This window comes from Cydia splendana, chromosome 15 (genome assembly GCF_910591565.1).
Source record: "Cydia splendana chromosome 15, ilCydSple1.2, whole genome shotgun sequence".
Classification (NCBI taxonomy): domain Eukaryota; kingdom Metazoa; phylum Arthropoda; class Insecta; order Lepidoptera; family Tortricidae; genus Cydia; species Cydia splendana.
In genome coordinates, this window is record NC_085974.1 from 12,848,458 (window position 1) to 13,136,815 (window position 288,358).

At 37.4% G+C, this 288,358-nt stretch overlaps 15 protein-coding genes and 1 non-coding gene across 19 annotated transcripts; 8 read left to right on the forward strand and 8 right to left on the reverse strand.

The window, feature by feature from the left end:
• Positions 1–2,218: 2,218 nt before the first annotated feature.
• LOC134797683 (carboxypeptidase B-like) lies at positions 2,219–28,833 on the forward strand. 2 transcript variants are annotated; one of them, XM_063770027.1, is made up of 11 exons: positions 2,219–2,355; positions 2,480–2,704; positions 6,846–6,970; positions 7,518–7,845; positions 8,102–8,358; positions 8,776–8,778; positions 24,440–24,600; positions 25,094–25,225; positions 25,444–25,540; positions 27,948–28,094; positions 28,437–28,820. In XM_063770027.1, exons 2-11 carry the CDS (start codon positions 2,515–2,517, stop codon positions 28,671–28,673), a joined length of 1,677 nt encoding a protein of 558 aa, XP_063626097.1. In that variant the 5' UTR covers positions 2,219–2,355; positions 2,480–2,514; the 3' UTR covers positions 28,674–28,820. The 2 variants fall into 2 exon arrangements, with proteins under 2 accessions (XP_063626097.1, XP_063626096.1); XM_063770026.1 differs by lacking the exons at positions 2,219–2,355; positions 2,480–2,704; positions 6,846–6,970; ... (1 more) ...; positions 8,102–8,358; positions 8,776–8,778 and adding exons at positions 19,550–19,677; positions 21,984–22,538; positions 22,739–22,930; positions 23,663–23,796 and having other exon boundaries at positions 28,437–28,833.
• Positions 12,586–29,438, reverse strand: LOC134797682 (centrosomal protein of 162 kDa). Its single transcript, XM_063770025.1, has 5 exons — positions 28,949–29,438; positions 17,462–18,008; positions 16,668–17,183; positions 14,914–15,131; positions 12,586–13,357 (listed from the first exon to the last, which is right to left on the reverse strand). The coding sequence occupies exons 1-5, from the start codon at positions 29,333–29,335 to the stop codon at positions 13,127–13,129; spliced, it is 1,899 nt and encodes a 632-aa protein (XP_063626095.1). The 5' UTR covers positions 29,336–29,438; the 3' UTR covers positions 12,586–13,126.
• Positions 29,439–31,186: 1,748 nt separating this feature from the next.
• Positions 31,187–34,744, forward strand: LOC134797272 (uncharacterized). Its single transcript, XM_063769498.1, has 7 exons — positions 31,187–31,348; positions 31,669–31,871; positions 32,102–32,191; positions 32,659–33,133; positions 33,709–33,836; positions 34,112–34,246; positions 34,605–34,744. The coding sequence occupies exons 1-7, from the start codon at positions 31,216–31,218 to the stop codon at positions 34,662–34,664; spliced, it is 1,224 nt and encodes a 407-aa protein (XP_063625568.1). The 5' UTR covers positions 31,187–31,215; the 3' UTR covers positions 34,665–34,744.
• Positions 34,745–35,239: 495 nt separating this feature from the next.
• On the forward strand, positions 35,240–60,904 carry LOC134797693 (pre-mRNA-processing factor 6). The gene is made up of 17 exons (XM_063770039.1): positions 35,240–35,444; positions 35,526–35,585; positions 35,666–35,789; positions 42,329–42,459; positions 42,753–43,012; positions 43,331–43,591; positions 44,029–44,222; positions 46,093–46,363; positions 46,510–46,646; positions 47,024–47,101; positions 47,855–48,071; positions 49,264–49,427; positions 49,897–50,073; positions 50,951–51,084; positions 52,708–52,858; positions 57,192–57,302; positions 60,359–60,904. Exons 1-17 carry the CDS (start codon positions 35,350–35,352, stop codon positions 60,581–60,583), a joined length of 2,790 nt encoding a protein of 929 aa, XP_063626109.1. The 5' UTR covers positions 35,240–35,349; the 3' UTR covers positions 60,584–60,904.
• A 1,015-nt stretch (positions 60,905–61,919) lies between these two features.
• LOC134797673 (uncharacterized) lies at positions 61,920–65,634 on the forward strand. The gene is made up of 2 exons (XM_063770016.1): positions 61,920–63,385; positions 64,554–65,634. The coding sequence occupies exons 1-2, from the start codon at positions 62,157–62,159 to the stop codon at positions 64,789–64,791; spliced, it is 1,467 nt and encodes a 488-aa protein (XP_063626086.1). The 5' UTR covers positions 61,920–62,156; the 3' UTR covers positions 64,792–65,634.
• An 856-nt stretch (positions 65,635–66,490) lies between these two features.
• LOC134797273 (uncharacterized) lies at positions 66,491–74,569 on the reverse strand. 2 transcript variants are annotated; one of them, XM_063769499.1, is made up of 6 exons: positions 74,115–74,569; positions 69,985–70,139; positions 68,843–69,376; positions 68,639–68,751; positions 67,134–67,277; positions 66,491–66,633 (listed from the first exon to the last, which is right to left on the reverse strand). In XM_063769499.1, exons 1-6 carry the CDS (start codon positions 74,299–74,301, stop codon positions 66,498–66,500), a joined length of 1,269 nt encoding a protein of 422 aa, XP_063625569.1. In that variant the 5' UTR covers positions 74,302–74,569; the 3' UTR covers positions 66,491–66,497. The 2 variants fall into 2 exon arrangements, with proteins under 2 accessions (XP_063625569.1, XP_063625570.1); XM_063769500.1 differs by having other exon boundaries at positions 68,843–69,369; positions 69,981–70,139.
• A 5,402-nt stretch (positions 74,570–79,971) lies between these two features.
• On the forward strand, positions 79,972–81,707 carry LOC134797689 (uncharacterized). Its single transcript, XM_063770035.1, has 3 exons — positions 79,972–80,190; positions 80,272–80,415; positions 81,073–81,707. The coding sequence occupies exons 1-3, from the start codon at positions 80,090–80,092 to the stop codon at positions 81,701–81,703; spliced, it is 876 nt and encodes a 291-aa protein (XP_063626105.1). The 5' UTR covers positions 79,972–80,089; the 3' UTR covers positions 81,704–81,707.
• On the reverse strand, positions 81,701–107,445 carry LOC134797684 (probable ribonuclease ZC3H12B). Of its 2 annotated transcripts, none has more exons than XM_063770028.1 (4): positions 107,089–107,445; positions 92,090–92,266; positions 84,362–84,594; positions 81,701–84,099 (listed from the first exon to the last, which is right to left on the reverse strand). In XM_063770028.1, exons 1-4 carry the CDS (start codon positions 107,311–107,313, stop codon positions 83,004–83,006), a joined length of 1,731 nt encoding a protein of 576 aa, XP_063626098.1. In that variant the 5' UTR covers positions 107,314–107,445; the 3' UTR covers positions 81,701–83,003. The 2 variants fall into 2 exon arrangements, with proteins under 2 accessions (XP_063626098.1, XP_063626099.1); XM_063770029.1 differs by lacking the exon at positions 107,089–107,445 and adding an exon at positions 101,307–101,584.
• Positions 107,446–109,164: 1,719 nt separating this feature from the next.
• Positions 109,165–111,168, reverse strand: LOC134797274 (protein insensitive-like). Its single transcript, XM_063769502.1, has 5 exons — positions 110,563–111,168; positions 110,159–110,275; positions 109,935–110,047; positions 109,612–109,755; positions 109,165–109,300 (listed from the first exon to the last, which is right to left on the reverse strand). The coding sequence occupies exons 1-5, from the start codon at positions 110,806–110,808 to the stop codon at positions 109,165–109,167; spliced, it is 756 nt and encodes a 251-aa protein (XP_063625572.1). The 5' UTR covers positions 110,809–111,168.
• A 5,831-nt stretch (positions 111,169–116,999) lies between these two features.
• On the forward strand, positions 117,000–121,656 carry LOC134797674 (uncharacterized). The gene is made up of 7 exons (XM_063770017.1): positions 117,000–117,355; positions 118,046–118,161; positions 118,929–119,042; positions 119,503–120,039; positions 120,411–120,523; positions 120,994–121,137; positions 121,515–121,656. The coding sequence occupies exons 1-7, from the start codon at positions 117,172–117,174 to the stop codon at positions 121,654–121,656; spliced, it is 1,350 nt and encodes a 449-aa protein (XP_063626087.1). The 5' UTR covers positions 117,000–117,171.
• A 906-nt stretch (positions 121,657–122,562) lies between these two features.
• LOC134797681 (U3 small nucleolar RNA-associated protein 14 homolog C) lies at positions 122,563–125,589 on the forward strand. The gene is made up of 3 exons (XM_063770024.1): positions 122,563–123,264; positions 123,471–123,663; positions 124,003–125,589. Exons 1-3 carry the CDS (start codon positions 122,612–122,614, stop codon positions 125,572–125,574), a joined length of 2,418 nt encoding a protein of 805 aa, XP_063626094.1. The 5' UTR covers positions 122,563–122,611; the 3' UTR covers positions 125,575–125,589.
• On the reverse strand, positions 125,585–126,567 carry LOC134797691 (U6 snRNA-associated Sm-like protein LSm3). The gene is made up of 3 exons (XM_063770037.1): positions 126,409–126,567; positions 126,127–126,234; positions 125,585–125,791 (listed from the first exon to the last, which is right to left on the reverse strand). Exons 1-3 carry the CDS (start codon positions 126,427–126,429, stop codon positions 125,612–125,614), a joined length of 309 nt encoding a protein of 102 aa, XP_063626107.1. The 5' UTR covers positions 126,430–126,567; the 3' UTR covers positions 125,585–125,611.
• Positions 126,568–126,881: 314 nt separating this feature from the next.
• LOC134797692 (probable ATP-dependent RNA helicase DDX46) lies at positions 126,882–152,104 on the forward strand. Its single transcript, XM_063770038.1, has 17 exons — positions 126,882–127,087; positions 129,014–129,158; positions 129,305–129,509; positions 132,916–133,016; positions 133,394–133,517; positions 134,095–134,264; positions 135,269–135,483; positions 136,172–136,406; positions 140,030–140,191; positions 142,179–142,298; positions 143,046–143,253; positions 145,223–145,385; positions 145,991–146,202; positions 147,330–147,493; positions 148,205–148,399; positions 149,778–149,945; positions 151,840–152,104. Exons 1-17 carry the CDS (start codon positions 126,882–126,884, stop codon positions 152,080–152,082), a joined length of 3,036 nt encoding a protein of 1,011 aa, XP_063626108.1. The 3' UTR covers positions 152,083–152,104.
• Positions 152,105–179,913: 27,809 nt separating this feature from the next.
• LOC134797676 (enhancer of split mbeta protein-like) lies at positions 179,914–181,066 on the reverse strand. The gene has a single exon (XM_063770018.1). It carries the CDS (start codon positions 180,876–180,878, stop codon positions 180,273–180,275), a length of 606 nt encoding a protein of 201 aa, XP_063626088.1. The 5' UTR covers positions 180,879–181,066; the 3' UTR covers positions 179,914–180,272.
• A 20,998-nt stretch (positions 181,067–202,064) lies between these two features.
• On the reverse strand, positions 202,065–202,168 carry LOC134797824 (U6 spliceosomal RNA). The gene has a single exon (XR_010145114.1). It is a non-coding gene; the product is annotated as a U6 spliceosomal RNA (small nuclear RNA).
• A 28,676-nt stretch (positions 202,169–230,844) lies between these two features.
• Positions 230,845–231,901, reverse strand: LOC134797275 (enhancer of split malpha protein-like). The gene has a single exon (XM_063769503.1). The coding sequence runs from the start codon at positions 231,597–231,599 to the stop codon at positions 231,120–231,122; it is 480 nt and encodes a 159-aa protein (XP_063625573.1). The 5' UTR covers positions 231,600–231,901; the 3' UTR covers positions 230,845–231,119.
• Between the last annotated feature and the right edge of the window lie 56,457 nt (positions 231,902–288,358).

A 288,358-nucleotide genomic window follows, 5' to 3' on the forward strand; every position in this document is an offset into this window, starting at 1 on the left:
ACACAATGGAATCAATTAACATTAGACTAATTACAGGTGCTTAACTAGGTATGTACATATTGTTTGCAATTCACTCATAATAACAAATACCTGATAGACTGACATAGTACCTACATTTTATAAACTTAAAACCAAACAATGATTAGGCGACAAAACGGCGACTGGGGGATATTGACACCCGAACAAGGGAAAAGCGAATGACTCCAAAATTGAACCGTACTACTCGTACCGAGCTCGTGAGATTGGTTCTAAAATGGCATCTTGGGAATTTCAGATTCAAGCCATCCTTAACATCACTCAATAATACAGTGGGTCTACCGCTTAACTCGGCGCAGCTTTTGCTACTCCCTTCCCCTGTACATGAGGATCAGGTAGCTCTAGAATCTAGAGACTGTAAATTGACTATTGAGCATACTAGATCCCGACGGTTCGGGAACCCGTGAGGGTCTACCGCGAAAACCTAAAATCGAAATGTCGTTGTCTGTCTCTCTATAACGCCCAATAAGCAAGAGTGATAGAGAGGCAAATAACGAAATTATCATTTACAACTTTCGCGGTAGCTATTAGGCTTTCGGTTAATGACAATTCTGTACGAGACAATCATATTGTAACTATAGCCGGTCAAAAAACTTTGTCAGTAGAAAAAGGCGCGAAATTTAATTTTTGTATGGGACGATTATTACTTGATTATTACCCTTCGTCCCTAAATTTTTTTGCCTCTTTTTCTACTGGCGGATATGGCTTGACAGAAAGTAGTATATATAAATATGTAGTATTAAAAAATTTCATTCGTACGAGCACGTACGAGATAGAACTCATAGAACGGCGATAATGGTTCAGAACGCCATCTATCGATCTTTTAGGCGATAGGTGATAACTAGCCCATGTTCATTCCATATCAGTCTTTTGTTATTGGGGTAGATGGCGTTAATAACTAAATATTTATAAAACATAGATTAATAGTTTCAAAGTAAATCTGAAATATGCATGGTATAATAATATACTCCGCCTGGTACTCTATTCCGAGATTCGCGTATGACCTAACTGACACGGGCCTACGTCATCATGCTGTTTACAGGTTCTCAAACTTTAAAATGTGGGAGAATTTTAACCAACGGTGAAAATTATTTTAACGGCATTAATTTTGAGTTATTCATGTAGAAACATAGTAAAATAAAACAAATCGAATGTATTAAATTAAACTTTATTTATCTATACAAGACAAACGTTTGAAAAACTAATTCACAGTTACACATTAATTACCAAGCTTACGACGTAAAAAGTTTGGAAAACACTGCGACTGCTGACACTGAGCGAGAAGGAAATAACAATTAACACGCGTTCGACAAGGATGACGGCCAGGGCATGAAGTTATCTAGATCCGAATTGTCAAATGTGACAGAGCTATCCTGTGTTGCCAGTAATGTAAACAGAATTACTCGAACGTCTGAAATTTCTTTCGTGAATCGGAAGATATTGCTAACGAATAATTAAAAATGAAAATTATAAAATTATAAAGAAATATTTTAACTTATTAACCATAGGTATAATGTACCCATGTAACATGTTATGTTGAAATAAAGTGGCAATGTTATTGTGACGTAGGCCCGTGTCACTCTGGGAATAGAAGACCATGTTTTATTAGACCATGGAAATATGAATTATTCTTGAAAGTTGCGTGTCCATTTTTATTATAAAGATGATTAATTATTAAATGATTTATTAAAATGGCACTAAAAGGTCGCCATTTGGTCGCCACTTTCGCTGTCATTGGTGTTGCTAGACTTTTTTTTTTACCTTCACATTTAATTGTAAACACTCTTTTTAAATATAGCTGCGGGCTCAGCACGGTTCCATTTTTATCGACTATCACTATGCGCGTCACTTTCGCACTTACATACTTGTTAGAACGTGACAGGCATGGTGACAAGGGATAAAAACGCGACCGTGCTAAGCCGCCTGGTCAAGCAGATCTTGTCAGTAGAAAAAGGCGGCAAATTTGAAAAATGTAGGCGCGAAGGGATATCGTCTCATAGAAAAATTGAATTTCGCGCCTTTTTTTACTGACAAGATCTGCTTGACCACCTATAAGTACATATTAATTTGATTCACGGTCTGACTTTTTTTTTCTAGTGGCACACACTTGACACACTTTTTTTTATACCGGCATTCTCGCCTGGCAACTCTATCTGTTCTGGCATTTCTGGCAACATTATAGTGCTACGTGATAAAATGGCGTCTATAGAGTACCGTTCGGTGTCCTCGTAATTTTTTATAACAATTACGATTTAAATGATAAAGTATTAACTAATGTATAGTTTTTCTTCACAGTTTTATGTTTAACGCTTAGAAAGTGTAAGTACTTCATCCGTTAGCTCCTCTCGTTGTATAAGAACGTGAATTCCAGGTTTCTGATAACGGCGGCCAAATGCAAATGAGTGTTCAATTTGCGGCGTTAACAGCAGTTATTTGGTTTCAGTCGAAAAGCCCTCTAAACGTTTTTGTAAGAGTGCAATGTCCGAGGAGTCGGAGCGGCATGGTGAGTCGGCGGCGGCGTCACCGAGCACCGGCGGGGCGATCGCCGCGCGCGTTGTGTTGACCGCGCACCAACTCGAAGCCGCTGCCGCGGAGACGCTTCGGTCCGCGTGGTCCTCGCAGGACTCTTACATTGACCACCTCGAAACCTTGAACAAGCAGCTGGAAGGTATTTACGACAGTTTCATCGGCTTGGTAGCGTCGCGGTCGGCCTGTGATCCGCCCGCGGATTGTTTATGTGCAAACATTACTTAGTTCTTCTGTATATCGACAATGCTTTAACTAAAATTCTAGTGATACTGTTATGACACATGTTAAATGAAATGTTACTGTGATATTGGAATGTTATGATGAAAATTTGTGGTACAAGGGAGTATATAGGTGTTTTAAGTTTAAACAAGAAGGTGGTTCAGAAGATGGTGTCCTGTGTTAGCAGTGGAGTGTTCAGTGGAAGTGCTTACAATGGTCATGGTGTAGGCGACCTGAGGTCAAGTGCTCTCCGCTAGCCGGAGCTGTGCCAGTGTTCTAGTGCTTTCACTCTGTCCAAGATGGCAGCCTTCGGTGCGCCAGATGCAGATTCATCTGATTTATGTTCACATGAAAAAGTAAATATGATTTTCTTTTCTTCTTTTTCTCTATTTATAAGATTATTTGGTACTTACTAGCTTTATTTGTTTGTATCTCGTTTGTATATTTATTTCTTGTCTCCAAATTGTTATTGTAAATGTCACTTGATTCAACATTTTTTTAATTTATATTTGTAATACCAATTGTTAAACTTTTCACTAAGTTATTGTTTATTATAATATCTTAGATCTAATAAGTGATTTCATAAAGCTGACCACTTCCTTTAAAAACTTTTGGAAAACTTCTGGTGTGCATTGATACTGATATTCTGTACAAATACACCATAACTGGGATTTCCTGGTTTTTGACAAACCAATTCAATGCTAGGAGCATTCCATATTCTGGGACAATGCTGAGTTAAGAATGAGGTCAGTCTTATGTGAAATACAAACGGGTCATTCTCTGAGAATATGTCTCCAGTGTCGTTTAATTGCCACAACTCTTTTCAAACAGCTTGTATGGACCGCAGGCATGTTTTTTGAGAATGACCGAAAGAAGCATTTCTATAAATCTGTCCTACACGCAATGAACTTATGTAAATTAATTGATTCGCTTTCAAAGTAAAATAATTCGTTTTGAATCATGTTGCACAAATATTGCTTGAGAGGATAGACAGAAGTTTGAGTGAGATACCAAAAATTTCATTCAATCTTTAAAATTAGCTTTGCTTCAATAAGATAAATATTTATGAATTTAATACAATTTATTTATAATTGACATCTGACACACAGGGATGTTTATGAGTAACAATCAGCAAAATATAATGCATATTGTAATAGTAGGTACTTGAATGATGCCACCTACTAGTAGTACATTAATGAATAATGTCAGCCACCTCCTTGGCCACCTATTTCATATTTTTGGTGGTTAAAAAGAATGACACTAATTTAACCCAGATTATTATTAACTCAATTATCAAAAAAGGAGCTTCTATAAATGGCAATATCTTTTGAAACATTGTTTTACATAGTAAATATCAATGGAATAATGGAAAACTACAAAAATATTATGTTAATACTTGGTTACAAAATGTATGGATCAGCATCATTGTTTTCTTTTTATCTTAGACTATACCACTATTCGACGATACTAACTATACCAGATATATAAGATATTTAACTTACTATGCGGATTATGCGGTATAAAAAGTATTTCTACTAAATTTTGCTCAAAAGTATTAACTCTAAAAAAGTTTAACAGTTATCATAGTAAAGTAGCCTAAAGTTGGCTACAGCAGAAACTATGAAATGTATGAATGGTCAATATCAATCAAATAGATAATGACAGTCAAAGTTGCTAAATATATTATAACACACCTTTGTTACCATATAAATAAAGATGTGTTATGATATATTTTGCCACTTTGGCCATCACTATCTGATTAATTTTACTATTATAATATGTATTTACAATAGGAAGACTGTTACTCTAAAAAGTCTAAAAACAATGTTTATATGAAAAGGTATACAAATCTTATTCAGCATAAATGAGGGTGGGAAAATACAATGCTGCTGTAGAAAAATAAAATACAAATTGTCCCTGTGGAAATTCCACAATCTGTATGAACATTTTAAGAGGCACTGTACAATATTAATCTTTTTGTATGCTGTGGCCAAAAATTGGTATTGTATCAGTGACCTTGAATGAAGATTAAGACAAAAGGTTTAAACTATTGTGGAGTCATATCAAAATGATCCAATATTTTTACTAAAATCTGCACAGTTTTGGATCGTCAACATACTCAATATGCCAGTATACAGACACCATCAGATATATCACAGTGGCCAAGGTGCTCAAAAATATCTGAACATGCACACAACTTACAATAGAGGCTTGGCACAGATATCTGTGAACACCTTGGCCGCTCTGAACCTGCTGGTGGCCAAGCCAGTTCACTCTTTTATCTTCCTCTGTTGTCCTATTTCAGTTTATCTTGCATCAAACATATGCCATATTGAGCAGAAACTCGCATCCGATATAATCACAGCACAGTCAGCAGCAGAAGTTGCTAAGCGGGCGAGGTGTTCATAATTAGCTTGACATGCTCTTATTCTCTTAACAATAAAGTCGCGTCAAGATCATTTTGAACACCTCGCCCGCTCAGCAACTTCTGCTGCTGACTGTACTATGACTCAGAAAGACACAAGCTGAACAAGTGCAATTTTATGATTGTGAAAAAGTAAACTCCAAACTGGTTTAAAGTAGCCAAGGGCTGTAGTTGCATCTTTTTCTATTGACACAAACTTAAATTTGACACAGACATAAAAGAGAAATGATAATATGGAATATGATAAATATTTATCAGTTGGTGCAACTTATAGTACCATTGCATTGCTATAAAAGCATCATTTGATTTAAAGGAAACTTGTACATCCCAAAATTAGGTAAACAGTATTACAAAATAAATTGTGTTTTTTAATTTTGCAGTTTCATAAAAGCCTGCATACTTTTTTTATATTTTAAATACTTATGATTTCAGACAAGATGGAAAACACACTTAAATGGGAAAGTTGTTTTTTTTGAAATTTGTATTCAAATATTTCTATAATTATTTCTATTAAATTAAAAGTACTAATAGTAAAAATCAAATTATTGGGCACAGGTATGGTTAATTTAATATCAATCAAATTGTGTAAATAATTTTTTATAATGTTTATATCCAGGGAAAAATGGGGACTCTGTTATGAAGAAGTACTATTAAAGAAAAAATTTCTACAAAATGTTTGGTATTCTATTGTGCATTAAATTTGAAACAGGAGGACAAGTGAGTCGCTTAACTTCAAACTCGGGTAAATCCATCTGTCAGATTATACGATTTTGGTATTAAGAAAAGGTAATAGGGTAGATATTTGCTGAAAGGGTCGAATAGATTTACCCGAGTTTGAAGTTAAGCGACACAAGTTTCCTTTAAATATTGATGTTTCATATAGGTATTCGGTTTAATTATCTTACTATAAATACTGCCTTTTTATGTTGTAAAAACCTGGTTTTGTTATAAGAAGTTTGGTAGGGTTTTTAGTAGAGTACAGTAAGGTTTTTAGACATGAGATGGCAGAAAAACAGTTTACTGTGAATTTGTTAAGGTGTTGTCGATTTTTGTATTATTTATTTAAGGACATAATGTCAAATGATCACATATTGGCTCAAATATTTTAAAAATATACTATATTTTAAAATATTTGATCACAATATTTGATCAAATATTTTAAAATTTAGAATTATTATAATTTCACTTGCTTGATTCCTAATTCTATGATTTATTTACTACCTAAACTCACATTTGTTGCACTTTTTAACCAAAATATTAATGTACGTATACAAGCTTTTGATCACATATATACCTACCTATCAAATTCACAAATTAAATAATTTTGTATATATTTATCCTTTTAAGGAATGGGTAACTATTTACTCGATCATTATTTCGTATTTTTCAACTGAAAATCACATTTAGTGCAAGAACCTTGTTTTATAATGTTCCAAGATTTTTGTAACTTTGTCTACAATAATATCTTACCTAACATGTTTATATTTTAAAGTAGATGCCTATATTACCTAAGTATTTATCTCCTTATTAACATTAACTTTTTATGTATTATTTTATTATGTATATATATTTTATTTTGTAAATTGTAGTTCATCTACTTTTTGGTGTTACTAATATGATTGTAAACCATCTTCAGGTAGCTTGGAAAAGGCGAAAGAGGTAGAAGATAAAATCAAACAGCAATATGCAGAATCACAACATAGAGAGAAAGTGCTTGTTAGGAGGCTCGCTGCTAAAGAGCAGGAGATCCAAGATTATGTTGTAAGTTGTCCTATTTCATATGACTAAAGCATTTAGAACTAAGGTTTACAATAGTGGGGGACTGATGGATTATTTTAGTCCTTTTGATTTTATAGCTTACTAGCTTCTGTCCGCCACTTCGACAGCGTGTGATGATGATGATGATTGAAAAAAACAATCATATGTCCTTCCTCGGGCCTCAAACTATCTCCATACCAAATTTCATCTTAATCGGTTCAGCGGTTTAGGCGTGAAGAGTTAACAAAAGAATGTAATAATGTTCACTTTATACTATATCTTTTGTCGGTTATACCCAACTGTAGCGGCCAGAGGTTTTAAGTTCTTTTCAAGAATAAATTTGACCTTACAATCAAGTTTGCCAGAGACGATGCAATACCCAAATGATGGGAGTAACAACCCCATATTGACCCGACTATGTCTTATCTGCTCTTATCGCATACGTATCCTCATTGCAGTGACAATTATTCCGAATGCATAGCTATTTTTCGTCCCCAGGTCAACAAAACATCTCTATTATCTGAAACAAATATTCATATTTAATTTCCAGAGTCAAATTACCGAGCTCAAATCATCACACGCAAGTCTGAACGGGCGACCAACACTACTGGATCCGGCAGTCAACGTACTTATCTTAAGGTTAAAACAAGAACTAACGTCCACGAAGACTCGACTAGAAGAGACGCAGAATGAATTATCAGCGTGGAAGTTCACGCCGGACTCGAATACGGGGAAGAAGCTGATGGCAAAGTGTAGACTTCTACATCAGGAGAATGAAGACTTGGGCCGTATGACGTCGAGCGGGCGGATAGCGAAGCTGGAGGGCGATCTGGCGTTGCAAAAAAGCTTTAGTGAAGAAGTAAAAAAGTCACAATCAGGTAAGAAATTAAAAATCCAAACTCTTATCATTAACACATTCAGTGCCGAAAACCCGACTATCGGGTATTTTATGATTTCGTTCCCAGGCGATAGCCGGGATCGTGGTACTACGTGGTTTTTAATTTTAACCTTCAACCGAAGGGGCATCCGGGCGTCGCAAATGGTTCCCGTGACCCGTTGCCATTTCATCCATCCTGTGCTAATCCGGCTCAGAGGTACGAAATAAATATGACAACGGACCTCTTTAATTTTCAGAACTGGACGATTTTATACAAGAGCTGGACGAGGACGTGGAGGGCATGCAGAGCACGGTCCTGTACCTGCAGCAGGAGCTGCGGGCGGCGCGGGGAGGTGGAGGCGGGGGAGGGTCGGGCGCGGTGAACGGCGCGCGCGCGTCGCCGGACAAGCGCGCCTACAGCCCGCGCAGCGACGCCGGCGCCGGCGCGCCCGCCGGCAAGCGCCGCCGCGCCTCCGTGCTGTCCCTAGACTACAACGAGGACGAGGAGCCGCTCGTGCCCAACGGCGACGCCGACTAGCCCCGACCCCCCGGCCCGCTCCCGGCGCACCGAGTGACTCATCCGCTAGTGTGTATGTACTCTTAGAAGACATGTTAGACGATTGTTGTGTCGTTCCCGTTGACTAATCGGTGAGGCTGTGTCTAAAAACGTTTGGTACTTTTGCGTTTTAGCACCGTGGACCGCGTGGCCGTCGGTAGTGAGTCGGTTTTTGACATAGTTTTATACTTGTAATGAATTTTAAACGGACTCGGTTGACAATTTTATAATTTATTTATGATAAGTGCATCGATTGTGATATGTATTAGATTGCAATAATGTGTGAGCGATACCGATTGATCTGTGTTGCTGAATTTAGTTTCGAGATGGCATTTATTTTATTTATGTGCCCATATTGATCGGTTATGATATGAGACCGTTGAGACCGCCAGCAATAATGATGAACACCAAGTCTAATGTTGTATGATAGCCACGTTTTTATGAAATTTGTGAATTTCTACATAGTATATTTATATTTTCAAATTACAATGAATGTATATAGAGCTATGTTAATAAACATGTATTACTGGCATCAGTTTCCTCTGTTTTATTTCCCAAGACTTAATAAGGGCTTGTGCACAAATCACGCGAGGTTCGATGGGGGGAGGGGGGTCACGAAAAAATCACTATAGATCACGGTGGGGGAAATAAGGAAACCTCACATGTATTTTTCTACAGTGAACGAAACGTAAGAAAAAAAGACCTACCACATGAGTAGATACTTTTTCTCGGTTTCGTTAAACATAAATTTTCACTCTGCACTTCAAAATAGCGAGTTTATTTAACGAATATATAAAAATAAACAAGATTTTCTATATACAATACTAATTATCTTAAAATAAAGGTCTAATGAAAAATATTCAAAAGTATACACGTGAGGTTGTGTGGGGGGGGGGGTGGGATGAGGCAAAAACCTCCCAAATATCACCAAGGGTGAGGGGGGGTCAAAAAGTAGCCGAAAACACCGCGTGATTTGTGCACAACCCCTAAAATTATAGGCTGTAGACCGTTATTTTCTTAGTTCAAGTTGTTGAATTATTTGCTTGTGTAGGTTAGGTACAATTTTTGCCCGAACTAGTCAGGTTGTTATTATTTTCGTAAAAGTAAATAAAACGCGATGCATAATGAAATATCACTATTTATTTTCATACTCTATGACTAGAAGGCACCACAATACATAAGGCGACATCGGTGGTATCGTAAAGCATCACTCACAAAAATAATTATCTGACTAGACATAATCTACTTAGGAACCTCACTGACCAGTCATTAAAATCTAATTTGTGCTTATAGGATATTAGTATCACTAAAACCTTCATTGACATTATTAAAATGACTAAAATTGTAAACCTTATTCCAACAAGATAAGATATATCAATGATCAATTAAGTATCTGAGGGCCTCTCTACAGTACTAACACAGGGCACGTTCGACGTGTTGCCTCCCTGTCACACATACGTACGAATTTACAAGTACGACGAGGCAACACGTTGAACGGGATTCGCGTTAGGCACTCTGTTACTGTTAGTACAGTAGAGAGTGAGTGTTACGGCGTGTCTAGACGGGAACAATTTTTCGCCAATTTGATTAAATTGTCCGATCAAATCAGGCCGTGCGGACGCAAACGCCAATTTGGCTCGCCGATTATGACCGATATTATCGATAAAATGGGGTGCGGACGCATGAATACCAATTAGTGACGCTCGCGTTTGGGGGCATTTTTAGGGTTCCGTACCTCAAAAGGAAAAAACGGAACCCTTATAGGATCACTCGTGCGTCTGTCTGTCCGTCTGTCACGGCCTATTTTCTCGGAAACTACTGTACCAATTAAGTTGAAATTTGGTACACATATGTAAATTCGTGACCCAAAGATGCACATGTTTTTTTTATAATTTTAAAATACATAGGTTCGAAGTTATTTAAGAAAATAGCCAAGAAATTACCATTCCCCCCCCCCCCCCCTTTATCTTCGTAACTACTGGGTCTAAACTTTTGATAAAAATACACAAAATGGTTCTTTACGTGTAGATGACAGGAAAACCTATTACAAATGTGCAGTCAAGCGTGAGTCGGACTTATGTACGGAACCCTAGAAACGCGAGTCCAACTCGCACTTGGCCGGTTTTTTAAATGGGGTTGGCCGGTCGAAGTATTTAGCAGATGGCGCCATCATAGCTTGCCCCGTCAATCCCTAGAATCGTGTAATTTTTTTTGTTTTTTTAATGCCCTGGATGCCAGCCCTTTAAGCCAAATCTCATAGAAAAAGGGGCAAGCTATGATGGCGCCATCTATGCAAACCGTTGACAGTTGCCAACCCCATTTAGAGCACTCAAATATCACCATAAATTTTAAATTGGTGAAAGTGGGCAAATTGGCGTTTGCGTCTGCACCACCTGTTTGTATCGGGCAATATAATCAGATTGACGAAAAATTGTTCTTGTCTGGACAGGCCTTTAGTAGGGTCGCGAGGTTAACCCTTTGAACGCCGAGAACCCTTAAAGGCGTCATAAGAAGTCGTGCCCGTGGCGCCGAGAACGCTTATAGGTTTAGAGGATATAACCAACGGAGACGCCATGTCTAAAATTTTCGGTACAAAATAGTCTGCCGTTTTTTGCGGGGGAGGGACACATCAAATGTATAGGTACGTCATGTCAGATAAACGTCAGTCCATACATATGGTTGACATGTGGTTGACCATTGGCCGCCTATTTTCGACAGAGGGGAACGCCTGTTAATGGCGGCTCCATTGTTAATTACTCCGAGCTTATAGGTACTAACTGCTATGGCGTTCCTTGTCAAAGTAACCTTCAACGTTTCCAGAACGGTTTATATTTGCTAGCTTATGCCAGAGATATTGGCGTGTGCATGACGTTCTTTGGGTTTATCAGCTGGCGTTTAAAAGGTTAAATACTTATCAACGCGGACAAAGTGCAAAAAAATATGTAGACACTACCTTAACTTATGGGCAATAAGGTCGTGTATACTAGGTAGTGTTTATCCTCATTATTGTAGATAGTGTTACATTAACCCCTTGAGTACTAAGATTCTAAACTTGCCAGGCGAAAAACGACCCTGAAGTTTTCAATTTAAAATAGAATTTTAGATTCACAATTCATAGACAAAATATTTTAAATTTTTTAAATGATATATGAGTCGCTTAACTTCAAACTCGGGTAAATCCATCTGTCAAATTATGCGATTTTGGTATTAAGAAATGGTAATAGGGTAGATATTTGCTGAGAGGGTCTAATAGATTTACCCGAGTTCGAAGTTAAGCGACACATATACGAGGGGGAATCAAAAAGAAATTAGAAACGCTATGATATCATGGAATGACAGGTATCCTGTTATTTTTTACTTTTAGGCAACCTCTTTATTAGTATATCTGCATATTCAGTATTAAAAAAATTGTCATCTTCGTCCATAAAAAAAAGAATCACAATTTTAGGTACTAATTTTCCTTTTTTTTTTTTAGTTTATCGCTAGTACAGCCAATTTATAGGAGATTTTTAAGAATCAAAGAATGTGAAGTAATTGCAAAAGACATACTCTTGATTACGCAATACGCAACTCTTTAATTCAAGCACAAGATTCTGCGCAGCATTCTTGGGAAACTGCATGGTCTGAGGCCCAAAATCATCTTAAAATTAGGTATTTAATTTAATTGCGTTTTTCTTAAAAAGATTCTTCTGATTTTTATTGAACAATGTTTGATAGGCCTTATTTTGTATTTTCATATTTATTTTTGTGGTATGTTTCCATTATTTTTTCGGAATTGAACAAATAAATGTGTGAAGACCTAAAATTACTACCTTTAACATTGAAAGGACATCCTAGCCTGAAAATTAAAATTTACAAGCATATTATTAAATACTAATTCATTCTTAAAAACCCAAGTTTTAATTTAAGTACCAATTTTTATGACTTCTTCACCAAAAATTTTGAGAAAATCGTTCCTGAATGATCACAAAAACTTGCCTGAATTTACTGATATTAAGACATCACCTACCCTACTGTCATTGTTTATCGATAACATAAAAATTAATTAATTTATTTATGTATTTACTTATGCAATTTATTACCAAAAAGTGATGTATCATGACCAATAATCAAAACGTATCATTATGTGTTTAGCTGATATCAATTCTAAAGACTTTTTGATGTACCCTCGTACTACTCATACATTTCATAATTATTTTTCTTCTCTATTTTGTTTGATTTGCGTTCCAAAACATTGACAATGGTCCCAAGCTATTAATGAATATAATTAATAACTTAATTCTAGCTTAACAATGTAAATTAACATAGGACTTGTGCTATGAATTCAATGTATAAACACCAATCAAAAGCAATATCAACTAACACAACACGAAAAATACGTACTTAACCGTTTCAATCCTTTGAACCCCAACGAGCTTACAGTGAAAAAGAGGTATAGGCCCCGTGCATTAACTATAGGGCGCAGCATATGAGCCGTCAGATTTTTGGCGCGAGGCGTAAATGTGTCGTTTATGCTTTCGATGTAGCCCACAAGATGGAAGAACCTACTGTGCACAAGGAAACGTACCGACGAGAACGGTAGATGGTAGCACTTGCTTTGGCAATGTATAATGTATATGTGTACATATGTTTCCGATTCAGGCCACAAGATGGCAGACCATCCAACGCGCACGGTTACCTCTTTTACCGCAACTCTACAATCAATCAATCTCAATAAAAAACTAAATCAACGCCCAGTATCTTTTCTATTTCTAAAATTAGGGTTGTCACCGCCCGCATGTACGTCATACTCTTTAGCACTGGCCTGGTACTTCACGAGCTTGTCGTCGGCAGCCCTCACACGCTCTTGGAGTATTTCCACGGTCCTGGTTAGAAGCTTGATTTCTTCCTGCAGAGGATATACTTGCATGTTCATCTGCATCAGCTCTTTTTCGTGGGCCAGTTGAAGGGTGTGGAGCTACAAAATAAATATCAATTTCGATATAAGAGGTGATAAAATAATAGGGTATTTTCGTACTAGTCAAAGTACTTTTTAAGAACTGTCAAAACGATTTAAATTTAAATTGCTAATATGGAATTTATATGAAACATACATCGTGACGTCACGGCCAACTCACCCGAATTAAGAACTATGGGACATATTTTTGAATAAGTTTTACAGTTGTATGTACATAAGGTCGGTCGGTCCTTTCTGACTGCTCCTGAGCGAAGTGCGTATTTAAATACGATAGTTCCTGCCCTACGACGGCCTACCTAAACGAAAATTTTATATGCTGTTGGAACTGGCCATCAGGTACATTACTTTTCTATATGACTGCTGTATTTTCAAATGTATATTTGACAGACTCCAATAAAAATTGTCCTAGAGGAATATTTGTTTCAATAGGTTATGGGCCCAATATAATGCCCTTAAATTTTGATGTATGAGAAATAACTTAGTTATCTACCGAGTGGATCAGTTAATTGTGGTTGGTGCAATTGGCCCTTAATATGATGCAACTCGATGCAATATTTATAAGTGATGGATTGATGACGGGCAATTAAGTTTAATGATTACTTACTACCTAAACTAAATAAACTACGACTTAGGCCCAGCGCCCACAGGTGTCTTAGCACAGAATAAATAATAGTACTAGGTACTTACAGAAGACTCACTCTCTAACAAAACGCGTCTGTTACGATCAGGACAGATATGGCCGCTAGGTGGCGACAGCGCCACGCGCGGCTGGTCTTAGACATGTCGAGGCGTTCTTAGCATTTCTGGACACCTTGGTGGCACGCCTGAGGAATGCCTCGGCATTCTTAAGCACACCTCGGCATGCCTGAGAACGCCTCGGTAATATACCGAAGGATCCCTTGCCGTGACATGCCGATAGTGGGCGCCGCCGGGCCATAATGTGCCTGGGCCTATGATATTAATGGATTAAGGAAAGGTATATTCCTAGCATAGATATATAGCATCTATGTACATTGTGTATAGGTCATGAATATGCGTGCATTTTACACCTTAACCCATTTAAATAAGACACAATACCTATGTATATATATTTAAGACCCTGACTGTACTATAGGTATATTAGTCTCGATTCATAACTGGCCTCGAGCCGCTAATCCTTTGTATATTGTTAAATAAAACCGCACGTGCTGGCGAGTCGAACCAGTCTAAAATGTGTCATCCAGATGCGTAACAAAGGCGCGTTATCGGAGAGTGCACCTACACTGTTTTTTTAAGCCCTGGACTAGCCCGCGCTCATGTGCCAATTAGAATAATTAAGACCCTTTTTCCAGGTAAGTAGCACGTGCAGTTTTACTCAACAATAGACAAATGATTAGCAGTTCGGGGCCAGTTACAAATCGACAGACTATACCTACGTTGTTTTAACGACGATTGGTAACCATTGAAGTATAGGCCCGCTAGTCCTAATCCTAACAGGGGCGTCTGTAATAGTGATTCCTTGCTTATACCTATGTATGGACGCAGTGGGGTAGGGCCTGATAATCATTTATACTCACATCCTGAATCCTTTTCTTCTTAAGCAGTATGAACTCCTCATTGGTCCGTTTGAGCGAGTCAAGCAAGCTGCTTCTTTCTTGCATCAGCACTTCCTGATGCTTCTTACTCTCTGACAGTTCGGCTTCCATCTCTGTGGTCACTTTGACTAGAATGTTCTCGGCTGATTTGGCGCTTGGTCTATAGCCTGGTTTCTTTTGAGGATTCAAATGGAGCAGGACTGGAATAAAATAGCCCCTATTATATGTTCCTACGCATCTATTGAAGTTAAAAAATTAGAATGTTTGTATGAGTAGCTGTTCAGCTTAAAGGGGCCCACTGATTAACAGTCCGCCGGACGGTATCGGCCTGTCAGTTAGAACAAAATTTTGACAGCTCCGAACAACTGACAGGCCGATACCGTCCGGCGGACTGTTAATCAGTGGGCCCCTTTAGAGAAGAATATAGGAAGCCTGTATGAACCGTAGGTACGATTAGTCGAAATTTCCCACAATCAGTATTGTCCCGCTACTACACCTTACCCGTTTTTTTTAAGTAGTCATGCAAGAAATGCAACATACCAGTGCAATGTAAATGCACCACAACTAAACACATAATCTTAATGAACTGGAGTAAACTGATATTTATTGACACATATTTCACGCGAGTTTTAATTGATTTTTATTTAAATGGCGAAGATATGTCTTTCTAATGATTCCAATTGATTTAAGTCCCACATTAACTGTAGCAATATTTTTGCCACAAATATTTACTGCCTACTTTACTTAGTAGCAACTGCAGGTATAGTTGAATAGAGTTCAACAGAAGTGCTGTCCACATGAACCCTGTTTACAGATCACGTACTGCTTAATACTACACGAAATGGATCTATTAGTGTAGTAAATGAAGCAAGTTGTTGTATGGAGACCCATGCATTAATTTCTCAGTCGATGAAATTTAGCTTGGTTATTGTATAGTATGAGCCGAGACTAACATTATAAATATCCAAAAAAAAAACACTCCTAAGTTAGGTAAAAACACAAATCTGATTATAAATTGAACCGAGTAATTCCTCAGTACAAAATTTTTTTACAAAATAAGTTATTTGTATCAGTATGTGATACTAGAAAAAAATCTAAAAGTTTTGTCAAACATGAGAATATTTTTTTATGATACTTCCTTTTTTTGACGCTCATTTTCATCGGAAAATTGCTCTGTCATTTTTTTCTTCTTATATGATCTTAGAATATAATTTGGCGCAGTGGGTAAAAAAAATCCAAAAAAAATGCGTATCGAAATGTATGTATTATAGAACTGTTAAAAACTGAGAGTGGAAAATTTTTAGATTTTCATTTTGTAGGTATAAAACGGCAATAAAATGGCATTCCAGTGAAAAAATTAGACTGAGCAATTTTCCGGTCCAAGACACGCCATAAAAATTTATTTTATTAATACTGGTATTTCTGCTGGGATATTTTTTTGATATTTCATATATTGTTGCAATACGTTACATGAATATGTCTGGTGAAGAAAGTTTGAACGGAGCATTTTTCCGAAAAAAGATATTAACGATTTAAGACTTTAGGTATTTACTTTAATTCTTAATAATAGAATTATTCTTTGGAAATTTATACAATACTTTTTATTTATTGATACTTTATCATACTGTAAAGTTTTTTCTGGCTGAGGAATTACTGCGGGGTCCACTACCTTTATTTACTACATTACTATACTTAACTAAATATTTTTTACTGACATGATTAAGCAAACTACGCACCTTCTTTTTCCTTCTGCAAACTACGTAAATTCTTCCTCAGCTCCTCGGTTTCTCGATTTATTTTGGCAATAGTTCGTTGTTTGGCTGTCAGTTCCGCCTGCAGACCCTTTATAGTAGCGCACAGATAACTGTCTTCCTTCAGTTTGTTTATAAGAAGCGCAGAATTTTGCGTCATCCTGCTCACGGCAGAAGACGCCCTGTCAAGTTTAAGAACCGTCTGCGTACTTACAGAATGCTGACCCCTTGGTGCAGTTTGGGAAGCTGTATCCACCAAATTAAGCTTATTCAATTTATTTTTTAAATCAGTGTTCACTTTTCGGTCTTCCATTAACTGACGTTCTACGTCTATTATGTGGTTCTCATACTTTTGTTTCATGTCACCAAACTTTTCTTGGAGGGTCAGCAGAATTCCCTGGAAATGGGTCTCTTTGTCTTTTAGTTCTTGTTCCAAACGCGCGATACGATCCTCTAATAACTTTTTCTTATTGTCCTCAACAGTAGACGATTTTGCAGCAACTGAAATAAGTTATATTATAACAACTTACCCTGAAGCTTACCGCAAAAATCGTACAACAATATTTCATGGTCTGCATTTCTATCATTCTTGCATATTCGAGCGATAGATGGCCCATAACGAAATTATGATTTTAGCGGTAAACCCTCTGGACTGAACAGTTTACCTAAACATTAAAAACCTGTGCAACTGTGGGGAGGAAAGGGAAATAACGCAGACCAAATGCCTCAAGGGAGAAACTGAGATGACAATTAGTAAATAATAATATTTTGATACTAACCTATTAACGCTGAAACTGAGTCCGGATGTTTCCTCCTCAAAATCATCTCCATTTCTTTGACTTGCCTCTGCAAATCTTGAGTGATAGCAGAGTCCTTGTCGCGTTGTAGCGCTAAATTCTTCCTCTCATTACGTTCCTTCTGCAGTTCTGCCATTAATCTACTCTCATTTTGTCTCACCGCTTTTAATTCGGCGTTTCTATTTTCATATTCTTTTCCTATGCGTCCGATAAACTTTTCGCATTCTACCAACTTGAGATCAGCAACATGTTTCTCTTCGTTGACTTTTTGTAATTGCTTTCTTAAAACTTTATTGTCGTCTGTCAATTGTACGTTGGCAAGCTCTAGACTTTTGGCTCTTTCGGTGGTGTCTTTAAGTTCTTCAATTAAAGGTTCGTGTTTGCAAGTTACGGCACGTTTTGGTGAATTTGTGACGAACCTGGCGACTTTCGCGGACTCTCTTTTCTTGGAATCGATGACACCGGCTGAATAAGGCCTCGCTTTGGGTTTACGTCGTATTTCGTTGTCTTTACCACTCTGCTTGATCACCTGTAAATGCAAGGTAACCATGAGTTATGTCTTGTGAATAGGTACGTTACACCAATACTTTAATTCTGACTTTTGAAGCTTCGTGATAAGTAGAAAAACCAAAGTTAGTTTTTTTTATGACTGATACAATTCGGTAAATTATTTTCATTGCTGCATGACAAATATAATACCTACTCGTAATAATGCTAAGTGTTGCACACGTAACCACAAATTCACGTGACGTGACCTATTTATCCTGTCCTTACATATCCTTCTTTACCTATACAACAATAATTACCAACCACCGTTCACTTAATAAAGGTAAATCGACGTGTAATCCCATCCCATTTGGCATAAATCAATCGATCGATGAATCAGTAAAATTAATTACCTACACGAATATCATTAAGTTACCTGCATAAATATAAACTAAAAAAGTTAGTAAGCACTAGAAACCTAGTCTAACATCATTTTACCGTATAATGAACTCTATTTGGAGCAAAACAGTTTTTCTATCAAGTTTCTTCTAATAGGTATTAAAATACGAAAAAGAGGATAAACCCGTTCGAGAGGAAGATTGTCAAGAGTATTAAATAACTGCAACTCGGAGGCAATGACCGAGCGGGCGCCTCATTATATTGTTGTCATTCTGGTTCCGAAATGTACATTACTATCGAAAAAGTACATTTACCTACTAAAACAACTATAACCAATATTTAAGATCCTCTAGTTTACTGCGCATGTAATAACTGTTAATGCCAAAAAAAATCAAAATAAACGAAATGCATAATTAAAGTTTTCGGCCATTTCCACGTTATTTAATCTACTTACTCGTAATATGAATGCTTGACTGATTTCTTCACCCCAAATTATGTCATTAAACGAAAATTTGATTTCGATAGTATGGAATAGCAACATACTCGTAGTAGTAAGTTGATGGTAACTATAGGTTACCTATCTAATTTATCCATTCATCGAGTATTGGTCAGTGAAATTGGGAAAAATTGTCAGTGAAATTGGTCAGTGAAAAAAATATATATATATACAGGGTGTTTGGTACATCGTTTGCCAAATTAAAACGGCAGATAGGTTGAGTCATTTGCTATCTTCCCAGGCCTAGAAATTTTTAATTTTGCGAACTTTTTTTTTTCATCTCTATGTCAGTTTTTCGTAAATTTCAAATTTTTACTTGCGCTATAGTAAAAAAAACCATGGCCAATTTTTTTCCTAGGCATGAGAAGATAGCAAATGACTCAACCTATCTGCCGTTTTAATTTGGCAAACGATGTACCAAACACCCTGCATATCCAGAGGTGAAAGTACAAAAGTGGACATAGTTCTTTTCTTCAAAGATATAAGGAGCTATATCTTGAAACTGGCAAGGCGGTTGGAATTGCCGCCTTACCAAGCATCTTAAATTCTTAATATATGCTAAAGGTTACACGTAGAAGCGCTAGAAAATCGACTCCCAAATACACCACACACGCTGAATAACAATGATCCCGAAACCACTTGATATTGAAAACTTGAAAAGCCTGCGAAGTTCGATGCCGCGGCGCCGGCGCAAGCGGTCACTGCCAAGAGCCAGTGCTGTCAGTAGCCATGGAGTCGTGGACCGTGCTGGTTGTGCTCTTGGCGGCCTCCGGGGTGCTGGGTACTCCGTTTATCAACAAACTTGCTCCGGGACAAGGTAATAAATTCTATTCATAAACGGGTCAATAACTGTTTAAGATCATTTCAATAGGTCTATCCAGAATTTGGCAATAAAGCACTTAATCTTTGAATACCGGTTTTAATTAATAATTATTCGGTAGAGGATTTATTTTAAATTATTTATATTTAAATCAAAATATTTTCTTGTCATTTTAGCCCACATCTTTATTAACTTAGCTGGATCCATAGCTGGGCGCAGGCCCGACCATATGCCAAAAATATTTAATTATTAATAAGTTAAATTTAGCCTAGTTATTTTTATTGTTCACAATAGACAACTTCACTTACGTAGTTGATTCGGATCTGCAATGATTAAGTGACTCTACATTTGGATTAATACCACACAAACAAATAAATATCAGCATAAATCGTCAGGTGACAAGCAAAACTCACTAATTACTACCACAAGTTAATAGCCATAGTGAACCATATTAATACCTAAATAAGGTTTATTCTTGTTTAATATTTTATTCGTTATTAGTGAATTTTGCTTGTCACCTGACGAAATATTCAATTAAATTCTCATTTCTATGTCATCCTTTTTAACTTTCAATTTTTTCAAATTCAATGTTTAACGTGTCTTAATAAAACTTTATCTATAAAATATTGGTTTGCAGCTAAAAAAATAACCGCTAAGCACAATTCAAAAAAATAAGGAACTCCGTAAAACAAATACTTACGACCCTGCTTTGGTCTACGACCAAATGAAAGGCGATAGGTTAAGCTATACAATAAAAAAACAAAAAAAAACACAATTAATTAAAATTAGTTGTAGCCCCTCAATAAATCAAAGGTAAAAGTGGCTGCCGGCTCGAATATCAATGGTGTTCTGTGAATCTGTGATACGGTATCAATTGCGAGCGCCCGTGGCCGGCATACTAATTTACATCACTAGTACAATATTCAAATGTAGCCTTTACCTGTGACATGTTTAATGACTTTCTCCGTGCTTTTCCACAATAGACTACCTCGTGTAGACACCGCGTTAGGTTTAGGTCAGTCATTCACCTTGGTACGCGGGAACCACACATTTACTTGACCAAGAAAAGAACCAACTAGGTACGACTGTAACCGTCAAAAGCATTATCTAATGGTTTAAGAGATATATTAAGAGATATAAAACAGGAGTACGGAAGATATTTTTGGAAGCGAACATACATTATCTCCATTTGTACATCTCTATTATAAAGGTTGAGGCTTTTGGCGCGTTGTTCTATCCGGTAGTTTTGATGCTGACTGTAACTATTCAGTTGCATCGTATTATACAACCTAGGAAAAGTATCGTTATTTACGGAATGGGGAGTCAAATATCAAAATGGAAATTGTATAACAAATCCATTTATACCCAAATTTTAATTACTTATCGTAAAAAAAAATCGTACTTGGAACCTAAAATGCTCTAGTGCAGAAACGTATCATTTTCTGCACACCTTTTAGAACAACAATGACCCTCTTTCAGCAATGAGCCTGAGAAATGAAAAATACGTTTATCGCTCAGTAGTAAAATAATGCGTAGTTAGCGCGTCATACCATACATATGCAACATCGAGGGCGAGAGATCTGTGCTTTCCCACCGGCCACCCGATCTTGTCCTAACGGTTAGGTACAGAACTTGATTTTGTAACAGCTACCGGAATTGGTTTAGATTTCGCTCACGTACCAAGGCAAGTCCAGAAACACTGAACTCGGCCGGGGTTTTAATGTGTTCAGTTCCTTCCGGGTGTTGGAGTTAAAAGATAATACAATCTAAATTGACATAGGTCTTGCAGGCTTTATATAACAATTGTTTAATGCCTTAAAAAATACCAATATTAAGAAAATGGGTATTTGTAATCGATCGTAGAATCAAAGTAGAATATTATAACTATGTAAATATTAGAGTTTAGGTTGGGAGGGTATATGTGCTGAATAAATTAATAGAATGCGTTTTACAATAATTAAGTATCTAACAACAACTCTTTGCAGTAGAACAACTATTACGTTGCGAATCTTGAATTGTTTAATATTGTTTCAATTTAAAGTGTTTTTTATCAATTATTATACTCGTAATTTAACAAAACGTTTGCGTTTGTGTGTCAAAGCTAAAGGAGTATATTTTAAAGATAATATGTTATTTTGTTTTAATTTTTAATTATATTTTGTAAAATTTAAAGACGTCTGAAGTAAGATAAACATTCGTAAAAAATCTCCTCCACGTATTTTTGGGCTACCCTGTAATTTAATATAAATAATGTAGGCTTCATTCTTCAATTACGAAAGCTAAACAACTACTTTGATTTTTAGAATTCCCGGCTAAAAACAGTGTTCGACAGCCGTCTAACATAGAAGATGCTTCAACTGATTTAGCTGAACCATCAGCATCAGAATTAGCAAGCACCCAAACTGACGCTGAAAGCTCCATAGTTAACAAAGTTGATGAAACACCCGAGAAACCTGAAGCTGTTGTCAAAGTTGATGAAACACCCGTGAAACCCGAAGCTGAAACTGCGGCAGCAGAACCAGCACCTATTGAACCTGATTCTGTAAACCCCATAGAAGAAAAACCAGAAAAATCTGACTCCGATGTCTTTGCCAATGAAGCTTCTACCAAATCTGACTTAGAAAGCTTAGTCGCAACTGAACCTGCAAAAACAGAGCCACATGAATCTGAAGCGGCACCCACAGAAACAGACCACGTAGATCCGGTAATAGAAGAAGAACCAGCAATTTTAATACCCAAAACAGGCGATCTATCAAAAAATGAGGTCAAAGTTGACTATTCTGGAGCTCAGGTGTGGAAAATCAGCACAAACAGGACCGGAGTTCGTGCAGTTATAACGAGACTGAGACGTAGAAACCGTAAGTTATTCGTTTTTAAAGTTCGTAAGTTGAGTCTAAGTAATTTGTGCTAATTGCAATCTAATCTGTTGAGAAGTGGGTTTAAAGTCACGATTTTGCACATTAACATACAATATATATTATTTTGAGTAATGTAAGGTACACAAAACAATTTGCAACGACGCAATAAATCTTATTAATTACCTTTTGTATATTTGCAGTGGTCTCGACATGGGGAGGCGATCATTCGTCCGCCGACATACTTGTTAGGCACGACGCTATTGAAAACGTGACGAGGATTTTCAAGCGGGAAAACATTTCGTATAACGTCATCATTGAGGATTTACAAAAGAGAATCGATGAAGAGAACCCGCCTCTTAGCCCTGAGGAGTTAGAACTTCACGATAGAAGAGGTATTGATTTTACTAACCATTATTCTCCATAGAAAATGTCACGCGTAACTAAAGTTATATCTACATTAGGTACTATACTGCCATATCATAAAATTCATTAATTCAACTTGCCTTAAACATGTCATCAATTATGAAAATAAAAAAACCGGTGAATTTACCCAATAGCCAAAAATTGCTTGCACTTTTCTCCGGGAATCATTACATTAAAAATATTCGACAGGTCCATATCGTTCTGTTGCAGCTAGAGCTTACACTTTTTGGCGTTACAGGGCCTCCCATCGCCGAATAGGTTTAGTGGGTGCCTACATGGGATATAATTCTCTTAATCTACCCATGGAATATTGGCCGGAAGCCCATTGGGGTTCGTTGCTATTAGGCACAACTGCACGATTCAGCTAGCACGATCACGAGTCACATCGAGTGCTTATTTTCAAAGCCAAAGCCATCTTATTCGACCGTTTAGTTGCAAAAACGGCTTTACGCTATGAGAAATAAAGATGTACAAATGATTAACATCGGATAAGATAAAGAAGATAATCACTTGATATATAGATAATAAAGGCTCTAGCTACTGTGTCTAAACACCTAAAAATATGGCCTGCGGTTGCATGTTCCACTGACCCAATTGTGTCCGGCAAGTCATGACTTTGTAACTAACTGCAAGTGTGATAGGACTCGTTCGACACCTTTGAGAATACGATTAAGGATTTTGAAACTAGGTTTTGTTTTCAGGACATCGCATGACCTGGAAACAGTATCACAGGCTGGAGGATATCCACGGATTTATGGAATATCTAGCTAAAACTTACCCGACTCTTATTAGTACGAAGTCAATCGGAAAATCGCATGAAGGTCGCGATTTGAAGGTAATGAATGTAATGATTTAATGACAATAGGTGGTGGTGGTACCTACTCGCTTAATAGAGGCTTAAATCTCGCGAGTCGATACCTTTATTAAGATCTAATTGGTAAGTTAAAAGGGAAGTATAGCACGTGATCATCCATACAAAAAGAGAAAACGTTTTTCCATTTCTAAATATTTTCCATTCTCCGTGATTTTTTAGTATGTTATTGACACAATGAAAAACTAGGTTTATAGGTCTTCCTTTTTTCAAAATTTGCATTACTTTTTTTTTTTTTATTAAAAAAAAGTGAAACCTATAAACCTAGAATAGGCTGAAGCGATCGAGTTTAGAATCAAAGTGATATGTTAAGATTTAGTTAGTGGAAAACGTTTTCTCCCGAAATGGAAATTGTATAAAAAAAGTACCTTTTGTCAGTAGCTATACTAGCTATACTTACTTAATTCCCGTCTTAAGGATATATAGTCATAAAAGAGTTAGCGGAAAGTTAGATATATTTTTCTACAGTGCCAGCTAGTAAAAACAATACGCTCAAGAGTTGCTCAAGAATAATGAATACTGGTAAATCTGTATGGACATGTTTACACAAATTAAAATCCCTGTTACGATGACCTACCTAAGTTCTGACTATTGATTATTTATCTAGGTGTTAAGAATATCTGATGGCAAGCCAACGAACAAAGCGGTGTTCATCGACGGCGGCATCCACGCCCGGGAGTGGATCAGTCCGGCGACCGTCACCTTCTTCATCAACCAGTTCGCGGAGAACTTCGACGAGGAGTCCGATGACATCAAAAACACGGACTGGTAAAAATGACAATATTTTTGGCTGATACCACTGATACCAGACGATTTATAAACGAACACATGCAATAGGTACTCTGTCATCTTTCAACTTGGCCGTGCATGAATGAAACCGAGAAGTGGGTCACATGTAACTTGCAAAATTTGATTACAGACTGACTGACACACAGACGCACAGACACCGGGACAGGTGAAACTAAATAAAAGCTTGTAAAAAAGGGATTCTCCACCTTGTTTAAAATCAGTTTCAAAAATAAGTATTAGGTAAGGGTAACATAATACACAAGAAAGTTATGTTGTAGAGTCAGTCCTTTGCCATGTAGCTTGCAGTGTTCGCTGATTTGCATACATTATATTACGGCAGAAAGGCGTTAACATAAAGCTATATTGTAACGCATTCAAACTAGGTTTTTTTCTGACTTTCTCTTAAAGTGCTCGCTTTATAGTTCCCCTTCTCCAAAAAAATTACTACATTAATAACTACATTATTTTTCAGGTATTTCTTGCCCGTGGTGAACCCTGATGGCTATGAGTATACGCACACAACCGACCGGCTATGGCGGAAAAACAGGAAACCGAGCAACCTGGCCAGAGTGTGCTCGGGGACAGATCTCAACAGGAACTTCGGGTACTAAATCTAATCTAAAACGTTAATGATACATATGTTTTCGCAGAGTAAAGGCAAAAATCCACTGCGATAAATGCTACGCACAAAACAAAATATCTATATGGTTTTATTGGAACATATAGAACGTCAGTGTGGCGTCGATAACTTGAGGGATGAGGGAGACCCCTCTAAATGTCCTACATATATAGACTACAATTCAATACCTATATTCTTTACAGATACCGATGGGGAGGCAAAGGAGCTTCCAGTAACCCTTGCAGCGAAACCTTCCGCGGCAGGACCGCATTCTCAGAACCGGAATCTAAGGCTCTCGCTGTGAGTACCCATTAGCCGCCTCGGCCGAGGCACGTCTACACTGGCCGATTTGTGCGCGAGGAAATTGCCTCGCGCGTATGCTCGCTCCGTGTGGACCCGGCTATTCATCAACTAATCATCACCATTTCAGCCCGAACCAGACCAATGCGAAATGCTTCACTTCTCCGGCCGTTATTTATATCTCCCCCGTTACACAGCTCTAGGTCTTAAAGTGTTGAGTCGAGAGCATGCTTTTCTAATACGTATCTATCTATATAGGTTATCGAAATCCATCATACAAATAGATGTGCCTCCCTTTCACCCCCGTAATCTGTCTATGTATTCCTTGAAAATTACAGATCGTAAAGAAATCATTAAAGATATGAATTTTATCTTCTTGTTATGAGTTATCATCAATGAAGACAGGCCAATCACGACTTTAAGGGGCCCACTGATTAACAGTCCGCCGCACGGTATCGGCCTGTCAGTTGTTCGGGACTGTCAAAATTTTGTTCTAACTGACAGGCCGATACCGTCCGGCGGACTGTTAATCAGTGGGCCCCTTTAAACGTCCGCTGCTTGACAAAACCCTCTCCTAAAGATTCAAGGTTTTCACCTCCTGCTGCCATGTAGCAGTTCTCTGTGATATTTCAGTTCATTTTGTTGGGGGCCTTCCCACACTGCGTTTTTAAAGTGGACGCCTCTCAAGAACCACCATTAAAATAATGAAATACCCATGTTTTCCTACTTGAAACATAACAGCTGATAAACATCTACCGCGTTTGAAGCGAGCACTTTCATATTAAAAGCATATTTATGTTAATTGGAAAGTGCATGTCCTTTTTGAAGATCGTTATTTATGCATTATACTTGAAATGATAAGATTATTACAGGTATAACTTATTATTTTCAAATATCTGGGAGACCGAGCTTTGCTCGGAAAATATATAAAAACTCGCAAAATTCGCGTTTTCCCAGAGATTAGAGCTAGATCGATTGTTCGCCCCGAAAACCCCCATACAGCAAATTTCATCGAAATCGTTAGAGCCGTTTCCGATTCCGAGATCCCCGAAATAAGTATATATATATAGGTACCTACAAGAATTGCTCGTTTAAAGGGATAAGATAGATACAACTTACAACTAGTGACGTGTCCAATCACTAGATCCCTCCGGCCGTTTTGGCCCATATACTTGCCTGCGAAATGTCTATTAGTTTCCTATATTCGACAATCATATCTTATTTTGAATAGACCATAGGTATTATGTGTTATTATGTGTTGTTATGTGTTGACGATTCTTATTGGGAGATATTATTTGTATTTTGTTTGTGAATTTATATTTTGGATTTGTAAGTATTTACCTACTTACTTTTATTCTGATTGTGTTGACAATCCTTATTGGAGCTATAATATTATTTCATTATTATTGTATCTCCGTTACAAACTCTCGGGTTTTTAAGCCCGGTCATTTATAAGGCGTGCGTGGGGATATAGATCCAACACGTAGAGGCCGTTTGGAGAGCTTTGATGTCATGTAGAACGCCTGCTGGAACCCATTCACGGGTACATAAATAGATACCCGCCGTAAACCGGTTTCAGCAGGCATTGGGAGCTATTATAGAAAAATGGAAAGAGTCCTGGTCTATGGTTTAAATTTGGGTGGAAAATAAGTCTGGGCTATTGCTAAGAGTTCCGGACACCTGCCATAACATTGTGTTATACAGTGTTATCGAGGCAGGCGTCGACTCGCCACTCGTTAGATGGGCACCTGATGCGCCATCGTAAAGACGGCCAGGCGCAACACCGGCGTGAGCGGCTCAGGGGTGTCGAGAGGTGGTGCTGCGCTTTCTCCGAAGTTACTCGCGGCGTTATGCCCTTTAACACTTCCACCCCTGGAGCATATAGCTCTAGCGACTCCTCTCTGGACGGCCAATAAAGGCAAGCCAGAGCTGAGTCCTGCGGGTCCCCTTGGGGTCCACTCCGACCGACGAAGACACGCCGGAGACGGAGACCCTGACCGACTCTCGGGAGCACTCGGGTCCGTGGGGTCGTTACTCCCCAACAGCTCGCCACAAGCTGCCCTGCGGGCTTATTATTGTTATTATTTTCATTTTTATTTTATTTTACTTTGACGATCATGATAGAAATTCGTATATTTTTGACATCAATGCAAACTTATTATGTAATTATTGTCTTTCATGAAATAAATCATCTAATCTAATCTAATCTATTCTAAAATGTGTCCTTACTTACGCAAACCTAGATTAGATTTATCAAATTTGTGTACGACAAGGGTTGGATAAGGTAGGGTAAGGGTAGTAGTTAATGTATGTAAGTATGTTCGTGTGTCAGTGTTGCTGTTGCACTTTAAGAAAAAAACCATAGCAGTTTTAATTGTCATTGATAATGATAACTCTTCTTCATCAGGATTTCATTAAGAGCAGTGGTGCCAACTTCTCGGCATACCTGACATACCACAGCTACGGTCAATACTTGCTGTACCCCTGGGGCTACGACAATGTGGTACCTCCAGACTACAAGGACCTCGACGAAGTCGGCAAAACTATTGCTAAGGTAATTATTATGGGGTAATAAAACATATGATATTGTTGTTATAAATATTTGTATACATAGGTCAGTATACTTGTCCGAAATATGTCCCTTTAAAAAACCTACCTACTTTGATAAGTTCTTAATATAATTTTAATGGGTTATATCCATTTTAAATATGAAAAGTTTTGTACCCCATACAACAATATGAGAAGTTGTAGTTTTTCCATGTGGAATATTTCACAAATTTAGTAACTTTTTGGTGGCACATTTTCTAGTTTAGTACCCAAAACATGAATATGTGAATATTTTAGCTGTGAAAATGTTCACTATTGGTTATTAATATAAAAAAAAAACTATTTTCAGGCAATTGAAGAAACCGGTGGCTCCAAATACTCAGTAGGATCATCCAGTGGCCTCCTGTACCCAGCCTCCGGGGGCTCCGATGACTGGGCTAAGGCTCAGGGCATTAAGTACAGTTACACTGTAGAACTGAGTGACACAGGTCGCTACGGCTTCATCCTGCCCACATCTTACATCGATCCCGTGGCAAAGGAGTCTTTAGCGGGTCTTCGGGCACTCATGAAGATCATTCATGGTTAACATTGCATTTCAAAGGACTTGAGTCTTTTATAACAGAATAAGAATTAATATTTAAGCACAGACAAAATATGCCATAGAGAAAATAAGTTTTTTTTTTCTATAATAGCCAAATACTTACAAACTGGCTCATGTAATAAAGAGACAAATCAATTGTGCAACATACTTTAGGCAATATTTAATTATTTATTTTAGATTATTATATAAGTGAAAGTGATTTTTATGAATTATTAAATAAAGAGATAAATAAAATTATAAATGGGAATAAAAAATCTTACCTTGTGCACAGGAGTTTTATTTTCGATCTTATTATCATTATCTGCTGGTTTAGTAACTTTAATTTCTGGTACTTTATTGTTACTAGTTTCTGGAGCTATGTTTAGAACAGATGCTATAGGACTACTTTTCAATAAGTTCTCTGTTTCAAAAGCAATATTTTCCGCTCTCTTGAGTATCACATCAACATCGTCCGTGTCACCAGCTAGCAGACTGTTGTTGTTGCCACCAGAAAGCTTGTTAATTTCAGTCAATATCATCTTGATTTCTTCGTCACTGTCTTTAAACTTCTCACATGATTGTTCATTTTGTAGAAACTCTTTAGTGGACAAACTATTGTCGTTAGAATTACTAGTGTAATCTCGCACGGAAACAGAACTTTGTGCCATTATTTCTAATTGAACCTAAGAGTTGTCTTTGAGAATTTTACACAGTAATAACTAATAAGACCGCCACTCTGTTTAGGGAAATCCATAAAACAAACATCTTAAACGATTGTTGCTTAGCAACGATTTTTTCATTTCTTTTTGAGTTTTTGACACATGCATAGCGACGTCCCGTTCCCACCTGTCATTCCGTACGGAAAATTCCGAACGTGTGCAACCAGGCTAATTGTCCAGATCTCAGAACAAATAAAATTGAAGATACCTGTTTACATAAATTTAATGTACTTATATTATTTTTCTGTCGTAAAAAAGTTTAATTATATTACATAACTATAAATTTAAATGAACACATCTTGGAAAATCTTGAAAATTCGATTTAGAGCGCCATCTATTAGGTTATTCGTAAACGCTATAAGGAAAAAGGAAATAAATGACACAGTGACACAAAGTCAGTTCGCTGCTTCGAAGTAAGTTTAAAGTTTTTCCTTTTTTGTGATATCAAATTAATTTATTCGACTGTATTCAGTCGTGTATACATTATTCTATCTACTAACATTAGTACTTATACTTATGTGGTTATAGTTATAGTAAAAAACATGTCATATTAAACAGCTAAATCAGTATACAGGGTGTTTAGTTTATATCTCAGTTTTTGAAATTCATTTTTAATATTTTTTTCTATAACGTAGGTAGGTGTATTCGGCATTAAGTATTTTGGCCGAATAATACGTGATATTGGACTCAAGGGATGTTGCTTATGCAGATTTTTTGACATCCGCGGATGCGGATGCGGATGCGTTGCGGATGTTTAAAGGCTCACATCCGCGGATGCGGATGTCAAGATTAGGTACTTAAAAAACGTTAAATATAACATTTTTAGTATTTTTTTATGAAAAAAAACGAAACGTTTAGTATTTGAGCAAGAATATAGGTGCGTTATACCAGGGGTGCGAAACTCCTGACTTCGGCCAAACTCGGCTCCGCTCGGCTCAGCATTGCTCCGAGCAATTATTAGGGTTGGCACCACTTGACTTCCTTTTGCGTGCACGACCACAGATAAGATAATCAGTTGAATTTTGACAACCCTAAATAGCCGAAAGGGATAGTGCCATATATTAGAAAGGGATAGCATGATTCGACCCTGAACCGCTGTCAAACTTCGGTTTTGTAGGAAGTTTCCTTTCTGTACGGTAGTACTATTTATATTTATTCTGTGGTTATACTTAATAAACAATAACTTGGCCGACTTTACTGGATCTAGACGATTTCGTTAAGCCCCCTCTAGACTATGCGCGTGAATCGCGGGCGAAGCCGCGAACGCGAGTGTGGAGTCGATTTCGCTGTCTGCGGAAATCGACTCCACACTTGCGTTCGCGGCTTCGCCCGCGATTCACGCGCATAGTCTGGAGGGGGCTTTATAGGTAATGACGAAATTACCAAGCACTTACGCCGCCGCTAAGACGTTCCTGTACCGACTTGTTCGACATCCGCATCCGCATAAGCTCCGCATCGATTTTATGCGGATGCGGATGTTGAAAATAATGCGGATGTTCCGCGGTTGCGGATGCGGATGCGAATGTTCGCAACATCCCTGGGGACTCAATACCTAATATTTGGTAAAGTGTAAATAACTTTTTCGTAGACCACAACATTTCTTACCAGTGAAAGCTTATTGCATAATAATTAATAATAATCGAATCTATGCAATTTTGATGTTATTTTTAAGCCATAATATTATATAGTACTAACAACAGTAAGAAACGGAACCTTCGGGTTCATGTTGTCTGCATGATTACTTTACTACATGTTTAACATAATTTATTTACTGGTTGCTGACTTACTTAATAGCACAGATGGCAGGGCCAGAGCAACCAGAGGCATATATGCCAACAGTACTAGACTATTTAAACGAGGACTGTTGGCGCGCTGTGCTTGAGTATGTGCCTATCAGAGACATCATATGCACGGAGCGAGCTAGCTGCCGCTGGCAAAGAGCGATGCTGGCATACTTACGAGGTATATTAATTTTTAAATTCTATAAACTGGTTCCGATTTCATAATAAGTAATAACATTATGTCTAAGGCGCATCCCACATGTTCTACAACTAAGATTCACAATATCCATTTTTACGTAATCTTGGAGCTTCTGTACGAAAGAAGATCTGCAGGAAAAATAAATTTGTAAAACTGCCTTCTTTTGGCCAACTCAAGTAGCAGTGGGCTGATCACATTTTTTGTACCCCAGTTGTGCCCATTTTGATCCCACAATAATGTTAGTTTGCGTGTTTTTGTGCCGCTTTTTGAAAATAATAGCAAAATATGCAATTTTTTTACAGAAGCACGAATTGGTATAGAATGCCGGATGTTACGGTTCAGCAAGCAGTTTCTCTCCCGTAGAATAATGCGGTGGGAGATTCCTGAACATTCTTTTGAGAAATGGACCTACAAATTAGGCACGTCAGTGGTGGCTATTTATTGCGTTTCGGAGGAGATGTTACAAATCATAAGGAAAAACTGTCCACATATAGAAGCTTTGATAGTAGGTGCTAATTATACGTAGATACTTACCTATTTAAAGTTAGCTTGTGTTATTACCATCCACTTGTTTTGAAATTATTAAAAAAACATCAGAACAAATTGAGCAAATGAAGTTAACTATTGTTCACTTTATGCCAATATTGCCAATTAGCTTCGTTAACGTTACTGACCATAAAATATGTACAGGGAATCATTTTTATTCCATAGGTTAACAGACTACTTTTATTCCAGATTTATGATCCAGAAGAAAAAATGTTGCTAAGAAATCAAATTAAAAACTTAGATCACCTGCGGAAGCTTTCCTTCCAAAAATGTTATTCTGTAAGTTATCACCAACCGTATAATGGATATAATGGATATGTATTATTTATATACCAGATTATATGTAACCACGTAAAGTACAGCAAGCAGCTGATGTGGCTTTTTATTTTGTATCAAGCGATAAACGTCAAATGCCGACTCGGAAATAGTTCATTCATATAATTGACCAGGCGAAAGCGAAGGTCTCTGTTAAAAAATTGTATAGATTTTTTTGTCGATTAAGTATTTGTATTTTTTTTTCTCAAAATAGCGGAGCTATGGGGTTCGCTAGACTAGATCTACAGCTTGAAGAGCCACTACTCTTAGAATTTTACACAGATGATAGAGTTAGACCAAGCTAAGTTTGCCAACTTATGACAAACTGAAGTTATGACCTTTAAATAACACTTGCACAGTCTGTGTTATGTAAATCACTGTCAACTTAGCTTGGTCTTACTCTACAAACCTACATTTCTGTTTATTTACAGATCTCGGACCAATGTATCAGTGAATTTATTGGCAGCAAAGCCTTAGAAGAATTGAAAGTCGTCAATAATGATCAAGTGACTGGTCAATGTTTGACTAATATAGACCCGAGGAATCTAAAGTCCCTTACATTAGACTCTTGCCGATCTTTACAGCACCATCACCTGGAAATAGCCTGCCGGCGTTTCAATGAGCTAACAAAACTCGAGCTTAACGAACTTCACAGAGAATTATACGAACACATACCTTTGCTCTTGGACAATTTGCCTAAATTAGAACATTTGAGTATAATTGATGAGTTTGACTTTGCTTTTGTGGAGTTTGATAATTATTATGAATCTATCTGCAAACTTGGCAACTTAAAGGATTTGCGTCTGCATGTGCAGAATATAACGAACGAGGACTTGGAAAAAGTGACACGATGCTGCAAGGAGCTCCGATCATTGGATGTTAAGGTTTATTCCTTTAGCGACTTAGGTTAGTCAGTGTTTGATAACTGTCATTGCTTGTAATAAAAGGACTGAGGTACAGCGTTAAGGGGTCATCTAATAATTACGTCACACGAATTTCTAGGTCACGTTTTTTAACGAAATCGGATTAATATTTTATCATTATCTTTTTAAGAAAATAAATATTTGTAATTTTATAACCCAAAACTGATTAGGAAAGAAAATTAAACGAATGAAAACTATTATCGTATCGTTTAAAAAACGTGTTATTTAACTGTACAGTGAATAAAATAATTGAAATAAATTTTCTGTTACTGTGATGTACTTAAAGTGACGTCAAAAAGTTTGTGACTCCCCCCTCCCCTTGTCACAACATTTCACATTTTCTTGACCCCTCCCTGCCCCTAAACGTGTGAAGTAATTAATGAATGACTCCATTAAAGTATATTTATGCAATATCAGTTAGAGTCTGTGCGGAATGAAAAGAGTCGTAGAATGTATTAGATTTCATATATTTCATTACATTTCTTCTCTTTCCGCACAGACTATAATCGTTCACATGATATTTTTCTTTTCTTTTATGTTGGTTGGCACTGTTGGCAGATGCTCAATGTTTGACGAGAATCTGTCTAAATGCCGGAGCGCGCCTGACTACACTTGCTTTCACAAACTGTGACACCCTGACCGATGAAGACTTACTAAACTGTATTCGCACCTGTCCGAATCTCACGGTAATATATTTTATAATAAAAATGTCACTACCAAATCAAACCTACTACAAGAGCAAATAGAGACTGTTTAAGCAATTAGAAAATAGTATTTGAAACACGTATCCTAAAAACGTCCATCCATCTTAACCGTTTCATAATGATGATTATGCAATGGGTAAATTTACCCTTCAGGGCAAAAATGACGGTTATACGATACATACATTTACCACATGTGATTGCATGTGAAAAAATTCCAGCGTCTATTCAAATTGCTACATTTGTAGATCTCATTTCAGTTGCTAGACATCAGCGCCTGCTGCCTACTAACGCCGAAGTTGTTGGGGCTAGCAGCGGCTGCGCGGCGTGAGATGCGTGTGCATAATCCCCTACGTATTTTTGTGTCCGATACTTCCATGAACGACCATTATGGGGTAACTGCTTTTTTAATCGTAATTATCAAGTCATATATGAACTCTTTAATGTTACTATCAGCATTTCAGTGTAACCTATAGGGACCGTGCGCGTTGAAGGGTCTGACTTTTTGTGACCTGAATTGGAAACATATGTGCACATGTACATTGCCAAGGCAAGTGCTGTTTCTCGTCAGTACGTTTCCTTGTGCATTGTAGGTTCTGCCATCTTGTGGGCTACATCGGAAGCATAAACGACACATTTACTTTTAGTTCCTATGCTGTCCCCTATAGTTCATGCACGGGGCCTATATCGACAACTGTGCAATGACAGTGAAAATGAGATTTGGTGCGATTAAAAATTATGTCATTTTTCCAGATGGACTTCAAAGAGTTGGTAGTAGATCGCTGCATATGCTCTCACAAGATTTGGGGTTGATTCATCTTTACATTATGATTATGATCAAATGTATATATGCCTGACTTACGTCTTGTGAGTTTACTATAGCTTATTTTGCCTGTACAATAATTTTAGCAAAACAATAGATGTTTTTGCGCAATTTGTTTCACAGTGTCTGTAATCTTAGGACCGAATTAAAAAATGTGTTTACAATTACAAGACCTTTAATTTTTCCACCCTGTATAGACTCGGCTCTATAATTTATTGTGAAATTTGAATGGACTGTGACAACCGTGATAAATTTATCACTGATAATGATACAAACATTCAAAATTTCTATTAACTTATATTAAATATGTACATTTTAGAAGAAAATCAGTGAACATAAAATGCGACATAAAATATTCTATAAAATGAAATAAAATGGAACTGCAGCTTGGCAAAAAAGACTAGAAATTAAAAAGTGGCAACACTGTAGTGTCGTCTCTTTCAAACCAATAAATATAAGAAAACGGGACGACACTACAGTGCTGCCACTTTTTATTTGCCACTCTTTTTTGCCAAGCAAAATTATTTAAAAATAATTTATTTTTTAATTACCTGGCAACATTTTATTGTTATACGTCAAGTCAAGTGACAAATAGCGACAACAAGAATTTGTATTTATTTTCTTGAAAGCTACGGAAAACTAAATTTAAGCAATAAATAAGTACTTTTTTGAACAATGTCTGTGCCACCGCAAGCGTTTGTTAATAAAAACAAGAAGCATTTTCTCGGAATCCCAGCACCTTTAGGTTATGTTGCTGGTGTTGGCAGAGGGTACGCATTTTATACAATTTTATAAGTTTCTTGTTAATATCGATGTTTATATGTAATTGCAATTAATCTTCCACATTTCAGAGCGACTGGTTTCACTACTCGATCTGATATCGGTCCCGCGCGAGATGCTAACGATGTATCGTAAGTATAAAATAAACAATACTATTCTAAATTAGTTTCCCCTCTCAAAATTGATACTGTACCTTTTATTAATTGTGTAGTGACGACCGACATGCACCACCTGCTGCGAAACGCAAGAAGAACGAGGAAGAAGATGATGACGAGGACTTGAATGATTCTAACTATGATGAGTTCTCTGGGTACAGTGGATCACTGTTCTCAAAGGTAATGAAATTCCTATTTTACAACTAGCTGCCATCACATATGCAACATTGGATAAAGTTTTCTAGAAACTCTAGTCTATGTTTATGTATGTGTTCTAAACTAATTGTTTATGGCATATAGCAGGAGAACTAGGCACGGAAATAGGTATGCAATTTATAGAGCAACGAAATCCCTCTAGTTAGTGTGCCTTACTATCATTATTAATGAATTCGGGCGCCTGGCAGCTGTTCAGCGGTGGGTGCGGGAGTGGATGGGCAACAAAGGGGTTGTAAAATCAATTGAAGGTGTGCAATTTATAGAGCTCTGAGTTTGGTGTGATATAATAGCTAATTATGTATTTAATTCAAATATAACAATGCCAGGCGTTTTATTTGGGGGAAAAGTAGTGCCAGGTGATGAAAATCACTTGTGCGCCTGCCGGAAGATCACAAGCAAATTGCACCTGACTCACAATTGCTTTACGCATAGTGTTGTACACCGTGTTTTTATTGAATTCCGTTAACTTCGGGGTATAGTTAAGTACGTTTATAAGAACTAAATGGCATAGTTAATTAAAAAAAAAAAAATTTTTTGTTTAAAAAGTAATTAAATGTAGCATATAGCGTTGTTGTAACACGGGCATTACATTTAACTCAACCAAACAATTGAAATCTGTGACATATCAATGTCATTTCGTACATCAATCGACTGAGATTGTACTTAAGTTTAGTAGCAAATGTATGAACTCATTCTAAACACTAATCAATATGTAAGCCGGCCCTAAGGCAAGTGTACATGCTTGTAGAGGCCTTATAGGAAAAAAATAAATTATGGATTATCTCCGAAATGGACTTAATTAGAACATCGGTGTCTTTGAGAAAGTTACTTGATTTAAGCTCAGGAATGCACCCTTGAAATTAACGGAAATCAAAAAAAACACGGTGTATATGTGACTTTATGAGACATTGTCGTTTGTCAATGTTACATACAAACAAAGACATACATATACTGGGTCAAGTAAATCTTGTCAGTAGCAAACGGCGGCAAATTTGAATCGCGGGTTAGCAACACTGTGTTCGAATAATTCGAAAATCGCGTGTCATCTGTGTTTTATCTGTGGAGTGTGGATCGCCACTGACAGCCATCATCTTTGTTTACATTCTGAATCGATTCTATTTCAAGAGATATTTCTGCTGTGGCACCATTAAATACCAATATATTAAATAGGATTGTGCTTAATCAAAGCTAAGATGCCTACAATGCCTACAGTGCCAACGGAGAAATCTAATAAAATATTAAAATCCAGTAGGACATCTACCTGCTGAAGCAATGATTTTATTCATACATTCTTGTTTAACGGCATAGTCCACTTCTAAATTTATTTTGAGATCTTCAAATTAGTTAATCATTTTTATCAACATCACACACTGCTTTTAAATTGTCCGTCTATACCTATTAATAACAATTTCAAACATTTTCAATAGAGAATCCGCGAGAGACAATTTGAATTGACGGGCGCGCTCAGCGGAAAAAAAAAGTTTTGGTTTGATGTACATTGTACATTGCTGCTTTTCTTAGCGCAATACTACTCTTTGAGTGTTGCCCTACTTTCGTTTGCTTTACATTGCTACTGACAATATTTGCTTTACGCACTATAACTCCGTATAAGATGAATAAAGTCTAAGAAAAAAACGTGCCTCGGAAATAAAGAAAAAGTCATTCTCGGATAGATGGCGCACACACCTTTGGCCTATAGTCGGCTAGATGGCGTTGACGACACCGTTTCAAATTTAACAATTTTAAGACGAAACGGGAGCTGAGCTAAAAGTCAATTTTGAGATTTCAAGCTGAATATACCCGTCGCTCTGACGGGGCGTGAGAGACTGTATTTGTGTGTGTAATGCACGCACACAGATGGGTACGCTTGCACCCGCGCGCGCCTCATTGCCGACAATTTGCAATGTTATTTTTCGTGCGTTACTGCCACGAGGCGTTCACTTATTACTTACTGTGTTGCGATTGAATTTTTTGACCCGGCTTACGTTTACGGAACTCGATAATCTTTCTACTACTGTGACTTGGCTTTGTTTACTTGACTTTGCTGATCAGCTTATTGTTTTGGACTCCGTGAGTTGTGGTTACCTATTGGACCGCACGCAATTCATCTACCTTTATTCAAGTAATTAAGCGTAATTAGCCGAAACCTTTATAAGAGTGTAATTCATAAGAAGTACATAAGATATAATTTATGTACTGGTTTGCTGTTAGCTTTTAATTGTATCACTTTACATATATGTTACTCAAATAACTAACACGGTTACACTGTTGTAAGAACATTATTTTTCAGGTAGGCCTTATTATACCTACTATAGGCCTTATTACCTCCTAGTACCTTAGTAGTAGTAGTACTACTACGGAAATTGATTCAAAGACTCAAGACTGACTTAAGTGGCAGTAGGGTGTAGGGTTTTTTCTAGGCTTAATGAGTTCGCTGAAGCTTATTTTTTATACTTAGCGCACAGAACCACTAGTTTAACAGTATCAGCTCTAACCACATGTCACCATTTTGTCCTTTACGTAACAAACTCAGGGGCCCAGAATATCCGATGTACCTATCAAATCAAGGTTCTGTACCAAATAAGGCCCGGTTATTATAGTTCGTTATTTTTTAGCATTAGAAAGAAGGTAAACAATCATGACGTGTCTTTTTATTAATAATTATTGAAAAACGCTTTCAAAAATTAGTTTATATTACTTATGAAAGCAAAAGAATATAAAAAAGTATATGATTAATACATACATACATACATACATACAATCACGCCTATTTCCCGGAGGGGTAGGCAGAGACCACGGATTTCCACTTGCTACGATCCTGACATACCACTTTCGCTTCCTTCACATTCATAACATTCCTCATACACGCTCGCCGGTTTAGGGTGCTCTTGCTCATTAATATGATTAATATGATTTATAATTCTAACATATTTGCTATGACTTATTTTTCAATGGTAATTTTTAATAAGACATGTCAAAATCTGTTACCTTAATGCAAAAAAAACGAACTTTAAGCGTGCTAACTTTCAAAATTTCATTTTTTATAAGATAGTATAAGTAGATGGGCAAAAATTTTGCGTCCATGTCCACCAGTGAGTAAGTGATTGAGATACCTAAACATTTAACTTTATAATGTAAAATGATATAATTTACTAACCTACTCGTTTAATTTCAGGTAGGTTGAATAAGGAACCAAGTAACCATGGGGAGGAGCAGTATTTACTAACATTTTCTTTTTGGGTCTTCAGAGTGTATCGTTTCCTTTTTTTTGCACATATTACACTTAAATATATATTCTCTGTGTAAACCCTTACGTCTTTCAATGACAAAGGCAAGATCAGCAAATGTACAATTTGTATGATCGTGCCTGATATTTGAGATCACAGAAAATAAATATTTTAAATCCACTATTCTGCGACCTTCTAAAATTTTGTTTTATCATGATTCATGATCAAAAAGCTCGGATTCAATAGTCATATCAAACGTCGATTATGCAGTTGATGATGAGCTTGCATTTTCTACCATTGGTGCTGCAAATGCATCAACCGGTGGCGATAAACTTTGCCCTCTTGTAAAACAAATTACTATTGTGATTGTGTCCAGCAAAAGGCCAAAATTCGGTTTACTTTCCTGTTTAAAATATTACTAATTTATTCATATTTCAGATTAGTTACATAGGTAACTGTCTGAATGTTACAATGCCAGCTGGCAAATTCTATCACATTTGTTTGTTTGGTAGTCATGGTAACATTCACTTACATTGATATCCTTATTAAGATCTGTATCTTATTATCCAGACCTTAAAATATTGCCACCGTTGCCCTTTAAAAAAATACTGTTTAAATAATTGGCTACTCAAACAATGCTTCTATAGTATAAATAATGACTACACAAAAATGGGTAGTATTGTATATAATGCACGAAATAAGGCCCGATTCTTAAGCGGGTTTAAATTTTGAGGCCATGTCCGCTAATACTATAGACAAAATATCAAGTTTAATAAACACAAAAAAAAACATTGATTATTTTATAATTTAGGCCTTACTTTGTAATTTAAAGTAGAGTTAGGCCAAGAAAAATCTATAGCGATTTTGATAGAACACGCAGTGCAAGTATTATTTCAAACGTCGCTTCTATGAAATTATGACATATAAATAACACTTGCACTGCGTGTGCTATCAAAATTGCTGTAGACTTTTCTTGGTCTGACTCTAAAATATTCTTTATTACACCACAAACATAAAAACAAATTTAAAAAAAACCGGCGAACTGCAAGTCGGACTCGCACACGAAGGGTTCCGTACCATTATTTATAAAAACGGTCACCCATCCAAGTACTGACCCCGCCCGACGTTGCTTAACTTCGGTCAAAAATCACGTTTGTTGTATGGGAGGCCCCACTAAAATTTTTATTTTATCCTGTTTTTAGTATTTGTTGTTATAGCGGCAACAGAAATAAATCATCTGTGAAAATTTCAACTGTCTAGCTATCACGGTTCGTGAGATACAGAGATACAGACGGACGGACGGACAGCGGAATCTTAGTAATAGGGTCCCGTGTTTTACCCTTTGGGTACGGAACCCTAAAACCGATTTACAATGTAGATAAAGGTAGCAACAGGCGGTCTTATCGCTGTTAGTTCTTATTCTTCGTTTGTTTAGCATTAGAGTGAAGGTGACGTGTCTTTTTTAAGCATGCAATCGTATAATTATTTATTAGCTTTTTTTGTAATAGTTATGTACTTAGTGGTTAATATTAGTATTTACTATTTTTAGGGTTCCGTACCCAAAGGGTAAAACGGGACCCTATTACTAAGACTTCGCTGTCCGTCCGTCCGTCCGTCCGTCCGTCCGTCCGTCCGTCCGTCCGTCTGTCACCAGGCTGTATCTCACGAACCGTGATAGCTAGACAGTTGAAATTTTCACAGATGATGTATTTCTGTTGCCGCTATAACAACAAATACTAAAAACAGAATAAAATAAAGATTTAAATGGGGCTCCCATACAACAAACGTGATTTTTGACCAAAGTTAAGCAACGTCGGGAGAGGTCAGTACTTGGATGGGTGACCGTTTTTTTTTTGCTTTTTTTTTTGTTTTTTTTTTATATGGTACGGAACCCTCCGTGCGCGAGTCCGACTCGCACTTGCCCGATTTTTTTTTTTCAATAATGCTTAAAAACGAAGTATAGACATGACAACCAAATATTAACGCCATTGTAGGGCAGGATATACAGAACATGAATCATTTGTACTGTCACGCTCCGTGATTGTTGAGCCATTTAGGGTTCTAGCTAAATTGGACTATCCATAGAGCACGAGTAAGTATGGAACAACCAATTCAGCTAGGACCCTAAATTGCTCGACAATTACGAAGCGTGCCTGTAGGTACCTAAAAATTTTGTTAATCCATTTTAACCATGCAATAAAATATTTTTGATTTTGATTTCTAATTTGAAATATTAGAATCAAAAAGTTCATAATAGATTGTATATCATAACTACAAAAATGTGTTCCCTACTCTCAACCCAAAACCCCTTGTATCTTAGGGTCTAGATATTTTCACACAAGACGGTTTATCGATAACTTCTTACATCACTAGATTATCGACATTAAATGTCGACTATTGCCCATCACTTTTCTGGCTGTGTACGTATTTAGAAACTTGACTCCGCCCCTAAAATTAGTGCGATAGGGACAACTGCAGCTGAGGCGAAAAATCCTGCGTAAAAATGACAAAAATCGAGGTTTCGTAGTCCTCTTTTTCCTCCCCCAAAACTTAACCAATCGTAACCAAATTTGGAAATCTAAATGATTATGAAATTATCTGTGTCGGACCGTTTTGCTTTTTTGGCTAATTGATATCAGTTTTGAATACCACGCCTCTCATTGCGGCATAGTCTATTAGGCCATTTTGGCCGTTTTTGAAGGGCTCTAGCGCCTTAAAAAACAAAAATATCAAAAAAAGCAAAACGGTCCGACACAGATATTGACAATATTAATCTGTGTTGAAAAAATCATTGCTCTAGCTTCAAAAACCACGGAGGAAAACGAGGACTACGTTTGTATGGAGGAATGACCACTCCTGTTGGCTCTTAACACATAGGTATCAGTGAATGAACATGGGTCAAAATGATATAAAAATAAAAAATTTTTTCGATAGTTTTATACGTTTTCATTTTGAGTTTTAGTCGTGTATCGATAGATGGCAGTAAATTTACTGTGACTACAAAATTTACTATGACAGGACCCCTCTATACTATCTATTCTCTTTGATACAAAATAGCCAGGGAGGCTCGTGGGCCGCCTGTTGCCGACCGCTGGTTTAGAGGATACCCCAAAAGTTTATGTATTTAGTAATTCTGTAGAGCAGTCACAACCATATAGGCCTAGCCTACTGTGGGACTACAGAGCTAGTTATGTAATTTTATCTTTATTATTTTAATTAACGAATTTTTATTTTATTTTATTTATTTATTATTAATAAAATATCTACCACATTTAGGATCCATACGACAAAGATGATGCAGAGGCTGATGCCATTTATGAGTCCATTGACAAGAGAATGGATGAGAAGCGAAAAGAGTACAGAGAAAAACGACTTAAAGAAGACTTGGAAAGATATCGTCAAGAAAGGTAAGAAGGCTGTACAGGTGTACTGCATCATTTTCCATCCTATTTTCACGGAAACTTACGAACGTGTCTTGCTATTTCAGTTAGTCTCGATTGACTGAAGCTACAAATAAATAAAATAACATAGAAATTAAAATAGAAATACGATCTACAAATTCAAATGATCAATTAAATGTCGCAATGCATTGCAAATCACATGCAATTGTGCAGTGACATTTGGAGAGGTCATTAAGTGACTGATTTTAGGACCAATTGTTTGATTTCTGGCAGTACTTTACCCTATAATTTATTTCCAGACCAAAAATACAACAGCAGTTTTCTGACCTAAAGCGTGAATTGAAAACGGTGTCAGAAGACGAATGGTCTGCAATTCCTGAAGTGGGTGATGCGCGCAACAGAAAACAGCGTAACCCTCGCGCTGAGAAGTTTACCCCATTGCCGGACAGTGTACTGTCCAGGAATTTGGGAGGAGAGTCCACTTCGTCCATTGATCCTAATTCAGGCTTGGCTTCTATGATGCCTGGTGTTATGACTCCCGGGATGTTGACTCCGTCTGGTAAGTTGTTTTTTTGCGTGTACTAAGACAAATAAGTATGTACATAAACTTAAAAGTATGCAACATTGTTATCAATGGCGCTGTTGGGCACCATACAATTTGTGGTAAATGTATTGTGAAACATACTGGTTAAGTTACCAGATAATGTATGGGTATTGGGCTGAACTACGCCATCTACTTCAGCAGTCCCATCTGCGGCTTTAGTATTTTGTACTATGTTGTACTTAGTATACTTATGTCTATGATGTATATTAACCAAAATAAAAGTGTTTTCATTCCTTTTTTCCCTTCTCTTCTCATAATGCATTTTTTTCCCAGGTGATCTGGACTTACGAAAGATCGGTCAAGCGAGAAACACCCTTATGACAGTGAAACTGTCCCAGGTTTCTGACTCGGTCACCGGTCAAACTGTAGTCGACCCCAAAGGTTACCTCACGGATCTCCAGTCGATGATACCCACATATGGAGGGGACATTAATGATATAAAGAAGGCGAGGTTGCTGCTAAAGTCTGTGCGTGAGACGAATCCGAACCACCCGCCTGCTTGGATTGCTAGCGCTAGATTGGAAGAAGTTACTGGTGAGTTACCGTTTTTTACGACAAGTTTGTTTACTTTATTAGTTTTTTTCAGAAAATACAAAATAGTAGTAGTACACCTTAAAACAGTAGCTAATAAAGAAACGTGTGTCGTTGCTACCGTTCGTCAACAAACTGTCATGGAGCTTGGTAAAAATTGCTGTAATATGCATTTTACTGCTAAAATTTTCTTGAGTAGATAAATAAAATGAAAATAATAATTTAAAAAATCACCTCCCGCTACTGTACCATGAAACTACGGCATGAAACTACGGCATGAAACTTGGCATGTAGTTTGTACAAAAAAAAAGTGGACAGAAATCGTCAGATCCATTCATGTTACGAGGGGCGTGTTAATTGCTACGCTAACTGAATGTAGATGGCGATTATTACGAACTTTCGAATTTAGAATGTCTCATTAATAATGGCTCTTTATACAGGAAAAGTACAGTCAGCCCGTAACCTCATCATGAAGGGCTGCGAAGTGAACCCAAGCAGCGAAGAGCTTTGGCTGGAAGCGGCCAGGTTACAGCCAATAGACACTGCTCGCGCTGTCATAGCACATGCGGCCAGGAATCTACCGCATAGTGTGAGGGTCTGGGTGAAGGCTGCAGATTTGGAGCAGGAGCCTAAAGTAAGATATTAACTTGAATAATTTGTGTTTAACTCATAGAACCTTATGCCTCTACATCAGCGGTCGGCAACAGGCGGCCCGCGAGCCTCCCTGGCTATTTTGTATGTAATATTGACAAACGACAATGTCTGATAGTCACAAATATTAACAAAGTGCGATCCGCGTCAACTTCGTTAACTACTATGTAGCCCTTGGCTGCTAAAAGGCTGATAGAAGTATAGACATTGCGCTGCGGCCGTGATAGATCGTGCCGCACGAAAACTTCACATAACTTCTCCAAAAGGACGAAAGAGAAGAATAGCTGAAACAAATACATAAATACAGATTCCGAATTACACCGACTTACATTTAACATTATGAGAATAAAAATCTAAATCACTAAACGTCTTACAAAACCTAAAGTAGTTTGAAACTTAGATACGAAAGATACATTCATCATTTTAATCTTTTCGCCGCCATTGACTTGATACACTGAAAAAAATATGATCTAAAGTCTATTTCAATAGAACTTGCTAACTATGTAAACAAACCGCCATATTGAAATTGTCTCTGAATGATCAATTTACTAGTGATGGGCAAGACTCCTACTTACTACTTCACTAATGTCAAACCATATCGAATAATAAAATACCAAAAGTAAAAAACAAGTAGTTACTTATTTTTAATTTGTTTAATCACGATCAGAAGACAAATTAGTACTTAAGAATGATGTATTGATGTATTTTATAACCGCGGCGGTAGGTAAAGAGCGTGGGTTGGGTAGTGTGTAGCGGGTTTATATTACAAACTTTAGTCACAACACTACCCATCATAGACAATTGTAGAATTTAAAAGAAACAAAACCGCCATTCCATCAGGTCCTAATAACCTAACTTATGAAACCATTTTAAACTTTTAATTAAATATCCAAGATACAGTTACATATTTATGTATTTTACGGAACGGACCGTTTCAATAGTGTATATGTGTATAGTTTCAATGGTATTTGATGAGGTGGTGTGAAAATTCAAAGAGAAACAGTGATAAAACAAAATTACGTTGTTTGTTTACATAGTTAGCAAGTTCTATTGAAATAGACTTTATCGACCACACATTATAGTACATTGTGCAACATGGGGCGTAAGTTGAATATTGCAAACGAGAGTAAGTTAAATCGCGACGGCCTGCCGGAGCGATTTATAGACTCGAGTTTGCAATATTATTACGCCCTGAGTTACACACAATGTTTTTCACCACACTTGCGATACAAAAATTAAGTATAAAGACAAAAAACTGTTAATTATGGCACTAGAAACTTCATAACTCCCTAGGGAGAACGCTTTTTCTATAACTCCCGCTAAACCTGCGTGCAATTCCACATTTACTGAGCGAGTGTGATGAAAAAGTGATTTCATTAAGATTAACTGCTATATACAATAACAACTAATATACGTACGTACGCACGTAATGTACGAACAGTAAACTTTACTGCTTGGTTCAATAGGCTCATATAGAACTGTTTAAAGCATTAAACGTTAATGCAATTTCAATTGTTTTAAACGATTTTTTTTCTCAGTGATATAAAGTCAGTACATTTCGTGCCCCACACGCCACGACTTGATATGTTATAGAGTTGTTTACGTGCAATTTGTGACATGGCGTTGATGACACATTATTACTTCATTGACGTGGCAGCGAAAAGGTTAAATAGCAGCTAAAGCGCGCGACGAATAGTGGCGCTATCATAAAATAAGAAATGTAATTTCTAAATAAACGGTTCAAATTCCTTTGGCTCTCATCAAACATCAAACATCAAACATCAACATTTATAGCTCTTTAAATGACGCGTCCCTTCAACAATTCGTTATTAATTATACATACATCTTTACAGGCTAAACGGCGAGTCTACCGCAAGGCTCTTGAACACATCCCCAACTCAGTCCGTCTCTGGAAGGCTGCAGTCGAACTAGAGAACCCTGAAGACGCCCGTATTCTCCTCTCTCGCGCCGTGGAATGCTGCCCTACCAGTGTGGAGCTGTGGCTGGCTTTAGCAAGGCTTGAGACGTATGAAAACGCGAGGAAAGTCTTGAATAAGGCTAGGGAAAATATTCCCACGGATAGGCAGATTTGGGTGACTGCTGCTAAGCTTGAGGAAGCTCATGGTAAGTTTTTTGAATTATTTAAGACTTTCTTGTCTTGTGCCCTCGAATGTTGTACGACTAGTTTGGTTCGAATTTGTTCGATGTTCGTTTGTAAAAATTGATAATTGCTGTTTTCCGTGTCTCAAAAGCCATATTCCTCTTTGCAGGCAACACACACATGGTAGAAAAGATCGTAGACCGAGCCATCACGTCTCTAAGCTCCAACGGAGTTGAGATCAATCGCGAGCACTGGTTCAAAGAAGCAATGGAGGCGGAGAAATCCGGCGCGGTTCATACTTGCCAGGTGACTATCAACCTTATGCTGTTTGTTATATGAATCATTTTAGATTACTACTAACAGTAGAAAAGGTCATAGATCGAGCGATCACATCGCTAAGCGCCAACGGAGTTGAGATCAATCGCGAGCACTGGTTCAAAGAAAGCAGAGAAATCGGGCGTTTTCACTCGCCAAGAAAATGTCTACCTTAAGTGCTTTGATACATGATCCAATTTTCATGAAGAGTTTCTATGGTTAAACTAAGATTGAAACGAATGAAAAAATTTGCTCTTACTCATTCAACGGAGTATAAGATACAACCTGTTACCTCAAAGGAGTTGAGAGCAAAAACTATTCCTGGCCATTCCCATGTAAAGAAGGTTAATATTTGATATTATTTTCAGGCGATCATCAGATCTGTTATTGGACAAGGTATTGAACAAGAGGACCAGAAACACACTTGGATGGAAGATGCGGAGGCAGTAAGTTTCATTTTATTAAATTAATTTGTAAATTAAATGTAGTAAATTAATAGCAATGTTTACAAATTAAATGATACCAATTTATGATTCCATCTAAGCTATCTTCTAACATCGTCATCATTGCCCTTATTACTACTTCTTCTTCGTCGTTATCCTCACAGCTGAGGGTCGTGACCACCATAAGTAGCGCTATCTATAAGAAGTCTCCAGGCTGCTCTGTTCTGAGCCTGATGAAGTGCGGACTGTGTGCCACTATTAATTGCCTCCAGGAGAGGATCCGTCCAGCGAGTTGGAGCTCTGCCTCTACTTCTTGTTCCCTCGACACGGCCAATCATTATGATTTTCTCGAGGTTGTGTGATTATTACTACTAACGGGCTGAAAATTCAAAGTTGCACTTTGTGCTATCATTTTTTGAAGTTTTTGTTTTCTTATGTTTGCTGGTAGAATAGACTTTTAAGTGATGATTTTGGATGATAAATATTTAATAACATTCATTTGGATTTGATTTGGTTTGATATTTTACATTTAATATTTGCTTCGGGTTGGTGTGGTGAAAAATGTTGTGTTTTACTCGGGGCAAATTTTGTTTACCCTTCGTGCTTTGAAACCCTCGCAACGCTCAAGATTCCATTTTTCGAATTCAATTTTGGAATCTTTCGCTTGCTTGGGTATCAATATTAGCACGAGCGGTTAAACAACAACTTTGCCCCCTTGTAACACAAATAACTATTAATTATTCGTCTTATTTCCAGTGCGCAAACGAAGGCGCATACGAATGCGCTCGCGCCGTCTACGGCTACGCGCTCTCCGTGTTCCCTTCAAAGAAATCCATCTGGCTACGCGCCGCGTACCTAGAAAAACAACATGGCACCCGCGCCAGTCTAGAAGCTTTGCTGCAAAGGGCTGTTGCACATTGTCCTAAATCCGAGGTTCTGTGGCTGATGGGCGCTAAATCCAAATGGCTGGCCGGTAAGAACTATTTTTCTGCAGCTACGCGCATTCCGTGTTCCGTTCAAAGAACTCTATCTGGTTACGCGCCGCATACTTAGAGAAACAACATGGAACCCGCGCAAGTTTGGAAGCATTGCTGCAAAGAGCTGTTGCACACTGTCCTAAATCTGAGGTGCTATGGCTTATGGGCGCTAAATCCAAATGGCTGGCTGGTAAGAACTTAATTTTTCTACTGCTACGCGCATTCCGTGTTCCGTTCAAAGAACGGTTACGCGCTCTATCTGGTTCCGCGCCGCATACTTAGAGAAACAACATGGTACCTGCTACCTACCCAATATTAGATTACAACAGTGCAGTCAGCACCAGAAGTTGCTAAGCGGGCGAGGTGTTCAAAATGATCTTGACGCGACTTTATTGTTAAGAGAATAAGAGCGTGTCAAGGTTTTGAACACCTCGCCGGCTTAGCAACTTCTGCTGCTGTCCATCATTGTTTTCCATCGTATTTTCTCGGATACGTTCGTATTTGTCATGCTACTTCAGTCAATCTCAGTACTTTTTGTACCGAGAGTACCGAGACTGACTGAAATGGAAAGCCACGTTCGTACGTTTCCGTGAAACGATGGAAAATAATTATGCACTACTTACTGTATTCAATATTGTTTTACGGTTATGATAACAAATAACTTGATTTGACCACCATTTGATTTTTACATATTTTATTTTTTTTGGCCACCAGCTGTGCAACTAAAGTGTAAAGTGTAACCCCCTTATTCATGCAACTTTACGGGCCTAATTTAAGTAGTTAAATTATATTTTATCCCTTTCTTACAAATACATAAGTCAAAAGGACAGATAAATACAAAGTATTAGGGTCGATGAACTATTTCTTGTTGTTATTCTGTCCCATCAGCCAGCAATACAATAGTAGCATAGTTTCTTAGAAGAGCTGCTGTACCATGTTCTACTAGTAGATGTCCCATTATGGAAAGGCCTTATAACTACCAAAAAATTCAAGTTTGGTTCATTTAAATACGAAATAACTAGTATTTTAAGAGTGACCCAGGAGACCGTAACCATGGCAACTAATGACAAAAAAAAGTTGATTCACCATTAGCTAATTGAGACTTGTAGCGCGTTTATGTATAAGGGGGTAAGACCGTAAACACCGTTCGAATACATTTACTCATGATTTACTTGTTTCCCGTCATAGGTGATGTCCCAGCGGCCCGTGGTATCCTGTCCCTAGCTTTCCAGGCCAATCCCAATTCGGAGGAAATTTGGCTCGCTGCTGTGAAACTCGAGAGCGAGAACAAAGAATACGACAGAGCGAGACGGCTGTTGGCTAAAGCTCGAGCATCGGCGCCTACACCTAGGGTAAGTTGAAACTATTTCTCAATTATGTGCGGAAATATTGACATGTCATGACCTACATGGCAGATTCCGAAAAATGTAGCGGGAGCTTCAGCGAGACGCGCCGGCTATGAATTTTCAAACATTGTTTCTGGCCTAGGCCGCAGTAGCGCCGCATCAATCATACCTGTTAGGCAAGCTGGAGTGAATTTGGCGTACTTTTAGTACTAAAATCCTGCATTGGACAATCTGGTAGTAATTGGGTCCTATAGACGACACGGTTTGGGCGTCAAAGTAGGCTTGAGCCACATGTCGCCCCGATTAAACAATTAATTATTATTTATTTATAATATTCATTTGAACAAACCTTGGCTGGAATAGGAATTCCTAGCCTTGAGTTACTAAACGACCTCGCTTCACTCGCCCGTTTATATCACACTCGGCCGTCGTTACATTTCTTCGCACTAATACGAACGTGCTATTTACTCAACAGGTAATGATAAAGTCCGCCAAACTGGAATGGGCGCTCAACAACCTAGAGGTCGCTTTGAAGCTTCTAGAAGAAGCCATCAAAGTGTTCGGCGACTACGCGAAGCTTCACATGATGAAAGGGCAGATAGAGGAGCAGATGGGCAAGGACGAGGACGCGCATAACACTTATACGCAGGGGGTAAGGTTCAATTTTGCTTGAAACTAGAGGAAGCCATCAAAGTGTTTGGTGACTACGCGAAGCTGCACATGATGAAAGGGCAGATAGAGGAGCAGATGGGCAAGGATGAGGACGCGCATAACACTTATACGCAGGGGATAAGGTTCAATTTTGCTTGAAACTAGAGGAAGCCATCAAAGTGTTCGGCGACTACGCGAAGCTGCACATGATGAAAGGGCAGATAGAGGAGCAGATGGGCAAGGATGAGGACGCGCATAACACTTATACGCAGGGGGTAAGGTTCAATTTTGCTTGAAACTAGAGGAAGCCATCAAAGTGTTCGGCGACTACGCGAAGCTGCACATGATGAAAGGGCAGATAGAGGAGCAGATGGGCAAGGACGAGGACGCGCATAACACTTATACGCAGGGGGTAAAGTTCAAATTTGCTTGTTTGAAGCAGGAAAAATGACATTGAGAATGTTGTTATTCGGGTTTTCATTTAAGACTAAGAGAAATAGAGTAGGGTAACCAACGATTGGACTTGAAAAGTACTTCATTACCAACTATTTTTGTAGAAAAAACACCACTGCTGTCATAAAATAATATTTTGGAGGGTGATCGGGTAGTTTTTTTAATATATGCATTGACATTTTCTTTTTAGGCAAATTGGTAAATTTCCTTATTGAGAAAATATGCTGCATTTAAGTTACAGAATCAGAGTTCTATTTATATTTATATCTAATGAATATTCTAGAAAGAAGACACATCAAAATTAAATTTGTCAATTTTTATAAGTGTCTGTTTTTCAGGAAGTTGTACCTTTACAAGTTGCAATAAGGTCTACTTTCAGAAAACAACACAAAGAAATGTAATTCTCAAATGAATCTTTGTTTCAGTTGAAAAAATGCGCGACCAGCGTTCCTATGTGGATATTACTATCGCGGCTGGAGGAAAAGTTAAAACACATCACCAAAGCCAGATCGGTTCTGGAGAAGGCTAGACTTAGGAATCCAAAGAATGCTGACCTATGGTAAGTTACTAATACTGTAGCCGCCGTGCAGGTCAGAATCTCGACGACTCAAATAAAAAGCTTCGATTTGAAGTAAACTATTACTAGTGGCTCTGTGAGCTGTAGACCTCGCGAGCAGAGCTTTAAATAACATGGTGCTAAGAGCTTTAAATATAGTAAATTAAAAAAAAAACAATACGAAATTTATGTGTAAAAAAATACAAAAAGATATAATATCCCAGCATACAATTACTGGGGATCGAACCCAGACCCTCTGTGCAAACAGAAAAAGCGAACGTTTACAAACTGAGCCAAGTAGTTCTTAGATGGGTTGACGAAATTTAGCTACTCCTTCTCAAATTAAAATTAGTTAAAATTAAATATCTCAATACCTCCGAAACCAGCGAAATAAATTTTCTGAATTTTTGGCCATTTAATCTATAAACATATCACAAAAAGAAAACACTCGTATGGTACCGATACCACTATTTGGTTAGGCGCCAGGCATCACGACTCCGCCATTTTTAAAAATTTCCAAAAACCGGATTGACAAAAAAATTTTATTTAGTCATAAAATTCGGTCACAAAATTTCACGAGAATCGGTTAAGAATTGCGACCTGTAGAGGAGAACATCCGGACATACGAAAGCAAAATGCCCGAGTCAAAACGTAGACCTTCGCTTCGCTTCGGTCAATAATCTTCCAAAAGTTACTGGTTTACAAGGGTTTCTTAACTAAACGGTTAGATGTAGAAGTGGTGTGGTTATTGTATGGAGGCTGATGAAATAGTGATTTGCATAATTTGAAAGTACAAATTGGTGGTTTAGATTTAGGTGCCTCTAATTGGCCGCGATACAGGGTATGTGGAGCGCTCCTATTGGTGCTTTAGAAAAAGCTTCCAAATACTAGCCGAGCCCGACGGGTGCGTTTAGCTACTGCATTAGGTTTATATAAATAAAGGTTGCGTTCGCAACAAATACCAAATAGTTGTTAACTTCCTATCTCCTAAGGCCCAATCATATAAGAAAAAGTCCTAAATTTGCCAGTGTTTAAACCTATGGTGTAGCCAATAGGTATAGTTTGGCTTTTGCTTTGTTTAGAAATTGAACGAAACAAAATAAATGCACTCAATTCCAATTGACAATTTTAATGAACTTAATAAGTACAGTCAGCAGCAGAAGTTGCTAAGCGGGCGAGGTGTTCAAAATTACCTTGACACGCTCTTATTCTCTTAAAAATAAAGTCGCGTCAAGATCATTTTGAATACCTGGCCCGCTTAGCAACTTCTACTGCTGATTGTACCTACTATAGTACTACATTCCAAGTTTGATAACGGAAGTAGATGTAGACGTTGTGCGGCCTAATATTTTTTGTGATGTTGGTATGCAATCCAATGATTGTCAAGCATTATTTTTAAATTCGAAGCGTGATTTTTATATTCTACTTTGCTGCTAACCATGCTAAATATAAGCATAAAACCGTCGACCGTATCGCCGTGTCGCCGATTTAATTTTAAGCTTGTAAGATTTTTACTATTGTATGTATGTTAGTTTTTAAGGTATGTATCTATGGGCCTTAGTTGCCTGATAATAAATTATATTTAATTTAATTTAATAACCCAAGCTAACTATATTTACTTTTCAGGTTAGAAAGCGTGCGGCTAGAAAGGCGTAACGGCAGCGCGGAGATAGCGAACGCCGTGATGGCCAAAGCTCTTCAAGAATGCCCGACCGCTGGCCGCCTGTGGGCCGACGCTATATTCATGGAGTCGCGCCCGCAGAGGAAGACCAAGAGCGTGAGTTACTATAGGCTATATATATACTTTTAGTGCATTCGTTCAAAATTTATTTGCCAGATCGAAGTTCAAAATGAGAAAATCCTCATGAAAACCAAGGCTGTTGACATAGTTAAAAGAATTGCTAGACTAAAGTAGCACAGAGCGTGGACACATTGCTAGTAAACCCAATTGCTGCTGGGGCAAAGGTTCTTTAATAGCGGCTGCGAACCGAAGAGGTTTCCAACAATACGTACCGTCGATCTTCTTAAGATAGCAGGGAATGAAGGGGTAAACATAAGAATAATCCGGTGAACTAGTGAATTTGTTGACTAATCTTAGGTTGAAATTCAGTTGTATAGTGTGTAGCTTTCTAACAGAGCCCGACGGCTAATCCTATTGTCTATTGTTAAGTAAAACCGCTCGTGCCACGTGCCACAACCACCTGCATACAAAATCGTTCGTTCACTTTACCCAGGTAATTGAATTACAACTCCTATGGAAATTGCAATAAGATTCAAAATGAACTAATGGATAAATATTTTTGTTACGATGTGTGTGGTCCGTTCAACTCATCGAGATGCGTAACAAAGGCGCGCTATCGGAGAGCGCACCTACACTGGTTTTTTGAGCGTTGGACTAGCCCGCGCTCAGGTGCCAAATAGAATAATAGGCCTCGCGCTCAGGTGCCAAATAGAATAATAGGCCTGTTGCAAGTAACAAAGAATCATGGAAATAATGGTTTCAACGAAACATATATGTTAATATGATTCTAAAAAATGGCCCAATCTCAGTATAAACTGAAGGATTATTAATATATTCAATAAAATAAAAGTGCTAAATTCTCCAATCGGCCGTTTTTACTGAAACGCCAATCAGAAGCGTTCTAAACAGTGACGTCATCAATCCATAACATATTTCTTAGAGCAACATAGACAACCTCATTGACCGAAATCTATACGTCCTCACCAAAGAGTTCGAAAGGTGCAAAAAAATATTATTTCGCCACTAAATATTTATTACGTCCAAAAAATATTATTACACGATATAAAGTAGATATCTATTTGTTAGTATTTAAATAAAATGCTAAATAATACGATATTTCAACAACAAACTTTTTTAATTATTTGGCTGAATGGAACTATCATTGCCATGTTGGCTGTCGTAACTAGAAAAATAAAAAAAATAAAAAGTAAAACCGGCGCTCGGTGATTTTCACTCAAAATTTACATGTATCTAAATAATTCATCTTAAACTGGAACCGTGTGAGAGTTTTTGTGCAAAATGAGTTATTGTGATATTTTTTTTTTAATGTATTTATTATCCCTAATCGTAATATATGATGCTGAATTAACATTATCATTCGGATTCAAGGGAAATTCGTAACTGTAAGTATGTAAACAATGTCTACCACCCTACCACCAACTAAATGATGACGTCACAAATGGCATGCGAGGCGTTTTCGCGCGAAGTTTAAACTAGCTATAATAAAAAAAAAAAAAAAATAATTAAGATTTAAACTGTTTATTTAAAAAAAAAAGAATAAATATACAGGCAACTTAGAACTAATCTTATATTTTTAAGATTATTAGAACTAAGGGACATGGGGAGCAACCCCTATGAACATTATTCAACATTACCATTAAGTGTTTTTACATGCTACTGAGTCTTTTTATATTTATCTCTATCAGTGCCTTTTTAACAATATCCTTAATATTATTAGGTTTCTTATCTATATTTTCAATTACATGACTGGGAAAGCTGTTTAGAGCTTTAGGAACATAAGAGGACCAGGTTCTATTACCATATTCGTTATTATTTTTAGTAGTCATAAAATTAGGTTCATTGGGTAGGCTGCGAAGGTTATTTGGTCTATTATATCTCTTCAGCTCTCCCAGACAATGCTTATATTCTAAGATTACAGCCAGTTTAGCCTTATCATATACACTTAGCACCCTGCAATAACTAAACAAGTTTTCATAATTATGTCTGAATTGTTGTTTTATTTTTAGCGGAACTATAGTTTTTAATATTCTAATCTGTAGTTTATGTATTCGTTGTAAGTAAGTTTTATAGGTTCGCCCATAGCTGGATATGCCGTAGTTAATTATGGAGTCGGCCATAGCAATATACAATAAACGGAGTATGTTATAAGGCATTTTTTGTTTAATTATACAAAGATTACTGAGAATAGCCCTTAGCCTATTACACACATTATCAATATGCGGACCCCAATTAAATGCGGTGTCAATTTTTAATCCCAAATAGGTATGGTTGTTGACAACTTCCAAAGACTCGCAGTTATCCCTGCAGCAGGACTGCGCTGTGTGCATGCATGCATGCTCGTGGGCCACGATCCTGGGTGTGTCATAGATTTTAACATAAGGAGAATAAATATGCATTACTTTAGTTTTACTATAGTTTATGGACAAGCCAACATCGTGGGCCCATTTACATAACATATTGAACTCACTCTGCATCTGACACTCCGCCACTCGCATATCTTTATTAGCAATCAACAAACATGTGTCGTCAGTGAATTGGTATACTGAGGCCTTTTGGAATATATTAATCATGTCATTAACATAGATTAGGTACTCTGTTGGTCCCAAAATTGATCCCTGCGCTGTGCCGTGGTAGGATTGCAGGAGATCACTTTGCTCTCCTGCAATACTAACAGTGTTAAATCTTTGTTGGTGATACTGCTTAAACCAATTCAGTGTGGGCCCCTGTATACCACTTCGCTGAAGTTTTTTATACAAAGTCTCGTGATTCAAAGTGTCAAATGCTTTGCTAAAGTCTATCATTACCACTATTACCTGCTTCCTATCATTTAAATGCTGGTTTACTTCATCTGTGAACTGTGCAAGTAATTGAGTTGTGCTTTTACCTTTTTGAAAACCGAACTGTCTCTTATGAATAATGTTGTTAATTGATAAAAATTCATTAAGTTTACTACCTATGTATTTTTCTATTACTTTATCTATGACTGATAAAATTGTTATAGGTCTATAGTTGTTAGTGTTTGCGAGGCTTCCTTTTTTGTGTATTGGGCGGATTACACCTACCTTTAGCTTATCAGAGTAAAGAGAATGGGTTATACATTGATTAGTCAAGTGTGTCAACACAGGTGTTATTTCCTTGGTTAGAAATTTGATATCTTTTGCTCTTAATTTATCGAACCCTGCACTTTTGTTTTCATTTATATTGTTAATTATTTTTTTCATATTATTTCTATTCATTTTATTAAGTTTTAATGATACCTTGGGTTCATTACTGTAGGAACTCTCATCAAGAAGTGGGATGTTACAAGAGTTTAGGACACTTGTGACGTTACTCTCAAAGTCGCGGGAAAATTTATTGGATAACTCTTTTGCTTTTATTTTAAATGATCTAATCAATGTATCATCCACTGCCCTAACCAATCTCCCAGTTAATCTGTTAATTATTTGCCACATTTTCTTGGGATTTCTGAAGTTGTCACATATATCTTTTTTTATAGAATTGTTCCTAGCCTTAGCCATAAGTCTATTTGTCTTATTTCTATATTTTTTGTACAAGAGTTCGTTTTGCTTATTATTTGTGTCTTTTAAATATATCTGAAATAATTTATTTTTAGTGGTAGACATTTCCAATAATTTATCTGATAGCCACACTGATTTATTTATTGATGTATTGTTTAGGGTTTCCTTCACTGTGCACAGTTCATAGATTTTAGTAAACTTATTGACTATAAATTCATATATGTCGTTGGGGTTTTTTATGTCAAACACCGGTTCCCAGTTAATTTTACTAAGCTCCTGTTTTAAAGCTCGGCTATCTAACTTGTCATATGCAATGGTTTTTCCTGCCGCTACACCACAAAGACTAATCCCAGTAATTAAGTGATCAGCCAAAGGGTCATGTACTACTGCTGTGTGTATCATATGCGATTTGCAGCCCTTGGCTGTCACAACAAGGTCCCGAATGTAAATGTGGTCAATACACGACTTGGATGTTCCTCTGCTTGTTGTATCAAAATCTAAATGCAATTATCTATGTTAAATCTTATGAGTATAACTGAAATATAGTGTTTTTCGGAACTAATACAAGTGTACCGACAATATTAAAAGGGTTTTCAAAATTTGTCATCAGGCCTATTAAGACCCTTTTTTTGCAGGTAAGTAGCACGTGCGGTTTTACTTAACAATAGACAATAGGATTAGCCGTCGGGCTCTATTAGAAACCTACAAACTATACGTAACTATTTGTTTAAAAGATTTCTAATACTGATTTTACTGTGTAAGCTATAAGGTTGAAATTCATTCATATCATTTACGAGTATTCCATTGTAATCATGTTCATTTGTCCACAGGTGGACGCCCTTAAAAAATGTGAGCACGACGCCCACGTATTGCTGGCCGTTTCGCAACTCTTCTGGACTGAGAGGAAGCTGAATAAGTGCAGGGAATGGTTCAACCGCACGGTAAGACATAGTCAGTCACTTGTTGAAATAACTTTGTATAGTAAAAATTTTTTGAACTGAGCTTGTTCACTTACCTATACTAACAATGGCATTGTTTTATTACAATCCTATTATCTGCTTTTGTTCTCGTAGGCGCCAACCAGTTTACTTACAAAATAAGTTAGACGGAAAAATCAATCATTCTCTATTTATCGGGTAGTCCACCCGCGCCATTGAACGATACAGACTTTTGCTTTAGAAGTTAGATACAAAACAAGGTTACAAGGTTTATCTCGCCTGAATAAAAGATTTATTTATTTAAAAAAAAGTCACCCACACGTCAAAAACCTATCTCCTTGGCGCCTTGGATTATTCATGTACAGATGTAGTGCGTAATTGTTTTCCTTCGTATTTTCTCGGAAACGTTCGTATTTTTCATGCTTCTTTAGAGAACCTCAGTACTTTTTGTATTTAGACTGACTGAAATAGCAAGACACGTTCGTACGTTTCCGTGAAAATACGAAGGAAAACATTATATGCACCACATCTATATGTACTTATCCCATCCCAAGTAACAATTTGTGGTTCTATAGTAGTCGATAGAACGTTTCCCAAATACCACCTAAGGTCCTATAAAAGACCAAAGAAGATTGTGTAAAGCCGAAATGGCGCATCTTATGTGCCATTCAGTGATATAGTAGACCTGTAGCAGTGTCAGTCGTGACGTTTTAGTTCTATAAAAGAGATGTGATGATCACTTTTGTGCTAATTTGTTGTCAGTAACGCCATTATAGTGTTAATTTATACTATAGTGGCATTTGAGATTCCATTATAGTGCTTGTTTTATACTATAGTAGTATTTGAAATAGTATTATAGTGCTTTTTTATACTATTGTAGAATTCATAGTTCCTTTACTACGAAATTTGCTATCAAGTTTTCCATCAACTGTTGTGAGTGGTTTTGTTGTGTTTACTTCACAAAAACGGTACTAAGTAAAATAGTGATAAGTAAAGACTTTATATTAATATGCGCCATTTAGATGTCGAATAATTCGGTCCTTAGTGCAAAAAGTATATGGGACGGAAGTTTTACCGTTAGAATAGTATTAGTTTAATGAGGAATTTTAAATGCCCCCTCGATTTATTTATGTTTTTAATAAAATAATTTAATAAAATATTATGATATTCACCATAGTTACTACTATACAGCCAAGAAGTAAATCCGACGCTTTTATAGGCTAACTATAGAACTTACGACGAAATATTCACCGCCATCATGATTAAAATTAGGGTTCCAAAAGAATTTTGCTGTGACCCAGTTACACCTACAAACTCTTTAGAAAGATATAGGTTTTTTTATTTATTTAGATGTAGTCATTACTGTTGTTTCCTTTTTCAGTGTGATTGGTAAAAAAAATGTAATGGATGTCGATAAATATCTAAACCGTCACAATTTTATGCTTGTATTAAATCATTGATGATAAATCTCACCTACAGTCACTAATATCACTGGGGTCTTTTTTATCAATTCATTAAAATATAAAAATATTTTGTACGGAACCACATTATGTGGCTTAGGCCTGAAGTTATATAAGCAAGATATAAGTAGCCATTACAGATCAAATTTATCATTTACAAGTAGTCGTTTTCTACCTTTATGTATCTAACTCGGTTTATAAAAGACATAAAAACTCAACTATAACGCTGTTGTCTTTTAAAAGAAAAAACAAAACCACTATACAACAGTTTTGTGATATAAAAGAGTCATTGTGACGTTTACAGCGATGAGATATAATAGGGATTTAAAAACTACTAAAGCGCTTTTTAACGCTATAAATATGTCCCAAAAACGCTACTATAGAGCAAAACAGTTCTATAATAGTGTTCATATGACTACTAAAGTATTATGTACTATAGCAGTGATCTCTAAAGCCACTATATCCTAAAATCGTTGCATAGTTGGGTTTTTGTCACTGTTAAAACACAAAACTATAGCGGCTTGCAGGGAACCTTAATAGCGCAAACTACTAAAGTATTATGTACTATAGCAGTGATCTCTAAAGCCACTATAGTCTATAATCGTTGTATAGTTGGGTTTTTGTCACTGTTAAAACACAAAACTATAGCGGCTTGGCAGGGAACCTTAATAGCGCAAATTAGTTGCATAAAAGTGATTCCAAATACTATTATACAGTAATATTGCTCTATAGTGGTTATATTTGAACCTGTTATAGTACACGCCTATAACGGCTCTATAAAATGATGAAATAAACCTTTACATCAATTGCTTATAGAATATATTAGCTGTATAAGCCTATAGAGGAAAAAGGTGTTGCCAAGCGCTTTTATACGACAGGTGGTCACCTCTGAAACCTTAATACGACGTCTATACAAGCTTTTAGCGATAAAAACTAAAATTATAGGACTAAAATGTTACTTGGGATTGACCGCTAAAGACGTCAACTGACGCGCGCAGCTACAACCCAATATCAACCTTTGAGCGATCCGAGAAGGTTCACGATGACCTGCCGCGCACGATAGGCGTGGCGTTCAAAGGGTTGTTTTGTATGAAATTGTGTGACGTGGTATCGCGCCGTTGGGAAGCAGAGATCTTTTCTGCCGATACAATATCGTGGCGGTAAGAGTTGAAACATATACGTTAGTTATTGTATACTTATTTTGTAAAATTCTAAGAAATGATCAAACAGACAAATAAGCCCACGGAAGTTTACACTTTTGCCACGTCGAGCGCGCTTATTGCTTTTATTTTCCCACAACGCCAATAAAATTCAAGTATCGTCGAGGATTTTTCCCTGAAAGCAATGCACAAAAATGGTGTTCACGCACGTCTCGGAACGTAAATGTATCCGGCACACAATAATCCGTGCACTTTAAAAAAATACCACTTTATACAAGTCCTTTGACTTCAAAAACACATCCGTTTTGTACAACTTTATCAACAAATATATTACGCATATGAAAATAACATGGATAAATTGGACAATAGGCTATTTTCCTAACCATACTCGTATAAATCAGGTAACTTATTTTCGTAAAACTGATATCTTCGCCCACAGGTAAAGATCGACGCCGACTTCGGCGACGCCTGGGCATACTTCTACAAGTTCGAATTACTCCACGGCAACGAGCAACAGCAAGAGGAAGTCAAAACTCGCTGCAAGACCGCCGAACCGCGCCACGGCGAGTATTGGTGTAAACACGCGAAAGATATTCAGAACTGGTGCTTTAGCACTGAACAGATTTTATTGCTAGTGGCTAAGAACTTGCCCGTTCCTACGTGAAGTGTGTGTTTGATTGTCTATTTGGTAAGTGCTCGTGAATTTTTAATATCTTGAAAGTTCCAACTATTAAACTGTAATAATTTAACCGCAAGTTGTGTGTAGTGTTACAGTTACACATATATTGCTGCTACCTATAATTCGGAGGGGTACCTATACCTAGGTAATATCTATCTGAAATGTCATTGCTATACCTATACCGACATATTGGTCGTCAACTGATCGGTTCCAAAATAAAAAATATTTTTAAATATGCTTGTGTAGAATTTTGTAAATTATTAAAATTATTTACATTCGTATTTACGTCTGAAATGGTAACCTACTTTGGGTATCTTTGAAAATGAACGTTATTTGATAAATTTAAGAATAGTACAGAGTTTCTATTCGCAATATACCTACTTTGTGTCAGGTCCTTTTCAAATATTTGTGAAATCGTGTGAAGAGAATTGTAAATAAGTGTTAATGTTCTTGAATGTTTCCGGACGGCACGGGTTGCCGTTAGAAGTCAATTTAGACAATTATTGATAATATTAAGTTAGTTTTAATCGTAATATAATGTTAGTTTCAACTGATTGTGTTTTTATTGAACCCATTTTTTATTAAGGTTAATTAATTTGCGCCTAACGCTAACTCTTAATTTAATAAGGATCCGGAACTACAATTAAATACTTTACAAGTCAAACTTGACGAGAAACTAAAAGTTAATAAATATAATTAAATGTCTGAAATAGATAGAATTTAATTACCAGTGTCATAAAATACGTATAGACTGACGTATTTTATGGCACTGGTAAATAATAATTAAATACAAAATTGGCACTGGCTCAATCATAGATAACCTAGTTGCAGTAAGTAACCGATCGTCTAAACCAGACGTAAACTATTCGTTGGCGCAGGCCGTACTAAAAATATTTAGCTTCTGATTCGCCGAATTGTTTACCCTATAATGTTTACCCGAAAATACGTAGACTGACGTATTTTATGGCACAGGTAAATAATAATTAAATACAAAACTGGCACTAGCTCAATCATAGATAATCTAGTTGCAGTAAGTAACCGATCGTCTAAACCAGACGTAAACTATTCGTTGGCGCAGGCCGTACTAAAAATATTTAGCTTCTGATTCGCCGAATTGTTTACCCTATAATGCGTGTTTTGAGTAGAGGCAGTAAAGATTTTATATCTTGATTAGACATATCATATGTCGCTACCGTAGCTATAAATAGGAAAAATCTGAGAGAAAGTAAAGTTCTGCTTTTACAATAAACCAACCCAAATTTACTATATTATCTACATCTTTTTTTAATAAATCAATACAGATATAACTCTTTACTCCAACATCAGATAATTCGAACATAACCACTGGACGCATTGTAAACACCTTCACTCATAAAAGTTTCTATAAATATGCGTGTTTGTGTGTGTTTGAATTATAAACGGCGCGCTGGCGCTGCGCCAGAACGCATGCGCTAAATAACTTACGAGGATCACTTCTCGCCCGCCCCGATACCGACGCGGAACTCTGCGATGCTCAAAAGATAGTACAAAAAAAAGTGATAAATTAAGTGCTGTGAAAATGTCCCCAAAGTGCCCAGTGCCTCCCCTTCAAGAAACGACACTGTCTTTAGTAGCCAGGCAACTCATCCACGCCCTGTCCAGAGTCACCGCCGACGAAGATGTCGCCATGCTCTTCGCGATGGTATCGTCGTATTACGAGCAAATGGGGGCTACTAGCGACATATTTCAAGATCTCATGAACTTAATACTAAACTCCGAATATCTCGACCCCTCTATAAGATACTACACAATGAAGTTACTGCTTAGAGAGAATGTGAAGACTCTTGCTACGGGAATGTTCCCATGCCCCTATTACAGGAAAGTCATTGAGCTGATTGTTGAACAGGGGCATCATCTTACAACTCTAAATCTAAAAGGAGTATGGGTTAAAGAAGACCACCTGACGCTCATGTATAATCTAATCAAGAATCTTACAAACCTGACAGTTCTCCATATCCCTTACATCGCCAACGATGAAGTTCTCAAATTCATCGGCGAACATAACAAACAGCTGAAGCTCTTAGACGTGTCTGGTGAAACGGACATCACAGAAATCGGTATAGACGCCATGTTGTCTGGAAATCCGGAGCTGACTCGAAGCCTAACTGTGGTCAATATAGGAATGTATGGCGAAGAAAACATCGATCACACAGACGTGGCGTTGTTGATAAAACGGTTACCTAACCTCACAAATCTTGGCAGTTACTCATTCGTCGGGAAATCTCTTTATTACATTTACAACAACGACTGTCCGCCCGATTTCAAAACAAAGTTACAGTACATCCACGACGCTCAAACTAACATGAGGACCATGAAAGCGATAGTAGCTTTATGTCCAAATCTAGAAACTATTTACCTAGAAGAGCCTGATTCAGGCGTGCTTGCGTTGATAAAAGAGTTTAAAGACATTAACAAAATTAAGCTTAACAAATTCCAGTGCCATGAGCTGCATCAGCTTCTCGACAAAATCGGATATAAAATTGTTACGCTAATGTTGTCTGGTTCGTTGGGATCATTCAACTTCACTAGGATAGCAGAAACGTGCAGGAACTTGGAAAGTTTGGAGTTCTACCAAATCCAGACAGCGACGCACGAAGAAGAAGTTCCATTTACGAAACTAGAGCATATAGAAATAGTTCAAGGAAACTTGTCGTCTTCGTGTCTCAAATATTTAATGTGTGGCAGCCCGAAGCTGAAGAAAATCATAATAGCAGACGAAATTAAGCTGGATGACAACGATATGTCGAGGTGAGTATATCTAATGCATTTACACATTTCGTTGCAGATAAAAATAGATATACGATTGTTGATTTAGTCCTGAGAATCGGTAGGGACTGTAAGATGAAGTTATTTACGATCCGAATCTGCCTACGCGGGACCAATGGACCAATAACGTGAAATTACGACGCGCGACAAAACGTTTCTTGAAGTAGCGTCGCGTAATTTCTTTAATGGATTATCAGGGAAAGTTTGCTGTCCGTTGGCGTATAAAAATATGTGAGCCGAAGACTCTAACAAAAAGCCATGCAGTTTATAATAGGTCCATATTCACTGTTTGCCAATGTGGGTTTCGGTATTTCAATTCTTACCTACTCGTATGTCCAACCGTGGTCCAACCCTAGGTCTAAACCCACTGAACTTTTACTTCGCCAAGTTTCAAAATCTATTTATTGTTACGTCTAATAATTAAATAAATATGTGGCAGACCGAGCTTTGCACGAAAAACATATAAAAACTCAAAAATGCGGGTTTTATTTATTTATTTAAACTTTATTGCACAATAAATGAAGAGTACAAATGGCGGACTTAATGCCTGAAGGCATTCTCTACCAGTCAACCATGGGCTAAACCGAAAGATCTAGTTGTAGTAGTTTTCCCAGAGGTAAGACCTAGTTAGATCGATTTATCACCCCCGAAAACCCGCATACCTATAGCAAATTTAATCGAAATCGTTAGAGCCGTTTCTGAAATCCCCGAAATATATATATAAATAAACAAGAATTGCTCATTTAAAGGTATTAGACTAGATAGATAGATACATATACATAATATACATCTGTAACGAATTAATAATATGTCGTAAATTTGTTATAACGACGCCATAATAGCGAGACCTATAAGGGCTATAATAAGTAATAACATTTCTCCGTCTCTCTCTTAATATTAAGTAGGTAATGAACCCACGTGATTCAGAACTAATTTGAAGTATCGATTTTCTCACGATTTCCAATGCATTATAAGAGAGAGACCAGTAATAAAAATTGGAGCTCGTGGTCGTTCGACCTGAATATTGCGACTCATTTTCCTTGCCTATCGCTTTGACATTTGCCTTTATTAGAAAGAGAACCCCATTTTAACTATCACTCGCAATTTTCATGCAAAAACACTGCCTAAATATTTAAATTGACATTTCCAGGATGCTCCGCCGCTACAAATTCGAGAACCTCGAAGGCATTTGGTTCCCGAACGCACCTCGGCTAACACGGGACACTGTCGAACTACTCATGGAGTGTTGTCCCAAACTGCAGAGCTTGGGTCAGCTGAGCGGCTGGCGGTTCACTCCTGATGACATGATGCTTATGAGAGCTATAATAGCAAGTACTAATATCGATCTGGTACTGTCCCCGCTCGGTATTTTCCAGCAAGGAAATTAGATAATGGGGAAAGCTAATCCTAGATGGCGCTTTCGATGCCTTCGTTAAGATGGAATTTGATGGTTAAAGTTTAAGTGGCGGTCTTGACGATAGATATGGTACTTTTTGTATGGAATTTGACAATAGACAATCAAATTGACAGTGGCATTCTATATTGTATTATGCTCTTAGCGTGCATGCCTAGAGTTGCCTTGCGTTTATCGCCGATATATTATCAACTCAATAGAAATGATAATGGGTTAGTTTATATACCATTCCCAAATAAAGTGACCCGTTTTATTTCTCTTGAGTGTAGATAGAAACAGGCGTATTTTAGTTAACGCTAGCCTTTTGAACGCCACAGACGGCAATTGACGTCAACGCAAAATCATGACAACGACGCCAAAGACGGCATTTGACGTCGATCGTTTTTTGATGAAAATCTACTGAAAAACACCCCACTTTTAGGTTGGCATTATTTATTCACAAAACTAAATTTTACCCCCGTGGCGTCAGCGGCACGACAAATGGATGCGCCGTTTGGCGTTCAAAAGGCTAGTGATAAACGGTATTGGCTATGTGCACGCCAGTGGTGTTACCTGTGAATAGGTACCTCGGTACCCTTTTAATATTACAGAGTTAATATAACGAAATTCGAGGATATCTTTCTTATTTATCTTCGCATGCGCTGTATACTCATCTTTTGACTCACACCAGGCGATTCGAACACAGCCAATAGAACTCCTTACCTGCATACACAAAAAGGCAAGAACTTACTGTCATGTTTGATAGTATCTATTGTTTTGATTGATGTGCTTAAAAAAATTCTGCTGAAAATTTTATATACATTTATTCGTTACTTAACAATTGTGGGAATCACAATACCTTACATCTATTGATACCTTTTTTAAATGGCATAAGTAAGATATACCCACACGTGGTATATTAGTAAAATAAACAGTTGAAATACAATGTAGTTTTTCTTTTAAACATCAATTCTTTTTATCAAATCACGGCATTATAAATAGTAGATTGTACAACAAGGGCATAAAGTGACCCATTTTTACCCGAGGCAATTTTTTGGTCTGAGCGAAGCGAAGACCAAAATAGACGAGGGTAAAAATGGACATTTATGCCCTTGTTGTACACTCTGCTTTTCACTTCGATTGCGAGGAAAATATACAAAAAATCAAATATTTTAAGTTATTTTAACGTATTTATTCAAGACTAAAGAAAATTGTTCTTGGGCCGGTCGGAGGCGCGGGGCACGCCGATCGGGAGAGCGCCGGTCAGGGGCGCGCCGGCAGGGCTGGCAGTTTGTATGGCAGAATTTGGACTTTATTGCTAAGTCAATAAGGGTCGTATTAGATGATTTTACTTTATGCTCTAGAACATAAAATGCGATTTTATGTCGTCTACGCACGACATAAAGGTGCACTTTTTGAGCATGAGAAGTGAAAATATAATTTTAAAATACGTGATTTATAAGGTGCAGCATTTTTTCTCAATAGTTACCACCAAAATTGTGTTAGTGTTCAACAAATAATAAAAATGCCTAGTCTTTTTTCTCAGTTGTTATCACTGGGAACGTGTGAAAAATATTTTTTTTTTGGTATCAACTTGGTGGTAGCTATTGGAAATAATGCCAAACAAGTAATGAAGTAGGATTTCTATGCAGATTGTCGATTCAAGTTCAAAAATAAAATTAACAACATTAAAAAAAACACCTAACTAGCAGTATTATTGGCAGCCGGTGGTATATTTTCCTGGTTCTTGCTCTTCTTTTTATCAGATGCATTGTGTTTGTTCTTTTGCATTTTATACATCTTACATTCGTCCGCGCATTTCGTTGTTATAATGCTCCTGAAATATAAATAACAATCCATGAATACAAATTCATTGCACTCGTGCCAATTTTAAATTCTAAATTATTAGAAGTAGGTCAAAATATATAATCTCACAATTACATCTCGTAGCATCGTCTCGTAGCAAAATAAAATTCGATTTGGGTAAGATAATATATTTCGTGAAACCCTTAGGTATTTTTGCAACACTTTTCCAGATACTTTATCAGATCAGACGTGTAAAATTAGGCTTTATTTACATAACAATAAGAGTCTAGACGCTAGGTACATATAGTCTCAGTAAAATAGTGAAATATGGTTTGTATAGGTAGATATATCGTCGTGATTAGATTTTATTTAGGTAAAAAGACATTGTAGGTATTTTATACTAATTATCTAAAAAAATACTAGCCATATTGGCTAAATTGTACCTTAGTACCTATATATTTTTAATTCTTAGAGTTCTCTTAATAACATCTTGAGCGTGTAGATTGATGGAAATGTAAATTGTTTACAAACCTGACTAAATTATCCTTGACTTTAAATTTATCTGTAATTTCTATCACGATGTCGGAAACTATTTTCGGGTCGAGACACATTTTTGCCGGCTTGTTCGTGAACGCCGGTGATTTCTTCCCCGTCAGAGAATGTGTTGCCAGCGTCCTGGAAATAAAGGTTGTTTAATTGTTTAAATTTATTAGGTTAATTTATTTAATTTTTACTTACATAGGAATTTTACATCTTAAATAATTACAAAGAAAGTAACTATTAGTCAAACCCGTTCTTTATCGCTTCTGGTGCAAAAGTACCCATAATACTCACGGCTTTACCCCGCTGGATGGCTATATGGACAGCCTCTGCACACCATAAACGATTCGGAGCGGGGATCCTCTCCCTTTTGCCTAAGTCGACGGCCTATGTCACGCACAAATTGTTTCTCGTCAGCACCCCAGCAGCCCGCCGTTTCCACCGCAAAAGGGACGAAAATATACCCCGAGCCCAAGGGAACATACTTTTCGCGCTTCACCACCGCCTGAGACTCGGCCGCCGTTCCGGCCGCGCGTGCCCTATATGCGACTGATATGAGAGGCGGCGAAGGTGCTGACGCACGTAGCGTCCCATTGTTTAAATGCGTTTCTATGTTATGAGGCAAACGAGCAGACGAATCGCCACAACAGAGGGGCTGTAAGTGCGTTGCCGGAGTTTAAGATGGAGTACTATTTTTTAGGGTTCCGTACCCAAAGGGTAAAACGGGACCCTATTACTAAGACTTCGCTGTCCGTCCGTCCGTCCGTCCGTCCGTCCGTCCGTCCGTCTGTCACCAGGCTGTATCTCACGAACCGTGATAGCTAGACAGTTGAAATTTTCACAGATGATGTATTTCTGTTGCCGCTATAACAACAAATACTAAAAACAGAATAAAATAAAGATTTAAATGGGGTTCCCATACAACAAACGTGATTTTTGACCAAAGTTAAGCAACGTCGGGAGTGGTCAGTATTTGGATGGGTGACCGTTTTTTTTTTTTGCTGTTTTTTTGTTTTTTTTTTTCATTATGGTACGGAACCCTTCGTGCGCGAGTCCGACTCGCACTTGCCCGGTTTTTTTGAAGGTTTGAAAGTAGTATCGGTCTGGAAATACCGCAAACGCAAAGCTGACGAAAATTACTGAGGATTTGAGCACCAATGCCTTAGGTGTAGGTATAATTTAGCATATAACTAGCAAATTTCCATTAAATTGTCATGTCCCAAGTAGCTAGGTGATATTCAAGTCATTTCAAGTGATTAGGCGTGGCTCACTCCGCGATTTTGTCGCTTTGCTACAGGTAGCTAAAAGTACATCCGTTCCACACCAATTTTGGTGGCTAGCCATAAGTCGCGCGTGGCGCTGTCGCCACCTAGCGGCCATATCTGTCCTGATCGTAACAGACGCGGTTTGTTAGAGAGTGAGTCTTCTGTACCTAGTACTATTATTTATTCTGTGGTGATATTAACAATCATAGAGTTTAAAATCATTTGAAATACCTTCGCGAGAATGCTGCCAACAATAACGTCCGGGTCGCGACAGTATAAGACTTCCAATTTACTTTTCTGTATTTATCTCTGTGTATCAACGTTGTTCCACTTCCAATTGGCACCTAAAATCAGGAAATAATAACATGAAACCACAAATTATTGTGAATATGACTCAGTACATAGTTTTCATTCAATAACAGAATTGTGGCTCACCCATTCGTTCTTCGCAGGTTTCGCGTTCTTTTTATCAACGGTTTCATATCTGTTAGTGATCAACACGTTATCATCTGACCTATCCGAATATTCGCTGTCCATCCTCTCATCCCCTTGCGTATCATTCGTATAATTCATCTCATTCTTTATAAATTCTGAATTATCATGAGAAATCGCAGGTACTTCGACTTCAACAGCACTCTGTTGGAAATCAGTGATATCGTTTAAGTTGAAGTCAGGTTTCATCTTGCTTATTATTGTAAACAGTTCTTGAAACATAGATTTCATGCTAGTTATAAGTTCAGGCACGGATTCTTTAGCATCAGGGACGTATTTTTTATTTGACTCTGGGTTACTACGGTATCTCATGTCGTTTGATCTGCGATTCCTCATGGAGTTCTGTAGGGCGAACTGCTGCATGCCGTTGGGGATGACCGCTTTGGGCCTGTGGGTTGGCGTGAGGACTTTTCTGCTACTCTTGTTGGAATATTGACGCGCCGGACGCTCTAATTTGATTTTCTTGTTCTCTTCCACCTGAAAGTTGAACAAGATTAGAATTTTACCTTGATTCAACGTAAATCTCCAATTTTGCTATTGGCTAATTTTGTACGCGATATTTAAACTATAGTTTAACCAGTAAATCGTTCGAGAATGTATGCCTAGAACACAGAGACTATAACGGAGTTATATATATCTTTGCTAGAATTGACTCATATTAAAAAGTCAAATTAACATTGTAGCCTTTGTCACCCGAACCATGAAGACAAATACTAACACATCATTTATGAAGATTGGCCTAGTAATTACACCTACTGCCTACTACGGTAGAATACACTACATTGCCATACCAACAATACATAAGCACTGCTAAGCAATACATAATTAAATTAATAAACGAATCGAAAAAAACTTACACATAAATAACTCATACTTGCTTAAATGAAATCAACAATAATTAATTAGGTACTTTCAATACCTACTTAATATATATTCCCGCACATAGTGAATAATTTCCTTCTTTTTTTCAATTAGCACAAGAACTTGCAAAAAGGAGAAGATTGTTTATAAAATGAACTAGAGATAATTAACACTTAAGTAATACTAATAAACATACAAGTCTGCCATTATTCAATCCAACTGACCTCTTCCTCGGTGTCTTCCGAGCTGGAGTCGCCCGTAGGCTCCCAGTCAGACGCACTCGGGGAATAATCGCCCTGCTCCTGCTCGTTTTGCGCGCTCGTGCCTGCGTTCTCCTGCGTTTCCGATACTGGAGGCTTCTCCAGAAGCTCTCGATCACCTAATTTGGAGAAAAGTTATCTAGTTTTTAAATAAATCAGAACATTACGTTACGTCAACTGTTTGACCTTAAAACGTCTAACAGAAACAACTGACTTTTCGCGCAAGAAAAAAGTAGGTACTAGCTACTACCCTCCTTTCTCACTCGTAATAGTTTGAGAAAGACGGGTGATCGCGTGATAGATTTATTTGGATAGTTTAAAATATACTAAAAGGCGACTTTTTATTACATATCTTATAGGAATTTATAATAAAAAGACTCGACTTTAGACTAGCACGGCAGTTTTCTCGAGAATTATCTAAATTCTCATTTCACTTAAGTACGGTCTGCCGTATGGCAACTATGGCCTTATGATTTCTTAGTTAGCCATACGAATCACGATCTTGTTGCTTTGTAAAAGTAACGTTTTTACTTTAAAACCTATTATTGGAAAGGCCAAAATGAACCCAGAAACGAATAGTTTGTTTTGTAAATGAAAATGACCATAGATAGATAATTATAGACCTGTAGGTAAGTAATATCCCGAAAAAGGTGCAATTGTCGACTTGGGTCCATTCAAGCTTCGGCCCTTTGAGCAGGTATCAGAAAATACCTAAAAAAGTATGGAAAGGAATGATGTTTTTGTTTTATAATATGGAATTTAACCATTTGGTGTCGTAAAATTTTATTAGTAAGCAAAGTTTGGTACTTACCAATAACATAGTAGGTAGATATTATTATTTAGTTTTGTTTTTCTAAACAGTGTGTAAATGTGGTAAGGACATTACCATTATTTTAAATCGGGTTATGTAAATATGTACATATGTAAGTAGGTTCGTTGAACTTTAAGAACCATGACGGCAAAAATAGGTATCTTTTAAATGACTTTCCTAAATCAAACTCTACGTACTAACTTGACATGTAATATTTAAAATATTATAAATAAATGACTATGACTATGACTACTACTAGATACGCACATACATAATTACTAGGTAAATACCTATAAAATATTGAGTCTAAAAGTCAGACATAGAACTTTTAGACTCATTATTATTAATTCATAATTTTATATTAGGTATGAGCTTGATATACCGACGAAGCAACGCGCACGTGACACATCTTGAGTTATAAACGGCGCCTGCTTAGGTACTGCAGATGGTTCGCTTGTTTTGTTAAAAGTCATTTTAATACTTTTTCACTCTCAATTATTTTAGAAATTTTAGACGTGTCTTCCCAACTAGCAAAATAGTCGTATAAGAATTGATTTACTCAGCCTGTTATCGTATAACAGCCGAGTTACGGTTGTTGAAGCACCAATATATCGTATAATAGCGGTTAACTCGACTATTTAGCAATTTTCGCTAATTAGTGCTATAATCATGTCGTATAAACGTTTATAGCACTATCTTTTAGCACTTTTATTCCACCTTTTAATAAATGCTGAGTTAGCGCTACTAAATCACTTTTATTCAGCATAATTGTTCTATTAAAATCATATAACAGCTATAGATTAGCTAATTGTCTGAATAAGGCGCTTTAATACAACTGTTACTTAACTCTCTTCTCTGTTGCTATAAAAGCCTATTAAAAGCAATCAAATAACCATTTGGCAACAATGCTGCTGTAACAGCGCGCTTATATCATAATTCGGGTAATGGGGTTCAAACCGCTGTTATAGGAGCTGAAGTGTATTTACAGGTTTTATTCAAAATGTATTCAGCTTAGAGTACTTTTAAAGAGTTTTGAACTACATTAACAGCACAAGTCAGCCATGTTGACGTTTCAATATAGTCCGGTGGCCAACTGCATGAAACCCTACCTGACAAAAAAATAGAATAATCCTACTCTGTAGGGGTAGCTGACTTTTAGTAGCATCAACTGTTCTTGGTCGGCCGCGGCTTAATTTGGAAAATTTTGCGCTAATGGCAAAATAGTGGCACAAAAATTCATAAAAAAAACCCCCATCGTATAATAGAATGAAACTTGCATGGTAGGATAGCTGCCTTTGAGGACAGCAAAACAAAACTGGTCAGCTACATCCTGTGTTGGCAGGTTCTTGTGTCCGACCGAATTTGTGGTACCACGTGACATCTACAATTTACCTCATCGAAAAATAGAATCAAAACAACTGATTGTAATACCTACATTAAATTTGTTGACATATGTCTTGGTCGGCCTCACCTTAGCCTGACAGCGTTTTCAGTCCGTCCGCATTAAAAAAAAAGTCAATGGCAGCTATCCTTCCATACAAGTGACATTCTATTTTTCGATGAGGTAAATTGTAGCTCACTTGGTACCACAAATTCGGTCGGACACAGGAACCTGCCAACACAGGATGTAGCTGACCACTTTTGTTTTTTTTTGATGAATATTTGTACCACTTTTTTGCCATTTGCGCAAAATTTGCCAAGTTAAGCCACGGCCGACCAAGAGCAGTTGAAGCTGCTAAAAGTCAGCTACCCCTACAGACTAGGATTTTTCAATTTTTTTATCAGGTAGGGTTTCATGCAGTCGGCCATCGGGCTATAAATCCATAAACATGGCGACATCATGTGCTATAAGTGTAGCAGTAAACGCAGTTACTCGACTTATAGTCGATTTAATGAGATATAACAGAAACTAGATCGTGTAAGCAAATTTTTACTTATTTTTATTAATATTTTTTTATTGAAATTTAAGAAAATAGGCGGCCCATGAATATATATGAACCAGTGCCTTTGGTTTTATCAATAAAGTATTTTTCGCGCTGGGTTTTACTGTATTACGTGTACTTACAGACAGTAAAAACTTATGTACACAATCACGGTAAAAATAAATGTCATGGATGACAGCAGTAAAAAATACTTAAGTACCTTTTTGTTTTATTAGACACGTGAAGACGATTAGGCCTCAAACTTAATCAAATAATTGAAATATAATCGCTTACCTGAGATCGTTTTTAGCACATATTAGTTGAATAAAAGCATTTACTGCACTCTTACACATTTAAAATGCCGAGTAAAAGCAATCCGGCTACCTTTACGAAACATTTTTGCTGAGAAAAAGCAGTGCGGCTGCTTTTATAGAACACTTTTACTGAGTAATAGTAAATTGCTAATGTTTATAGAACAAATAGTCGAGTAAAAGCACTATCGTTGCTATTAAAACACTAGAAGTGCTTTTATCCACTTTTACTCAACTCTTACAGCATCGATTTGCTTCTTATACAGCGCTTACTCGATTTTTATAACACTTTTAGTCTGTATAAGTGCGCCTTTTCGCGTTGAGTAAACGCTTACAGGACTTTTACTCGACTGTTTTTACACCGTTTATAGCACCAAAAAGCGAAAATAAAAACGTGCTCTCAACTTTTATAGCACATAGATTTGCTAGTTGGGTTATACTCTATTTTTGATAAAAAAAAGTGAGGTAAGAAATATATTTTTCTAGGAAAACATAACAGAAGTATACCTACTTACCAACCAAAACTTTTCTATTTAGAATTAATTTTAATTTCTAATAAAAACTATTTTAATCTAATTTACTTATTCTAACGCAGTCCCGATAGGTAAATACATGCCTATTTCTAACGGTTTCGGCACCCTCGGCCCACCGTCGTAAATCCTGCTTTCTATTATTCCTAACACAATACGGATGGAAAACCGTCTATTCTATCTATGACTAAAGCTTTGTGCATTTGATGCGCGGTGTTCCTTTGATCCGTTAGCGCGCAAATTCTATTTCAGGTAAGTACAATCACGTGGTATTTGCGCGTCGAATAATTTTATTTTATCTTTGTATAAATTTCTTACTTAACATACTCAGACTAATATATTCTGATTTAGTAAAATAATCTATTAAGAATTATTTGAGCTTGCTAAATCTTCGATGGCCCTTGCGTAGTATAGGTATCTAAACAGCGACACACCGAACTGACCACACTGGTAAATGAAGCTTTAGATTTTGTCTACAACACAATTATATCCAATCCAATTCATAAATACAGTTACTCACGTGCACTCGCCAGAACAGTTGCCGTCAACGGAGTTCCATTCTCCTGCTTTCCGATGGTCACCACCGTCCCTATCTTCAGCTCCTCGCCATTAGGCAAACTCTTCAGCAAATACCTCGCGTTCACCACACTCTGCCCTCCACTGTTCCACTCAACTTTCATCCACTTATCGGCCTTGGGGATCGACATGTTTCCCGCTCTAGGCCTGCAATGCGACTAGTCTATGAGCAGGTAAAAGTTTCATTACCGCACCCTATACTATACTGCAACCCCCGCTCCGAACAATGAGATTTGCAGACCCGACAAAAAATGCATCCTTTTTTGCAGCCCACTTCCTAGTAAGTTTCTTAGCGGAGCTATTGTTTGTGGAACCCTCGTTTCTAATGCGTTTGTCGGAAACTCATAAACTTGAGACAATATGAAGGATAATTTCAGGACATCTTTGCATGGAGTACGTACCTACGTACGTACCTGCCGACCGGTCGAGTGGTATTTAACCCTTACCTGCATTTTACGGGCAACGTTTGGAGAATAATAGGTAAACTAACTATAACTATGATAGGAAACTATTTTCTTAAGTTTTTTTTAAGAAGTCTCCTTATTTCAGGTCACAAGAACGAATTGTTTGACACTTCATCTAAATTTTTTGACGATAACGTGGAACACACGACACAGATATAGTCTGCTAAAATTCCATCCAGTTGGTTTTATGTATTTGTAATAACGGGGTACAGTAGGGACTGCAGCTGACATAGGTGCTGCAGCTCATGCAGCTGACATACCCTCCTAAGGCCCAGCCGTACAAATGCAAAACCCAAAATTTGCCAATGAAATTTGAACCTATAGTGCAGAGAATACAGTTGATTTTTATTTGTTTGAAAACTTAAAGAAACAAAAGAAATGCTACTCTGTTCCAATGGACTATGGTTTAATTAAATTTCATCGACTGAATAATTAAGTACTATAGGTAGGACATTGGGCCTTAGGAGTATACAGGCGGTTATCAGTTTATCACAACCCCAATCCAGTGCGTACCAGCGCCAGGGGCCGGTGCCAGTGAAATAACCATCATAGGGATAAGAGAGCCGTCATCTTTGGGAGATATGTGAAAGTTCCTATAAGGTATGTTGGGGTAATACCGGACGGATTTGGGACTAATTGGGAGACCTCGCGAAATGTTTTTTTTCCTCGAGCTCAGTACGTGTCAGCTTCTAGAAATATGGTGCAAATCGTTAAATAATAACCGAAGTTTAAGCCTGAATATTGGCAACCTTCAATGTTCAACGGTTTCAGTTTTATACGAGTGTAAAGATGAGACATATTTTTATTCGAGGGTAACGATGAATTTGTCATCCCGGGCGAACATCGGATGGCGAAAAAAAACCGGTTCTAATGCTCAGATAATAAGGTATCTAAAAGAGTATATCCGATGTTTAACCTCATCCAACGTATATGAATTTCAGCCACGAATAGCTGGAAACTTAAAAGTTCTCATCAAATGTTTAAGACTTTGCATTTTTGCATCCGATCTTGACCCATATACGAAAATTTGGTAAATCTGTGGCTCTCAAAGTGTGATATGTCAATAGAAACAATTTCCTAAGTAATACATTCATACATATATAGCTACGTACACTGCTAATATCTCTTCCTTTTGAATTACCGTCCTCGAATAAAAATAAAGGAACGAAATAATTACGATAAAAACAGAGTTATTGCAGTCATAAAAAAACAAAGTTTGACAATCACTGCTGAATTTTAAATGGGTAAAGGTCGGATTGTTGCTATCCGATCTTTACCTGCAAGGGTGAAGATCGGAAATCGGTCTACAGCAGTCCTAGGTCTGTTTTGATTGGATTAATTTAAAGATAAAAAAATGACCAAAATTACCTTGCTCCCTTTAAAGGCGCGTAGAACACATCCGATATCACTGAGCGGCGGAGGGACACTGGTGTCCGAAGTGCAATGAAATAGCGTCATGCACATTGTTGTCATAATTAAGAAATAAAGCCTATTTTGGCGGAAATGAATTTCCTACGTTTTTCCCCCGCATCCGATATTACCCCAACATACCTTACATAATTACTTTGTTATAGAAACATCCACATATCGCTCCTTGAGAAACATAACGTCATTATCCAAAAAATGGGGTTTTTGAGTTACTAACGCCATCTAGCTCGTATGATCGTAACGCACGCAATACGAAGACACCTATCGCCCTAGCTCTATTAGAACCGCCAGAGGGCGCTAATGTCGTTATGTCGAATAGAGGGAATAGGTGCCTGTCTCATAGGAACAATGTCATTAAAGGCAAGTAAATTGTATTTTTTTGCTTAGTGACAGTTTTCTATGAGATTCAATGGTAAGTACGTCAATTTACATAAGAAATAGTGTATCTATACGTACTATGTCACTTTGAACTTATAATATGGTATCAAAATCAAAACTCAATTTAAAGCAATATCGTACTTTTTCCTTCAAGGACACTTGTACTTTTGAATTTTTTAACGTTTTGAAATAAGTAAAGTGACATTATACCTATAATGACGGTTTTGCTTAAAACTCAAAGCCATAACGCTGACTAAAAATAAAAACGTACTGTTCTTTTACTTTAAGTGACATTGTGATTTTAAGAAGCTGACTGAAGTTTTAGCAGGTCGATCGTCATTATCTGTGTAATGTCAATTTGCTAGCTTAGTTTACCATAGCGACACTTGGCGTGCTTAAGTGAAAAATGTCGTTTTAAGCTTAAAGCCACTACAACTGGTACAGAACGCTTATAACGGTGTGGTTAAGAATGTCACTCGTTGTTTAATGTCACTGTGTTGTATTTTTTCTATAAGGTTCATAATAGAGTTGTATTATGAGTTCTACTAGACGACTATTTATAATTCGATATATAGCCACATTACGAGCCCTATTGATCTAACTGTGGAACTAGGTTGGTATGTGTAAGATTCCCATATTTATTAATTATAATACAATATTATTTATGTGTTGTGTGATACTTTTTCATTAATCAAAAATAGCAAGTTATTTTTGTGATGTCTGTTATGTTCCAATTTTATTTCTGACAAGGTGACACAAAACACATATTATAATTAATATGTGTTTTGTGTTTGTGTTGTGTGTGATAATAATAATTTATTATCAGTAGGTACCTATTACATACTTACCGATAAAACTATTGTTCTGTTACAGTAGAAAATGTCTCAATGTGTCTTGAATGACAACAAAGTTTAAAGCTATTTTAATAAAGTTAATACTACTGTTTATAGTTTTTTCAGATGAAAAAAATATTATATAAGTAGTCAATTCCGTGTGTGATATTCCGCCAGGAGAAGTCCAGGTCCAGCGACTTTGAGTGCTCCAACTATGTATGTGTGCTTGATCTGACTTCACCAAGGACAATGGTCCATGTTTCATGCTTTTCATCAGTAGATTTATTTAGAGGCTCATAATCTCGTAATACTCTTCAATCTTATCATCGCAATGTGTAGATGTTGATGCGTAGGCTTTGATTGGGGTTAAGGTAGGTATATGGATTTGGGATTTGGGATATGCTTAACGTCAACACAGCCACCTTGTCGGAGTAATTTGATAATCCGACAATGTTGTCCTTCCACTTCTTTTTGACGACAAAGCGTACTCCATATTGTCCGCTGGCTGTTCCAAAATGGTAAACGGTTCACGCCTTCTCGTCGTACATTGACAACCCTCAACGTCCCATTAATTTCTTTTACGCCGGTTTCAGTTCAGTGAGGCGGTCTTCGTTTATCAAAGTGCGGCCTTTATAGGTGTTGAAGTTCTTTTTTCTTGCATGGGTCATTAAAATCTTTTTGTGGGTATCTTCCACCGGGTAGTTTCAAAGTAGCGCCAATAACACAAAAGCTAACGGAGGCTAACGGCGTCTGAGGTGGTACGGTCATGTACAGAGGCGTCCTCTAGACTACATGGTTAAGCGACGAAGCAAGGACGTGGAAGACCACCTGCCACCTGGCTGACGACGGTTCAGCGAAACCTGAAAGACCTCAATATAAACGCCGACCTTGCACTCTATCGTGCAGAATGGAGGAAAAGAACAGGGAAGGCCGACCCCAAGTAAATGGGAACAAGGCCTAGCAGGAGGATGATGACGTGGGTATCTTCCGCCCGGGGATTCTTAGCACCACTTTTACAGGGCACTTAGCGCCGTAACGAGGAGTCGTACATGTCAAATGAGATTGGGCCATAAGCCCACCATGCTGGTCCAGTGCGGGTTGGTGGATAGCCAGAGGCTTGTTTGGTATTCAACAGGGTGACCACGTGCAGGAGAGGCTGGTTTGGGATCCGTTACATGACATTCGGGCCCCTTACATCCCATCCCCCAATTATTATCCTCCCCTTTGTTTATTTACTTTGGTAATTTTTGATCGTAAAAATATAGCCAAACAAAACAAGCTAAGAATACTCTAGTTTTAAAGGAAAAATAGTCTAATTTGCTAATTTTTTAAGACTGAAAGTCGCTTACTTTAATAAATATTAATTGACATCCATGTAAAATGGTTCTATTTGCGCTTTTTCATTGAAATAAACGTTAAGTTATTTCAAATAACTGGATATAGTGTCACTTTTCCAGAAATTGAATCAATATTTCGAAGACGTCATGTGACATTAAGCAAAAATAAACGGAAAAGTGACATTACAATTTTCTTTTAATTGAATTATCTTAGAAACTAAACAAAAAAAACACAGTTTACTATAATGGCTCACAAGCTTAGTTAAAAATCTAATAAAATATAGCAAAAAACTCTTTCTGTTATCACTAGTACGGCAGTTTTAGACGTTTAAAGATTTCGAAAACTTTAAAGCTCTGTACCCAAAAAACACGTTTTTCGCTTAATGACACTGTGTTTCTCAAGGAGCGATATTTCCCATTCCTTTCGGAGTGGTTCACTTCAGGCTATCTAGCTACTGTATCTACCTATCCGTGTCATGATAGTTGTAATGTGAAACCACGCAGCATACCTACTGCTTTGTTCGAGGCGAGCTGCGTGGTAATTAAGCGATTGAAATTCATAATCTTGGATGCAAAGTGTTTAATCTTTGTTAATCTCTGCCTCGGAGTAACTCCGAGATCTCTGCCCATAAATTCCTAAAATGTTGATGGACGTACTCCACCAGTCCAAGACGAAAAGTTCACCTGATAAGCTCAATTAATTCATAACTTGGGGTTTACTTGCATTGCATCAATTGTATGCTAATATGCCTCGTACTTAAATCACATAGGAAGTACTGTGGCCACAACCTATAGAGGATACCTACCTACTAAACAGAGCGCCTACCGCCTAGGTACCGCGAACACGGAAGTTCGCAAATTGCGGATATCTTTCTCTGTCACTAGTTGCGCCACAATTGGAGTAAAGGAGAAAGATGCCCGCAATTTGCGAACTTCGGTGTTCACGGTAAGCCCTCTGGTTCACAGCGAGATCTTCTGAAAGCTAAAATCCCTAAGTATAGGTTTTCCAAACAAAAATACACATAGAAAACAAAAGGCGCGTTTTGCACAAGAAAATACAGACGTGAAATGTCATATAGTTATTGGTGTCCAAATTATACACAAGAACTCGACTAAAGGATTCTGATTTTTAAACATAATATTTTAAATAATTTGGTGTGATCTACAGGAAGAATAATGTAAACAGGAAAAATATTTTTTTGCTAAAATACGTGTTTTTTCACATGAATACTGGGAACCAAAGAAGTTAGTATATTAGTTCGGACATGGTTTGGACCGCATAATCACGAATTCGAACTTGACTTGACATTGACATTTGTACTTATTCTGCACAAATCCGATTCCCATGTGAGAATGTTTATATTTAATTTGTATTTCTCATAATAAAAGTTTACTTAATCTGAATTATATTGTTTTGTTAATATCCATTTATAGTTGGGTTGGGCTTTTATCAGCATATGAATAACTTTTCTATTCGCAATGCAGGCTGCTACCTTAAAGAAGAAATCAACAGGTCTTAGCAAAGGCAAATTAAAAAAGACAATAAAAAATGTGTTATGCCGTCCGGATTCTATAAATTGGTATGTATTTAAATTTAAACATTCGTTCTTTAGTTTATTACGGAAAATTAAAACAATGAACTTAATCAATTGGGTTTTCAGGCCAGTTCTATCAGAAGAAAACGCCAGAGATTTAAGTACGTCTTTAAGGAAATATAAAGTGGAGATTCCGGAATTTAAGAAGTTGAAATGGGACGTACTAAAGAATATACCTAAAGAAGAAAGGCCAAAGCCACCACCAATTAAGTAAGTAAATAAAATTGCCTATTTTTGATAATACTTCCTTTTATCTTACTTATGTATTAATATGAACAAATAAATTGCGTTTGAGATTAGTTTTAACCTTTTAATTTAGTTAGCTGGTTATATGTTTAAGAAAGCTGGAGTTGCTAGTAGTGGTTCTAAATATTAACTTTCGCCAGTTTGCTGATGATGACAGCTGTCCTGCTAAATCTTAGTTTAAATCGGCAAGTAAGGGTGTAGCCCTTACTGCCGCCGACTGTGTTAAAACACACTCACTATGCTGACATCCTCAAACTAAGGCTAAAAGACTTGGCACTGGGACAAAACACAACCCCAAAGCATGCTTAACTATGAGTTACTAATTGCTGCAGTAAGTGTGTTAATGACACATTTATAGCATTTTCGCCTTTTATGTATAAACAAAAAAACATTTATTTGCAAAGGTAAACTGTGCAGTTTTCTATAAACAAATGCTTTGAGTTCACAACTATTTGGAAGGTTTTTTACTATTTTCTGAGTAGTCAAACCCTATGTTACAAAATATGAGTACCTAAAGCTAGACTTATTTTCTGTGTAAAGACTCCAACCCTGTGTTAAAGGGCATACCAAACATAAGGTTATTATTTCATGAATTTCAAGAAACAATGCTTTGCTTTGCAGAAAACCAGATGGCCTGCTACTTGGATTAAGACAATGCTCTGAAGCTATTAGAAACAAAGATTGCTCTGCATTAATAGTTGATTCAGAAGTGAATCCAAAATCTATTGCTCAACCCATAATAGAAGCCTGCATAACAGCTGAAGTGCCTGTTATCGGCTTTAAAAATTTAAAGGAGCTATCTCTCAGCAACTTTGGTGTCAAAACCGCCTGTCTAGGTGTCAAACAGGGTTGTCTAGAAGAAATCTCTAAAAAGATTAGAGAATTAGCAAAAATGTGTGCTCCAATGCCACCAAAATCTGTTCAGAAGGAAGAAGTGACTGTCAAAACGGAATCACAAGATATCAAAATGTCAGATAGTATTGACAATACTGAAATAACAAATTACCTCCTAAAACGAATATCTAAGAAAACCAGAGTCTTTGTACCTCCATCTGATACTGAGACCAAAGAGGTCAAGAAGAAATTTGCTGGACAAGATTTTATAGAATTTTCTGGAAAAACGAATAAGGAAAATACCAGTGACGAAAGGAATGTTAAACATGCTTATAAGAATATGAAGCTAAAAAGAATTACAAACAATCCAAACAGACTGCATATGGGGAAAAAAAGGAAAACTGAAAATGCCAAATAATAAGAGAAAGAAACTTTATTTATAATAAGAGTAATTGCTATAATGTCAAAAAAGACACGCTTATTTATGATGAACATTCCACAAGGAATGAAGTAAGCAGTTTTCAAAACTTATTTGTTTAAATAACACCTTTGAAAACCAGCAAATTTTATCAACTTTAACATACATTCTATATCTACAGTTATTAATGTTGGAGAGTTGATTGTTGATAAAATTTGGCTTACTAATTACATTAATTTATCACACAGTACTCCACAAAAGCATTATAAATAATTCAAGCCCTCTGTGCAGTACTGCATGTGAATAGATATATTTATCTTACGCTTCAATCGATGCATTGCATTTCAAGTTTTAACAGTTCAATTTAATAAAAATCAAACATAACAAATTTGTTTTAAATTTTATTAGTATTATCTATAAAGTAGTGACTATTAGTCCACATTGATGTCTGGCCAAAACTTACTAAACCTACGATATTTATAGAAGATAGTAGTGACAAGTTGGAAACACTAGTACATAACACAAAATAAAAAGTACCTATACATAACAAAAAACTTTAACTATCTTGTGCTATTGGCAGAAATACAATTAAGAAATTTCCAATATATAAATAATTAAATTATTTGCTAATCTATAAATATATAAAAATATTTTCCTATTACAAACAACCAGGAAAACATATTTGTAAAAATAAGCTGATATTTTACAATATCTTGATTTGAACTGATACATAGTACCAATATTTTTTAATAAAATCTCGTGTCTATCTAGGTACCCTAGTTTAACCTTTGCGATTCGATTACATAAAAAAAGATAATATTTTTGTAATCAACAAGTTCCAATGTGATACAGTTCACTGGAATATTAACAATTTGTAAAAAGTGATGAGTGTTATATTTATTAGTGATGTGATGAAAAGGCGCGCGCTTCGCGTTTGATGTTAGTCATTATCGCATAATCCATAACGCCGTTTACTGGAGGACCTTACAGATTATGAATTTGTACATCCTTAGGATCTACACTTACAATAAAACTATTTAAATAACGCCGTACACTTCTCAGAAGGACACGACTAAAACGATATCAGAGAATGTAAAATGTGTATAAATGCTACCGACGTAGTAAAACCGATATTGGCACGTGCTTCTCGTCGCACCAAGATTCCGCATCCACTTAACATTCTCGGGCTAACTAGAACGTAGGTCCGAGCGAACGAATGTCGAGCGTGCATAACTCATCCAACGAGTTCGAATGTAGATTCGATTTCGTTTCGAAATCGATTAATTCAAACCGGTGTGCGTCAGTGTGGCGGCACCCGCGCCTCGCTGGGCCTGTAGCGCGCGAGGATGATCGCGCACATGGTCTGCGGGTCCGTCTCCTCCGGGTACGTCGCCATGGCCTCCGCCACTTGAGCTTCGGGGAAGATGCCGGCTAGATGGAAGTGCATGCGTCTTCTAGCTTCCCAGTGTTGTAGGGCTCCTTCAGAAGAGCAGGGTGAGACCATGGGACCGGGATTGAGTGCTGCGGCTGCGCCTACGGGAGCGGACGCCACTCGTGCCGCCGCCGTGTGCAATCTCGGATCGCAGGCCGGATTTAGAGTTAACTGGCGCGCCAGCTTACGATGGGGGTTGGTATCTTGCTGGGAAGGCCCGGGAAGCATCTGCGCTCGATCAAAGTGCGTCGCGAGCGCCGCGTCAGATATCCTCGGTGCGGCCGAGTGCGCCCTCGCTAGCGGCCGTTTGATTTCAGCCGGGCGGCCGCCGGGCGGCAAACTGAGCGTGTGAAGATCGCGAGCTTTGAGCGCTCGCGCGGCACGCTCTGATAATTTCTCGGCGACGGATTTATGAGGCCGACCGGCGCGTTCCGGGTGATGGAACTTGCATTTGTTACCGTACGTGCACTTCCTGCCGTACGGGCACGCCGGCGGCGTCAGCGCCGGGTCTATCCGCGAGGGCGGGCCTCGTAGAAACGCGTCCAGCGTCGGTCCGGACCTGCCTAGGGGATCATCGGGGGGCATGAAGCGGTCGTTCACAAACGAGTACATGAGTAGCCGTTCTTCTACAATTTTTCTATAGCCTGGGTTTTCAGCAACGAGGTCTCTGTAGTTATCGTTGGAAACTACGATGCCGTTGGTTTCTAAAGCTAGATTGAGAACGTAACGGTCGTCGTAGCAAATGAGACGTTTGCCTCCGACTTGTCTGCTAGGCGTGTATACCAGCACTCGGTCCCTCTCGAGTCTTTCCAAGGAGTCTCTGTCCGCGACCGGGTTGTCCGGTCTGGACGCTTCTTTCCTCCACTTGGGCACGAACACGATGATATCCTTGTGTCCGCGTGCTCGGAACCAGTCCACGCAGATCTCGATGCCGCGGCACGAGAACACCTCCTTGTTGCCATGGCTGAAAACAAACACGATCATCAGTACAAGTACGTGTCAGAGCGACGTGCCATTTAATTAAGCGGTAGTTCATCCAATTTCAAGTAAGGAATTAGATAATTGATTTACTTTATCAACACAATGATTTCCATACCAAAGTCCTTAACACTTTAAGCATACCTAACGCACCCAAAACGGTACTTGCCTTAGATTATAGACTGAACGAGTTTATTAACATGTTAATCAAAAAGGGTTTAGCAAAGTTATTTATGGCTATTTCTTACCTCATAGCGACATTGCTGCCATCTATAACGATGTGTCGTAGCGGGCTGCGGTCCAGCGGCGGATCGGGCTCCGCAGGCGGCGACGGTGACAACGGCCGAGGGGGTTGCTTAGATGCGAGCTTGATGAGTTCTGCTAGAAGCTCGTTCCGTGGCGGGTCAGCCCCAAGCCTTTGCAGCGCCGTGCGCGCGAGACGCTCCGAATAGCCCAGCTTTACGGCGAACTCGATTTTAGCCTGAGGACGGAGAATGGAACGTTAAGAGCGCTCTTACAAGAAAAGTCGAAATAATGCAAAATTGATGATACTAGTCGACGAAATTCAGGACTTTGCGCTCATTATTAGAAACAATGAGTACTTGTTCCAGTAAAAGCGTCTTCTTATCTTTATAAATGTCGTTGTAAATATTAGAAAAAGGACTTATTAAATTAGTAATGATTTTTTTTCTGATGGTCGTTTCCGAAAAACCCCGTGAAGCACTGAATGGCGAGCTCTTATTTGGAAATGTTGAGAATTTTACTCTGCTAAACCTGGCTATTTTGTATTACTAATACCCTGTACTTTAGGCATATCAAACTATATTTTTCCTACATACCTTTGAGAAAGAGAAAATCAAAGTAAAACGAACTCGATTTTCTCTCCGAAACAAGTGTCAATTCCTACGAAAATCTACTTAATATCGAAGTCATTTTCATACTCAAGCAATCTGCAACGTTTGCTTATACTGTTGGTATACATTAGTGTTTATGAAATTCTACTATAATTTTTTGGCAATTTTTTGAAAACTACTCTATATTACCGATGACGCGCGCTGCGCCAGCTCAGTGCCGCGGCAGAGCTTGTAGAGGTAGGACGTGTGTCGGTCGGCTCCGCACATTTTCAACGGCGACGACGAGGTTTTTTATCATTGTGTGCGGCGGGCGCCGTGTAAAACGCTATACTGTGTGCGTGTAAACCGCAACGAGAGACTTTGATCCTAGCACCGTTTTTATAGTATTATAATTTATAATGGTACAGTTTAATAAACTACCGGACAGGATTAAAAATATTTGAAACGACCTGACATTCTATATGTATTTATTTGACTCAAGATAGTACTCAGGGTCTGATGATGGAGCCGGAAGGTGGGCACCGGTACCAATCAACCATGCAACTAAACCACTTCGTGTTTAGGCTCGTTTGATTCGTCTCAACAAGATCTTTGACACAAGATAGTACTCAGGGTCTGATGATGGAGCCGGCAGGTGGTCACCGGTACCAATCAACCATGCCACTAAACCACTTCGTGTTTAGGCTCGTTTTATTCGTTTCTATAAGATCTTTGACACAAGATAGTACTCAGGGTCTGATGTTGGAGCCGGAAGGTGGTCACCGGTACCAATCAACCATGCAACTAAACCACTTCGTGTTTAGGCTCGTTTGATTCGTCTCAACAAGACCTTGGACACAAGATAGTACTCAGGATCTGATGATGGAGCTGGAAGGTGGCCACGGGTACCAGTCTACCATGTAACTGAACCACTTCGTGTTTGGGCTCGTTTGATTTGTCGCAACAAGATCTTTGACACAAGTTAGTACTCAGGTTCTGATGATGGAGCTGGACTGTGGCCACGGGTACCAGTCTACCATGTAACTGAACCACTTCGTGTTTGGGCTCGTTTGATTTGTCGCAACAAGATCTTTGACACAAGGTAGTACTGAGGGTCTGATGATGGATCCGGAAGGTGGTCACCGGTACCAATCAACCATGCAACTAAACCACTTCGTGTTTGGCTTCGTTCGATTCGTCGCAACAAGATCTTTGACACAAGTTAGTACTCAGGGTCTGATGATGGAGCTGGACTGTGGCCACGGGTACCAGTCTACCATGTAACTGAACCACTTCGTGTTTGGGCTCATTTGATTCGTCGCAATAAGATGTTTGACACAAGATACTACTCAGGGTCTGATGATGGAGCTGATGATGATAGACAGGTACCCGTCGCCACCTTCGCGCTCCATCATCAGACGCTGAGTACTACCTTGTGTCAAAGATCTTGTTGAGATGAATAAAACGTGCCTAAACACGAAATGGTTTAGTTGCATGGTTGATTGGTACCGGTGACCACCTTCCGGCTCCAACATCAGACCCTGAGTACTATCTTGTGTCAAAGATCTTGTTGAAACGAATAAAACGAGCCTAAACACGAAGTGGTTTAGTTGCATGGTTGATTGGTACCGGTGACCACCTTCCAGCTCCATCATCAGACTCTGAGTATCACCTAGTGTCAAAGATCTTGTTGAGACGAATCAAACGATCCTAAACACGATGTGGTTTAGTTGCATGGTTGATTGGTAATGGTACCTTCCAGCTCCATCATCAGACCCTGAGTACTGTCTTGTGTCAAAGATCTTGTTGAGACGAATCAAACGAGCCCAAACACGAAGTTGTTTAGTTACATGATAGACTGGTACCCGTGGCCACCTTCCAGCTCCATCATCAGACCCTGTGTATCTTCAGTGTCAAAGATCTTGTTGAGACGAATCAAACGAGCCTAATCATGTTACTACATGGTTGATTGGTATCCGTGACCACCTTAATCATCATCAGATCCTCAGTACCAGTTCGTTTTTAAACCCTCGTTGATACAAACTTTACAACCTATAGGTACCAAATGCAATGACGAAACATGTAAATAAGCGAGTAGGTACCTATAATTTCTTTCGAGTAATATACCTTCATAAGTACAAGTATGGGGCTATTCATAAATTACCTCGTTTCATTTGGGAGGAGTGGGGGGGGGGGGGGGGGTCTGGACATCGGATGATGGTAACATGACGTAGGAGGAAACAGATTCATCCGAAGCTTGATTTTTGGATGATTTGAGGGGTGGGGGGGGGTCAAAAATCGTCAAAAATAGATGACGTAATTTATGAACAGCCCCTATGTACATTTGCACTGCATTTAGTATTTTCGTACTTACCAAATAACAGTTTTAGAACTTTAAAAGTTAAGTACAGTTAGTGTTGTTATGGTTGATTTCAATATGCTTCGCGAAGGATCAAGAATGTTTAATCCATCATTGTAGTGCGAGTGTGATAGAAGGGATCGGCGTACTGAGCTCGCACGGCCTGCCGCAGCGCGTAAAATACCTAAACTCGCTGAACGCCGAAATGTAATAGCGCTCTTAATGACAAAAAATGATTTGTTAACAATTATGACACAGCCAGCTACGTCGGGACTTGTTTTAGGCAATTTATATAAGGAGTAAATGTAATTGGCCCCTAATATCAATAGGCCTATATCTTTTCCAACATGCGATAATATTAACATGTTATCTTATTAACCTTTGCAAGTATAGACTTTAATTACCTAATTGTCAAAGATAAAAAGCCAATTATCAAGGTAGACTTCAACGGCTTTATAACTGTGCATAGGTCGATGTCGATCAAATGCGTGCATGAAATCAACAAAAAAAAACTATGTTCGAGGTTCGTCCCTCTTCGTCAACTAATCTGACATACCGAGAAATGAGAAACAAATATCAGAATACGCCTCTATTGTCCAGGCGCTAGAGTGCGTGTCCAGATATTTTTGAGCACCTCGGCCGCTCCGATATATCTGATTGCGACTGTACCTACATAGCAACCGCTGTGTATAACAGCAACTAGTATAAAACGTCGAGTTTTTACCAGTTCAAATAATTCAGGCCATGCCGGCTTCGCCCGCATGTTGACACGTTACGAGCGAGTGTGATGAAATGGGCATGGCACAATGCAATTCTACGTTCTGTTGCAATCTAATCTAATAAGTAATGCCAGGTAGGCAGGTACACATGCTAGGCCAACGTAAATCAAACTAAAGGACACAAGACGCAATGAAGCGTTGGAGGGTAGTAAGTCTAGTACAAGCGATATTGCTATAGGCGTGTCCAGACGGGGACAATTTTTCGCCAATCTGATTAAACTGTCCGATCAAATCAGGCCGTGCGGACGCAAACGCCAATTTGACTCGCCGAATTCAACCGCCGATTATGACCGATATTACCGATAAAATGGGGTGCGGACGCAAGAATACTAATTTATGACGCTAGTATTCGCGTTTGGGGGCATTTTTAGGGTTCCGTACCCAAAGAGTAAAACGGGACCCTATTACTAACACTCCGCTGTCTGTCCGTCCGTCCGTCCGTCTGTCACCAGGCTGTATCTCACGAACCGTGATAGCTAGACAGTTGAAATTTTCACAGATGATGTATTTCTGTTGCCGCTATTACAACAAATACTAAAACCAGAATAAAATAAAGATTTAAGTGGGGCTCCCATACAACAAACGTGATTTTTGACCGATGTTAAGCAACGTCGGGCGGGGTCAGTACTTGGATGGGTTTTTTGCATTATGGTACGGAACCCTTCGTGCGCGAGTCCGACTCGCACTTGCCAGATTTTTTTAATTTAAAGCGCTCCAATATCACCATCGCTTTAAAATTGGTAAAACAGGCCAAATTGGCGTTTGCGTCCGCACCACCTGATTTGGACAATTTCATCAGATTGGCGAAAAATTTTTCTCGTTTGGACAGGCCTTAAATCGTTCGCCGTCCCTTTAGATTAGTGTACATTGGCTTAGTTAGTCCAGTATTACCAATAATATGTAGGTACACAAGGTTACGGACGAACCACACCACATACGAATCAGGGATGTTACGGAGCTCCGGTTCCGTTTCCGTTAAGACGGAACTTCCGTTTGGTATTACACATCCGTTTCTGTTCCGGTTCCGTTATGTTTGAAACGGAAGTTATAACGGATGTCAATGCTTCGCGCGGCGGCGGCGTATTCGTGTTATTAAAATATCGTATGTGTTCTGTTGTGTACTGACTGTGTGTAGTGTGTGTGGTGAATGTTAGTGTGTAAAAAAACGCACAAAGAAGCCGAAATCAAGTTCGATTTGGAACTATTTTGATGAAGTTAGTGGGGACACGGCTAAGTGTAAACTTTGTCTGAAGGTTTATTCTAGAAAGGGGAAAACGACTACATCGTTAAAAAGTCAGGCTCCGATTCTGGTTCCGGTTCCGTCTCCGTTTTCGGTTCCGTTTCCGTTTTTAATTCCGTTAAACTAAATTGAAAACATCTGTTTCCGTTTTCGGTTCCGATAAAACCACATCCGTTACATCCCTGATACGAATGCAGCACGGTTCCAGTTCACTGCCAGAAACGCGCATAATAGAATAATATGTGAGACAATTGCACACTCGCTTGCGTTCTCTTAACGTGTATACGTAGAATAAAAGTAATGTTATACAATTCCATACATTACAACCGTCACGGCGGCACGTGGGAAAAAGAAATAACTCGAAATATAGTCAATATGATGGGTGATGAGAAAGGGGCGGCTACAGGGCCTGGGGCCTAGGGCGGCAAAGACTGCAAATCCGGGGAACCTGCATGCTGCACACTTTCGTATCAGGTGCGGTTCGGCCTAATCCAAAATGACATTCACAGATAACTTCTATAATTCTTTATCTTTCACGATATCGTATTATATGAATAGATAAAGCAAAAAGCCTATATTATATTATAAGCTACTTAGTTGATATCGGATACCTGGCATTTCCTGTTTATTGTGTTAGAATAAGACTAGTAACGCTACGTTTTCGTGTCAAGTGTTACATCAAGTATGGCGGTTCTAATATGGACACATTGTTACTGCCAAGTCAGTGCACACTTAGTATGGTCGAATGCTATCGCTGTAAAATTGCTCGGTAAAAAACCAATGAAAAAGTTACAAATTGCTAATAATAGATAACTTGTATTTCAAGTCACATTCGTCATTCTTGTTGCGCTTATGTTACCTATCATTTAACATATTTTTAGGGTTCCGTACCCGAAGGGTAAAAACGGGACCCTATTACTAAGACTCCACTGTCCGTCTGTCTGTCACCAGGCTGTATCTCATAAACCGTGATAGCTAGACTGTTGAAATTTTCACACACTATGTATTTCTGTTGCCGCTATAACACTAAAAAGTACGGAACCCTCGGTGGGTGCGTCCGACTCGCACTTGGCCGGTTCTTTTAGTAAATTAACTTGGTATGGTATGTACGAAGCGTCTGTACTCGCACTTATCTCAGAGCCTCTCTGTCGCACTTGTTAATTCGTACGTAAGTGTGAGACAACACGTCGAACGTATTTCGCGGTAGGCCCTCTGGCCTAATCACGATTTCTCAATTTGCAATCGGAATGCTTCTCGCATCGCTAATTTATTTATTGCTTCCTGTAGTGGGCGATCGAGATCGAGACCGGTATAACCACTGGTATAACGCAATCTACTGGCAATTAAATCTTGTATCACGTTCAATCAACTCCATATTCATTGAAGTTAGGAATAGTAATCCGAAAGAAATACATTTTAGAGGTGCCCTTAAGAGGGAAGTATAGCACGTGATCGTCCATACAAAACGAAGAATTTTCCATCTCCATTTCCATTCTCCATGATTTTTTTGTATGTTATTGACACAATGAAAAATTAGGTTTATAGGTTTGCTTTTTTTCAAAATTTGCCATACAATTTTTTTTTTTCAAAAAATGCGTATCCTATAAACCTAGAATATATTATGCTGAAGCGATCGACATCAAAATCAAAGTGTTATGTTAAGATTTAGTTACTGGAAAACGTTTTCTGCCGAAATGGAAATTGTATGAAGAAAGTTACTTTTGTGAGTGGCTGTACTTCCCTCTTAAAAGGCAGCTTCGGTATCCACTAAACGTAGACAACGTACCTACTTAGTTAAGTGTATTAAGATCTTATCTTGCAAAATACGGCAAAAAATCTGTAAACCGGTCCATTCATTGAGAAGCTCCATATAACAGCGTAGACACAAAGGCTTGAATTGTTTTAATAATACCCCGAATACTAGTTACTTTGTATCGAGGAATACACAATATGAAAGTATTTAACGTTAAGCCTATTAGATAAGAGTTTAGACAAGACTATCAGACAGATATTGAAATTCGGAGAATTTGCTATTTCATATATTTTATGGAGATACCTACACCCAAGAGTAATGAAAACATGTATTTTTACATAGAAAATTCCATTAAGTTACTTTTTTCAATAAATATTTTTTTGTGTTGCCTATCTGTTTCTTTTTGACAAAATTATAAATCATGAGGATCTTTCTGTCATGAAGTTGAAGATAAGATTTCTGTATTTCCACTGGATAGATAAGTTACAGCATACAGCTGACCCTGGGTGGCTGTAGAGACCCACCTGGTTAGGCTGCGGGGGCGGCGGACCGAGGGTGACGTACTCCGCGAACTCCGCCGCGGGAGTGTCCGACGGGGTGCGAGACGCGGCGCGGTGGCCGCTCTCATCTGTAGAAACTCACCTGGTTAGGTTGCGGGGGCGGCGGACCGAGGGTGACGTACTCCGCGAACTCTGCCGCGAGCGTGTCCGACGGGGTGCAACTTGCGAGATGCGGCGAGATGCGGCGCGATGGCCGCTCTCATCTGTAGAAACTCACCTGGTTAGGCTGCGGGGGCGGCGGACCGAGGGTGACGTACTCCGTGAACTGCCGCGAGAGTGTCCGACGGGGTGCGAGACGCGGCGCGGTAGCCGCTCTCATGTGTACAAACTCACCTGGTTAGGCTGCGGGGGCGGCGGACCGAGGGGTGACGTACTCCGCGAACTCTGCCGCGAGAGTGTCCGACGGGGTGCGAGACGCGGCGCGGTAGCCGCTCTCATGTGTACAAACTCACCTGGTTAGGCTGCGGGGGCGGCGGACCGAGGGTGACGTACTCCGCGAACTCTGCCGCGAGAGTGTCCGACGGGGTGCGAGACGCGGCGCGGTGGCCGCTCTCATCCTCGCACTCCGAATCGTAACTGGAGTCCTCGCCACGCTCGCCTGCCCAGCCAAGGGATGACTCCACATATTTCTGGAACAAAAATATACTATTAAGTTTAGTCTAGGCAACGTTGAAGGCGATGGCAATAAGATTCAACTCGGTTTGCCGGAATACTGAGGCTATTGAAGCTATATAGAACTGAAGCAAAGTTGAGCCACTAAAAATATTTATTTAAAAAAACCTCGTCATGTCCTTAAAATTAATTCCTAACAGCAATGTCCGCGAGGTTTACAAATTACATCGTTAAAGAAAAAAGTGTGAGATCTAACAAGCATACGCAACGCAAAGACGTACGTCGGACTAACCGTCCTTCAGATAGATAGCAAGGGCAGAGCTACTGCAAGACAAAGAAGAACATAATTCATCATAATCCAGGTGAACAAACGGTAAAAAAAATCGACCTCTAGCAATACACTCTTAAATAATTAGCTAATCCACATTAATTGATTAATTTTTGTTTTAATCAATTCAGTGTCATAGAAACGTGTGTTAACCACAGCACAAAAAAAATATAAGGATTGATAGAGAGGGCGAAGAACAATCTACCAACAATTTAACATTATTGCAATGAAAGTGGAAGAAAATTTGCGGCACAATAATGTTGTCATATTCCTCAATTACAAGTACATTACTGTAATCTAGAAAATTACTCGCACTAATAAGGCACGCGCAAAACCCACAGCGTATTTTTACGCAAGTGCGAATGTTGTCAAAGACTCGACAATTACTTTACGTAACGTTACCAGGCCGTTTTGTGTTCTTCTAGCTGAGCTGCTGATGAGTCAAACGTAATATATAATATATTCAACCAGTGTCAAGTGTGTTCCTGATACGCATGTTTGTTACGGATCTTAAGATTACAATTAAGTTGGTTCGCCTGAGAGTTCGTCTCATCAGGCCTCAGTGAGAAACGCACGGTCTACGTTGGCGCTGTCTCCCATGTAACGCGCGTGGAATAATTCACACGCTGCGGTTTCCATTTCTCCGAAACCATGAGACAATGAGTTTGGGAAACCCCCACCGAGAAGATAATTGCCATATTAATTGTAAGTTGCAAGAATGCTTTTTTAACGCCTGATGAAGTGTGCGCATGGGATATTTAAGAAACCACTATAATGTTGAAGAATCAATTAAATATCTTATTGAGACATTAGCTCTAATGAAAATGTGCATTTCTGATGTCTGTTTAAATGCCACAACCTATTAGTAGAGGGTCAGATTAGGTGTGTTAAAGGCATCTAACATCTAAGACGCAAGATTGCTACTCATAAGTAATTCTAAGAAACAAACCTCGTTGTACTAAATGCTGTATTTTACGTGCTGGGTTGTCTGGAAAACATATTTTTAATAAATTGAATCGTCTGTTCTGGCTTTCGACTATTGTGTGTGTTATAAAACTTATACATAACAATGTACTGTTGTCAACCAAGATAACACAAATATAGCTTTTGACGTGATAACGTCTTATAAATCGATGAACACCGGTAGCATGAACGAAAAAGTGTCACGTTGTGGACAGATCTCCATGGTAACGTTGTGGACAGATCTCCATGGTAACGTTGTGGACAGATCTCCATGGTAACGTTACGGCAATTTTTCATCAATGGTTTCTTATGATGTTATCACGCAAAATTATCGTCCGTAAACCGACTACAGACAACCATTTTCTTTTAATCGGTCTCACGTACCGCGACCAAAGTGATCAATAAGCAGATTCTACGTTACCGCCGGCACTGCGGACAGGGTCAGGGGGCCGACGAAGCGGATCTACAGATGATCATTGACCTTTGCGTGCGCGCTACGCCAGACCATACCGGTTGTCATTCATTATTTGACCATTTTTTTTCTACAACCTATAAAAGATCCGCATAATATTTCTACAGGGTTCCTTGTGTTGAATAAATAATTAATTTTAATACTTAATTTTATGGAAATCGACTTATTGATCCATTCTGTGTAATAAACGATATTCTAATGTCTCTTTGTCGCACTAATATGTAAGAGAGACGACGCAATCGATTGGCATCTTGGATAGGCACCCTGGGCCTCGGCTTCTCTAAACAAACTTATCGAGAATCTGAGCAGTAAAATAAAAATAATAGAGAGGGTAATAATTAACTTTTTATACTACAGCAGCCATATTTATGAAAACATTAGCATATGAAAATAATGAAATCGGTAGCAATATGACTTTTGAATAGTTCTGTCGGTTCCCCATGGATCCCATTGCCTTTGGCTTAGTTCTGACAAAAATGGACCTACGATTAAGATTACTTTGGAAATTTATTAAAACTTAAGACTCCCTTTGGCGTTGAAAACGAAAAATTAGTCATTGCCGCTACATCCGCGTCGAGGCCTAGTTGGCTGCGATACAAAGTTTAGATAGTATTGGTAGTTGTACCCATGCCACGCCAGTTCGATATCCATTGGAGTGAAGCATTAGGTCAGCCACCAGGATCTGCAAATATTTACTTAAAACACACAAACACATCCGTATGTAGGTGCAAATTCTAAAATATTTATTTAACAAAGTTTTTTCAACTGAAACTAAATGAAAAAAAAATCTTATTTAGTGTTTTAAGTAATTGGGTCTTAAGTCTTGGCAATTTTGTAAAATATTTTTTTTTATTATGAGTAATATGACTAATGTAAGTCTAAACCACCTTTAGTAAAAATGTAATAACCTATAAAGGGCCGGGAACACAGAATTTTTGTAGCTGTGTGACCTTTTAAACATCAACTACTTTGAAAAGGTCTCAGTAGGGCTTTGAAGTGGGGATCACATCCGGAAAGCCGCACGGAAACGGCCCGCCTGCCTGCAGCCGGATGCTACTTTCTAAAAGAATATGGTGCGCGCGGGCAACGAATGAGACCGATCCGTGTTTCTCCGCGGCGAATTGGTAGAAAATTGCAGCTCCGTGCTAAGCGGAGATAGGATTTTGAGGTGATGCCTCCGGTTTTCGGTCAGAAGTGGGACGAATGATACGCCAAAACATATTTAACTCTAAATTAATTTCATACTTTTTAGCAATGGTTTTTTTGATACATCTTCAATTCTATAACAATTTAAACTTTTAGTAGAAAAAGAAATCTAATAAAGGGAAATAAAAAAAGCAGACTAAATTATTAAATCTCCCCGCATAATTTATTAGCGCCTCCAATAAACATCATGAGACATTACTAATGATAAATCAACAAGCATAAGCAGTTCACGATTTACTAAAAACGTCACGATGAGAGGTAGGTAACATAAATTTGACCATAATTCTGTGTCGCTAACTTTATTCAAACGCGTTGCGTCATCGGCCGTCGGTCAGGTGATTTATATTATAGGGGTCATCTATTAAGATATTGATTGTTCTGCTCTATAATAAAAATAGGATATAAGATTTACGCAGACAAGATTGAGATATCGAAATCAAAGCTACATATTTGTCTCTATGTAATTATCAAAACCCCACGCCCCAGGTATCGCTGGTGCGACATGGTGGAGGCGGATCTGCGCGAAATTCGAGTCAACAATTGGCGAGAGGTCGCACAGGACCGACAAAAGTGGCGCTGTCTTGTGTCGGAGGCCAAGTCTCATTTTGGGTCGCTGAGCCAACGGAGTAAGTAAGTAAGTAATTATCAAAATGGACGATTATCTAGCAGGGTTATCAAGATACTGTAGATTTGAATCCAGAGTACAGATGCAGCTACAAATGCAAATGAACAACGATGTTTTGCGACGCAATGGTTTTATAAAAGGGGGTGCCGAAGATAGTTACCTATAGCTACGAAGCTATAGCTATAGTTACGAAGTGGAGGAGATAGTTCTAAAGCTTGATTCCGAAGCATTAGCTGAGTATAGTGAGTATGAGTATGTAACTAGAGTAAACGTTAAAATACGGAGAGAAAGAGAATTAAGAGATCATTGACTTACTATAAGAATGAGATAATCAGACGGACAGTCACGACGAAAATGCCAAGGTACAGTTTTTTCTATCTAGGTTACGGAACCCTAAAAACAGAATAAATGGCCGTATAATTCACAAATATACAAGTCTTCAAAGACATAGAAAGATTTGTTACGAAATTAAGTTAGTAGAATTAAAATATCATTTGCTACCTTCAGATTGCGAGACAAATGATTTGTCTTGATCACTATCACAAATTCTTGAATAATCCTGCCTACGTCCGAAACAATGCCGGTGCTGTCGTTTATCTAATTTCCTTATAGTTTTCAAACGCTAAAAAACCCGCGGTTTTACCACATAGGCTTTTCCTCTTGTAAACAATTGTCGGAAACACGTTCCGTACTGTTTGTTAATTGTTTCACTTTTTTGCGAAAATGTTAAAGAGACTGGTACGCCACCCAAACCAGCTGGTCTGATAGTAAAACGCTTCAGAATAATTTCAAAGACTTTATGTCAATTTAATATGGTTTTGTAAGAACATGTGTCGTGATATTTGGAACAACTCTTCACATTAAGTCATTATGAGACGACTCCTTGAAACTGACGTTTCAGATTAATTTCGAAATAATACCACAAGTTGTTATTGACCTCAACAGCCTGGGAAATTTTGAGTCATTATTTAAAAAAATGCTGACTGGACTGGTAAGGCACATCGTAACAGTTTATTTTATATGAGCACTAAAAAATGTCATCGGTTGATGAAATAAATATGATAAATGCTAACGTAGGTAATCATTTATTGATTTATGAATGATCAGAAGCCGTTAAACAGTCGGTTTAGCGCTCTCAGATTACACATTTATGCAAACAGTTGTGTAGCAATTGTTCTAGGCAATGTCGATGACTGTCCTTTAAATTATGATACCAACAAGTCAATGAATATTAATGCTTTTGTTGAGATGCTTGAAGCCTTCTCAACCAGTTTACCGATGGAGGTCGATCAATTGTTTTCACAATTAGTAGACTACGAAATGGACAGCTAAATTTTGATTGACGGCGTATCGAATGGTCTTAAGATTCTCTTATGAGTCTTAAAGGATCAGACTTTACTTTTAATCCTATTTACTACCTAGACTCAGTTTATTGACTGTGCAATTAAAAGACGTCCTTGCGAATTTTCACTATGCGAGTCCTTATTAGAGTTAAAGATTCTTGAAGTGTGACTCTATAGATAGTCCTTTAGCTATACTCCGTATGTTAAAGATTAGACTGGAGGACGACAACAAAGACAACTTTAGTTTAAATGCCCCAATAAACCGACTAAATGTCTTAAAAAACAAAATACAGTCTTAAATTTGATTATATCAAAGGACTTATGTGCTGCTGTGCTGCTATAAGTAAAAAGTACGAAGTATTCCAATTTTATTTGTTCTTGTATTCACAAAGGAATGCGTTTTGTAATTTCTTGTTATCTTATCTTGTCTCTAATGCAGTCTCGACTGGGCTTAACAATCGAACAGTACTATACTAGGTGCAAATCATCGATAAGAATAGGTAGAACGGTAGTGACTTTGATTTATGCTTATAAAAATAAGCTCTAACTTGTTTTTGTACTGGTATTTAATTATGAAACAAAACAAGCCTCAGTTAACTCAGTTTGTAATTATAGACCTTAAAGATTATAAGCAAATTGCGCGTTAAGTTAAGAGTGAATTTATGTGTGACGTGTTTCTGATAGCAATGACGTCAGTAATTAGAACAACTGTTAACAAGATAAATGTTGATTTGCACGCTTTCAATTTGTTTACACAAGATAAAGACGCTAATGTATAAAATATTCTATATTTTCGCAATAAATAGTTAAATACCTACATCGCTAATAGATTAAGATTGGAATAGGATGTTAGTATTATCGAATAGTAATTCCAAACATCCGTAAACGTTCACCTAGTTTTCATGGCCACTGATATGTATGTACAACAGCTGATATGGGCATCTAATCTCATGCAATAATTCGTTACTTAGAGACGTTTACCTACAGCCTGCTGTACAGTAAAGTCAAGGTCTAAGACATCGAAGCGACCAACATAGCACAGTTAATGTGTACGCCATCTAATTGTTACAATATTAATGACTCAACTCGCCCTCGACCCGCTTAGTAGAATTTTTTGTAGGGATAAAAGCGCAATAGGAAGCGGGAAGACGGAACTGACGGAAGAACAAATAATGGAAAACGTGCACAAGGGACTGAAGAAAAATAACGTGTTTGCATTGCCGTCATAAATGCAATGCAGAGCATAAGAGCACTTCGGCATATATGCGAGGCTCGCTTGGTATAATAAGAGTATAAGCATAGAGAAAGAGCATAAGTATTAAGTAGGTGGCATATATACACATGGCATAAAAAATATTCTAACGTATCTATTAAGAAACAAAATGTTTCAATCCGTCTTTTTTTACAAAGACCAACTTCTTGAAGTGCACATATAGTAACTTATAATTTTAGGGCATACAGCACATTTGTATAAAATTTGGAGGGTGGCCAGCAATACAGAAGAAAAAATGATTTATGAACCAGCCTAATAGTGTAGTGAATTTTAGCATTTGGCATTTACACGTGCAATTAAAAATCTTCCTAACGTATTGACAATTTGACATCCCACAAAGGTAACTCTTGACCTGCACCATCGCGTATTAAGCGAGTTTACTGCATACTGCATTAAAACAGTGACAATTTAGCCGTTTTCTCCAACCGCAGCCCTATTAATCTGCGTCTGCGGTCCAGTTTCTATTGCATTAAAATTAATAGGCTTCGCCAGTAAACAAGTTCGGCGCACGTCTGATACGGCCAGTTCCGTTTGTGGAGAAATTCTATCATGCGTTTGAGCAGAGATAAGAGTGGGGTGGTTGCGATTGGTCGACGCCACCTCGTGCGATGTGGCGTCACGGCGCCGGACCAACAGGATGCCCTCGCGACACACTTATACAATATAAACACAAACACCCCAGACTACTGATAACAATGTGCCAAAGCGTTGGCTGAAAATGGACGATAATTGGGAGTTCCATTTGTGATTCTTATACGAAATTAAATAGTTAATCTAATCGCAATTGCAGTTGTTATAAAAACATATTTAAAACATGTTAGGATTTAGATAAATGTTTAGTAAGTTCCTTCGTCCTCTCCAAGACAAAACGTTCTCGAAAATTTTAGAACATAATTCGCAAAAATACATTAATCAAATAAACACTATTGTCATTCGTCGTAAAAAGTAAAGTTAAGTCATATTGAAGGGCACATGTGTCATCTTTGCAATGATTTCATTCGAGATTTCATTACGACCTGTCTTTTGTTTTGCAACTAGGACGTCGTAATTCTTGGAAGTTTTTGTTAATGTTTGCGTGCGACCACGTTCCGAGTCTAGCCTAAACAGCTGACTGGGTTTACTATGGTAACTGTAACGTTTACGTAGACGTTCTTATTACGTCGTCATCTAGCCAACAGACCGGTGTCACGGATAATTGGAAATTATCCTGAGCAAAGCCAATGTAACAGCCTGTTACTAACAGGGAAAAAATGTCACAGAGGGGCCATGTTTGGGCACCAATTTTGGCATGAAGACTGTTCAAAAGATCATTGCCGATTACATTAGATAATCATAAATAATCTTTATAAAAAATAGTATTGAAATTCTAAATAATGAATCACATTTAAAGAATGATTAGGATTATTTTGTTAGTTTTTCGTTCTTATGTTAATATCATAAGAAGAACATGTGCACAAAAACTGTCAAAAGTTTACTACAGGCTTGAGCGGATTTGGTTCACGTTTACGTTACAGTTACGTATCCGTCTTGACCGGTTTTTATTTGTCAACGATCCGCAAGTGGGCCTCGGTTGAGCCGCAAGCTGTCTACCTATTGATATTCGTTACATCACGGCATAATCATACCGGATACACTTGATACGTTCCAACCAACATTAGAAGGTTGCCAAGCCACTCTTTTTATACTTTATTTTTAGATTCGGTGGATTAGGAGTCATTATCGGGATTTCTGATTGTCATCTAATCGCACTAATCGCAGGAAGGTTAGTGTTTCAATGGGATCCGTGTTGATTGAAAGATGAGGCCACTTATGACAAATTGATAAAAAACAGTGGATATCGTGCAAGATAAAGGATGAGCAAGTAATCTTCTTGTACAAAGGTTGTTATTTTAACTAGTTGGATATGTGATTCACTCTGATATGCTAAATAAGCTGATCTTTATGAATATGTCATTGCGGAGATAAGAGGCAAGCTGGCGAGATATCTTAATAGTTTTACTATAAAAGGAGCGACTGTAACAACTTCATGTAAATGTAATAAACAGACAGGAATGGATAGTTTGCCAAGTTCTTAATTGAAGAACAGTATGTTCCTGTTGTCAGGTCGAGTAGTCTTCAATAAAAAATAATATAGATTTATAACCTTTGAAGCTGGAGCTTGGAGGTTGAAGGAGGATGCCGGGAAACGGTCGATTAAGTGATTTAAGTAATTGACAAAGAGTTAACATTCCAATAACTCAAGGGATAATGGGATTGTAGAGCTTTCAGAATACCACAAGGAACTCTACTGGGACCATAAAATATCAAGCAAAACATAAGTAAGTACAAACAAAACAAAATAAACCAGCAATATGAAATTGATGCGGATCATTGATTGTAAATAAGCGATCGGATGCCGCAGATAACGAGCGATTATAAATCACCGGCGCCGGTGAAAGTCGCCATGATACTACCGGACCTGCGACACTTCACACGACTGATAAACACATTAAACATTAATTAACATGACTTTCACGGAACGTTACAAAAACACAGCGCCGGCGACGGAGCATACCATCTTGTCAGATGAGCAGATGACACGCTACGCGATTGGAATAAACATCCGAAGAATCGCCAACACTCGCACAGCACAAAACTCACAAGATGACCAGCTCCTCGAGCATCCTTTAGCAATCCGAATGGTTCAAAACACTGTCTTCGCTGTCATAACCATATGACGTTAATTTCCCAACAGCCGGCTACTTCCGGGTACGTTATGTCGGTCGTGAATGAATACGCTACATCCGGCTGTGGAGAGCGTGACATGAGGTTGTTCCGGTTATTCATAAGGGATGGTTTCGCGCTCACCTGGGTGTCAGTAGCGTACATAATAAATGTGTGTGTGTGCGAGAGAGTACGGCATGACCGCGGAGGCGGCTTGTCGCGGCGAGACTGCGCGTGCGCGAGATATCGGCTGGCGCAGCGCGCGCGCCGTCGGTGAAGGGGGGCAGCCAGATCCGGGTTGCGACTCGCGCGTAGGGATACCATTTATTTCTTTACAAACAGACATTTCGCCAAAGATGTCCGGGTGCCCATTGTTTGCCGACACCGTTGAAATCGTCAATGTATAATTCATGAACGTTGGAGAATGAATTAGAGCTAAAAGAGCGTCTGGTCTTTTACAAGATTTTAAGAAAACAAAAAAACTATAGGTAATACTGGTTTTGCTGAAGACACAGAAAAACAATGATGAATTGACGAGGCGTTTATGCCAATAATGTCGTTGTAGTTGATTAAGTTGATACGAGTATAATGACATAAAAGCCTTTTAATATATTTCAATTCTTACTAATGCATTTCAATGGAACGCAGAAAACTCATTTTATACCCTAAAACTATTAACTCATTATAATTTATACCCTTTACAGACTTTTCTGTATAAAAATTTGATTGAGCGCATAACGGATTAAATGGTTTTTACAATCGCAGCAATCGTGGTGTTAAATGGTAACCCTAGTGGCGCCCGCCCACTGCAGCGCGGGTGGGCCCGATGCAGCCTACATGCGTCCATCCACAACCTCACATCCAGAGTCCTCATTACCCATGTTACTGGTGAACACAGTGGTTCTCCCACTGCAGTGCGGGTGTACCCGTCAACTACTGACAATGCATCTATATTATAACCTCACGTAACCGTATTTGGTGACCAATTTGGTTCAATGCAGCGCTGGTGGTCTCTGCACCCTAATGGTGCATTCGGAAATGGCTTCACAATCTCACATCCGGTGTCATCCTCACGTACCCATGCCACTGGTGACATTCGTAGTTCGCGCAAAGCAGAGCGGCTGAGCTGAGCTCCCGATGCAGGCAAAATTCATCGTTTACATTCAGCCGAAATGATCACCCACCAGAATTATGTAAAGTGTATCCCGCAACCGTCGCAGCCACAATTAATAGTTCTTGTTGGAATTCAAAGAACAGGCAACAGGAGGAACATGAGACATAAAAGTAGTAAGTATTTGGACTCAGCGGCCCTTATGGATTTATTCTTATCATAAACCGTCTGGTAGCATAGGATAGGCATAACATAAATGGGGTTTAACGAACTCGCATTCTTGACGACCCGGATGCAGCCGAAAAAGTTCATAACAACATTCGGTATCTTGTTAATGCGTCAGAGTTATTATGACCCTGGCCACCAGAGGGTTACCAATAATGACATATCGATGGGCCCATATGTTCAAAGTTCAAAGTGTCAAAATGTCGAGATTTTTAACTTTATGATGAAAAATTTAATGAGGTACGCAAGAGACGCGAGGAAGTTGGCCTTTATTTTTGAAATTTTATTATTTTGTGGTTACCTACTGTTTTGTGTACAAAAAAATTGCTTACTATACTACTACTCTATTTAAACTAGTGGCTACGGTATTTAAATTTCGGATCCGCGATTAAAAAACCGAGAGCTGAAATCGGCAAAAAAGAAACTCTAATATACAATAAAATAGATAATTGTCGGAAAACGGACGGACGGATATAGACAATATAGACATACGAATGCATTTTTGCCCAAACTGAAACAGAGATCTTCGATTCGCTCAATTCGATATACCTATCAAGTATAAGTATAAAAATTTGCGTTTCTACGCCCCCGTAACCTGCTACCGATGCATCCGGTAACATTTCAAGTTCATAACCTTACATCCGGTATAATCTCATTAAGCGCACATGCTAAGCCAGTAGGGCTAATATTGTCGGCTCTTTATCATTTGTCGTCATGCCTGTCACGTTCAAACAAATATGTAAGTGCGAAAGTGACGCATGGCATGACAGGTGATAAAAATGCGACCATGATACGCTGCAGAACGCAGTTAGCATTTAGAACTCTTCTATTTTTTTTTGAACAAATAAGTTGAGAACTTGTATTCGTCAAATATTGTAATTACAACCTTGTGTTAAACTTTGTGTTGTGTTGTGTGTGTGTTACAAACGGCAACATACTGCACAAACTTACATCCGGTGTCACCATAATTAGTTCTACGCGGCTGGCGAGAATGCAGCTCAAATGTTCTAGGGGCTAATAGCCTGTTCTAATCTAGAATAAATGTTATTTACTTAAATATTAATTAACGATATAGATATCACGAGTTTTGTATAAAAATGCTTAAGTACACCACAACTCTCACATACATCCGGTATCGTTTTTATGCTTTTTATTACGCGGTGAGAAAACAGTCGAATTTCAATAGTTTTTACACACTTTTATTTAGCTTCACCGCGTATACCTGTTTGTAATTATTATGTTTGATTCAAATTCAAATCTTATAACTTAAATTTGAACCACTTCCTTTCAGCTAAAATTTTAGAGTAGGTATATTAATTCCCTTAATGTAAGTGAAAGCGTTTTGGTGAAATACTGTCAGCTTATATGTGGGAAATAAATGAAATAAATAAATGAAATGAAATGAAATTCCGTTAAATGGGTCATCCATTAATTACATCATACAAAAAAAACATTATTTTAGACCCCCTCCCCCTTGTCACACTTTTTCATAGGAAAAAGATAGGTCAATTATACGTACACACGTACTATATGTTAATTAAGTTAATTTACATATTTGTCAAGATAAAAATTGTTAAAAAATTATATGTACTTATACGAGATTTGTTATAATTGTAATCTAAACGTACTTAAAGATAAATATCTGGGAGACCGAGCTTTGCTCGGAAAAGAGATAAGACCTAGCTAGATCGATTTTTCTCCCCCGAAAACCCCCATATAGCAAATTTCATCGAAATCGTTATTAGAGCCGTTTGCGAGATCCCCGAAATATATATATTATATATATATATAAATATATATAAAATAATTGCTCGTTTAAAGGTATAAGATATGCAATAGCAAATTTATATCGAGTTGATGACTATAGCATTTCGAATAAAATTGTTTACAACTGATATGGATCTTAAAATAAAAACCTAACTGCGCGGCCACACTCGACGAGTAGTAAGATTGTATGGGATGGGAAGTAGTGAGGGAAGTATGCACGGCAGTATGGGGGCCGAAGATCGTGGCCACACTAAACGTTTCTTCAAACAAAAACGTCATTTTTGAGTCCTTTGAGACTGACATATCTAATCCATATCGTATCTAACCGTAATATTTGACGTATCTTAAAATTCGAATCGGGCCGTGAGCCTTACTTTGCAGACATATGAACAATGAAAAACCTATTATTGATGCAGGCGGTATAGACCTAAACTAGGCATTATTTTTAAGTATTCACCTATCATTTTAGGATATTAGCTACTTATGTGAAATCCGAAAGTACAATTTTGTGAGTTTCAGCGCGGCCGTTTTTTATCTGAAACCGAACCTTCAGCCGAAACATGATTTTTACTAGAAATTTATAATTAAAAAAAAAACATATACAGTGTGTAAGTCTAATATGATTAAGGTAAACACTCAATTTATCTGAAGTTTCTATGAAACAATTTGTCAGTAAACATTTCCTACTGCTGATTGATGGAATATTTTTTTAACAACATACTGAGAAGAGCCTAATTAATGTATTCTTATCATAGGTATTCAAATTCATAATGGATTTGGTATATTATCCATTGATATGACCAAAATCACTGTCTAGGTATGAAACTTAGAATTTGACTAGGTGGCAATATCAGTGGGGAGACACTCCTCCTTTCGGGCAAACTCGGCTCCGTTCAGCTCTGAGCAATTATTAGGGTTGGCACCACATGACGTCCTTTTGCGTACACGACCACAGATAAGATAATGACTTGAATTTTGACAACTCTAAATAGCCGAAAGGGATAGGGCCATACATTAGAAAGGGATAGCATGATTCGTCCCTGAATCGCTGTCAAACTTCGGTTTTGTAGGATGTGTCCTTTCAGTACTATTATTTAATCAGTAGCAATATTAATTTATTGATGCCACCAACCAAGATTGATTATTTAATGGGTTTTTCTTTTCAGTTGGTAAAAAAACAGTACTTAAATATTTTGAAAAAACTTCTGAAAGAACAAGGTTCTCCATTAGACCATTTAATAGATATAGCAAAACTTAGTTAAAAATAAATATTCATTTACTTTTGTAGTAGTTATCGAACATTATGTACATAGTTAATTACATGGTCCCTGTGGTTTGCTTGTTTACAACCAACTTTCATGATTTCATATTTCCATTTCTGTCACTCAAACAATGCAAGAGATCTGTTTCTACAGATATACAGAAACTAATGACAGCTGTACACACTCCTTGAGAGCCTCTCGCCAAGACTCTCGGCACCGCTCCAATCCAAACGGAGAACCAAGGCGAGGAAGAGCGAGACAAGAAGGGAACAGTATCTATTCTACACACTCATTCTCTGCCTGGCTCGGGGTCTCTCGACGAGTGTGTACAACCCGCATATCTTCGGCTTAAGTCGCAAACCTCGTAACTCCATTTCAAGGAAATTAGTAATTGCTACCTTGGACAACAATACTTAAAGTCGTAAACCTCGTAACTCCCCCGGAGGAGTTCCGAGGTTTGCGACTTAAGCCGATGGTAAGAAGTTAATGGTTCTCTACAGGCCTCATTCTCAATTTCCTACTGCCAATAATTCTAATCTGATTTGATAGGTAATCAATTTGAATGGGGTTAATTATCCAAGAATGACTACACTGGAAATATCAGATTTGATAATAACTGGCAATCTGGTTATTGTTGTTTCAGTCCATATTCACCATCATTATTGGATAAGAGAAAACAATACTAATAAGAACCAGTTATTGTAAACAAACTAGTTTTCTTAGTCATATATAGAACTTGCCTGACCATAAGAATTGATAACTTATAGTCTCCATCCTTTCATGGTTAAAAAACCAATTTTGTTAATGCAAAATTGGCTTTAAAACTTTTTTTTTTGTGTAAGATCTCTTTACCTAATAGGGGATATTACTGCAATGTTCTGCCGCCAGAGTGCAGCACTACCGACTCAGTAAATTCATAGACTAACTTATACATACTGTGCCTTAAACAGTTTTATGACAAGTTTTCACAGACAATAAAATATGACATTGATGCATCAAGGCGGTTTGTTAACAAGTGCCTACCGGGAAACGCGAAAATCAAAATTTAGTTATCGGCCTCTTTATTGCTTGAATATGCAAGAGTGATAGAGAGATTAGATAACAAAATTTCGATTTTCTTGTTTCGCGGTAGGCCATGTGTCAATGTGGTTTGATTACTGTACGTGCCAGAAAGGTGCCACCTACGCAGAGCTTTGCCTAATATTCCCTATTGAACAACAACACGATTCACTGTCAAACATTTTTTTAAATACTTAGTAAGATGATGTGTGTAGATCATTCTGTGCCTTCTTGTGATAATATGATACAACAAGATATTATATTGAACATTTTACACCAGTGGGTAGGCAAAGGGATCTCTACCTATTAACTTGTCACATTGTCTTCCATAAAAACCATTAATCTCATCAAAAACTGAAAACATGGGTCAACTAAGTCTAAATTTCTAATAGGAAAAGCATGCAAAAGCTTTAATTCTATTTCAAAGTAACTAATAAACCGTATTCTCACTCATGTGGGGGGTTGACGTAGAAAAAAAAATACCAATAGCGATTTCACTTACTTGAATACGTCCGACGATTTCTCGTGAATTAAAGTTTCCATCCGCTGGGCTCAAGTTGAATAATACATGGAAGTACACATATTCAGGTTTCTCTTTGGCAACGGCTGATTTATTCTCCGATAAAGTGACATAGTAAAAAGTTTCTACTAAATTGAGGTATTTGCTGTAAAACTCTGTTATACACGAGCGCGGCACTGATATCAATAGATCGGTATCATTAGACATTTTTAATAGTATAACAACAATGTCGCAATAGTAATCACATGGTTCTTTCACAGGTTTCACAACAAAATTGCATAATTCTAATCAAAACACAACTTCGTCATTTCGCCTGCCTGCCATATCTTCGGACGGTTGACGTTTCTTATTGGTGTTGCCATGATAAAATAATATGAATTACATTACCATACTTAAATAAAACGAATTCTACTATAGAGCTCTACAGACCTTGCAACAAAAAACGCATGCGATTTTTAGTATATTGCCGACTGCATTATAATAGCAAATTAAATAGTTCGAACCAAAGAATATAATACTCACTAGTTCGAACAAATGCCGCAATGTATTAAAAATGACATGCGATTTGATGTAATGATTACATTACCATACCAAAATAAACGAGTTCTACTATAGAGCTCCGCAGATCTTGCAACAAAGGGGTTGTGCACAAATCACGCGAGGTGTTTTCGGCTACTTTTTGACTACGTTCGCGGTAGGCCCTCTGCATTCGTAAAGGCGTATCCAGATTAGTCAATTTTTCGCCAATCTGATTCAATTGCCCGATCGAATCAGGAGGTGCGGACGCAAATACCAATTTAGCTCGCCGAATTCAACCGCCGATAATGACCGATATTACCGATAAAATAAGGTGCGGACGCAAGAATACCAATTTGTGAGGCCAGTATTTTCGTTCAGGGGCATTTTTTCAATTTAGAGGGCTCTAATATCACCATAAATCTAAAATTGGAGATTGACGCGCCAATTTCATTTCTGATCCTATCGACCGATTTGATCAGTCCCGTCTGGATACCACTTAACAAATTAAAATGTCAATATCTGGAGAGGAAAAGGGGGACTACGCATAGTCTAATAAAACATGGTCTTCCATTCCCAGAGTGACACGGGGCTACGTCACAACAACATGGCCGCTATATATAGCGCTATCGCATATTATCATATAGCGCTGTCGCATGATGACGTAAGCCCGTGTCAGTTAGGTGACCTAGAAAAGACGGGAATGGAGTACCAGGCGGAGTATATTATTATACCATGGGACTACGTTTGTATGGAGAAGCTGCCGCCCCCTTTCGTCTTAATTTATCCAAGTACATACTTCAATAAAAAATATTGTGGAAATGAAACTAAAAACGAGTATTCAAATACTAATTTATTAATAAATTTAAAATTAATACATTTTTTATTTAAAATACATGATACCTAAAGTGACGTAGAAAGTATTAAGTTAGGTACAGCGCGAGGTATACCAGGCATGGTATTTGTGGACCGCCAGGATAACATTGAATATGTTTACAATATTAAATGTTATACTTAAGTCAAAATAAATTCGTAAAAAATACCTAAATAAACTTACTTACAGCAAAAAAGGTAAAACTTTCCTTCGAGAAAACTTCCTACCTATAATCAATTTGCAATTGTGCTACCTACGTAATTTCGTAAAACTATATTATATGATATATTATGATATAAATGATTGTATCGCATTCTTACATCCTATTAATTATGGCCCTTATGACTTAAACAATCTTATTGATTTATAAGAGGTATTAGAGACCTACTTCACATCAATAAATGGAAACAAATTTATAAATTTGAAATAATACCTATACCCACGAGGTATTCATTAATCTGTATACAAACTTCATAAAATTAAATATTATTACACTATGAAATCCAAATTTTATATGTCTTCAGACAACAAAGCTAATTGCGTAATTGCACTGGGATTGCTTTTTGGTAAATGCATTATTTACTTACAATACACATCATTATAAATTATTAACTAGATAGTTAATCATAAATTGTTACATGACATTAAAATCCAGTGTTTTATTAAAATCAATACGTATCATCGGAAGAATCATTGTACGGGGATGGAGGAAGATTTTCTTGGTTAGACGGCCGTTTCTTTTTATTCTGTTGGCGACTGCGGTACATCTTGCTCTCATCAGCACATTTCGTAGTTATACTGGTTCTGAGAAAAAAAAAGAAATTATTATTATTGAAGTCATATAAGTCTACGTTACATCCAAATGCCCCAGAAATTGCCCAGAAAACTATGATCCTATTAAAATTTAAATTACCATGCGTTCTTTATTAATAACAGTTGTATGATCTGAAGGCCTATCGCAAATCACGTTCGATGTGTTGCCTCTCTGTCGCACTTGTAAATTCGTACGTAAGTGTGATAGGGAGGCAACACGTCGAACGTGGGTCGGTAGGCGCTCAGTACCAATAAATAAATCTATCTATCTATCTAACAATACATTTTTGAGTGAGACTTACCGCACCAAGCTTGCATTAACTCCGGATCTTTCAACAACAACTTGCACAATGTCATTGACAAGTTCCGGGTCGAGGCGTTTCTTTGCAGGTTTGCCCGGGAAGGCGGGAGAAGATTTCCCGGTTAAAGAATGAGTGGCTAATACTCTAAAAAAATCAAACATAAGTATACTTTTAATACAGTTTAATAAAATCAATTAATGAAATAGGTACTGAAAGTTTCTGGATTCTGATATATGAGAAGACTTTATTTTTTCTAAGTAGCCAGTCCAGGAATTTTCAGTATGCCCTAAGTAATATTTACTTATGCAGTAAAAATAAATTACCGGCGTGTAAATACTGAAGTCAACAGTTTCCTTGTCGCGCTAGTGTACGAGTTCCAATCGATTTGCTTTAGAACTCTGGCAGGCACTGTAGCGTATCCTTCTCCAATTGGGACCTGAATGAGCAAATACGAATTACGATTAACTATAAATACAAGTTGCAAATAAACATAATATGACTTGAATTATTGCGGCGGGGTGTACCATCAAAAAATGTTTATATTTACCATCTCATTTCCCTTAGGTTTCATCATCTCATTAATAATTTGCTTGCTTGGCCTGTAATCATCGTTAGGCTTCCATTCGTCGTCAGATGCATCTGTGTCCGAATTTGGAGTATTGGCCTGCAAGCAAGAAAAAAAAACAGTTTCTATATTGATACTAATAAGCAAACATCGTAAATTTTATAGCATTTTTGGTGCAGTGAGTGGTGTTAACGGAATTGGTATAGATAATTCCAACTGAAATGGTAAATTAAGGTTAATATTAAGGTAATTAACGCTAATTAATCATTAGGGTTGAAATTGTTTATACCAATTCCGTTAACACCACTCCGCTGCACTGAAAATGCTATAAAATGTACGTTAAGTATATTAGCAGCTTGGTAACAAGTAACAAAATTTTTTTTTACCGTAATGCAAGAACTTGAACTACGCTTGTAGTTTCTCCTATTATTTTGGATATTTTCCTGCTGATTAAGCTGTTTGATCTTCAGCACATCAGTCGACACATCAGGGTCCAGTTTTTCAACCCTAGACGGGGGTGATCTCTTAAGACTTTCCTGTAGTTGTTTGCGTAAGGAATGAATTGTCGCATACAATTCTGATATTAATGTCGAATTATCTTCATCGGTTTGAGTTCCCTGATCACGGGTCATTTTGTGGTTTAAATTCGGTTCAGAATGGGATACGTAACAGTTAAAACGGTTATTATGTGGAGTCTTTTTCGTCTCTGTTTGCTGTTTTATCTTGCGATTGTCTTGTCTTGAGTGGGCGGGTGCAGCGTGTCTATATTTCTGAGCATACTTATGTTTTTTGTATGTAATTGGGCTATGGAACGGACTGTTGATCTGCGAAAAGTACGAATAGTTAGTTGTTGTTTCTATTCTTAACGTAATTCTAATGAATTAGAATCTATTGAGTGGAATTAACTTACCTCTGAGTTTTCATCTCCCGAACTCATGCTTCTAACTGACTTAGGAGTATTTAGAGGTGTAGATTGCGACTGAAGTTTGGCCGTTGACTAAAATTAATAATAAAAATATTAAACTTTGTGAAAATGAATAATAAATGAATAAATATCACAAATAAGATTTTATTCTTACCGGAGTTTGGGGAGTAGGTAGGCAGTTCAAAAACAATGTAGCAGCGCCCTCTATTTCTAGCTTAGCACACCCTGGGGCGCACTGAAGTTGCAGTAAGGCGTGGGCGGCGGTAAGCTCCATGACGGATGTGTCAATTGACATAATGTAACTTACTAAAAACAAAACATAATATTATGTTAGTACTGCGCCGTAATACATACTCGTAGATAATATTCATCATGATGTAAGTATATTTTGTATAAAATAACTAATAAAATATGCAATCTACAAACTAACCTATATTGTTGACTCTATACATGTCCACTACTCCTTAACTCAATAAATCTTTTTAATTTAAGATTAGCTATTATAGTAGTTAAGTTTAAATATATATATGCTTTTTTTATGAAATAAACAGATTAATTTTTATTTTATTTTCAAACTGGGCCTTAAATTAATCTTTGTATAGGTATTTGATTAATTGATAAAATTCGTACCTATATTATGAATAAACAAATATACAATATACATATTACATATGTAGAGCTTTAAAACATAAAGAATAATTTTCAAATGAAATATTTTTAATGGGATTTGTATTATATTATACCTACTGCAATCGGACAATTGACTCGGATCAACGTTGTACTTAAGTAGGTATCACGCGGGAACATATTCTTACTCCATTTTGTTTATTTATTTATTTAATCTTTATTAAACTTTAGAAATTTGGTACATTTAGCATGTAATTGTGTTCGAAAACTATTTATGTAGAAAAATTACATAAAAACGAGTAAGTAATTTAGTTAGTTAGATACTAATTTTGACGAAATTCTGATAACAATTATAGGTAAATATTTAATAGGATTTTTCTGATTATCAAAAAATAAGATACTTAAAATTATTCAAGTAAATACTTGTAGGATACAGGGAGTATAATCTCGGGGCGTATTTAAAAACGTAAAATTTCATACCAATTTGATTTCAATATCAGGAAACGATTTATTTGGGACCAGCAGAAATTATAAATAAATACAAAAGGTACCTAATCGAAAATATGACACAATTGCGTATACATGTAAATAATATATATGGTATGTCAAATGCTAGCGTATGTAAAAGTGTATAAATATATAATTAGAACATGTTTGTTTTTAAGTGGGAGAATACGGTACGGAACAATAAAAGTAAATTTTGATTAAACATTTATGCATTATGCGGTTATCACACTCATGCGAATTCGCAAGTCGCTCCGGTCCGGTGTAAGTATGAGCGAGCGTGACAGCCGAAGCGGTGTGCGAATACGCATCTAATGTGAACACCGCCATACACTTTTTAAACCATAAACTTTCTACACGTACAGTAATTTAAATTTAAAATAGGTACACATAAGTTCTACCTAATATACAAAATAACTAATTGCTAAAAAATTAAATGAATCGAATAAAAAAATCATAGTAAGAAAGTAATTACTTACCCACGACGAGACTGAGCAAACTGCCCGGAATCGAATGGTCACACTATTGGGAACTTACACTAGCTTTTAAGCAACCCTCTGCTGGAAGGCACAGATGTGTACTGAACGGTCTATGGCAAATACTTCCTCATGTAAACTCTCCTCCCTATTGTCTTAATAAAATACCACGATATTCACCACTCGTAATGTTAGAGGCTTATTTTTCGAAACAGGTAACAAGTATCGTCCATTGATAACCAGATGCGCCAATTGTTAAAACAGCTTAGTTTTAAGATAATCTTTATTGGCCTCTGGCACTAAAGTAATTGTTCGCTATTTGGAAAAGGTAAACTTTTTACCTGGGGTAGAGTATGCGATGTGATTGACTGATTGTAGCCGTTATTGTATTTTTCAGAATCATGGTTCTTAAATTGATGGAATTTCTAGTTTATCAGACCTTAGTTAGAGGATAATTCTGATAATTAAATAAAGTTGAGAAAATAACTATTATGTATACACATTTTAATATATACATATACCTAGCTATTACCCTAGGGTATGGGCCATTTATTACCTTTATTATACTTATCAGGTGCTAATTGCACAAAATAAATAAAATTCAAAATTGGTTGTCTGCATCGAATTTTACCTTATTAGATCTTATTGCAGTATTAAATACCTATTAGATCTGTAGAATCGGAATAATCCACACAGACATTCAAACGTGTGCCGCTTGAATCTCATCACTGGTGATAGGAAGGCAGACGTCATTTTCACGAATTGTGAAATAGGTATTTGCATCAGTAACAATAAAAAATAAGTGTGTAGGTATTGAAATTAAAAAATCGCAAACTTCGTGTAGTTATGAAGAAAAACCGGCCAAGTGCGAGTCGGACTTGCGTTCCGTCCATTAAGTCCGACTCACGCTTGACTTCACATTTCTAATAGGTTTTCCTGTTTCATCTATAGGTAAAGACCTATTTTGTGTATTTTTTTCAAAATTTTAGACCCAGTAGTTTCGGAGATAAAAGGGGGGTGGGAATGGCAATTTTTTGGCTATTATCTTAACTAACTTCTAACCTAAGGTAAACGTACCTACTGGTGCTCGACGCGGTCCCAGTGCAAGTCATCTTGAAATTTAAGTCATTGTCAATAGAGGTGACAGCAAGGTGTCATCTATTGGGCATTAGCATGTCGAGCACTAGTACGTTTACCTTATGTATTTTAAAATTATAAAAAATATATATTTGATATTCTCAAAATGAGCTCTTTCATTTGATAGGTATATAACACGATATATTTAAAGAAAACTCAATTTTTTTACTTTCTCATTTACCGCCCATGTGGGTAGGTATTGCAGTCGATCCTCCCAAGTAGCACATATTAGCTGTATAGCAGCGGCATAATGAAGTACGAATACGCTTGAAGCTGGAATATAAAAGCTGCATAAGAGCTGTGTAAGCGTCTTTTCAGCTTTTATAACTCTTAAATGGGCACAAATTAGGCAGCCTTAAGTTCACATAGCTACTTAAGAGCGTTGTAGCAGCAATTTAACGGAATTATAAGGGGTAACAGGAGTTATAAGAGGGGTATATTGACTGGGTAAGAGACCACCAGTTACCCTTTATTCAGCTAATATGTCACATGTGCGCCCTAATACCGGGAAAGATTGACGTTGGGCTGAATAAAAGATAATTTATAACATACTTTTACACCTCTGCCTTAAAAATCAGCTATTATATTTAGTATAGTGACGACGAACGCAGAGGTGAACATATTTATATTGAAGCAAAAACGTTAAGCGCAACGACACCATAAGGCATTTTGTTAAAGTGTTTAGTTAAATGTTTGTACATGATCTTTTATATATTAATGCGATAAGATGTTTGGGAATGCAAGTTTATTGACATTATATATATACATTATCTAAGAAAATTTCAGTGCGCCACGAAAATAATCAGTATTTATTTAAATTAATTATATAAATAAGCTATGTGTAAAAACTATTTCAGTGGATTGGACAGAATTATGAGATAAAAAGTTAATAATACGTTATAGGAAGTACTAAACTAATGATTTAGGTTAAGAACTCAGGCACAAAACCTTATTGTTACCCTTAAAAGTTGGAAAATCAATTCCAATTTTGTAGGTTATATACAATAAAATGGCGGTCAATGTTAAAAAGCAACGTGAACCGTTAAAATTCTTATATGCAGCATACGACTGTTATATATCTGATAAAGATAGTTAAGTGAACCACTATAAAGTCCAAGTCGTTATTTCGATACACTAGTGAACCTCTAAACAGTTATAAGGCATCTTGTGAACGTTTTAACAGCCGCTATGCAGACAGTCCCAATGGTAGTATAATAGGCTGCTTAGCGGTAAACATGTTCAGCGCTCAGCCGTATTATACGCCACATGTGTTCGATTATACGTCTATTGGTATCATAATAGTTCACTCGTTCTCCCTTATAATAAGTCAGCGAAATAAAAGCTGCTTTAGCGGTAAACATGTTCAGCGATAAGCTGTATTATGCGCCCCATGTGTTCCATTATACGTCTATTGGCTTCATAATAGTTCATTCGTGCTTCCTCAAAAAGTCAGAATAATAAAACCTGCTTAGCGGTAAACATGTTCAGCTATAAGCTGTATTATGCGCCCCATGTGTTCCATTTATACGTCTATTGGCTTCATATTAGTTCACTCGTGCTCCCTTAAAAGTCGGCGTAATAAAAGCTGCTTAGCGGTAAACATGTTCAGCGATAAGCTGTATTATGCGCCACGTGTGTTCCATTATACGTCTATTGGCTTCATAATAGTTCATTCGTGCTTCCTTAAAAAGTCAGCGTAATAAAAGCTGCTTAGCGGTAAACACGTTCAGCGATAAGCTGTATTATGCGCCACATGTGTTCCATTATACGTCTATTGGCTTCATATTAGTTCACTCGTGCTCCCTTAAAAGTCAGTGTAATAAAAGCTGCTTAGCGGTAAACATGTTAAGCGACAAGCTGTATTATGTGCCACATGTGTTCTATTATACGTCTATTAGCTTCATAATAGTTCACTTGTGCTCCCTTAATAAGTCAACGTAATAAAAGTCCACAATTACCTCCTTATACAGCACATGGCGTAATTACATCCACTAAACAGACCTTATAACGGTTAAAGCATTTGATAACCCTTAAAGCTGTATAGGGTCGTAGCAAATATACCTTTATATCACTCTTTGCGTATTAATGGTAGTTTTCAGAGCCGTAATGCAGCTTTTAATCAGCCCTAAGCTATATAAATATCACTGAGATCTATTATACAGCTGTAGGACCACGAGTGTGCTCTTATAAGTGTCTTAATACGCACAGAGCGTTAGATAGAACTAAAAGTGAGTAGTTATAGAGCTATCTGTGCTACTTGGGCTATAATAAGCGTTCCGTTTTTTTCCTTTGAAGGTACGGAACCCTAAAAATGTACCTAGTGAATTCATACAATTTTATTTCATATTTATTTACTTACACTGTCAAAGAGTAGGTACCCAAATAGAAGAAAAGTTCGTGGCCGGAATTTGGCAGCTGAAGTAAATGGCGCGTACAGGCTCGTAGATTATGTAGCAAGTAGTTCTGTAGTAAAAGTCGGTGTTTGACAATTTTTGTTACAAGTGTTACAACACAACTTATGGTGCCATATCCTCCTGAGCCCAGAGGCCTTTATAAAACATTTAATCCAAATGGAATTTTGAATTAAAATGGAATATAGGTACTGGAAATAGCGTCACCTAGTTTACGTCAACACTTAATTAACTCTTCAAAAATATCATTCTTGAATAATTCTTGATGCAACCTTTTATAGTATTTTTCTCATAACAATCGTTTACTGCTCATCAAGAAAATTCCGACGTGTTAAAACATAATTTTGGTGCGTTGTTTTTTTAGGATTACTTACCGTAAGTATAACTTTATATCTTCGCCTATAGCTAGTATTAGGTACACCCCCATAGGCAATAGTTCAATTAAGCTTTGAATATTTTGGGTTTACGTCGATCTGTGTTATGATGGTCCCCAAATTAAAAAAGATACGGCCTTCGAGCTTCGTCAGTAAAAAAAAAAACATGAAATTGAAATGTGAATTGTGCTACTTTTATATTTGATAAGTCCCCATGCCCATATGTATTTAAATTTCTATAACTTACAATGTGCATCATAGGTGAGAAATTAAATTTCTATTATAATATTCCTAGTCTTTCCTAGACAAAACATTTTTTTTCTCCACAGCACAAAAGCTGATTCATAACAAGCAAGCAACGAAATCGCTCGATCATTTGCTCTTCGTAACCGAAGGAGGGTGGGCCGTTAAAGGTGCATATCGCACTTGGGGTATTGCATTCAATATTTTTACCTGAGTTAATTCAGCGAACGGTTCCTTGTCTTCCCTTTAGTCAGTAACTATTCGCGTCTTCGCTTGTGTCACTTGTGTGGCATTTAAAATGTCGCAAAGATTGTGGTTGCTCGTGGAATGGGTGGACGAACGTGATGTATTTCCCAGTTATGGAGTGGTCAATGTTGGATCCTTGATCGGTAATGAGACGCAGCTACACATTGGAAAGATGATATTTGTTCGAGATAAACACGGGAATAATACTCGGCGGGCGCAGGTTATGAGGATATCGGGTGAGTTTTTAAATAACCGTTATCTAACTGTCATCTAGTCATTTTCATTATTAAGAGGATGGACGACCGCTTCTCCTTACAATTGTAGTTTCCATTTTCCTCTCTGGATAATGATATTATAGAAAACATTTTTGTCACAATTTAATGTAGGTACCATCACGCTCCGCGATTATTGCGCCGTTTAGAGTCCTGGCTAAATTGGTTGTTCAATACTTACGCTATAGAATTTCCAATTTAGCAAGAACCCTAAATGGCATAACAAGCCTGTGTGGTGACTGTATACCTACTTATATGTATATTAACTATAGCTATGCCCCTAAGTTTGAATTTCGATTTGTTGATTACCATGTAAAATATATGTGTTAGGACTGAAAAACAAATTGCAAATTTTATAACAATTAAAACTAAATTAATCAAACCAACCCTCGGTTTTCATAGCTAATAGATTTTAGATAGATTGGGTGAATATTATCATCGCGTTAGTGTGGTAAAAATATATGTTTGTGTTTCACTCTGTAGCAAAGTTTGTTTAAGTGCCTTGAACATTCGCAACGCTCAAGATTGTACATTTAAAACGCTCGCTACGCTCGTGATTCAATTTTGTTTTTTTTTTCTCGGGTATCTATATAAGCACGTGGGACTAAACAACAACTTTGCCCCCTTGTATGTAAAACAAATAACCATTTCCAGATAATAAACACTACGTGAAAGAACAAAAGAAATTGGTGGAAAGAGAGGATCATCAAGTGAAGAATGTATTGTCACTTTGTATGCGCACTATTCGAGAAATGAAATCCGGCCCGATGGTAATTATAACAGATACTACTCACTTACATAGTAGTCAATAATACTCTAACGATTATTTTTACAACGTGTTTTTATCTGTTTATTAATACCGAACCCCCGACGGTAAATCCAGTCTTAAGGATGACTCACGCTAAACCGGGCCGTGCCCGGGCCGAGGCGTCCGACATCACGTGGTACTTTCTATAGAAAACGAAGCACCGGAAGCTTTGGCCCGGCCCCGGCCCGGTCTAGCGTGAGTCATCCTTTATGTGACGAGACGAATCCTAAGGTAGATTTTAACTGACTTAGATTGCGCTGTTATATTATACTTTTAGAGTAAAAGTTCATGTATAATTTTAAAAGCCTTATTTTGATTTCTTGTTTTGTAAGATCGACTGTTAAGGTAATTGCACCCAGCCTCTGTGCATGGGCTTGTGCTTTATCCACGCTTTATCTAACTACTTCATAATACCTACGAGAAGATGCGAAGAAAAAAAACGCATTTCTTGTACAGAAATATAAATATACATTATGGTCGATTTGTATGACTTGGCTAAGCTACCTGACCTGACTTTCCTGTTATTTTTGTACAATAGAAAAAAGGCCACGCCATTTTATACGTGCTCTAAAGTGAAACTCAAAAGAATTCTTATCTTATCATGCTTTTTAGGGTTCGGTATTCGGTAGCCAAAATGACAAAATCGAACCCATATAGTTTTATCACGTCTGTCTGTATGTCTGTATAGTGAAAAAAGGTTTACCAAAAAAAATATTTTTTCTGTTATAGTTTTCCGGGATGATGAGTTCCGATCAACCGGCTCAAGGAGTTTCGACTGGACCGGTATCATTGCCACAAGTGGTGCCGGACACTGATAATACTAGCAGCGAAAGTGAACAGGAGGTTCGTGATTTTGATTTAATTTTTTACTTTTTTCTTGGTCTATGAGCAACTCCTAATATTTTTTTTTATGTTCGAGCAGCAGGTGACTAAGCTTGCTTATTCTAAACTATGAGTTATGATGAACAACTAGGAAAAAACGGCGTTTTCTTAAAGCGTCTATTTAATATTTGAAATTGGAACCAGAAGCACTACCACCAGTTTTAACATTGACATATTCACTCACGTTTAAGTAACTTACTTTCTATGCATCTCGCTCGTACTCGCATATTAGTGCAAGCGAGATGTATAGAAAGTAATTTACGTAGACGCGAGTTAATCTGTCAATGTCAAAACTGGTGGTAGCCGTACAGGTATAATGAAAATGTTTTTTTTTACATCAACTCCTATAGTGTGGCTGTTGGTTGTTGCTGGAAGACAAAAATATTATTAATGTCCAAAAACCATTTCTTGATTCTTACAGATGCATTATGAAGTCAGCCGACGTCTAAAAAAGTCGTCCCAAAACGCTCACTATCATCGTGATGCTTCCACCAGCCGAAGCAGACAGTCCTCTCGGTACCAGGCTCCAAATCCCAGAAGCCGCTCCATGATCTGCAGCACTCCAGTATCAATACAAGGCGCCCGTATACCTGTCTTGACCTTCGACCAGAGCACCCAAGTCGACTTCGACGCGGAAGACCGAAAACAAAAGATGGAGGAGATGGAGGTTGTCGTTAAAGGTCTCTACGCCCGCTTTTTGGCATTAGTGGCTAGATGTCATAACGAGAACATCCCATTGCCGGAGGGTGTGGTTGACCCTTTTGATGGTCCTGAACGTCAGAACGGTACGAGGTCACCGATGGAGCAAGCCAACGCAGTGGGGGAGAATTTGACTGTGAACGGAAATCATGTGAAAGGCGAAGCGGTTTCGAATCCTAAAACGTTGGAAGTTCGTCGAGTTTCAGCGCACACGACCAACACTGGCGAAACGAGCTATAATGGGATCGATTACGATATGGTACACCTATTTTTTTTTACATATATTTAATCGAAATTAAACTTTCGTGAGACATATTTTAAACTGTTTAGACGACAACGGTTTCACTCACTTGAATTTTTAGTCGCTATTGGCAACTATTGGCGACATATTTCGGGCGCGTCGGGAGTCCTTCCTCAGGCCCGAATGTTTGCGGCGGTTGCACTTAGTGCGTGTTGAGTGCACTCGAGCCTGAGGAAGTACCCCCAATAGCGACTAAAAATCCAAGTGAGTGAAACCATTGTCGTCTAAATAACATAGGTATATTTAATTTACAATGTATGTTATATTTACCTATACGAAATGACATCCTGAATTTGCGTGAAATAATAAACTACCAAATGGTAAAACAGGTACCGATTGGAGCTGGCAACGCCGTTGTGCCAAGCAGACTATTGAACGATATAGACTGGACTTCCTACAGCACCGCCACAAGGCAACTTCTGCAAGCAGTGTTTCCGCGCAGGTAATTAATAGACTTCTTACCAATAAGTATACTTGATGATATCCTCTGTTATCCCTCATCAGGGACATAGGGCTCTCAGAAGGGATTTCCATTCTTTGCGGTCCAGCGCGGCCTCCTCCATCAGCTCCGCCCAGCCGAGGCCAACTGATGCCGCCTCTTTTTCCACTGTGCGCCTCCTGGTGGTACATGGGCGACCTTGCCCTCTTTTTCCGGGAATTTTCCAGGTCAGCCCTTGCTTGGATAGGTGGCAGTTTGGCCTTCGTAAAACATGTCCTATCCAGCGCCATAAGTATATTTATTAAAAAAAAATCGATAACTAATTATTGAACAGAATTTTGCAATATTCATGATATTGTACACACAAATAAATGCCCTTACCGGGTTTCGAACCCAGAACCTCTTGCTTCATAGGCAGGTACTACCGACTAGGCCAGGAGGACGTTGAAATAAAATAAAATGTTTTATTTCAGGGTACTTGCCACTCATTCCCTGACTGGCAAGCAATCGCCAGCCTTCATGAACATCCCGCCGAAGAAGCGGCTCGACCCTCAAATCGTGAATGACATCGTTGACACCGTTGCTGAGCGCTGCGGTGTTTCTAAACGACTGGTCAGGTAGGTAAATAAACAACAACCGATAGAGTTCTTATTTTAAAGTTTGTAATAGGAAAAACATGAGGGAGTCCACATTAGTGAGTATTATATTCTTTGGTCCACATGCATATTGCTGAATCAAAATCAAAATCAAAATCAAAAGCATTTATTGCAAACATATTACATAACATTAGGTAGGTAGGTACCTATACATAATATGGACCCTGCAAGGGCGCAGCAATCTTATAAATAAATAACAAACTAAGTACTACAGTAGTTTCTGAACGCTCACAATTAAAGTAATCTAATAGACGCACGCACATAAATAAAAAAAGTCGGTCTGCTTCTTCCAGTCGAACTCTCGGGTCTTTATGGTTTATCTCTTGTTTTTTTTTCAGAGGCAGCATAACAATAAAATGCACTGACGAGGCGAAACTGTACCGCAACCGGCTGCACTACAGACAGTCCCGCCAGCACCCGAACCAGGAGAATGTCCCACCCGGACCGTCCTCTGACGAATCATCTACCGTGACCGAATAAATTGACAAATGATTCACTAATTAATATTAGGGGGGGGGGGGGAGTGTATCTGGTTGCTGCTGTTAGGGCTGAACCCTTGGAGCCTGGCTCCCGCGGGCCGGGGTTTGGACACCCCTGGGTTAAGCGGTAAAATGTCATCTTTACTGTGTGGAAGTATACCTACATGGTGTATATTCAAATTTTATACTGTTAAAATAAAAACTAAGTTCACCTCAAACAATGTCTGAAAGTTTACTTTTTTATTTTATTATTGAGGATTTGTCAATTAAAATATGTTTTCTTTCTCAAATTCTCAATGTGTTTTCAATTTCGAATATACCTAAATAGCCTCCTGTTAAGTAAAGTCTGATAATGTATGGGGCCATGGGGCCCAATATTACTCCGAGTCCGAGGCCCAATACATTCCATGACTCTTCTCTTTCCGAACAGACTCAAACCACGCCGCACAATGAATAAACAAATATAATTTAACACGTGTTTCCAATTAATCCAACACCTATAAGCCCTAAACCTGTGAAATTGGGTATTTGGCGCAGAGACTTGGACAGAAAGGCATCGGGACATTCCTTTGTGGGCTTTAGCGAGGTGAAAAGATTTATTTTTTATTTTTACGGGCTTGACGAGAAGTAAGAGTCACTCGACATGCAACTAGCGCGATCTGCGTAGCTGGACTAAATAAAAGCGCGTTACTATATTTGAATATGGCCAAGAAGTTTGTACCAGTACATGCACGATGTGCAAGCGAGGTAGTGTACGTAGTTTGAGCATGGTAGCCCGCGCGACAAAATGCGCCGCGTGCAAGAATCCCACGTTTTTATTTATAACTCAAACAAGTTCATGTTTGTATGTCAGCTGTCAACTCAACTTCTCATGTAAATTTTGTAGGTTATATGTATTAAGGAAGGAAGTGTCGTGTTTTGTGTTTTTGTGTTACATTTTACTAAAATAAAATAAAATGGAGGACATCGAAGAGTCCGAGTTTGTGGCTTCCGAGCACGATAAGCTAGTCCACGCCATATCGAAACTAGACAAAACTCAATTCATTACCGAGCCGACGCGAAGCGAACCTACTAACCTCAATTCAGAGTTTAACTTGATCAAAACTAAACCTAAACTCGATCTTACAAATGTTGTAAAAGTGTTAGAAGACACGTCCCACCATGTACAGATTAGCAAGAAGCTTAAAAAGAGTCAGGACAATAAGCAAGTACTGGCAAAACCGCTTGAAAAGCCGCAAGCCGAGCGCATCAAGCGAGCGACAGGGTACGAGCAGGCGAAGGAAAAAGTAGGCAGATGGGACCCTGTCGTAGCTAGAAGCCGTGCCGTAGACTTTGTCTCGTTTCCTCTTAAGCGTGTCTCAAACAAAATGCAGCCAACCCATGAGTTCTTATCCAAGTTTGAACTCAAGTCAAACCTTGAAAAGGAGTTGGAGGAAATTGATCCGCCTAATGTACCAGTTGAGGAAGATGAAGAGGAGAAAGTGTATCCAATGACATATGAGGAAATGTTGGAACACAGGCAGCACTCGGCTAAATTGAGAGCACAACAATCATACAAGGCTGCAAAAGCTAAGAGACAGAGTAAAATAAAGAGCAAAAAGTATCACAGGTTAGTTTTAATTGCCAATAGGGTAATTTACACAATATTTATTGAAACCCCGTATTCATTTGTGCAATTAAAGTAATATTTATGTATGTTAGTATGTTGCGCAGTAAATATAGTTGATGGAATATTATACTTCTGAAAATAAACATTTTATATATTTAAATCCATACCTAATTGGGGTTTTGTTCTGAACTGGTACTCATTTTTAGAATTCTCAAGAAGCAAAGAGTAAAGTTGCAGCTCAAAGAGTTTGAAGAGCTACAGAAGAAGGATCCAGAGGAAGCTCTCAAGAAGTTAGAGGCTCTGGAGAAAGCTAGAGCTTTGGAGAGACATACACTGAGGCACAAGAATACTGGAAAATGGGCCAAAAGCAAATTGGTTCGTGCTAAATATGACAAAGAGGTACACTTTACATTTTATTCTTTGTTCTAACTAACATTTGTGGCTCAAACAATGTTGTAAGTTTAAAGACTATTCTCCATGGCACTCAATATGTGGATTCTGATTAGGAAAAAAATTTAAAAGAGAATCTGTTGCTAGCTTGCATGCTAAACGTGAACTGTGTACCCGAAGATCTTCTACATGTTAATATTCAGGGTCACAAATTATGTCTAGTATTTTGGATGTTGTCAGATTAAGGGTTATAATATGGTTAGTCAGTACCATGTACCATGATTTTATTTTATATTGTAATCTTTTTTCGTAATCTGCAACTAAATTTGAACCTATTTCTATTTACAGACCAGACAAGAACTTGCTGAACAATTAGCTGTAAGCAGAGGCCTAACACATAAAACACAAGCTAATGACAGCACTGATGAAGAAAATGATGACTCTGAAAACATACCAGACATCACTCTATCTCAAGACCCCATGAACCCCTGGATGATGAAGAGGTCAAATAAATCAAATGTTGATGCTGAATTTGATTTTGGTTACAAGAAATATGTTCAAGGGAAGACAAACAAGAAGGATGATAGTGATAGTGATTCAGATGATGATGTAACACTGCATACTGGTGGTGATAATGATAGAAAAGCACTAGATATGCTGCTTTTGGGAAATAGTATTAATAGGATTGGTCAGGAAGACAGTGATGATCAAGCCGAAGGAACTACTAAAATAGAAACAAAAGAAACACAAATTCCTAAAGCAAAGAATGTTGGTAAAAATAAACCAGAACTTCCTAAACCTAAAACAATCAAACAGAATGATGAACCAACAATTATAGAACAAAGTTCTAAGAAATCTAAGCAAGTGAAAAGAAAAAATGAAGTTGAGAACACAATTTCATCTAAGAAAACCAAGACAGCTGTAGCTACTTCTAGTTGGTCTGTGGAACCAATCAATGTTGTCCCAGAGACAAAAAAAGCAAAGAGAGATGTATCAGAGGCATATGAAGTTCTTGAAAAAAATATTGCAAACAAAGTTGCAAGTAAAATTAACAAACTTAAGAAAGATATTAAAAATTTGGAAAGGGTTACTAAAAAGTCAAAGAAAATTGAAAACAAACAAGAAGAAAGAGATAATCTTGAATACTTGAAACTAAAAAAACAAAAAGTAATACCAGTCATAGATGAGGAGTTAATTGAAACTGCTGCCAATGCTCCAGAAGATGCACAGGTTAACAACAAGCCTCTCTCTGATATAGTGAAAATAGCACAAAGTGATGTACCTGTCCAAGAAAATGTTGATGCAAATATTGATCCAACTAGATTCATACAAGCTAAGCCTAAATATTTGAACTCCATTGTACCAGAAGGAGAAGGTGGCCATGATTTGTTGGATGATGATGATGAACAAGTTGTTCCAAAAGTAAATATTGAAGAGGTCTTTGAGGAAGATGATGTAGTTGATAGTTTTAGGCAAGAAAAGGAAGATGAAATAAATAAGGATAAAATTGAAGACATTGATTTAAGTCTACCTGGCTGGGGTACCTGGGGAGGAAAAGGAGTTAAAGCCCCTAAAAAGAAAAAGAACAGATTTATCTCTAAACCTGCTCCAAAGTTTCCGAGAAGGGATGAAAACAAAGGTGATATAATCATAAAAGAATTTAAGGATCCTAAACTAGCTGTTCATAAAGTAACCAATGTACCTTTCCCATTCAAGAGTGTTAAGGATTATGAAGCATCAATCAGAGTTCCGCTCGGTAACACTTTTATCACTGAAAAAGCACACAAGAAGTTAATCAAACCAAGTGTTATTACTAAGGCTGGTGCTATCATTGAGGCAATGGATGAAGATGAACTGCTTGACAAGAAAAACCGGACCTTCGGAAATGAGAAACTTATGAAATTATTGGGACAGAAATAAAACTAATCTACTTAATTAATGTTTTATTTGTTCTTACTTATACTCCAACTCGGATTGGTGGTGAGACTAATATGACACCGTCACCTCTCACAAATAACATGGGAATAGTCCGCTTTGTTGTTCTGTAGACTTCCTCGTACGTTTCTTCATCAATCTCCACTGTAGTGATTGTTTCTTCTGCATCTCCTAGGACCATGTTGAGATGTTGATCATAAGCCTGTGACATATAAATATAAATAAGACAATATTTTCAATAAATATTTAACATACCTACATAATTTAATTGTTTAAACCTTTGGATAATTGCAGTGCAAATTTTGCAAATATCATTGTCATTAAAAAAATTCATTGTCTTCCCAAATTACAGGGAAGAAAATGAATGTACCACTGTGCAGGGTAAAAAGTATTAGTATATAAGACTTTTTTTTATAGTATTTGTTTTTTAAATTTTGGGTGCAGACTGCAGTCCCTGTTAAGTGTTTATGTGGCTGGATCCATAATATAACCTATAGTTTTTTTAAAATTAATAAAAGCATGTATATTGAAACTTACATGCAGTTTGCCACGAAGTTCTCGTTCATTACGCATTTTTACGTATATTCTTTCATCTAAGCTTAGCCTTATAAGATCTAATGGCTCCTTCACAGTCATTACCGATACCTGAAAACAAGGCGTATCAAAGTAAGTAAACAGTAAATAAAAGAGCAGATACAAGTATAAAAACATCATGAATTGGCTTGAAGTCATTGATAAATAAGAAATAAACAATATAGAACTACAACTAGTGTAATATATACGAAAAAATAAACAAATATCTTCAAACCATCAACCTACATTTTCGCCATCATCTGCCATGATTTAATGATGATTCTGTAAAGTTGGTAAGTACAGATATTAAGCTTAATGTATAAAATTCAGTCACCGACTGGAGAAGTGATTAATTTCTATAAACGTATTATTTCTTGGTTATAATGGTTATATTCGTTACTTGGAGCAAAGCGTTTGCCGCTAGCCGAAGAAGCTGTCAAGTTTTTTTTTATTTTGTTTGAGATGCCATTTTAACCGCTCACATAGTATAATGAGTATGAATGATAGAACATTGCTTTATCTGTTACTAAGAAATGTCAAAAATTTATGATTGTGGATTGATTGCGTGCGTGCATCGTTCATTGCATTGTTTTAGAAGAATAGCTTGAATTATGCGATAAGACAGCGATTAAACTATAGTAAATCAACATGGTTAGAAGCGGGTTAGTATCAACAAGTTATTTGTTTGTTAAAAAAGGTAACAAGAGTCCTGTTAAAATATGGTTGATTCCAGGCGTGATCGAGAACGCGATCGTGAACGTCGTCGCTCACACAGTCGGTCAGCTTCGCCCGACCGCAAGAGGCGGCGCTCCAGGTCCAGAAGCAGGGACCGAGCTTCGAAATCTTCGAAAAGGAAGCGTAGCCGTAGCAGGGAAAGGGAATCTAAACGAGATCGCAGCAGGGATAGAGATAGGGACAGGAAAAGGTAAGGCCCCGAATAATAACACTTGTTTACTTATATATCTAAACACAATACCTTGACTAATAAAATTATAGCTCTGCTCCACAAATTGAATTGAAATTGTTCATTGTTCTATTTGATACAAGTTATTTTATTACACAACAATATCTGAAGCTAAATTTCGACTCTGACCAAGTTTCTTTTGTAAAATTTGTATGGCAAGAACGGGGAATTCCAAGACTGGCTTATTAGTACCAAAAATGCCTATCTAGTCACTTTAAACCAAAAAGAATAGATAGTATAGAGGGGTCCTGTCATTGTCAATTTTGTAGTCATGGTACATTTACTGCCATCTGTCGACACACGATTAAAACTTAAAATAAAATTGAAAATGTATAAAATAATCAAAATATGTTTACGGATAAATGATTCTTAATTTTTATTGTTCCATACTGACCCATGTTCCTTCACTGATATGTGTTAAAACTGTTAAATACCAAGCGGTGTCGTTAACGCCATCTAGCTGAGAATAGGCCAAAGGTAATGGCGCCATCTATTCGAGAATGACTTTTTCTTGGCCGTCCGAGGCACGTTTTTTTCTTAGACTTTATTTATCTTATACGGAGTTATATGTATCTCTGCTTTAAACTTTAGTACTTTATTGCAGTGATCTTTAAAAAGGCTGGTTAAATATGTCAAGGCACAGAATAACTAATAGTACTACCTTACAGATAGTGATGTGCCGTGGGAATTTCCCGGGAACAAGGAATATTCCCATATGGGAAATTCCTGGGAAATTTCCCGGTGTTCCCGGGAATATTTCCCAATCAGGGGAATATTGGAACAGATTAAGTGTATTACAATTTTAATTAAAGCTAGCTATAACGACAAGTAACTGCGTTTAGTAAAATAAAGTAGCTAAAAACCGTAAAGTGCAAAGTGGTATCCCAAAAAAAACTTGCAAAGTGGATAAATTGCTTACAACATTCGCCACTTTGGATGTTTAAAAAAAAATGGTATCACTTTAAGCTCCTGATGTACATGAATGCGAAATCTTAACGAAGTCAGACCATTTCGAATTTTTCTCCATACAAATAGATCAAAAAAAATTTTCTTTTAATCTCCAAAAAATTATGGCTACAGTTTTTTTTATTGGATATTTTGATAATTTAATGCAAAAGCATTCACAAAAACCCGTCCTTAACACTCGTATTAGGAGAATTTCGTGGTAAAAAGCTTACGGAACTCCACTATTCTTATTAGTACCTAACTTATTTTGACCTTGATTAAACTGTGATGATTTGTATAGATTTTGTTGACTAATGACGTGTTATTGTAAAAAAAACATATTTTGGCCGGGGAATCATTCCCAGCAACTATGGGAAAATTCCCAGGAAGAATGGGAAATTTCCCGGGAAGAATGGGAAATTTCCTGGGAGTATAGGGAATTTACGTAGGCGGATGAGATACAGTTTATAATGTTTTAAAAAAAGTTTAAGATGCTAAGTGTTGACTGAATTGCTGATAATAAAATAGTATATCTATGCGCAATTTCAAAATTCCCCTACTTTCCCTTCATATGGGAAATTTCCCGGGAACGTTTCCGGGAATAATCCCATCAAGGGAATTTTCCCGGGAACGGCACATCACTACTTACAGAAAATTCACTCCTTCACAAAAGTCAGATTTAGGTATAAAATTATACCTATACTCGCCGCCTGCAACAAAGTTGAAACTTATAACCGCACACAAACCGTGAATCTTCTTTGCGCGAGCACCACGTGACACGACTATTGTGCGGTTGAGCGGCAGCCCACTGCCATACACCTGCCCTGCCCGGGAGGCCCGCCAGCCATATGTATCTAAACTGCGTAGTGACACAACTGCATAGCAATGTACAAAACTGCATAGCAATTTCTAATTTACCTACCCTGTCCCATTACTTTTCAGTGATAAGAGGGATGACAAACGCAATGGTGCAAGCAGTAAGTCATCAAGGAAAAAGTCACCTGATAAGGATAGAGACCGATCAAAATCCAAAGAGAAATCTATTAAGCAAGAGTCAACGGAATATGACCCTGGCTCTGTGGACAAGGTATGTTAAGTTCAATGTTTTGAAGAAAAGCACCCTTATTCCCATAAGGGCCCAAGTAGAAGGGTTCCAATTTTGACTCAAGACCGATACTCTTTAGAATTTGATTGTCACATTGTTGTTTATGAATCTTTCCTTTTGTGCATTAGGAAGAAGAACAAGTGCGCTTAGAGGCGGAAATGCAAAAGCGCCGCGACCGCATCGAGCGCTGGAGAGCGGAACGGAAGCGAAAAGAGCTGGAGTCCACCAAGAAGGAGGTCCAGAAGGGCAGCTTAGTCAGCAACATTCAGATACCCGCCAAGAAGTGGTCTCTGGAGGATGATTCTGGAGATGAAGGTGAAATTGCTCGCAATGGTATTTACAACAATTTTTATTTATTTTTTCTTAAGGGAGCGGTCTGACGGTGGCGATCATAAAGTTTTTTTTAGATGAGTGTTTTCTCTTTTCTCTTAGAAAATGAACATGCTCGGAATGTAACCAGCCAGCTACCTTTTATTTACACAGGCTATACATAACATACATTTCTTTTGTGTGAAAATAGTTTTTTTGCTACTCTTTTCTCTAGTTATCACCACTGTTTGGACAGCTACAGCTAGTCTTAAGTTTTTTAATACTTTTTAGGGTTCCGTACCCAAAAGGTAAAACGGGACCCTATTACCAAAGACATATCTAACTTCGTATAAGACAAATAAAGTCTAAGGAAAAAACGTGCCTCGGAATTCAAGTAAAAGTCATTCTCGAATAGATGGCGCACACACCTTTAGCCTATCCTCGGCTAGATGGCGTGACGACACCGTTTCATATTTAACAATTTTAACACATATGAACATGGATCAAAATGATATAAAAATAATAAAATCATTTATCCATATATATACATTTTTTGATAACTTTATACGTTTTAATTTTGAGTTTTAGTCGTGTGTCGATAGATGGCAGTAAATTTACAGTGACTACAAAATTTACAATGACAGGACCCCTCTATACTATCTATTCTTTTTGCTATTACTAAGACTTCGCTGTCCGTCCGTCCGTCCGTCCGTCCGTCTGTCTGTCACCAGGCTGTATCTCACGAACCGTGATATAGCTATCACACACAGTTGAAATTTTCACAGATGATGTATTTCTGTTGCCGCTATAACAACAAATACTAAAAACAGAATAAAATAAAGATTTAAATGGGGCTCCCATACAACAAACGTGATTTTTGACCAAAGTTAAGCAACGTCGGGCGTGGTCAGTACTTGGATGGGTGGCCGTTTTTTTTTTTGCATTTTTTCTGTTTTTTTTTTCGTTATGGTACGGAACTAGGGAATGCAAATCGGTTATTTTCGGTTATTTTTTGTATGGAAATTATCGGTTATTAACCGAAACCGCGGTTATTTCCATACAAAAAATAACCGATTTGCATTCCCTATACGGAACCCTTCGTGCGCGAGTCCGACTCGCACTTGCCCGGTTTTTTTTATTATTTATTATTATTATTCAAGATTTATTTATTCCATAGTTTTAACAGTTTTTTATATATTATTTGACATGAATCTTTGATAGTTTTATATGGACCCCGTTTGGGTAAAAGCCTCCTCCAACCCATGCCATTTTTCACGGTCTTTGGCTGACTCCATCCAGCTTGCACCTGCGACCTTATGAATATCTTCTGCCCAACGCCTTCGTGGCTTGCCTGGTTTCCTTTTTCCTTGTGCTAAAGGCCCTGACCATGTTGTTGTTTTAAGTGTCCATCTTTTATCACTAAATCTAGCAATGTGGCCTGCCCATTTCCATTTGAGTCTCAATGCATGCTGAAGAGAATCTGTGAGTTTGGTTCTCTTTCTTATATCTTCGTTTCTTACTTTTACACCAGTCAAATCTTACAAAAAAATCTCTTAAAAAAACAATGCGTGATGTAGTTCTGTATTTTTTGTATATTGTTTGGAGTCCTTGGAGGAATGTCAGACTATGTTTTGCAAGCAAAAAAAAGTTGTGCTCTCTGCGTAATTTGCGAAAAACTGCTAAAATTTCGGACTTTTTTCAGATTTTACAGTTTCATTATAAAACTATGGGTTTTTGGTCAAAACTTGCTATGTAATGTTGAAAGTATATTAAATTTGGAACAATTTAAGCCTATAAACAGTGACGTATGTCAAATAGTTCTTGAGATATGGGGCTTTAAAAAAGGATATTTTTTTCCTTGGAATGAAATTTTTAGTTTTTCCTATTTTTTAAGACAAATATCGGCACAACCGCTCATGCTATGAGATATATTGCACGGAATAAAGTTGTAGCAAATTTAATTACCTTTCATTTAAGTGTTAGTAAAAGTCAGTAAGTCTTACAGTTCTCTAGTTATCGTAAAAAAATGAAATTGCTATAATGGGGAAGGCAACTAATGTATTGTTTTATGCATTGTCAAAATCCCTTCAAAAGGCAGTACCATCGTCGAGAACGCAATCTACGATTATCTATTACCGGTTTTTCCCGATAGAAGCAGAGCAATGCCAGAGATCAACCATTTTTTAAATGCACTCACCTCTTAAGCACTTCATTCCTTCAGTAATTAAATCAAGATACAATCTGTAGTTTGGCTTGTTTCTCGGCCCCACTTTTGGCTGTAGCCATAGATTCCAAGATGCCGATTCTGATTTAACAATTTGTTATGGGTTTGAACTTGTTTTGATACGACCTTGACGATAGTTCACGGTAATTGGCGTGGTGTTGGTGAAACACCCTGAAATTACTGGAAGTCATGTCATTAGTATCTAGCTCGCGCTCGCTTATTGGTGCTCTTTCTCGCTTATTGGTTTTCCCAGATATATATACTCATTGACATATTCTATGAGATTTCCTGATACGTGTATCTGCTTTCTTTCACTATAATTTGTCATTACTTTGGTTAATACTTATATTTCTGTTTTATTTATTGGTTTTATGGAAAAAAAATAAAATTTGATTATCAATGTGGAACCGGTACCAAAAGTTGCAGTTTGTCATGTAGATTATAGTGATTATAAAAATTTTCAAAATCAACACTACTTTTAGCCCTCTACTCAGCCGCTAAAGAAATTAACAAAGGTAAATTTTCATCAATTATTAAAATATACTATTTCACTAATACGAGTATGTGTACATTTTATTGAAATTATATAATACTTAATAAGCGTATAATAAGTTATTACCAAAATTTTAGTGCATTTTTCAATATTTATGAAATAATATAATTTAAGGGCATTTTCCATAAAACCCCTATTTACGTGGTTTTACAATGTCATAAAAATATACGTTATAAACAAAAGTAAGTATAGGAATCGAGTATATCTGTAAGAATAAGATGTTATTTAATGAATAAAACTTGTAATAAAAAAAAATAAGCATAAATTTAATTTAATAAAAATATACATATATTGCTATATATAATCGAATAGTAGAGGGCTAAAAGTATATTCCAATATTTTTTTTATTTTTTTTCCCTTAAATAATAAAAAAATAGACATCCTTTTAGAGGGGTTCCATTGCTATATTCAAGAATTTTGGATTTCGCTCCACCCTAATGTGCAATCTATATTTAAACATATTTCTTCAAAATAATTATTAATAGAATAAGAAGGGTGGCATTATAAGTGTGACATCGTCACTGCGTGACGAAACTCCTTAATTTTCTACTTCTCAATAAAGATAAAAAAAAAACTTTTACTTGAATATAATTACTATTTTATTGTTTCCCATTATGATAATTAGGTATACACATGGTTTTATTTTGCCTTAGGTGAGGATGCAGAGGGCAAAGAAAAAGCCTCAGCTGAAGAAAAAATTGAGGTAGAAGATGAGATTGATCCTCTGGATGCATACATGCAAGAGGTTCAACAGGTAATCCATTAAAATACTATTCATTAGTTTATTTACATGTTAAACTTTAAATATTAGTGTCCAACCGAAACCGGATTTTTTGCCGATGCCTAATTCGGTTGGTTTTTACTTCGTCTGGTCATTACTGAAGACACAGTTTCCGCGTGGCCTAAACCTAAACTTTGGTTGGACACTATTAAATATACGACGCTCTGGCACATACATTTAAAAACATAGACAATCCCACTGGGGACGCACAAAGAAAAAACACAGAAGAAAATGTCTAAACACTATGGCTTTCACTTGTGTTCTAGTGGTGTGTCTTTCTGTCTTTATCAGTTCTATCTCAAAGAATTAAAACAATTTCCGGTGTCTACACATATGTGCATATGTTTTAGGAGGTGCGCAAAGTGAATCAAATGGATCAGCAGAGGGGAATGACTGTGCCAACTAACGGAGGCACGGGCGTGGTCATTCTGACGGGTACGGCCAAGAAAAAGGTCACAGAACAGAAAAATAAAGGTAATAAAAAAAAAATCTTTTGATAACCTTTGACATGAATAAGTAAAATAAATCTTTTACAAACTCATCAAATCTCTTACAACGAGTAAAATAAGTCTCCGACAAACTCATCAAATCTCTTACAACAAGTAAAATAAGTCTCTGACAAACTCATCAAATCTCTTACAACAAGTAAAATGAGTCTCTTACAAACTCATCAAATCTCTTAAAACACTAAAATAAATCTCTTACAGTCTTCTGAGAGTGGTACGAATTCAGATTTTTAGCCCATGGCTTAAGGAAAACTGCCAATAAAATTGCTCATTCACTATCCAGGCGGCCTAGCCAAGGTTACAATCGCTTGCGCTTCGCCATCGAATCGTTTTATGTCTCTCTATCACTCTTCCATATTATTGTGACGGTAACAGTTGAGGGGCCAGAATGGTTGGACAAACTGGGGCAATCAAACTGTCATGTTTGTATGTGTGACATAATATATACTCGGAGATTGCTAACTTAGGGACTCCCTCCTAATAGGGAGCCTAAGTTCATTGACTGACTCAGTCGTCACCGCCTTATAAATGTTTTAAATTGGCAGGTGAACTAATAGAACAGAACCAGGACGGCCTAGAATATTCATCTGAAGAGGAAAACGAGGACATTAAGGACACGGCTGCTAACCTCGCGTCCAAGCAGAGGAAGGAACTGGCTAAAGTGGACCATGCTGCGTTGGACTATATGCCGTTTAGGAAGGCCTTCTATACTGAGGTAATACAGGTTATTATAGACGGTCAAACAAGTTTGTCAGTTGAAGGCTCGAAATTTAAATTTTCTCATCATTTTCATCATCATCATCATCATCATCTCAGCCATAAGACGTCCACTGCTGAACATAGGCCTCCCCCTTGGACCTCCATTCGTACCGGTTGGAAGCGACCCGCATCCAGCGTCCTCCGGCGACCTTAACAAGGTCGTCTGTCCATCTTGTGGGTGGACGTCCTACGCTGCGCTTGCTAGTCCGTGGTCTCCACTCGAGCACTCTTCGACCCCATCGGCCATCTTCTCTGCGTGCAATGTGGCCCGCCCATTGCCACTTCAGCTTGCTAATCCGGTATCCGGTAAATTTTCTATGGGACGATAATTCTTCGCACATACATTTTTTAAATTTGCCGCTCTTTTCTACTGACGGAAATGGTTTGACAGAGTATACATAGATTACAGGAAAACATCATAGACAATTTCATTTCGTCCGTTTTCCACCAACACGGTATCGGATCAGCGAAGAGAATCAAGCATCAATTCTAAATTTAAAACTATAAGGTCGTTTTTGGCTGTCCCATAAAGTAGTGCAAAATATTGTAGCTGTAAATTTAACAGCTAAATTAGATGCTGCTGCAAGTTCGTGACGTTTATTTTAGAAATGTAAATAAAAATATGGTAAAAAAAAATTTCTTCCATTATTTGTAATTTAAACCTGATTCAAATGAGACTTGAACGGTCATAGGGACCATCATTCGACGCGAAAGATATAATTACTAACATTTTAAAATCCACTTAGGTATTATAAATTATAAAACATATGTCGCCATACAGCGCCATCTACTCCAGCTGTCAGATTTAGTGCTCAATATTTAACACAACTTTACATGTCCTCATTCCCTTGTCTATGATCCAAAATATGCAAAGAAAATAAATAAGTACTAACACTTACTTGAATAGAAGTTATTACAATCAATAATTCTTATAGTTTTATCTATAAATCTCTCCATCAGGTTAGCGAACTAGCCCGAATGACCCCTGAAGAAGTGGAAGCGTACCGCACAGAACTAGAAGGCATCCGAGTGAAGGGCAAAGGGTGCCCTAAACCTATCAGAACCTGGGCGCACTGCGGCGTGAGCAAGAAAGAGATGGACATACTGAAGAAACTCAACTTCGAGAAACCTACCCCTATTCAGGCGCAGGCTATTCCGGCTATCATGTCGGGAAGGTGAGTTTTAATGAAATATACTACAAGTAAACAGTAATTATGTAACACATAATCTTCAATGGGGCACAAAATGTAATGAATCATAAAATATTTGGTAGCGACATTTAACAAAACCTACTTATATAGATGCCTTTAAATACACATCAGTTTCATTGTTAAACAATTGTATAATGAAGTATAGTTTTACATATACTTAGTTTTAAGAGAGAAAACGATAAAGTATTTTTTTTCGACATTATTTTTAATCAACTTCTCGGAGAATAGGTACTAGTACTACACGTAATTGCTAATTTTAACTCCCAACCCAAATATTTTAAATACAACAATGAAACTAACATTACAATCTTACTCAACGTAATTACAATTACAGACGTTGTAGTACAACCGCCCCTTGTTATTGAATGGACCGACCTTGTTTTCCTCTGGACTCTTTATTAACCCTTTAACCGCCAGAGTCTGATATATAAGACATTACATATCCAGCTCATTTCGCCACAGTCTGATAAATAAGACAAAGATCTGATTTGGTTTTTCCAGCACATTTATAACTCCCGTAACTATGCCAACCTTACTCTGCGTGGTACATTTACTGTCGGTGGCGCCACGACCACGCTCGATCAAAAATTTCTGGCGGTTAAAAGGTTAAAATTAACCAATAAGTATCACAAATCAATATTCTCTGTTCCAGGGACCTAATAGGCATAGCTAAGACCGGTTCCGGCAAGACCCTCGCCTTCATCCTACCCATGTTCCGCCACGTACTAGACCAACCCCCATTGGAAGACACCGACGGACCCATTTCCCTCATCATGACCCCCACAAGGGAGTTATGTATGCAGATCGGGAAAGATATTAGGAAGTTCGCTAAATCGCTGGGTCTGACGGTTGCCTGTGTTTATGGAGGCACTGGGATATCTGAGCAGGTTAGTTTCGTGTCTAAACCAATTTTTTTAAACGCATACGCTACGAAATAGCGTAAAATCATTCGACATATTAGACCAGCCACCCTTATAAGACACCGACGGACCCATATCCCTCATCATGACCCCCACTAGGGAGCTATGTATGCAGATCGGGAAAGATATTAGGAAGTTCGCTAAATCGCTGGGTCTGACGGTTGCCTGTGTTTATGGAGGCACTGGGATATCTGAGCAGGTTAGTTTCTTGTCTAAACCAATTTTTTAAAATGAATATTCTACGAAATTGTGTAAAATCATTCGACATATTAGACCAGCCACCCTTATAAGACACCGACGGACCCATATCCCTCATCATGACCCCCACTAGGGAGCTATGTATGCAGATCGCGAAAGATATTAGGAAGTTCGCTAAATCGCTGGGTCTGATGGTTGCCTGTGTTTATGGAGGCACTGGGCTATCTGAACAGGTTAGTTTCTTGTCTAAACCAATTTTTTTAAATGTATATTCTACGAAATTGTGTAAAATCATTCGACATATTAGACCAGCCACCCTTATAAGACACCGACGGACCCATATCCCTCATCATGACCCCCACTAGTTTAGTTTAGTTAGTTTAGTTTATTTATCTCAATATACAATTTTCATACAGGTAAAATATACATACACTTCAGCTTGTACTACTTGTCGTATGATGATCGTTTTTCAGAATAAGGGGCTATTCATAAATTACGTCATTTCAAATTAGGGGGGGGGGGGGTCTGGACATCGGATGACGGTAGCATGAAGTAGAAGTAGGAGGAAATGGGGTCATTTGAAGCATGATTTTTGGATGATTATAGGGGGGGGGGGGGGGTCCAAACTCGTCAAAAATCGATGACGTAATTTATGGACAGCCCCTAATAATAAGAATTAGAACCGAACATCAAAACATAAAATAAAATAAAATTAGTACATAACAAATCAAAAAGAATTCAAATCGAAATAAATTAAAAACGTCAAAATGTCACAATAGTAAAAAATATAAAAATAAAACAATGTCAATAGAAAAATTTAATCAGTTTCAGTACTAGAAAGTACAAATCATAGAAAATGATGTCAATAAAAAATTAAAAAAATACTAAGTCTAAAAAAATATAACATAATAAAAACAATTATTAAATAGATCTAGTACTGTATAGTACGCATTAATGTCAAGTATCTAATATACATATAACTAACTATGTTCAATATTTATTTAATTATCTGTATATATTCTTATAAATATTCTTTTACGGAGTAAAGTTCCTTTTCCAACAAAAGGCTCTTCAGTCTGCGTCTAAACGTTTCCTCATTAGTCTCCTTTTTCAAGTCGACAGGTAGGTGTTCATAGTATGTCGGCCCTATGACTCGTGCGTTTTTTGCTTGCAGTACTGTGCGACGCGGCACTGTCCGGAGTTTACCTGTACTACGTAGGCACTTACGGTTACATATCAGAATACCGAAAACTGATTTACCTAATGTTGAATCACCTATGCTTGATTCACCTATTTTTAAATTACCTATCAATAATTTTACCTAAACATTGACTGACCTAAGTTTATAATACCTATGCTTAAATAACCTAATGGACGAAATACCTAATGCACGATATACCTAATGCACGTTTTAACTACTGCACGTTTCACCTAAAGCTATTGTACCTAATGCACGAATCACCTATAGCTGATATACCTAATGGACGATACACCTAAAGCTGATATACCTAATGAACGATGTACCTAAATTTGATTTATCTAATGGACGAAATACCTAAAACTGTTAAACCTATCGCACGAAATACCTAAAGTTGATATACTTCCTGCACGCATTACCTAATGTCGATATGCCTAATGCACGGAATACCTAAAGTCTATATACCTAGTACAAAATTCATATCATTTTGCCGAATGATCAAGTCGCAACTCCACCCAATAAATCGTATGATTTCCCAACCTTACAGTAGAAACTGTTTGTTTGGATAACAACTTAAAAATACACTTTTTGAAACGCTTCTTTTTAGGTAGTAGAATGATTTCTTAAGTCTAATACAAAATTAGTTATCTTATCTTATCAAAAACTTAATTTTTGTAAGTTAGCATCATGACGATGAAATAAAAGTCGGTTTTGGCACTGTTTGGTCGCAGTTAACCTAACACGCTCCTCCTCGCTTTGCTCGTCGTCGCACCTATCTCGACTCTGGCAAATGACTAGACCTTATATTATAATAAAAAATAGTAAGTCAATTGATTGATTTGGCTAAAAAATTTATACCAAATGTTGTAAGTATGTCCTAACAATATTCTACTAAACAATAATTATATTTTTGATTTTAGGTACATATTTTGTTCACTAAGTGCATCGAGTTCAGGTATTTCGTGCATTAGGTGTATCGAATTTAGGTATTGCGTTCATTAGGTATGTTAACTTTAGGTAATTTGATCATTAGGTATACCGACTTTAGGTAATTCGTGCAGTAGGTATGTTAACTTTAGGCAATTCGATCATTAGGAATACCGAGTTTAGGTATTTCGTGCATTAGGTATATCAACATTAGGTGTTTCATGTATTAGGTATATTAGCTTTAGGTATTTCGAGTATTAGGTGTTTCAACTTTAGGTAAATCGAGCATAGGTATTCTGAGCTTAGGTAAACCAATTGTAGGTGAAACGTGCAATAGGTAATTCGTTCATTAGGTGTTATGAGCTTAGGTTAATTGGTCATTAGGTATTTAAAAAAATAGGTGAAACGAGCATAGGTGATTCAACATTAGGTAAATCGATTTTCGGTATTCTGATATGTAACCGCACTTACCTATCACTTCCACTCGCTTATACTGTCCTAGGTTTCTTCGTGTGTACATAATTACCTCGAAAAGATACTGAGAGTAGTGTGTCATTATTTGGTGTTCAGAAAACAAGGTTTTGCAGGACTGTCTCTGATTAAGACCGAGCATTGTCCGCAACGCCCGTTTTTGCATACGTAACACTCTCTCAGCATCAGTTGAGTTGCCCCACAGAATAACACCATAAGTCATAAGCGAGTGGAAATGGGAGAAGTATGCTTGCCTCAGCGCATCACGGGAAATCAACGGCTTTAGTTTACGTAGTGCGAACACTGCACTACCAAGCCTGTCGCACAACGAGTCCACATGGTGTTTCCAATTTAAAGTAGGGTCTAGCGTGAAACCTAGGAACCTTCACTTTTATGTTTTTCTACCCCTCCTCCCTCCTTTTCAAATCTGGTCACATTTGGCTGGCAATCCCCTCCCCCCTGGGGTGACGTTACATATTTTGCAATTTTGTTTTCAACGAAATTAGCAATTCGTGTAAAATAGAGTCTGTGCGTAACGGAAAGAGAAGAGTCGTGAAATGTATTGGGCCCCATACATTCCACGACTCTTCTCTTTCCGTTCCGCACATACTACTTTTTCCGAACAAACTCTATTATTATTTCAATAAAAAAATTGTTTGATAAAAGTAATATTAGAAATTTTATAACACGAAACCGATTAGAAACAAAAATTAGTTATTTAACTTGTACTATACTATAACAGAGCAATGAATGAAACAAACACATGTATGGATCTTAAGTTTTCTTTTGTTTTCAGATCGCCGAATTAAAGCGTGGGGCAGAGATCATCGTATGCACTCCCGGCCGAATGATAGACATGTTGGCGGCCAACTCTGGCCGCGTCACCAATTTAAGACGAGTCTCCTACATCGTACTGGACGAAGCTGACCGCATGTTCGATATGGGCTTCGAGCCGCAGGTATGTACTCTCTCTCTCTCTCTGGTCGGTCCCTCATTACTGAGGATCGTGGTCACTGGAACCCCTCAAATAAACAATCTGTCTCCATCGGTTGCGGTCCAAAGTAGCCCTCTCTACTTGATGTAGCTTGGAAGAGGCGGTGGCTTCCTTTATTTGGTCAGACCATCTTGTATATGCAGGTATGTACAGCAAGCTGCAAAAGTGCATATGTGCCACTCTCAACCAAAAGGGTACTTATTGTCGGTTGTCAATAAAGCGCTATTTCCATATAGCTTCAATTTGAAATCAACCTTTTCGACAACTGTCAAAGTGGTACCTTTTGTTTGAAAACGTCAAATATATATTATTAGGTCATTACCTATGAAATTGGCGTTTTGTTCGGAGAATTTCAACGAAACACGAATTTCCATACAATTAATTTTGCGGATATTTTTTTGATGGCTAATTCAAACCAAACAAAATTTTTCCAGTAATTTTTGACACCTTTAAGGTATGTTTTCAATATCTCCATTTCTTGAAAATTGGTACCATTAGAAAAATATAAGTAATTTTAATACTCGAACCGACAGCACATGAAAAGACCTATTTTCAAGGCTTAATTCTGAACACTTAACAATAAAAAATAACAATTAATTGTATGTAAAATCGTTGTTTATTGAGTGCACTGTAGTTTTATTGTAATTGTGTATGTACTTTTGTAAAAAAAAAAAAACTAGGATCAGACTTATATCTATGAACAAAAACGCCAATTTCATAGGTAAGGACCTAATATATGAATGAATTCCATTCATAAAGTCAGCTGTTCAGCTATGTGTACAAAGAAAACCGGACAAGTGCGAGTTTTTAGTATTTGTTATAGCGGCAACAGAAATACATCTGTGAAAATTTCAACTGCCTAGCTATCACGGTTCATGAGATACAGCCTGGTGACAGACGGACGGACGGACGGACAGCGGAGTCTTAGTAGGGTCCCGTTTTTACCCTTTGGGTACGGAACCCTAAAAAAATGTTTCGAATATAAACCCGATTATGGCCTTTTCGTATAAAACTGGGTTGTGACAAGCCAAAATTAGTATTGGCCGAACCTAACCACAGATTACTGAGATTACTCGGACACTGCATTATGTAGTGTTTACGAAGAGCATGAGGTCACAGCATATAGTTGCAGTTTTTCTTGTAACCTGCTACGCCAATACCCCATTTTAGAGATTTATTTTACAGGTTTATTTCTAGGCATTGTGATTTCTGCTTAATACTAAATTTACATCGTTTACTTACCATTCTATACGGCGGACGCCGGAATAACTCCCGTTAAAATAACTCTCACGGCTCGGGCACGACTTTGCGCGATCGGCGACGGCGGCGGCGGCAACCATAGGTTGGAGCGAGATAGCGACTGGACCTTACGTTCCCATAGTTGCCGCCGCCGTCTCCGGTCGCGTAAAGCTGTGGCCGAGCCGTTATACTCACTTACTCCTTATTAACCCTGTGAACGCCACGCCTGTCGTGCGCGGCGCGTCGTTGTGAACATTGTCCGAATGTATGAAGGTTGATGTTATGCTGTATATGCGCGCGTCAGTCGACATCTTTGGCAGTGAAAGGGTTAACAATATGCTCTTGATTTCAATTTTTAACAAGCAGAAACGTCTGCGAACGATGCTATTTTTATTCTAAGCTTAATAGTTAGCACACAGCAAACAGACGTTTCTGCTTGTTAAAAATTAAAATTAGTACGGGTAGCACATCGTAACTGGTGAATTTCCAATATAAATTGGAACTCCGGTAGCCGTTTAAGAAGTGTAACACTCTTACGGTAGATGTAGGTCCCCTTGACCCATAATATGGTGAAAGATTTGCTGGCTATGGATGAGGTCTTGGCGGCTCAGATGGCAGAGCGCTGGAGTATCGATCCAGAGGCCAAGTTCTAGTCTCACCCAAGACAGTAATTTTTCCACTTTTAAATTTAATATGCTCTTGAACTGCGCAGGTGATGAAGATAATAGACAACATCCGACCGGACCGGCAGACGGTGATGTTCAGCGCCACGTTCCCGCGCCAGATGGAGGCGCTCGCCAGGCGCATACTGCAGAAACCTATTGAAATCCAGGTAATAGGCAATAAAAAAATCAAAGGTATGGAAATTTCCATGCTAAAATTCTTATGTCAGAATCAGAATCAGGTATTTTATTCGTGATAAACTTAAAACTAAAATTACATACAAAAGTATAACGAAAAACTGCAAGTATTCATAAGATTGGTAAACTTTACTAACCTGAAAGACAGCGCTGATTTTCCGGCGAGACCATTTGTGGGTCACGATCGCAGCAGTACGACACGGCCCTATCATAAGCTGAACGCAGCCTTTGCAGAGGCGACCGGCTGTTTATATGTAGATATAATTTAACTGGTAACCTTGGTTCCATTTCTCGCTTCTTTCGTTAATAATCGAAAGCAAATTTTTGTATCTTGCTTTAAAAGTTATCCCCTCACCTCGGTCTCTTGTTGACGCCGTACGTTGCGTAGGTACGGTGCCACTTTCTAATATTTCTATACAATATGACTTTGCTGTTTGTATGTAACCTGCAGTGCTTTTTGTTTTTACTGAGGCCTTGCGACGTTCTTGTAAAGACTTCGCGACCCCTTAGCTGGAGTCACTTTTTTCAGAGTAACTTTCCTGCTACCCAAAGGTTGTCTGGAAGAGATCGCTTTAATAGCGATAAGACCGTCTGTTGTTACCTAGTCTTTTAAGCTTGTATTTCGCGTTTTGTATTTTTTTAAACTTTATGGTACAATAAAGGATAGTTACTTACTTACTAGAGTGTTGAATACACTAAAACATCATCATTTCTGTCAGGTCGGCGGCCGCAGCGTAGTCTGCAAAGAGGTGGAACAGCACGTAGCCGTTCTAGAAGACGACGCCAAGTTCTTCAAGCTACTCGAACTGCTGGGGCTGTACAGCCAGATGGGCAGCATAATCGTCTTCGTTGACAAACAGGAGAATGCCGACAGTCTGCTCAAAGACCTGATGAAGGCGTCGTACTCCTGCATGAGTTTACATGGAGGTATGTTGATGATTAATTGATTATAAAATGTATTGTGATTAACCTATTGTATTTAAACTTTTTCTTGCAAAAAAAACTAGCCTCGACTGTGCCCTGTAGAGCAAAACATATTCGTCTGCGAAAAAGAGAAGTGTTATATTAATTCGATACAGAAAAAATCTCCTGTAACCCAATATGGATTACAAACCTGGGTATTTGCTTAACGTTTTATATTTTATTTTGATTCATGGGAAGAATAAATATTCTCTGGGGCTTGACGTGGGTTTTTATTAAACTTAAAATGATACATTTATGTCTACATTGTAAGCTTCTGTTGAAATTGTTAGTGAGTTTTTGGTGTTGCACTGTCAATGGAATAACATACATACGAGAGATACAAGCGCAAGCACAAGCAGGCGTCCGTTCCGTAGCGGCGCGTGGCAACTACTACTAGACACCAAAATTGGTGTGGGCCGCATATGGCCTTGTAGCGACGCGACGAAATCGCGGAGCCACGCCTGCTTCAGAGAAAATCATAGTTTCCAAAATGATTCAATGCTAGAGTTAGACATGTAATTTGAATCTATTGCTCGATAGCTTATGGTACATAAATCAATAGACAAAGTATAAGTATTTGAGTATAAGGTAGAAATAAAATAAATATTTATTTTTGACGTGATAACGTCTTATAAATCGATGAACACCGGTAGCATGCACGAAAAAGTGTCACGTTGTGGACAGATCTCCATGGTAACGTTGTGGATAGGTCTCCATGGTAACGTTACGGCCACGTTGTGGACAAGTATGCAATTTTTCATCAATGTTTTCTTATGACGTTATCACCCAAAATTATCGTCCGTAAACCGACTTTACAGACAACCATATTTTTTTTAAATTTATAATGAGTTAGAGATTGACTCGCAAAATGTAATAAAATTATTGATTACCTATAGATAAGTTTACCACAGAACAGACTACACGTTTTAATATTTCTTTACAGGTTGCTGTGCGACTTCGACTTTTACTTTACCCCGTTTTAAACTAAACTTACAAGGGCAAAAAAATATTTCATATTCGTTTTTGCTCTTCGCGGCTATATTTTCGGTTCTCCAAAAGTCAAAAGTTGCTGCTGTTTTCATAAAATAACAATTATTAGTCATTAGCCTTCACTAGTTTTTATAATTGATAACTATAGCTGGTCAAGCAGATCTTGTCAGTAGAAAAAGGCGGCAAAATTGAAAAATGTAGGCGCGAAGGGATATCGTCCCATAGAAAATTTGAATTTCGCGCCTTTTTTTACTGACAAGATTTGCTTGACCAGCTATATTATTGAGTTTGACTAAGGGTGGTATTCCATCTGTCCAATATCGTGGTCCAATGTGTATTTGCGTCTCACATTTTGCTTAATAAGAGAGTGAGACGCAATGCACATTGGACAGATGGAATACCACCCTAAGTAACAGAAATCCAAACGTTTTATCCTATGGCTATAAGATTTCGTTCAAAAAGTTGATAATGCGAACAAACTGTGGACGATTTTCTTTCTATGAAATTACGCGATTTCTTTACTACTTTACGTGGGCTTGATAAAGTTTTGGGTCTCTATTGTTTCCCAAAAAGTTTTAAGTCATAACTCATAATGTATTGTTTGTACTCATTTTCGTTAGTCATAATTTGTTTGGTTTAGAAACGCGTAACTTCAGGATTGTCATAAAACAAACCTAACCTAATCTATAGGATAACTTTACGAAAATCCTGAAAAGTTAACGGTTTCAGTTTTAGGACTTAGATAATATGACAAACAATAGATTATGACTTATAACTTTATGTGAAACAAAGGGACCCCTGAAGTTTTACATGCAATGGCACAATTGTCTTCTCTTTGTCATACCTATACATCTGTAGAAAAACACTTTCACAATTATTGTGAGGGTATCTTTCTACCCAACTGATATTGACTATGGAATATATTAACGCGTGCCTGTTACAGGGATTGATCAATTCGACAGGGACTCCACCATCGTGGACTTCAAGAATGGGAAGGTGAAGCTACTTGTCGCTACCAGTGTCGCAGCGCGAGGGCTGGATGTCAAACAACTGGTGCTTGTTGTCAACTACGACTGTCCGAACCATTATGAAGACTACGTGCACAGGTGACATTCAGTGTATAATATACTAACTTTCAAGAATGGGAAGGTGAAGCTACTTGTGGCTACCAGTGTCGCAGCGTGAGGGCTGGATGTCAAGCTACTGGTGCTGGTTGTCAACTACGACTGTCCGAACCATTATGAAGACTACGTGCACAGGTGATATTTAATATGAAATAGAAATAGTTTATTCGTGGCAAAGAATTAATAGATAAAAAAAGAGGAACAAAAAACAAACTTACACATAACATTACATAACATAACAAGTAATATCAGCCACAAGGCCTGCTAACAAGCCTGGATGGGCCAACACTGGTTTTCCGTCGGGGCCATAAATGAGTGAAGCACGGAAAGTACACAACAAAATTTGTATACTTAGCCATATTTTGCGATTTGATTAGCTTGGGAAAGTGTATCCATATTGATTTGACAGTAAACGAAATTTTTATACCTTGATGAAATATCCTTTTAGGGCGCACTCGTTATCCGACACAGATGGTAGTTGTCACATATATACCTACACAAAAGAATAGAAAGATTATGTAATTTTACAAAAAAAAAGGAAGTTAATTTCTAATACTTTCACTTTTCTAATAACACAAATTTTACAGATGCGGTCGCACCGGTCGCGCAGGCAACAAAGGTTACGCCTGGACATTCCTCACGCCGGAGCAAGGAAGATACGCGGGCGACATATTACGAGCGTTAGAAGTTAGCGGGGCGTCCGTACCGCCGGCTCTCAGGCAGCTGTGGGAGACGTACAAGGAAGCGCAGGAAAAGGATGGCAAGAAGGTGCATACTGGAGGAGGATTCAGTGGGAAAGGTCAGTGATACTTCTATAAACATTCCTCACGCCAGAGCAAGGAAGATACGCGGGCGACATATTACGAGCGTTAGAAGTTAGCGGGGCGTCCGTACCGCCGGCTCTCAGGCAGCTGTGGGAGACGTACAAGGAAGCGCAGGAAAAGGATGGCAAGAAAGTGCATACTGGAGGAGGATTCAGTGGGAAAGGTCAGTGATACTTCTATAAACATTTCTCACGCCGGAGCAAGGAAGATACGCGGGTGACATATTACGAGCGTTAGAAGTTAGCGGGGCGTCCGTACCGCCGGCTCTCAGGCAGCTGTGGGAGACGTACAAGGAAGCGCAGGAAAAGGATGGCAAGAAAGTGCATACTGGAGGAGGATTCAGTGGGAAAGGTCAGTGATACTTCTATAAACATTTCTCACGCCGGAGCAAGGAAGATACGCGGGTGACATATTACGAGCGTTAGAAGTTAGCGGGGTGCCCGTACCGCCGGCTCTCAGGCAGCTGTGGGAGACGTACAAGGAAGCGCAGGAAAAGGATGGCAAGAAGGTGCATACTGGAGGAGGATTCAGTGGGAAAGGTCAGTGATACTTCTATAAACATTCCTCACGCCAGAGCAAGGAAGATACGCGGGCGACATATTACGAGCGTTAGAAGTTAGCGGGGCGTCCGTACCGCCGCCGCCGGCTCTCAGGCAGCTGTGGGAGACGTACAAGGAAGTGCAAGAAAAGGATGGCAAGAAGGTGCATACTGGAGGAGGATTCAGTGGGAAAGGTCAGTGATACTTCTATAAACGTTCCTTACCCTGAGAGGGTAGATACGCGGGCGAGCTCTTGAATTAAGGGCTGATTTAGACGGCGCGCGAACTCGTATGCGATTTTAGTTACATTGAGGACTATTGGTTACATCTAATTCAGCCGACCAATCAAATACCGCAATGTAATGAAACTCGCATGCGAGTTCTCGCACCGTCTAAATGAGCCTTTAACTGTTCGAGTTTTGGGCGCATTCGAATTGTCTTTACGATTAGTAGGTAGGTCTTATGATCAATTAGCGATAAAAAAATTCTACCAACTTTTTATTTTGACCCAAACTTGTTGCAAGTTTAAACACATTACACAACACTTGATTATTGTTGTTCAGGTTTCAAATTCGACGAATCCGAAGCTATGGCGGCGAGTGAAAAGAAGAAGTACCAGAAAGCGGCGCTAGGGCTCCAGGACTCCGACGACGAGGACGTGGAGGGAGACCTCGACCAGCAGATCGAGACCATGCTGGCTGCTAAGAAGATTGTCAAGGAGATCAAGGTAGGGAAAACTAAAAAGAATACAATTTATATCTTTCTGCTTTGCCTTAAGGTTGGCTAGTAGAAAGTGCCTCTTGACATTAAGTCCGCCTTTTGTACGATAAGTTTTTCTTTTGTCTATCTAGTAAATCTATGATAAGTTTCTGTATAATGTTTGGTAATAATAGCTGCCGAGGAGGTCGACAAATATCTGAGGCTTTCATATTACTGACCGAGTTGTATTTACTGTTTTTCTGTTTGACGGAGCTAAAAAGCGGCCACTTCGTTTAGTTTAGTTACCGAAAGTTGACGCTCTCCGGCCGGAGGGCAGAAAAACATGACAAAATTACCATTTCATTTCGAATAATTTAATTTGTACGGTCATTCGGCATTCCCGCTTAATTTTCGCGGGCCAGTTTGTATGGTCTTTGGCTCTTTCTTTACGCAGGCCAAAACTAGGGTCGAATGCCGTAGTTTGGAGACCCCTGGAATAGGGTATTTTCCTACTAGTCAAATCAGTTACTTTTTTAGAACTGTCAAAACGATTTGCTAATATGGAATTTATATGAAACATTACATCGTGACGTCACGGTCAACTCACCTACTTTTTATATGTCTATCAGAGTTATTAAATAGAACTTGTGTTTAAAAATGTGTGTTTTTCTAATAATTATTTTAAATACAGTGTAACACCCTATTAATTGTATATCAATCTCAACTCGTTTGTTCCCAGCCGGGCGTAGCGACCCCCGGCGTGCCCGCCGGCGCCGCCGCGGCGGCCGGCGCGGACGGCAAGCTGGAGCTGGCGCGGCGCCTGGCGTCCCGCATCAACCTGGCCAAGGGGCTCGGCGCCGAGCACAAGGGCGCCACGCAGCAGGCCGCCGAGGCCATCCTCAAGGGCGCGCCCTCCGCGCACACGCTCATTACGGTACGGATTTACCCCCTTATATATTCCGGACACTGATGAGGCTGCCGTGTTCCTGCAGTGCCTCCATGCCAAGCCATGGAAGCCAGAATCCCTGACGTCTTTGCAGTGGTACGCGCACACATTGCTTCCTTCTGGGAGGGGACGCGCCGCTCGCATAACACCATCCTCATGTCGGTGTGCCGCAACATTACTTGTAACCTGTTTTTAGGCACTGGCTCAGTACATAGAAACGGAAACAAAAAATAGTAGCAATTAACTTGTTTTACTTTGCTTTCATTTTATTTTAGTTTTGAGTTTTTAAATCTATACTCTAAATCATAATTAGATTCCAATAAAAGTAAGACAATGTTGCCACTTTTTACTAGCGCGTCTTGTATTTATGTAAAAATAAGTAAATAAAAGTACTTTTTTAAATCGTAGGCGTAAAATTACCAATAAGTAAATTATCTTAGCGTATTTATTTATAAAAACGAATTTACTATTTTACAAACAAATTATTGCAGTGGCAACATTTTTTGGAATCTAATTATGATTTAGAGTTTAGTTTTATATGGGTGTACTATTACGTGATGCCTAAAAATAAAACTTAAAAAAAAACTTATTTATTTATTTATTCATAAACGCGCTACAAACCTCAATTAGCTAATAATGGTTTGTCCTTATCTGTCATTTTGACTTATGCATTTGTAAGAAAGGGATAAAACATGATTTAACAAAATCACGCCCGTAAAGTTTTATGAATACACACTGCCAGTCACACTGATAGTCAGCAGCCAGGCAGCATCTTTTGTCCTTTTTGTACAGTAATAAATAGATGGAACGGGTAGTTTATCTCGCGTTGAAATGTGCTGGAGAGTCAGGGATCCTCATTTTTGGTGGTGGTAGTAAAAAAACAAAAACAATCTGCGGAGTTTAGGCACTCCCCCTTCCATATTGCTGATCCCTTTTAAGGGCAGCGCCTGATTGTTTGGGATATTGTGGAGAGACATACTTTGTACCTACTTATGACTCAGGTTTTAATTACCTTCAAGGAAAAATACAACAAATAATTGTATGTGAACTTATCAATAAACGAGCACATTCTCCTTGGAATTTTTTTATATCACTAAAATACAATACCTTGTTTACTCTCGAGTTGATCGGCAAATGAGTGCATGCACTTAATTGTAAACAATTAAATATCCGATATCGACGCTTATATTTTAAATATATATTTTATTCATATTCATATTCTTTATTTGTATTGATCATACATTGTCACAGATGGGTAATTTACATTATTATTATATTATAAGCCATGCCGACTCGCCGCCAATATAGCGTATCATTCTTAATAACATTAACAATGTTTCTATTATTCGTTCTATTCTACTTCCAGGCTAAGACGGTAGCGGAACAGTTAGCGGCCAAACTGAACACCCGGCTGAACTACCAGCCTCGTGACGAGAGCAACAACGAACCGGCTGAGGAGGTGTTCCGGAAGTATGAGACGGAGTTGGAGATCAATGACTTCCCGCAGCAGGCGCGCTGGAGGGTCACTAGCAAGGTCAGACACTGTCTTTTTTAGGGTTCCGTACCTCAAAAGGAAAAAACGGAACCCTTATAGGATCACTCGTGCGTCTGTCTGTCTGTCTGTCCGTCTGTCACATCCTATTTTCTCGAAAACTACTGGACCAATTAAGTTGAAATTTGGTACACATATGTAAATTAGTGACCCAAAGATGCACATGTTTTTTTTTATAATTTTAAAATACATAGCTTCGAAGTTATTTAAGAAAATAGCCAAAAAATGACCAAAATATAAATTTTATAACTAACACGGGACTTAATCGTGTAAAACCCCCCGATTAAGCCCCGTGTTAGTTATAGCCTAAGGCCCAATTCATATTAAACTCTAGTCGCCCAGAGGCCTCTATAAAGGTGTGTCATTCCATTCTAATTTGAAAGTTTATTTTCACAAATCAAAATTGCAATTGTCTTGGCAAGTTTTGATCTCTGGGCGTCTAGAGGATAAGAAAGAAGTCGGTAATGCGTATTTAAAACACAAAACTCCACGCCACCACGCCAGTCTCAACAAGTTTGTTGAATATCTTGCAACATTTCAATCGAATGCATCTTGCTTCTTATGTATAGCAATTTCATCTTTGTTGCTATGATAACAAGGCAGTTAATGTGTTATAGTTTTTTAATACGTTCTAATTTATTCAATAAAGGTTTATAAGATGACTTTTTTCGTATGAACATACGCATTTTCTGATTAAAACGCTGATTAAATGGTCTACGGCATTAGTTCGACTTCTAGACGTGTTTACATTGGGTCTGCTCTTAGATAACCTAAAGCCCTAGTACTTATACGCCCCTTCAGTCCGTACAATTCTCAGTTCGTATTGATTCATCCTCCAAGATGTTGTTAAAACTGGCTCTCATCGGTGCTTTGGTGTTCTTCTGTATTAAATTACTAAAGAATAACCGCCGGAATCATTGTTGTGTTTCTAAATGTCATTAAAGGTTAGTTCTCTGAAGTTACTCTGTTAATCTTGACCAAACCAGAATAAGGACTTAAAATATATTAATCATTTGCGGATTAATCTTGCGATAAACCCTATTATTGTTTGGTCTATTTGACATTAAATTAAAATTCTCAAATTATAATGTGATAGTGATTTCAACACCTGGCCCCAATTTCACATCGGTGACAGGTGCGACGAATTGTAAAATCACTGTTGCTGACGTCACAGGCATCCATGGGCTACGATTACCACTTACCATCGGGCGGGCCGTACTCCTGTTTGCCACCATCATTGTATTATTTAAAAAAACTTTATTATATCGGATAAAAACAGATATTTCTCTTGCGAGGTTTCTGACAATTGTCAAAGATTTAGAAGAATTGTAGGTAATTCTTGACAGGTAATGAGTTATATGTCGGAATTTCGTGACAATTGTAGTGTTTCTTGTGACAATTGTCAGAAACCTCGCAGGAGAAATATCTGTTTTTATCCGATATAATAAAGTTTTTTTTAATAATACAATGATGGTGGCAAACAGGAATACGGCCCGCCCGATGGTAAGCGGTAACCGTAGCCCATGGATGCCTGTGACGTCAGCAACAGTGATTTTACAATTCGTCGCACCTGTCACGTTGGTGAAACAGGGGCCTGGTACTTTGAAAAAAATTACCATTTGCAATCTTGACTTCTCCGTTTGAATCAGTGAAAAAAGGTGTAGAAGAAAGAAAATGTGTAGTTTTAGTATAGTTCGCGTGTATAGTTAGATCCCGTTTGAATAAAATAGGAAAAAAAATATTAATCGTCGATCGCTGGCTTTTTACTACGGCAAGCACTTTTACTAGTTTCGCCCGTTAAGAGAAACGTAACAATCGGTTGAACACCTTCGGCTAGGAGTTACCTGTGAATATAACTAATCTAACTTACCAACAGGAAGCCTTGGCCCTCATCAGCGAGTACTCGGAGGCCGGCATCACAGTCCGCGGCACCTACGTCCCGCCCGGCAAGAACCCGCCCGAGGGCGAGCGCAAGCTATATCTCGCCATCGAGAGCTCGCAAGAGCTCGCGGTCGCCAAAGCCAAGTCGGAGATCACTCGCCTGATCAAGGAAGAGCTGCTTAAGCTGCAGACCTCGGCGCATCACATGGTCAATAAGGCTAGATATAAGGTTTTGTAGGGGAATACATGATTGGTTGTAATTGGTGTTTTATTTCATACCCTCCTGTATCCCACATGTATTTACTAGGTAAGTCAACAAAACTATTGCTATTAGCTAGGCACCTCTACATAAATTGACAGTTGTTAAAATAATATACAATGTCTGTCTACCACTTAAAAGTCAATAGGAGTTAGAGTTAGACCAAGAAAAGTCTGCAGCGATTTTGATAGCCCACGCCAGTGTTGGCCGAACCTTCATTGCAATTTACCAAAGACCATTATGAATTGAACTGTAAACCGTAACGTACGGTTACAATTTACGGTTCAATTTATAATGGTTAATTGCATTACCGTTTGGGCCAATACTGTCCCACGCAGTGCAAGTGTTATTTATACGTCATAATTTCATAGGAGTTTTTCGTTCAAAATAACACTTAAACCCAAATATTTCTTTAAAATTGAACTTTAATGGATATCAATAGAGTTGACTATGAATATGTGTATGTACTGCTTGGTTTAATAAAACATCGAATTAAGTAATAGGTAACTTTTAGCGAGAAGATCCCATGTTGTTTACTTTCACCAAAGAGAATAGAGTGTAGGTATAGAGGCGGATTGTTAAAGTAAATTATGTAACCACTAAATTTACTGCCATCTTTCGACAGAGGATTAAAACTGTTAGAACGCCATTTGACTTTGATCCTTATTCTTTCACTGATATGTGTTAATTTGTTAAATATTGAAATGAACGCCATCTACTCGACTGTAGGTCAAAGGTTATGGCGCCATGTACCTTTGGCCTACTTTCGAGTAGATGGCGTTAATATTCATATTTAACAGGTTAACACATATCAGTGAAAGAATAATGATCAAAGTCAAATGGCGTTCTAACAATTTTAATCTTCTGTCGAAAGATGGCAGTAAATTTAGTGGTTAAGGTTAAAAAAAAGGCGCTTCAACAACGGTAAGTTATTCTAACTAATTCTAGCCAACTAACTCGGAGTTAACCGTTTATAGAGGGTATAGACAGACAGATACATATACCTGGGTAGACAAATTAGCTTTGACCAAAATAGTAACTACCAAGAAGTGGAACGTAGAACACAGTTAACGTGGAACAAATACTGGGCACTAAAGGAGATATTCAAAAGCAGCTTGCCAACTAATATTAAAACTAAGGTACTAAACTCATGCCTTATACCGTGCTTAACGTATGCTTGCCAAACGTGGAAGTTCAACAAAAAAATAAAGGACAAAATTATTTCTTGCCAAAGGGGTATAGAGCGCAGTATGATGAATATTAAAAAAATACAAAAAATAAGACACACAAAAATAAGACATATCACGAAGGCAAAGGATGGATTGATACACGCTCAATCATTGAAATGGAAGTGGGCCGGACATGTGGCACGCATACAAGACCAAAGATGGACTAAAAGGGTGACTACATGGGCAGGTCCTCAAGGCAAAAGAAGGGAAGGAAGACCGGTAGATAGATGGGAAGACGAGCTGAAAAAAACAGCCGGCCCCAACTGGATTCAAGTAGCCCAATCTAGAGAGGACTGGCTATCTTTGGAGGAGGCCTTCACCTGCAGAGGGGTTCTTGCAGATTAAAATTGTATTAAAATTGTATCAAATAATACCAACATTTAAATAAAAAATAAATTTTAAATCACTAATAACTCTATTACTAACAAAATGAATTACTAACTTATTAGATTTAACTTTTTTGTTTTTAAATTTTTGTAATCTGCAACGAAATAAAAGGCTTTTTATTTATTTTATTATAGGGGTATATAACGTTAGGTTTAACTTTGGGTGTTGCACAGGAGAGACGTGAACCAAATTGCTGCGTGTGACCCATATCTACTACAAGGTAATGGAAAGTTCATCGCAGTTAGCGCAATTTTTTGTAAATGGACACTTACAAAAATACTTATAAATCGACCCATAGTCTGATAGTCTCCACGTAAGCCCAATGTGGATTCGAAACTTCATAAGTAGGTACAACCTTTGAATTTGAGTATGTAAGTAGCAAATGTCTTCACAATGTATTTCTTTTTTCAAAAGGGTACCTGTGTAAGTACCTAACTATCAAATGAATAGGGGTTCGAACTTCGAACCCACGACTCCCGAATCTCCCGATTTAGAAACACTTTTGACCGCTTAGCTATCAGAGCTTTAGCATGCGCTTGTGCCTGATCGAATGCGTTACACGCACACCTTATAATTGTGTTCACGCCTTTACCGCATACCTGCATGGACATTTCCACTGATAAGGCCGTGCCAATGCACACATGAGTCTATATCCTACGCTAATCTTTCGTAAACCTTACTGCACGGAGATAAGGTCTATTCATGGTTAGTAGTGTTGCTATTAGTACACGTGTTCTAGGTCGAGACGTTAGTTATAAATAACACGGACAGGGTCTCGTGCCCAGCCGATAACCCTGGGTTATCCTTATCACCGCGGGATGATTCCACGACAAACAAGTTGCTGACTTAAACACAAAAAGGCGTATGATAGCGGGTTGTTTATGAGTGCGATAGTCGCCCTTAATGGTCGTGATAAACGGATGTGTAGCGTTTGAATTTTATAACTTGATGTAAGAGATTGCTAAATGAAAAGGGCAGGCGTTATATAATAGTTTTAGGTATGCGAAGTGCGGTGTCAGGGAACTATAAGCGATAGTCGATCATCAAATGCTACCTTTCGTTGTTCATCTGTCAACTGCCAAATAACTAACTATAGTGGCTCTGTGAGTTGTAGACGTCGCCAACCCCCATGGCTCCGTCATTATCAAATTTTCAAAAACAGAATCGACAAAAAATCGATATAATTATCGAACCTCCTCACCAAGTGAAGAATCGGGTGAGAAATGCGACCTGAATAGGAACATCCGGATATACTAAAGAATTTTCGCCCTAGCTGAAATGGAGACCTTCGCTTTCGCTTGGCCAATTAGTAACATCCGCCAGGCGAGCGCCACGGCAAATATCACCCTAGAGATATAGGTAGGTAGAGTAGAGGTTTTCAATTTTCAAAAAAATCAGTGTTGATCACCTATGTCAGCTGCTCCAGCTACTGCCTACACCAAAATACTATAAGTACAATTTAGTACTTATAGTACAATTTAGTACTTATAGTATTTTGGTGTAGGTACTAATAGAATTGCTTAAATCCAGGCACTGTTGAGGAATAAAACCGTAAATAGCGTCTGAATCAGGTACCTACATAGGTATGGGTTACTACTTAGATTTTCTATTACCAGTGGGCGAGGCGAAATTAGATGTTCCACGCGAATTTAGATGTATTTCGAGAATTTGAATAAAAAGTAAGCCAAGATATTAAAACCACGGCATGCTTACAGAATTTAAAGATATATATGACGCCTTGTTCTTAATTACTGACTATAAATATAAACTAATTCTGGTACAGACTGTTCAGGCTTAATCCGTCTATCAATAGCTTATTATTAGAGTACTGAAGACAGATGACATCACCGATATTACGAAACGTTGTGTATTGTGTCGCGTCAGTCAGGAAGATAGATATGGAATGATAAGTTTGTATTAATACTTCACCGAAGTCACATGATGAGTGCGTTTAAATTTGGAATAATAGCACTTATTGATCTCAAGCTACGATCAAACAGCGATTTGATTGTCTACTAGGGCAGGGGTCGGCAGTAGACATTGAAATCTTTTGATACAGCAAGGAGCCATAAACGCTGGTTTTAATGTTCTGAGAACTCCTGATCGCTACCTACTTTTATGGGTGACTTTACCAGCGTTCTACAGCCTGCCCCAGTTAATTAACTTTAGATCCTTTGTCCACTTGACAAGAGTTGAATTTAAGCTAACAAATTTTGAAACCCAATGGTTGGAAGGTTAAAGTCGCAATTGTATTTTAAAAGAGCCGCGTGCGGCCTGCGTTGCGAGTTGCGGTTTGTCAATCCTTGTACTCGGAGGCCGATTCAAACATGCAAACTGTTGTCAATTTGATTTCATTTTGTACGTGTAGGTATCTCGATTATGACATATCAATAACATACTTTTAAAGTTTTAACGCCGCTCTGCATAAAACAGTATTAAAGTCATCATTATTTTTATTTCATTATTTTTTTATAAGAGTCTATTACACCATTGTATTCATGCAACGATAATTGCGTTGTATTCATATGCAGGTATCTATTTGAATATTCTAAAATTGTTAAGTTCATTCTGTCATTTGGTATAGTTGTTTCTATGTAACTTTTTTGACCCCGACAAGTTTCTGTGTAGTGATAGACACTGTAAACATGTAATTCGCGAATATCAGCGTCTTGACCTCAGTTCAAACACGCTGATATAACTTATCGTAATTGAAATTGATTCCAATGGAAAATTTTTGCTTGTAATCAGTTTGTTCGTTATGTTTGAATAACACAGTTCAAAATTGCTTGTTACCTACATCTACATAAAAAAGGTCGAGGACTGTGCGTTTAAGGTCTTTCTTACTTCCTTTTTTTTTAAAGAAAACTGTTTATAGAATATTTTCTTTTATTTACGTAATTATATATATAGAGGTACTTAATTACTTAATTTAGCAAAACTTCTAGAGTTAGACTAAGAAAAGTCTGCAGCGATTTTGATAGCCCACGCAGTGCAAGTGACACTAAATATTTGTAACAGGTAACAGTTGTAATACATATGTAAAAGGTAATATCTCGCTTAGAACTTGGAACTAAGAAGATAGAACTAGTACCACCGTTATAGTTTTATAATATATATCGTAATTTACGGCAATTTCCGTTGTTTTGTTCAGATATAGTAAAGCAGCCATTTACGAGTAGATATATATTATAACGTTTGCGACACTCTTAAGGAATACGAAGTAAACATAGCCAACAAATATGTACGATTTAACCATTGTTAGAGGATTAAAATAAATACATATATATAGTATTCTTAGTATTCGAACTAAAGTCCGTCCGGTTAGGAGATCTGAGTCCCTACCCTACCGCGAACCACGTTCAACGTGTTGCCTCTCTGTCACACTTACGTACGAATTTACAAGTGCGACAGAGAGGCAACAGGTCGAACGTGGTTCGCGGTAGGCCCTCTGTACCCCTAGTGTAAATTTCATTCGATAGCGTGACGTGACGTAGGTACGCGTTTACGTTCAGTGTCATTTTGTATGGCATTTTGAGTTCCAAAACGTCCCGCTTGGCGCGCTGTTCAAAATTCCATACAAAAATAGACATAACGCAAACGCGAACGCACACGTCACGCTATCCAATGAAATTGACACTAGGGGTTCCGATGACAGTCGATTCGAAAAACTAGGTAGTAATCGTTATTTAAGTCTTCGTCAGTAACCTGGGATGTACCTAATACAGTCTTGCACAATAATATCTTGCACAACGAGGCATGCAAAAATATCTGGCACAATTTTCAGATAAACTATTCATTGTGTTTGTAACTTTGTAGAGCCATAGATCGATTAGAGTGTGTCGATCATAAATATACAATGTGTTTGGAGTTTTGGACAGCTATGGTAGAGCCGTTAACTAGGTATAGTACGATTTTATTGAAAAATCACCCATTATACATGTTTTGTACCTTTATAACCTATGTTTAGTTATTTGCCAAATATTTAGTTATACTTAGTCTGTTTTTACTGTAATATTTGTAAGTGTGTTGTTAACTGTTTGTCTTCCTTTATGTAGGTAATACATACCACGTATTGGATTACTCTGTAAAGTGGTATATTGTATAGGTACACTATACATGATTATAAAAAAAAAGTTGTTACTCCATAATACATTAGGTATATTTTTTTGGCGTGCTTCGTCATTGAAGATATAGTAATATTAATACAGGCACTGTACCTACAAGTCGAACTTTCAGAAAAAACGTTATTAAATAAGCCACTACAACAGACTATTCAGTACTTATACAGGGTGGAAAGGCACGACGATCCTTTCCGGAAATGGGAGATAGTTTAGCCTAAGCTCTATATTTTCTCCATAGAAACTATGTTAATATGGGCAACCGTTTCTAAATTATGACCTTTTAAACATCCACGCAAAAAACTACTTTGTTCTAACCCTAACAGGTGACAGGGTCAATGAACTTACTTGTAAACAAGTAAGTTCATTGACCCTGTCAGTATTCGACAGGAAATTATGCTAATTTGTTGCCATCTAACCATTTTTAGGTCTGCTTACAGCACGGTAAGAATCATTGCAGGATTTTCGCTTTCTTAGTGGTTCCACTTGTTCAATACTTGAATGAAATAGTTATGTTATTCCTTAATATTAATAATACTAACCACAACATTGTTTACAACGACAGTTCAAATGGTGACATTGACAACCACTCAAAAGTACGCAATCGTCTTATAAATATCTCTGGTTTCCTTGACTGATAAAAAGGTTTTAGTTTCTTAACACGTGTCACAAAATTATTTTCGAATAATTGGAAACTATCTAAAATAATTAAAAATAACAAGTAGGTTGTGTTAGTTGCACCAAATGAACTTGCAAAAATTTAATACTAAGAATAAATCAAGAATAAATACTTCTTAAATACCTAACTAACAAACCTTCTTGCGTGGTAGGAAATAGACAGACCGTCTGATGTTTGAAATTAAATGTGCCACAAATTGCAAATTACGCGATAAAACCTAGTTCCAAAATGCCCTTGGGAGCCCGCGATTACCTAAATTTGCTTATGTTATACGGGGAGTGTAATTATAATGCCGCCGAGACGTTACGACGCTACAGACAAAGATATCCTCCACCACACCCAACTAGCCGTATGTCAATTTTACGGGCCATTGATCGCGTGGCAAATAATGAGCCCATAGTACCACGAACGGGCCAAAACGACCAACGGGGAGGAGGTGTAGTTCACATTGCACCAAGACTTGAAGAGCGAGTGCTGCGGTATTTCGAGCAAAATCCAAGGGCTAGTTCGAGGCAGGCAGCCCGACATTTCTGCCTAACTCATACCGCAGTACTCAAAATCTTGAAACGTGCACGTCTTCACCCTTACAGCATTCAGCGAGTTCAAGCTCTGCTGCCCAGGGACTGCCCTGTACGAGCAGCATACTGCCGTTGGCTTTTAAATAAACTGGAGGAAGATCGCCTGTTCATCCGCCGCATTATTTGGAGCGATGAAAGTATGTTTTCCCGTAACGGCATGTGGAATAGGCGAAATGAACATATGTATGCAGTAGAAAATCCGTTCGAATACCGACATTCGGGTCACCAATATCGGTGGTCCGTTAACGTCTGGGCTGCAGCGGGGATACACATAAAAAGGTTTTAGTTTCTTAACACGTTTCACAAAATTATTTTCGAATAATTGGAAACTATTTAAAATAATTAAAAATAACAAGTAGGTTGTGTTAGTTGCACCAAATGAACTTGCAAAAATGAAATACTAAGAATAAATCAAGAATAAATACTTCTTCAATACCAAACTAACAAACCTTCTTGCGTGGTAGGAAATAGACAAGACGTCTGATGTTTGAAATTAAATTTTCATTGAACTATACTTATTGAATGTCATATTCTTCAAATAAAAATGTTAGATGCTCGTGGCTATTTAAATTTGTGGGGCTGTGTAAAAGATATGGTGTACCAAACCAAACGGAATGTGAAACTGCGGACGAAATGAGACAAAGGCTAATTGGTGCTTTCTGCGGAGGATAAATGACGAAGAGCATACACTATATCGCATGTGCATCGACATACTCGGGTACGGGCTGCGGCGGCGTTGTAATACACGGAGGTACATTTGAACACCGTATGTGAAAAGAAGATAGTATTAAATATTGGAAAAAAGTAATTATCTAAGAAAGTAATAAAATTGTTTGTAATATTTTTGCATGCATTTGATTTATTTGACATTTATGCGTCATTCATACATCATTGCGATACTGTCAACGATCGGAAAAAAGTGTAAAGTCCCGAGCTTTCCCGACGGAGATCCTTAATCTAGCCGTCATGTGCACATGCTATAGGGTTATCACCACAGTTAAAAAGTAGTATTTTTGCAATTTTTATTTTTTACTCAATTAACGATTCTTACCATTACCAATAGTCTCTGTATCACTTAAACGACCTAATACTTCCGGGAAGGATCGTCGTGCCTTTCCACCCTGTATATACACATGTTTACTTGTTAATCTATTTATATCTTATAGTTTACAAGTGATTGCTTTAATTGTGTGGCTTCGTCAGTAAAATAAGGGTTAACAACCAATTCAGACTGATTTATCACATTGACGTCCTTAAGAGAAACTGAACGGCTAGTAAATTCAATTTACCTTCATTGAAGCTAGGTGCTTGTGGGCAAAAAAAGGACCCTGAACTAAAATATTTTCAGCACCGTAAAAGTAGAAACCTTTGCCCCTTAACATGACTTTGTTGCTGTAGCCGCCGTGCAGGTCAGGATCTCGACGACTCAAATAAAAAGCTTCGATTTGAAGTAAACTATTATAATTTTCAAAGGTACTGGTTACTCGAGCTTTCTTGACTAAACGGTTAGATGTAGAAGTGGTGTGGTGATTGTATGGAGGCTGATGAAAGAGTGATTTGGCTAATTCGAAAGTACAAAATGGTGGTATAGATTTAGGTGCCTCTAATTGGCCACGATACATAATATGTGGAGCGCTCCTATTGGTGCTTTAGAAAAAGCTTCCAAATACTAGCCGAGCCCGACGGCTGCGTTTAGCTACTGCATTAGGATTTTACACAAATAAAGGTTGCGTTCGCAACAGTTGCCCACCGCGGCTACCGCGTCACAGTTCAGTAAAAGCGAAATACCTAACTTAAAATTAAGGATGACACTTTCTGAAGAAAGAGTAACTATTTTAAGTTATTTCGCTTTTACTGAACTGTGACGCGGTGGGCAAAGTTATGTTAATGTGCAAAGTTTTATACTTTTACGGCACATATGTTTGCAAGGAAAAAACAAAGTCGTTGGGTTAAAAATAACTATAGTGGTCAACAGATAATGTTTGTTTTCTCACAGTAATCAACTGGGGTCAGTTTAATTGTGTGCCACGGAGAAAGGGGCCGTTTGAGTAGCATGTTGAGCTGACCAATGACTCATTATAGTCTAATCAACTAAGGGCGACTTGCACCATTCCACTACCCCGAGGTTAACCGGTTAAACCTGGAGTTACTTTGGTTACCAGTACAATTTGACACTGGGTTAACAGTTTAACCGCTTAGGGTCACTTGCACCATTCGCTAACCCGGGGTTAACCGGTTAAACCTGGAGTTGCCATGGTTACCAGTACAATTAGACACTGGGTTAACGGTTTAACCGGTTATCCCTGGGTTAGTGGGATGGTGCAAGTGGCGCTTAGTGGAATGGTGCAAGTCGGCCTAAGTCGATTTCATACATTGCATCAGTGTATGACGATTCCCCCTTATTCATAAAACTTAGCAAACCTTTGTCAAATCTTGTTAGAAAGGTCTTACAAACACAAATGTCAAAATGACGGATAAGGAAAAATCATTATCAAAGGGCTTGTTAGAGTTGACAAATTATGACGCTATTAGACTGGACAACTGTTTTGTATGATCACTGATTAGGTAAGGGTAAACCGGACTGAAGCATGATTCAGCGCACGTAAGCATGCTGCCATAAATGAGTTGATTCCTACTTGTATTCAGAAAAATAAAATACCTATATTACAAATTTAACCACAATAGTTAAGTAGTGTGTTATCTATCTATCTATCCATCTATTCATCTAATCATCTATCCATCCATCCATCCATCCATCCATTCATCCATCCATCCATCCATCAATTCATCCATCCATCCATTCATCCATCCATCCATCCATCCATCCATCCAACCATCCATCCATCCATCCATCCATTCATCCATCCATCCGTCCATCCATCCATCCATTCATCCATCCATCCATCCATCCATCTATCTATCTTGATACTTGGATCGAATTATGTTGTAATCTTGTCCCATAATCTTATAATCGATTTATTTAATTTATTAGTAACAACCGCATTGACATTAGTACCAAACACGTGTCTATACTACACACAACTAAGTATGTAGTAGGATTTAAATACTTGCGTAAAAAATTAGATACAATAATATTTAATTTAAATAATTAAATGTTGTGAAGATATACTTTTATTTAATATTAGTGCATACAAACTTAATACCTAGAAACAAAATAATACCATAAGTAAAACATAATAAAATAACTAACCTAAAAACTTAAAAACTAAATCTAAAAATAAATAAAACTAATGTAAAAATAAATAATTACAAACTATCCCGCGGAATGGTGCCGTAGATGCTGGCAGCATTTCCCCGCTGTATCGCAATACTTATTCTTTGTGCGAGGAAGCTGCCAGCTCTACGATCACCAGTGGCGTCTGCTATCCTTTTGGATACATCCTTAAATAGCGTAGACGCGTTCGGACCCCACGGGCCAAGGGTCTCGACACCGAAAGGTACGAAATCGTATTCGGGGCCGAGACCCTTATATTTGGCCTTTTTTAATTTTTCGGCCGCCTCTGCCGCCGCGCCGGCTTTTGCAGTAGTGCCGTGGAGATGAGACGGGGCTAGGGTGTCCACACAGGTGGCGTCCCACACCAGCACCCGCCCCATCTTCCACGGAACTAGTGACATTCCGTCCGGTCTCTTACCATCATCTCTTACAATGCCAGGAGGCTCGAGAAGAGCTGGTACGTTGACGCTGGCAAGAGACCGGCGGAGAATATCGTTAAGCGCGGCGTGTCTAGAGAAGCGGCCGGCGCTCCTTTGGCAGGAGAGCCCGTGGTGTCCGAGGGCGTCGACGTCAGTGCCGCAGGGGCACCTATGTGGAGCACAGACCCGGACGCCGAGTCGCAGGCAGGCCGCAACGCGCAGAGTGTGCGGCTCCAGGAAAGTGCCGGTATGCACCGACGGGAAGGCGTGCAGCCAGGCGCCGGACTCCCTGGAACCGGCTGCTAGCAGTCTGGCGCGTGCAGAACCTGTGCTGCGGCTTAGAAGACAGTCATAAATAATTTTGCATTGTATGTCGTCCCAAGCCCTTTGCGAATTTAGATTTTCGGGAAAATCCTTACCCGGGCAGGCGATGGACCAGGCGTTTTTAGACTCCGTTAAGCCAGTAATCTCATAGTTTGGAGGACAGGCCCTCAGGATTTTTCCTATGAGAGTTGCTGAACTATGAACGGAAGATAAAAACGCCGGTGTAGACACACTTGAAATTTTGCGGATCCCTAACCCACCGTGGCGAATGGGAAGGGATGCTTGGGTCCAGGACTCTTCGCTAAACTGCAAGTTCAAAATAGATTCCAAATTAGTTAAATTACATTATCGCAAATATCACAACATTTTAAGTATGCCAAGTTCACAATGCGTTAATTATATCCGGGTCATAATCTGAAACCAATGAGGGTTTCCGCGATCGAGGTTTTCACTAGATGGCAGCACCGTGGCGAGAGGTCTAGCTGTCATAATCCACCAAACTTAACAATGTTTTTTTTATTGGTGGATTTTGACAGCAGCTGTCAAATAGACCTCTCTTCACGGTGCTGCCATCTAGTGAAAATCTCGATCGCGGAAACCCTCATTGACATATATTCCTCTCTTCATTGATCAGGGTAAGCGCTATCTCGTAATTGTGAGTAAACTCGTGCGCTGTAAGAATGTCTAATTATTTCATCATTGTGGGGTCAATGGATAATTGATGGACGTTTTATTGTGAAATACACTATCGGTCCAAATACTAAGTAGCGTAATTAAGTGGAATTAAGAAACTTGAATATACTTAGCCCCTTGGTGTAATCTAAAATTCTTGAACTAAAAGGTGAAATTACCAAACTGTTATTTTGAACTGCTATCTTGGAAATTTTATTTATTGGCTCTTATTGTTGGTTCGTAACTTCGTACTGTTACACTGTACCTAGCCAGCATGACAATCGTTGATAGATAAACGCAAATCGAAACTATGTAATAATAATAATGTACGGTCAATGAGGGCATTTCATTCATACTTTTTTATAAGTTCACTTTGGCTGGTCATGACTATGATGATATTTACTTTTTAATAAACCTTACCACTGTAATAGATTAAGCATTTATTTAACTATATAAAGATACCCATATTAAATTGCTAGTACTGCTGGTTATTTAAATATATTTTTTTAAACATGTCAGTTGACGGATTTTCCCTAGGGTTAAAGGGCATTTCCGTCAACGTCCGTCCTATCTGTTTTTGACTGCTGGTATTAAATATGCTTTCTGCTTTATCGATCGAGTCAGCAAGTGTATATTGTTGTTAGAATAGCCGCAAATGTTGTTGGACGGATTTATCCCGCTGACGGATTTGGCCACACCGACCTTATGAAAATATGGCGTTATTCATAAGGGGTTGTGCACAAATCACGCGAGATGTTTTCGGCTACTTTTTGACCCCCCACCCTTGGTGATATTTTGTGAGGTTTTTGGCTACCCCCCTCCCCCCACACAACCTCACGTGTATTTTTTTGAAATTTTACATTCGACCTAATTTTAAGATAAATAGTATTGTATACTTATAGAAAATCTTGTTTATTTTTCTATTTTCGTTAAATAGACTCGCTATTTTGAAGTGCAGAGTGAAGATTTATGTTTAACGAAACCGAGAAAAAGTATCCACTCATGTGGTTGGTTTTTTTTTCTTAGTTTCGTTCACTGTAGAAAAATACACGTGAGGTTTCCTTTTACCCCCCCTCCCCCAACGTGATCTTTCGTGATTTTTTCGTGAACTCCCCTCCCCCTATTGAACCTCGCGTGATTTGTGCACAAGCCCTATACGCGTTACTGGTCTGAATTAGCTATGAATCGTTCTTTATCTGTCATTTAGACTTATGTATTTGTAAGAGGGATAAAACATAATTTAACTAAATCAGGCCCGTAAAGTTTTATGAATAAGGGGGTTATTAGTCGCGTCACGAGGGTTTTCGTAGCAATTTAACGTAGCATCAGTCATTCCGGACGTTCCGGTACATTTTTTACAAGCTTCTATGTATTTATCTTGCCCTGTTTGTACCTACCTAGGTATGTAGGTATGTTAATATGTAGTTAGTTAGTGTGGGTCAAATTTTCGAAGCTAAATTTGACTCTCTTCCCGATTTCCGATTGAGCTGAAATTTTGCATACATAAGCAGGTATGTATAGGTAGTCCGGTGTTAGTTATAAAAGTATGAGTGAAAATCGTGTTAGTTTAAATCAATATATGTACTTACATATTTTATTTAATGAAGAATTATTTTTGTTACTAAAGGCATAAAGATAATTTATGTTTATGTTTGTTTTAATATTTTTCATCTCTTTCTTATCTTTTTTTTGTCATTTATATAAACTGTAATTACAAGTTATTTAGAGTTAAATTCCATTTCTCACCATTATTTTCTATAATTTATTGTAAACTAAATAATTGTCTCTCTGTTTTCAAAAACCCATTGTTGTAACTAACCGATTGTATACTATATTATTATTTTCACTGTAAGCCGCATTATTTCTCCCACGGGACAGGCTATGCCTAGTGTGGGAGTCAGCATAACTGTAACACTGCTATTTTCTATTTCAGAAATAAATAATTTATTATTTATTATTTTTTTTATTTTTTTATTTATATGTGAATCGGATCACAATGCAATATTATGAAGACACAGAGCTGATCTGATGACGGAGACAGGAGGTGGCCATGGGAACTCTGTGATAAAACAACGTATACCTACTAATTGTGTTCGGGTTGGTTAGAATTGTCTCGATGAGTATTAGTTGCCTGTAGAAAGAAAAGTACAGTCAGCGATAAAAGCTTGTACCATAAATTATTTTTGCCAAAAACTTATTATTCTATGGTCGATGTCCGATTGTCATCTTGCAAGGCCGCCATATTTATTTATCGTCATAAAATTTTCCTCCTCCTCGCGTCGGTTTCCTCAATGCTGAGGGTCGTGACCATCTCGTCGAAATAGTTTTGTGTGGACCACTCGGCGCCACACACTTCTATCTGCTGCCTCGTGAAGAGCGTCGTGTACGGTGGTGTCGAGGGTGGTGCGAACCTGGTCAGTCCAACGTATCGGGCTTCTGCTCCTAGGTCTGTTTCCTTCCACTTTGCCAGTGACCACTAATTTTTCGAGATTATCGCTGCTTTTCCTGGCTATGTGTCCGAAGTACTCCAGAATCCTTCGCAGGCAGGTGGTAGAAAGCCTCGTCTGGATCTTGAGCTCCTGAAGAATCGATAAGTTGGTGCGACGTGCTGTCCAGGGAATCCCCAGCATCCTGCGCCAGCACCACATCTCAAAAGCATCAATGCGGTCACGGTCGGCTTTCTTTAAGGTCCACGTCTCTGCGCCATATAAGAATATGGAGAACACCAAAGTGCGCACAAGGTTGGTCTTGGTTTTCAGGGTGATGCTCCTGTCCTTCCATATCTTTTGTAGCTGCGCCATAGCTCCTTTTGCCATCCCGATTCGACGTCGCACCTCAGCTTCGCAAGAGCCATTATTACTAATGCTTGAGCCCATAAAATTTTATCGATAGGTAAATAAATTTTCGGGTCGAGAATCGAAACCGTGACCGTTCAGTTGAGATACTTATAACCAAACTAACTTTTGCCCGCGACTTCCGCGATTAGTGACAGCAGCTAAAGTAGGTATAGCGCCTGGACAATGCTAATAGCAATCATTCAATTCGCGCATTGCTTACTTCAATTATTAGACAATTCATTAACTCTTTCAATTCCACTTCCCTTTGCACTCTCTTCAGGGATGATTTCCGACATAAAAACTATCCTATGCCCTTCCCCGGGACTCAAACTATCTCTATACCAAATTTCAACTAAATCGGTTTAGTGGCTTAAGCGTGAAGAAGTATGGGTTAATAAACCGTCAATTTCTCTTCAACGTGTAATAAAGTAGGAAAGGAAAAGGCACACACACACACACACACACACACACACACACACACATATTTAGTATTAATGTGTTAGTCCAAAAGGGACTTTACTTTATCATTATCACGCATGTTGTTTAAGCATACGTAATCGCAATAATCTAGGTAAACAGGTAAATAACATTCACGTGGCCTGACGTATATCTGAGTCAGATAAAAGATAGACAATATCAGCTGCATCAGAGGTGAAAAACCACGACTGTTTATTTGTAGGTATATTGTAAATATAATGTACCTACAAATAATGAAATTTACCTATGTAACTAGGTACTTAGATCAGAGACTGAAACCCTTTTTAGTTTTTAGTGAACGTGGCAATTTTTTTTAAATTATAATGTCGTGTATTTTAGTATAATTGTAACAAAGCTAACTAAATAATAGAAGAATTTACTCACCAAATCACGCATGCCTGGATTTTATAGCTACATTCTTAAGACGATAGTGGAGGTGGACGAATGTATTGCCGTACAAACGTAGTCGTCATTTTGCTCCCTGGATATTATTCATCATGTAAAATATTGTAATACAATTTATTGCATATTAACCATAGCGTCCATAGCTAAGGTAGGACTTAACAAAATCTTAGTTTTTTTTAGGCACATTTTGTATATATATGTACATAACAGTTTTGAATGGTTCACGGTTAGTTTAACTAGACTTATATCGACCGGGATATGAACCGTGATGTCCGTGATGCATGTAACTTCGTCGACAAAAGGTAATCACGGTTCATATCCCGGTCGATATAAGTCTATATGTACATATAAGAATAGGTAGGTACTGGATTCGCGTTTACTCTAACGACATTACATTTATACATATTTAATATTTAAAGGCCATGACCTGCGGCTTGTTAAAGTCTAACGTTACATGTTTACTTTTGAACATGGAATGTAATTTGACGTCAACGCACACGAAATTGCCTACGAGATAATGTTAGTGTTAGAGTTTAAAGTAGGACGCATAAAGTGTTGATGCTGACAAGCCTAAAGTCTGCATGGGCATTGCCCCATAGTTGCATTTCCGTTACTTAAAGTTTGCTTAAACTATTCCGTCCTATCCTTACCAATTCTATGTCATAAGACGAGCAAATTTTATATTTAAGTTTGGTTATAAGCCAATTTTTTACTTCGAACGGATGTGTATTATGTAAAAACTGGATGATTAGCATTCTGGTAACAAAAATCACCCTCTATTTTTTTATTAAAATCTTAAATCATGCGGCGCACTACAAGTAGGGATTGCAAATCCGAATCTATTTTACAAAATCCGGATTTTCGGATAATTTTCACGCCGAAATCCGAACTTCGGATAAAATCCGGATTTAGGGAATGTTTTCTTGGTACCAGGAATAAAAAAAAAAAACGACTTTCTAATAAGAAATTAGTCTTTTTATTTACTGTAATAGTCTTATGATCAAATAACAAGTTATATTAATTACACAGTTATATTATATCAATAACAAAAGCAACTTGGACACAAAAAAATATCTTGTTTAATAATTTTAATTAAGAATCCTACAGTCATGACACTGAGATCAAAATTTCTTGGGGGTTTTAGCACATCTCCACTGCGGAAGTTGCGGAACCTAAGTCAAAGTCAAAGTCAAAATATTCTTTATTGAGTAGGCTTAGCAACAAGCACTTTCGAATCGTCAGTTACAAATATTATCTTATACTAGACGGGCCCGCAGCTCCGCTCGCGTAAGTGAAATAAAGAGTTTGTCTTAAGACGAAACAGGAGCTGAGTTTTAAATATTTTAGGTAAATATACCCGTCTCGCTAACGGAAGCGGCACCTAAAAGTAGTGCGATAAGGACAAGGCGAAAAATCCTGCGTAAAAATCTCAAAAATCGAGGTTTCGTACTCCTCTGTTTCATCCTCCAAAACTTAACCAATCGTAACCAAATTTGGAAATCTAAATGATTATGAAATTATCTGTGTCGGACCGTTTTGCTTTTTTGGCTAATTGATATCAGTTTTGAATGCCACGCCTCTCATTGCGGCATAGTCAATTAAGCCATTTTGGCCATTTTTGAAGGGCTCTAGCGCCTTAAAAAACAAAAATATCAAAAAAAGCAAAACGGTCCGACACAGATATTGACAATATTAATCTGTGTTGAAAAAATCATTGCTCTAGCTTCAAAAACCACGGAGGAAAACGAGGAGTACGTTTGTATGGAGAAATGACCACTACCGTTGGCTCTTAAATTTAGTTAAATACCGATATTATTATGTATTCAACCCTACCAGGGTTTATAACTGTGATAGGGATTTCTTATTTGTAGCCGTTATTTGGATAATTTAATTCGCAAATTTCTCATTGCGAAAGGGCAAGATGGTATTTTTTCATCTACGTAGGTATTTATTTAAAACTTGATTCAACAAAAACGAAATTATTTATTTTTATAAGCCTAGTTGCAAAAACATTTATTAGATTAATTTCCGCCTTAAGACAAATATGGACGACCACCGCCGATAAATCGCCTTTTAATACAAGTCCCCATTTCCCTTTCTGGATATTAACATTAGGTACTTACTACGGCTACGGTGACGCAACGACCCAAAGTGAGTCCTAGCATCCGACACCAGATCACGCCATGTTTCTCGGTCTTGCAATAGCTCTCGCCAGTCGCCATGGCCGAGGTTGAGCAGGTCTTGAGCAACTACGTCGTTTCAGCGGTACCTAAGACGTCCACTCGGGCGTCTCCCATTTTGTTGTCCCAAGTACGCTCTCTTCACGGCACGGTCCTCTCCCATTATCTCTAAGTGTCCGAGCCACTGAAGCTGCCGCTTTGGTCTCTCAATATTTCGCCACTATATCGTAACACATCCTTATTTCTATGGCAACAAAGTTATATTACGATATTTGGCTGACTGCTGACTGTACATTTGCTTATTTGCAGTAATCAGAACATTTTAACGGTGCAAAAGGCAATTGTATAATAGTTTAACAAAAAATCCGAAAATTCGGATTTGGGTTTAAAAATCCGGATTTAGAAACGGATTGAAAAATTGGCGGATAATCCGGATTTTCGAAGTTCGAATAATCCGGATTGCAAGTTGATACTTATAGGTAGAAGAACTTCGGTGGGAGTTAAGTACCTACTCACTAGTACTCACGAATGTATGTAAGGGATTGGGTTGTGAACATAGAAAATTTGGGAATGAGATTTTCGGTAATTTGAGACGTTCATATTAAAACTAGAGGGACTCTCCTACTTTATTAACTTTATTTTATTTGATATTGCCTGCCCTTGCTAGAATCTCATCATACGCGTTATTTTCCTGTTGTTTCCAGTAAAATTCCCAAACTAATACGCTATCTACATCAAACAATTTACTAATTGCTGTCAAAATGTCCTTAAACATTGTTATCGTCACACAAATAACCGTAGACTCGTGCCGTGTCTCTAATCACGTAGCGATACCTTCGCACACACCTACTCGAACACGTAGTTCAAATATTTCGCAATGTTAAAAAATAGATCGAGTACTTAGGTATTTACAGCCTTAGAGGATATAACCAAACGGAGACGCCTTGTCTGTAATTTTCGGTACAAAACAGTCTGCCGATTTTTGCGGGGGAGGGGCACGTCACATATAGGTATACGTAACTTAAAAATAGCCATGTCAGATAATCGTCAGTCCATACAATGTGTATGACCATTGGCCGCCTAATATCGACAGAGGGGAACGCCTGTTAATGGCTATTCCGTTTGGTTATATCCTCTAAGTATACAGCAGTCATCATGTGGTGTGAGTGTGACGTGTGGGTTGACGATTGAGGATCCTTTGTAAAGCCTTAATTCCGAGATATTTGAGAATTTAGACACCGAGATTTGCCTCCAACACGTATTAATCTATCTATATACATTTTTTTGGCATCTCAATTAGGTATCTACTATCCAGGTCTTAAACAAATGAACAAGTGATCCCATAAGTGTTCTGCGAACAAAGTCTTGTACGGAACTCTTAGTTACATAGTTAATTATACTGGGCATTTTCCGCGAATCGACAACCATTGTGCCTATTTTGCGTGAAAACGAGGTTGCACTACTCTAGCCACCCCAGCTCGTCCATGAAACCTAGCAGTGTCTTCAGGTTGCTAACGGAACTCTTAAAAGGAGCTTAAAAATATTGAGGGTTGCTAGAGGATTTTGTCAACTTACCTAGGTTGAAGGTTACCAGATTTCTTTTAGAAAAGTACTCTTACGTACCTATGTTTGTATTATTTTGCTCTCGACATCAATATATTAACTACCGACATTGCTCGTATTATATTACGAGGAAGGAAATGGTGGAATTCCATACGACTTACGTTAGTATGCACAACCGGATGTCTAGTTCATAATTAAACTCCTATATATATTTGCCATGATCCACTAATATCCAAAAACTTAGGTACTAATACTATGTACTAATTTACCTATTTAGGTACTTAATGTATTTAGGCGATTCCTATTAATACAAGTATCGCAAACAATAAATCGAAATTGGATTTAAATAATTAATTTCGGCATAACCAGATTAATGAACATTTTCGTGTAGATTACCTTCAGCAACTTCAGTAACAATTTTATCACACAAGTTAATAGAAAAGATGTAGGTACCTATATTCTTTTAATAACAAAACGTACGTGAGATAGATACATAATTAAAACGAGTTGGTCGCGGAGAGCAGCAGCGCGCAGTCTGCGTCGGTCCGCCAACGCGTGCTCCCGTTGAAACTTCTCGTTAAGCAGCGAAACATGTCGAGCAATCTTCCACTGAAAAATTCGTGAGTGAACCGTTCTAATTTATATAATAGGCACCTACTCCTTTATGCATATAAGGTTTTAAACAGACAGACAACAACATTTGGCCTTTGATAAAACATTTTTTTTACATAGTCATGTAATGAGTAATCAACTGACGGTCTTTCCACCGCGATACAACCGGCTGACTTTTTTTTTTATTCACGATAGCATCTAAACTATCATCTGACAAACGGCCCGATTCGGGAAATAAATTAGAGATTCACACAATTACGGACTAAAGGTGACTGTAAGTCATAACCAGACATAGTACATTTTATAGCATTTTCGGTGCAGCGGAATGGTGTTAACGGAATTGGTATAAACAATTTCAACCCTAATGATTAATTAGCGTTAATTACGTTAACATTAACCTTAATTTACCATTTCAGATGGAATTATCTATACCAATTCCGTTAACACCAGTCCGCTGCACCAAAAATGCTATAAAATTTACGATGTCTGGTCATAACAAATAAACTACATAGGTATTACATCAGCTACTTTTACGTATTTGTAATCGTTTTTAAACCAGTGCCTTATCTGAAACGGGGGTCATCATAATAGGGTACACAGTACACACTTGTTATTTTTAACCATTTACGAAAACTTATATCGACCGGGATATGAACCGTGATTACCTTTTGAATATCGGGAGCTCGAAAACAATACAAAAGGTAATCACGGTCCATATCCCGGTCGATATACTTAAGTCTAGTGAAACTAACTGCGAATCATTCAAAACTGTCATTTACGAAAAAGTCTTCCGAAACCATAAAACAATTTACAAATGTTTTTCGTCTATTAGAGGTTTTTTCTGCGCTATGAATGGATACCATTGTAGTGCTTTTTTCTTAGTAGGTACTAGTAGCTTTTTTGTTCCTTTGTCCTTCTAAATCTCCTGAAAATTCATGGTTCATACGGAAAACTTGGTAGACATTTCCACGGAATACACAAAAGGTGGCAAAAATACAAAGTACGAAAACAAAATAATCTCATTACAGTCACAAGTAACGCGTCGTTGATTAATATCCTTATTTGCCGCTGTTATCTCGTATAAACTTTCCACGGGCGGCTGTATTTTGCCGCTTGCTCTAATTATAGGCGTTATCGTTCATTACTTCTAGCTCGGAGGGGGTCGGTGCAATACAAATACATGTGTATGCAAATGTAATGCTTAATGAGTTAATTAATTAACTTGTCGGTTTTTAGGTAAGAAGCATTTAAACTAGTTGGCGGCACGTTTTCTCTTAATGACTGGAGCTTTAATACGTGTAGACTAACTCGTACTAAGTAGCTACTAATTTTGACTTCAATTTTGCTTTTCGACATGCACTAAGCTATGAAAAGTTGAAGAGCATGTACGGTGATCATTTTGTCAAAAGATAAGTGATGTCATATGTTAATAAAATACCTACTAATGTGTAAGTCTCACCTAGAAGGATGGTAAATAAATCAGTTTAACCGTTCGTTCTCACACTGGTTTTAAGCATTTAGTACTTGCACATTCATCCATATCAACAAGTATTCTTAGACAATGTCACATTATAGTTATTTGTATTTATAAAACTTTCCTTATCATTTTTCCGTCAAGTACACGAGCGTTTCGCAAACACCTTTTTATAGAAACACTTCATCATCCTCACTTCTATTAAAAGTTTATCGCCAAATCGAGAATCGTCGACAATCCGTTAGCAACAGCATGGATGTCGTTATCCAGAGGTTTGTTATTATTTATACGACGAACACGTATGACGCGATAATGGCACACGTAACTACTGATAAGGGGATCGTCACGTGTAATCACGGGTGGCAACCGGGAGGGAATTTCTGTGGCTGGATTTTCATCACTCAGACATAGTCTTCTCAAAAATTGGTCTTTGAACATCTGTACGGTTACCATCAGTTTGTCACTGACATAAACGCCGTCGAGAACGTAATTTACTTTCTATACATCTCGCTCGCACTCGCATATTAGTGCAAACGGGATGTATAGAAAGTAAATTACGTTCTCGACGGCGTTTATGTCAGTGACAAACTGATGGTAACCGTACTGAAGTAACTTCTACTCACCTTCGTCTATGTTGACGCGACGCGATGGAAAAACGGTGATATTTATTAATTGTACGATATATATACTTAGTACAAAATGACAAATTGGGGTGCCTACCTACTGGTTGTTTGAAGACCTAACAAAAAGGAACCAACTGAATACCGCATGAATTTCACGGATTAGGTACTTTTAGCCGTAGAATACCTATAATATACCTACTTAAGTACCTCTTTTTTTCCAAGTTAAGATTCTGTATAATGAATTAATGAATATCGGAAACTTTAGGTACCAATGAAATCCTGCTACCTACTTAATTAACTGGCAAGCATTGACCTCTGCCTACGATAGCAGTATGTAGTTAAAGGCACGTGATCTTTCATTAAATCTTTCTTTCATTTCCCTGACACTGCGGGGTTGCGTAATGCATCGCAACCATAATGGATATGTAGTGTTTAGTTTTTTAAAGTTTAGTTATAAAATATATTTTTATATAATATGTATGCTAGTTTTAAGGTATTTATTTATGTATGGGCCATTAGTTGCCTGAAATACAGATTTTCATTCACTCATTCATTCATTACTTGTCTGATGAACTGTAACTTACCTACATGTCAGTGGCGAGGTGTTCATTTATCCAATACACATACTCGTGTTGTTGGTACCTATTGTTGGACTCGTGCACGGAGAATTACGTATGTAGGTACCTCATTTTCTTAAAGCCGATAGCTTATGCTTTATAAGTCAATTTAATGTATGGTAAAACGCAGTTGTTCTGAACAGAATGTTAAAAAAACTTGTCTTGCTTCATCAACAGGTAATTGAACACATTTTTGAAGTGGTAGTTAATAAATGAATAATTATATTTCGAAATTATATTACTGAGTGATTTTGTTTATTTACCACAATTTGTAAGGCGTCACGGTAGACCTCGTCGGAGATGGCGGGACGAGCTTGACGCTTTTGACAGAGACTGGTGGGAGACTTCTGCGGATAGGGATACGTGGAAGAATAAGAGGGAGGCCTTTGCCCAACAGTGGGACAATATGGGCTCATAATAATAATAATACCTACTTGTAAGAAATTTGAACTTTAAATAATATTAAAATCTACACTGACTGTACTTACAAAATCTGCTGTTATCAAATCGCCCTTATAGATAACTTTTGCTTGAACCTTTGAACGTCACCTGTGAAACAAATTACATAAATGATGTTATTAAATTTTACATTTGTGATTGAAGTGGAACCACTACTATTTAGGTATGTTAATTTTACTATAAACAGTAAAAGCTTTACGAAGGAAAATCCCACTTACCTACCTACCTACCTAATCACTCTCTCATTTTTACTTTCGCACGTGACATCTCATTTAAGAGGCCATTTCAAACTAACAATGTTAGTATTTAAGTTTGAATTAGTCTCTAGGTCACAAATAGTGTTATCATAAATGAATTCGGGGAAGAGTCGACAGAGGCGCGTGTGCGTTATCATCCCGACGTCCCGACGCATGATGCAATACAACGGAACTGGTTCGTAAGACAATCAAAGATCATACACGTCTATATGTAAGTATTCAGTGTTACACTTTGACAGGTTACGGTTCAGATTTGACTCGTGTATTGATAGCTGGCAAAATTTATCTATTGTGTCCGGTAGTTGGTGGTTTTGACAGGATCTAGCTGATAAATACTTAGTATAGGTAAGAATTATATTGTTGTTAGTAGATACGTAGTTACACAGATGTTGAATTAATAATCCTTCTTTTACAATTGATAAAAGCAACAAATCACGTTTCATGTTCACGTTACTTACCTACCTACTTTGGTTTGAGTCTTATGCATCTTTCACTTCCACCCCTGGAGCATACAGCTCTAACGACTCCTCTCTGGACGGCCAATGAAGATAAGCCAGAGCCGAGAGTCCCCTTGGGGCCATGTCCATTATTTATTGTAACAGACGCAATAAATTACATACTATGAAAATTCCAAATGTCTAACAATTGCGAATATAAATTAATCGTAGTAATTCATGACATGAGAGACAGCACGCTGTTGGTGCTGTAGGTTATGTAGGTGCTATGGTTCCCGAGCAGAACCGACAGGCTCCCCAAGTGAGCCGTGGTAAAATCACGTAAGAACTAAGATGATAATGAATCTATCCACAGAACAATTTATCTACCTACTACGAGAGACTAGGAGGATGAGGCGTGAGAGCGTGCTGAAGTCAGGCTGATAACGGACAAACAGCGGCAGCCTTTGGCATCTCTCAGTTAGTTAGTGCTGGCTATTTTCCGCAAATCGACAACCATTGTACCCTCTAACTCTAACCACCCCTGCTCCTCCATGAAGCCTAGCAATGTTTTCAGGTTGCTATCTGCTTCTTTTAGTGTGCACGGAGTCCCTAGGTATATGCTCCTGTATACTTCTACCTGTAGTTTATTAATCAACATAATAATAACAGCATAGGTACCTTCAGATCCACAGCGCGGGCTTCGTCATCATACAGATAGGTCATCCACCTCAGGTTTCGTCAAAATAAAACGTACATTTTCACACCTACCTGTATCTCTCAGATACAAAATCTTAAATAAAACATCGTTTTGTCGTGTCGGAATACCTAATCGTTTCAAAAGGTGTCAAAATATTCGAACTTTTTTATTTACATACACGAGCAGGATTTTCCTCCACAACGAGGAAAACCGGCCACAAACTCTCGTACGCGTCACGTGGCTTGTAAATACAAACATAATTTGAATACATAATTAATGGATCCAGTGTTATGTTTGCAGCTGCACGGTGCTAAATTTGTTGGGCGTGTTTTCGATTTTTGACAGAGGCTGAAGATAGGTACTTCTATTCTACTCGTATCTTGGTCGCGGAGAGCTGCAGCCCGCAGTCTAGTCTGCGTCGCGTCGATCCGCCAACGCGTGCTCCCGTTGAAGCTCCTCGCTATAGAGCGAAACATGTCGAGAAATTTTTATAATATGTGGGTGACCCGTTTTAATGTGTGTAACTAGTAAATTTTCATAGGTACGAAACGTACTCTTATCGGGTCACTAAAATTGTACGAGTAACTAGCAGGTTACGGGTACGAAACGTCCACGAAAGTGATCAAAGCTTCAGAACTCTATTTAGTACCTGGGCTTTCCGCTAGATGGTTTAGCTGATGGCAGTTTCTGTTGAATTAGTTGCTATTTTATTTATATTATTGTACCTATGTATATATGAATTAAGCATTTATATTATGTAATATTAGCATAATTTAACAAACTCTGACTTACTACAACGGCTCTAAAGTTACAATGGCTAAAGATAAAGTACTTATCGCTAAAGTTTAGCGGCTAAAATTGTAACTAGCAAGCTTGCATCCAAAAAGCTTTTACTTCGGTGTGCTCTACAGGTGCGCAAGCGACCAAAGCTTTAAAACTTTCGTAAGTTATAGAGCTTTCCAGGAGATGGCGATACTGGCAATCCCTTTCAATTCTATTAGGCAAAATAACGTATTCTGAGCTTTCCGGCAGATGGCGCTATGCCTAGAGCTTTCGATTCTAGTCGGTTAGTATTTTGAATACAACAACGTAACATAGATGGCGGTAGTAGTAGCGGTTTTACCTTCTACTCTACATTAATATGTTGTTGTGGAATTATGATTGAGGTTTACAAGGTGGTAACTAAGTGTAGTTTATAAACGAGTAGTAGGTACTTATATATTTGCGAGATAAAAAAATCGTATTTAAAAAAAAAAAATGTTACAGTTAGTTATCGTGATTTGTTATTCAAGATTAAATTAATTACATAATACAAGTAAACTTTTCAAAATAAGCTGGATAGGTAAGCAAAATTTTAGTGAATTTATCAATCCGTCACAAAATTAAACAACAGAGCTAAAATAAAAAAAAATACCGTTCAACGTGAAAGCGTAGTTTATTTTCTATTCTACAAAATGTATCTAAATTATCCTACGTTCCTTTTATATCTCTATCTCGGTACATTATTTTAAGTAGGAATGAATATTCAAATATTTAATTTAATTCACAATTGTAACGGAGTGACTCCGCGTTTTGATAAAGATAATGAAATATTCATTCCGTGACGTGTTATGTACACGTTGTGTGCCGACATCGCACGTGCTACTATGATAGCATAGTAGCACTTGCCTAAGTATATAAACCAGCCGAAACATAAAACAACTCTTTTTAAATGACTTTGTGTACTTGAAATTAAACATAGGTAGGTACGTGATAGGTACCTAATTAAAGGTACATTATTGCACTTTTTTAAACTTGATGTTAACCATTTTGTGTTCTTGATAGTACACATAATAAAAGGTACAGTCGCCATCAGATATATCGGAGTGGCCAAGCTGTTCACAAATATCTGAACAAGCACTCTAACGCCTTGACAATAGAGACGTGCTCAAATATTTGTGAGCACCTTGGCGGCTCCGATATATCTGATGGAGCCTGTACATTATTGCACGTTGATTAACAACGAAGAATAAACAAGCATAGTCACAGGTACAGTCACCGTTAGATATATCACAGTGGCAAAGATGTTCACAAATATCTGAACAAAGCCTCTATTATCGAGACGTTACAGTGCTTGTTCACATATATTAAGCACCTTGGCCGCTCCTAAATACATATCTGGTCTGGCGGCGACTATATTCAATTCGATGATAATATAATAATATTAAAAAAAACCGGCCAAGTGCGAGTCGGACTCGCGTTTCTAGGTTTCCGTACATAATTCCGACTCACGCTTGACTGCACATTTCTAATAGATTTTCCTGTCATCTATAGGTAAAGAACTATTTTGTGTATTTTTTTTCAAAATATAAGACCCAGTAGTTTCGGAGATAAAGGGGGGGGAAATGGTCATGTTTTGGCTATTTTCTTAAATAACTTCGAACTTATGTATTTTAAAATTATAAAAAAAAACATGTCCATCTTTGGGTTACTAATTTACATATGTGTACCAAATTTCAACTTAATTGGTCCAGTAGTTTCCGACAAAACAGGCTGTGACAGACGGACAGACAGACAGACGCACGAGTGATCCTATAAGGGTTCCGTTTTTTTCCTTTTGAGGCACGGATCCCTAAAAAAAGACTTATTGTATATGTAAAGTTGATAATCAAAAATATTTTTGATTGGACCGTATGCAAATTCTACATAAGTACATATTTACTAAAAGTTGGTTGGTGTTAAGTACTTCCTATTACCAGAGTGTAACATATATGCTACTTCAGTGAAATCCTGTTTACAAAGTGGCTATCTAGCTGATTAGAGCACGCGTCAGAGGATTCATAATAAAGTCTCAATCTATACAAAACTAACACTTACAAAGTGATACAAAATATTCATTAAGTAAACTATTCTCAAACTTAAAGGTTATAGCAAAAATATTATTGATTATGGTTGTTTTGACAGCACGAATGAAAATTACGTGACAAGTTAAAAATAAGTACATGTAAGTAAAATTACTGAACAACAAGCGCCTTGTTTTAAACACTTGATACGATCCGTATACCTATCCATTGATTACTTGGTTGCCTAAGTACAAGTCTTGAAAAATCATGTCCGCACCTACACCCACGTTGGTACTTATCGTTACAATCACTAAGTGATAAACAAGTGAAGTGATAAAGCAATAAGCGCGAGCGCAGGTAACCGGTAGCGATCACGTTTACCGTCGTGTACGGGAACGCGGGAGCACGCGGTCGGAGGTTCCGACCTTAACCTCGCTCAATATTTATCGTCTATGCTGTATGCTCTTTCAATTCGCACTGTCTTGGGTGTCAGATTGTTTTGAGGATTTGTTAACTTTACGGCCACACTCGCCTTTGAGAAATAATGTGTATTAATGTCAAAACGCTGTTGCGAGTGTGATCGTAATGTTATATCTTATAGGTAAATATATTAAGATTATTAAGTACTTTTTGTAGGTACAAAGTTTTATTACCTATATATCTTTGCTCAATTTCAAGGTAGGGTTTTTGGGAATAAAATTCAGAAATATAAAGAAATATGTGTTTTATTGACTTACTCTTTTGCCAGTTCTTTCACGATTTCGTGACATATTTTTTTTAACGATAAAAAATAACAACTCGAACCATCTCTACTGGGCTCGATACAACATCTCTTACTTTTACAATAATATTTACTCTTTAGTATCACAAAATATACTTATTTGCTACTTTTATTAAAGCTTTCAAGTTGCTTACGAGCTAAGTTTAACACTAATTAAATTGTGAGATCTAGATATGTTTACAACATGAACATCACTAGTTTTGGATCGTGGACTCAGTGGGGCAGGCGGCTCCGAGCGGTGCTGGAACAGATGTGACCGCGGAGCCGGGTCCGATCCGAGCACCGCTCTACCACGGCCGCCACACCACCGGGCTCTTGTGGAACGAGCCGCTGGTCGAGCAGTCCAAGGGGGTTGCTGTGTGCATGGGCACGGGCGACGCTGGTGGAGATGGGGTCACGTAGCCGGAGGAGGAAGACACTGTAGACAGGGCAGGGCTCGGCGGACTGGCCGGGGGTGTGTCGGCACCGGTGGCGGCGCGCTGCATATCGTTCAGTCTGTGGCCGAGGTGGGTCATCAGCTGAGTTCCCAGCCTCACATCGACTCCGGGAATCGAAGCCAAACACCGAGACACTTCATTGGCGGCATGGGTGAATCCAGCTTTGAAGCGGTCAGCGTCCACTGTGGGGTTGAGCGCCAAGCGGCGCTGGCGGCGAAGCTTGTGAAGGTGGCGAACGGTCAATTCCAAAATATCAGCCTTCTCCAATTTGGCGACGTTCTCGCCCTCCGACTGGAGAGCGCTGACCATCAGCTCCTTGAGTTCGTCGAGGCAGCGGTTGATGCGAGCGCGCCTTTTGCGCTCGAGCATCGGTTTCATCACTTTGCGATACTGGTAAGTACGCGAGACGGGCTGCGGGCCGTCGTCTGCGATCGAATACGCGATCTCGTAAGACATGGTGATTGTGTGTAAGTGAGTAGTGAGCGTGCGTTAGCGCTGAGCGTTGAACGCGGAATGCGGTGGAACGTCGGAGCGGGGGCTTATATAGGGAGCGGCGGGCGCGCGATCGTGGGAACGCACGGAGCCGTCGAGTTCCCACACGCGCCACCTGTGCGGCGCGGAGCAGCTGCCGGCGGGGCGCGGGGGGCGCCCGTGCCGCGCGTGCGCGCCGTAAACAATCGACGCTCGCGCCGCGCCGCGCCGCTCGCCGCGACGCCCGCTCTGGTAATTGCTGGCGTTAGTCACGCCGCGGATTCTACGCTCACTTGCTACCGGTTACCTACTTAGCGTTTAGGTAATAGATCAACAACTATGCTTTACAATAATAAGTATACGCCTCTTCATAGGTTGTACAATGGAATAACATAATGGAGATGGGTAAAGTAATTGAATAAATCTACATCATGGGGCCATGCTTAAAATTAACCATACATTCATTGTATGAGTAAAAGTCGTAGCGTTACGTCAGGTTAATTACGTAGAGCCTGTAGCACTATCCTAGCCCGTAGCCCTGTAGAGTCCTGTGGCGTAGCACATTACCTCGGCCCCATCTGTAACAATTAATCAGTGCTCATTGCAACCAACTTACGTAAGTATACAATTAAAGCCATCTAATTAGGAGCGTGGATTTACATGCAGTTTTGCAACGCGATCAATCAATTCGGTAGCGAAGCACAATGCAGCGTCAATAACAAACGAAAGCCGACTATAGTACCTACTCTATACAGAACCGTATTGCGTTGTAATAAGGTTCACGATTTGTTATTGAACTGTCGTCGATAGTACATTGGCCGCTACTGTTACTGTAGACATCAATCATGGATTACACGTAATAATTATTGACAGACAGAATTACAGGCCTTATTCCGCCCCAATAAGATATCTTGCTTAATGGCGTGATCATTGGGATGAAGCTGTTTGATGAGGATGTTGGGCAATGTTGTTGTTTTGAGGTGTGGTCGCTATGGCACCAAGTAATGTACCAATACGTTGAATGCAACTAAGACTTTCAGTTCTCAGCTTAGTTTACTATGTAGTTTATTAGAGTTCTTTCTATGATTTCCTGCAGTAGGTAGAAATTTTATGTTAATCGGTTTGGCAAAACCCAGCGTATTTAATTTAGGCTCAAGATATGTCTTAGCTAGGAATAATAATTCAATGGGTACAGTCGACGTCATAGATATGTTTACACTTTTACACCTTACTCCTTTGTAATAAGGCGAAAAATGTAAACATATCTTTGACGCCGACGGTAAGTACATGACCTTTCGGTAGACAAATAGACATACGAGTAAGGAGGCGGTGGCAGATGTGCCGTATCAATCTTGTCATTTAGAAGCTTAAGAGTTCAAAGATATCGACCGGCATCCCCGAACATTACGTAATTACTCTGGTGTTTTACAAACCGTCATCCATCAAAGCGGTCAATCGGTTGGTGGCAATCAAAATAATTGTGATCATGCGGGACGTCGTACCACACCAGCTATTAAGGTTCAGTTAAATATCATAGCGCTGGTGATATTGAGCGATGAGATCGGCGCGTGCGTTGCCGCGACGGGGTGTTCTTTCCATTGCCTAGCCTTTGCTTAGTAGACCAATGTAGTGTGGTCTTTGGTCATGTATGTTTCTGTAGTATTTCTAGGTCACAGTATACTGGTTAAGTGAGTCGAAGCTTGATACGGTGGCAGCACGCAGGCGCCGGGCGGTAGCGCAGTCGGATGGACGCATTACTCAGACCGAGTGGGCGGCCGACGTTGCGCCTACACATATTACATTCACAACAAAAAAGCCCTGTACGGATAATATTGATTACTCTAATTTCAACCTCAATAACTAGGCATTAAGGTTCAAGTTTCAGGAATAACAAGTTAAGTTTAAACCGTTTTGTGTTTTAGGAAATGCGCTGATGAGAAATTGTCCCCCAGTATCGACACCCGATTAATAAAATCTGAGACCGTGCCTTCTCCCATAACACCCACTTGGGCACTTAACATGCTTTATTCGGAATTTTTATCATTCAATCGAGGCAAATTTATTTGAATTTGGGTATTGTAAATCGGGTATTGAGCAAATTACGAAACGGTTAAAAAGTTTGCAAAACAAAATTCTTGGCTGTAGCGACTTTCGTTTTTGGGGTGCGGATAACTGATATTCTTCAATATACATACATAATACATATATGAACGGTACTTTTTGATCTATAGATACATATACAATACCCTCAATGCAATGACTTTCGGCTCGATTCGGGAAATGAATTAGAGACTCACTAGATATGAAATAGTAAAGATATGTGACGTTCCACTGCAAAAGGTACCGTATGGCGGCTGGAGCCGCGATTCGGGAAATGAATTAGAAATTCACTAGATATGAAATAATGAAGATATGTGACGTTTCACGGAAAAAGGTACATTATAGCGGCTGGCGCTTACGTCGCATAGCGTCGCAATATTGGAGCGGCGTTAATAATAGCGTAAGCGCCAACCGCCATAAGATACCTTTACCCGTGGGACGTCACATATCTTTACTATATCGTATCTAGTTAATCTCTAATTCATTTCCCAAATCGCGCCGTTTGCTTCCTAGTACAAACCGATTACATCGCAATGATGTACAATAAAGGTATACCTATTTGAGCCCTGTGTTATTGATGTTCATGTTAATAAGGATATAAGTCCACGGTAGAAGTCTTGACGTAATTAAGTACTTAGTATAAGTACCGATTATCTATTTAACAGAATCCGTTAGGTGCTTATTGGTCATGAGTCAATAATTGTGTAAATTGACATGTTGTGGACTTAGAGTATAAACTGATTCACTTCTTATTAACTCAAACTTTACATATTACTTTGTAATTAATAGCGTTTACGTGACTAATGGCATTAATACATCCAAATGTCTTGTGACTCAGTTATGAACTTAATATCATACACATGTTTACAAAGTGCGAGATTTAAACGACTGCCAGTTTTAAGGCTGACATTTTCTGGAATCGATAGTAGGTCACAGTTTTTATCACGTTGTAAAATTAGTATTAAGTTGACCATAGGTTAGGGTTTCTAGAATAGTATGACGGCTGATAAGTAGATTATGTAGTAAAAAACAATGCGCAATTTGCATTGTTATTGTGTGATATCGCACGACCTTGTTGACATAGTAAACTCGCTAAACAAGATATACAGATTAAGTCTAAATTTAGTAAGAGCGTGATGGAAAATAATATGTGTTTATGAACTTTTACACTGTTAGTTTTCTAAAAATAGAATGTGCTAATCAGTTGTCGTCATTTATGGTTTAATCTTGTAATGTACACTGTATTAATATTTATTAATATGAGCAGGAAAATAATAAAGTTAAGCACTTAAGCAGTTATACTTATACCTACTTAATTAATACTCTGTGACTCCTAGTAAATAGATGCATATGTGGTAGAAAGGTGGCTACGTTAAAAAAGAGTCAAACTAGGTCACATAATCGTCCATACCCCAATACATGCAAAGCCAGGCGTCCTAGAATATTTCGCATTTTTATCACCTGTCATGCCATGCGTCATTTTCGCACTTACATATTTGTTAGAACGTGACAGGCATGGTGACAAATGATAAAGAGCCGACCATATTAGCCCTACAGCTAAGATACATTCTAATACACCGAATATTAAATTACATCAGCTGATCGCACTGATGACTGACTGACGTGGTAGTTCAATAACCGGCCTTTCAAGATTAATCTTAATTTACTCATTTTTTTCGTATTGTTTAATGTCAATGATCGTCGATTGTCTAAATCTTCCCACTGGCTTCCACGTAAGTCATTAATATAAAAATTCCACTAGGCTAATGTGCAATGGAAAAATGTCAATTGACGCGTTACCGTGGCACGTGGTGACGCGGACTAATGGCTACTAATGATATCAACGAGAGGAAACTTTGTCTAATTCCGGTTCCTTGGCCTGCATTCTGGCACTTACTTTTATCTGTTCTTAGGGTTCCGTATCTCAAAAGGAAAAAAAAGTAAGACCACTCGTGTAAGTCGTGTATCTGTCTGTCCAACCGTCTGTCAGACAATTTGCTCAGAAACTACTGGACCGATTGAGTTGAAATTTGGTGTAAGTACATTATAGGTATGTAAGTCGGTGACTGAGAGTACAAAGACGGTCAAGACACGGTACAAGGTTTTTTTGGGGGATAAATTAGAAAATTATAAATAGGTCTAAAGAAAATAAAAAAATACGGATTAAGTACCTATAATTCTTTATACCCATAGATTACAGGAAAACCTACGAGGGTGGTTAAGTTATGGTTAACCGTTTCGGTGCGGATGGCACGACTGGCGTGTCATCAATGTTTTTAACGTGTGGCGTGTGACACGACAGGCGTGCCATCATATTCTATGGCGTAAGGCACGCCTGTCGTGTCATGCCGCCACAGCCAAAAGTTTTCGAAAATGGAAGACGCAACGAACCGGGAGGAAAAAAAATGTGTAATTACGGAACCCTTAGAGTGCGAGTCCGACTCGCTCGTGGCCGGTTTTATTCTATGTATTGTGTATAAATTAACGCGTCCCGTTCTGACGCACGTGGAAATAGATGTGTAAGATTGAGCGCAATTATTGACTAATGCTTATTATAACGATATCTATCAGCACGCCGTCGGCATGTGATCTCGTTGATGCAATGAGATGTGACTGAAATAGGTATCTTTATCAACATTTTATAATAGATGAGAGATTGTGCCAGAGGTCGCAATTGAAATTGATGAAGAGTTACTTATTTTCTCTTTGAACAAAATTTCAGCAATACGTATATCTATGTCAACACTTCTACGTATATGAATGGTATTTACTTACGAAATCTTTTGCACAATAAACCTCATCGTACCTAAGTATTATGGGTCTTAATAGTCTAATTTACAATTTTATTTTAATTTTAGGTACAGTGTGTGTCTGTGTATTTTTACTATAAGTATATAATATTGGTCCTTTGCCCAGCAGTGAGACACTCAGATAGGCTAAAAAAAAAGTCTATTGTAATCCGAATGATAAATAAGTTGAAATTGAAAACACGGTTTCGTGCCAAAAACACCAATCATAAAGCAAAGCTGAAAAATTGTGGGCAGTGCTACTAACAAAAAAAAACGTTTACGTGCTAGTACAATATTCTGTAATTTACAAATAAAAAACAATTACTTAAAAATGTGATATGAGAAGTGAGAAGTCTCATGTGTCTATACGATAACTAGCCCTACCACAATCGTGTACACTAATTTTTTAACATATTAATATAAAAAGTATTGCCAAATTTTCCTTTTATTCATCGCATTTTAATGAATCAAGACATTTATATCCTATTTGCGATATCACCGTCGATAAGGTTTTAGGGTTAATGGTCCAGGTCGTATTTTATTCATAATTAATAATCGGAATTTTCCTATTCAATGGTAACTGGGTCTACTAAGTTGTTTATTGTTGATATCATGTACACGTAATGGCTCTTATCAGATGAGGAAACTGGATAAAAGCGTGTAGTACCTATTTTTTTATTTATTACTATTTATTACTATTCGGAGATCCAACAGCTGTTAACATGTTAATAGGTTTCATAAATGTGATACCAAAAGCCAATTACAGGTTCTCACCAGTTAATTTGTAAGAAATATTACTCATATTGTATAGGTAGTTTCGGCATTCATTTTATTGCAAGTAGGGTTGCCATATGGAAGAATTAAAAGTCCTGATAAAAATCCGGACATCACCCTAAAAATCCGGACATTTCTTGTAGCAGAGATTTGGCGTAACTTGAACGACGCCCCGGCGGCGCACTGCTCTCTGCGGTGTACTGTATCGTGGATCTACTTTTCTCTTTCCCTTCGCCCGATCCCGTAGCCACCTCCCCGGGTGCGCATTTTATTTTTATAAGGTCATTCCTAAAAATCCGGACACATGCCAAGTCCGGCGGCAATCCGGACAAAGGGTCAAAAATCCAGACATGTCCGGACAAATCCGGACGTATGGCAACCCTAATTGCAAGGGTTTCTGACAACACAGTAAATGATGACTCACGCTAGACCGGGCCGGGGCCGGGCCGGAGCTTCCTGCGCTTCGTTTTCTATGGAAAGTACCACATGATCACCGATCAGCCGTCATAGAAAATGACATGTCGGAGGCCTCGGCCCGGGCACGGCCCGGTCTAGCGTGAGTCATCCTTGACTGAGCATCCGTAAATCTTGTGACAAGGTATTTCAATGGGCAGTACTGGGTTCGCTTGTGAGTACTGTAAAGTTTTATGAAGGAAGACCCCAACAAAAGATCTAGGATACAAGGATAAGTACCTAGATATATATAGGAGAAGTATAAATGTAAATGACTAACATCCTTGGTACAATGCCTCAGGGGCCTATTTTAGATTTAAGCTAGTTATTCATTTCGTTTAGTAGTACCACTGTATATACATGGTGTGTCTGACCATGGGGCTTTAAATCCAGGGCTTGATTTTACTCGCTAAACTGAGCTACTTTTACTATGGGACCAACCCTAAAAACGTCGACATCTGATCATCCAAAATGTATGAAAAAGTAAAAAAAAATTTTCGGGATTTCGGGGTTGGTGCCATAGTAAAAGTAGCTCAGTTTAGCGAGTAGAATCGAGCCCTGGATTTAAAGCCCCATGGTCAGTAACACACTGTATATTGTATGTAAATAAATGATTTTCAATTACTATCATACTTATTAGATACGACCTATTGCCCCATACGCTACGCAAATTTGTACAAATACCTATTTTTTTTTATTTGCCATGACAACAAAAATTACAATATTTTAAACATTTTAGCATCTCGCTCAAAAACCTGTTCGGGTATCTTTGTTTATTGTATTCCTACGATGCCTACATTGTAACTTATATGTTTGAATTGTCTATACATTCGTTTGTATATATATACATTAACAAGGCTAGGCTTATTTGCAATTAGTTTTAACCGCAGTTAGTTACAACTTGATAATGATTACGAGTAAATTGACGTAAAGTATTACCTTCTTACAATGTTTCTCTATGTATGTTATTCTTAACACTTCTAGGTCAAAAGTTATTTGCAAACACGTGCCAATTAATAAAACAGTAAAGAGTGCTAAATTTTAACATAGTTTAGTTGTTATTCGTCTTTTTATCTATACATTTGCGCATTTAGATATAATCACAGGAAGTAATGCATTTTATAGAACATTGTTACTTAGATAACTTGCACGGAGTGCTTTAAAAAAATTCAAATCATAGAAGTAGGTCGGTTGTGCTGGTGCTGTGTATAGGACATCCGACTAATAGGTTCTGAAGCGTGAAAGAATTATTAACGTTTACTGACGCACGTCTCGCCAAGGTTTTCCTCAACTATGTTTACTAGAAACTGTTAAAGACACGTGGTTTTTACATAAAACGTGTAATTTTTAACACCATAGATAAAATGACGGCGTATGGTGTGTTTATTGAAGGTTAAAGCCTTATCTTATACCACGATCTATAGTCACGCTTTTATATGTTTATTTCACTGCGTAATGCTTTCTCATTTTACTTATCGTAATTTTAATAAACAGGGGTTATTATGTTTTTCCACTCTTTCCATACACACATCTATTTCATTTTATTTTATTTATTTCCACACATAGGTACCTATTATCTTCCTTACTGATGCGCCGCCGGAAAGTTTCCAAGATTTTCTGATTTCCACATATAATATTACCACATAGGAATAATTCCGGAAACTTCTCATAATGTTGATTCGAATTTTTTTATTTCCAAAAATAAAGTTTTATTTGAAGTTTTCCTGAAATTTCCGAGTGCTTTTCCAACTTTTTGGAAATCTGTAATCTTCCTACGTACATGTAAACATTCATTGTCGATATCTCACCATTTACATACGTTTATAAACAGATAACAGTTTTTTGTTCATTTTCCTTGTGCATTCACGTGTTTTATTATTCCATGACCGATTTTCGAATGCGTTGCACCTCGTTTGTAAATCTAATGTAAACAGTGTAGCAATCACTGAATATCAATTCATTGTTCTTGTTTAAATGATCTACGAGTAGCATGACGATTTAAAATAATTACTGACATAGGTAGTCATCATCATCTCAGTCATAAGACGTCCACTGCTGAACATAGGCCTCCCCCTTTGGGGGCGTGAATGCCATAATCGCCACGCTTGGCAGGCGGGTTGGCGCAGTCGAGTACACCGAATTTGAGGGACGCTGCTGCCCGTCCACCGGTGGTCTTGGACGTAGTTTAAGGACATACCCGGGTCCACATAGTCCGGGGACAAAGGTAGTATGATCAATATTTAAAAACTAGCTTTTGCCCGCGACTTCGTCTGCGTGGAGTTAGTGACAGCAGCTAAAGTAGGTATAGCGCCTGGATAATGCTAATAGCAATCATTCAATTCGCGCATTGCTTACTTCAATTATTAGGAAATTCATTAAATCTTTCAATTCCACCCCCCTTTGCACTCTCTTCAGGGATGATTTCAACAAAATCAGTTCAGCGGCTTAAGCGTGAAGAGGTAACAGACAGACAGACAGACACATTTTCGCCTTTATAATATTATAGTATGGAAGTATGGATATTAGTATGAATTTAGTATTTTGTAGATTAGATTTTCTACAAGTTAACGCGATCATGACTACGATTTTACTATAGCGTGAGGGTGAGATAACTTAGCGGCATGTTTAGGGTTTACAAATATTATAGTAGGTAGGCATCTGTTCCATTTTTCCTACGTGTCCGGGGTACCGATTATATACAATAAAAATTAAGTCGCCTCTCTAGTGTACCGTCTGACTGACAGCTTTTACTGGAAACGACAATACAATACAATTCTTTATTGCTCACTTACAAAACAACACTAAAAACCAATGAAAAATATAATTGTTGAAAATGTTGAAATACAGAGGCAAAACAACAAGCGGAATTATCGCTAAAAAGCGATCTCTTCAGGGCAACCTTTGGGGAACAGAAAAAAGAATATACTAAAAGATTCCATGAGTTAAAATATATACAAATACGTTCAATAATTACGTTAAAAAAGGAAAAATAACCTAAAAAGATAACGCAGCGTACGTGACAGCAGACAGCGGCGCACGCGTCACGCAACCGACTTGACTCTTGACCCGACTTGACGCATTCACCTGCGCAAACACTGTACAAGGATGAGGAAAAAATATACCTAAGATTAATCTTACGTTGGTTCGTGAGATCACTTCCTACCTGCTTATAATTGCTAAAATCTCAGGTATCTTTACGTTAGAAGCGATAAAGGTTCTATAGTGGCCTAGGTTTCAAATTGGTTGACTGTACAGTTATTTTTCAGGTAGTGATTTTGATTATAGAGTCTGTTCGGAAAGAGAAGAGTCGTAGAATTGGGCCCCATATATTCCACGACTCTTATTTCCGCACAGACTCTAGAGGTAACCTTCCAAAATTATAGACAGAGTAATTTAGTGCACTAAGGGTTGCACGCAGTTTGATTTTTTTGTGATACAGGCATTTTTTACAAAATTAAACGTAACTTTCGTTCAAAATTAGTATACAATTTACCATAATACGAACAAATAACTGCGCTTTAATTTAAACAAACAAACTCTACCTAATTAGGAATCGCAGTTCAATATTCGACTTGTGCTGTTCGCCTGCGCGCGCGCGCCGGGTCATGTCATGAGTCACAGGTCAGCGCGGGCGTCGCGTGCCTCGCACGAGCCTGACGTGCGTGTATGCGGACCTTTAGGATCGCAACTTTCAATTTGATAGATTATAATGTTTTCGTTTTGTTTGGCAGTTCATGTGGTTTAAAAGCGGGCTTGATAGGAAAGCCAAGTTTGACAATCACGCCTTCAAGAGCGAGATAGAAAAATGATAAACAGGGATTATGTAAATAACGTAACGGGTCTTATTTTGTTTTAATATGAGCTAATTTGTGCAGCGGGCGTTGGTTTGGAAGCTGTGGAATAACGTGTATTATTTAAACTTATGATCTTGTTACTAGACGAAAATCGATGATGTACATGTTTGTTAAAAAGGCTGCGCGATGACTAAACCATAATAAAAATGTGTGTAAATAAATACTTTTGGGTTATTAGCACGTGAAATTATCCGCTTACTCAGCAAATTATCTGGGAATCACATATTTTTCTCATGAGAGTTGTTAACTTAGTTTCCGGAATTTGGGAATCACTAGATGCTGGCCGGATCTAAGCAACGATTATGCAGAACCGCGGACCGGTTTCCACTGACGTGTGTTGTTAGCGAGCAAATAACGAGAAGCAGTGACGTCACATCTCGTGCAACGTGACGGTGACGAGGCAACTCTCCACTCTGACGTCAGGGTCATTTCATGTGGAAATATCTTTTATTCATATCATGACTTCCGAGATATATGTCATGATTTGAAGTGCGCAATAATAATTGATTTAATACCCGGAATTAGAGACGCCATAGGTAATCTTAAGATAAAAAAAACCCCAATTTATCTAATTGATACTTCAATGGGTAAATAAGTTATGCAATGTTCTGTACTCACTTGTTTCAACATATTTTCTTCATGACGTGCATGGCGCGTTCGATATCGGTATCGGTATCTAATCGCTATTGATACGGCTCGCCATGAAACAGCGCGATACGAGTTCAAGTTGAAAACAATGCTTCTCGTAATTCCCACTCAGCCACGCCGTCGCAACAATCTGTAGCGCAGTTGTTAATAAACAAACATGTTGATTTTGTCTTAGCTTCTGTGCTCGCCGACTTTGCTTCCTTAGCGTTAAAATCTTTACGAATCTTAGGATTACTTGATACCCAATACCACGGTCATTTGTGTTCATTCGGCGCTTCGGCAAATATTTTCTTAGCTGCAGTTTTGTCGGCACTTGAAAGGGCGGCATTTTTGTCTCGCCGGTGGCGCCGGGATTTGCGGAGCTCGCCAATATTTAGAGACGCAGCCCCTGACTAATGACTTACATGTGCACGCATTTCTCAGTCGCCTCTATCTTCGACAGATAAGCGATACATTTTTTCTGTTTCCGTCTTAAGATAGCGGAGCAAAGATTGGCAAAAGAGCCGCTACTCTTAAAAATATCACCTGCAAATTAGATCATTAAATCACCGCCCAAATAAGTCCGACGTTCCAAAACCAGAATGAGCTGATGTAATCTCCATCGGTGTCTTTTATGTGTCAAGTTTTAAAATGATGGTTATCTGCGAAACAAAAGGTTGTACAGACACGTGTTCGTGTCTAATGTTTCTCAGAAATCTTATAAAGAAAAAGTTGGATAAATGGTTGAAACAGGTACAGAGGCAAGTGCAAGGTCTGGGAACAATGAGATGATCACACTTGAGACAGTGACGCTCCGAGGGGGTCGCGCTAATACAATGTGGCGCCAGTTTTTTTTGCCACTTGTCGCTCAGAAGACAGTCCCGGAGGTGTCGGGACAAACGACGTGAAATGTCTGGCTTTTGTACTTAAACCCTCAAGTGTCCGGAGGACAGGGCACTTGACTGGTGACGGCTAATAGCAATGCAAAAAGCAGACGCCTTCGGAATTAGCAGAGTATACTGACGGGCCAAACCCAGCTGCGTCGAAAAATAGAAAGGCACAAAATGTAACGTTCTAGAAAAATTACCTACTTGTAGGCGGTAATAAGCTAAGTAGGACCTTTAGGCAATGCAAGTTGCGATACGAAGGGCGCCTGAACGACGCGATACCTACTATAGAAATTTATCTACGTATTAGCCTCTATGGATAATCCAGCCTTACATGCTGCCAAAATCTCAATTCGCTTTGTACTTTTACGTTCAGCATGAAATTAACTTAACGTTTACTCTTTTCATGGCTCGGATGTAAGTACAGACGGACTACCGGATTTATAGGGAATTGTTAATTATTGTGTTCATTGTAACCTACAGAGGCGCATAATTTTACTATACAATATACGACTGGTGTTTAAGTGGATATTCGTTGTATGGAAATTACGGGTATTCATGATTTGTTGTTTCCTTGAGGCGCTTGCTTATTCTTGTTTATAGATGCGGGTGCAGATTTATTAAAAGGGATGACTTTGAATGCATCCGCATAGTTACATCCTTGAAGCGGAACAAAGCCCTTTTCATATTTTGTATAACTGTCCGGGCGTTATTGGGATTCCGGGAATGCTGTAAAGTTTTGGAACCCCTTTGAATGCGAGCGGGTAAGCCCACGTGCTGGTTCTACAAACGGGCCGCGTTTGAGGGCTCCTCATTATTGTGAAGGACGTACTATAAATAATAAAATACTTCTAAATTCTTTTCAAAAAGCCGCAACCGACCTTTGTCTGAAAATACGCTTCTATAATTTTACAAGGAAAAAACACGGCCAAGTTTTGTGCCAGGCTTTTGGTATTTTTGGTTCCACTTCACGTGGCCTTAAATCATTAATTTATTATAAAAGCAAGTGAATCAAAGCTACAAAAATATTGAAGTTGAGGTGATAGCTGTAAATTGAGAATAAATTTCTATAGTTACTTAGTTTTTTTGCATCGGCAAGTACATAACTATTTTCACACAATAATATACTTAAATGGAATAGGTTTCAACGAAAATAACATGTACATTTTTCATAAATATATAATTTTTGTCGGATTTTGTAAGTACTCTTTAATTTATTTCTCTTGCTACACACTAAACAAGACTATATAAATTATAGAAACTTGGCAGGGCTCTCTCCCACGCCTCTACATTTCTTACGAGGTTGATCTAAATTTTATGGCATATTATAAAATTCTATAATGTTTTTCGGACTTTTCAAGTTTTACAAGCGTCAAGCTTTGTTGTCACCGCGATTTTATGGTTGGTATACCGACCGTAATTATCGCCGCCTTTTAACAAATTTAACTCAAGTCACTCGATTTCACTCCTTAAGTCTATTACTTACAGTTTACACGACAGCTTCGGTTAAATCGATTGTCGTATCTATGATGTTAATGTGCTTTTTATTGGCGGCTTTTAGAATATTTTGCCTAATTTTAGTACGGCATCGAAAAACCGTTAAGGGAGAAGTAAATAAAACCATTAATATCGTATATGACAAATAAACTTTGCCTGCGTTTGCATTTTACGAGTATAGGTACAGTTTGTTTTTAACTATTTTTCTACATGGTATTTATTTACTGTTTATCGTTTTGCGCTTTATTATTTCTCTCTATATTTGTACTGAAGCCTCAAGGCATCTATAAATGGTACTGACAATAAACTTTGCTACGTAAAAATAAATACGCAACCAGAAAGTTAAAGTAAATTATTTGAGGACTCCTAATGAATATGTGTCTGTAACGAGCATGCTATTATTTATTATTTAAACCTTATGATTACAGTATTCCAGGCGCATATTTAAAACTAAAATGCATTAAGCCCAATTATATTTCATTCCAATTTGAACTGCAACACCTTATTAATAAAGTCAAAATTGTACAGGTTCGTTTGTTTGACTTGATGTTTTTTTGTTTTAGTCAGGTGTATACCTACCGTATGGTATACCCTCAGGCTCACAGTAGCAGGTCCGTAATATGATCAATCGATATTTTTATGGCCCCTCTTTTAGCGTAATCACTAGCTTACGAGATGGTTGAAATATATTGAGTGGGAAAATGTGGCAATAAGTTAGCTGGAGCTGTAATATTGTGGGAATGATAGTAGATTTATAAAGATTGTAGCTGCCTATTATTTTAAATATTACACTTTTGGTTGCAAAGTTCGTTCAACTCACGCCTTTTGTTTTGTGGGAATGTGAGTACCATTACCAATACACATACCTGTTTTCTGTTGTCACTGAGTCACTGACCATCTGAGTTAATTTGCATCTACCCTCGATTTAATTTGGTATACAATTTAATAACTGCTTAAAAATACCCGTTATCTAACGAACAATGACAATACCAGCAGCAACGCAGGAATTCCGATTGATAGCAAAAATATCGTGAGTTTATAAGATCAATGTGCCAATAGTGAGCAAATTTTAAGCTTTCTGTCTTTGAACAGCAAGTTACTTCAAAAAGTAATTGAGACGCAAACCTGATACCACAGGTAGGTACTCGCCATCCTGATGCACAATATCAACAAAATTATCATCTTTATAAGCAAGATCTCTTCTATAAAAGGACTTAAGCTGGTTGGACTACGTCCATGAATGATCTATCCGTCCAAAAAACCCTGTCAGTATACCACCTCGGAGCAACTTTTGAGCCACGGTCAGCGACGCAGTTCACTGCGTAATATGTATTTATTCATGCCTGTTATTAACTTTAATTAGGTACGATGTCTTTAAGAAAGGGACTTTAGCTGTAGTCCTTAGACTTTGTTCATGAATGACTTATCAGTTCAATAAGCCACGTCAGTACCACCTCGGAGCAACGTTAGAGCCACGGTCAGCGCCGACGCAGTTCACGCTGCGTAAAATTAATCCCTGTAATCAACTTTAAGTAGGTACGATCTCTTTAAAAAAGGACAAGCTGTAGTGCTTAGACTTTGGCCATGAATGACATATCAGTTCAATAAGCCACGTCAGTACCACCTCGGAGCAACGTTAGAGCCACGGTCAGCGCCGACGCAGTTCACGCTGCGTAAAATGAATTCCTGTAATCAACTTTATGCAGGTACGATGTCTTTAAGAAAAGGACTTTACTTGTAGTCCTTAGACTGTGTCCATGAATGATCTATCAGTTCAATAAGCCACGTCAGACCACCTCGGAGCAACGTTAGAGCCACGGTTAGCGCAGACGCAGTTCACACTGCGTAAAATTAATCCCCGTAATCAACTTTATGTAGGTACGATCTCTTAAAAAAAGTACTTTAGCTGTAGTGCTTAGACTTTGGTCATGAATGACCTGTCAGTTCAATAAGCCACGTCAGTAACACCTTGGAGCAACGTTAGAGCCACGGTCTGCGCCGACGCAGTTCACGCTGCGTAATATTAATCCCTGTAATCAGGCGCACGACCGCTGCCCGTCGGGCGCTTCTGTATTCAACCGACAACCTGTCGACTAATCTTGATTGGGACTAATTTATTTATTTTATCTTTATTGCACAATACATGATGGTACAAACGGCGGACTTAATGCCTTAAGGCATTCTCTACCAGTCAACCAGTGGGTCAAACCAGAAAGATTAAGTAGGTGCAGTGTCTTTAAAGTAAATGAATTCCGGTAGTAAAGGAACATTTCAGCAGTCACAAACAATACTTTTTTTTTATCTTTCTAAGTATGATAGGAAGCTGAGTTATTGTTCGAATCTATAGTTTTTAAATCAAGCCATATTATTAGACCAAAATCAGCCACATTTTCTCGGCGTTCCCCTGAGTCGCTAAAACAAAACCAGAAGACCCAGTTGTTTTACTCTATTGTCCCTATAGATTGCCTACTTGTAGTCCTACTTATACTTATAGGTCGTCACGTCACGAGTGACTTGTACGGAGGTATCTTCTTCTTCCTCGCGTTATCCCGGCATTTTGCCACTGCTCATGGGGGCCTGGGGTCCGCTTGACAACTAATCCCATGATTTGACGTAGGTACTAGTTTTTACGAAAGCGACTGCCATCTGACCTACCAACCCAGAGGGGAAACTAGGCCTTATTGGGATTAGTCCGGTTTTCTCACGATGTTTTCCTTCTCCGAAAAGCGACTGGCAAATATCAAATGACATTTCGTACATAAGTTCCGAAAAACTCATTGGTACGAGCCGGGGTTCGAACCCGCGACCTCCGGATTGAAAATCGCACGGAGGTATATATACTATATATATTTTAGTTTATTTATTTATTTCTTTTATTTGAATACTGAATTTGAGAGTTAATTTTTTTACAAATGTAAAAAACTTTCTATTATACTAGATATTTATATGTATAAAGTCTTACTAGCTTTCTAAGCAAAATACTTGTTAATTAAAAATAAACGCTAACTTACACAACAAAAACAAACACTAGTTTACAAAAACTAGATAAGTCCAGTCACTGGGTAGAACATAGAAGCACCCACATCACCTATCTGTAATCTCTTTAATGACTACCGGTCATTTAGTTTTTACACTCAGATTAGTTCGAAGAAGCTGACTCAACGGCCACTCACGGATAGATTGAGATTTCAGTTATAAGAATTTAATTTAGTTTTATGTTTAAGAATATAAGAATAAGAATAAATTTATTATCAAAAGAACACATAACAGAGTATGGCAGGGGTCTCCGCACTAGGCTACGCCTGTATCGCGGGGAACCAGTTACAGTTTAAATAAGAGATCTTTTGTGAAGAGATGTTTGTATGCATTGATGAATGTTTGATACGGTTTTAACACTTTAACTTGTTCTTCGAAAACCGTTTACATTTTCTAGTTAATTTTTCATTTATTACCTACCTTTTACTACTTTATTAAATAATTATGATTATTATGATTACGATTATGAAGATGAAGCTTAGTGCTATAATTGTATTTTGACGGAAGAAACATAAAATCAAATCGTAAAGACTAAACTTAAATTAATTAAACTTGAACGTGAATACTGAATAGGATGGGGCAACGTGTTAACTCTTATAAAATTACTGGTTTGAGTCAACTTAACTTTGAAAAGAAAATACTTGACTAAATTTGTGTTTTCAACTAATTATTTAAAATGACAGCGTTTTACACAAAAATAAAACGCTAATTAAATAACTTACCATATTCGAAACCTAAGAATAATATTGAGAATGGCAACATTGTGTTGTCGGTCGTATTGTCCTTTTCTAGCATATACGTCCCTCTCTCTCTCTCACATTCCCACCACAGAGCAGTTGGTTTTGACAGGTGTTTGACAGTTACCGCCAAAACAAATTTCCAAGTCATTGTCTCAAAATTATACATATTTACACCAGGCAGGATTAAAAGTTTAGGTTTCGAATATGGTAAGTTATTTAATTAGAGTTTTATTTTTGTGTAAAACGCTGTCATTAAACAACTGTACCGATATTCGAAACCTAAGAATAATATTGAGACGTGTTTGTTATCGCCTGGTGGTGGGAAGACGCCAAGCCAATGTGATTATACATGTACTTATTATGTATATGTAATATTATTATATTACGAGTGTTTAATTAATTATGTAGTACACCCTTTATTTCAACACCTGTGAGGAGAGAGGTATTATGTAAAGCATACAATTTGATATACCATTATATTATGTTACTAACTTTACATTTCATATACGTATTTAATGTACTTATAAATGTTCAAAGAGAAAAAATGAGTCACCACAATGGTGCTATACTTAATTATATGTATGTGAAAACTAGGTAAAAGAAGATGAGATAAGTCAGTCTACTCTTCAAGGAGCATACAACATCTGTGGTAAGGAGTGATGTAATTCAAGTATGAAAAGAATAAAATCATAAACTACTCGAGTAGTTTTTATTTATAACTCCCAATTATTAACAAATTTGATAATAATCATCTAGTAAAGTAAGCAGTTGCAGGAATATAACAAGGACAAGACCTTTCTTATTTCCAGAATCCCTCGGGATTAAGTAGACGAATATTTTAAATATTCGTTATAATTCACTACCACTACCCACAAAGTTAATATTGGGTACCTACTTACTAAAATGTCATAGGGAATTACTGAATTCCTTTAATGACTGTGAGTCAGTGTGAGCTATATACTTGGTTATAGCTATAAAATGCATTTAATCCTTTGTACGCTTTACTAACGCGAACGCGAGCTAATGTACCTAAACAAACCTTACTTAAAATTGTGAAGGTTACTTTGAGAGCTTAAGCCATAACATAACACTCATGTGGGCACGCCTATATAGTTATGACGCTTTTTGGTGCTCTTGGCGTTCAAATGGTTAATATAGAAATGCCACAGAACCTTATCAATTATATTTGTAAAGGTGCAGGCTCATTCTGCTTATATTCATGTTTAGCTATCATCAAGTGACCTTAATTGTACTCATTAATTTCTATATATGCAGTAAGAGTAGTTTACCTTATCTGGTGCCTACTAGTAGGCATAAGCTTGATTGGTTCTGAACGCTAAAGTGGTTTAATTTATGTAAACCATTCATAGCATTGCTTAATTCTGAATATTCAGTTTCCTCTTTCCAGTGTGTAAATTATTAAGAATAAGGTACTTAATTCGAAACCTTAGCTCATCGCATATGTGTTTTTAACCAAAATGCAAATTTGTGTGTTTATTTAGTGATCATACATTATTTGCAATAACTGTGCGGACCATGGGGTCCCCGACCTTTTGCCGGGCACCCGTGGGCCCAAAGCCAACAGCGCAGAGGCCCTTTAAGAGGGACCTATTTCATCCAATGCTAGAGTCAACACTTTGTCGAATCTATTTGATATTTATGTATACTTATCCTCCTTATGAACTAAGGATAATTGTAACTTTTTGATATCAAATATACGCCGAATTGTCAATTATTTTATATTTTGAAATACATATAATATTACTGGATTTGGACCAGTGTGCTTTTGAATACTATATCTCTGGCCTACTATTATATATAGGCTAGTCTATTAGCATCCCGCCTCCTGGAAGGCAGACTTTTTAGATATACAGTAGCGCTAAGTGTGTGGACCTAGTTTTCCGACACTTGACTGCATGAGATTATTGTGAACATTTTTTTCAGGTCTCGGGCAAGAAGGGTACCTAGATAGGTTGAGGTTCTTAACTTGTGGATTTTGTAAGAGCAAGACACAGGCGGGGTGTAAATTAATTAATCCACCATGTTTCAAGAGATTCATGTGCATTGATGCCTTCAGGTTACGCTGTACAGACAGACTAACACTTTGGCAGAGTTTTGCCAACATATAATAAATGACTGCATTTGTTTGGGTGTACATGTTCCACACCAAAGACATATTTACATATTTCAATCCATTTTTGAAAGTTTGGCGTTTCAAAATAGCTTCGCCTTTTCGCAAGGCGTGCTCCTGTTTCTCTATTTTATTGTGCAAGCGAACAGTATCACAATGCTATAATTTTGTATAAATTGAGAACTAGAGGGTCATGCCCTAGGCGTGACCGCCCAGAAGTTGTGCTAGAACCTTTCGTGCAACCCATTCAGTCACTGTTTTTAAAAACCTTTTGTAGTGGGTACATTCCACGTTCTTAAATTTGTTAAACGTGTAGTATCAAACTATGACAAGTCATGATAAGTGAATTAAGTGGTAACAGTATCTGGTCCGTGCATAGAAGCACTTGCCCTTGAGGTTAGGGCATGGGTAGTTTATAATAAACTTAATCCGTGCATGGGACCACTTACGATACAGGTGGTTTAAAACTTCCAGGGTCACAATACAGACATAAGGGTGTAAAATACATAATTCATAAAGGCCCGTTAGGCCAGTTTTGTATATTTTATTTCAAACATGCTTGTGCAGCACCGCCAGCACATAATAATTTCCCATACCATGGCAGTCAGGGATATAATAATTAAATAAATAGGTAGGTAACCTTGGTCATATCGTGTACATAGGTAGGTACTCGTAAACATATTAACGGAAAGACTAGTGCTCTCGAGGCAAATATAATTTATGCAATTGTGAGCTGCTTTTACATTGGGATCATATGTATTTATTTCTAGTCTGCCTTAGCAGGCCTAGACTTCAAAGGTTTTTAGATATTCATAGGGCCGTTAAACGGACCTTTTGTACACCTTGAGCAGGCTGTTTGTTTCACACTATGAGTAATATATATTGTAAACATAGCTTATTTCAGAATGGAATCGTAAGCTCTGTCGTGTCGTGAGCTTACCGAGCCTGATTTAATTAGAGTCCACAGATTATCTGGACCTTGGAGGATTGACCACTCCTTATTCTAATTATCAATATTCTGCCTGGGCTTATAGTCGAAATTCAGCGACTAAATTTCTTAGTATTATCTATGCCGCCCAAGTTATGAGGCTTAGCGTCTCCAGACCACAAATTTATTTATATATTAGGCTGCAAAGATTTTATCATCTTTAAAATAAAAATGAGTCGAGATAGGCCTGGAATCTTAGGTTATTTTTTACCTTTTATGATTTTAGAAATGTTATTGTAAATAGTAAGTAGTTTTCACTTTTACCACAGTTAATTAGCCCAATTTTGGGTTTAGCCAACAGGGTGTTCGGGACCCTTAGAATAGATTGGTAAACAGAAATGAAAACTCTAATAACGAAGCCTTGCCTATTTCGACTGATTTTTACTCAAAACATTATTTTAAACCCTTTTTACTTTCTCTAAGAGGAGATATTTACAAATTCATCTTTGTAATATTTTTCTGATTGTGGCCTACTCGCTCGCTTGTGTTATAACCAAATCATTTATATTTCTGTGAATATGTCTGACATGCCTTGCGCAGGCTTACATAGGTTATAATATCATCATCAATAACTTGACGTCAGTTTGTGAACGAATCAAAGATTCTTTGGCACACCTTACGCAGGTGGAAACATGGCAGCCTTGCGCAGGCTTAGATAGGTACATAATATATTGGTTTTATCACAAATAACATGACGTTAGTTTGTGAACGAATAAAAGATTCTCTTAGGCACACCTCACGCAGGTGGAACCATAACAGACATAGGTTTAAGAATATCATTCAAATCAAATACCCTGTGGGTAATATTCCCTTAGTTGCGGGTTCCTTGCTCGACAAGGTGAAAGGCTTTAAGCAGGCTTTAATAGGCACTTTTAGACAGTGTCATTCACGGTGACGCGCAGATTTGCCAAAACTAAACTTTACTTAATATAATTTGACAATATGAACCAAACCATGCGTCTTCGTCAATGAATCAATCTAAAGATTCCCGTATCGTTAATGCCCTTCCAAATCACAGGCTTCCGATTTTATTTGAAACGTTTACAAGTGTACTATTTATGTAGGTAGGTAGGTAGGCTTAAGAATTGACCCTCTTGTATGTAGTTACGTATAGAATTAATAATCAAATTATTCAAATCCAAAATAACACAAGCACATATAGCAACTACATGCAAGAGTTCTTTCCTTAACCTTTTTAGGCTGTAAGTACCTGCTAAGTTATTTATTTAAGTAGGTACCTACCTACATTTTAACCATTTTTTTTTTTTTTTTTATCAAAGAGATAAGTTGGTAGATAAAGAGTGAAATACTTCACGTTTTCGCATGTCATTCTTGCGCAGAGCCATGCTAATCTCTCTCTATGTCTAGTCAGATTTAAGTTTATGTACTGCCGAAGTACTCACTTTCCACAAAAATAAATGCAATGTTTGCGATGTAGGTTTGTTCGTTACCTTGTGTCCCTCAGAGCGGAAATAGAAGCCCCGCGAAGCGGGGCTTCGTCGACTCCTAAGCGGATACACATTATTTATCAGCAAGTTTATTACCAAAAAATAAATTTTGCAATAAATATTATATTAACCCGGAACGGGATAAAAAGACAAATTGCTGATAGATACTTGGACAGATAAAACCTACACGTCTATAAGCTTCTACCTTCATACGTAGGTTCTACGTAACACGTATTAACTATCCGATCCTTTCGTATTCGAAAACACAAATCACTTAAAAACTGAAGAGTATGCCTCCACAGATCACCATTTAAGTATTAAAATTTCAACCGTTATTATACACACACACACAAAGATTTAAACTAACAAGACTCTGAAGAGACTTAATGTAGGTATAAAATTAAATTATAATGGTGACACGTGCACGCTTTACCAGCTCGATGTGTTTTCTAACATGTGTTTTAGTATTTTCATTGGCATAGCCACGATGCGCGCAGGCAGCCTTTGAAAACACTTGCACATCACTATTCCGGATCGTTTTTATTTGCTAGATTGTTTAACGGACAATTAAATTTAAATATTTATTTCGAACGGCAAAAGCCGTTAGAAACTGTTTTTCAATATAGTCAGCTAAACTGGGGTACAAATTCAAAAACTCACCAGCAGTTTAGCTTCACGACCTTCCAGATGGAAAAACAGCAAGCCAATGACTTGGAAATTTGTTTTGGCGGTAACTGTCAAACACCTGTCAAAACCAACTGCTCTGTGGTGGGAATGTGAGAGAGAGAGAGGGACGTATATGCTAGAAAAGGACAATACGACCGACAACACAATGTTGCCATTCTCAATATTATTCTTAGGTTTCGAATATCGGTACAGTTGTTTAATCCAAGGATTATGATGACGCAACTTATTTCATGTTTATAGTCTATCATTATACTTTATACTAGACATGACTAGTCTGCAGTGATAATATAGTAGCTTTTTTTATAGTAACTAGGTACTTATTTTTATTTATTATTTTTCTCACATCCTCTTAAAATGGCTCAAAATAACTAACATATTTACATATGAATAGTGAGTCTTTACTACGTTTATTGGAAAACTTATAAACATTTTAATAGGTAGTACAAAAGCTAGCCAACGTGTACTTAGAATAATGGTATCTCGTAATTATTAAGCGGAAAGGTATAGTACCTACCATTTTATATCCGTTTTTTACTTTAAACTACTGAAGTCATCTTGACTACATAAAATTATGCGTCTTATTTTTATTAAGATTGAATAAACAAGATAATAGCATGATCGTTTCTAAATAATCAATTTACCTACAAATAAATAAGTAAAAAATAAGAATTTATTATTACAATAGGATGTAGGTATAATATAAAATTTTATGATATAATTTTTCCTGTGTTATTCCAGAATTTTCGTTCTTGAGCATGAATATTCATTTTATTACTTAAGTATAATAATCTAACTCTTCAGCATTTAGCGTGCTTAGTTTATAGGCAATTGTTAGAAAAATCAGTAATTTAGACTAGTGTTAAAAATATCTGCGATTTTTAATATTCAGCTTCCGCTCCCATAAATATATAGTTAAATTATTATGATCAGTACCAACTAGGCATGTGTTTATGTGAGTCAAAAGCATGTATCTATAATATAAAATTTTATGATGTAATTTTTCCTTTGCCATTCTAGAATTTCTCGTTCTTGAGCATAAATATTCTAACTAACTGTTCAGCACTTAGCGTGTTAGTTTATAGGCAATAGACAGAAACGTGAGTAATTAAGACTAGTATTATAGATATCAGCGGTTTTAAATATACATACAGCTTCCGCTCACATAAAAATACAGTTCAATTATTATGAACAGTACCATAACTAGGCATATTATGTTTACGAATGGGTAATGATGTACTTACCTAAAGGCGGTAACACAGAGTTCTAATCTAAGTAAATCCTGGTTTGGTATTACTTAGGTTCATTTTTACTGGAGTTTTAATAAAAATTGTCTACTAAGGGCTACTTGCGCGTTCCAGGGTTAGCCAACTAACTCGGAGTTACCCGTTTATATACAGTACAGTTTAATCCTGTTTAAACGGTGGTGTTTTTTTTTATGTAATAGGAAGCAAACGAGCAGACGAGCCGTCTGATAGGAAGTAGTCATCGCTGGCCATGGACATAACCGTGTGTGAATAAATTTTTCATTCCTTCTGACTTTCGCCTGACCTAAGCAATGTTATAAATACCTAAATATACACGGTGGCTAAAAAATAACTGCATTCCCGTTGTCATGGAGGTTTTGGGATTATACTGAGCAACTTTAACTATGGGACCAACCCCGAAATCGAGAAAAAAAAATTACCCTCCCATAGAAAATGGACCAGCCAAAATGTACGAAACAGCCAAAATTTTTTTCGCGATTACGGGTTTAGTCCCATACTAAAAGTTGCTCAGTGTACTTAATCCCAAAACCTCCCTGGCAACGGGAATGTAGTTATTTTTTAGCCACCCTGTACATATAAAGAACTTGTTAGCGTAATATAATATTTGAAAGCGTATGGTAATATTGCTAAGATAGTTAATCAACTGATTTAAGAAACATACTTAACATACTGTGATATCAAGTTCTATATCTCATCGAATATCAAGACATATTCAATTACCCGGCGCTGCGTGACCGATTACTGATGATTATAATTTTTCACGTCACGTTATTCGAGCAGTCGTCCTCATACATATATCAGGTCCGTTCGAAAGCTAAAATTCATTAACGTAACCACGTTACAGCATCCTATGTATAAATTTAACGCTAAGCGATTAGCAGCTTTATAACTACGCGTTAAGGAGCTTTAGAATTTATTCAGATGTAAAATGAGTTTGCTTTTGGTTAGGATTCAATGAGTATATGTCAAGTATTAATGCGTACGCGCTATTGATTGAAACCTTCGTAATTGTGGATGATAGATTTTACTCTGGTTAAAAAAGTGCAAGTAATTGAAGGATTTGCATGAATCATTAATACAGAAGTCGGGTCTGTCACTGCCATGATCAATATGATAAAAAGTGTACCATAATGAAGTTGCTGGCGCCAACGTTAGGCTCGTTCCTCCATTTTTTTAAATATCATTTACTGTTCATAGTGGGTAACTAACTTATATAAAGTTGGTCAAGCAGATCTTGTCAGTAGAAAAAGGCGGCAAATTTGAAAAATGTAGGCGCGAAGGTATATCGTCTCATAGAAAATTTGAATTTCGCGCCTTTTTCTACTGACAAGATTTGCTTGACCATCTATATATATTCGTTCTCGATTAATAGTGGGAGTGCAAAATAAGAGTGTAAGGTAAAATAAGACTGAGCTAGAGTTTTTTTTGTGCAGGCACATAAATACATTAAGTACAAATTTTGGTAGGTATTTTTAATTTTTAGTTTTAGTTATTTTAATTATAGTTGGTTTTAGTTTTATATTCCTTTTCATGTTCTTTAATAAGTTATAGGTATTAATAAATAAAAATCATTAAGTAGGTACATAAGGGGTCATCCATTAATTACGTCACACGAATTTCTAGGTTTTTTGACCCCTCCCCCCCCCTTGTCACACTTGGTCACATTTGGCAAACCCCTCCCCCCTAGTGTGACGTCACATTTTTTCTACGAAATCGCCAAATCGAATTAAGTAAGTACCTAAGTATTATTAATATTTTATCAAAATATTTTTGACGATATAAATATTAGTAATTTTATAACCCAAAACGGCTTAGGAAAGAAAATTAAAAGAATAAAAACGATTATCGTTTTAAAAACTTGTTATTTAAATGTACAGCGAATAAAATAATAAAAAAAAAAAATTCGGTTACTGATGAAGTTAAAGTGACGTCACAAAGTTTGTGTCTCCCCCCTCCCCCATGTCACAATATGTCACATTTTCTTGACCCCCTCCCTCCCCCTAAACGTGTGACGTAATTAATGGATGACCCCTAATCACTACACCTTATAAAACATAGTCCCCCGCTGCGTGGGTCTATTGTGTGTTTGTATGTTCGCGATAAACTCAAACACTACTGAACAGATTTTTATGCGGTTTTCACCTATCAATAGAGTGATTCTTGAGGAAGGTTTAGGTGTATTATTTGTTAACCTGTGCGAAGCCGGGGCGGGTCGCTAGTATCGTATAAACACGAACATAGAGGAAGCATTGTTATAAAACTTATAAAAAACGGGACAAGTGCGAGTTGGACTCGCCCACCGAGGGTTCCGTACTTTTTAATATTTGTTGTTAAAGCGGCAACAGAAATACACTATCGGTGACAATTTCAACTGCCTAGCTATCACGGTTCATGAGATACAGCCTGGTGACAGAGGGACGGACGGACGGACGGACAGCGGAGTCTTAGTAATAGGGTCCCGTTTTTACCCTTTGGGTACGGAAACCCTAAAAAGTAGGTACCTACCAACTATGGCATATTAATTACTACAATAGGCATCGTATTTAACATCAAAATATTGTTACACTCAAATTTAGGCATTGCATTTTACAGGTGATATGCCTCATAACTATCTATACACAATTAACACTTCCATTTTAAATTGAATTTGATAATAGTATTAAGATTCCTTTATTTGCATCAAGAACATAAAATACCCTTATTAGCACTAGGGTTAATTAAAGGGCAATTTACAAATAAATTAACTTTTTTTAATTGATACCGTTAAATCAGCAACTTAGCTAATTTGCATCAATAACTCAGTTTACAACCCAAATGTGATTTTGGAACTTTAGTAAATTAATGAGGCCATTTCGGTTCCACTCAAAGCATCCTAATTAACTTCTAGTTGATGGCTCCAAATTGGTTCTTTATGTTTTTATTACATGTTTCTTCTAAATTAAACTTCTTCTCAGCTTATTTGGCAGGGAATGGTGCTGATTAACATTTTATAATTTATTTACGAATAGAACCATTTTCGGTTAACGAATGAATTGAAATTTGTATCATATTACAACGTGTTATTGACTAAAATTATATAAAATTAGTTTGATACTGTGTGTGGCCCCTTGGTAAATTGTATTGATACAGCGTAACAGACATTTCGCACATGCTATTAAGCAACATTTATAAAAAAAATCTTTAATTAAATATACAAATTATGCTTTCATTTCTTATAATATAATTTCTTTGTCATGAGGCATAATTGATTGATTGATTGAGGCAGAGGTATTCTGTAGGTCTATCAACTAAAAATATCTACACTATCATTCAGCGCGGCAATGCCACCAGCCTTCTGGGTACCCTACCATCCGCCACCGAGCTAGCTCCCATTTTTTTTATTTGTAAATATGTGTATATAGTTGTTAGAGTTTAGTTTTAGTTTTAATTTTAATGTTTAGTTTATTTATTTTTTTAATACTTTTTAGAAATAAATATATTGTCATATGACTAGACAGTCAGGCCAATAAATGAGGATCAATAACAATTTATATAGATTAGGTACATCATCAATATTAATAATGCCTACATCGAACTCGTTGGCACCATATACCATCAGAGTACCGCATGCATCAAACTTCACGCTCCCGGCCCCAAATTTCCAATTGAAAAAGGTGTGAAACAGGGAGATCCGCTTTCTCCAAAGCTTTTCACTTGTGCTATAGAGGAAATATTCCGAAAGCTGGCGGCCTCCTGGAAAACAATGGGAATCGACGTCGGCGGCAAAAGGTTAACCAACCTACGCTTTGCCGACGACATTGTCCTGTTCTCCCACACCGCATCCCAACTCGAACAAATGCTCCAAGAACTTTGCATGGCAAGCCTTCAAGTCGGACTTTCCATGAATAGATCCAAGACACAGTTGATGACCAACCGCGAGAAACGTAGTGTAATGGTAGATGGGCGGGATATGCAGTATGTCGACGAGTATATCTACTTGGGCCAGTTAGTGTCCTTCGACAACAGGCAGTTCAAAGAAATTGATCGCCGTATCGCAAACGCCTGGAAGAGCTTCTGGTCCATGAAGACGCTAATGAAGGGCAACCTTCCACTCTCTTTAAAGCGCAAACTCCTCGACATGTGTATCCTGCCTATCCTTACCTACGGCGCCCAAACATGGTCTCAAACTGAAACTGAAAAGTCCAGACTCAAGGTTTGCCAGAGAGCAATGGAACGCAGCATACTGGGTGTTCGTAGAACCGACCGTATTAGAAACACCGAACTGCGTTCCAAAACTGGCATTGTGGATGTGGGCATGAAGGCCGCAAAGCTGAAATGGGACTGGGCAGGGCACATCTGCCGAATGCACCCAGAACGCTGGGCTAAAGTATCCACGGACTGGATCCCACAGGATGGATCTCGGGGCAGAGGAAGACCCAAACGGAGATGGCGGGACAACCTAGATACATTCTGTGTGGAGTGGCGGGAGTGTGCATTAGACAGAGACAAGTGGCGGGAAAGAGGGGAGGCCTTTGCCCAGCAGTGGGACACACTAATAGGCTAAAGAAAAAAAAAAAAAAAAAAAAGGTACATCAAGCATCAAAGTAATATGAGATATTTATGAAAGGGTGGAGATAAATTAGCACTCCACTATACACAGGGTAACAAAAATAGCATTAATACAGTCCCGTAAGTAGTAAAAAGCCCTGAATGGCGGAGCATGAATGGCGCACTAGTACGTATTCAGTTATTCACGAGGCTAATTAAGGTTACGCATCGCGGTTGCTGTGGAACTTCGCGGAAGCCGTTGTGATAGTTTAAAGCAAAATTAAGATGAATAAAAACGATGAGACACTTTTAACTATTTTGCTAAGGAATTAAGTAACCATTTATAAATTTTACCAAAACTCTGAATACCTGTTTTTTTAGATTTTTCTAACATTGTGATAATACCTACTGACAATAGAGGGGTCCTGTCATTGTAAATTGTGTAGTCACTGTAAATTTACTGCCATCTATCGACACACTACTAAAACTCAAAATGAAATCGTATAAAGTTATCAAAAAATGTATATATATGGATAAATGATTTTATTATTTTTATATCATTTTGATCCATGTTCATTCACTGATATCTATGTGTTAAAATTGTTAAATATGAAACGGTGTCGTCACGCCATCTAGCCGAGGATAGGCTAAAGGTGTGTGCGCCATCTATTCGAGAATGACTTTTGCTTGAATTCCGAGGCACGTTTTTTCCTTAGACTTTATTCGTCTTATACGAAGTTACATATGTCTTTGCTACTGATAATGCAACGTTGGTTTTAGTACCAATTAATTAAAAAAAAAAAACGTGATATATTTTTGGTATTGATCAAATAAGGTTCTAACGATTTATATGAATTTATCTTCATTTTACAACGTATTACGAAATAAACATTAGATAAATAAAGAGGATTAAAGAACATGAAAATTAATAATGAAACCATACCAACGTTGGTAATTATGAAACATTAAACATCATTGAAGCAGGACGTATGATATTTATTTACGCAAATGGGTCTACCGCGAATCGCGATATACTTTCATTGATTTTACCTTAAATTCCGACGTATATCGCGGTATACCCGTTTCTGTAATTAAATATGTATGTGTACAAAACGCGAGAGTTTAAAGTGTTAGACGTGTGATGTTACATACATATATATATGTAACTGTCGGTTATTTAAGTTGTGTAGGTGTTACGTATAAGGTAGATACCTATATAATTGTACACGTGTTACCCACGCGGCTATTACCTACCTAGATTAGACTCCGGTCCAGTGGCCGGAAATAAATAAATTGAATTTATACATTACATAATATAATTATATGCTTATACATCATATTTAACGACATTTGTATTTGATCAGCATATTATATTGTATGATATTTTAAATATTAAATAACTATTTCATTAATAATATTATAGGTTACATATCAGAATACCGAAAATTCATTTACCTAATGTCGAATCACCTATGCTCGATTCACCTATTTTTTAATTACCTAACGATAATTTTACCTAAACATTGAATGACCTTAGTTTATAATACCTAAACTCAATTAACCTAATGGATGAAACACCTAATTAACGTTTTACCTAATGCACATTTTACCTAACGCACGTTTTACCTAAAGCTATTATACCTAATGCATGAAACACCTAAAGCTGACATACCTAATGGACGATCCACCTAAAGCTGATATACCTAATGAACGATATACTTAAAGTTGTTTTACCTAATGGATAAAATACCTAAAACTGTTATACCTAACTAACGAAATACCTAAAATCGATATTCCTAAAGGACGGAATACCTAAAATCGATATACCTAATGCATGTTATACCGAAAGTCGATATACCTAATGGACGATATGCCTAAAGTTGATTTACCTATTGAACGAAATACCAAAGGCTGGTATATGTTTTAACGAACGAAATACCTATAGCTAATACCTTCAAACAGGTAGGGTACCTACATTATTGTAGGTACCATAAATTTAGGTACCTACATTCCAAAATTTGGGCCATAATAAACTCGAATATCTTCAATCAGGTGTGACTATTATTGAATGCCGGAGTTTTAAGGAAAATGTTTTCATAAAGTGATGAAAAAATTTCAGACAACATCAGCAAAAAGAAAATTGGTATTGATAGTTTATTGCTTTATCAAGGGTTTGAACTTGTGGCCATAAATGTTGTAGTTAGGGTAATTCCAGGTTATAAGGCCATAGTTTTTTTAGAACGCGATAAAAAAATAAGTTTACATGTAATTAAAATAAACACAGTTATATACAATTATACAGTTAATACAGTTATATACAGCTCAAAAAGTGCTACTTTACGTAGCTGTTTAGCGTGCAGAAAGTTGGTTTTCGCGAACTAGAGCTTTTCAATTTTTTTTAAATTTATACTTGTCCAATTCATGACTACTTATTGATGAGTGTTAATATTAGTTTCCTTTAAACGTCGTAATCAACATAAAAACCTACTGTTAATGTAAGAAAATATACATTTTTCATATTTTATTACTTACCTCTTCATCATTATAACACGTTTATTTTTTTAATATTGAATATTGAAAAACCGTTCTTAATAAGTTGTCTGAATGGAACGGAATAGCTGTCGAAACGCCTGTCAAAGAAGAGGCGTTTTTTCTTACTGCCTGTTTTAAGTTTCACATTCTAATTTATTTTTGACTGCGCATAAACATTATATGATTTAAACTATATTTTGCTTTTTCTTTTAGAGTTTTTAATTTTAATCTGAATTTAATCAATAAAGGATTTATGAAATCATTTATTTACATATAATATGTAAATAAATGTATGAATTTTATCATTTAATAATTTTATTATAGGTATCTATTAATTAGATATAATATTATTTTAATTTTTATTATTAATGCTATATTTACTTACATTATCTGCAGTAAATGATTTTTTATAACGACTTTAGGTATTTCGTTCATTACATACAGTCAACAGTAAAAATATCGGTGTAGCCATTGACATAGATATCTAGGGACTGACTGGCTTTACGGGCAATAATAATGAGTCATGACAGGGGCCAGTATAGCGGTGTGAAACCGCTACAACGCGATTGGTTGATGAGTTCGCATCATGTGCGCGATTGGTTGATGAGTTCGCATCATGCGCGCGATTGCTTGATGAGTTCACATTACGCGCGCTATTGGTCGCAACTAGTTGCGTTAGATTGCATGATTGGCTAGAATTCGTGAGTAACACCGCTGAACTAGTACCATTTTTAGTGCCCGTAAAGCCCGTCCTTAGATATTCTACGTCAATGGGTGTAGCCAACTTATTCAAAAATATGTCCCATAGTTCTTGATTCGCTGACATAAGAGCTATGGGACATATTTTTGAGATGATTTGTGCACCCATAATTTTACAGTTAACAGTACCTAATAGGTATATTAACTTTATGTGTTACGTGCTTTAGGTATATTAACTTTAGGTATTTCGTTCAATTGGTAAATCAACTTTAGGGATATCGTACATTAGGTATATCGACTTTCGGTATTACGTGGATTAGGTATATCGACTTTAGGTATTCCGTCCTTTAGGGATATCGACTTTAGGTATTTCGTTCGTTAGGTATAACAGTTTTAGGTATTTTATCCATTAGGTAAATCAACTTTAGGTATATCGTTCATTAAGTATATCAGCTTTAGGTGGATCGTCCATTAGGTATGTCAGCTTTAGGTGTTTCATGTATTAGGTAAATCGGTTTTAGGTATTTCAAGCATTAGGTGTATCAAGTTTAGGTAGATCGACCATAGGTATTCTGAGCTTAGGTAAAAAAATTATAGGTGAAACGTGCATTAGGTAATTCGTTCATTAGGTGTTATGAGCTTAGGTTAATAAACCATTAGGTGTTTAAAAAAATAGGTGAATCGAGCATAGGTGATTCGACATTAGGTAAATCAACTTTCGGTATTCTGATATGTAACCATATTATATGCTTAATACCTAATAAGAAAGACTTTAACATGTTGATTACCTTTTATCAGGAAGTATTAAATATACTTTTGATACAGCAAAAAATAAAGTCATTAATATTTATAAGTAATTTTAAAATGCAATCAGTATTTCAAATTGATTCCAAAACACCGTTTACATTATTCATAAACGGAATGCTGACTTAAAACACTTTGCGCCAAGAAAACCGTCAAAACTAATTTTGTACAGATACCTTAGATCCTTTATTAATCTTAATAGCGATGTACGCAATCCCTGAAACTCAAGCATTAAATACATATGATAGATGAAAGTAGATTAGGCATGCAGGTAGATGATTAAAAGTTATCGGACCTTAAAAAAATAAATATCCCTAAACAATTAAAGAAAGATAATCTCCAGTCAAATCCGTGACGCGCGCCCGCCCACACGAAGCGCTTGTAAAAAACCGTAAATCGTAAGAAAGTCCGGTACCTACAAGAAAAGTGTTATAAGTATAGCACACACGCAAGAAATCTCTAAGAAGTTACGCACACACACGCGCGTCACCCATTAGTATGTGAGGCGTCGGACAAGGACTCTGCGCGTGCTCGCCGCTCGCTCCATGGCTTCTTATTATTATTATTTATTGTTGAATAATGTGAATGGTAATGCGTGGTTGTTCACGATCCCGCATAACACCTGCCGTCTTTTCCCACAGTCGGAGCGGGCTGGAGGCGCGCGCAGGAAGTGCGCGAGCGCGGGTGCGAGCGGGACGGCCTGCGCGCGTGCAATGCGCGTGCGGCGACATGCGCGCGCGCGCGAGAGCGGGACGCCGCACGGGAGAGCGTAGCACCGTAGCTTCGTAGCACTGAAAAAAAAATGCAACATTAACGTTAGACGCGAGGAAATTAATGACACGCGGAGATCGCCCGTCAATGTTTGAGTTAATTGAAACAGCTCGGTAAATTGTAAGTGCGCGCTGTATTAAAACGATCGGTTCTTCATTAGCTGCCTACGTGTTCGCTATCTCGTGCAATAGCCTTGTAAATAATCTTCCATGCTCATTATGGAGATATCCTAATTTATCTATCTGTTGGCATTTTTTTTCGCAGCGTTTTGAGGCTGTTTGTTACTTAGTATGTTGTCGCGAAACGATGTAGCATAATAACTCCTCTTAAGGACAAGGAAACCTTGAAGGTTATTATAATTTTCGTAAACACGAGACGGTCATATCGTATCGCAGCATCTCTGTAAATGTCGTGTAATTTATTATGCAAATTAAGTGTTTTTATGAATTCTCCGTGTACGGGAGCCGTAGGCAGCGAGTATTTTTAAGAAGCTTTCTGTAAAGTTGGCTAATTACTTAATTTCTCCTCAGATTTCGGGGGTTGATTACTGCTTAATAGCCGGTGTGATGCCGCCGCGATGTTGGAAATATTCAATTTTGTTCAATAATAAGTAACTGTACCTGCATGTCACGAGAAAATCAATGCGATAAGTAAATTGGCGAAACCAGTTCATCAATTAAGATTTCTTCTTAAAAATGTATCATTGCGATGTAGGTACTAACTGTAAAAAATAAATCCTTGAATGCCATAATATTTGTATAGCGTCTTTTGATCAAAATAGACAATTGAAGACGAGAACTGGCGGAAATTTTGAGGAGGCGGATCCAAGATGCTGTCAGATAATAGAGTATCCAGTTACCGTACATTGTTGATACCGCTTCCTTGTTCGATATAAAGGCAAAGACGAAGTAATTTTCCTGTTATGCTCACCATCAATACAACAATATACAAGACTCGATATTACGAAATAGCCACAGCGTGAATAGACACCCCGGATGTGCGCAATTTAGTTTCGTTCAACCCAATGAATGCTTCTATAGTTCATTTAACAATAAAAATTGCTCATCCCGTGTCTTTGATTTTTAACGTCCCAAATTCGTACTTAAGTCGACCTAAACTGACTTTTAACTACTCATATTTAAGGTATAGTTTCGCAAGAATAGAGTACTGGGCAGTTTTTGCATAAGGAATTGTCCACCCTGTAGGTCAGTCTATTAAATCGGGTTGTGGAGGACCGGATGGGACTATATCATGTTTCAGTGATTTTAAACATGTTGCTTATGTTACGTCAGTACGTCACCTTATACATTGTTTCGGTCGAGGGCTATGATTTGAAACGTAATGCTAATGTGTTAATAGGCAACCGGATTATTTTATATTAATATACTTTTACTGTATTCTAAACTATGTTTTTCATGGGATTTGTTTATAAATATTATTAAGCACGATGAAGTTTTATTTAAAGGCAAGTAGGTTAACCTTTTCGCTAGCCTGCTTATCAGATATTTACTGAGATATTAATGAACTTTATCATAGGTAGATTTTGTTTGCGTTTAAAAACTTTCCTTGTAATAAGAAAAATTTTGCTCCAGTTTGGACCGTTGCTGAGTTTGCCCTCTTAAATATGAGGCTTGTTTCACTACAAGTATGTAAGTACCATGTTCCAATCCACTTCTTTAAATAAAAACGAATATAAACCTAGATGAGTCAATCAGTAGTGCGCTGACTTCTTTAAATTACATCGGCTATTCTATTAGTTGCCAACTTTTGAGTAGTTTTTAGTTTTTGAGAGAGCTTGCCAACCAAACCGACGGAAAATAGCATTACTGGTATAATAACTTTGTAAAAATAATTAATCAAAACATTTTATGGTTAAAATTACTGGAGATGAAATATTTTGTTGCCAGCGTAAAACAAAGTAAGCTGCCTTCGCCAGTTGGGTCTACCGAAGTCAACGCAAAATCTGTCATGTTAAGCCAAAGGCTTTACACTTCAGCGGCGCTGCACCATCAATGATTGGCTTTTTGCAACATTTGCCGACCCTGAGCGGCGTGGCTGCCAAATGTGTGCTGTAACTCGACCTGGGCTAGTTTGAGATTCGCCACATGTCGCCAAATGGCGTGCCAAAGGTCGACTAAGGTGGCATTTTTTATGAGTTTCCTTGTTTATGTCTTGTTATGTCAACTGGTTATGGCGTGTACTTGGAAATGCTCTGAAAATAAATCACCAAGATGTTGCGCAGATCTTTAAAGTAGGTAAACATTTTCTGGAGTAATTTGAGTCAAACAGAGTGAATTAAATCAAAGTGGCAACGTTTGTATATATTCGTGTTTACTGAAATATATTAATTTTAATTTATTTGCTAATACACTTAAAAATATGTTACATACACATTTGTGTATGTAATGTAATATGCTTGTATTGAGAATGTTGTTATTTTTATTTGGATTACTTAATGAGTAATTTAAATTTTATTTTGCATCAATTTTTTGCATCTCCTGTTGATTGACGATGTACACACAATTACAATTAATTGACTACTAAATTTTTTACATAAGTAGGTACATATTTGACAATAAGGCTGCCCTGTGTTTATTCAGTTCATCGTTGTTATATAAGGAATAAAACAAATAAATATACGCCTGTTAAAACATGCAAGCCCTACCATAGAACGTGTCCATTTGATAAAGTCCTACCATAGTTCATTTTCAAAACAGAAGATAACATCTTACGAGTGGAATATATTCTCTTGTCACTGTAATTACTACGAAAATAAAACTTTGTACGTTTTTGAACAGTACCATAAATGGTTGTTAAAGATAGGCCTACGACTCTACATATATTTCATTGTAAGTAATGCCACTGCAGCACTGGTAGCAATTACTCGTAACAAACGACTGGCAAGAGTGGTAGCGACGTACACCCGCTCGCAGCATAAATCTTCTCCATTACAGTTTGCTTCGAACCTGTTTTCACGCTTCGAATTTCGAACATCTATAAAGTCTTTATTTTATTGTCATGACATTTTTACCTAACCGACGGTGTCGGTTGTCTCGTTTCGTCTTACAGCGGTAGTGGCTGAGAGCACGTGCGACATGTTAAAGGCAGAGCGTTCCCACGGTCGCTCGAGCCAGACTGCCCCCCGCGCGCCCCACCCGCTGCGCCCGCGCCGCCCGCGGCGCGTGATTCCACTCCGGACACTCGTGCCAATGAAATAAAGTGCCCGCACAGCACGTACCAATTGCAAAACTGTCCTATCAGCAATGAAAGTGGCGGAAATGGCTCTTTCTGAGAGAGTTGAGTAATGCTCATGGCTCGCGTCGTTAGCGGCTAGGAGCTAGGGCCATGCAATTACATCTAATTGGTATAAACGTCGTGGTGCAGGACTCTTTTTAGTTTATGTACAAGGCTAGGTTTGAGCGAGCACCATTAGCGCCGAGTCACGTTCGGTGCATTTAAATTTGCGTGTTGAGATCACTGATTCATTGCTGTCCTTAAAGACCTAGATCTACTTATCTAATCATGGTCTTAACTTGATGTAAATCAGTACACATTAAAATACAATCCTGAGCAATACCATTAAGGCACGTAGTCCGTGTGGCCCACGTGTCCTCCTTATACCACTTTAAAACTGGTCAGGGTAGGTGGTCAGCTTATCAATTCTCTGGAAATGGTTAGGAGTAAATATGCCCTCCGAATTCTCGTAAGTAACATGTGGTTAAGTATGGTAAATTTCCGGATGGCTAGAATTCTTTACTCCGACCCGACCACATATCAGCTAACTAGGTAAGTTAGTTTAAAATAACACTTCCCAATCAGTTACAATTAAATATCAATATTAAACAAATACCTACTACATACTTAATATGTATAAATAATTGGTATTGTTAGTTTTATATGATGGCATATATTTTTTTACCAATAAGTATATCCACATATTCCTGCTTATTATTCAAAACACTAATTATGTAAGAAAAAGGTGTCTTTGAAATAAAAGCGATGAAAATGTGCCAAATATACTGGTGGCATTGGCATTACCTCACTGTGAGGCAATCAGTCTTTGCAGCACTCTAAGTAAACAAACCCACGTGAAATCCAATACAAATTGAACATAGCACTACATATAATAAATTGCGCTAGATCGACGCGGTTGCGATTGCGATACGGCGTGACATTGTGCGCGTGCGACCAGCGCATGCGCCGGGGCACGACATGAATTAACCAACGCACGCCAAACAGGGAAAGGCAGCTGTACGCTTATTTCGTACGACTTTCATTTAGTGCCCAGTATAAATTGACCTATTAGGTTACTATCAATGCTAATCTACTTTTTAGTATCACTCGTTGCCATGGTTACCCTGAAGGCGAGGCTTTATCCACGTGATAAAATGTCCGTCACTTCTTAACACCGCGGGATTGAAAGTGACGGACACCGTTTTATCACGCTGTCACATAGACAAGAACGACCATCATATTCGTACTGCAGGCCTATTACGGATGGCTTTATCCACGTGACAAAATATCCGTCACTTTTTAACAGAGCGCGATTGAAAGTGACGGATACCGTTTTATCAAGCTGTCACGTAGACAAGAATGACCATAATATCCGTACTGGACAGGGATTTAATTCTCATTTTATGGTATTTAAAACCAACGATGCATATTTATGGTAGTTAAAAGCTGTCTATTATACCCACTATTTTAGTAGAACTTTATACAACATTTCTTCTAACAAACTTTTAACTGTTAACAATATTGTCTCTTATAAAAAAATACATAAGTGACATACCTTGTTGGAGGTTACACTTATGCTGGACTATCTCTAGCAAAATATCTTAAGGCTTTGTGAGCAGCTCTACGCTTACCTGGGAACAGTCTAAATACCTAGTTTTTGCGATTGTCTCCTTTTGGTAAAGAAGCGCGGATGCTTTAGATGATTCTTCTGGTTTAAGTGAACGTATAATTGCGGCGTCTTTTGTTTTTTGCTTTACGTAAAGGTCTACAGATGTTAATCTGTGTCGAGTTTGCTAAAAGATACTAAAATATGCTACATCACACTTTTCGAGAAATATTTTTGTAATTATGTTAAGTATACATAAAAAAATACTTACATGTGCGAAGAAAAGCATTTTTTATACTCGCAAAAAGACATTCCTGTCAGTTATCTAGTGGCTATAGTTGCCATAAATAGCTAATCGGCATGCCCGCTAAGCTAATCAATTCTAAGTATGTTTTCTAGGCTGATAGATGCCTATATCGGGCCAGAAGACTTCGTTTAACTATTTTTCAACAGAAAATGTTAACTATCACTGGGAACTTCTAAGTTTACGTTAGAATATGTCAGAGAAAATGTTAAAACTTACACGCTTATGTAAAGCAAGAGTCGGTAGTAAATGTGTAACTATATATTTATTAATTAACTGACGCACATAAAGGTCCTGGTGGGAAGTCGCGCCAATAACCATAAATTGACTGATTATCATAAATCTAATAACTAGGAAGTAGGAAGTCTCCAGTGTTTTGCGTAGTCTTAGATAAGTGCAAGCTAATGGTGCTGGCACCCTTGGCACCGGTGTCGAGACTGCGCACCCTTATCTAAAGTCAACGTGACCCTTATCTCTACAAGGAAGGCTCCTGGATGGTTCCTGACCTTAATTAATACTAAGGTCACAGACAGAGGTACTTAATAAAGACTATTAATCTCCACAAAAGTCCCTTAATCCCACTAACCTGGAGTTAACCGGTTAAACCGTTAATCCAGTGTCAAATTAAATGGTAACCATCCAGGTTTAACCGGTTAACCCCGGGTTAGTGAATGGTGCAAGTGGCCCTAAGAATGTTAAGATACATACATGTATGTATTATAGTGTTGCGGTTTTACGACAGAAAGTTGTCAGACTTTTGAAAGATGAGGCACGCGACTTTATATGCAGATTGACCGTCTTTAATATATATTTGTCTTTACTGAGGTTAAGCTTCCTGGGTCTACAACTCTACAGCTATAATTTAACCGCTCGTAAATCATAAAAACAATAGCCGCACACAAGACGGAATAAAAACTGACGCAACAATACGTTGGCGCGCATGCGCGAGAAATTCTCAAAGAATCGAATGAGTAACGGAGCGAGATCGATTATCATTTTCATACAATCGACCATCTAAAGGTCACGCGTAATGCCATTCAACGTAAACTAATCTATATTGAAGAAACTACGCTATACTCCTATAATAAAATCGCAAGGAGCTTAACGCCCCAAGCGATCTTAAACTTAAACCATTAAGGCATAGAAGCGGTTTTGCTGTGGTGAAAAATACCCAAGTTAACTATTAAGATTATTTGTAAAACATGAAATACGCGACAGGAGTTATCGCAATATAGGATCTCGGTGCACACGCGTAAGGCCGAAAATTCTATTATCGGTCAGCAACACTGTAGTGTGTATCGTGAAGCCAGGAAGCCCATTGTTGGGTCACGTTCTCACAACTCCCCTTTTCTTCGGGGGAGAATAAATAATTGCACTTTTTTCTGTCGCATATGGCCAAGGAAACTGGGGATTGTGCAAGACGGTTCCCACGATTCGCCCCTAGCGTATAAAGGCCGATTGAGGTCAAGAAAAAATACGTGCTAGCATAATGTGAGGGTTTCTTTTGTAGCGGCAGATGCGCGGTCTAGGGTTAAGTGTGGAATCGCATCTGAACTTGAATTGACGCGATATTGTTTGGGGATCTTGTTTGACTGGGCAACAAATGTCCGTGTTAAATATGATTTTTGTAAACCCCGATGACAATCTGACCGTAAGCATGTACCTAGTTATTGATATCGATGCTTATGTTTTGCAATATCGTTTTATGTATAAGCATAGAAGTAAGATTGTTCGTAAATAAATAAAAAACGTTCGAAATAACTAAATACTTGCAATGTCTTTTTCAGCAAAAATGCAGAAAAACACTTCCTAACTCTAAAAAACCATAACAGTAAAAATCGAAAAACGTAAAGAGTTGTACCGAAAACCGTAAAAAACCTAAACGCGATGCTCAAACAAACACTTTTTGTTAAACACTTTTAAATGCCATATCTCGACAAAATTTCAAGGGTTCCAATTTCAAAATCCACTCGCCACTACATACAGCCGCCATTAGAGATACAAAAACCGTTGAGAAAAAAAAGGAATTGCACCTTTTCTAAGGCGTTCTATATTTGAAACCTCGTCGCGTTCCCACGATCACCCACGCCAGTTGCGCTCTACCCCTCTATCTTGAGTTTTTTGTGCCATTATAAAGGCGATATTTATGTAAGCACACGTGAAGAGACGTCGTATGTATAATTTAAGAATAATAATGATAAGTAAGGAATCTTAGAACGCTGTTTTGGAATGTTACAAAGTGATTTATTTAAAGACAATGTATTTTATTGATAGAGGTATCCAATTTTTAAAAGCTTGCATGTTGCAAGTTGCAAACCTATATAAGTGATACATATTATCAAATATGCGTTCTTAAGTAGGTATAATAAAAGCAAAACATTCTTCCAAGACCACTTAGAGACTAAGTAATCATAAATTACGGTCAATCAACACAGGGCATGTGCAAAATAAACACTGCTTTACTCACGCATGTTACGAAACAGTCAAAAATAAAAACAACAGACTTCAAAATAAGGCTTACTTTCATTCAACAGTGAAACTTTCTAGAAGCATTGAATAAATGGGGCTTTATTATGACGCGTTTGAATTCATATTTGGAACGCGTGTATAGTCATTAAAGGAGAGGGCACAGGCACACATTGCGTTCAGCCGGGATGCGTTCCCACGATCCACGCGACATATGGCGCGAGCGGCCGTACGCGTGATCAACGGTTGTGAAAAAAAAAACTTGGACTTAGCGGACCTATGGGATGATGCCCGCGTACACAGATAAGGAAAACCGATATAGGTAGGTAATGGGTCTGTTACGTTTTTGAGGCCATTTTACTATCTTGAGATAGGAGATGGAGACAAAACAAACTTCAAAATGGGTAAATTATATAGGTTTGTTCAGGTTACCTCAAAAATGTACAAAAAAAATTATAAAATAAGTACGTACATTATGTGGAATTAGTAGTATAAGTTTTGATAAAGTATTAAATATGTATAATCAATAGTAAGTAATTAATTATAACCTGAAAAGATTAATTAATTATGTATGTAGGTATTTAAGGATAAGTGTCACGAATTTTAATTGGATCGTTAAATTATGTAACTGTTATGCAAACTCCATAAAATATGAACATATTCTAAAAGCCTAATTCAAAATTAGAATTATTCAACACCATACACGCACACTCCTAAAAAAACAACAAATCCAATAAAAAAGTTGACTGCCAAGGTCAGGCAAATTGTTCCGAATTTAAAATTTCTTAGTGTTTTTTTCCGGGGCAGGTGTGGCGCGACTCGCGAGCAACTGTCGTTGTTCCCACGGCTCGCACCGGCCCGTACGGGACCGTGTCATGATTGCCAATTACCACAGTAATGATACTGTGCTTTTGATTTTTAGAACTTTTACGAGTAGGTAATCTAACGTGGTTACCAAATACTGTGCTTTAGATATCTAGAAGTAGGTAGAAAAGATATTTAGGTACCTATCTATATCTAAAAATTGGTGTTAAAAATTAACATCTTTAGTACCTACGAAAAATGTTTTCAAATCTTTACATTTATGTCTAAATAAAAAATATGAAGATTTTGCCTGTTGGAAATACTAAGAAATAGATTTTTTGGGTCGCAAAAACTTAGATGTTTCACTCTTTATCTGGAGGTACCAGTTTTTATGCTTGCAGTATTTTTTAGTTAAATGTGATTAATATATACGATGACTTATTAAATCATAGTTTTATTCGTTTCTGAATCTTGAGCAATAGTAGGTACTTATAGCCGTACGCCGATTTTGTTTTGCGTAAAACTCTGATCGGCTGAGTACTCAACGGTACTCATTGCTAAACGTATTAGTCAGTTGTATTGTAAATAAATTGGTTCGCGGATAAAGTAGACCGAAAGGTGACTCATAGATAAAATTAAAAACAATCGAACTTACAGTCGGTATTTTAAATAGTTTTCAGCAACGCTATCGAAAATAATTCGTAGCTATTTTCACAGATTGAATAATTAAAAACTGCTGGCTTACATAAAATAAAAAGTTTTCAGCTGATTCATTGTTTATTAAATCAAAACAGTATTAGCAAAATAACCTAAGTATTAAAATTATAACTAAAATTAAAACTAAACTATGTACACATATTTACAAATAAAAAACGGGAGCTAGCTCGGCGCCGGGTGGTAGGATTCATAGATTTATTTCACCTATCGCAAAACGTAATTTCGTGAAAAAAAAATTAGTGTGGCAATAGTCGCTTTTCAGTAGTGCATGGGCAGAGATAAATTGCATTACATTACATTGAATGTATATTGCATTATTGTTATGCTGTATTACAAATACAACATTCAGAGCCCCAAAAAAGAGTACCTATAGTTTTTTTATTCTACTGTGTTTGACAACATTTTAACAATATTCCTAATACAAATAGTGCTTGAGCCGTAATTTATGGTACAAAAATGACTGCGCGTGCGGCTGCCACGTGCTTCTGTTGCATTATGCCCTTTGTTTGAGCATAATGAGTAGTTAACCACTTGTTTGTACACTAAATACCTTTAATAGACACAACAGTAGCCTGCCTCCGAGTTTATACAAATTGGATAATTGTTTTTTTAAACTAACAGTTATTTAATGGTCAGCAGTTTTAAGCAAAGGTATTTACAATTAAATAGTATTCATTATGCATTATAATAAGTAATTGAAAGTGATTATATTCGAACTTATTATTTGCAATTCGTAACTTATTTAATGCGATTTACTTAATACAGCAGTGTGTTTTATACTAAATGGCTAAGTAAATTTTTTTGAATTTAAAAAGTATTTTTTATGCCACGTTGGTGGCAAAGAAGCATACGGCAGCAGCTTAAGCGCAAGCAGTCATCATAACCTATAGACGCCTGCAACTCCAGAGGTGTTACATGCTCGTTGCCGATCCTTTAAAAACCTGTACACTCTCTTTTTGAAGAACCCCATACTGTAGAAGAGTGTAGATTCTTCGGCAGGGAGCTTTTTATTTCTAATGTAACTAACTAAAAGTATTCGTTTGTTACAGAGCCATCTAGCGGCCACCCCGTGAACTTTAACCAGGAAGAGATCGACCCTAACAATAAGGAGATAGGGGGACTCGGAAGTATTTGCAAGACAATGGCACCGTAGACAATATCTTTATAGGTCAGAACCATTTATTAGGGGCCGTGAGAAGATTTCGCAATTCGAGGGTGATGTTAGTATAAAATTTGATGCTATTACATTTTGCGTTCAGTTATTTTTGTACCTTCAACCAGGAAGTAACGGTACCAGTAGAATACATATTTCAAATTTGATTGTGATTGAGAAAAACTCATCTACAAAAATTTTGCAAATTTGGGTTTGGTGTATAAATAGTGCAACGTGAAGTGTTTATGGTGTACCTAATGTGAAAGTGCCTTTGGTGTAACTAGTGTGAAGTTATTTCGGATTTAGAACTTACTAATCGTGAAAAAAGCCAAATGGTTTTTTTTTTAAGTCGTAATTCGTTAAACAGTGCAATCAAATACCGAAACCCACAGAAAGTTTTGTAAATGTCAGAAATACGAAATGGGTATTTCATCTGAGTCATACAGTGTGTATGTTAATCTCTCAATATCAAAATGAAGGCTGCGTAACGCCAGTTGTCAACAACCTATGTACACTAGCTGTATCACACGAGTGACTCATTTATTTGACGTAGTTAAGGAGATGTGGATGTAAGGCTAGAAGAATGTACAATTGTTTACAATATAAAAATACTTACTTGAAACATACGAAACATACTCTTAGCTCTTACCAAAAAGAATAGATAGTATAGAGGAGTCCTGTCATTGTAAATTTTGTAGTCACTGTAAATTTACTGCCATCTATCGACACACAACTAAAACTCAAAATGAAAACGTATAAAGTTATCAGAAAATGTATATATATGATAAATGATTTTATTATTTTTATATCATTTTGATCCATGTTCATTCACTGATATGTGACGTCCCACGGTCAAAGGTACCTTATGGCGGGTATGGAGTTATGCATACCCCAGTAATCTACAATAAATAACCTATCGATAACACAAAAGATCAACCTTCTAGGTTGCGTAGTTACAGAGATATGATTTTTTGAAAATAATGTTGTGAAATGAGCAACTTTACGATAGAGAAGTTTTAAGTTTAGCCGCCTAAAAAACTATGTTCCTGAAGTAAGTTACATAGTTGACTACATATAATAATGCCTTATATATCTGAGATTAAAAAAATATTGCGACTTGTTCTGTAATGCAAATAGAAACTTTTGATATCGACTGATTTATGTGTATACTAACCAATCTCTTGAAAATAAAGTTTTATTTCATTTTCACGATTGATTGCAATGAGCTCTCAAGATTTAAATTTTATCTATTAGAAAACGACACTGACAGACAGTTTAAGCAAAAAACAATACCGATTTAGAGGTGAAAATGTATTTTCTGACTTTTTCATATAAAATCACAAAATTGAATATTTTTACTTTTAATGTGACACACAATCAATTTTTCTGAGCACATATGAAAGAAATTCTGTCATTCAAATGAAATAAATCCTAAAACCCCAACTAAATACTATATTTAACCCCTTATGCCACTTTAAACTTACATAACAATAACAGTATTTGCTCCATACATTTACGAAAAGGTACCTTATGGAAATAAATCTAATAATACATCACTACAAAATATCAATCATATTATAGTTTATCTTTTATGAATAGAAAATATTAATTTACATTAAACTGCCCCCAATTTAATTAGTTCTTCGTCATAATAATCTTAAAAAAGACCAATAATTTGTATGTAATGAAAAGGTACCTTGTGGTCAAGTTACATGATGAGGCATGATGATGATGGAACAGTTAGGATAAACTAATAATATTTTGGGGTTAAGATGGTATAAATCGTCTATTTCTTATCAATAATATATTTCGGTTGCTATTGAAGATAAGCGGCATTGAGGTTCAATGACCTCAGATATACCATAAGGTAATGCGTCGGGTATTGGCATTTTTCAGCAAACCAATGGCTGATTTACTGACCAAACCAAATGAAGATTATTCTAGTTAAGAAAGACTTGACGAGAGTAACTTTGGTATAATAGCAGTCTACTTGGATTTGTGATGTCGGTCTATGTACGGTTATAATATTTGCGAGGCGCCCCAACCAGAACTGAAATTATCAAATTAGTTTTGCAGAATGCTAATACAGTTCTCTACCAAACTTCTTTTCCCGTATTGACTAGTTTTTTTGGGAATTTTCAATCTTTTTTCCATAAGGTACCTTTTCTACTAAACTCTGAGACGACATTACTAGGCTTATAACTAACTTATAACAAAAATAAAAACAGGTAAACAAACGTTACGCATTAAGGTTTCAGATCACACAATAAAAAAAAATTGAGCATTTTTTCACCTCTTTACAAAACATTTAATATCTCCGAAACTAGAAACCCTCATAAGGTACCTTTTCCCGTGGAACGTCACATATCTATGTGTTAAAATTGTTAAATATGAAACGGTGTCGTCACGCCATCTAGCCGAGGATAGGCTAAAGGTGTGTGCGGCATCTATTCGAGAATGACTTTTACTTGAATTCCGAGGCACGTTTTTTCCTTAGACTTTATTCGTCTTAATACGAAGTTACATATGTCTTTGCTCTTACTTTATTAAAAGCACGTGATCGCAAGATAAGGTGGTTGTTTATGCAAAACGCCGGCAGCATATTGTACATGTAAAGGTCATACCTGCTTAATCTTTAAAAATAATGTGTACCTATAAATATTTGAAGGACTTATGATAGTTACGATGCCTGAACATATTGATACTAAATATATTTAGCTTGGTTTAAGTTTACTGATAATTCATTTTACGTATACGTTCTACAAAAGAGATTTAGCCTGATTACTGATATATGTAGGTAATATTATGTACTAACAAACGCAGGTCAACACAATTGTAAAGTTTGCAATGTAATTTACTAACACTAGCTACATGTAAAAATGGCGGAGATACAGTTCTATAAGAAGGATATGACGGGGAATCTTATGTGGTAAATACTTAATGATATTTATATTGTATTGGGTGGTATTGGACACGATTACCCTTAATAGAGCTCGCGCCAGCGCACAACTCTGACGCAAATGCCTGTGTTCGATAACTGTTTGCCTTCATCTGTGCAAACCTGGTGATATCATCGCTATACTACGGTTGCACAGGTGTCACATTGTTACGGCACCAAAATAACTGTTCTGCTAGGACCTTGGAATAACAGGGATTGAGGGGCATGGTTACACTGGTGGTGTTGGTATCTTAGATCGCTGTTCTAATGCATGTAGTGGGTGAGGTCGTGCTTAGTGGTGGTTGACGTATGTCAGTGTTCATTAATAATACGATAACAGCGATGTAGTTAACATTTGTAGTATCCTAGAGATGTTTAATTTTGACAGACATGTGATCTTAGATCGCTCTTCTAATGCATGTAATGGGTGAGGTCGTGCTTAGTGGTGGTTGACGTATGCCAGTGTTCATTAATAGTACGATAACAGCGATGTAGTTAACATTTTGTAGTATCCTAGAGATGTATAATTTTAACAGACATGTGCTTGTGACATTTTACGTTCAAAATTGAAATATTTATGCATAGGTACTATTACGGTATACGAAAACGTGAGAACAGCCTGATAATGTCTTAAGTTGGCAACTGCAATTGCCAATAATAAAGTGGGCAAGAATGTTTCTCAACAGAGCCCTCGGGTCAAACGATATTATAAAATTAATGGCTGCATGCTATCTATAAAGCAGCATGGTCTCTTACACTATTTATTAAGATCGCTTTAATTGGTGCGGGAGATTCATTATAGGGCACCCTAAATAACACTATAAATGTGAAGAAATAACAAAATGGAAACCGGTACTTGCATTCGATACATATTAAGTTGCGAGAAACTCCGTTAATGTACTTCTAATTGCTTTTGCTGGGTTCATATTGAGTGTAGCGCCTTAATAGCAATTTAATTGTAATTGAAAACTAATCAACTTTGCTGCACAATCTTCAATTAGCCATAGATCATAATTACGCAGGTTCAATAGCTGCCGCGGCTACGCGATGCCTGCCGATATAATTGACTCTTCTGTTCAGTTTTCGAAATCGCTGCACGTGGCTACCTTTTATGGTAAGACGTACAGTAATTTCTCCGAACATTCCAAAGTAACAATTGAAATGCACGTGTCTTGAAAGCATTCCGAATTTGAAATTGGAAGCCGAAAAAAATTAACCCAAATTTTGCAAGAGTTGCGGAATTGAAAATAAGGGTTGCAAAAAATCCTTTCTAACCCGAGCGATACGTCCGAGGCTTTGGATCGAACACGTGCAGCGGTAACAATGCTGTGCTTTACAACCAAATAGTCGGTTGTATCGGTGGTACATTTGCGACGTAAGTCGTATAGTGCCTGAGGCTCAGCGCGAGATGACTCACGGGCAGCGTCGTCGATACCGGAGCGAACGCCGTATTATTAAAACTCGAAAGGAAAAAAAGATAAGCGTTCACTCGTCGTCCCGCGTCAAGAATACATCTGCCGAAATTTCTCACGGGTCCTTCGAGCGCGCCTCGTATGGTATTATTACGCCGGACCACTCCGCTATCGCTACCTACGTATTATAGATCTCGCAGTTCTGGTAATTATGACGACTGGGCGACTAGCGGTATAACGCGGCTACTTTTTAATAGCGTGGCGATTAGCATATCGGGTTTGCGATGCGATATCTCTAGAGAGTCTGTCACCGCGCAATTAATTGACGCTTGGATGAAAGTTATTGCGGCCGCTTTTAGTTTGGTTTAATTATGAAACCGTGACTGCCATTTGTTGTAATTAAATTAACTAGTTAGTAAAATATACGTGCATGTTACGACACGTTTCGTGGGAGAAAGCTTTTCGCACGCACGTGTGTCGATAAATTATCGTGCTTATTGTAATCGATCTTTTGTCATCCAAATAAGAATAGTTTGTTATTCTTTAAGAATAAGTGAGTTGCACAATACGCTTCTGAGATACGAGTCCTGACTTGTTGGAGGTGTTATTTCTCGTAACAGGTTGGGACTTGTCGAGGCTCGGGGGTTGGTTTTTTAAATTGCGCAAAACGAAAGTGCCGATGTAGCCTGAGGACTTTGCAAACTATTGGGTAGGTATTGCTTAGGTAGGTAGGAACTCTTATTATGGTGGACTGAAAGTAGAACCAGCTCATTATCTATTATTATTTTATGTGTGCATGTAAGGTTTTAAAAATAATTATATAGTAACCGTTTTGCATGCACTACCACTACCTCTGTATTTGCATGCACTTTCACGTTTACCTATTTAACATAGAATTTATACTGTGGGTAGGTTACCTAACCTACGGCCATAATGAGTCAAATGAGTGTAGAACGTGTATATAACGAATTTCTGTTGCATTTACTGTATGATAAAAAGATAGTTGGGCGGTGGGTGCTTGAGAAGTTTGCAAATTATCGTGACTAACTATAACTATAATTATAATAAAACCACGAGCACAGTAAGCCTTAGGTACTGAGCTTACTGTGGGATTAGGTCGATCTGTGTAAAATTTTCGTATATTTATGTATTTATTTATTTATAATTGCAAACTTTTCAGTCCATGATATTTTCATAATTAATTTTGCGTGCATTTTCTAATGTATTTATACATTAAAGTGCTTAAAGTGCTTGATGGGGTAGTTATCAAAGTTAATACCTAGGTATATATGTGTGTGATTTACATATTCTTGCCTTTTTTATAAGTAGTTTGTTTATACATACTTACTAGTTTCGTAACAAAGAGCTTTTAAAAATTTAAGAAGGTAATGACTTAACAATAAAACCCACGTGCTACGCCGATGCGTCGTAGCATATTTTTGTAGAGGCTAATGTCTATTGTTTTATGTCGTAAGTACCTATTAACCAAGGAACTGTTTCGTGGAATATATTTACATACATAGGTGTAAGGTATATCATGGTAATATGTAAGCACATACTTGTATTATATATTGAAGAAATCGTAAAAGTAGGTACATAGCCTGTGAGTAAAATTTGAATGTATGTATTTTTCTTTTAGGATTTATTATGTACTTACAACCAAAGAATTAAAAATCTATATCTACTTACCAAAAACTTTGAAAGTTGTTAAAGTGTTGTCTTTTGATACTTGTAAATAAGGATTAAGGTATTTAATAATTGTTATATATGGTACTCTTTATCCTGTAGGTATTTAGAGTTTTTAATACATAGATTCTAATCTAACGAACTGACAAACGTTGTGAGTTAAATAAAAGTTTGTAATAAAATAAAAGTCAGTAGGTACCTACATATTTATGTATGTAGTAGTATTTTAGTAATGTGTTATGTATGAATGAAAAATGAATTTGTTCCCTAGGTACCTAACGTACCTATCTATCACAGTTTGTCAAATCTGTTTCCTTAAATCGAAGTTAATGAATGCAAAAGGTAAGTACATTTCATTCAATTTGCCTAAATAATGTAGGTACCTAGGGTTCTACCATTATGTAACGTATACTAATGCAAATAATCATACTTGGAGTCCACAGGCGCCACTTGTTTTTGCCCCTATCATATCTTCTATCTCTCAATCAAAGTCCACTTAATCACGTCATTCTGACGTCCAAAATAAAACTACGGCGGTAAAAAGTGACCATTAAAACCCAGTAGCGAGGTCCGCCTTGGGCTCTGCACGTGCGCGCTCCTCCCGACCGGTATACAGATTAACCGAGACTATACAGCCTTCCACGAACACCTTAAGGCTTTCGGAAAAAGGTCTGTAATGCCTTGGCTCAACTGTCTTTCTTTGATGGTGATTCGTTGCCTTATATGGTAAGTATGGACCGTGGCTCGCGCCGACAACATCTCGTCTGACCACTTATGGAACGAGCCACCAAAGGCAGAATTCAGCGCTACAACCTCCGATGCGACTCTTGTAAGATTGAGTTGCGGTTAAAATAGCACGCTACTGTATTACTTTATTATATATTTTATGACCATTCAGTGATCATATTATCATTTATTTCTAGTACCTATTATTATAGGGCATATGGGGATGTAAGTGAAAAATATAAAATTCATTTAACTTGTGTGTATTTTTTGTCAATACATTGAACCATTGTCGTATAAAATAAATTACCTATCATCCTAAATTAAAGCTCAGTAAAGGAAGATCACAATTTCAATTACCCTACACTTAACCTACTAAGTTATACAATATTTTCAAAATATCACATCACGATTCGAAAATACAATTAAAGCTTTCGGAGTTATCACGAGTTATCCGAACCCTAAATCCTAATCCTATATGGCACCTTTGAGATTAAAGCTAACATCACAGACGATTGCAGAAACCGGCAGCACTGGTTTCACGGAAGACACTGATTGTCGAGTGTTGTCGACTTTAGGCTTGCACCCAGCGGTCTTGGAAGACTGGGTACTGCTGCTCGGGGGTCTGGCATTCGGTGTAGCAGTGGGCGGCTGCGAAGTCAGCTTCGGTCTTGGTGACGGTGGTCCAGAAGAAGGTGCCGGCTTCGGTGCGGGCGAAGTGGACTGGGATGTAGAAGTCGTCGCGGGCGACGGGGATGAGGTCGCAGGTGGAATCCTCGTTGTACACCAGGAAGGCAGCGCCAGGCTGGCAAGTCTCCATCTCTTGATAGATCTTGCGCTCCAATGCCTCGTTGCTGGCGTTCTCGTCGGTTTCAAAACTGGTCTCGACGGTTTTGGCGGGAACGCTGCGTTTGGTCGTTTTCTTAATGATCTTCATTAACGGCTTCAGTAGCGCTTTGAAGCCGCTGTTCTTCATCTTTTCGCTGTTGTATTTGTTCTCGTTCATCGAGTTGTTAGTGGCGATGATGTATTCGTTGTTGGCGTAGTAAGACATGTTGAGAGATTGGGATAGCAAGGTAGAGCGTGTGTCGCAAGTGAGATCACAGGCGGGAATGTGGGGCTGCTCGGGCCGGCCGGCCTTTTATACCCAGCGCGCCGCCCCCGACACAAAAGCTCCTTGTACGTGAAAAGCTCCCTTGTGTGTGTGGGTGAGTTAAGTGGTTTATTCGATACGTTTTCATAAAGTCCAAGGGGTCTATACTGTAATAGCAATGATGAGTAACATAAAGAGTTACTTAACCATCCACTTACACAAATAATATGCATTAACAAAATAAATATTTTTCAACATTGGTGATGCATTAGTAGTCACTTGCTGTATCTACCTATCATTGGAATTATTAGTAAAGCGAACATAACTTTGTTAGTTGCAAACTGCTTACCATCAGGTGGGCCATATGCTTGTTTGCCATCGACGTCGTAATAAAAATAAGTTATAATGATTTTATATCACGTATTTCCAACTTATTACAAATTGAGAAAATGAACTGTGTTTTGCAATTTTTTTATCTACATAGATCCTACTGCCTAATATCTCCCCCCCCCCCTAAATTTATAAAAGCTCTCATAAATAACATTGTATGCAAATATGTATCCACAATCCTAATCATAGACTAACAATAGATACATTGATTTTGAAGAGTGTCCACGTGCCGACCACGAGCCGTGGGTAAATACAACATGTGTTGAACTGTAACAATGCGATTGTTATCAGGGGTCACTAAGTCATGAAGGGTAGCTCGTTCCCATGTCGGGGTCACCCGGGGGTAACGGCACCCCGGGGTAACCGCGTGCGCATCGCGCGCCCGTCGCGTGCACCTGACCAAGTGCAAAGTGCATGTAATAGATAAATTGGCTTTTGGTAAGTAGATGGTAATAATGTTGTTATGGTTTATCTAATTCCATTAAAGCGATTAAAGATAAGCTTGTCTTTGGATTTTTTGGGTGAAATGAAACCCGATACTTAACCCTATCTCTCGATCAGCCATTTGAATTATTCAAGTCAAGTTCATGTTCATTAGCATTTAGTAAAAGAATTAATAAACATAAAATACCACCTACACACAAAATATTCGACTCGTACCGGTCCAAACATGTAAGATTTTTTTTCTTGTGTCCAAAGAGAGTATTACAAAAAAATTAAGTTTAAAAGAAATCAGTGTAGCGGTGATAGTGCTGTCGTCCAATGGGGTGCGTGCGCGCAGGCAGGTGCTGCGATCCGCGCGCTCGCACACACACGCGCACCTTAAATATACGACCATTGAACACGTGCATTCGAAGGGGATGAACATACGAATCAGACCCTACACCGAGTGGGACGGCGAATATTTTTTATCGAAACGTATAGATTCACGACTCCCTCATATCCGAAATAGGGTAACGCAAAGGCTAATTTGGTTATTGAAAATTGAGGGGTTGTTCGTGGGAATGCTCCGCGCTCCTAGGTTCCCAGGGTTGCTCGCACATTGAGCTTTTTTTCGGCGATTCGAGATTCGGAACCGCGACAGATGGCAAGCGGGCCATCGTTCTGCTTTGTTATAATAAATCGTATGGGGTATTGGATATAAACGTTCCATTTTGATGGCTCAGCGCGTTTGGGGGAGGGATGAAGATGTAAACAAGTGTAAAAGGGGTCAGTGGAACTCGGGCTGTAATTAAATGACTATTAGGGCCATTTTGAGATTATTAGGAGAGATTGTTAGGGGTTGAAGAATTTGAGTTTTTCATAAGATTACACCAATTAAATTACTGAGCATCGCTTTAGGAGTTTCGAGTTGTGAATAGTAATCAAATGGTAGTTTAGGAAAATTACTAATACGCCGAAGGGTAGTTCCGTTGATGAAGATAGTCACATTTTGAAAATCTTATCACTAATGACAGCAATGACTACAAATTTACTTTTCGATAGCATCACCCATTTTTTACTGACACGCATCATTTTTGACGGTTACATTATTTATTTTAAGGATGACGTTGACCAGATACCTGTCCCGTTTCCCACGGCTGAAGATGCTGCAAAAACATGTAACAAAGGCCCCTAAAGAATAGCCTGAAGAAGGCACTTTGCGTAATATTAAGAAGAGGTATTGTCACCGCGACAAGTGCCTGGGATTGGGGGAGCGAGGGCAAACCAAAACCAACCCCTATTCAAACTCCGCTGCACTTGTCACGCGGGGGTCAAATTTTTTGCCTTTGTTATGCTTTAATTTATGAAACTTTTGTAAGCAGGTAGGGCGGTTAATGCGATTTCGGATTTATGATTTTAAGACGCCTGTGGGCTGTGAAATATGTTGTAAAAGCGTGAGATACAACCAAGATAGCGTATTAATAGCGAAGGCCTGGGTTTTGTCCCAAGCTTTGTTGGTAGGTGCCTATCAGTAAAGAGGATGGAGTGAGGCTTGGCATTACACATATATTAGGATTGACACTAGAGTCTATCTAGTCACCTTATTCAATTTAATACAAAATAGGTAACTGTAAATATTTTCATAGGTACGAAGTACATAAGTATAAATAGTAATCACCTCAGAAAATTTCAACAATGCATGTATTTACATCATATCATCTCATAAGAGCTTTTTACTACTGTAAGTATGTAGTTAATGGTCGGACATGGATTTGATTTTACAGATACTACGAGATTGTATATTATTATAAACAGGATTGTTCTATCTACGACCTACGACCCAGTAAAATAATAAACATTAATGGAAATTGAACTCACCTTCATGGTAAAGGGTAACCCATTTACGGGCAACTGTTATGCCAAACAGTAGGTACATACCTACATATATAAACCTAAAGGCTATTAAAAACTAACCAGTATAATCCAAAAGAATAATATATCATTCTAGAAAAAACTTAGCAAGCTATCCACTGTTCGAGTGTGGGAATTTCGGTTACAGCATTAGTCGAATAAAATCGGGGGTGGAAAATAAAGGCCATGTATAAATCATCCCTAATCGCTTCTTTTGTTGCCTGTACACTTGTTGCGTCACCCGAATCGTACGAGAACTTTATGCAAACTTATATTTACCACTGAAAAACTATCAATTCTCGATACTATACTCTATGTTCTAGGTAATACAGTTGCGGTTCAGTAGATTTCATGTTTCAGTGGTAGTCATGCTTTGGGGGCGGAATTTTAGGGGTTGTTGAACAACTAACCGAATCGCAGGTAAAATCATTTCTAATTGAGGCGAACAAAAAAAGGTCAGATGATTTTGCATTTGTATGAGGGTGATTGGATGATGAATTTCGGAAGATTATGCCTCTCCGAGTTGGGTGTGTGAATTGTTAACTTAAATTACGATTGTAGCTTTTACTTTAAGTTCATCTATCATCATTATCATCCTGCATCAGAATTCAGACCCATTGACTTGTATATGCATGGTTAGCTATTGAAAAACATAACCTCAAAACGTTTAAAAGCAAAATTTCTAAATAATAATATGTAGGTACTTACCTACGTTATATTTCAGAATCATTAATGACTCTTTCACAATCGAATAACGAATAAAATATGGTTAAATGTCTATATTTAGATTCACAATAGTTAATTTTGAAAAGTTTAACAACTAAATATATTATTCCAAAATGTGGAAAAAGTTAGTAGGTATAAACCTCTATGTAAAAACAACTTAGTCGCTAGAAAAACACACCTGAAAATATATTTCACAGGTTCTCTCGTAAAATACTTCTAGAATTGATTATTTCGAGCATAAACAGTACCTAAATTAAATATCCGTGAAGTGTATTGCTCAAATGTCTTGAACGTAAACTGTCTCGAAAGTGAAACAGTACGAGAGTCCGCATTGTTTGACATTTCTATGGTCCCAGAATGCATTCACTTCATTTAAAGGTTGGACAATAGCCGCGATAACATCAACGAAATGTTCAAGTATTTGTGTTTGTTTGGCTACAGAGCCTTTGTTTTCGCCCACTGAACCAAATGTAACAAACCCAATAAGACTATCTTATTGGATCACTGGTGATTTAATCCGATTCCTAAACTAGTTCACTTTACTGAAGACTACAGGCAAAAATTTTACTACCTACTTAGTCTGAATGTAGCGTTGTTTTCATCACGGTAAAGTATTTAGGTATTAATAATATAGCCCTTTATTTCATGAAATTTAACATAACCTTACAGTATTTATAAATTAGGTATTTAGTAGACAAAGTTAACAAAGCATTGAACATGACGATCATTAAGAGATACTCGTACTAAGTTATTACCGTATTTTGTTTTGACATGAATGGATAAATTGTTGACATAAGATTAATTATTGCAAGACATTTTTTAATTTGTATGTATTAAATAATATTATGTAAATATGAATGACGATCATAATATAAATTCGTGTAGATTAGTCTAGCATAATTTATAATGTAATTTAATATTATGAGAATAAATATCTAAATCTAAATCTAAATCATTTGTAAATTTTTTGCAATGGTCAGTTAACAGTTGTCACTGTTAGTAGCCAATGCTCCAGAGGAGGAACTATCTTGATTGATGAGATCTGTATTTTGCCCTTTAAGCTTTGTTAACATAGTGAATCCTCATGCAACTCGCTTGTTAACACTTCTGTTGTTGCAAGAGTCCATTTATTGAGGTTTTGAGGTAACCATGCGCATTACTACCTAGGCATGCGTTTTTTGAAGTCTCTTGTTGAACAACAGAGTTCTACAGTTTTTATCAACTGCTTGGAAGTTAATGAGAGCGAGGTCATTAGTGGAGGGTTAGGGAGGCGAGGGGCGTGAGGCGATAATCACCCTCGAACCCAATCCTCGTTATCACACTTGCTTTATTTTGAATACCGCCCGAATGAGTTTCAGAAGTACCGCGTGCTTGGAAGCTTAATAACAGTTTTGGGTAAAAAAGGATTGTTATTACTCTGAAGTTTTAATTAACAATTCGACGCGCTCTACTTGGGTAATAAAAACTACTTTTTGAGCTATTAGAGCCTGAACTATTAAATTTTATGTGATTGCTCTTGTAAGACTTTGAAAGAATGTTAGGCGGCTGTTTTTCTTCACTTCGTTTGTAGTATTTCGATAATAGACATTAAGTACCTATTTCAATGAATATTCAAGTAATACCCAGTTATAAATTACTAATGAAAACTTTCTGATAACTCTCCAAAGTCGTAAATCTTCCGTTTGAACTTAATTGCCAGCGTCTAATATCAGAGCATCTATTAAAGGCAATGGCGGCGAACAAGCAATGAACAGGCAGCAAATAAATGGTTAAGTGCAATGGACGGCTAATTCAAGCAATTTGTGGTGCACGAGTCCGACCGGCAAGCGACAGACGACAGCGATTACGACTCAACTCCGTGGGATGGTAAGATTGGTAAGTTAGTTGTGCGGTAATTTTCTCTACTGGAAGGCAACTTAGTTTGGGCAGGGGTGCGAAACTCCTGACTTCGGCCAAACTCGGCTCCGCTCGGCTCAGCATTGCTCCGAGCAATTATTAGGGTTGGCACCACTTGACTTCCTTTTGCGTGCACGATCACAGATAAGATAATCAGTTGAATTTTGACAACCCTAAATAGCCGAAAGGGATAGTGCCATATATTAGAAAGGGATAGCATGATTCGACCCTGAACCGCTGTCAAACTTCGGTTTTGTAGGAAGTTTCCTTTCTGTACGGTAGTACTATTTATATTTATTCTGTGGTTTGGGACTAATTCTTTGATTTGTATAATTAATATTTTTACTAGCTGAGCTATTAGGTAAAGTACTAAATCAAAGCAATACAGTCGGCGGACAGAGTTAACCGTGGCATCAGTCATTTTATACATACTAGGTAACCTACTATGGACTTTAATAAATTTCTATGCCATATACTTAAGCGGTTAATTTTCGAGCGGTCTAGAGTTCCACGCTCTGCTGACCGCTGACCGCTGGATATACGAAAGCGTTCTAACGCACACAGAGTGGCGTGCAAAATCTTGCGTTAAAGAACGCAAAAGACAGAACTTTTGATCGCTCTCTGTGTGGGCGTATAATATTTATCTATTCAATAAAATACAGAGGTATTCTTAAAATGACAGCCCCGCAAAACTCAACAATGAGTTTGATTGTGGGGCCATCAGCCTTCTAGTTATGTAACTTAATAGTATAGTATGTAGTAGGTAGGTAGGTAGGTAGGTCTTACTAATTGTATGTTATTTTTAATATGTCTTTTTGTACAATAAAGAGTTTACTACTACTACTACTACTATAAGTATAGTAGGTAATTAATTACTACAATATATATATCGTAGTGTTTTTTTTAACATTGATTTAAATTTAGGCTTATTATTTTCACGTCTTATGGCTTCAGGCAAACATGAGATTCAACTAATAAGGTAACCTAAATAATAAGGTATTACGAAACTGCTACCTACCTACTACATCAACACTGCCACCAAAACCCGCCGTAGCGCATGACTCGCGGCGCGGTAATTGCGTCTAATAGTTGTCGCGGCCATTACTGCGACGGCGCGGGCGCCGCGACTTAATTGATCGTGTGGGATTAGATACCGACGCATCGATCACGCTGACTCATCTATAAAGGATGACTTACGCTAGACCGGGCCGGGGCCGGGCCGGAGCTTCCGGGGCTTCGTTTTCTATGGAAAGCATCACGTGATCACCGATCAGCCGTCATAGAAAATGACATGTCTGACGGGCTCGGCAGTCTTGTGGGATGTGGGTATCGAGTTGTATAAGTGATAAGTTTGATGATCACTTGAGCTAGTTGGTAGTGAACCTGAAATAAGCTGATGGTTTGAATTCGATTGTCAGTAAGGTACACATATCGTTGACGCCGACTGTTCTGTCTGTACTACCTACTGATAATGCGTTATCTTGATAAATATATACGAAAATATACCTACACGCTTGCGCCGTTTTTTCTACGAACTTGGCCGGACACACCGTCTAGACATAATATACCTACCTACTTCTATTAATCAATGAATCAATCATATACAGTCAGCGTAATATAGTAGGTAGCATCCAAAGTATTCAGATAGTTCGGTCCACCATATAGTTTGTATGGCATAACGAACTATTTGAATCCTAGTGAGTATTATATTCTTTGATTTGAATACTTTGGATGCTACATGCTATATGACGTTGACTGTACAAGAACTTATGTAACAGGTTCGTTCAAGTATGTTACGGGTCAATATACTATTATATTACCACCACAGGCAAGCAAAGTTGAATGAATGGCCTAAGTTTTGTTTGTTTTGTTATTTGAGCACATGCAGTTATCTGTTGCATTAAAACGTTCCAAGCATCCGAGTTTTTGCTCAACTTAGAACAGTATGAAATGTATGGTTAATTAGCGGCTCGAAGAATTTTTTAATGGATATTATTAATGGGTACGGGAAATGATAGAGTCTTTTTTTTTACAATCTACGTAAGGTTATATATAGGTGTAAGATAAAGTCAAAAAAATCGTAACAGCCAACCAACTCTAATTGTTAAATTTAACGATACTTTTTTTAACTCAATTTATTTTAATAGTCGGGTGAAAACAAAATTAGTTTTCAATCTCTTTAACAATAAGGAACGCGTAACAAAGGCTTGTTAAGAATTCTTTTATTTATAACGAAATTAACACGTCAGTAGAGGGTTATGCATTGTGGGTAAAAAACCAACCCTTTTGTTGTGGCAATTTAACCCTTCAGTGTCGGGTTAACCGGTAATCAATCGGGTGGAAAAGGCCCGAATTACTGAAATTAACAACTACCGATTTTACAAAAGCTTAAAAAGCCCATTGTATTACGTAGCGTGGCAACACTGGCATGTCGAGATTTCTGAACATTTAATATGCCATGCCTGGTTTTCTTTAAGAACATAATAATATGCTGAATATGGTTTGGCTTCAGATAATGCACATAATTGTGCAGCAGGCCTATTTACTGATATATAAAAAGGAGATTCTCAGTTTGTTTAAAGCTTTTGTTATTTTTAGGGTTCCGTACCTCAAAAGGAAAAAACGGAACCCTTATAGGATCACTCGTGCTTCTGTCTGACCAATTCAGTTGAAATTTGGTACACATATGTAAATTAGTGACCCAAAGACGGACATGTAACGTTAATAAATGAATTTTAAATATTGGGGGCACTTTTGGGGGGTAAATGAGAAAATTAAAAAATAAAGTTTTTCAAAAGTTTTTGTAAAATGAAAGAGCTCATATTGAGAATTTCAAATAGGTATATATTTTTATAATTTTAAAATATAAAGGTTAGAAGCTATTTAAGAAAAGAGCCAAAAATAATCATTCCTCCCATTTGTCTCCGTAACTACTGGATCAAAATAAAAAAAAAATACACAAAAACTATTTTGTGTATTTTTCATCTATAGGTAAAGAACTATCTTTACCTATAGATGACAGAAAAACCTATTAGAAATGTGTAGTCAAGCGTGAGTCGGACTTAATGTACGGAACCCTTGGAACGCGAGTCCGACTCGCACTTGTTTAACCACATAGGTAAAGAGGGAATATTTTATAAACGAATCATCGGACTAGCAAGCAGCCCTCTCACACTTGCAGAACAGATGCCGAAATATATAACGTTTCACTAATTAAAATACTTATTTAGATATTACGTTCCTACAAAATACTCCGTCATACATTTCAATATAACCATTTTTTTAGGTAAATTATTTTACAAATTGGACAAAACGTACAGGCACCATCATTATTATTACGAGTACCTACTTTCAAAACCAATGTCTGTTAAGACTGAAGATCATATTTAAGTCATTAATTTCTGAAAAAAATATACAAATGCACAACGTCGTTACCGGGCATGCAATTACGCGCACTAAACGATGTTTTCGGCGGCCAATGACGCATCATTCATATGAGATTTTAATACGGAAAGGCTTACTTTGAGTATAACACCTTTTTTGTGTTAATGTAGGCCGGAACACGTAATTATCGGCGAGTCGATTCCGCTTAATGACGGCAAATTACGCCACAAACTGCTCTGCGCCCGCGCCGCGCCCGTGCGGCAATCGTCGTACAATTATGAAACCCATTTAAAGGGAATCTTACTTATTGCGTGTCATTATTGCTATTTATTTGGTATGCCATATAAAAATTAGTTTAAATTTACTTTAGTATTAAGTTTTAGTCAAGTACATTGCTCTGTACCCTAACAGGGTTCATGTGAACACTAGCTGTAAAATGCCCTTTGTAAGACCTTATGTAACATAACTGCAATAAATGAATTATGTCATGCTTATTATTTTGATGGCACTTGGTTAATTTGGTTAATTTTAACTACTACACCTAGTTGGTTAATTTTTATACTTGTCTAAAAACTGCAGGTGAAAACCGTATTAAAATCGCGTACGTTATTAATAAGAAAATAATATATAAAACATGCATCATGTTTCTAGTTAGGTATTTGTATAAGAATAAAATATTACAAGAATTTTACAATTGTAAAATATGGCCATGTTTACAAATAAATAAGTACCTAATCAACATTTAGAACACACACGTAATATGTCCCTACCTAAGTGGCCTTACATTACATAAAAAAAGCAAAAGGAGTTTCACAACCTTAATCCTCTTATATGAACACTATCGGCCGCATATCACAGTCCACTTTTTATAAAACAACCCAACACGTCGACCCTACCTGTCCTTAAACTCCTCAAATTTATCACGTTCCTAAATAAGAGTGATAAAGTGCTAAATAAAAAAGATGCCCAAAGATAAATACGAAGTGTCGTGCAGGCATTTTATCGCTGTGATAGTGAAATATCGCCGAGCACGGATATAAAGTCGCGAGGTGTTTATCGTACGGGGTCTGATCTGGGTTAAATAGATTACCTACTATCGCAAGGGCACTCATGTCATCTTGAGCCAGAAGATTTGCTGTCTTATTAAGGATAAATCTTACTTAGGACTTAGCTTAGATCTACTTAGGAACTTAACTTAGTTTTGAAACAATGATATAGTCAAGCTTCCAAGAAACAGGTTTATTTATAAAATTTTGTGCAGTTAAAGCTCAAAATGATTATTTTACTGGATTGCGCTTTTAAAACAAAATAAAAGTACCTAATTATAAAATATACATTACTAAATAAAATACTTATAGTATAATATTTCAACTTTCGCGCTTTGTACACATATTAACTCACACTACGTCTACGTCGTACGTTTAACGTCGGTAAATAAAGGTAATTGAATAAAATTCGCGTTAGACCCGTCTATAAGTGTGAGTTAATATTAATACTTATAGTAATTATAAAAGTACCTAAATCTTAAAACTAAAAGTATTTAAGTTATGGCTCATATATGTTTAAAAGTCATGAAGGATCAATATTTCTAACCAAATCCAAAAAAGGAGGAGGTTCTGAATTCGTCGCAATCTAAGTATCTTTTACTCGTCTAGCTAACCGGTCCCGGTTATCTTATCAGCCAAGTGGAGGTTTATCGGAAGCAGAAACTTAAACTTTACGCTTAAATGTATATGTATTTAGAGAAAACTTGTTATTGATAAGAGTTTTTTATGATGATTTTGGCTGCTGAGAGCGTAACTGCTGAAGGTTATCTAGTAGTTTGAATATTTCAAGTCAAGTTCAAGTCAAGCTACCATAAAATGGGGTGAGTAGGGTTCGCGGGGAGAGTTGGGTTATGAATGGGGAGAGAAGGGATGAAAGGGGGGTGAGATGGGATTTTAAGGCTACTGCTACAAAAATGATGTATTCCAATTTAAAATGGAGCTATAGTAATACTCATAATAAAAAAAAAACGATCCAACAATCTTCCAAAATTACCTTTGTATGAAAACCCAACTCACCCCAAATACGAGAGAGTACGGGGTGAGGTGGGATTTATTGGTCTTATGGGTCTTATTATACCGGGTGTGGCCTGTATCACGAGCAAATAATTAAAACATAGATTGTACTCCTCAAACGGGGACACTTTAGTTCAACAACTTTTAAAAATTATGAAGTATTTAGACTCGCTATTTTTCATACAAAATAAATATTATCTTCAATGGACGCCATCGCCATGCCATATCATTGTGATTGACGTTGCTTGTCACAGTTATCACGCCTTAAACATAACAAAATTCGCAATACATTGCGTCTTAGAATAAACTTTAAAGTGTATTAAAAATCAAACCACAAGTTATTTTTAAAAGGCGCTGAACAAATGTTGGTCATTATGCCTACAGTTTAATTTTTTGCTCATATTACAGGCCACACCCGGTATACACCATTCAGTTTGCATATGTAAAAATAAAATGTTATCGAGGTTTGAATGTCAGTTTTGCACCTACTCACCCCATTTTACGGTACCCTTTGAAATACTTTTTTTCAAGGAGTAGGTAGTTTTTAATTGCAAATAATTATCAATTTTCTTAAACGTAACAAAAAATTCCGTAACAAAAATGATTTGCTGATTTCTCGATTGCAGCCAAGCTGAAATATCAATCAAGAATCTCTAATGCACCGAACGTGACTTTTATTTGTACACAACAAAAACCGTTACTCAAACCTCCATGCGTCATCCTAAATCCACGTGAGCACCAACAAAGCCTGCCCTCCCCTGTAAAAACAAAGTCGTCATCGATCATCGGACTCCGGTAAACCAAAAACCGTGCCCCGAAATTACTGGCCTAAGAAAACAAAAAATGCCGAAGATTTATTTAAGGGAGCGTAAAGATCTGTTTATGGTATGCGTCGGTAATTAAGGGGCGGCGCACACGTGCGCTCGCGCAGCGCAAAAACGAACGAGAAAAAGGTATACCTGTTCCTGCTGAGCCGAGAGCGACAGGTCCGCTGACACGCTCTTCAGGAGGCACGGTGCTCAAACTTTGCCGTTCAGTGATAGGGTGTTTTTGGATGATGTTTGGGAAGAAACTTTATGTTGATGATGACAATGTTTTGACGGATTACGTTTACATCGCTGCGCTTGTAAATTCCGACATGAAACCCTATGAAAAACGATATGAAACCCTAAAAACTATACATAATGTTTTCTTTTCTCAAATTTTAAAGGTCACATAGTGGACCAACCAACATAGTGGACAAGCGTGACGACGATAGCGAAAATAAAACGAGAAAAGTCAAAGTACGAGCGGTCAAAAATATTTTTTCAATCCTATTAACATTTGGTTTTATAATTCATTTCATTAATGTTACATACTTATGTAGGCTTGTAATTAAATTATGGTTACAACCAAATACATCAAAAAATTTCAACATAGGTACCTAGTACTTAATGTGTTTGCATCCATAGCCTAGTAATGTGTTTTAAAAATGATTTTAAAGTTTGAGCGCCACATCCCACGCCTTCCCTTAATGTTATCTTATTATAGCTAAAATGAGTTCGGTGTTCGAGATAATAGCCAGCCCTGGGTTCACCACCGTTTTTTATCCCGACTTTTTCATAAAAGTCAAGATAATACTGCTTTTAGATGTTCCGTGTTAGATGATTTGATTTTTAGAATGGCGCGTCGTAAACGGAATAGTCGTTAATTTTTATCGGGCCTGCGAAAATGTTTGTGGTGTATTTGGGTTAGGAACCATGTATTTTATGGCTGCAGTCTGGAAGGCACCGGCAGGTAGTTAAAATGTGTGATTTTGTACCCCTTTGATCTGCACATGCTCCGCTAAATTCAAAATATCGAGAGACGCAGATTACTAACATCTTATAGCGGGCAAACTTTGCGAAGAGTTATTAATTCAGGAGATTGCTCCTGAATTGGGGATAGTTTCTGATTTGTCTAAGTGTGCACTTTCTAGACAAGACCCGTGCAGTGCATCTTCTTTTACTACTGGCTGGCTGTACAAAACTATTCCGTTAGTAGAGAAACAAAGTTCTGTTTACTTTAAAAACCTTGCCTACATAAAAGCTTATAAATTATAAATAACACAGTTTGATCCTCTTCCCTCCAATTTTGATAAACCAATTTTAAGGGTAAGATTAGTTAATATTGAAAATGCTAGCATAAAAAAAAAAAAAAAACAGAAGCTTCGCCTTGATTTAATTTTCAATTTTATCCCTCGGCATAAGGTAAACGTACTAGTGCTCGACATGCTAATGCCCAATAGTAGACACCTTGCTGTCACCTCTATTGACAATGACTTAAGTTTCAAGATGACATGTACTGGGACCGCGCCGAGCACCAGTACGTTTACCTTACCTAGGTGTTAGAGTTTTCCTTAGTTGTACTTTACTTCTAAGAATTTAGATTTCTATTAATTTTGAATTCCTACCATGCCTCACAAACGGTCAAAGAATATGATCGCCGTAGCAGGACGCGTGGATGTCATAACAGATAAAGATATAATATTAACGCATTCTTGTGGGGCGCATGAAACAATGTTATCGTGGCATCGGCACGTGGTTGGACAATCTTTGTCATGTTTACAAATAACTCTATGAATTTATAATACTTGTTTATAAGTTGTGTGGGTAATGCTATAAAAGGGTGGTCTTGTCACTTATATGACTATGTATGTTTAACATTAATAAATATAGATAGGTATGCCTGCGTGATGTGATGGGCACCTTTTAGTATAGTAGTACATATTTTTATTAAGTTTATTTTTGCATTCGTTTTATTTTTAGTGTGATAATTTAATTTTAAGAGTATCAAAGTCATATAATTTTGGTCGACTTAATGTATATGATCATTTGATCAGGCCTTGACTATTATGAATTTGGATTATATTTTAGGAAAAAATATACCTTTACGTATAAGGTACAGTGAAACCTGGATAAGTGAGAATTCAAGGGACGAGCAGATTGGTCTCACTTAAAGAGGTATTCCACTTACCCAGGCTCTCAGTTAGCCAGGTACAAATAAATTTCTGTCTTATTTACAGAGGGTCCCATTAATAGAGGTGAGAATAGAGGATATTTCAGTTATAGAGGTGGTTAATAAGGTATTTTGTAATTATCTTTAAAAATAAATAAGGTAAAATAATCCTTGTCCCTAAATATTTTTTAAGTCTGTTAATTATTTCTTTAAATTTAATTTGAATGATAATATTTTCAAATGATAGATTTTTTTCAATTAAATTTGATATGGACTTCATTGCCTCTTAGAAAATTATTAAATGAAAATGTGTTCATTCGTGTTACTTATCAAGATTTCAGCTTTCGTTTCGATAGTTTTAACTACATAAAGTAACTAAATTAAACTGAAGTTGTTTAGACACAATTAAGCAAATGCGGAATTTGTGGATAGACTAAGAGTTAGTAAGAATACGGAAATTGATCAATAAAGTCCAAGTTAGAGAGGTCATAGACTGACTTTATCTCAGATACAGAGGTCAATTCCTATACAATTCTAAAAAAACAACTAGGAAAATGTAATCTTATAAATATAGTATCAGTAAAGGAGGTGAAATACACTCTCTGTCTCAATTATAGAGGTAAATCTGACTATAAAATCACAACAACTAATCCCAGTTATAGAGGTTCGTTTTATCTCACTAACAAAGGTCATTCAGTGCTAAAGTGTCGGGAGCGCACCATGAGTCCCAGCTATAGAGGTTTCTCACTTATCCAGGTCCCACTTAACCAGGTTTCACTGTATATTAATAAAAATGTGTGTTATGTAAAATGGACATATATGTAAAATGTTAACCTCTCCGAAGTGCATTAATTACAAATAAAAGATATCGATTTTGGTATATCAATTTTTTCATTTTATTATCACTAAAATTATAATCGCCCAAATCTAAAAAAAATGCGGTTTATTCGATTTGTGACAAAGTTGCGTTCGGCGCTTAGGTGACAAAGTTGCGTTCGGCGCTTAGGTCACAAACTTGGATTATTCATTGGGCCAACATCATAAACAAGTCTGCAAAAAATCAGAACTACCGGATTTGACGCAAACGCAAATTGTATAATTTTACTGTATTAATAGACGAAGACACTAGTTACTTAAACGTTACTTGTCCCGTTAATTTATATTAATTACCATAACCTCATCCTATTTACAGCTAACACATTTCCAGTTTTTTTTATCCCAATCTGGAGACTCATGTTCCATTCGGGACCGCGACAAGTTTGACAACAACCATTAATATTTACCAACGTTAACTCGCCGACTGACTTCCTGCGCCAGCGATGATGCATCACACTGCGGGGGAGGCACGATTAGTGATGACAGATAGACTCCGCTTTACTTTAATATGATTACACTGTACAAGCGTCCAAAACGTCGTATAAGACGCTTGTTGGAACAGATATATGACCTGTTGGCGCTAGTATTCCCTTAGGCGATGCTTTTTTGTTTCTAAGTTCAGTAAAGTCGCAAACGCGTTACTAAAACTTGAGGGTTACTTTGCTATGCAAGTCTGTTTTTATTTGGAGAGTATAATGTACGTTAAAAGAAAAGCAGCAGTGGATAAATACCGTATTCAAAATCTTGTAAAATTAAGTAGACAGAGAGTAGTTATATACTTTCATCTTTCTCCAGGGAGCCCCAAGGGATGTTACTGTTTTTAACTTTAGGAGCAAACATGTCGTTTGATGATGATATAGGTTAGTTTTTGCTGTTATTTTAATTCCATAATGAAGTTTTAATTGGTGTTCGTTAAATTTAAATTTAGTAGTTCAATATTGATTTTTCCATTTTAAATTGTTATATCGTAACGACGGAAATATAAAACATGATTGCTCTAATTTTATTGTTTGTCTTAACAACTAATTGTGTTTCACACTGTCCACGCAATAAATTATATTCTTAATTCCCCTTAATATATAAGATGGCATCGAGAACACTTCGTTATCTATAATCTTCGTCAACTCGTGGTGTTAGTTTCACTGACGAGGCGGACAAAGATACACATCGAAATAAGAGGCACAAAACTGCTATTTATCTTTACAAACATACGGTCTTTTGAGCGTGATCGAGCTGGATGTGTTATCGTTATCTGATGGACAAGTTTGTAGATCACTTATAGCCAGAGACACGTTTATCTTTCATCTCGGTAATTTTTGAATCAGTGAGCTGGCAGTGCGGTTCAATTATAGTAATCTTGTTTTCTTGCGTCGTAAAAAATACTTATAACTTCAATACCGGATAAAGTCATAGCCAGAAGCTCTTAGTTTATATTTAAGTGTTATTTCTATGGATTTGAGGAGCTTATCGTTTTTAGTTTCATGTTTTAAGTATAACTTTGGCCTCATTATTAGTTTCATTACCTACGCTACCCCATTTTAATCCTTCTTCCGATTTTGTCTTATGTACGAATAGAAGCTTAGTAATTCTAAAATATTTTTGTTTAGGTAAGGATGAACCACATGTTGAATATATAAAAAATCTAGTTAAAAAAAAAAATAGTAGTTTACGATAATAAATTTATCACTTACAAACCGGATCGACTGATACAATTAATAAAAACTTGTCATATAGCCTGTATGTGAGTGTCTGTATTAGTAGTAGCTGCTAGAAAGCTTTCGAGGTCTGATCGGCTGCTCGAGTGAGTTGAATGCAGTTGATTTAATTATGGTTATTTTATCCCGTTTTAAAATTACGCTAGTTGCCAGTGCCTAGGGGTGCGAAATTAATACTGTAGTATTATTGTTTAGTAAAGGGTTCTAGTCGTTCTAGGTGCAATGCCAGGGGCACTAGGGGTTGTTCTTGTCGTCGCTTGGGTGACGTGAAAATTTGCCCAGTCTAGTTATTAAGTGCAGGTGCTTAGTAACTGGAGTAGGTAAGTTTTATTTGTACATGTAATTAAAACATAGTATTTGTTTGTTAAACTTGTCTAGCCTTGAGGTATTATTTAGTTTTACTAGGCACGCAAAAGCTTGCTAGTAATAGTCGTCTACGTCGTTAGAATTTCAGTATAGAAAGACGACCGAAGACACAATCAACCTTATTTTTTTTGCAACTTTAGATATGTTATTTTACATCGTAGAATCTTATTGTATTTAATTTTGAGCCTTCCTATTACATATACCGGGTATTCGATTTTGCACAAACAAAGTAAACCATCAGTCCCTTGGACAACCATATTTGCCCAATATCATAATCTCGTCACGCTACACTTGACACCAATACTATCTTGGAGTTTTGAAACGTCTTACGTTACTTATAATATCTACTGCATATAAATCATTTTGGTTATAGGGTTGCCCTTGCGCATTGACGGAGGATTACGCGATGTTTATCTGCGAAGATGTTTTAATCTCATCGTTCAGCGAACATTCGCCACAGAAAGTCCAATATAACATGAACTCTTTCTACTTATCATTATCACAGATTTAAAACACACAGTTATACTGGTGTTTTCTGGGTAGATACCTCGGCAAGTGTAACGGCAATCAATCGATCCTGTAAATATTTGCCGAATTGCAGATCAGCGGTGTGACATGCCGTGACAATGACGGCATAATATTTTGCATTGTTGGTGAAGCATCGGAGCATAATCTAATGCATTGTGCAAGGTTTATTGTGATAACAGATTGCATTTTTTTGAAACCCGACTTTATGTAGTTGCTGTGTCATATTTAGTGGGTGTGGAGTAGTTTAGAAAATATGTATATGTACCTATATTACCGTGTGAATAATTTTTTTAATGCATATTCAGATTTAGATTTTTGATACATAGTTATAATATTAAAATATTTTAATACTGAACATTATTTTACAGTGTTAAATGTATAGGTACGTTATGCACATCATGTGTTTGTGCGCTTAGCATGGTTTGGTGTTATGTAGTTATATACTAAATTTACTCGCTACGGCCTACGCCGTAGCACTTCGTAGCAAATCTGTACATAGATTTTTTTATGTTTAGGTATTTTATACTTTTATGTTATATAACTGATAAAAGTGATAAACTTACAGCCACTAAATTACATAATACATATTTACTTTATTATTCGTTATTTATTTTACTCAACACCTTTACATAGCTCGACGGCTTTTATTTGTATTAGGTACATTTGAATGTTGATGATGTTTGAATGACAAAACTTCCAAAAACCATTTCTATTACCAAACATTTATACAACCTTTATACAGACTAAATAGGAGCAGTAAACCTCACTAAATGGGGCGAGTCCTAAATCCTCCTTATCGCGCGCACACCATCTTTAGGCCTTGGTGTAGAGTTACAATGAGACAAACTACCAAGAATAGGAATTCAGAACCAACAATACCCGTTCCATTTGACCCTTACAAGAGAAATTCACGCGTGAGTTAATTTTCTTAACAGAAAATGCGAAATTGAATTTTTTGTGCCCTCAGATAATATCTGCTGGATGTTTTAATAATAAAGTTGCAGTAAAAAGTTTTAAATCGCAACGTAGTGTGAAGATGTAATTATTTGGTTATGTGTTTAAGATGTTATGGGATGGTTGGTTAGATTTCTTTTAAGCTAAGCTGATAGTTTTTGTTGTAATAGCAAATAAGAAGGTTCATTATTGGTTTTATTCGGGACGTAGGTATATTGTTCTTATTACTTTAGCAATATTGTTCTGTCGTATTGTAATTGTGAAAATTCATAACCTATCCTGTTTTTACAAACAGAATACGCCTCTTTATAACTTTTTACGCATACGCGATAATGATACTTACTAGTCTTATTATGTAAGCCGACCTAAGCCCTACTTATTTCATAAAAGCCCTCCTACACATACACCCGCAACTCGACTGGACAACTCCATTGCGCATCGTGTGACCGCATCTTCAAGACAAAGTTTGGTTTTGCGAGCCACATAAGGGCATTCCATAATCCGGATAAGAATTGTTGATGGAGTCGCCATTGCCGGATACGGCAAGGAAGGAAGAGAGAGAGATATTTCATAAATGTTTTCCGAGCGAATTATAAGTCATTTTGTCGTTGATTTTGTTGTTTTTGAAGTACATACATACATTTAAGTTTACATATATTTTCTGAATTTTAGTTTCAGAAGCAGCATGGTTGTGCATCATATACCCACGGTTAAATTGTTTTCATTAAATAAATCAACGTCTGAGCCAGTTTAGTGCGTGATACCTAATGTAATCATTTAATGCATTTAATGTAATGTAATGCTATTTCTCCAAACAATCAGATCCATCATCACATGATTTTCAGATTCATAAAAAGTAACCGTCTCGGAAACAGTTCATCATAAGCCAAACTGTAAGCGTAGCTAATAAAATTCGGGTCAATTTTCGAGAAAAAAACATTGCAATATGAACAGCTCGAAGCACTTTTTGCGAAGAATGCTCCATCTTAGTATTGAAGCGAATTCCGGTATATCTTCTACAACTTAGGAATTGCACAAAGTCGTAAGTGCCTTATTATCTACTTATAACATGTGCTTTTTGTGCAAGATGCCTCGGTGGCGGCCTTTCGACGGTCGGGCGGGCGGCTTCACTTACAAATATTTTGGAAATATTTCTATAACTTGTCGGCATTTTATCTACCGCTTCTTTCCGTTTAGTTGCCTGTTGCATACTGTATAAGTATGTCAAGATTTTTAACACAACTTTACCTTTATATACAAACAAATTTAAACTCAAATGGTTGATGTTTTAGGTTGAATTCGGCACGAAACTGATATGACTTAAATCGTTTTTAAAAGAATTGATAGTTATTATCTAACTGTGAGATCTTTACAAAAAACTAAAAATAGATGCGCGCAAAAACGCACGATGCCGATTTAGAATTAGGGATGTCAATAAATTAATATTTAATAGGGTTTTATCATGTTTTGATATTATTATGTGAATTAAATTAGCAATAATGGTTTCCTTTTAATTCTTTTCAGTGAAGTATTTTTTACCGAATATTAGCATTTTAATCAAAATTAAAAAAAGTATTAGGATATTTTCAATATCCGTTAGATTTTTAGCTTTTGATCTACTGATTGTAACTCAACAGCAACCGTTATAATTTTGTTCTATGTGTGTGTTTTTTTGTATGTGAAGTAACTTACTCTTTGATGTTAAGATTCAAATGAAATAAAATAAAATAGCGTGACGGTAGCAACCCTGGCGCCGATCTTCCTCTGTTCTCCGTAATTTGACACTTTTCTTTGACAAGGCCCACATTTGCTCGACACTGCCCGACCTACGAACCGCGCAAAAACCTCCGAACATCTACAAAAAGCAATTAGGGTTTTTTGCGTGACTTCGTTTAAATTAATATTTAGAGGAATTTGTAGAAAAAAAAGGCCCAGCACGTGTTAACCGAGAATATGTGGACTGTAAACTATGTCTTATTTTTCATAATTAGGCCGTGAAGTTTTGAGGAGGTTGGGTTTTGTTTGAGAGAGGTTTGGGGCATTCTGGAGTGTACTGGGGTGGTCCGTGTGCATGCATGACGAAAATAAAGGTTTTTATTGACTTCATGACGTCCAGTCACGATTCTGAGGGTTGAAAGGCAAGGGTTCAGACCCTTTTCAGGTGCTGCATTTGATTAGATGATGATAAAGTCGTCACGGTGTCAGATAAAACGGTTATTTTAGTGGCATAAAAAATAATCGTATCTGACCTGGGTCAATTTTACCTTTTCGTGCGTTGGCGTTAACTTTAAAAACGTCGACGTGGCCTAAGGACGATTTACCAATATTTTATAATCACAATCAAAACATTGTAATTTCATACAAAGTTTAGATTATTTAAAAAGTAAATTTGAAAAGAAAGTAAATGTTTTCCGGCCAATCATTGTCTATGGAAATATAGTTTTTAAAAGTACCTATATGTGATAGGTCTCCTCTTTGTTTTTATGTTTGTCTATTGCAAAACTTATCTAGTGACCTATGTATAAAGTGTGGTTTGTAAAATTACTAGCACTAATCTAAGATCGATTCCTTATTCTGGTTTTACCCCAGCAAGAGAATCACTTTTAGGGAATCCTCATACTGTCCCGGGCAAAATAAACTAGGTACATATGTATTATGTTTTTCTTACCCCACAGCCTTATTTATACTAAATGTGAGGTCACTGAAATCGCCATCACTGTAGAACATAATTCTTCTTTGTATCTATATCTAAAGCTCTGCCAATACATTGTATGTGTTCAAAATGTCCTAGTACCATTAATACTCTCATCTTTTATGTCATGTATTCATTCAACGCATTAGAATATAACACCGTAATATAATCAATCAAACTCGCGAATTCGATTGCAGATACAAAAACATGTCTCCGGGCGAGATCCGTATCTCATAATCCGAACAGGAAACGCATTGTACATCATACTACTGCCACATTTAAAAAAGGTATAAGCACATTTAAACTGTTCTGCACATAAGCCCTTTTTACAATAGTACAATAACACTGTGGAGTACCAGATGCGAAATTCCGATGTGCCGTAATTGTCAGATTGAATAGTGCACTTGTGGGCGTGGTCGGATTGCATTCGGAATATCTAGTTTCGATTATAAATTGAATTTTCTTAGTCATTGTTGGGGAGATAAATAGGTGGAGAAAGGTTTTTTTGATGTTTATATATGCTTTTAGTTTGTAAAGATATAGGTAACGGTGGTACTCAAAGGCAAGCAAGTTTCATTCCTGCAGCTCAAATGCAACATGCAATCTTTAGCAACATCTCGGTAGTTACTATTATGTCATAGTTCGCTATTAATCTCTAAAATAGTTATGTATCAAGTAATTTATATACCTTGGTGGTCGTAGGTACACAACATATGAATCATTTACTCATTATATTCCTTAAAAAATAAACTTTTCATGATTGCATCAAATGCGCGGTAGGTTGTAGTAAAGCGTTTTTTATTTGCCGTGTTTTCTATTTATTTTGCCATAATAGCTGCCAAAGATGCCGATACACTCCTTTCATTCCGATCATAAAAAGCCGGCAAATTATAAAAAAGTTATAAGCACACACACACACACGACACAAACACACAATTCAATTTCAATTTCGGAAAAAAGGAACTAGAACGGAATAAGTCAGGCGTCAAATTGGTAACCAAAGGATTTCCTACTGTTTTGAAAATAGTACGTGCAAGGCGGTGGTGTTTGAGAAGGATTAGGCCGGGGCACCCGGTTGTCTTTTATACGGATTGTTTTTACAGCTTTGTGGAACCCTTTGTCGGTTTTGCGGAATTATGTAGTATTGAGGCAGCACATAATGCGTCGGTTAACGTGTAGTCCTTTAATAGGAGAGGTATTTTACGGTTCTTGAATGGTTCTGGCCCTTTGACGCTGAATCTACGTGACGGTGAATAGTCTTGTTTCTGTTTCATGCTTGAGCCCTCAATGGGGCTGAAGGTTTCCTATTAGTCGCGCTACCTACCTTTGTGAGCCAGGAAATGGTTAACGCAACTTTAGGTAGCCATTGAAATCGTCGGGTTAAAATCGCTTTGGCGGTTTTGAGAGTTATTCTACGAATTCGAATTTCCTGGTATAGCAAGATGTATATTGGCTACCTATTTACTGTTCGCAGAGAAGTGCAATAATTATCACTAGCATGGAACATCATTAACTATTAGTGGAAGGTTATGGAATTTAGTACCACATTGTCGAGGGCGCTACTTTGTGCGTAAACAAAATGTGTCAATATTATGTTTATTTTTTTTTAATTATAATACCTTCTCTACGTAGATACGCATATAGATATGTGCCACTATGACAGTAAGCATTAAACTAATCTGCAGTGTAGGTATATTGAGTTAAAATGTTTCAAACCGGAGTCGTTCCTGGACAAATTCACCTTATCTAAGCCATCACTAATCTTACAAGATGATTCCCTCGAGATGCCAAAGCATATTAAGTAAACATGACAAAAACATAAGGTTGGTAAAAAAATGTCAAGTTTTTTCCAAATCTTTTAGCATAACCCACTCGAAATAGCCGGAAGCCATGTGTACAAATATTTAAAAGTGGTCTGCCTGCGGACATTTTTTTGTCTAAATTTATTTAATGGTTACTAAGTATAGGAGTCAGACCCTTTTCCCGTTTGACAAAGATTTTTGGGCCCAAAAAGATTAGCGTCAGCATTGTGAGCCATTTTTTGGGCACACTTTTTGTCATATTCCTGACAGCGATTTTAATAAATAACAAATAGTCTAATAAGGATGCAAAAAATGTTTCTATTTTAATGCCACTCTTATAGCGGAGCCCGGCTTTTGTGATGGCCGTGTGACGTTGGGTTATTGTATATTTATGCAAATAATATTTGGATTAGAAAAAAAGAACCTATTGTGAAAATTTAAATACTTACTTAGAAATTTGCTTCACCTGTTTGTTATGTATTACTAAACCTACTAATTACCTAATAGTTAAAATACGCTGGAAATGTTTACACCGCCGCTAAAGATTTAGTTATTCCCCATTTTTTGGGCGGACCAATTATTTCGAGTTGTTATTCTGTCCCGTTGTCCAAAGGTCAATAATCACAGTTTTTTTTCGAAAAACTGTTGTATCACGTTCTATTAATATGATTAATAAATGGCCCACTACGGATACTACCACACAATTGCATGTTTGGTAAATTTAAATATGTACGAATATGAATTTTACGAGTTATTTTTCCCTATGCGACTCCGTAATTTTGTCATTGAGTGACGCTAAAAAGTTAAATTACCCTTTTACTTTCACCTTTAAGACGATTCACTTTTCACTTAGGTTGTTCGTGTTTAATTTAAACGTGAGTTTTTACCATTCATAGGAAAGCTCTCATCCAGAAACATAAATATTTTCACAGAAAATTGACCATCTTCGCGGTAAACATCTTAACACAGAAACTAGCCACCAATTTCAAAAACTCCAAACCTTTGTCACAGCAGCCCAAGTTATATTTCCGTAACAATAATCCTAGATCAATTGTGAAGAAATATTCTGATTGATGATATACCGAAGGCACAATTTAGTACTGTCGCGACACAATACCTTCCATTGGCCCCGAATGCGCCTTCCGAGTGTGTGCTATAAATAATACATTATACACCTCATTGTTGCCAAACTGAATGTAAAGCCTTAAGGGTGGATGATCTCTTAAAATAACAAGTGTTTGCTTCAATGATTATCAACAATACAGATACCTTTAGCTGCCTATGAAAGCCTTATAAATCGCTTGGACATTTAAACGTCCTAACCTCCAGAACTGTTATAATTAATATGTACCCTATGTTGGGTAGTTTCGAATTGGAAACAGAATGAAAAGGCTAGATTTTAACTTCACAGCTCTTGCGTATAAATTTAATCTTTATTCCGAGGATAGAAAGTATATTTTACTCTTTAGAATGAATTCTGATATTTATAAAATTGGTTTCAAAATAAAATGTGCGTGAAACATCACGGCCAAGTTGGTTCACCATAACACAATGCAACATTCATCCATTGATACTTACTATTTAAATGGTTTTACACATTTATAATATGAGTTACGGTAAATAGGGGCCTTTGTGATCGTTCTTATTTTGTGCCGAACTTATTGTATGAAAATAATGCATTAATTCTATTTCAATATTTGAACGATAAGTTTGGAGATGCTTGTAGATGTATAATTAGGATCACAAGTGTCAAGTGTTTACAGATTATAAATTTAATGAGAAGATCGGCTTTGAAAGAAACCTGAATCTCTAAAGTGAATTCATATTTGCACAAAATAACCTTTGTTAGGTAGGTATATGTGATTAATTTGAAACATAATTTGGTTGGTCACAGTAGCCTAATTTACTAATACTTTATATGTATAAATAAACTTTAGTATGTACTTACAGTAGGGAATATCACTATCACTACACCTTATAAAACAAAGTCCCCCGCCGCGTCTGTCTGTTTGTTTGTTTGTTCGCGATAAATTCAAAAACTACTGAACGGATTTCCATGCGGTTTTGACTTATGAATAGAGTGGTTCTTGAGGAAGGTTTTGGTGTATATTTTGATAACCCGTGCGAAGCCGGGGCGGGTCGCAATTACAGCAATAGGCAGCAGAACTGTAGCTTTGCGACATGCCTAGTTAGAGTAGACCTATTTTATACACGTAGATACCTAATGTTGCAGGGTGTTATGAATATTTACTACTTAAATAGCAAAGATTGTCTGCGGTAGTTCTTTCACACAATCTGTGAACAATGAGCGACTTGTTACAGTTACATAGTTGTTTCTCGTTCCACAAAACAGTTAAATTCTCTCAAGTGTCTAATTATGGATCGTTAACTTACGAGACCATTCATTTAATAAAGTTTTAGAGTTCTGGAAAAATGTTATGGGCCGTTACTAAATTTTGGTTTACAAAGTTGTCTTTTAACAATTTTGCCAGGGTCTCAAGCGACTAAAGTCATTGCAAAAAAAAATTATAATATGTATTGGTGGCACACCATTGTCTAAATAATCAATATCATAGGAAAACACCGAGTAATATGTCTACAACTGTGTCTGTTTGTATCAATTCACTCTTCTAGAAAAACTACAAAAATAGCTAACAATTTCAGAGCACCTACATTTATTTGTTATAGTTATCACAATTTTAACAAACAAAACACAGCATGGAGCCTTTTAATTTCACTGGGTTTTTCAAATAAATACCCATTAAGCACTAACTATATTTGAGAAGGTAATTAATTCTCCTTAATCAGTTCAGCTGCGTAAGAACCACGCCTAATATTAGTAACACGAAATTGGCTTTTGCCGGCTTATATGGGCTTGTATGTGTACGGGCCATTGAATGGTCTCCGCCCTCGGCCGGTGCCCGCCCAAATGACGCCCGGTGCTTGTTAGTTTGAGGTGTTATTGAAATTTTATGATGCTTCTAAGAATATGCCGATTGGCAAAAAGTTAGTTCTAAAACGTTTTGAATTAATTACTGGTTTGTTAAACGAATAACGTTCGCTATATCAATATTTTGTAGAATGAACATTAAAATCTGTATTCAGAAATGAAACAATGAACAGACTGCAATGAAATTGGATATGCGTATGATTTGACTGGGTTTTTAGTGTGTCATTTAAAAAACATGGGTAGATGAACAATTTAGATAGCTGGAACTGATGGTTATAAATATCTACACGTTTACGTATTACGTTGTAACATTGTTTCATTAGAAAATATAGTCAGTTTGGAATCTTTGGTATTTAAGAAATCTTTAGAGCAAAGGTAGATAACTGCTTATGGTTGTCAACAGTTACTATAAAGATTTCTTACTTATAGATAGAGAAGGACTTAAGCCTCATTTTTGCAGTTTTCTGCTAGATTTAGTTAAATCTGCAGGCAATGCTGATTTTGCCAAATTTCGTGTGTCCAATCAAAGCTGCCAACACCTAGCAATTCCAAATTAGCACCACTAACATGACTTAGCACTTTAAAGACATCTGCCTTTCCAAAACCCGCCCATGACATTAATTTCAACAAATTGGCTGCTTCACTAGTTCATTCTAAGAACTAAATGGGCAAGTGTCCGCCCTTCTGATCTCCTTGAGCGTTTCCCGCCTCATCCCGCCCGGTGCTAGATTTGATACTCGACACATCAGTATCAAAAGATCCTTTGTATATTTGGTTTTAAGTATTGCCGTACCTTTTCTATGCTAGGTGCTAAAGGCGGTGTTCTATTAAGGACTTGACATGTAAATTGTTTGGCCAAACGCCTTTGTTGTGTGGAGTATCTTCGAATTCGTGGAAATTCTCAAAGAACGGGATGTTTCGTCTAAGAATGGTAAGTTACTAGGTAGGTGTAAATGAGATTCATGAATGGTTTTGGCCAAGTTTTCTGGCTAGATCAATATTTGGCGGTCCTTTTTGTAGTGTTACGAGTATAATATGGTGGAATTGGCGGAGAAGTATTGATCAGCGATAAATGTGAAATAAGAATAATTATCGACACATATTATGTGCCTAAATAAACATTTTAATTTCTGGAGTTGATGTTGATCACATGAATCAAATTTGACTACTTACATATTTATTACTACCTATTATTAGCTGGTTACCAATGCATAAATTAAGGTTTTTGATGGAACGGCGTATCACATTCACACTTAATATTTTGCTTATGAATCTGAGCAAATTCAACATTATACTTTATACATAGTTTTATATTTTATTTCTTGGGAAATTGCAAAAGGCCATCTGCATGAGATTTGTAGTATCTAAGAAGAATGCACAACACAACTCTATTTTTACCTTAAGAAACCCATTTTACCATTTTATTCGCCAATCAGCTGTCCCACTGAAAATATTACTTATAGAACTCCAGCCGGCGCCTAATCTCTAGAAAGCCTCATTGTATGAAACAGCATGACGTATTTTCCCCGCACAAATAACTGACCATAGTCTGCAAACACCGTTACAAAACAATTGATTGAAACGTCTGAAACGTCATTCCCTACTTCAAAAACAAATGAGCATCAAGTTTACAAGAGTTCTTACTTATTTTCGACGTTATTATGTTATTACTATGGATCAAATTGCGACATGCTTGTCATGAGTGTCATGACATATACATCAACTCAGTTACATAAATGCTATTTTGTACTTCAATTCACTTGTCTTTTTTGCAGAACTCAATATTCTTTTACTAAGGAGACTCTTATCGGTTCGATCTTGGATCGCGAGCTGAAAGGGCCGAGATGTTATCAGCGTAGTCTTAAGACCCAGAAGGGCCCTTTAATCCCATAGGGGCCCAAACAATGGGCCGATCACGACACGTGGACCGCTATTCAGACCAAACAAATTGGGCATTATGATATTTTTTTGGATATTGTTTTTTGGAGACTGCTTTTTGGTTGCATCGGTATTATGTTTTTATAAGGGTTGAATGTATGTATCATCGCTTAGTTATCTTGAGATAATAAGAATTGGTTGATGACGTTGCAATCATTTAAGAAAAGGTTAACGTCATCGACGGCTTACGTAGAATTAAATAAATCATGTTTTTCAGTAAAGGTTAAACTAAAAAATTTAATAACGTGATCAATAATTGTTATTATGTAATCTCTCTCTCTCTGGTCGGTCCCTCATTACTGAGGATCGTGGTCACTGGAACCCCTCAAATAAACAATCTGTCTCCATCGGTTGCGGTCCAAAGTAGCCCTCACTACTTGATGTAGCTTGGAAGAGGCGGTGGCTTCCTTTATTTGGTCAGACCAACGTGTTGGCGATCGGCCTCGTGTTCTCTTGCCTTCGGTATTGCCAACAATGACCAATTTTTCCAGATTGCTACCCTCTCTTCGCATGATGTGACCGAAATATGACAGTATGCGTTGCAGACATATGGTGGACAGCCGAGTCTTGATGCCAAGTTGTGAGAGAATAGACACATTTGTGCGTTTTGCCGTCCACGGTATTCGTAGCATTCGCCTCCAGCACCACATTTCGAACGCATCTATTCTGTGCCTCTCTCTTGTAATTATGTATGGATGTATTTGCAATTATGTATGTATTATGTAATGCACAACAACAAACATGCAAATTTATACCAAAGAGTGCGCAGCTAATACTTTTTCTGACTGTACATTAATGTACATGCAAAGGTATACTTGAAAATTATTTATTACCATTTTTTCCAGGTGAGATTATTTATTTTGTTTAGCAGGTATTAACAGTATTGACATTATTATCGAAACTTCATGAGAATTTAATTTCAAATATATGGTACCCAATCATAATCACTGATTATTACGGGCTGTCCAGTATACCTATATTGGTTAATAAAGTTACGGAGTCTTGAGATAATAACGGGCTACTAAGCCATCATACTCTAAAATCTCTAGATCATCATTTCCCAAGCTATGGGTCTCGAATTCTCGATCCATTGGTGGGTCGCGAGATAATATTAAGCGAGCCCTGAAACTATCCCCTTTACCTTAGGAAATCTGAGCGTTACCAATAATATTTTATGCCCCATTTTTAAGACGTCCAAGAGTTGGGCCCCAAAAATGGCAGTTTGGAATTGGCAGATACTGCGTTAGATACCTACTTGTATAATAGCTATCCGAATCATCCGATTTTGTGTAAGGAAAATGTTTAAATTTTTCAATAGGATTATTTTCCCTAGATTCATGTTCTACAAGTCACATATCATTAACACCAAAGTTTTTATATAACTTCAATTGAATTTTAAAAACATTTGGAACATTTATATCGTTGGCAGATTCTTTTAAAACAATAGCGAATATATGTGCGCAATAAATGTTTATTCCATTATTTAGCTTGAATGTTGAGAAAATGTTAAATAGAAAAAATGCATACAATTGTAGGATTTGTCTAGCGCAGGGTTGATTCGGATGTAGGTATTCTAATAATTTCTCTAAAGCTCATACAATGTAATAGAATTTATACTACTTAGTAGTACTTACTGATTTTACGGACGTCAGTTATATTCACCTTGAGAGTGACTTTGGAGTTTTATTGAATACTAAAATTCCAATAAAACGTGCAGATGTCGCACTCTTAAATTCGACAATGTTGTTAGCACGCATCACCTCCCATCCACGACATTTTATTACTCATTCCTACCCATTCAAAAGAACATTTGTTGAAAATCAAAAGGTGTCTAAACGGTCGGTCATTTCTTAATGTATCTTAAAGACGATTAATATGAATATAACCTATATTTTAGAAGAAAATCATTGGAGCACGAATGAGTGAAAAAAATGTGAACCGTCATTTCTTGAGTCTATTATGGATATTATTATGTCTTTTGTTGCATTTAGTCGCTTGATGTTTCGCTAAACGACTTTAAAATGCGTACAGGGTGTGTCTTTATATCCCGTTAAGTGTCAATAATGACTACTATGATGATGATTAAAATGGTATATATATTACACATGTTTTACTCAATAGTTAAGTATGTAAAATTTTGATTATGGGTTAAAAATAGAAACATCGAAACACATGTTGGATTAAATTACGGTATCCCATTATGAAGCACTTGCATAATTATCCTTTTATAATTTTAGTTCTATCTTTATTCTTTAAAACTCTTCGTGCTACCTATCAATATATAACTTTCTACAACTATGTGTCCAATATCCATTATATTAAATACCTAAAGCTACTTCTTTATTTTAAGGATAGGTATTTAATAGAAAAATATATCTATCTCCTAAATTTACCTGATATTCCTATCCTAGCTCATCCTGTACCTCAAATCGATTGTAGTCGCAGTCAACTACAAATCAATAGCGAACAAAGCACCATTAAACGGCCCTTTAGCGCCTAATATGGAGACAAATTCACTTTAAAAGCCAATCCCGATGCAGTCGCGGGAAATAATAGTTTATTGTTAAGTCATTGTTGTTTAACATTGTTATCGCATAATATAAACACGTGCAAGATATGGGGTAAATGTTTTTATTTATGTTGTAATAGTTCTATGATTCTTGTAAACTGGCGGGCATTTCTTAGCTGAAATGTGTTGCCGTGTTAATCATTTGCTATTGGCACTAGGTAAGTACACCTAAAATATACAAAATCCGTCGAGGGTGAATATTAAAATACCTAAACATATTTTTTGAAATTCATAAAATGGTAAGTAATTTAGGTAAGATGCGATTTCGAAAATGTTAAAAAATAATAAAACGGGGCATTTACCATGCAGGTATATTTTTTTGACGAGAGTCTGATGTTTTGGCACTGTTTCATAATTATGCACATGTTAGTTACTTCGTAAAGATGGCAGGTGCCGAAATATCGGTAACCCATCAATATTCCTTATTCATTGAATGAATTATTTTTTTAAATAAAGCAAATGTTTCAGATCACATTCACGAAATTCAAAATTCAAATAGGATTACCTCTAGTGAGATAGGTTGCCATTATGGTCTAATGGTGTATTTAGTACTTACCGTACAGGGAAGTTAAATGTATATTCTACCTATATGACTTACCTATACAATCTACCTGTATTACAATCTATATTACAGAGTGAAAGGATTAAACCTAATTTATTAACCTGATCGCCTTATAAGTGCACCTTGCGTGAACATAAGGAACACAAATTCAATTGACATTTAATTTTAAGCCGCATTCTCGTCATTACAAGATATTCAATGCATTATTGACAACGATAATAATGGCTTGAAATTACGCCGCCATTTTCTTTCTCAATAAAACTGTGTAGTATAAGATCCGACATTATATTCACATGTTACTTTGCTCTACTAAAACTACAATGACTTTATTCCTTATTCAAAATGATGTCTGGGTATGAGCCTTTTAATTCTCGACTTAAGAGCTATTTTTGGATAACACATGTAACCTTCAATAGAGCGTAATGAAACTATAATCTCATTAAGGAATAATCAATAATATCTGCATTATCTATGAACCGATTTGTTCCTGCCCGATTACCCCGTCGTCTTATCCTTTAATAGCATTACTTAATGCAAATCGTAGGATTTAGCAGATGCTGTAGCGCTGAAGCGTATATAGTCCCTTCCCTATTGTTCGTTTTAATATAATATATACATATTTATATGACTGCGTTTTACCTCTCGACTATGGGAAGAGGTGTTAAGTTATGAGAAGTACTTAGTTCAATCAAGTCCTGCTATAGTCTTTCGATTTGTAGCTGGCCCCGAGCCGCTAATCCTTTGTCTATTGTTAGGTAAAACCGCACTACTTACTATGTATCGCCCTGGCAAAAATACATCTGGCACATAGTCTAATAAAACATGGTCTTCTCTCCCCAAAGTGACACAAGCCTACGTCACAATAACATTGCCACTTTATATAGCGCTATCGCATATTATCATATAGCGCTGTCGCATGATGACGTAGGCTTGTGTCAGTCACGTGACCACTAAAAGACGGGAAGAGAGTACCAGGCGGAGTATATTATTATAGCATAATCTGGCATAACTTTTATGACTATTAATATTTTAATAATCATAAAAAAAATTGACTAACATATAAACAAATTTCAGCAGCCAAACACTTCAGTAGCCGTAACCGTGTAATGCAGTCATAAAACTAGGGTTATATTTATTAAAAAAACCGGGCAAGTGCGAGTCGGACTCGCGCACGAAGGGTTCCGTACCATAATGCAAAAAAAAAACGAAAAAAAAGCAAAAAAAAAACGGTCACTCATCCAAGTACTGACCACTCCCGACGTTGCTTAACTTTGGTCAAAAATCACGTTTGTTGTATGGGAGCCCCATTTAAATCTTTATTTTATTCTGTTTTTAGTATTTGTTGTTATAGCGGCAACAGAAATACATCATCTGTGAAAATTTCAACTGTCTAGCTATCACGGTTCGTGAGATACAGCCTGGTGACAGACGGACGGACGGACGGACGGACGGACGGACGGACGGACGGACGGACGGACGGACAGCGAAGTCTTAGTAATAGGGTCCCGTTTTACCCTTTGGGTACGGAACCCTAATGAATCTTTGATTTAAAGAAAAACCGACTTCAACAAGATTAATATATAAGTAATACATATATGCGCTAGCAACCTAACAACCAGAGGAGTTTCCTCAAATCCTCATGGATCTCATCATTAGAACTGGGTTTTGACAAAAAAGGGACCAACTTCAAACCAAAAGAAAAACAGACGAGTCCATATCATATTGTCATGTACCTATCTAGTCAATGTTCGTAAAAAACTTGCTTTTAGAGCAATATTACCTTGCATTACTTCATTCCACGTTTCCAAATTAATCCCCTTAACACATGCTTACATGTTTACAAGCTGAGATAACATTTCTTGACATCATTTCACGTCAAAACCTTTCCGCCTAATATGCTTCGTCCTTTTAATTATTGTCAGCGCATGCCCGCTTCGGCGATTCTTCGCAAAATATAGAAATTCCTTTCGCTCAATGCCCTAAACTGAATAGATTGAACGTAAGAATGAGATCGCCTTTTGGAGGCAATTCGCTGACAAAAGGCGACGGGATAAAGCATCATATTTATTTCATAATAAATGTCAATTATCGTAAATTGATTTTCGGGTCGACAATACACGATGCAGCTAACCAAACATTGGCCAGAAAGGATCGGTCGATGTCATTGTAGAGTGATCCAGAAAAAATCTTGCGAGCTCGAAATCTTATAGAAACGATTTGTATTTATTGTTAGGTAAGGCAACAAATATTATGTAGGTAAACTGTTATTCGTGTAAATATATTCATGGTTAGTAAAATAAATAAGCTATAGATGGATTTGAAAATGGCATTTTATAAGAGTGTACTAGAAAAGTTACCTATGGTTAAGCTCATGGCAAAGAAGTACACAGAAATGATATATGTATAAGTTAGTTAGGTTAGAAATTATCTCGCAGCCTATGTAAAATTTACAAGAACAAGATTTCGATAATTTGAATTGAAGATACTGTTTTTAAATTAAGTACAGTCCTACTCGTACATAACTATGTACGACGAGTAGGATACTATAACCCTGTGTACTGTTATGGAAGAGTGACTTTTCAAGTAAACCTCTATACTGATGTGCCGATGAGTGAAAGTTTCGAAAATTGCGAAATTTCCACATGGAAAAAATTCGAAAAATTACCATATTTTTGTATGGGAATAGAAATTTTACATTACCAAAATGAAATTTTCCTTTGTTTCTTGTGATTTTATTCTGAATTTTCCGAGAACTTTTACAACTTTTTGAAAACTTTGCGCTACTTCACTTCTGTACCTCTAATTAGCGACGCACAAATTAAGGATATCTTCACACGTGTTTGTTCATTAGTTATAACAAGATACCTAAAAGCACCATCTGAGAGCTATAATAATTCACCGAAGGCCTAATATATGTATATAGGGCTTATGCCTTAAATGTGTTAGAGCAAGTAAACTTAGTAATGTCTATGTTCAACCAATTCATACAATTTATTATAATACATATTTTGATTTCTTAATAGGTACATATTTTGAGTTAATATTAAATGCTAGTTAAGGCGAAGTAATTTACATACTAAATCCTTATTTTCAATGAACTGCAAACTTGATAACGGGATTTGGATATGACTATTAGAGTAGAGGGCTGATTCCAATGAGTTTATTGAAATCTATTATGTATGTTAGTTAATTAGTTTAATTTTTTTTTTTTTTGTCTTTCTTATTTTGCTTATATTTATATTTAAGTTTAGTTTTTAATTAGTTTTATGTTTAGATTATGTAGTATATTTTTAACGTTTGCCTAATAAAAGTTTACCTTATGTATGTGTATGTGTAGTGTATCTATCGGTAGCTTTTTGGTAAAGACAAACTACTGAAGGAACTGGTTAAATCGCATGTTCATTTTAAGTGGTATCAGCATTTGTAAAAATAGTGCGTGCATAATTAACGCAGTAAAATTTAGTAAGTAGGTGTAAGGTAAATATCAGTGCTATAATTTCCTTAACAAAACATCCTCATATCTTAGATACCTATTTAATCAATACCACCTGCTTATGGTGCTCACCCACTCCACTATTTCCATTTCCCGATGTTCGCGACTTTGTACCACAAGTGGACATCAATTAACCCACGACAGCTCCATTGCCCCAAAATATGTCGTCTCCGCTAAAAACTATATAAAAGCCCAGGTGTGTAGACAATTAGAGTATAATCAGTGCGTTTGGAGAGCTGTCACGATTCGAGGAAGTGGTCTACCGAGGTGATATAAAAATGGCTGAAATGATGGAGATTTTAATGGCGTGTAGGTTGTTTTTGAGCTGAGATGAGCATTGTTGGTAGCCACCCAGAGTGTTTGCTGTGGGATGAATGCGCGCGTAATATTTGCCTTACGAATGAAGGAAACAATGCGGTGGGACAGTTAGCGTTTTCTTGTGATTCATGGGGACAATGTTAGGGTAAGGTTTCATTAGCGCAATAGTTGCTTTAAAAATTGGCCGAGTGTTTGCTACACGTATTTATATGTATTTACATATTTTATAATTACCTAATATGTGCAGTTTTTATTTATATATTTCACATATAAACTAAAATAAATGAGTAAAACTGCCAATCTACAAAAGGTTTTGAAAGCCACTGAACTACTGAACACGGGTACCTAACAAATAAACAATTTCATTAGTTATTTAATGGAAAGAGTCCTTCTATTTCAGTTCAGTGTAATAGTGTTGATATGCGATAATGCAGACTGCTTAAAATCAACCTAAAATATGAAATGTTAAAAAAAGACATTACCTTTGTCAAAATGTTGGGCTCTTTGAGTAAAATTACGTAACATGCACCAAATTAAAAATGAAACTGTAGGATTATCATTATTATGATCCTCTGGAGAGAGCATAGAACTACATATACAGCCACGAACGCAAAAGTGTCGTCACCCTGGATGCTGCTTAAAACATCTGAAACAGATGAAAAGGTCTATTTGTTATTAGAAACGTAAGCATAAACAAGAAAATTAAATATGCCCTCAGCACCCTCCATTAAACTTTAACTTAAACCTACGGTTTAAAGAAACCGTACCCTAAACCTTTGCGATTCTGTTGTCATCCGTGTTGGCACGTCGCACACCGCGGGAGGCTCGACCACCTCAGCTCTTTGTCACATCTATTTATTTACCTTTTCTATTTTTCTAACCAGCACGTGATAGCTGGGCCCCTAGTCAATAAAAGCTCCAAGTCTCTTCGCCTTACTAAGATTTATAAGACTTTTTCGAATCAGCCCTCTAAATCTGCAATCCAAATGACAAAGACGTTGACTTGGCAAGACTCAATTGTTGATTTTGAATTTATTTGTTAACCACGTATGACTTTGTTGGTAAAATATGCATTCGTCCTATAGTTTTTTTAGTTAAATGTGGTGCCAACATTGTCCACTTAAATCTTTAATAATGGAATTGACTTACAAAGTAAGGAGAATTCTGTGAAACCGTAAATGGGTTACGAAATCTCCTTGTATATTCACATTAAGTTCTCAGTTCTCATTTTAAGCCGTTAAGTATGGTTCACACTTGATGGATACATTAGGCACGTTCTTACTCTTAAGCTTCATATACCTAAGTATGTACTTACAATCAGCAAAAGAGCGGTGGGTATGCAAATGGTATGCAATCCTGCGTCCACGGATACACAGAAAGAATCAGTACCAAAATATTTTGTTACTACATACCTACTAGTATATCCTTACACAAAAATTGGGAACTATGTGTCACACCAGCCAACAAGTTAAGTATATTAATCAAAATTTATTTCTTTATTAGGTACTTCAGTTCAATTATTTTTGGAATTATTATGAGGTTGGCTATTTATTTCAGTTTAGGGGTAAGTAACTTCTGCAATGGTACATGTGATATGTGTCTGTCTACTTTAAAGGACCTTTGATGTACTTATACTGTGTTTACAAGAGTGTCTACAAAAAAATGTCTCTTTCAACAAGGTGCCTGTTCAGAAGGTAAGGCCCAATTTTTCTCTCTAAATTGGAAGGTCAGGTGGCAGTTGCTTCTTAAAAACTAGTGCCTGTACCAATTCTTAGGATTAGGCCCACTGTGCCGTAGTAAAATGCCTCACAACTGTAGAAGGATTTTAGTTAAAAAGTTTTTAAAATATAATTAGCTAGTATCTATTAAGCGCTGGTGGCCTAGCGGTAAGAACGCGCGACTTGCAATCCGGAGGTCGCGGGTTCAAACCCCGGCTCGTACCAATGAGTTTTTCGGAACTTATTATGTGCGAAATATCATTTGATATTCACCAGTCGCTTTTCGGTGAAGGAAAACATCGTGAGTAAACCGAATTAATCCAAATAAGGCCTAGTTTCCCCTCTGGGTTGGAAGGTCAGATGGCAGTCGCTTTCATAAAAACTAGTGCTACGTCAATTCTTGGGATTAGTTGTCAAGCGGACTCCCATGAGCCGTGGCAAAATGCCGGGATAACGCGAGGAAGAAAAACTAGTATCTATTATAATTGTTCAACCACATTCAATCACCATAACAAATCTATTGCAGACCACTTACATAGTCCTTCAATTCACTTTAAATACCATACTTCTTGCATACATGCATCACGGTCTAATCACTTCGATACGCACCTCAATAATTTACAGTGCATCGTTAAGAAGGCTACTAAAGCGGTAAAGAAAACACATTAACCAAAAAGCCTCATACCGAGTTATTATACCTTACAAACCATCACACCTATACACATCTACCAAAACCAAAGTATCAACTATTTAGTTCACTTTAAAATCAAAAAGGCGTACGCATATTAAAAGCAGACGGAGATACGATGTTTTGTTATGAATTGCAAAGGACATATGTTCATTTGTTTCTGAAGGATTGCATGCAGAGTCCTGTGACACTATTGTGAAACTTCTCACTTCGGACGCCCGCAGTGCCTCGAGCATTGTAAGAACACGTGCGCTCTGAATGGACCCTTATACCCCGTAAAATATAGGACACTTTCTGACAAAGACTTTAATACAACCAACTAAGAGTCATAGTCGAATGGTGAGAGAATATTAAAGTTTAAAGATTATGGACAGTCTTGGATTGACGACCCATTTGTGTGAGCCGTAATTGAATTATAGGGCCCATATTAATGCGGGATGGGCTTGTTGTAGTATTTAATTAATGTGTGATCCCGTGGCTCAATAGTGTCACAATTTATCATAGCTTAAACTGGATTAGCCATAGTACTCGTAGGAGGATTGACTAATACGTCTTGTTGCGGGATTCTATCAGCCGTATTCGAACAATGAGATACGTCAAATACTAGATATTGAAACAATGTCAGTGTCAAACAAGTGTCAAAAGTGACGTCTTTGTTTTTGACACTTCTCCTACTACTACTACTAATCCATATCGTTCCAATATCAAGTATTTGACGTATCTCATTGTTCGAATATGGCTGTATTAAGTTTTATTAAAAAAAGAAAATCCGAGGACGCGTAGCCTAAAATCACTATACCTATTTCGCTAATCGAAACTGAAATTTAAATGGACTAGATAAACCGCTTGGAAAAAAAAAATATTTACAGACGAAATGCTTTTAACATGTGCATCGAAATTTATAACCGCATACCCGAAGAAATAAGGTCACCACAGGGTCTACAGGGACCTCTCTTTAGGCGTGTACTGACAAATTGGTTATTGGACAAATGTTATTATAGTGTTAAGGAATTTATTGAATGTAATGGGACTGTTATATAATCTGTATTGTTTAATGTTAATTATTGTTATTATTTATTATTCTGATACTATTTTATGCTTATCTAATAAATTTTGATTATACTGATTTAAAAATGTCCTAAATTAAGTGTTAGGTATTTATGTAATTTAATATTTGCATGCCTGTATGTGGGCCGAATACACTGAGCAAAGAAAAACTGTATTACCAACTAATCAAAAACTGTATTCTGGCAAATAAATTATTTGATTGATTGATTGATTGAAATAAATGTATGGAAATTGTGGCTTTATAAACTGAAATGGATGTCATAGATGAATAGGTGCGACTAAATAAAAATATTAAAAAGCAAAAATCTAAATATTCAATAAATTACATAATTTGCTTTGTTTCCTAAGTGGCTTTATATCCGCCTCTTGATTGGCGTTTACCGATAAACGATTATTATTCGCCATTTGTACATTCTTTTTATGTTTTAGGTATGCAATAAAGTTTAAATAAATAAACGATTATTATCTTGGCTACGCCCCCTTGTTTAACCCCTGTCTAACTAAAAGCATACAAATCTACTCGTTCCATATTATGTATGTTAAGTAGATACAAATGTATAAATTACTTATTGAGCTTTGTTTACGTTAACTTAATTTGTAACACGGAGTAAGAATGTCGATTTCAGTTGTGTAGCTGCACAATGTTCACACTCATATCAAATCGCATATTAAGCACAATCGGGTCTATCGCGAATTTATTTTTTTACCTTTATTTACCGACGTTTCGACAGGACTGGTAGTGGTCGCGGCTAACTGACGTCCCAGTAAAATGTCAGAACAGGGATTTGTGTGTTGTGTTTGTTATGTGTGTTACGTTCACACTCAGTTTAGATAAGGTTCATAGTATCTATAAATTCATTGCTACGTTTTTCACCAAATTGGGGAACTAAAGTGAACGCTGACTTTCTAACTCACGGGCCAATGAAAATTCACTCGCGAACGCGTTGAACTCAACACCGTGAACTCAACACACGGAAAATGGCGAACCCTGCAATATTTCCATATTGTCACCCATAACTCTTGCGATGTTATCTTAATAACATAACAATAAATTATGGCACGCCTTATTTATGGCCTGCTAGCTCAAGGATCGTGTTTACGATAAACATGCAATGACGCGAATTTTACTTGCGAAACTGGTAAAACATTGTATCTATTCCTAATAGTTTTTTTTTCTATTTGTACATAGTTAGGTAATAATAACTAGTCTTGGTGTCTGGCGACCTACGAGCAGGCGCATTTTTTGCGCAAAAACTCAGCCTCACTGTGCAGAGGGGGAACGCGGCCAGTGTCCTGGGAACAATGCCTCAGGCTAATTTAGGTTTAGACTTATGATCATTTCTATAATTATATGTCAGATAAATAAATAGTTAGGTAATGAATACTTATATTGACATTTTCTACCTAAATATATCTACTTGAGTTCCTAAATGGTTATTGCAACAGATGTTCTTACGCCTACCAGTGCCTAAGGATGCCAACTAAATAATAATATGCATTGGATTAGTAAAATCATTTCTCCTAAAATAGTTTTTTACTTTTTAATACCTACCTATCTTTAAGCCATCTTAGGTTTAACACTCCATTCAATCCAATGGTTATCCTTTTTAATAAAGTTATTGACTCAAAGTATATGCTAAAATGACTTGCATTGAGCTTCTGGTAACAGTACAGCAGTGACCAGAACTGAGACTCTCGAATTACAAGAAACGGTATTCATATTTTATAAAAGATGCCGCTGCGGTAATACTTGACATCCATTGAGCAGCAATGACATCCGCGTTAATATCCTCTTAAACTTCATTCACACAGCGATTTTACGTAACGTATTATGGACAGCATGTTCCCATTTCAAGGATGCACGCTTGAGCGAGCTTATGAATGAACAGCAATCGATTACATAACGGTCACTCACGCAGTCATATAATTCACAAATTCCTTATCAACTGTAAGCCTGTTCCATTATAATGTGACCTCGATACTAATAACAACTATTCGCAAAGAGAGATCAAACTACACAGGTCCAACTGAGATCATGAGCCTCGCATTTTGCATAACAAGCATCTCTAAGGCGTCCCGCAAACCCGTGAAGTATGTGAAATCATTCATTCACTGATTCATTCACTCACCGTGAAAAGTATTTCCTTATTATCTTCCATATCAATGGACAGTTTATACGTGCCTGTATGTGTGTTACTTTTGATTTTGAACTGTAATTTAATGAAAATACGTCTATATTTCCAACAGCTGAAATGTAGAATTACAAGTATTTGGGAAGGTAACTTTGATGTACTCTTTGTAAATGCCTTGTATTTGTGAGTTGAAGTGATTTGATACGACTGATTCGAGGATTTTTAGAATCTGCTTTGTGTAGTGTCATTAAATCGTGCCAGTGTCACTGGTGCCATTTAAAACGTTCGTCAATGAGCTATTCAAGAACACCCTTGACAATAGCCGTCTATGTTGTGGTACTTATACGAATACGAGTATATACTCATATATAAAATTCGTAATTCTTTTGTTACTGCCTTTTTTAATTATTACTTATCGTATGGCGATTACACACTACGATAAGTAATAATTAAAAAAGTAATAATTGAAAGATTATAAAATTAAAGACAAATAATTGTCTTCTTTTACCCACATCAATAACTAATAGATACTTAAAAAACCGGACAAGTGCGAGTCGGACTCGCCCACCGAAGGTTCCGTACTTTTTAGTACCGTAAAGTCGGGTTACTGTGACCCAATGGAGGGTAACTTAGACACACATGAAATCTCATTTCAGAGGGGCTAATAAAAAACATAAAAATGTCAAAGGTTAGCTAAAACCAACCTCATGGCATATTTCCATAATTATAGTGCAATAATATAACCTGGACTGAGTAAATCTCAACGGCCAAAGTTACCCTCCATGGCTAAAGTAACCCGAGTTTACGGTATGTACTTGTTGTTATAGCGGCAACAGAAATACATCATCTGTGAAAATTTCAACTGTCTAGCTATCACGGTTCATGAGATACAGCCTGGTGACAGACAGACGGACAGACAGGCGGACGGACAGTGGAGTCCCGTTTTTACCCTTTTGGGTACGGCACCTTAAAAACTAAAGTTTTTTATTGACAAAATCACCCTAAACTTCCTTAAAATATTAAAGTTACCCCACTTTGCCGCCATTTTGAAGCAAACAATCGAGCAAGCCCCCGCACTTGTTTGCGGAGATAACAGCCAGCCCTTGAGCCGGTTGAACCAAAACAAATATGTGCTCAGCTCTCAAGGACGCTGCAATCTTATTGAGATTAGGGTAGGGTTGTCAAACGACAGGTTTGGAAAAAAAGGTATGTATGTTTAAGACTGAATACTACAAGAACTTGGAATAAAATTAAATGGCATGTACTTCCAAGCATTTATTAGAAATATTTGAAATTACTTAGGTTCAATAATTGTTATTTAATGATGTAAATAACCAACAAACAAGAGGAGTTGAGAAACATATTTTAATGCAAAATAAATTAATACCAGGGCATTAAAAATAATTGCAATATTAACTGAATTAACGTTGTATTATAACATTAATGGATGGCTATAATTATTGCTAAATTGCCTAAATATTTCGTAGCATATTTTTTGTATGTAGCTTTTTTTAAATGTATTTATTGTCAAAAATATTACTGATTCAGGTTGTACCTAAAGTAAAATATCAACTAATTCGCAATTTAAAAATATTAAATCATAAAGCGTGGTGAGTTGTGACAACCTTGCTTTGGCTATCTTACTAAGCTATAGGGCTGACTTTTAAGCAAACTGAAGATGCTTCGCTAAAGGGCTGACTTTTAAGCAAACTGAAGATGCTCCGCTAAAGGGCTGACTTTTAAGCAAACTGAAGATGCTTCGTACCAAAATTACAAAATAGACGAGATAAATTTAAAGAAAGGGTAGGGGAGGCTATGTAGTGACTTTAAACAAAAGTTTTACTTACCCCTAGGTATGTATAGATATCAGTCAAGTGTAAAAATATGGGTGTAGACAACTTACTCAAAAATATGTCCCATAGTTCTTAATTCGCTGACATAAGAGCTAGGGGACATATTTTTGAGATGATTTGTGCACCCATATTTTTACACTTAGTTATGCAATTAGTTATGTGTAGATATGTATACACTGCCTAGTAGACGTGCTGGAGGAGAATGTTACGCGTGCCTTGGACAACCCGCCGTACGAATGTGTCTATCCTACGCGAAGAGGGAATCACCCTGAGACTATCGACGATCTGTCTAAGCAGAATCTTTGCTAGCTATGCTAAGCTATGAGGAATACGACTCAAGGAGGAGGGGAGGACAGTATACGTCAAAGAAATTTTTTTGCAACTCATTCCTTTATAATAGAAATGTAAACATATATTTTATGTCGATTGTACATATACCCAATTAGGTATAATAGCTAATTCATGAAATTGACTCATCTTTTTCTATACATATATCGTATCTAGATAGATTTTAGAAAAATATAATCGTCTTCAAATTATAGAAAGCATAATTAGCAAAAAAAAAACTGGAAATGTCCGTGATTTCAGAAAATAAAAACTAAAATTATCGATTCTATAATAAGCCCCCATACGTCAGGACCCATGCTGGGAGACGGGCCGAAATTCAATCAATAGAAATTTATTGCCCAGATTCGCGAAGATTCCTTTGAAGCTTCGATTGTGAGGCGGGCTACTTTTTCTTTTTTTTTCTTTTTTTCTCTAATAAAATGGCGATGGCGCGAGCGCCCGCCGGCTATTGTGCACTAGGGCAGAAATGACAGTCCAAGTTACGCCCACTCTTTTTAAGCTTTTTGTCCGGGTTTCAAAAGTTTTTAAAGATTATAGAATAAGGTAAGGTTCGGTTACCAGTTAGTTTGGATGGGAGAGAGTGGATGCAAAAATATTTATTGTAACTTAATCAAATTAGTGCGCAATGAAAAAAAAAACATTTTGATAAAAAAAATAGGAAATGATTAATATGATTTTGTGTTTTCCGACTCCTCTTTATGATTTTGTGTTTTTTCCCAGTGTCCGTATCAACACTAAGTATAGGATAATTATGACTTTATGACATACGATCCATCAAAGAAATGACAGAAAAAAACCTGCCTTTCTTACTCTAAACTATACGATACCTAGAATCTTTCTTGATTTAAAACATATCGAATTTGTGTAGTTATGTATTTGAAAAAATCTAACTTTATCAAGTACCTAACCTATCTAAATATCTTTAGTTTCAAACTTATAAGGTTTTATGAATTGAATCACAGGATCCAAGCACTCCCACAGTGTGATAACGCCGTCATTATCGGAGATAAACAAGCTCGAATGCCTCTAGTGGCCATCTAAACACGTGTTCAGACTATATTGTTACATCACCACCCAATCCGTAAAGTCACAACTACTCAATAAAACAGCAAGCTGAATTAAACTTTAAATAAACGATATAAAGTTCCATTTCGATTACTAACTTAGACTATGTTTGGTTGAAATTCAGTTTGAAATAGCATCATGCAATCGTTGTCATTTTGAATCATATTTCAGAGAACATACGGTTGAATTTTCATTGCGTCATTGTAAGTTAGCCGTAATAGCCGTAAAAGTGAAGAATATCACTTGATTTTTAAGGGGCACTTTAAGGCTCTCCTTAGTTCTCTCGTAGCGAATGATTGTGTTAAGGCGATCCATCAAATCGGAGACGTTTCGAAGGCTTCTATTGAGGTTTTTGCCGCTCACTCATTTCCTGTGTCCCGGGGCTAAGGTTTCGGCTAAATTTTTGCGAACACAATTAGATTTTTTGAAACGTTTTTTCCGATTGGGTCAGTGTTATATTACCGGTTGGATGAAAATGTGGACTTTTTAGTTAAAAGGTATCTATGGTCGGATTTTTACCGAATCTTTTTGGGATTGTTTTTTTTTTTACAATAGGCATGGCTATTGGACGATTTTTGGCCAAGCTGAATTTTAACCCAAAAAAAGTAGACCATGTGTGCTCCACAACTCGTGTTTTTTTTCAAGATTTATGCCAGAGCTTCACCTAATTCTAGCGCATCGTAAAAACTGTAGGCAAGCTTTTTGTCGTCACCCAAAAATTCGCAGTTTCCGGCTAAAAAAGGAATGTGGTAATGTGAGCCCGCGGCGAATTGCCAGAGTTACACACGTGCAGATAAGTGTATTTTTTCCAGTTGTTACTATATTTTGAGAAAACAAACTGGAGCTGCAGGTTTTTAGGGATCCTTTAAGTTTCGTAAACATTTTGTTAGGGTAATCAAAAATACGTGTTTGTTTTCGCAACATACCCCTTTTCTCATGAATAATAAAGCAATTAAGATACTTTAAAAAAAATTACGAATCACAGTAGTTTATTCCACAAAAAAAAACACACAGATATACCATCAGATCAGGCAGGCACAGCGCAGGCCTCATAACCCTTTACCCCCGCGCTGCACACCTCAACTAATAATTGTTTGTTCTTATCTGTCATTTTGACTGATGTATTTGTAAGAAAGGGATAAAACATAATTTAACTAAATCAGGCCCGTAAAGTTTTATGAATAAGGGGGTTAATATTTAATCTATATAGGGTTAATATTTTATCTATATTATTATTAGTAACTTTTATATTAAATTGCAATTGTAAAAATTTCACGTTTCGTCCGCCTGACTGCCTGCTCCTTAATATTTCAGTAAAAAAATACAATTCCTAGTCTAATTTAACGGCAGTGAAAATAAAGAAATAGTGTGTTGACGTCGCTTCGAGTCATCCATAATTTCATTTATTTTTTGAAAAATACGCATAGCTACATAATTATATCTTAAGTATCTATCATATAAAAATTTCCGAAACTTTGAGGCATTATTATATCTAATATGTCATTAGCTTGCTACATTTCATAAATCAGCGTTTGTTACTAAACACGATTTTAAAATAAATACTATACACATAATAATGTTTCATTTGCACAGAACCCAGCGCCAAACTTTGGCCAAACTAAACAAAAACAGTTTACGGTCTCCTAGATTGTCACGTGTTACTGATTTGTGTTTTTGGTGTTGCTAATGGCGCGTGTTTTGGCGCTTCCTCTGCCGCCTCAACGCCAACGCCGTGCTGCGTTAAAATCGGCATAGGCGCATGTGACCATGGTTTTTGAGCAATGAGGACTTGTATCTAATGTAACTGTAGCCAATTGATAGCAATTTATTTACCACATAACTTTTTAAGCACATGCTGCACATATAAAAAAAATTAAGCTGACATTTCTTGAAACACTTGAAACTAATCGTATTGTTATTTTTTATAGGTATCTGGTAAATACTTACTTACTTAATATTATATGTGATGAATTATTACTCGTGAATAATTTATGTATTGGATCTACAACCAACCTTAATTTACTTCAATTATAGTAGGTGTTCCTGGAAAAGAAAAGATAATAAATAGAAATTGACTCTCCGTGACAGTGACCTTTGTAACCGTCCCGCAAAAAACGATTGATTATGTATTTATTAATAGTGGGTTTACAAATTGCTCTTAAAACTAATAAAATATATTCACCCTACATCAAATCGGAAGTGGCTAAGTGTCACACAGCGGCACCTAATTATGGCCCCAACCGTAATGGTTTCCTGGCACTTTGCCTTGCGAAAGTCAACAAGTGCCACAAGTGCCTTAATGCGTCTTTCATGTCACTTGCGCGACCAACAATGGCCAGGAAGACGGTACGGTGACGACAATAATTAGCCCTCAATTTGTTCTTTAAGCGGATCACATAAGGGATATTTTTCCGTGGTGCACTGTATTTAAAGGGTGTTGCGGTCAACAAAAACGCCGTTAAAATTAACACTTGAAGGTTTTGAGAGGGTAAAGATTGTGGTAAAAAGTTGCGAAGCGTGTTGTTTGGCCGTTTCCTGTGTGAAAGATTTGGAAAAAAAGGTTTAGAAAACCACACTGGCCCTGACTGCTTCGAATGCACTCTAATATTAATGGCCTACTTATCTGTTAAAAGCATTGAGTTTAAGACAAATTAGGTGGACACATCGATGGTTAATGTCGTAATGTCATCGAGAGGTTATAAAATTGGCGATATATAAAGCTGCTATTAAAATATCGAATGTAAACTGTAGTGAATAGAAATGATGTTTAAACGTTGTAGTGAATAAAAATGTGATTTGAAGCTAGATAGAATGTAAGGCAGGAAAAGTGATGTTTTTAACTGATTTTACAAATTAATGGAAATAGTGCCACGGGTAGGATCTGCCGTAAAACATTGAACTTTTGGAGTACAAGGGTCCTCTTGTTAAATCAACCTGGTTATTGGGAGCCTAGTGGGATGTTGAGAAAAGATAAGGCCAAATAAATAACATGCAATTTAATTATGTATACTAATTTGATACATGGCACACCGCCTAAGCGGGCGCTAGGAACAATGTGATATAACTGTGCAAGCCATCAGCGGCTGCAGGCCGACGCTATGGTAATTCTTATCCTACGATCGCGAGACGGGCGAAACGCGGAGTTTTGGCCAAAACCTAAAACGAAAGTCTAGTGCACTCACGGATACCGGGTGTAGCTCTCATCCTGGAACTTAGCGTAGCAGGTAGAACATTATAGGCCGGCGGCAGGCGTTCATCGAGCCCCAGCTGTGACAAGCTAAGGCGAGAACAACCCGCGGCGCTCGGAGTTTCACGGGAAGGACCCGCGCGGAGACACCTTGGAATCGTCGGACGGCAGCATAGCCATCCGACACACGGCCTGCAGATCAGGGCCGCGTCCTACGGCTTAGAAGCAGCGTCAACATGACGCTCAGCAGAATCGGGGGCGCGCAACGACGCGCCAGGAGACACGACCACCAGCCGTGCTCATGTCCATCGGCGACACGGGACGCACTGGGTAAATTACGCGCACAATTCACGCACAGCGATATACGCACATTACAGATCGGTCTCCCACCAGCCGGACCAGGCGGCGGAAGGAGACGAGGCAATTCCTTTCAATCTTTAACCAGGAGCCATCTACATGCTAGCGTATCTCCATTCCAAGTGTAAGTGACAGTTCCAAATCTTCACCTACCGGTCACGTCGCGTTTCGATTCACATCAACACGTTAAACGTCAAACTAACTTAAACCTTCTCCAAATCAAATGATTCTCGAAAAATATTACTGTTCATTAATACTTGTAGTATTTTAAGTGTTTAATAATAATTATCAATAATTACATTTTTATTGTACGTTTCTACCTTATTTCCTTTGGAATATCCCCTGCTTATGCCGTAACTAAACGCGTTATTTTATGGCTGTCATTGCGCTTTGACACTGACAACTACCCAACGAAAGTCTTTTTTATGTTTCTAAATAGTTTCATAAATGATTCTAAAACACTAATTAAATCAGGATGTGACCTATTTGAGCAGTTAGAGTGAACCACGAGGATCATTTTCGTGTGCATAAAGTCTAGTTCTGTGCAGCACTTTTCATGCAATTTGGATGACAAGTTTCGCCAAAGTGGCATGGTTGTTTGGGCTTGATTCTTCCTAACAAGCTAGCCATGCGGCTGTATATGCTAATCAACCTGCAGCTAGGAAGGTACGTTACAGTTTTACATAAGTGTCATACTCTGGTGTATGTTATTCTGTCGAAAATGCGACACTAATGTTGTACAGGTTATGTTGTATGAGAAAGTATATGTTTGCTATAGGAAATTATGTAGCATCGCTACAATATCCCCTCTCTCGGCAAAGAGGTTAAGTCCGCTTAACCGAGGCAGCCGGGGTAACCGGGCAAAAATAGATGAAGCAGATACCAAATCAACAAGTCCATTAGGACATTAATTATGCATACAGATATACCTATTCGTTTAACAGAAAGCTTAGCACCTTATTTATTAAGCATGCTAAAATCTACCTATGTCCATCTCTGGGACTATAAGTTTTATTTCTAAATTTTAACTCTACTAGAAATCACAGTGCGTGGCCATTACACTGTGGTTTCTGCAACCTAACTAAAAATATTTTTTCCAATTCAGGTAATCCTTAATTGACTGGTCTGACCACTATTCAACATAAATAATAATAAGATATACTTATTTCTAAAATTCACTAAAGTATTTAAATCCTAATTTAAATATTAAGTATTTTCAACTATGTTTATAAATTCTTACTATTTAGTATATTACAAGTAGTCATATACATATTGCGATATTAATAATTAAGTTTAATATAGCATGCCCTACTGTGTACATGCCTATGACTACAAAATTAAGTTACCAGTACCTTGATGTAATGTGGTAACTAGTTGCTAATTTATGTCTACAAATTATATTAATAATAGTGGAGGCTAACTTGTAGCTCACACTCAAGTCAAATCCCAATGTGTAGCCAGCGGGCTTACACTAAGTGAAAAAAGAGAAAACTTGGTTTTCTTTTTCATGTCTAAGTCAGTGAATTATATCCAATATAATTACATCACCCTGGACCCTTAGGGTGTGTAGTCACAAAAAAACTTGATTTCCCAGGAAATGCTTAAAAAAAATCTTGACCAAATGAGTCAAGGCAGTATGCATACTCAAATAAAAATGGGTTGTTACCTAAGTTCACCCGAATAATAAAAATAAGTTGCTAGCTTGAAAATACACCTTGTAAAATATAATGTTGAGCATAATGTCACTGAACCAATGCTTTTAAATTAAATGGTAACTGGTTTTTTCCCAGATTACCTTAACTACAAAGCGGTTTGCTCTAGCAGTCGGAAATTCGGAGGTTGTGTGACGAATCAGGAATACTGCTCCATGTGGAATGCAGCATGCCGTTCAACAACATGTCCCTACCTTTAGCGAATACAAATGGTGCATGTTTCAGTAGAACTTTAAAAAAAAATGCTATGCAAAGATAGCTGAAATTGAGGTAGGTTCTAAGACCAATTTCCTCAAATTTCAAAAAAGTAAAACAAAATAATATGAACATTTAAGTTCTATAAAATAGTTATATTTGGAACCGAATAAGTCAAAATCAAAAAAATTTAGAGCGTCTCGTCTATCATACTAAGTCTCCGGAATGAAAAGTTCGAGTTGGTTTGACAAATGAAAATTAATAAATATTTTAATACTTTTGAAATGGGTGGGCCGGGCGGGCGGGTGTCTAACGCGGCACCCCGTGGTCGCGTATTAAACAATGAGGCATTAGGCACGGGTAGGGGTGGGTAGTTAAGGTATCCCCCCCCTCCTACTTCATAAAATTCCTCTCCTTCCCCGTCCGGCATGTCGGTAGAAAAAATGGTTTGCTTGTGTCAGGGTATGTAATAAAGTATAATAAATTGATAACACTTCACTTTATACAGGAAGTGTTAAAATAAATTACCACTTTGCTCTCAAATGAAGCGTGGTGGAAAAAATAATTTGTGGCTAAGCGCTATGCTAATTAGTCATAGTGTAGCCTAATAAAATTGTAATAATTGATGAATTTGCTACCCTGTCACAAGTAAACTTACAAATTAATTAATATTTTATTTTTAATCCACATAAGTTCACCAAATTTTCCAAATATTAAGTTTTTTTAAATGACAAAAAATTATAAATTGATGATATCGCTTTCCCAAGCTCACAGTAACCAGGTGTATATTTAAATTAAGTATTCTTCGGGCGCCATTGTAGTGAATAGAAATGATGTTTAAACGTTGTAGTGAATAAAAATGTGATTTGAAGCTAGATAGAATGTAAGGCAGGAAAAGTGATGTTTTTAACTGATTTTACAAATTAATGGAAATAGTGCCACGGGTAGGATCTGCCGTAAAACATTGAACTTTTGGAGTACAAGGGTCCTCTTGTTAAATCAACCTGGTTATTGGGAGCCTAGTGGGATGTTGAGAAAAGATAAGGCCAAATAAATAACATGCAATTTAATTATGTATACTAATTTGATACATGGCACACCGCCTAAGCGGGCGCTAGGAACAATGTGATATAACTGTGCAAGCCATCAGCGGCTGCAGGCCGACGCTATGGTAATTCTTATCCTACGATCGCGAGACGGGCGAAACGCGGAGTTTTGGCCAAAACCTAAAACGAAAGTCTAGTGCACTCACGGATACCGGGTGTAGCTCTCATCCTGGAACTTAGCGTAGCAGGTAGAACATTATAGGCCGGCGGCAGGCGTTCATCGAGCCCCAGCTGTGACAAGCTAAGGCGAGAACAACCCGCGGCGCTCGGAGTTTCACGGGAAGGACCCGCGCGGAGACACCTTGGAATCGTCGGACGGCAGCATAGCCATCCGACACACGGCCTGCAGATCAGGGCCGCGTCCTACGGCTTAGAAGCAGCGTCAACATGACGCTCAGCAGAATCGGGGGCGCGCAACGACGCGCCAGGAGACACGACCACCAGCCGTGCTCATGTCCATCGGCGACACGGGACGCACTGGGTAAATTACGCGCACAATTCACGCACAGCGATATACGCACATTACAGATCGGTCTCCCACCAGCCGGACCAGGCGGCGGAAGGAGACGAGGCAATTCCTTTCAATCTTTAACCAGGAGCCATCTACATGCTAGCGTATCTCCATTCCAAGTGTAAGTGACAGTTCCAAATCTTCACCTACCGGTCACGTCGCGTTTCGATTCACATCAACACGTTAAACGTCAAACTAACTTAAACCTTCTCCAAATCAAATGATTCTCGAAAAATATTACTGTTCATTAATACTTGTAGTATTTTAAGTGTTTAATAATAATTATCAATAATTACATTTTTATTGTACGTTTCTACCTTATTTCCTTTGGAATATCCCCTGCTTATGCCGTAACTAAACGCGTTATTTTATGGCTGTCATTGCGCTTTGACACTGACAACTACCCAACGAAAGTCTTTTTTATGTTTCTAAATAGTTTCATAAATGATTCTAAAACACTAATTAAATCAGGATGTGACCTATTTGAGCAGTTAGAGTGAACCACGAGGATCATTTTCGTGTGCATAAAGTCTAGTTCTGTGCAGCACTTTTCATGCAATTTGGATGACAAGTTTCGCCAAAGTGGCATGGTTGTTTGGGCTTGATTCTTCCTAACAAGCTAGCCATGCGGCTGTATATGCTAATCAACCTGCAGCTAGGAAGGTACGTTACAGTTTTACATAAGTGTCATACTCTGGTGTATGTTATTCTGTCGAAAATGCGACACTAATGTTGTACAGGTTATGTTGTATGAGAAAGTATATGTTTGCTATAGGAAATTATGTAGCATCGCTACAAAACCTATTTACAATACAATACTCTTGCACTGCACACCTCACCCAGTTTACAATACATTAGAATAAGTTTAGAAATTAAGTAAGCCTGGCGGTCTAGCGTGAGTTGCGTTCTCGAGCGCGAGTCCATAATATAGGTACCTGAAGTCGCGCTATATGTATGGAGAGATAGCAGGTCTGAGGTAGTTTAGTTATGATGCGGAAACAAAGTCATTCTTAATTCTTTGGAACTACTACATAAACTACATTTAACGAATAACGGGTCAAAAGCACCAGGCATTTACAGCGATCTAGAATGATTCTTCATATTTTTCAACTACATCTTGCTGTACTCAAATTTTGATGTACTAACTAATTTGTCAAACACATTTTAGAAAAAAGTCACTTCTGTGGACAATACAATCAAAGTTAACGACTCTGGTACTCAGATAGCCTGTTTTTCTTATTTGAGTCTCAAGTACTGAAAAAATGTAACCCGCCTGTAAAAGTGCCGCGTAAAAATTAGCTTTAGGTCCCCTTAAATTTGCGATGTCTACAGGAAAGGCGCGAAAGAGTTTGCTAAAAAATGTGTGTGACCCATATGTATTTATAAAACATCGCGTTCCTCGGTCACTTACTGATTTAAAATCGTCACACCTTATAAAGGCCTCGCGGCCGCATCGATCCTCCCGACACTTACGATATAGCACCAAAATAATCACCTGACACAAAACACTTATTAACAGGGACCAACATGGGCTTCCATCGAGGACGAAAACGGTAAGAATATTTCAGATTCATACCTTCTTGCAACCTTAAAAGACAAAGGATTAATAAAGGTTGGCCATCTCTATTAAAACTTGCGTTCATCGACGTTATTTTAAATAAATAACGAGTCATTTAGCGAAGCATTAGCCACGTACTGTGTTTTGATTAGCGTAAGGTTTGGCGCATAACGCTGTAATGAGCTAGATATCTTTAAAGATTACAATAGTTTTTAGATTAACTATAGGTATATAGTGCTGAGCTGAGCATAGATTAAAACGTCATAAACAGATACTTAAATAAGTTATGTATGTATTATGGTGTTTCGGTACATATTTAGGTGTGCTGTGCGCACCATAAGAATTGCGAATTTCAAAACTTTCAGCATCTCGGAATTTATTGGTGCCAAGTATTTATTAATGGATGTTTATTATAATATACCAAGAACTATTCAATGAAAAAACATCATAAGCGAATCAGGCTACACCATACTTTATTTATTTATTTATAAGTTTGAATGACTGTCGTGTATTTGTAATGCTCGTGCCTGACCCAGGTCAGCTCGCTGTTCAGCTGCATTTCCAGCTGATGTGGTATGCGAGCAGGGAAGCAGTACGAAGCATAATGGAACTAAGACTTAAAGAAGTAAGGTGTGGAGAATACAAGTCGTTACAATTTACTTGTCTCTGTTACCTCGTTGTCATGGTAGGTCTGTAAATCTGTAAATACCACACGCGATGCGATGGGTTAGATAGTCGTAAGTCCGCACGAATAAATGAGATATAAGCCTTTTATTATAACGAAGGCAGTGTGTCGATAAGCTGTGTTTGGCATACAGGGAAATTATTCCAATTGCTAGAAGGGACGTCGTTGCAAAGACTAGGAAAGTCAAACCAGAATCCGATTACGAAACTTATTGCGGATTTTTCTAGAGAACATTTCTTAGTGAGAACCTTGGTCCAAGTTCTAAATTAACCACCGAATAAAAGCTGTAGATTAAAAACTTGATGAGAAAAGACTTGCTGTTAGATAGATACTACAAGTAAGTATCTAGTTGTACTTAATATCAATATGATATTTTTCCTCCGTCGGCTAGTCATTTTTAGACAAAGATTGGCAAATGAAGAGAGCTTTTACCATGGCCGTAATACAGTGCCATGACATTTGCATGTCGTAGATATCGATTAAGCTTCATGGTGAATGCGAATGAAGCTTAAACATTAAGCTAAAACCTACGTAATAATGCTTAGCTTAAAAATATGTAATCATGAGGCCAGGTCTTCATCTGGCCGGCGAGGCAACGTAAATTACGAACCACGGTATACTGGTCCATCTGAGAGGTCCACTCGCCAACGCTCACGTAAATTGTTACGCACAAACAGCGCGATGGCGATTGCATTGTCGCACCTCTTTGAGACGCCGCCGGCGGCGCGTTTGTCAGCTCGGTGGTAATGGTACAGATGTGTGGCCAAAAAAATGCTGCGTGACACGAATATGTGGAGCTCCGGTCTGTTTTGTTGGTACATGCGTGGACCTGATTTATACATTGTTGACACTATGTACTGAGCAAGAAAAAAAGCAGTAAATCAATGTTACGTACGTAACATTGATTTACTGCTTTTTTTCTTAAAAATTAACGTGTCTAGGTCTTAACTTACCCGTGTAAGGTGTTTCGGATACATAAGTTTTTTATATGTATTTGAGTGTCATGCCGTCGACTCGAATTACCGCTTTTAAATAAATGGTTTAAAATATAAATGTTCGTTATAGTTTAATATGTACCTCTAGAATTACACCGGTATTTATGTGCTGCACAGGAAATATGAAAGATATGAAATGGCAAAATTATCAACATCAAAATAGCAGTACATTTAAGACAGGTAAACTGAAGACAGAAGAGAAGATACAAAATTGATGCATTATGGTACTTAGTTATCGCCATTCATCTTGTATGTAAATATTTCTCATTATGTCTCATAATCTCAGGTACATGTATGTTTATTGTATATAATAAAGGGAGGGAAATTATGTTATGATATTATATCGAATAAGTATAGCCAGTTTCTCAAACTCCTCAGACATTCTTCAGCACAATGTTCTTCTTGTACAAGAAGATGTGCAACTAAAAGTGAAGTGAAGTGAGTGCAAGTGATGAAGGGCACTTCCAGTTATATTAAGGCTTCTCAAAGAACAGGCCGTAAACTTTATTCGGCCACTAAATTGAAGGATCTTTTAACAGCGGCTTCCACTGAATGAGTCAAGTGTTGTAGCTCGCAACCTGTGAAATCTAACACGACTCGCCGCCCGTCTTGTTAAAATTCACGACTCAAATACCTTTGTCCTGACCGAGTAGAACAAATAAGTCTCGCGTGAAATCCGGATCAATTTAAAGGCAGAAGAGTGCAGCCATAAAAACCAGCATATTTATTAACCAACTTTATAGTTACAGTAATAAGGATGTAAATCTAAAGGCTGCTATCAATTGACTGCATTTACTTTCCATATTTGTGATAAATGCCAGCAATATCACTGTTAAATCAAAAATACTAGCCAACTTTCATTGTATACCATAAGCCATAAAGTTTCAAATGATTCCAAATTTTGACTGTATAAGAATAAGGTTTGTCCTTCTGATAAAGAGTTCACGCATCGATATATTATCAACAGCAGAGCTGGTGTGTTTAACAACTTCTTTCGTGATTGCGTTGTTAAAGTTCGTTGAGGTGCGAAGACTCGGAGGCTTGTGTAAGTTATTCAAAACACGCAACATACCGTGATAGCGGCCGTAAAAGGAGCACGGGTGCGGAATAACTATAGGTTGAAATAACTTCTTTAAAACCACCCTACCTTGTTAAGCTTTGGATCTTTTCGCTCGAGCTTTGGCCACTTTCAATTATCGGACATCTACTGGTATTTTCAATTTCTAACACATATCTATCAAGTTCTACGTGTACATATCTTTGCATAACGTACTTTTTAAAATAAACAAAAAGGTTAGTTAATATTAATAAAATAATATTATATGTTGATATATAATTGACTCTATATATTTACCAGGGTATTCTTTTACACATCTCGTTAAAATGAGGAGTTATTGTAACTTAGAATGTTATGTTCAAGTCAAGGAATAATCAGAATAGTAGCTATAAATGACAATGATGAAGTATCTTGGATTTTCCCTTTGACAAAATAAACGATGGACACTAAAGCAATTCTTAAGATCTTATGGCAATGTCATCCCATAAAATTCATAACTAGCAGCTGTGACGGAAGGTAAGTCAACATCAATGTAACGCATAGCTCGCCGTGAAATCTGTCGCGAAATCTAAAAGCCGTTGCGGATCTTTGAATGCCGAACGAGCCTAAATCAAAGCACATGTGTTTGTAATGCTGACACCCGTTCAGCGCGTCGAATCGGCGAAGAAAGCCCGTACAAATCCCTAAGAAATAACCGAAAAACCGAAATTTTTCTGCGATTCGTCACAGCGCTGCGATTTCACGGGTCCCTATTGCCGTATCCTTCTATACGTTCGTATAAAACTACCTTTATTACTGTGAGGTGTCGCACACTTTTGTGATCCCGATAACGTCGGGTTGGAACGAATCGGGTTTAGAAATGTGGCCGATTTATCATTCTTAAACGTTGCCCGAACTTTACATGATATCCATTAAATGGACATCCGCTGCGTCTACGAAATGTCACGTTTCAGAACGGTTTTTTGACACGTACTGACATTTATTTTCGTAGAAACACGTAGGGGTCCAAGAAACTATGACATACCTACATGGAATCGGTTTCTTTCAGGTCGTGCAATTTCAATATCAACTTGCAAAAACCTCTGAAATAAAAATCAATTAATAATACAATCCTGAACTATTGATACCTACAACTTGAAGTTGAAATTGAAGTTGAATGAAAAACATTACATCATAACAAAAAACCTTGCAGGCTTTAACGTCCACACCGCATAAAAGTATAGTTAGTATTGATTTACTCACACTTAAATTAATATTGTTACATCCGATTACCTAAAATTGCCAAAGAACACCGTGTAAAAAATTGTAAGCATGTGCGAGTCCCATGATTATTTTGATTAAAACTGTATGCCTTGTTTGTAAACGCAACCTGAGCATGGTTATTATGTATTTTGACAACATTTGATTCGGAGAAGTTCATTAACATATAAAATGTCAAAAAATACAATTCTGATTCATGCCTTCGTGTAAAAGTTAACTTCACATCTACGTACGAGTCAAGAAACTTGTCCTGGTGATACTAAACTGAAAATCGAAGTTCAAGACCAAAAAAGTAAGACAATGTTGCCACTGCAATAAATTGTTAGTAAAATAATAAATTACTTTTTTTTATAAATAAACACGCTAAGATAATTTATTTATTGGTTTTGTATCAATGACCAAAACCAGTGTCTATTTTAATTCGAGTACAGTTAGTGTGTGTAGCAAACTAAATATATAGCATATAATCGTATCCAATGTAGAAATATTATATACCTATGCAGATTTTCATACAAGCTTTATTTATGAGCAGACACGAGTGATCATTTAATTTAACTACCTAATCAAACGTACATTTCGTACTAAATACCGTAAACCGGGGTTACTTTGATCAATTTTAGAGTTTGGCACCATTTTTTGACTTTCCTAATATAGGTAAAAATATGAAATAAAAATATAATAATCGGTTTTTTCTCT

Coding starts and splice junctions, on each gene's coding strand:
- LOC134797683 (XM_063770026.1), top strand. CDS start 19,590: ATGGAGTCGTGGACCGTGCTGGTTGTGCTCTTGGCGGCCTCCGGGGTG. Junction 23,797..24,439: donor ATGAAGGTCGCGATTTGAAG/GTAATGAATGTA, acceptor TTATTTATCTAG/GTGTTAAGAATATCTGATGG. Junction 25,541..27,947: donor CGGAATCTAAGGCTCTCGCT/GTGAGTACCCAT, acceptor CTTCTTCATCAG/GATTTCATTAAGAGCAGTGG.
- LOC134797682 (XM_063770025.1), bottom strand. CDS start 29,335: ATGGCACAAAGTTCTGTTTCCGTGCGAGATTACACTAGTAATTCTAAC. Junction 18,009..28,948: donor ATAAAACTCCTGTGCACAAG/GTAAGATTTTTT, acceptor TTGCATTTACAG/GTGATCAAGCAGAGTGGTAA. Junction 15,132..16,667: donor TTTGCAGAAGGAAAAAGAAG/GTGCGTAGTTTG, acceptor ATTTTATTCCAG/TCCTGCTCCATTTGAATCCT.
- LOC134797272 (XM_063769498.1), top strand. CDS start 31,216: ATGCCAACAGTACTAGACTATTTAAACGAGGACTGTTGGCGCGCTGTG. Junction 31,872..32,101: donor CACATATAGAAGCTTTGATA/GTAGGTGCTAAT, acceptor CTTTTATTCCAG/ATTTATGATCCAGAAGAAAA. Junction 34,247..34,604: donor CCATGAACGACCATTATGGG/GTAACTGCTTTT, acceptor TCATTTTTCCAG/ATGGACTTCAAAGAGTTGGT.
- LOC134797693 (XM_063770039.1), top strand. CDS start 35,350: ATGTCTGTGCCACCGCAAGCGTTTGTTAATAAAAACAAGAAGCATTTT. Junction 35,445..35,525: donor GTTGCTGGTGTTGGCAGAGG/GTACGCATTTTA, acceptor TCCACATTTCAG/AGCGACTGGTTTCACTACTC. Junction 44,223..46,092: donor ATTTGGAGCAGGAGCCTAAA/GTAAGATATTAA, acceptor ACATCTTTACAG/GCTAAACGGCGAGTCTACCG.
- LOC134797673 (XM_063770016.1), top strand. CDS start 62,157: ATGTCCCCAAAGTGCCCAGTGCCTCCCCTTCAAGAAACGACACTGTCT. Junction 63,386..64,553: donor GATGACAACGATATGTCGAG/GTGAGTATATCT, acceptor TGACATTTCCAG/GATGCTCCGCCGCTACAAAT.
- LOC134797273 (XM_063769499.1), bottom strand. CDS start 74,301: ATGTCGATCCCCAAGGCCGATAAGTGGATGAAAGTTGAGTGGAACAGT. Junction 68,752..68,842: donor AACCTGCGAAGAACGAATGG/GTGAGCCACAAT, acceptor TCCTGATTTTAG/GTGCCAATTGGAAGTGGAAC. Junction 66,634..67,133: donor GTCAAGGATAATTTAGTCAG/GTTTGTAAACAA, acceptor TTTATATTTCAG/GAGCATTATAACAACGAAAT.
- LOC134797689 (XM_063770035.1), top strand. CDS start 80,090: ATGCAGGCTGCTACCTTAAAGAAGAAATCAACAGGTCTTAGCAAAGGC. Junction 80,191..80,271: donor CGTCCGGATTCTATAAATTG/GTATGTATTTAA, acceptor TTGGGTTTTCAG/GCCAGTTCTATCAGAAGAAA. Junction 80,416..81,072: donor CCAAAGCCACCACCAATTAA/GTAAGTAAATAA, acceptor TTTGCTTTGCAG/AAAACCAGATGGCCTGCTAC.
- LOC134797684 (XM_063770028.1), bottom strand. CDS start 107,313: ATGTCTAATGATACCGATCTATTGATATCAGTGCCGCGCTCGTGTATA. Junction 92,267..107,088: donor AAATCGTCGGACGTATTCAA/GTAAGTGAAATC, acceptor TTTTTGTTCCAG/AAATATGTGGAGTCATCCCT. Junction 84,100..84,361: donor GGCAGCAATGTCGCTATGAG/GTAAGAAATAGC, acceptor GTTTGTTTTCAG/CCATGGCAACAAGGAGGTGT.
- LOC134797274 (XM_063769502.1), bottom strand. CDS start 110,808: ATGACCCGTGATCAGGGAACTCAAACCGATGAAGATAATTCGACATTA. Junction 110,048..110,158: donor AACCTAAGGGAAATGAGATG/GTAAATATAAAC, acceptor TTGCTCATTCAG/GTCCCAATTGGAGAAGGATA. Junction 109,756..109,934: donor ACTTCAGTATTTACACGCCG/GTAATTTATTTT, acceptor TGATTTTTTTAG/AGTATTAGCCACTCATTCTT.
- LOC134797674 (XM_063770017.1), top strand. CDS start 117,172: ATGTCGCAAAGATTGTGGTTGCTCGTGGAATGGGTGGACGAACGTGAT. Junction 119,043..119,502: donor GCAGCGAAAGTGAACAGGAG/GTTCGTGATTTT, acceptor TGATTCTTACAG/ATGCATTATGAAGTCAGCCG. Junction 120,524..120,993: donor CAAGCAGTGTTTCCGCGCAG/GTAATTAATAGA, acceptor GTTTTATTTCAG/GGTACTTGCCACTCATTCCC.
- LOC134797681 (XM_063770024.1), top strand. CDS start 122,612: ATGGAGGACATCGAAGAGTCCGAGTTTGTGGCTTCCGAGCACGATAAG. Junction 123,265..123,470: donor AAGAGCAAAAAGTATCACAG/GTTAGTTTTAAT, acceptor ACTCATTTTTAG/AATTCTCAAGAAGCAAAGAG. Junction 123,664..124,002: donor GTGCTAAATATGACAAAGAG/GTACACTTTACA, acceptor TTCTATTTACAG/ACCAGACAAGAACTTGCTGA.
- LOC134797691 (XM_063770037.1), bottom strand. CDS start 126,429: ATGGCAGATGATGGCGAAAAT. Junction 126,235..126,408: donor TGGCAGATGATGGCGAAAAT/GTAGGTTGATGG, acceptor CCTTGTTTTCAG/GTATCGGTAATGACTGTGAA. Junction 125,792..126,126: donor AACTTCGTGGCAAACTGCAT/GTAAGTTTCAAT, acceptor TATATGTCACAG/GCTTATGATCAACATCTCAA.
- LOC134797692 (XM_063770038.1), top strand. CDS start 126,882: ATGGTTGATTCCAGGCGTGATCGAGAACGCGATCGTGAACGTCGTCGC. Junction 129,159..129,304: donor ACCCTGGCTCTGTGGACAAG/GTATGTTAAGTT, acceptor TTTGTGCATTAG/GAAGAAGAACAAGTGCGCTT. Junction 136,407..140,029: donor GCACTGGGATATCTGAGCAG/GTTAGTTTCGTG, acceptor TTTTGTTTTCAG/ATCGCCGAATTAAAGCGTGG.
- LOC134797676 (XM_063770018.1), bottom strand. CDS start 180,878: ATGTCTTACGAGATCGCGTATTCGATCGCAGACGACGGCCCGCAGCCC.
- LOC134797275 (XM_063769503.1), bottom strand. CDS start 231,599: ATGTCTTACTACGCCAACAACGAATACATCATCGCCACTAACAACTCG.